At 50.2% G+C, this 244663-nt stretch overlaps 83 protein-coding genes across 83 annotated transcripts; 47 read left to right on the plus strand and 36 right to left on the minus strand.

Annotated features, from left to right (window-relative positions):
- Window positions 1-6170: 6170 nt before the first annotated feature.
- On the minus strand, window positions 6171-7531 carry INS49_004009 (uncharacterized protein; the record flags this gene model as incomplete). Its single annotated transcript, XM_043164799.1, has 3 exons — window positions 6171-6549; window positions 6613-7358; window positions 7427-7531. The coding sequence occupies 3 exons, from the start codon at window positions 7529-7531 to the stop codon at window positions 6171-6173; spliced, it is 1230 nt and encodes a 409-aa protein (XP_043018449.1).
- An 818-nt stretch (window positions 7532-8349) lies between these two features.
- INS49_004010 (uncharacterized protein) lies at window positions 8350-10165 on the minus strand (the record flags this gene model as incomplete). The annotated part of the gene is made up of 4 exons (XM_043164800.1): window positions 8350-8582; window positions 8653-9344; window positions 9405-9914; window positions 9975-10165. 4 exons carry the CDS (start codon window positions 10163-10165, stop codon window positions 8350-8352), a joined length of 1626 nt encoding a protein of 541 aa, XP_043018450.1.
- Window positions 10166-10876: 711 nt separating this feature from the next.
- On the minus strand, window positions 10877-12859 carry INS49_004011 (uncharacterized protein; the record flags this gene model as incomplete). Its single annotated transcript, XM_043164801.1, has 3 exons — window positions 10877-11169; window positions 11220-12739; window positions 12792-12859. 3 exons carry the CDS (start codon window positions 12857-12859, stop codon window positions 10877-10879), a joined length of 1881 nt encoding a protein of 626 aa, XP_043018451.1.
- Window positions 12860-13624: 765 nt separating this feature from the next.
- INS49_004012 (uncharacterized protein) lies at window positions 13625-15531 on the plus strand (the record flags this gene model as incomplete). The annotated part of the gene is made up of 2 exons (XM_043164802.1): window positions 13625-13830; window positions 14088-15531. 2 exons carry the CDS (start codon window positions 13625-13627, stop codon window positions 15529-15531), a joined length of 1650 nt encoding a protein of 549 aa, XP_043018452.1.
- Window positions 15532-15928: 397 nt separating this feature from the next.
- INS49_004013 (uncharacterized protein) lies at window positions 15929-16642 on the minus strand (the record flags this gene model as incomplete). The annotated part of the gene is made up of 3 exons (XM_043164803.1): window positions 15929-15932; window positions 15989-16554; window positions 16634-16642. 3 exons carry the CDS (start codon window positions 16640-16642, stop codon window positions 15929-15931), a joined length of 579 nt encoding a protein of 192 aa, XP_043018453.1.
- A 707-nt stretch (window positions 16643-17349) lies between these two features.
- INS49_004014 (uncharacterized protein) lies at window positions 17350-18280 on the plus strand (the record flags this gene model as incomplete). Its single annotated transcript, XM_043164804.1, has 4 exons — window positions 17350-17375; window positions 17436-17515; window positions 17574-18129; window positions 18187-18280. The coding sequence occupies 4 exons, from the start codon at window positions 17350-17352 to the stop codon at window positions 18278-18280; spliced, it is 756 nt and encodes a 251-aa protein (XP_043018454.1).
- A 32-nt stretch (window positions 18281-18312) lies between these two features.
- Window positions 18313-18590, plus strand: INS49_004015 (uncharacterized protein; the record flags this gene model as incomplete). Its single annotated transcript, XM_043164805.1, has 2 exons — window positions 18313-18423; window positions 18480-18590. 2 exons carry the CDS (start codon window positions 18313-18315, stop codon window positions 18588-18590), a joined length of 222 nt encoding a protein of 73 aa, XP_043018455.1.
- Window positions 18591-19153: 563 nt separating this feature from the next.
- Window positions 19154-20547, minus strand: INS49_004016 (uncharacterized protein; the record flags this gene model as incomplete). Its single annotated transcript, XM_043164806.1, has 5 exons — window positions 19154-19168; window positions 19246-19900; window positions 19962-20212; window positions 20278-20345; window positions 20415-20547. The coding sequence occupies 5 exons, from the start codon at window positions 20545-20547 to the stop codon at window positions 19154-19156; spliced, it is 1122 nt and encodes a 373-aa protein (XP_043018456.1).
- Window positions 20548-21202: 655 nt separating this feature from the next.
- Window positions 21203-22381, minus strand: INS49_004017 (uncharacterized protein; the record flags this gene model as incomplete). The annotated part of the gene is made up of 3 exons (XM_043164807.1): window positions 21203-21562; window positions 21621-22279; window positions 22348-22381. 3 exons carry the CDS (start codon window positions 22379-22381, stop codon window positions 21203-21205), a joined length of 1053 nt encoding a protein of 350 aa, XP_043018457.1.
- A 1190-nt stretch (window positions 22382-23571) lies between these two features.
- INS49_004018 (uncharacterized protein) lies at window positions 23572-24254 on the plus strand (the record flags this gene model as incomplete). The annotated part of the gene is made up of 3 exons (XM_043164808.1): window positions 23572-23849; window positions 23903-24128; window positions 24189-24254. The coding sequence occupies 3 exons, from the start codon at window positions 23572-23574 to the stop codon at window positions 24252-24254; spliced, it is 570 nt and encodes a 189-aa protein (XP_043018458.1).
- Window positions 24255-25161: 907 nt separating this feature from the next.
- On the plus strand, window positions 25162-26391 carry INS49_004019 (uncharacterized protein; the record flags this gene model as incomplete). Its single annotated transcript, XM_043164809.1, has 3 exons — window positions 25162-25498; window positions 25559-25748; window positions 25815-26391. 3 exons carry the CDS (start codon window positions 25162-25164, stop codon window positions 26389-26391), a joined length of 1104 nt encoding a protein of 367 aa, XP_043018459.1.
- A 280-nt stretch (window positions 26392-26671) lies between these two features.
- On the minus strand, window positions 26672-29997 carry INS49_004020 (uncharacterized protein; the record flags this gene model as incomplete). The annotated part of the gene is made up of 2 exons (XM_043164810.1): window positions 26672-29534; window positions 29594-29997. The coding sequence occupies 2 exons, from the start codon at window positions 29995-29997 to the stop codon at window positions 26672-26674; spliced, it is 3267 nt and encodes a 1088-aa protein (XP_043018460.1).
- Window positions 29998-32286: 2289 nt separating this feature from the next.
- On the plus strand, window positions 32287-33316 carry INS49_004021 (uncharacterized protein; the record flags this gene model as incomplete). Its single annotated transcript, XM_043164811.1, has 2 exons — window positions 32287-32475; window positions 32531-33316. The coding sequence occupies 2 exons, from the start codon at window positions 32287-32289 to the stop codon at window positions 33314-33316; spliced, it is 975 nt and encodes a 324-aa protein (XP_043018461.1).
- A 1453-nt stretch (window positions 33317-34769) lies between these two features.
- INS49_004022 (uncharacterized protein) lies at window positions 34770-35951 on the minus strand (the record flags this gene model as incomplete). Its single annotated transcript, XM_043164812.1, has 1 exon — window positions 34770-35951. One exon carries the CDS (start codon window positions 35949-35951, stop codon window positions 34770-34772), a length of 1182 nt encoding a protein of 393 aa, XP_043018462.1.
- A 297-nt stretch (window positions 35952-36248) lies between these two features.
- On the minus strand, window positions 36249-38249 carry INS49_004023 (uncharacterized protein; the record flags this gene model as incomplete). The annotated part of the gene is made up of 3 exons (XM_043164813.1): window positions 36249-37771; window positions 37867-37939; window positions 37998-38249. The coding sequence occupies 3 exons, from the start codon at window positions 38247-38249 to the stop codon at window positions 36249-36251; spliced, it is 1848 nt and encodes a 615-aa protein (XP_043018463.1).
- Window positions 38250-39693: 1444 nt separating this feature from the next.
- Window positions 39694-40848, plus strand: INS49_004024 (uncharacterized protein; the record flags this gene model as incomplete). Its single annotated transcript, XM_043164814.1, has 3 exons — window positions 39694-39921; window positions 39965-40344; window positions 40398-40848. 3 exons carry the CDS (start codon window positions 39694-39696, stop codon window positions 40846-40848), a joined length of 1059 nt encoding a protein of 352 aa, XP_043018464.1.
- Window positions 40849-41202: 354 nt separating this feature from the next.
- On the minus strand, window positions 41203-42009 carry INS49_004025 (uncharacterized protein; the record flags this gene model as incomplete). The annotated part of the gene is made up of 1 exon (XM_043164815.1): window positions 41203-42009. The coding sequence occupies one exon, from the start codon at window positions 42007-42009 to the stop codon at window positions 41203-41205; it is 807 nt and encodes a 268-aa protein (XP_043018465.1).
- A 2555-nt stretch (window positions 42010-44564) lies between these two features.
- INS49_004026 (uncharacterized protein) lies at window positions 44565-45258 on the plus strand (the record flags this gene model as incomplete). Its single annotated transcript, XM_043164816.1, has 2 exons — window positions 44565-44752; window positions 44883-45258. 2 exons carry the CDS (start codon window positions 44565-44567, stop codon window positions 45256-45258), a joined length of 564 nt encoding a protein of 187 aa, XP_043018466.1.
- A 703-nt stretch (window positions 45259-45961) lies between these two features.
- Window positions 45962-46277, minus strand: INS49_004027 (uncharacterized protein; the record flags this gene model as incomplete). The annotated part of the gene is made up of 2 exons (XM_043164817.1): window positions 45962-46092; window positions 46193-46277. The coding sequence occupies 2 exons, from the start codon at window positions 46275-46277 to the stop codon at window positions 45962-45964; spliced, it is 216 nt and encodes a 71-aa protein (XP_043018467.1).
- Window positions 46278-47700: 1423 nt separating this feature from the next.
- Window positions 47701-50961, minus strand: INS49_004028 (uncharacterized protein; the record flags this gene model as incomplete). The annotated part of the gene is made up of 8 exons (XM_043164818.1): window positions 47701-47753; window positions 47813-49001; window positions 49093-49179; window positions 49237-49263; window positions 49332-49890; window positions 49957-50164; window positions 50229-50350; window positions 50765-50961. The coding sequence occupies 8 exons, from the start codon at window positions 50959-50961 to the stop codon at window positions 47701-47703; spliced, it is 2442 nt and encodes an 813-aa protein (XP_043018468.1).
- Window positions 50962-53909: 2948 nt separating this feature from the next.
- INS49_004029 (uncharacterized protein) lies at window positions 53910-54443 on the minus strand (the record flags this gene model as incomplete). The annotated part of the gene is made up of 1 exon (XM_043164819.1): window positions 53910-54443. One exon carries the CDS (start codon window positions 54441-54443, stop codon window positions 53910-53912), a length of 534 nt encoding a protein of 177 aa, XP_043018469.1.
- A 1134-nt stretch (window positions 54444-55577) lies between these two features.
- Window positions 55578-57223, plus strand: INS49_004030 (uncharacterized protein; the record flags this gene model as incomplete). The annotated part of the gene is made up of 3 exons (XM_043164820.1): window positions 55578-55583; window positions 55643-55776; window positions 55840-57223. 3 exons carry the CDS (start codon window positions 55578-55580, stop codon window positions 57221-57223), a joined length of 1524 nt encoding a protein of 507 aa, XP_043018470.1.
- A 921-nt stretch (window positions 57224-58144) lies between these two features.
- Window positions 58145-59825, minus strand: INS49_004031 (uncharacterized protein; the record flags this gene model as incomplete). The annotated part of the gene is made up of 4 exons (XM_043164821.1): window positions 58145-58323; window positions 58408-59104; window positions 59161-59546; window positions 59606-59825. The coding sequence occupies 4 exons, from the start codon at window positions 59823-59825 to the stop codon at window positions 58145-58147; spliced, it is 1482 nt and encodes a 493-aa protein (XP_043018471.1).
- A 1020-nt stretch (window positions 59826-60845) lies between these two features.
- On the minus strand, window positions 60846-64641 carry INS49_004032 (uncharacterized protein; the record flags this gene model as incomplete). The annotated part of the gene is made up of 5 exons (XM_043164822.1): window positions 60846-62102; window positions 62158-63025; window positions 63097-63418; window positions 63490-64253; window positions 64313-64641. 5 exons carry the CDS (start codon window positions 64639-64641, stop codon window positions 60846-60848), a joined length of 3540 nt encoding a protein of 1179 aa, XP_043018472.1.
- Window positions 64642-65684: 1043 nt separating this feature from the next.
- On the plus strand, window positions 65685-67432 carry INS49_004033 (uncharacterized protein; the record flags this gene model as incomplete). The annotated part of the gene is made up of 6 exons (XM_043164823.1): window positions 65685-65906; window positions 65970-66039; window positions 66093-66200; window positions 66273-66635; window positions 66697-66742; window positions 66829-67432. The coding sequence occupies 6 exons, from the start codon at window positions 65685-65687 to the stop codon at window positions 67430-67432; spliced, it is 1413 nt and encodes a 470-aa protein (XP_043018473.1).
- A 607-nt stretch (window positions 67433-68039) lies between these two features.
- INS49_004034 (uncharacterized protein) lies at window positions 68040-70836 on the plus strand (the record flags this gene model as incomplete). The annotated part of the gene is made up of 7 exons (XM_043164824.1): window positions 68040-68373; window positions 69006-69439; window positions 69501-69769; window positions 69836-69882; window positions 69946-70006; window positions 70074-70235; window positions 70293-70836. The coding sequence occupies 7 exons, from the start codon at window positions 68040-68042 to the stop codon at window positions 70834-70836; spliced, it is 1851 nt and encodes a 616-aa protein (XP_043018474.1).
- A 349-nt stretch (window positions 70837-71185) lies between these two features.
- On the minus strand, window positions 71186-71871 carry INS49_004035 (uncharacterized protein; the record flags this gene model as incomplete). The annotated part of the gene is made up of 2 exons (XM_043164825.1): window positions 71186-71791; window positions 71854-71871. 2 exons carry the CDS (start codon window positions 71869-71871, stop codon window positions 71186-71188), a joined length of 624 nt encoding a protein of 207 aa, XP_043018475.1.
- A 2064-nt stretch (window positions 71872-73935) lies between these two features.
- Window positions 73936-74181, minus strand: INS49_004036 (uncharacterized protein; the record flags this gene model as incomplete). The annotated part of the gene is made up of 2 exons (XM_043164826.1): window positions 73936-74039; window positions 74097-74181. The coding sequence occupies 2 exons, from the start codon at window positions 74179-74181 to the stop codon at window positions 73936-73938; spliced, it is 189 nt and encodes a 62-aa protein (XP_043018476.1).
- A 1410-nt stretch (window positions 74182-75591) lies between these two features.
- INS49_004037 (uncharacterized protein) lies at window positions 75592-76290 on the plus strand (the record flags this gene model as incomplete). Its single annotated transcript, XM_043164827.1, has 4 exons — window positions 75592-75628; window positions 75678-75937; window positions 76005-76114; window positions 76164-76290. The coding sequence occupies 4 exons, from the start codon at window positions 75592-75594 to the stop codon at window positions 76288-76290; spliced, it is 534 nt and encodes a 177-aa protein (XP_043018477.1).
- A 220-nt stretch (window positions 76291-76510) lies between these two features.
- Window positions 76511-78517, minus strand: INS49_004038 (uncharacterized protein; the record flags this gene model as incomplete). Its single annotated transcript, XM_043164828.1, has 5 exons — window positions 76511-76940; window positions 77002-77690; window positions 77751-78019; window positions 78089-78280; window positions 78346-78517. 5 exons carry the CDS (start codon window positions 78515-78517, stop codon window positions 76511-76513), a joined length of 1752 nt encoding a protein of 583 aa, XP_043018478.1.
- A 6452-nt stretch (window positions 78518-84969) lies between these two features.
- INS49_004039 (uncharacterized protein) lies at window positions 84970-85275 on the minus strand (the record flags this gene model as incomplete). Its single annotated transcript, XM_043164829.1, has 1 exon — window positions 84970-85275. One exon carries the CDS (start codon window positions 85273-85275, stop codon window positions 84970-84972), a length of 306 nt encoding a protein of 101 aa, XP_043018479.1.
- A 510-nt stretch (window positions 85276-85785) lies between these two features.
- INS49_004040 (uncharacterized protein) lies at window positions 85786-87298 on the plus strand (the record flags this gene model as incomplete). Its single annotated transcript, XM_043164830.1, has 3 exons — window positions 85786-85794; window positions 86061-86777; window positions 86951-87298. The coding sequence occupies 3 exons, from the start codon at window positions 85786-85788 to the stop codon at window positions 87296-87298; spliced, it is 1074 nt and encodes a 357-aa protein (XP_043018480.1).
- Window positions 87299-88154: 856 nt separating this feature from the next.
- On the plus strand, window positions 88155-89877 carry INS49_004041 (uncharacterized protein; the record flags this gene model as incomplete). Its single annotated transcript, XM_043164831.1, has 4 exons — window positions 88155-88677; window positions 88760-88955; window positions 89023-89256; window positions 89331-89877. The coding sequence occupies 4 exons, from the start codon at window positions 88155-88157 to the stop codon at window positions 89875-89877; spliced, it is 1500 nt and encodes a 499-aa protein (XP_043018481.1).
- A 558-nt stretch (window positions 89878-90435) lies between these two features.
- On the plus strand, window positions 90436-92541 carry INS49_004042 (uncharacterized protein; the record flags this gene model as incomplete). Its single annotated transcript, XM_043164832.1, has 1 exon — window positions 90436-92541. The coding sequence occupies one exon, from the start codon at window positions 90436-90438 to the stop codon at window positions 92539-92541; it is 2106 nt and encodes a 701-aa protein (XP_043018482.1).
- Window positions 92542-92867: 326 nt separating this feature from the next.
- INS49_004043 (uncharacterized protein) lies at window positions 92868-93362 on the minus strand (the record flags this gene model as incomplete). Its single annotated transcript, XM_043164833.1, has 1 exon — window positions 92868-93362. One exon carries the CDS (start codon window positions 93360-93362, stop codon window positions 92868-92870), a length of 495 nt encoding a protein of 164 aa, XP_043018483.1.
- A 3696-nt stretch (window positions 93363-97058) lies between these two features.
- On the minus strand, window positions 97059-97886 carry INS49_004044 (uncharacterized protein; the record flags this gene model as incomplete). The annotated part of the gene is made up of 3 exons (XM_043164834.1): window positions 97059-97454; window positions 97504-97608; window positions 97677-97886. 3 exons carry the CDS (start codon window positions 97884-97886, stop codon window positions 97059-97061), a joined length of 711 nt encoding a protein of 236 aa, XP_043018484.1.
- A 5641-nt stretch (window positions 97887-103527) lies between these two features.
- On the plus strand, window positions 103528-104883 carry INS49_004045 (uncharacterized protein; the record flags this gene model as incomplete). The annotated part of the gene is made up of 1 exon (XM_043164835.1): window positions 103528-104883. The coding sequence occupies one exon, from the start codon at window positions 103528-103530 to the stop codon at window positions 104881-104883; it is 1356 nt and encodes a 451-aa protein (XP_043018485.1).
- A 1917-nt stretch (window positions 104884-106800) lies between these two features.
- Window positions 106801-108631, plus strand: INS49_004046 (uncharacterized protein; the record flags this gene model as incomplete). Its single annotated transcript, XM_043164836.1, has 3 exons — window positions 106801-107441; window positions 107664-108096; window positions 108182-108631. The coding sequence occupies 3 exons, from the start codon at window positions 106801-106803 to the stop codon at window positions 108629-108631; spliced, it is 1524 nt and encodes a 507-aa protein (XP_043018486.1).
- A 1822-nt stretch (window positions 108632-110453) lies between these two features.
- Window positions 110454-118298, plus strand: INS49_004047 (uncharacterized protein; the record flags this gene model as incomplete). The annotated part of the gene is made up of 4 exons (XM_043164837.1): window positions 110454-116003; window positions 116058-116342; window positions 116405-116823; window positions 116912-118298. The coding sequence occupies 4 exons, from the start codon at window positions 110454-110456 to the stop codon at window positions 118296-118298; spliced, it is 7641 nt and encodes a 2546-aa protein (XP_043018487.1).
- Window positions 118299-119110: 812 nt separating this feature from the next.
- On the plus strand, window positions 119111-120692 carry INS49_004048 (uncharacterized protein; the record flags this gene model as incomplete). The annotated part of the gene is made up of 2 exons (XM_043164838.1): window positions 119111-119840; window positions 119959-120692. 2 exons carry the CDS (start codon window positions 119111-119113, stop codon window positions 120690-120692), a joined length of 1464 nt encoding a protein of 487 aa, XP_043018488.1.
- Window positions 120693-121309: 617 nt separating this feature from the next.
- On the minus strand, window positions 121310-126498 carry INS49_004049 (uncharacterized protein; the record flags this gene model as incomplete). Its single annotated transcript, XM_043164839.1, has 2 exons — window positions 121310-122785; window positions 122857-126498. The coding sequence occupies 2 exons, from the start codon at window positions 126496-126498 to the stop codon at window positions 121310-121312; spliced, it is 5118 nt and encodes a 1705-aa protein (XP_043018489.1).
- A 750-nt stretch (window positions 126499-127248) lies between these two features.
- Window positions 127249-129041, plus strand: INS49_004050 (uncharacterized protein; the record flags this gene model as incomplete). The annotated part of the gene is made up of 3 exons (XM_043164840.1): window positions 127249-127277; window positions 127504-127627; window positions 128109-129041. 3 exons carry the CDS (start codon window positions 127249-127251, stop codon window positions 129039-129041), a joined length of 1086 nt encoding a protein of 361 aa, XP_043018490.1.
- Window positions 129042-130471: 1430 nt separating this feature from the next.
- INS49_004051 (uncharacterized protein) lies at window positions 130472-131402 on the plus strand (the record flags this gene model as incomplete). The annotated part of the gene is made up of 3 exons (XM_043164841.1): window positions 130472-130531; window positions 130581-130731; window positions 130834-131402. The coding sequence occupies 3 exons, from the start codon at window positions 130472-130474 to the stop codon at window positions 131400-131402; spliced, it is 780 nt and encodes a 259-aa protein (XP_043018491.1).
- A 618-nt stretch (window positions 131403-132020) lies between these two features.
- Window positions 132021-132365, minus strand: INS49_004052 (uncharacterized protein; the record flags this gene model as incomplete). Its single annotated transcript, XM_043164842.1, has 2 exons — window positions 132021-132041; window positions 132195-132365. The coding sequence occupies 2 exons, from the start codon at window positions 132363-132365 to the stop codon at window positions 132021-132023; spliced, it is 192 nt and encodes a 63-aa protein (XP_043018492.1).
- A 45-nt stretch (window positions 132366-132410) lies between these two features.
- Window positions 132411-136510, minus strand: INS49_004053 (uncharacterized protein; the record flags this gene model as incomplete). The annotated part of the gene is made up of 11 exons (XM_043164843.1): window positions 132411-132463; window positions 132520-132675; window positions 132736-133228; window positions 133275-133337; window positions 133405-133499; window positions 133864-133880; window positions 134175-134182; window positions 134602-135024; window positions 135119-135244; window positions 135351-135977; window positions 136079-136510. The coding sequence occupies 11 exons, from the start codon at window positions 136508-136510 to the stop codon at window positions 132411-132413; spliced, it is 2493 nt and encodes an 830-aa protein (XP_043018493.1).
- A 657-nt stretch (window positions 136511-137167) lies between these two features.
- Window positions 137168-138693, plus strand: INS49_004054 (uncharacterized protein; the record flags this gene model as incomplete). Its single annotated transcript, XM_043164844.1, has 2 exons — window positions 137168-138250; window positions 138322-138693. The coding sequence occupies 2 exons, from the start codon at window positions 137168-137170 to the stop codon at window positions 138691-138693; spliced, it is 1455 nt and encodes a 484-aa protein (XP_043018494.1).
- Window positions 138694-140635: 1942 nt separating this feature from the next.
- On the plus strand, window positions 140636-141613 carry INS49_004055 (uncharacterized protein; the record flags this gene model as incomplete). Its single annotated transcript, XM_043164845.1, has 2 exons — window positions 140636-140902; window positions 141092-141613. 2 exons carry the CDS (start codon window positions 140636-140638, stop codon window positions 141611-141613), a joined length of 789 nt encoding a protein of 262 aa, XP_043018495.1.
- Window positions 141614-142186: 573 nt separating this feature from the next.
- Window positions 142187-143187, plus strand: INS49_004056 (uncharacterized protein; the record flags this gene model as incomplete). Its single annotated transcript, XM_043164846.1, has 2 exons — window positions 142187-142504; window positions 142558-143187. The coding sequence occupies 2 exons, from the start codon at window positions 142187-142189 to the stop codon at window positions 143185-143187; spliced, it is 948 nt and encodes a 315-aa protein (XP_043018496.1).
- Window positions 143188-143624: 437 nt separating this feature from the next.
- On the minus strand, window positions 143625-144629 carry INS49_004057 (uncharacterized protein; the record flags this gene model as incomplete). The annotated part of the gene is made up of 1 exon (XM_043164847.1): window positions 143625-144629. The coding sequence occupies one exon, from the start codon at window positions 144627-144629 to the stop codon at window positions 143625-143627; it is 1005 nt and encodes a 334-aa protein (XP_043018497.1).
- A 2090-nt stretch (window positions 144630-146719) lies between these two features.
- On the plus strand, window positions 146720-147952 carry INS49_004058 (uncharacterized protein; the record flags this gene model as incomplete). Its single annotated transcript, XM_043164848.1, has 5 exons — window positions 146720-146779; window positions 146920-147350; window positions 147413-147481; window positions 147548-147663; window positions 147768-147952. The coding sequence occupies 5 exons, from the start codon at window positions 146720-146722 to the stop codon at window positions 147950-147952; spliced, it is 861 nt and encodes a 286-aa protein (XP_043018498.1).
- Window positions 147953-148300: 348 nt separating this feature from the next.
- INS49_004059 (uncharacterized protein) lies at window positions 148301-149071 on the minus strand (the record flags this gene model as incomplete). The annotated part of the gene is made up of 1 exon (XM_043164849.1): window positions 148301-149071. The coding sequence occupies one exon, from the start codon at window positions 149069-149071 to the stop codon at window positions 148301-148303; it is 771 nt and encodes a 256-aa protein (XP_043018499.1).
- Window positions 149072-149723: 652 nt separating this feature from the next.
- INS49_004060 (uncharacterized protein) lies at window positions 149724-151574 on the minus strand (the record flags this gene model as incomplete). The annotated part of the gene is made up of 1 exon (XM_043164850.1): window positions 149724-151574. The coding sequence occupies one exon, from the start codon at window positions 151572-151574 to the stop codon at window positions 149724-149726; it is 1851 nt and encodes a 616-aa protein (XP_043018500.1).
- A 1883-nt stretch (window positions 151575-153457) lies between these two features.
- Window positions 153458-154712, plus strand: INS49_004061 (uncharacterized protein; the record flags this gene model as incomplete). Its single annotated transcript, XM_043164851.1, has 4 exons — window positions 153458-153473; window positions 153537-153752; window positions 153813-154257; window positions 154322-154712. 4 exons carry the CDS (start codon window positions 153458-153460, stop codon window positions 154710-154712), a joined length of 1068 nt encoding a protein of 355 aa, XP_043018501.1.
- A 1058-nt stretch (window positions 154713-155770) lies between these two features.
- On the plus strand, window positions 155771-156367 carry INS49_004062 (uncharacterized protein; the record flags this gene model as incomplete). Its single annotated transcript, XM_043164852.1, has 1 exon — window positions 155771-156367. One exon carries the CDS (start codon window positions 155771-155773, stop codon window positions 156365-156367), a length of 597 nt encoding a protein of 198 aa, XP_043018502.1.
- A 742-nt stretch (window positions 156368-157109) lies between these two features.
- On the plus strand, window positions 157110-157824 carry INS49_004063 (uncharacterized protein; the record flags this gene model as incomplete). Its single annotated transcript, XM_043164853.1, has 2 exons — window positions 157110-157440; window positions 157538-157824. 2 exons carry the CDS (start codon window positions 157110-157112, stop codon window positions 157822-157824), a joined length of 618 nt encoding a protein of 205 aa, XP_043018503.1.
- Window positions 157825-159038: 1214 nt separating this feature from the next.
- INS49_004064 (uncharacterized protein) lies at window positions 159039-159792 on the plus strand (the record flags this gene model as incomplete). Its single annotated transcript, XM_043164854.1, has 5 exons — window positions 159039-159045; window positions 159093-159152; window positions 159216-159469; window positions 159534-159579; window positions 159671-159792. The coding sequence occupies 5 exons, from the start codon at window positions 159039-159041 to the stop codon at window positions 159790-159792; spliced, it is 489 nt and encodes a 162-aa protein (XP_043018504.1).
- Window positions 159793-159939: 147 nt separating this feature from the next.
- On the plus strand, window positions 159940-160584 carry INS49_004065 (uncharacterized protein; the record flags this gene model as incomplete). Its single annotated transcript, XM_043164855.1, has 1 exon — window positions 159940-160584. The coding sequence occupies one exon, from the start codon at window positions 159940-159942 to the stop codon at window positions 160582-160584; it is 645 nt and encodes a 214-aa protein (XP_043018505.1).
- A 1281-nt stretch (window positions 160585-161865) lies between these two features.
- On the plus strand, window positions 161866-162643 carry INS49_004066 (uncharacterized protein; the record flags this gene model as incomplete). Its single annotated transcript, XM_043164856.1, has 2 exons — window positions 161866-162140; window positions 162214-162643. 2 exons carry the CDS (start codon window positions 161866-161868, stop codon window positions 162641-162643), a joined length of 705 nt encoding a protein of 234 aa, XP_043018506.1.
- Window positions 162644-163746: 1103 nt separating this feature from the next.
- On the plus strand, window positions 163747-166951 carry INS49_004067 (uncharacterized protein; the record flags this gene model as incomplete). The annotated part of the gene is made up of 10 exons (XM_043164857.1): window positions 163747-163749; window positions 164280-164954; window positions 165046-165405; window positions 165477-165678; window positions 165805-165913; window positions 165977-166012; window positions 166076-166154; window positions 166227-166269; window positions 166325-166411; window positions 166506-166951. The coding sequence occupies 10 exons, from the start codon at window positions 163747-163749 to the stop codon at window positions 166949-166951; spliced, it is 2040 nt and encodes a 679-aa protein (XP_043018507.1).
- Window positions 166952-167459: 508 nt separating this feature from the next.
- INS49_004068 (uncharacterized protein) lies at window positions 167460-168125 on the minus strand (the record flags this gene model as incomplete). Its single annotated transcript, XM_043164858.1, has 1 exon — window positions 167460-168125. The coding sequence occupies one exon, from the start codon at window positions 168123-168125 to the stop codon at window positions 167460-167462; it is 666 nt and encodes a 221-aa protein (XP_043018508.1).
- Window positions 168126-169136: 1011 nt separating this feature from the next.
- Window positions 169137-170513, plus strand: INS49_004069 (uncharacterized protein; the record flags this gene model as incomplete). Its single annotated transcript, XM_043164859.1, has 1 exon — window positions 169137-170513. One exon carries the CDS (start codon window positions 169137-169139, stop codon window positions 170511-170513), a length of 1377 nt encoding a protein of 458 aa, XP_043018509.1.
- Window positions 170514-171095: 582 nt separating this feature from the next.
- INS49_004070 (uncharacterized protein) lies at window positions 171096-172151 on the minus strand (the record flags this gene model as incomplete). Its single annotated transcript, XM_043164860.1, has 3 exons — window positions 171096-171345; window positions 171561-171810; window positions 171878-172151. The coding sequence occupies 3 exons, from the start codon at window positions 172149-172151 to the stop codon at window positions 171096-171098; spliced, it is 774 nt and encodes a 257-aa protein (XP_043018510.1).
- A 397-nt stretch (window positions 172152-172548) lies between these two features.
- Window positions 172549-173796, plus strand: INS49_004071 (uncharacterized protein; the record flags this gene model as incomplete). The annotated part of the gene is made up of 4 exons (XM_043164861.1): window positions 172549-172565; window positions 172633-172838; window positions 172908-173539; window positions 173629-173796. 4 exons carry the CDS (start codon window positions 172549-172551, stop codon window positions 173794-173796), a joined length of 1023 nt encoding a protein of 340 aa, XP_043018511.1.
- A 1437-nt stretch (window positions 173797-175233) lies between these two features.
- INS49_004072 (uncharacterized protein) lies at window positions 175234-176890 on the plus strand (the record flags this gene model as incomplete). The annotated part of the gene is made up of 4 exons (XM_043164862.1): window positions 175234-175329; window positions 175381-176078; window positions 176171-176714; window positions 176786-176890. The coding sequence occupies 4 exons, from the start codon at window positions 175234-175236 to the stop codon at window positions 176888-176890; spliced, it is 1443 nt and encodes a 480-aa protein (XP_043018512.1).
- A 726-nt stretch (window positions 176891-177616) lies between these two features.
- On the plus strand, window positions 177617-178390 carry INS49_004073 (uncharacterized protein; the record flags this gene model as incomplete). Its single annotated transcript, XM_043164863.1, has 1 exon — window positions 177617-178390. The coding sequence occupies one exon, from the start codon at window positions 177617-177619 to the stop codon at window positions 178388-178390; it is 774 nt and encodes a 257-aa protein (XP_043018513.1).
- A 1076-nt stretch (window positions 178391-179466) lies between these two features.
- INS49_004074 (uncharacterized protein) lies at window positions 179467-181355 on the minus strand (the record flags this gene model as incomplete). The annotated part of the gene is made up of 3 exons (XM_043164864.1): window positions 179467-179791; window positions 179859-181062; window positions 181163-181355. The coding sequence occupies 3 exons, from the start codon at window positions 181353-181355 to the stop codon at window positions 179467-179469; spliced, it is 1722 nt and encodes a 573-aa protein (XP_043018514.1).
- Window positions 181356-190379: 9024 nt separating this feature from the next.
- On the minus strand, window positions 190380-191175 carry INS49_004075 (uncharacterized protein; the record flags this gene model as incomplete). Its single annotated transcript, XM_043164865.1, has 2 exons — window positions 190380-191074; window positions 191139-191175. The coding sequence occupies 2 exons, from the start codon at window positions 191173-191175 to the stop codon at window positions 190380-190382; spliced, it is 732 nt and encodes a 243-aa protein (XP_043018515.1).
- Window positions 191176-197085: 5910 nt separating this feature from the next.
- Window positions 197086-198914, plus strand: INS49_004076 (uncharacterized protein; the record flags this gene model as incomplete). Its single annotated transcript, XM_043164866.1, has 3 exons — window positions 197086-197250; window positions 197407-197825; window positions 197927-198914. 3 exons carry the CDS (start codon window positions 197086-197088, stop codon window positions 198912-198914), a joined length of 1572 nt encoding a protein of 523 aa, XP_043018516.1.
- A 722-nt stretch (window positions 198915-199636) lies between these two features.
- On the minus strand, window positions 199637-200830 carry INS49_004077 (uncharacterized protein; the record flags this gene model as incomplete). Its single annotated transcript, XM_043164867.1, has 1 exon — window positions 199637-200830. One exon carries the CDS (start codon window positions 200828-200830, stop codon window positions 199637-199639), a length of 1194 nt encoding a protein of 397 aa, XP_043018517.1.
- Window positions 200831-203776: 2946 nt separating this feature from the next.
- Window positions 203777-204892, plus strand: INS49_004078 (uncharacterized protein; the record flags this gene model as incomplete). Its single annotated transcript, XM_043164868.1, has 3 exons — window positions 203777-204214; window positions 204295-204564; window positions 204635-204892. 3 exons carry the CDS (start codon window positions 203777-203779, stop codon window positions 204890-204892), a joined length of 966 nt encoding a protein of 321 aa, XP_043018518.1.
- A 372-nt stretch (window positions 204893-205264) lies between these two features.
- On the plus strand, window positions 205265-206320 carry INS49_004079 (uncharacterized protein; the record flags this gene model as incomplete). Its single annotated transcript, XM_043164869.1, has 1 exon — window positions 205265-206320. One exon carries the CDS (start codon window positions 205265-205267, stop codon window positions 206318-206320), a length of 1056 nt encoding a protein of 351 aa, XP_043018519.1.
- Window positions 206321-207108: 788 nt separating this feature from the next.
- Window positions 207109-207834, plus strand: INS49_004080 (uncharacterized protein; the record flags this gene model as incomplete). Its single annotated transcript, XM_043164870.1, has 1 exon — window positions 207109-207834. The coding sequence occupies one exon, from the start codon at window positions 207109-207111 to the stop codon at window positions 207832-207834; it is 726 nt and encodes a 241-aa protein (XP_043018520.1).
- Window positions 207835-208120: 286 nt separating this feature from the next.
- On the plus strand, window positions 208121-209512 carry INS49_004081 (uncharacterized protein; the record flags this gene model as incomplete). Its single annotated transcript, XM_043164871.1, has 2 exons — window positions 208121-208455; window positions 208954-209512. 2 exons carry the CDS (start codon window positions 208121-208123, stop codon window positions 209510-209512), a joined length of 894 nt encoding a protein of 297 aa, XP_043018521.1.
- A 2465-nt stretch (window positions 209513-211977) lies between these two features.
- INS49_004082 (uncharacterized protein) lies at window positions 211978-213564 on the minus strand (the record flags this gene model as incomplete). Its single annotated transcript, XM_043164872.1, has 1 exon — window positions 211978-213564. The coding sequence occupies one exon, from the start codon at window positions 213562-213564 to the stop codon at window positions 211978-211980; it is 1587 nt and encodes a 528-aa protein (XP_043018522.1).
- An 899-nt stretch (window positions 213565-214463) lies between these two features.
- On the plus strand, window positions 214464-215733 carry INS49_004083 (uncharacterized protein; the record flags this gene model as incomplete). Its single annotated transcript, XM_043164873.1, has 4 exons — window positions 214464-214730; window positions 214806-214880; window positions 214968-215035; window positions 215133-215733. 4 exons carry the CDS (start codon window positions 214464-214466, stop codon window positions 215731-215733), a joined length of 1011 nt encoding a protein of 336 aa, XP_043018523.1.
- A 4273-nt stretch (window positions 215734-220006) lies between these two features.
- Window positions 220007-220939, plus strand: INS49_004084 (uncharacterized protein; the record flags this gene model as incomplete). Its single annotated transcript, XM_043164874.1, has 1 exon — window positions 220007-220939. The coding sequence occupies one exon, from the start codon at window positions 220007-220009 to the stop codon at window positions 220937-220939; it is 933 nt and encodes a 310-aa protein (XP_043018524.1).
- Window positions 220940-221334: 395 nt separating this feature from the next.
- Window positions 221335-223532, minus strand: INS49_004085 (uncharacterized protein; the record flags this gene model as incomplete). Its single annotated transcript, XM_043164875.1, has 2 exons — window positions 221335-222133; window positions 222631-223532. 2 exons carry the CDS (start codon window positions 223530-223532, stop codon window positions 221335-221337), a joined length of 1701 nt encoding a protein of 566 aa, XP_043018525.1.
- A 2172-nt stretch (window positions 223533-225704) lies between these two features.
- Window positions 225705-226332, minus strand: INS49_004086 (uncharacterized protein; the record flags this gene model as incomplete). The annotated part of the gene is made up of 2 exons (XM_043164876.1): window positions 225705-226011; window positions 226067-226332. The coding sequence occupies 2 exons, from the start codon at window positions 226330-226332 to the stop codon at window positions 225705-225707; spliced, it is 573 nt and encodes a 190-aa protein (XP_043018526.1).
- Window positions 226333-228713: 2381 nt separating this feature from the next.
- On the plus strand, window positions 228714-229748 carry INS49_004087 (uncharacterized protein; the record flags this gene model as incomplete). The annotated part of the gene is made up of 3 exons (XM_043164877.1): window positions 228714-229018; window positions 229091-229186; window positions 229319-229748. 3 exons carry the CDS (start codon window positions 228714-228716, stop codon window positions 229746-229748), a joined length of 831 nt encoding a protein of 276 aa, XP_043018527.1.
- A 766-nt stretch (window positions 229749-230514) lies between these two features.
- INS49_004088 (uncharacterized protein) lies at window positions 230515-231149 on the plus strand (the record flags this gene model as incomplete). Its single annotated transcript, XM_043164878.1, has 2 exons — window positions 230515-230652; window positions 231057-231149. 2 exons carry the CDS (start codon window positions 230515-230517, stop codon window positions 231147-231149), a joined length of 231 nt encoding a protein of 76 aa, XP_043018528.1.
- Window positions 231150-232951: 1802 nt separating this feature from the next.
- Window positions 232952-233991, minus strand: INS49_004089 (uncharacterized protein; the record flags this gene model as incomplete). Its single annotated transcript, XM_043164879.1, has 2 exons — window positions 232952-233718; window positions 233799-233991. 2 exons carry the CDS (start codon window positions 233989-233991, stop codon window positions 232952-232954), a joined length of 960 nt encoding a protein of 319 aa, XP_043018529.1.
- Window positions 233992-238436: 4445 nt separating this feature from the next.
- On the plus strand, window positions 238437-240482 carry INS49_004090 (uncharacterized protein; the record flags this gene model as incomplete). The annotated part of the gene is made up of 2 exons (XM_043164880.1): window positions 238437-238917; window positions 238978-240482. The coding sequence occupies 2 exons, from the start codon at window positions 238437-238439 to the stop codon at window positions 240480-240482; spliced, it is 1986 nt and encodes a 661-aa protein (XP_043018530.1).
- A 1242-nt stretch (window positions 240483-241724) lies between these two features.
- On the plus strand, window positions 241725-243044 carry INS49_004091 (uncharacterized protein; the record flags this gene model as incomplete). The annotated part of the gene is made up of 3 exons (XM_043164881.1): window positions 241725-242028; window positions 242599-242704; window positions 242765-243044. The coding sequence occupies 3 exons, from the start codon at window positions 241725-241727 to the stop codon at window positions 243042-243044; spliced, it is 690 nt and encodes a 229-aa protein (XP_043018531.1).
- Window positions 243045-244663: the final 1619 nt, after the last annotated feature.

Raw genomic sequence — 244663 nt, forward strand, 5'->3', positions numbered from 1 at the left:
ATTAATTAAAAGATTATTAAGCTATTTAAAAGATTTAATATAAGGTTATATTTATTAATATTAAGCAACTTATATAATTCTTGTTAATTATGCTTTTCTTATTATACTTATATATTACTTTATAATAAAAAACTTAATACTTTTATAATATTTAAGTTATTATAAATATTTAAAGCTATATTAACTTATTATTTAGCATAAACCTTATATAGCTTTCTTATAGCTTTTTAAATAACCATTACTTTTTTAAGAGTTAAGAAAGTTAATATAAAGTTTTTTATAAGCCTTAAATATATATTAAAAATAAGGAATGTTAAAATAATGCTATTAAAGCTAATTATATTATTTACTATTTTAATAACTATTTATAAAATAGCTTTCTTAATATAAGTCCTTAAGAGTTTAACATAAAAAATATTAAAAGCTTATTAAAGCAAAGCATAATATTTCTTAACTTTATTAATAAATTAATATACCTTTATTAATACTTGCTTATAAGTAATGCTTATAATTTATGCAATGCTTTAAAATTTTGCTAAGGCAAAGTTAGTTTTAATATTATAAATAATATAATTTAAAGATCCTAAATAAATATTTATTTAATATTATTAAATAGCCTTTTATATATCTTTTATAAAAAGAAAGATTAAAAAACATTTAACTTAAAAAAGAATTATTAAATTAATAACTTATAAAATAAGCAAAGCAAGCAAATATATAATATTTATAATAATCTTATAATTAAAGTTAATATTATTTTAAAAGTTAAACTTAAAATATTATAATGCCGTAAAATAAAGTTAATAATAATAATAAAACTTAAAAATTGCTTTTAAAATAAAAAAATTAATATTATTATAATTAATATTAATAAAAAAGTATAAAAGATAGTTAATTAAAGGGTATTTAAATTTATAATAAAGTTATTAAAGCTTTATTTTTATTAAGAATATTGCTAATATATTATTGCTTTTTATATTAAGAAAAATCCATAAGTATTTCTACTTTTAAGTAATTAAAAAGGTTTTCTTTAAATACTTATCTTTTTATTAAATTACCTTATTAATAATATTTTAAAGGAAGAAAGAATTCTTATTTATATTTTAAATATAAAAAAAAAAGTAAGCTTATTTATAATATAAAATATTAATAATCTTGCTAAAGTATTAACTTATATTATATTAAGTAACTTAATAAATAAGCTTAAGCTAAATTATATTTATACTTTACTAACTTATATAATATTTAAATATATAGAAAATGCTTAATATTACAAAGCTTAAAATTGCTTATATTTAATTATTAAAAATATTGCTATTTATATTTAATATAATGTCTTAATATTATTAATAAAAGTATTAATTTTAAATAATAAATATCTTTATTAATAAATAATTTTTAAAATTAATATAAATATTAAAGCTGCTTATATTATTAAAAAAGTTATAAAGAAAGGCTTAGTTTATTAAAAAGGTATAATAAATACGCCCTTTCTTATTATTATTAATAGCTAAAGTTATTATAATGCTAATAGCTTTAAAGTTAAAATCTTTAAAATTAATAAGGAATGTATTAAACTTATTATTATTAATTTATTATTTAATATCCTTATATATATAAATATATATAGCTTTAATATATTATTAATCTTTAAATAAATAATTTATTAATTAATATTTCTCTTTATAGCACATAAAATATTTCTTTTTTTTTATATTATATATTGCTATTATTGCCTTTATTAAGCTAATATTCGCTATTATAGCTATCTTTATAATATCCTTTATTATAGCTGCTATCTTTAAATTAATAGGGCTAGCTTAATTGGAAGTTTAATTAAAAGCCGTTACCTTTAAAAGAAGGTTAAGGGTACCTTAGGCATTAATTATTATTATTATATTGCCTATTAAGATAATATTACTTTTTAATATCTATAATAATTAAATTATTATTATTTTAATTATTATAATTATTAATATAGCCTTATTTATAAGCTTATTAATTATTTTTTATAATTATATATTATAATATAAGGTTTTAAGCCTTTAATGCCTTAATATATTATTATAAAATAAAGTAAAGTTGCTTAATATTTATTAATACTATTAAAATAATATAATGAAATTTAAAAATGCCTTATATTACTTATAAAATTATATCTTATAAAAAGTTATCCTTATAAGTAATATACTTAAATGCTTTATAGTAAAGCTATATTTTATTAATAAGCATTTAAAAAATATTTATATAACTTTTATTTAAGTTTCTTTATTAAAGAGTAAAGAAAGTTAAAGTATTTTAATTTATAAAATAATTATGGTAATTATTATTTATATTAAATTAATTTTTAAATTTCTTATATACTTAAGTAAATAAGTCCTTTTAATTAATAACTTAAATATAATATATCTTTATTAATTTCTTAAGTATATATAAAAGAGCTGCTTTAAACTATTAGGATTAAATTTATAGGTTGCTATAAGCTTTATAAAAAAAGAAGATCTTATTATTAAGAATATTATATAATTCTTTAATAAATATTTTATTTTTATAATAATATTTACTTAAGTTAGCTATTATATTTAAGTTAAGTAGGAAGTTCTTTATTTTTATTAAAGGTAAAAGAGCATAATAATTATATATTATATAAAAGTTATTAGCTAGAGAAAGATTGCCGCCTTTTCTTAATGAATTAAAAGGTTCCGAAGGGTTATTATTGCCTTTACCGTTATTGCTAAGTAAGTTAAGCGATTTAAGTAATTTAAAATTAAAAGAATTATTATTATTAAATAGTTTCTTAGCTTTTATTAAGATATAATTAAAGTTAAAAATAATATAAATACTTAAATTATAGCTTTAAATTTAATTAATCTTAAATATAATATAATATTCTTGCTTTTAATTTATTAGTTATTTAAGATAATTTAATGCTTTAAGGATATATATTAATTCCCTTAAGGTATTTGCTTTTTAAGTATAAATGCCCTTAATTTAAAGAGTTTTCTTAATAATGCATAATAAGTTTTTATTAACTTATATAAATATTAACTTAATTTAGCTATGGAAATCCTTAATAAATGCTTTATAGGCCTTATTATTTAATATATATGCCATAGCTTAAATTTAGCCCTAAATATAGGTATTTAAGTATTATTTGCTGCTAAGAAATCCTAAGGAATTTATTTATATTAAAAGATTAAATATTTTAATAATACTTTTAAGTATAAAAGTATAATTCATTATAATTAATATTAATAAACTATTTTAACTAGCAATATTGCTTATTATATTTATTATATTATTATTATTTCTTATTATTTTAATAAAGTAATAATAAGAGTATATTTAATTTAAAAAAGGGGGTAATAAGAAGGGGAAATAAGTAGTATTAAGGAAAAATAAAGAAATTAAGGGTTACTTTTATAACTTAGCTATTAAAAGGCAAATTAGTTTCTTTCTTTATATTTATTTATATAATAAAATATAAGTAAATATATTATTAATAAAAATAAACATTAATTTAATTTTTTTAATTATAGCTATTGTTATGGTTTAGGCTTGTGCTTATAGTGATTAGTTAGCGGGCTCTGGCCCTATAAGAATAAGCTTTAGCGCAGGTATAAACGGGGAGTAAACCTTTTCTTTTGTACTTTAAATATTAACTTTATTTAGGCACCTTTATTCTATAAGTTTAAGGCTAGCTCATAATATATATTTAAAGTCCTTTTGCATTACAAACTTATAATATAATTATATGAAACTTAGTATGATAAGACTTAAAAGGAATAATGGCAGCCCGTTAAGCCCTTTCCTATCCTAAGAAGCTTTTATCTTGGGAAAATTTAGTAACTTAGCTAGTAAAGATGAAAGCTAAGTTTATAATGAATAAAGAGGTAATTAGCATTAAAGAGGCTTAATTCTTTTATATATTTAGCTAATTAAAAACTTTTTGCAATTAATTTCTACCCTATATTAATTTTATAAAGATATTTAAGGGGCAGCTAAAAAGCTTTTTAAAAAGGGTTTGCCTTGCGTTTAGGGATCTTTTTAAGCAAAGGCATGCTAGGCTTAGCTTAATTACGCTATAGTAACACCATAAAAAGGAAATAATAGATTTTCTTACTTACTTTAATTAGCTTTCTTATATAATTAAGGCTTAAGCTTAGCTAAATAATTATAAAATATTATTTATAATTAATAAACTTATCGCTTTAATAAAGTTAAGACTTAATTATAAAGAATGGCTAAAGATATTTAAGGCATTTTGCTTTACCTTATGGTAATATAAGGGCATTTTTAACGTTATAATAGCAAAAAATAATACTTAACCTTAAAATAGCAAAGTAATAAATATTAATATTATAGTAATCTTGGTAAAAGGAGTTAAGTATTATGCTTATAGCTAGCTTAGTTATTATAAGCATAATTACTTAAATTACTATAGGAAAACCTATATATAGCTATTATTAATTAAGCTTAGCAAGGGGAAGGCGCTTAATTAAGGTTGTTTTTAATGCATAAATTTTTTTTTATAAGATAAGGCTTAAAGTAATGCTAGCTTAATACTAGCCTAAGCTTAAAGCAAGCTAGCTAATGCTAATTAATTTAATATTATAAAACTCTTAAAGCTTAAGAACTTTCCGCTAATAAAGCAGATTATTTATAATTAAACGCTAATTAATTATAGGTTATATAATAAATCCACGATCTTAAGGCTTTAAATAAGGAAGCTTATATAAAAGACATAAATTAAAGGATCTTAAAAATGCTGCTAGCTTAATCACTAGCTTACGCTTAAATAATTATCTTTCATTAGCTTGCTTTAGCTAGCATATTAAATTATAAGGTATAGAAAGGATAAAAATATATATATAATATAGGTTGGCCTAATGGCATAATTAAAGCGCTGCAAGTTAATTAAATGGCTAAGTAAAAGGCAATGTTTAATTCACGATTAAAGCAGTGCCTTCTTTATTTTTTATTACATAATTAACCCCTTAGGAAGGCCCCTTTGCGGCTCTAACCTAGGGAAAGGGGATATGTTATGGTTTAAGCTTATGCCCATAGTGATTAGTTAATGGGCTTTGGCCCTATAAGAATAGGCTTCGACGTGGGTATAGACGGGGAGTAAACCTTCTCTTTTGCACTTTGAATATTAACTTCATTTAGGCACCTTTATTCTGTGAGTTTAAGGCCAGCCCATAACAGCTATTAAATTTAAAAGTTATTATTAGGATTGTTTAAAATGTAATAAATGTATATATATTAAGAGTAGGGGAGTTTATTATAATTTCTTATTATAATAATTATCTCTTTATATATTAAGTATTATTATTATTATAAATTGCATTATATAAATTTATAATATTAATAATATTAATTAGCATAACTAAAAGGTTATTTCTTTAAGCTTTATTAATTTATAGTTGCCCTTATAATTATTAATTAATATTAGCTAAGTTATATATTGCAATATAATATTTAATTAGTATAGTAGTTAATTATTATTAATTATAAAAGGAAAGAAGGCAAAAGGCTTAATTATGCTAGCTATTTTATATGCAGCGCTAAGGCTGCTGCCTGCTAGGCATCCTAACGGGCCAAAGCTGCCTAGTCCCAAACAGTCCTCCATACAAACGACACCCATTATTCCCACACATCCATGTATAAACGTCGATACCTGATTTTGCTGTGTTTTAGTGCTTTCTTGGTGGGAGGGAGAGGGAGCAAATCTCCCAAAGGCGGCAGCGGTGGCGGTGGAGGGGGAAGACGAGGAAGGCCACCAGCTGGCATAGAGTTCGATGCAGAAGAAGAACGGATACTTGAAGAGCCTGACGACTCTTCGTTTGGTGGTAAGCCCATAGTGCACACTCGTAGACCTTTATCTGGCGATGCTTGAATCAGAAGGATGCCTAGGTGGGTAGTTGGGTGGAGAGCATGGAGGCAGAAGTTATGCATGCATGATTGCCTAATCATCGTTTAAAGTTGATGAGAATATAAGGACAAAGGACATGAAAATCAGACTGTTGAGGTGTATATTCACATCAGTTTGAGCAATCAATTCTTTTCTATCTCTCTGTATGCATTTGTGTACGTCCGCGTATTTGCCCGCGCTTGCCCGTGACCAGCTTCTCGAAGGATGATGTAACCTTAATCCAGCGAGCAAACTTCTAGTTCTTGAGCTCCTCGTAAAATGGGTAGTCAGTGTAGCCTCTTTCAGGTGGATCGGCCCCATAGAACGTTGTCCTATCGTATGGGTTCAACGGGAGTCCACTTCGCAACCGCTTAACCAGATCCGGATTCGCGATAAAGTGTCGACCGAACACGATCAGATCAGCGCTGTCGCTCTCCACCTTCGGCGCGGCGTTTTCACGGTTGAAGCTTCCTGCGGCGAAGAAATGAATACCACCAGACTTCAGAATGTTCCGGAATGGAGTCAAAGAGTTCTTCTTGATGGGGGCTGCCTCCGATCCAGTGCTGGCGGTGTACTCGGCGAGAGACTCCATCTTCTGCTGCTCGTCGAGAACCTCGTCGAAACGAGGTTCAACCCTTTAGTGATGTAGACTGTCAGCCATGGGATCTTGACTAAACGAATGAGGAGAAATTGCTCACATGTGAATATAAGCAGGTCGCTGAGTGGTGGGAAGGCCAGCGATCTTCTCACACAGATACGACCAATGTGCGTTGGGATCACTGTCTCGGGTGTCTTGGAAGTAGTTGTAAGGCGAAAGACGAATGCCGACCCGCTCCGCCCCAACTGCCTCACAGACTGCTTGAATGACTTCCAGCACGAACGTCGAACGGTTCTCAATGGAGCCTCCATACTCATCTGTCCTCTTGTTGACATTGTCGTGCAGGAATTGGTCCAGGAGATATCCATTTGCGCCATGAATTTCGACACCATCGAAGCCAGCCTCATTGACAGCCCTCTTTGCAGCTGCCGCCCATTCGGCAGTCAATGTGTGGATCTCGTCCACCGTCAAAGGCCGGGGCGGGTTTTCAGCACACGAGCTTCCGTCAAGGTATGATCCCGACATGGGGATGTCACTCGATGACACACACTGGTTGCCTCCTCGCATGCCGGGCGACGAGGCCCGCCCCGTGTGCCATAGCTGGCTCAAGATGAGGCCCCCCTTGGCGTGCACGGCATCAGTGACGTTGCGCCACCCTTCGAGCTGCTCAGGGGTGAAGACTCCAGGGCACCCTGGATATGCGCTGGCATCCAGGCAAATGTCCGTTGCCTCGGTGAGTTGAAGGCCGCCGGGGGTTGAACGGTCTGAGTAGTACTTGACGACTCTGGGACCTGGGATGTAAACTCCTCGGGACGAGAAGTCATTCCTCATGCGTGTGAGAGGTGCCTAAGCGAATTTGTAAGCCAACCAGGTCCGGAGAAGAGGATTCTCTGGGCATGCTTAGCTGCACCTACCTGGACGATGCGATGCTGCAAGTGCCATTTTCCCAAGTCCAGGGGCTTGAAAAGAGACGTCTCTCCAAGGGGGGTGAAAGGAGTAGGAGGTGAAGCAGATCCCATTTTGTCTTGACGAGAGTGATAGAGTTGTGTTAGGACAGGACGATGTTCTAAGACCCTAGGCAAGTGTAAGAGAGGCAGTATTCGTTTCACCTGTGAGAGCAGAGACGGCCTTCTGGGCATAGACATTGAAATATCCTGACCATTTTTGGACTGACCTCCCAGGGTGGTACTTTCGCCATTTTGGGCTGACTGATCTTTCCAGGGAGCAACGCTGATGCCGCCGCCATGTTGTGCCGTCTCTGTCTCGGGTACTGGAAGTGGAGAGTTTCTCCACTGGAGGTATCTGGTCGAAAATGGGGGTGAACGACAGGGGTGTCTACCCTGGAAAAGGCAGCGGCACCGGGGAAATTCCGCTAACAACACTGGTGATGACATGCACTCCCGTGTACCAGGGCTAAATTTGTGTACCTTGGCTTCATGAATTACCTCATATTTTTGATTGGGAAACTCTTGGGGACGGCTCCGTGTTGTCTGCCAGTCGAGGACCTGTGTCCCCGATCCGGGTCAAGTGTCAGTGCCACGATTTGATGCTATTCTGGGCTTGATGAGAATGGCAGGCCATCCTCCAAATATCGCGAGAGACGTTCACGGTATGAAGTAATTAGATTCACATTGACGCAAGGCAACTATGAAAAGATGCGGTAGGAGAGATTATTGAGTATGTAAATTTGTGACTGTGAAGCAATACAAGGAATAAGCTGAGTACGAAGCAAGAAGCGGAACGAATGAGTATTTCTACAGTTTTTTGCCTATACAAAATTCAAAATACACAACATCCAAGTAACTGCCAATAGAAAACAAGCATGTGCTGGACGATCTCAGATGGAGGCATGGCCGTGAGTCTCGAATGGCAAGCCCAAGCAGAAAAAGCCAGCCACAATCCAAAGCGCAGCGCTCGCATAGATAGGAACCACCGAGTATCCGGAGTAGGTCGAAATGAAAGACGCTACCAGCCCACCAACCCGCAGCAGGGTTGCAGCAATACCTGTTCCAGTCCCCCGTACTGGCGCTGGGAACGACTCTGGCGTGAATGCAAACATGATCGCGTACTCTGCAAATTTCAGGATCAGTCTATGATATTAAGGATATGTGCCAGTGGTCACAGCTGCGAGTAAACTCACCGAAATTTCCAAGGATGGCAGTAGCACACTGGAATCCAATATCTGCAGCTTCTGTACCGACACTTGTGTATGCAAATAAGAAGACACCACTCAGCACAGCTGATATGGCCATCATCCACCGCCGCCCCAGACGCGTCTCAACGGAGAAACCTGCCGCGATCGGGCCAACAACACCAACCACAGATACGATGCAGTAGACCATGTAAGTGTGATTAAGTGAGTTGGTGACGGAGTACGTCGACTTTGTTTGGAGGTACGATGTGATGAATGCGAAGTAGAGCGGGTACGCCACGCCAATGGTCAGCCAGATCAAGAAGATCACCGAGCTATGCCGAGCCATCTTGCGGCCCGCGAACAGCTTGCGGTAGCTATGACTGCTGTAGTCTTTGAAGTTTTCCATGATGATCTGTTTGTAGGACAGGGGCGCCTTCGTTTCTCCAGCTGTATTGTGTCCTCTCTGGACGACTTGGGTCAGGGACCCGGACTGGGCCTCATCAATGGCCTTCAGCATGTCCAGGGTCAATGTTTCGGGCTTTCCGTTGTATCGAGCAACGTAGTTCACGGCCTCGACAGCCTCGGCGTCGCGTCCTCTGGACAGCAGGTATCGCGGTGACTCGGGCATTCTAAAGACGAAAATTCGAATAAGGGCAAAGGCAATGGCTAGTGCACCAAGAGTGATCATGACATAGCGCCTGAAAGATTTCTGGTCAGTAAGAAGAGGCAACAGACACGTTAGGATGGCGGCTACTTACCAGCCCATGTTAGAACTCCTCGGGCACGGAGCCTCGGAGCTCTCACAGGCATAGTTTGCTAGGAATACCCAAGCCACCAGTGAGACAATCACCTGCCCAAGATTCCACCATGCCGATAAGCTCGTCAGCAGCCACTGACGCTCTTGCGGCATGAACTCCAAGAAGATGATGCTATCGACGGGAACATTGCCACCAGCGGCAGTGCCAACGACAGCCCAAAGTGAGCAGAATGTGACGAAGTTCTGCGACCCGGCCACAGCACAGGCGAAAATACCACCGATGAGAATCGTGGCATTGAAAGCTGGCTTGCGACCGATCAAGTCCGCAGTAACGCCCCAGAACGATGCTCCGATGATCAGCCCAACGTAGTAGGCGACGGAACTGAAGCTGAGATATGTGATGTCGGTGAACTCGTTTGCGACGGGCGGTCTGACGGCTGTTATGCCTTGGCTCCAGAAATTGTCAACGACCCAGCCGAAGCCATTGACCACGAAGAGGTACCATTGGAACCTGGAAAACGCACAAACGTTAGGTGGCATCAACGGAGTTTCTGACCGGGTTTGGACTTACTTTCCCATTCCTATCTCAGCCAAATGATGTGCTACCAACTCTGACTTCAGCCGGTAACTGTCGCTCACCGAGCTGCCGTAGAAGTCGGAAACCTCTTGGTCGTCCACGACACCAAGCTCGCCATGACCTACTGAAGGCTCTCGGGTGAGCACTTCCTTGCCCTTGGACTCCTCACTCTTTTCGGATGACATGGTGGGATGGATGTAAAAGTCTGTGATTGTTTCTGACACCCTCTGAAACTATTTCGGTGTAACTCGACATCCTTTACAAATGTCGGGGCCATTAAATTCCAAAGCGCTGAGACAGCAACCTTTGCATTACGGCAGCCTGCATCTCTCCAGCCCGAATGTGACAGGAGTAATCACCAAGAAGCGACTGGTGCTGTGGTAAGCCACCTGGACGCCCTGATAATCGGCACTTTGGTGCCCTCTCCGGCTGGCCAATCAGATAGCTGCAATCTATCGACTTGGTAATCCTGGCAGGTGCTTCCCCAAGTGTCAGCTCCCCATGCGAGGCACGAGTCCAAGGCCCAGGAGTCCCACCTCCGTAGGGTTTCCCCTGCCAAATTCAACATTCCCCATTTACGATAACAAATGATACAGCCGCGCTCGCTCCACTGGAACGAACTTTAAATGTGCGTGGCTATATCACTTGCTCCGATAAGCCACCTAACTTCCTGTCATGAAGATGCGGCTTGCAGGGGTTTCACGTGCTTGCCACAGGTATTATGGGGACACAGATTACGTGAGAAAGTTGCCAGGAAATGCACCGCTACCCATGACTGCATAGGCGTGTTTTGAACAAAGTCATCGCTCATGTAGCAGCCTACAATATCACGTAGAGATGATCGAAGGTAATGCAGTCCGATTATGGTCTACTGCTCGTATTATGAGAATGCGACATCAAGCTCCTGGCGTCTGCAAAAAGCCGCCGTAATAGTCATCTAGAGAGCGGGCTGCTTCTAAACCAGCATCCTCTCCAGCAGTGCTGAACTTCGTGACAGAGCCAACGTAGCCATCAGGCCGCACATTAACGATAGCCGCCTGTCCAGATTCAATGCTTCCGAGCCACTTATCCGCACATCTCTGGCTCTGCGTGTCAAGATGTGGGACATTGTCAAGGTACACGGTCCACTTGCTCCTGCTTAGAAGAGGCGGCAAAGATGCGAGCTCAAACTTCCCCTTTTCCGTTTTTGCTAGGTGAAGGTCAGTCAAGGTCAGCGCGGGCGGGACACAGGGCACTTACTTATAAGGGCATATGTGAACAGCTGGCTCAGTGGTGTGTACCTTTCTGGCCGGTAGTATACGTCCTTTGGCTTGCATGGTCTAGGCGACTCCTGGTACGACTTGTTGGCCGCGGCTGATAGCTGCGACACGAGCGATGTCTCCGACAGAATCGACCCGCTGAGCCTGCTCAGGAAACTAGACGCTCCAATCACGTCAGGCACAATGACGAAAACGCGGAACTGGCCCAGAATTGGTACATCCAGCTGGACATCAACAGGGTTGTCGTCGATGTAGCGGGTCACTTTGGCTGGTGGCAGGTTCCGCCCAGGACATGCGGCACCTTGCAGCACATGCCCGTTTTGAAGACTCTTTGCGGGCGCACCGAGGTCGTTGAGGATGTTGCGCCCGTATTCCACCCCGGCGCCGGATATGAACCCTATGTTTGTGCGAAAGTTCTCAGCCAACGCCTTGGCGTCACCACCGGCGATGCTGTTGGCGTGCTCGTAGTCAAAGTCGATCAGATCGTGGGCGATCTTCTTCCTCTCCTCCTCGTAGGTCCCGAGCAGGATGTCCTTCTTGGCCAGACCGCGTACGGCGAGATTCAACTTCCAGCCGAGGTTCCACGAATCGTGCATACTGGTGTTCATCCCCTGGGCTGCTTTGGGGCTATGCGTGTGGCTGGCATCGCCGGCGATAAAGACGCGCGGGGGTTGGCCTGTAGAGTCGGAGAAGCGGGCTGCTACTCGTTGCGTGACGCGGTAGTTTCCGAACCACTCGACTGAGAGCCACTCCAGGCTGTATGGTGACATGATCTTCCTGGCTTGATCCATGACGAACGTCTCGTCAATTGAGTCCTGTTGATTCTTGACTTCGATGTAGAATCGCGTGAGGTTGCGTTCTCGTGGAATGATCAAGACTGAGCCGTGCTCCTCGGAGTAAACTACTGTCTTGCTCCAGATGTCGGGAAAGTCGGACTCGAGTTCGCCATCCAGCACGCCCCAGTAGGAATCGTGGGGGTTCCCTTCCGCATATGTTCCGGGTATCCCTTGGCGAACCCGCGAGCGAGCGCCGTCGCAGCCAACAAGGTAGTTAGACTGTAGACTCCTTTCTGAACCCTCATGCTTGTATGTGACTTGGATCGGTGACCCTCCATCACCCTGGCCGTATCCGAAAGTCTCGAATCTGCATCCTCGCTGGACCTCGAATCCACTGTGCCGCAAATCCTCGACGAACATGCCCTCCACCATGCCTTGATGGCATAACAGTATGAAAGGGTGCAGCACATCGACCGCATCAGGCGGGTAGTGAATTTCACGCCCAACGCGGAGCAGGGCCGGGGCCCCATTACCGTCGACCTGGGATCGCCACATGCAGATATCGAACACTTTGACTCCTGTGTCTAGAAGCTCACCCCCAAGACGTAGCATCTGAAACGTCTCTATGGTCTTCGGCTGAAGGCCATCAGCTCTGCCAACTGTCGTCTGGTCTGGCCTTTCATCTAGAATTTCGACTTTGATGCCAAACCTTGCCAGTAGAGCCCTGGCAGTCTCAAGTCAGCAGATTGTCTGTTGGTGGGATTGAGATTACTTACGCCAACATGATGCCGGCAGGTCCAGCGCCGACCACACATACATCACATCTTGTCGGTTCAACAGCCATGTTTCCTTGATCAACTACCCTGTTTGTCTTGTTGAGTGTCATGTTAAGCTGTCTCTCTCTGAGTAAACAGTTTTTACCTGAGGCCCAACTTTGCCGGCAATAAGGCGACCGAGGGCTCAACTTTCATAAAAGAGCGATGCCTTCTTGTTGCTTAACCAGAATGGCATCTGATCGGCCCATTCGAGTAGCCCATCAGCTCATGGCATGTCGTGAGTCTGCTGACTACGATTGTCCTACCCCTGACGATCGGCCAAGCGCTGTGCAAAACCCTGCCCGTCTGTCTGCATTCGGTTCATGCCGGCGGAAAACATTCGGACTTGGAGGACGGGCACAGCATCCCCACTCTTGCCCAACGCGTCGATCCCTGCTGCATGGGCGTTGTAGGTTTTAGGCTTTTGAAGCTAGCGACGTCGTAATCAGCTCCGCGCTGAGACAGATAAGGGTAGTTTAATCCTGAATAAGATACAGGCAAGTGACGGTCCAATCAAGGGCATGCCATCCATTGTCTCGCATGACGCTACGCAACAAACGGGGCTTACTGTCACCCGGGAGTCATGCAGTACGAGGGATTGACTGTACCACGTCTCAATGTGCTAGGGTATCTCGATAGGTAGTCATGACTTCCGCGACCGGGCCGGATACTCGAGACCGGCACTGCCAGCTCGGCTTTGCAGAGTCATTTCGTGAGACGAAGAATTTTCGCAGAAAGAACACAGAGTGTTTGGGACAAGCAACCAAAGAGGATATTGTGGTGACACCAACAATATGGCTTGGCAAGATATCGTCGCTGAGAAACGACGTGTCCAGGTGAAGGCAATCATACAGTTCACAGCCTCGCGCTGGCACACTGAGTCCGAGAAGCTAGATTGCAGTGTTAATCTGTTAAAGTCTGTCGATGATGGAGAAATTGTTCGCAAAATTGCATGCGAGGAGATTTCCAGTGAAGCCCTCACCGCAAGTCGAGTTAGAAAGTGAGTGGCATCGGACCATGGTTGAAACTTGTGAAAGGGCAAAAAGAACTGAAAGCTGGACGCAGGATCTGCACGATACACAAATCGGTTAGCACGCTCCTATATTGCAGTAACCCCGAGGAACTAGTAGTCTGCATTCCAACGAACAAGTGAAGGAGTAAAATGCTTACCAAGCTTAAATCTTTTTCCCCATTAGACAAACTGGTACGTATAATATCACCCAACACGACTCCCAGGCCCCTAACAATTCATTGCAGTTTAACGGAGGTCTGCTTCAAAGACGCTTTAGAGGCTGCCAAAAACCTCGACAAGTATCTGGCCGAACATCATGAACCCATAGGGCCACTACACGGTGTGGTGACGACCTTGAAGGATCAATTTAATGTCAAAGGCTATGACACAACACTAGGATACGTCGGACGATCATTTTCTCCTGCCGAGCAAGATGCCACCGTGGTCAAGATGTTGAAGTCACTAGGAGCTGTCATCGTGGCGAAGACCAACCTGCCCCAGAGCATTATGTGGTGTGAGACGGACAATCCTCTCTGGGGCTTGACGAATAACCCTTATAACCCCGACTACACACCAGGCGGCTCTACTGGAGGCGAGGCTGTCCTGGTTGCCGGTGGTGCCAGTATGCTCGGAATGGGAACTGACATAGGCGGGAGTATCCGCATTCCTTCGCACATGATGGGCATTTACGGCTTCAAGCCAAGTGTGAGTCTTGTCGATCCCTATCCGACACTACCAATTTTTGCGGGGTATTTTGCTAAGAAGTCCGTCTTCCAGAGCGCGAGGCTACCTTACAATGGAGTACCAGTCTCTACGGAAGGCCAGGAGCATGTGCCATCTTCAGTTGGACCTATGGCCCGAAGCCTGGGCATGATCCAGTTGGCAATGAAGTCACTCATTGACTCAAAGCCTTGGCAGCTTGATTCCAGATGTGCACCAATTCCGTGGCGACAAGAGTCGTACCAAGATGTCATTTCGCGGCCCCTTGTCATCGGCGTGCTTCGGGACGATGGTGTTGCCCGGCCACATCCACCAATCTCGCGCGTGCTCGAGGAAGCCGTGGAAGCCCTCCGCCGTGCAGGACACACAGTCATCGAGTGGAATGCCGACCTCCACCCGGAGTGTATCCAGGTCCTGGACGAGTTCTACACCGCAGACGGCGGTGAAGATATCCGTACCGCCATCGCAGCCGGCGGCGAACCCTTCATTCCGCACGTGGAGAAGCTTGTCAACCGGGGCAAAGCAATCTCAGTGTTTGAGTACTGGAATCTCAACCGGCGAAAGTGGGCTTTGCAGCAGGCCTACCTGGAGAAGTGGAATTCCATACGCACGAGTGATGGGAGGAACGTCGATGCGCTTCTCACGCCTCCGATGCCTCACACTGCCGTACCACACAAAGGCTGCAGATGGGTAGGATACACGAAGATTTGGAATGTTCTCGATTATACCGCTCTGGTCATACCGGGTGGTTCAGCTCGCGAAGAAGACGTTGGGGCACAGTGGGATTTCGAACCGCGAGGAGAGGTGGACGAATGGAGTTTGGACTTGTGGAAAGACAACAGGGACGAAATGGCCCGACTTAAGTTACCTGTTGGGCTGCAGATCGTGGGACGCAAACTAGAGGAAGAGAAGGTTCTTGGTGTTGGGAAAATGGTGGAAGATCTGCTTAGAGCTCGCAATGGAGCTTAGACCTGGACAAAGAACGGTGGAGAGTTCACCGAATACATTTCAGGTGGTATCATCTGTGATTACAATCGTCTCATACGGCAGATAGAAATAAGAACTTCAATGCTCGAACATCGTATGTCATCATACGTCTGGCAAGGTTGAGACGAACGGGAATTGAACAAACAAGAACCTTCTGTGGAAACTGTAAACAGTAGTATTGTGATGTCTTCGTGGAATCAGTGACTCTATCTTGGTCGTCACCCTTGCAATTGCACAACGGACCGCAAAATCTCACCACTTAGTCACACCTCCGTCCACCACGATGTCTGTCCCAGTACAATATCTGCTGGCGTCGCCTGCCAAGAATACACATGCACCCTTAATATCGTCTGGCTCTGCAACCCGACCAAGCATGATCTCATCTTTCCAACTTTCCAACAAATGAGGAAACGGGCTAGTCATCTCAGTCCTGACATACCCAGGGCTCACTGAGTTTACCCGGATCCCATACTTATTCATCTCCGCAGCCATTGGCGCCACCATTGCCTTCACCGCACCCTTGGTCCCGCAGTACGCACTCGAGCGCTGGGAGCGGATGGCGATGTAGGAAGCCATGCTGGCGACAAGAATGATACTGCCGCACTTCGTGACATTTTCGATCATCTGTTTGGCCGCCATCTGAGCAGTGAAGTAGACCCCTTTGCAGTTGACGCCGAATAACCTGTCAAAGTCTTCCTCGGTGGTATCCAGGAGCTCGACATTTTTGTTAACGCCCGCGCACGCAACGACAATGTCAAACTTTCCTCCAAAGTCCGCCTTGAATGCCTCGAAACCAGACTTGAGGCTTGCGATGGATGTGACGTCGACGGTGTATGCGTTGGTTCGAACGCCGTGGTCGACTGTGAGCTGGGCCAGAGCCGGTGAAGGAGGGATCACGTCGAAGATGGCCACATCTGCGCCTGCTTCAGCCAGGCCTTGAGCGAAGGCAAATCCGCAGCCTCTAGCTCCTCCGGTGACCAGAGCAACCCTGCCCTTCAACGAGAACTGTACAGATGCAGATTAGTAAATAAGTCCATATTTATCTCTAAGTGCATATCTTGTCCATTATTGATCTTGTGCATACCTTAGACATGATTCTCTGCTACGGAGCACTCTTTCGCACGCCTATGCTATAGTGTAGGGTCCTCTTCGAGTGTCAAAGCAGCCGCACAGCAGATGTATAAGATTTGAATTTTCCCAGGGTAGCATAAGACCTAGGTATGTTTGCCTCGTGCGAGATATCCGCAGTGCGTGCGCACCACCCCGATCTCAGACGGCATTTCTCGCTGTCATGGCTCAGTCGCATCTTCAACGAGATATTGATGGTCCTACGGTAGGGGTGGACTGGCTGAAATTGAGATAACGAGGTACTCGAAATACGTAAAGAAGTGGTGTTGAGTAGTGGGGTTGGGCATCCCGGCCTGCGATGTCAAGAGTGGGAAAGGGAGGGGAAGCTCCAGTCCTGCATACAAGCAGCATGCAGGCTTGGCAGGCCATCGCTATCTGCTGCCCGTTGTTTTGCCGCCCCTGCTGCTGGTGCCGTTGGTACCGACGGCGCCAATACAGCGTCTTGTGTTCCACTGAGTGATAGCGCGTGATTAGCGAAAGCCCCAATTCGTTCAGTTCGCAGTTGGAAGCGAACCCCACTCCAAACACAACTCCACCGTGCTGGCCCCCCTCTTGTACCAGTTACGCAACCAGCGCTGGACGAGTACATCAGCGCGCGAGACTCAACATCGTCGTGTGTCATCACCTGAGGATTTGCATGTCAGAGAAAATTGTAACAACCGCATCATCATAATGGGCAAGAAAGAAGTTTTGGTCTGGTGAGTACTTCCGAGGTGGACAGGTTTCGGGCCAGACTGAAGATGCTGATATCATAGCAGCTATGGAGTGGACATCGACGCAGTGGCAGGTTGGCTTGGATCCTATGGGGGTGAGGACAGCACCAGCGATATCAGTCGAGGTAAGTCTGATGATGACTCATGAGACTTTTTACCACTGGAAATCCTGACTGGACGCAGGGATTTGGGCCGGCACAATTGGGACCCGCAGACTTCTGAAGCTGTTCGACAAGTACAACATCAAAGCGTCCTGGTTCATCCCGGGCCATTCCTTGGAGACGTTTCCAGAGGAGTGTGCTATGGTCCGCGATGCGGGACACGAGATTGGGCTCCACGGCTACAGTCATGAAAATCCCAGTGATATGAGCATCGAGCAGCAGAGAGATGTGCTGGATAAGACCTGGAAGATGCTGACGGACTTCTGTGGAAAGCCTCCTCGGGGATCTGTTGCTCCCTGGTGGGAAACTAGCAAGGAAGGCACAGAGCTCATGCTGAGTTACGGCATCGAATATGATCACTCAATGTCGCACCATGATTGTCAGGCGTACTGGCTCCGTACAGGAGACTCTTGGACGAAGATTGACTATTCGAAGAAAGCAGAGGAGTGGATGAAGCCACTGGAAAAGGGTCAAGAAACGGGGCTCGTTGAGATACCCGGTTCGTGGTACATCGATGATCTGCCTCCAATGATGTTCATCAAGAACAGCGCCAACTCTCACGGATGGGTGAACCCAAGGTAGTTTGCCTCTCTTAAAATTCTGTTGACAGGAAACGGAGTGCTGACTGTTGACAGAGACGTCGAAGATATTTGGAAGGACCACTTCGATTACTTCTACCGGGAATACGGCAAGTCGTGGCACAATTCATTCAATGCCAGCATCCACTAACATTGCGTACCCTAGACGAATTCATCTTTCCCATGACTATCCACCCAGATGTGTCGGGTCGTCCACACGTCCTGCTCATGCATGAGCGCATAATTGAGCACATCAACAAGCATGAGGGTGTGAGATGGGTGACGATGGCCGAGGTAAGCGATATTGCACGTTGATATGATACGCTCAAGATACTGACTACTGGGCAAAGATGAGCGACCACTTCAAGAGCAAGAATACCCCAGCACCTGGAGCCCTGATGCCTGCAGATGCACAAGAGGTCATGCGTAGGTATCATGAGTTCAAGAACAAGCAGGCGTGATTTCTATACAAGATAAACCTTCCAATGAAAGTCTTAATTCTTATCCAATTCCCTCAGTGCTACGGCACTGCTACTCACAAGGTCGTTTTGGGCACCCCAACATGTCAATGAGATCTTCGCCATTTCTTTCATGTAGATTCTGTGACATGGTGTCCAATCTTGAAGTGGTATTCACGAATCCTCGTAATGCTCAAAATAAGGGATGGCATGCCATATTGTGAGATGACATTGGACATTCATCGGTGTACCTCAGACTTCACACGAAATATCTCCACCTCGGGTCTTTAGTTCCCAAGCCACCTACTTCCCTCGTTTCAACGTCACCAGCTCTTAAGACAGATCCTTGTTCTTGATCCTTCCTTGAATTTTCCCTGCGCATCCAAAGACCCAAGCCTAGGGTGAAGCAGATGCAGACCATATTACACGCCGCGGTGGCGCCGAGAGTTGGGATGTAACGCGGAGCGTAAGTAGTTCGGAACGTGGCCCCTGATAATATGCCTCCCAAGTTCCCAAGACCTACCAGAAGGCCTGTTGTCGCCGCCCGTGACGTTTCGCTGAGATTATTATTGTTGTGCCAGCTGTGGACGAGACAACTCGGGATGTAAGCCCCGCTGCATAGCAGGAAGCAAGCGAAGTATGCAACCCCGATGCTCACGGTGCTGGTGTCCGACGGGACCGCTGCCAAGATGATGAGCCCAACCAGGCTGAGGAGCAATGCACCGATGATATGGAATGAGCGTTCGCGGTTCTTATCCGAGCTGCGCGTCACAGCCAGGAGGACCAAGAACCCAACCACATTGGGCGGAACGGTGAGGAGGTTTGTGATCACAGTGGTGTATCCGAGCCGTTTGAGGATCAGGGGCAAGAAGTTTGCCGTTGTCGCAAATGCCACGGGATATGTGAAGCTGATGATGCACCACACTGCGAACTTGCGGTCATTCCAGCTGCGGAAACAGTCTTTGAGGGTGAAGGTTTCGCCAACTTGGCCGGAGCCATCTCGCAGCTGTCTCATTTTCGCCATGGCTTTCTCTTCCTCAGTAAGGAACCAAGCAGTCGCGGGCGTCGCTGGCAGCCACCAGAATGCGACGATCCCCATGATGACCGTCATACCACCTTCGATAATAAAGAGCCACATCCACCCTTTAACATGAGACTCTCTGATCTGGAACACGCCAAATGCAAGTAGACCAGAAAATGCGGCCAGCAGTGCGCTGCCGAAAAACAAAGCGATGCGGAACCCGAGCTCCCCGCGGGTGTAAAAAAGCGTGAGATAGAACACAGCACCGGCAAAGAACCCGGCTTCGAGGGCACTGTGGTTCAAATCAGCGACCACGAGTAAGAATATTGAACAGGTCGCGAGTAAATACTAACGCCAAGATCAGACGAACAACCAAGATGCCGGCGAAACTGGTGCAAGCGGCTTGAAGCATGGACATTGCACCCCAGCCAGTCATGAGGAGCGGAAGCATAATCTTGCCCGAGAACCGCTTCGTCAACATGTTGAGGGGCAGATCGCAGAGACCATTTGGTATGTAAAACAGGAGGACAAGCAAGGAGTACTCCTGCCCCACGAAGTGCAGGTCGTCACCCATCCCGTCTGTTTCGGCATTTCCCAGGTTACTCTACAAGAGGGTCTACTGTCAGTGTTGAAGTACTCATTGTGCTTGGGGATATTTGTATGACTTACTCGGTCGATGGAGTTGAAGAAGTACATCATGCTGAGGAAGGGCAGGAGCCACAAATCTAGCTTTCGCACTGGAGCAGAAAGTAAGCACCATTGCTCACTCCATATTCAGTATTCATGCAAACTGCGTTCAGACTCACCATATTTCCGCTCGCTGGTTAGATCCGCGTGAGCCTCGGAACGATACACTTGACCCTCCGCTGTCGAGCGGTCGTCCGCTGACGCCCCGTCCACGGCTGCACCATTCTTCTCGAATTCACTAGACTCTGCCATTTTTGACTTTGTGATCGAGCTTGTGTCCTTTGCTAGTACAAAACCACGTTGTTTGGCGTGGGTCGAACGTACTTGTGTACGCCTGTTCTTCTCTATTGATTTGTACTCCGTCACAACATCCACTAGGAATCCGTCTCCGCTAAGACCTATCGTGGTCGAGATGATAATTGGCTGATTGTGAGACCAAAGCAGGGCAAGTGCGTCACTGCTTGATAGGCAAATTGTCACATGCGGCAACAACAAGCTGCATGGCCGGAATCAAGAGTGGGAGAGTTTACCTGATAGGCTGATTGGTGCATTTTGCTAAGGGTAGCATCAAGAGGATTCAACCCGATGTTTATGTATTGGGATTAATTTTCTATCCGCCAGCAATACCTTGCTACTCGCTTGGGATTGTCCCCCGTTCTAGTCATCAATCATATTTCCGACCGTAAGTATCAGGAGGAGTCAAAATGGCATGGAGCATTGAAGCATGGGACAGAATGAAGCCCATTATTATCCGTAGTTCGTCCGGTAATTCGAATTTTTGACTGATCATGCAACACACTAGTTCCGAATGATTCTATACTGATGAAAAATTCGTTATACGCTACACGATCGAACATAACCAAACAGCGTTCCACAGATTCCATCAGAAAGCCTGCTTCTCTAGTTCTCAAGCAGCAGCAATCGGTGTATTAGCTGCTGGAGACGGAGCTTGTGCCGGAGTGCTCCCAACCACCTTCTCCAAGCCCTGCTTGAAAAGCTGGGCCCTCCCGTAGGACTCGGCATAAGCCGCAGATACGGCTTCCTGGACCGTAATAGGAGGGAACTTCGCTGGATCACCCGGCGCCTTGCAGGTCGGAATACACTCGACGAGGTAGTCGGGGTTGCCGGATACGAACAAGGGGATGGAGTAGCGCTCCTTGCCCGACTTATTGATGACACGGTGGACGTTGCTCTTGTATTTCTCGTTTGTCCATCGTGACATCAGGTTGCCTAGGTTGACAACAAAGGCCCCTTTGGTGGGCTCGACCTAGTCTAGAGGTCAATAAAGATGACATTGCTGGGGTTGGCCAATGAGGCGAACTCACATCGATCCATGTTTCCGACCGCTTGTCCCAGACCTGTAGCCCATCAACCTCGTCCTGCAAGAGTAGGGTGATAGCACCGAAGTCGGTGTGAGCTCCGATGCCACGCGACAGTTTCTCATCCGCGTCAGCCGGTTGGCTCGGGTAGTGGAGCAAACGCATCGTTGCCACGGCGCCGTCCATGAACTTAGAGAAGTATTCTTCCTCGAGGTCCAAAGAAAGTGCCAGGGCCTTCAATAGATCAGCAGCCAAGAATACCGTTGACTTGTAGTATGTCATGGCTGATTCCTGGAATGTGTGTCCCAGGGGCTCTGGCCACTGGTTCGGCCCGCTGTTGAGTTTCTTGTTCACGAAGTAGGGGTGCTCAGGCGAGATGTCATCACCGATGTAAAACCCCTCCTTCAGCTCAGGCTGAGTACCCTCTTCCAGGATCTGTGATCGAAGCATCTCGTAACCGCGGTTCCAAGTGTTGTTGTTCTTAGACACCTTTTGCTTTTCCTCCAGATCTAGGGAGAAGAACTTCTTTGCACCGTTCATGACGGCGCTCTGCTGGCCTAGTGGGACAGAGTGGTTCCTGATCTGGAAGAAGCCATTGTACAAGCAACTTTCGCGGATTTGATCAACGACCTTTGCCTTGACTGCTGGGTCAGGCGAGTAGAACTCTATACAGCATAACACAGTCAGTTATCAAGATCAAGGATACTTTTATCCCATAACCGGGGCTGCATACCGGCGAAGTCAATGAGGGGGATTTCATTGGACATCTTGTCACAATCGAGCGGGTCAATACACTGAGGGATAGTATGGCGTGCAAGAATCGATTGCAGTCGTTGCAATTATTTTCTTCGAGGCAGATATTTTGCCACTGAAGTGTCTGATGGATACGAAGACTGACACGCTTCAAATGTAGCCAGACGTTTCACGAGACTCACGTGTGCGCTGGTGAAAACAGGTAGATCACTTGTACAAGCCGGCAAGCTGCGATCTGTAGAACGTTACTACCTACGTAAGATGGGGAAAGTCACTGGATCGGATTTAATCGCAGCCAAGGCTTTCCCGACAGTTGGTCATCGTGCTCACAGCGACTCCCCGACTCCCGAGACTGGGCCGCCCACCGGCACGGAGGGGTCCGACCAAGGTTCCTCCAGTGGAATAGCGAGAGAGATGAGCTTTGCTTCGCTCGTTATCTGTACGCCCCAAACATGCCGACAGTTTCCCCACTCTTATTCCACCTCTATCACTCCGGCAGCCGTGCCGAACCAGGACCGGGGCTCCAATCGCTTGGCAATCACGGTGCCTCCATGTTGGCTATGGCGAGAGCCTCAAGCCTACCTACATGTAAGCGGCGAACAAGGCGAGTAGGACTGCTAAGAGACTCGCGCTGGAGAGCATCATCTCGTCTTTGGTTATCCAAACGTTAATCTTAGTCTTTTCTGCATCATGTGGCGGCTCTTAGGAATTTCTCAGAACAACGAGCCAGCCAAGCCAGAGCCGACAAGGGGGCTGCCGGACAGCCATGTACCAGCTTGAGCGCCGCGCAATATTCTCTCAGAGATGGATCCTCGTCACACATTCGTTACGGCTAAACGAGCCTGGGAAGTTTGTCTCGTTCACACACGCCAATTATTCCTTTTTCCTCATCCGTGACCGCAGCGGCAATATCAACGGCTTCCACAACATTTGCCGGCAAGTCATCGAGAAGAAATGCGGTACCGCCAGCATTTTGAGCTGCAAGTATCACGGCTCGTCCTACGGCCTGAAAGGGAACCTCGCAAAAGCTCCCCGTTTCGACACAGTCGAAGGTTTCGACAAGAGCCAACACGGGTTATTACCTATTCATGTCCATGTTGATAAAACGGGTTTTATGTGGGTCAACCTGGAGGCCACGGGTCATGGGCAAAATCCCAGTTTAACATGGCAAGGCCAGTTCCATGGAGTAGACGAAAGCGAAAGAATGAACAAGTTCAACTTCGTCGAGGAGTTTGACTACGACCACGAGTGGGACATGGACGTCGACGCCAATTGGAAAGGGCTTAGTGAGAACTATAACGAATGCTATCACTGCCCTACATCTCATCCATTGATTGCTGGCGTCTCGGATGTGTCGAAGTATCGCGTTGAGCCGAACGGGGATGGCATCCTCGAGCACGAGATCGTCAACAGGGATCAAGAGGCCAAGCAGTTCCGAAGGTCGATCACGTATTTCTATCCAAGCACCTCTGTCACAATCACGTAAGTCATCTCTTGATAACAACTTTTGCAGTTTGATTGACATCAAAGTACAGCGAAAACATGTTCTATATACAGCGCATGATACCAGTGACAGCAACAACGAGCAAGGTCGAGAATGAGGTTTACCGGCACAAGAATGCAACGGATGAAGAGTTCGCGAAGATCAATGCCTTTTATCATCAAGTTCTTGCCGAGGACAAAGACCTCTGCGATGGCTCGCAGAGAAATATCAACGGGGGTGTATATGTCAACGGAGAGTATCACCCTGAAAAGGAGAAGGTAAGCGGGGCATCCTTGGGCTGTGACTCTACAACAAGATTCTAACATTTTAACCCACAGGTCCCGCTGCATTTTCAAGCAATACTTCGTAAGGACATTACCGAGCATCGGAAAAAGGAGGAATAAAAAGGCGGGCGTGAGATCTGGCCAGCGGTACCGCAGCTTACTGGCGAGACAAGGACGAGTAAGCTCGACGAGGAGGCAGCGTTTTGCTCGAAATTGGAGGCAGAAGCATGCTTCAGTTCCAGACCTGAGCTCGTATGGTAGAATCTGGGATGGTATCCCCTCACTGCAGGATTGCCACTGTCGCGTTTGGCGCACAGGAAAGTAGGGTGGGGTCCGAGGCCCAGTGCAAATATGTCCTGCAAAGATTCAGGCTTCATAACTCTGCTTGAATTCCACATCATGCAAAGCTGTGAAATCCGTGGCCATATATTCCAGAGCAGTAGCTCCTATCTTCGACATTGCAATTCGTGCTGGCGAAGAAGACATGATCGGAATCCTAGACAAGTTGATGTCCATAACACGGCAATCAATGAGGCCTGTCCTACTTACGCCGCACAGCTGAATGAGCTATTCTCGAAACTATCAACGAACAGTCAAGTTACATAATAGTATTCAAATCCTTAGGATGAACCGCAAGCCTCTGGAGGAAGAGTCAGAGATCCCACCATGAGGACGCTGAGCTGCTGGACTCAAGCCAAGACTGCCTGTAACTAAACAGAATGACACAGAAGAATGACTGGAAGTGGTAGGTGATTCATAAATCCTAAGTACTGCTCAAAGGTGGCAAAAGCGTCTTTCAACGGTGTTCTTAGTGTCCGTGTAATATGGTCCACCCAGTGCTGAGCCCAACGCTGTGTGGCCCCACACAAACGAGCAATGACAACACTGCATTGTCCGCTGTTTGCAATTCAGTCGTTTGGTAACCGTCAATAAACTTCTTTATGCTCTCATTTCTGCTTATTATTTCAGCATCGCATCTCCCTGAATCAACTAAGTGAACGAATTCTGTCACTTCTTCGACGTCAATATGAACTTTGCCCCTATACTCGTCGCGCTCTGCCTGGCGGTGCTCTCCACCGCCTGGCCTTCCCTCCACTTCACAAACAACAAAACCTTCCATATCACAATTTTCGAGGACCTGCATTTCGGTGAAGGACCGGACACTGATTGGGGCCCTTCTCACCATGCGAAGACCCTGGATCTCATGCGATATGTGCTGGAGGACGAGTCCCCAGAGCTCGTGGTGCTCAACGGGGACTTGATCACAGGCGAGAACACCTTCAAACAAAATGCGACAGACTACATGGACAAGATTGTGGCGCCTATTGTGGGAGCTGGATTGCCATGGGCATCCACTTACGGCAGTGAGTGGCCCCCGTATCCTCTTGCGTAGGTCCAGCTGACTGACGACTTTTGTTGACTAGATCATGACTCCGATGTCAACCTAACCAGGGAAGCCATCTATGCTCGAGAGAAGACATACGCCAACAGCTTGACAGGATTCGAGGTCAACCAGAACGGTGCTGGTGTCTCCAATTACTACCTCCCTGTCTATCCCAACGACACCTCCACGATCCCTGCAATGCTCCTTTGGTTCTTCGATAGTCGAGGCGGGTGAGTACATGAGGGTTACTCGTCGAATTCAGAAGTCCGTTGTGCTGACACACCATACTGGCGCAGCCGAGTGCAAGACCAGGATGGATCAGCCGCGGACCAGCCTGATTGGGTGGACGGAAGCGTCGTGTCTTGGTTCAAGGAGACCAGAGACAATCTCGCCAGTACTTACGGGGCATCGCTTCCATCGCTTGCCTTTTTCCACATCCCTCTCAGCGCTTCGGCAATTTTCCAACCATCCGCGATTAATTCGAACACATCGCCGGGAATCGATGCAGAAGGTTCGTTCCCCGGGCAAGGCACGAGCAATGACGGGCCATTCATGCAGGCTTTATTGGACACCAAGAATCTGACAGCTGCCTTCAGCGGTCACCAGCACGGCAACGACTGGTGTTTCAAGTGGGACAAGAAGCTTAGTGGGATGAAGCTGACTGGCAATGGATTGGACCTCTGCTTGAGCAGGCATACGGGGTACGGAGGGTATGGAAAGTGGACGAGGGGCTCTCGTCAGATTCTTGTGAGCCTTGGGTCACTCGGAAGCTCGATTGAGACGTGGAATCGCCTTGCAGATGGGAGAGTCACGGGGTCAGTGACGTTGAATGCCACATTTGGCACAAATGAATATCCCTTGGTACAATCTTGACCGCCGTTGAGTCAAGCACAGGAAAGCAATCAAGACGGGAATCATTGGGCTCCGTTATGCCCGAAGCATGGGAAGGTGAAACGAGCTTAACACAATGATTTAACTTGAGCCAATCGCTTAGGGCATGGCGTTCATGAGAAGCCCTCGAATCGCATGTATCTATGGTAATGTTTTGCAAAATCTCGGTCGAAGGGTCTAGTGTATTGGGAACCGGCCGTGTCATAATATGGACGAACATTTTGATACTACCATTTGCCGCTGCAAGGGCGAGGGCTTTTATTCAGAACACTCGAACTTTGAATGACCCCAGAAGCTCCTGTCCATTGTCCAATCCTACGCCCAATACCTTCCAGTCGCCACCCAATAGCAAGTCCGCGGTCACAGGTTGATACGTCGGTGGTCTTGACAAAAGTCCACCCCCAGAAAGGATATCTTTCCACCATGGCTTCTTCAGTAAGTCGTCGAACGATGAGAGGTTCTCCGGTTTGAACACATCCAGTAGCTGGTAAAGAGTCGCCTTGTACTTACTGCTCGGGTCCTTGTGAAACAGAAGAAAGTAAATGTAGGGGTTGGCCCCGGCGTCTAGATAGGCCTCGATGATCTTGGATAGCCGCTCCAGCCAGCCCCGGTCGAGGTGAAGAGGCCATGACGATGCAACCTTTCTCTTCCAGCAATACAGTTTTACGTTACTGACGAAATCCCGCAGTAACATCAACCAAACAGTTGTGAGGGTGTCGAGTCCTTTGGACTGATTCCCCATGTAATGGTGGATGGATTCCCAGGTTGGCGGTGTGTCGCGCAAGTTGTCTATTTCCGCTTGATGAATTTGCCAGCTTTGGTCCGGCTCCAGCTCGAGGTCATATATCTTCATCGGCTCCTCTGGCCGGTGGCCTTCGCTGAGAAGGTATCGCGTTGTCTCCACATCTGCTGCGGTTGACGAGGACAGAAGCAAGTTGGGCTCAGAGGGAGAGGGGGTAGTCCTGTTCCCACTCCATTTACCAGTTGATAGCTCAGCTCTAACAAATTCTCCTTGAGCCCAGTATGCCGCCCAGTGAAGAAATGAAGCATGTTCAAGCGCGTTGCGTGAATGATATCTCCACGATACTTCTTCGTTGATAAGCAATCTGCCGAGAAGAAATGGCGGAAATGAGTCTTCCGATTGGAGCAGTGCCTTCTCGAAAGCTTTCAAGCATACATTGGGAGGCAGATTGCTGATCCTGGAGCACGATTCCAACCAGACAAATGTGTACTCGAACAGCGATCTCAGGTTGCTCATTACGCTGGCATCTGCATCCTCTCCAAGCCCACTGAGTTGGTCGGCATGTATGAAACGTCGGCGTGTTCTGCGTATTGCTTCCAGGCTTCGCAGTCGACAGAAAGCCTGCACCTCTTCCGCTGGGTTCGAGAATGGGCTTTGCCTAGCACCAGTTTGCCAGTGCTCCCTCAGAAAGTCTCGGACGGAACGGTGATAAAAGTCAACACGGTGCCGGAAGTAAGGAGCAGGGTCGCGAGTGTTGACGACTTCCAAAAGACCTTGTGTGAGCTGGTGAAGCAAGCTGGTGACTCGGTGTATCCTAGGAGAGATATACTCTCCGCTGTAGTCTTGTTCGCAGTCATCAGGCGCAGTATTCACGTCGAAAGAACCTTGGAACCACTCCAGTTCGTCGAGCCAGGAAAATATGAGTGCGTTGAGAGGTGATTCGAAAGGATTGTTTGCAGCGAGGTAAAGCACCATGTTTGATCGCATTTGAACATATGGCGCTCTGTCGACTCTCTGTAAGATCAGCTCGAACAGACTGTCCAAGCTGTCGCGCTCAATGCATTCGTGGAGCCTCTCTCGAAGGGCTTTCTCGCTGCCGTCCTGGTCGAGGACCTGATTTATAAGTGTCCGGACGACCATTACTGCCCAGAGAAATATCCCTTGGGCATTCTCTGTGATGTCTTGCACAATCGCAAGACAGTTTCTTTGAGCTTCTTGCAACTTCGGCTTTGCCAGCGACTCCGTAAACTTTGACTCGGCAAAGTTCGAGATATCACTGCGAGTAAGCTTGTGGAATTCGATAACATCCCCCGACTCCCGAAAGGCTTCGAGGAAGACAGTATATGGTCGGGCCGAGCACATGATCTTGACATTGGTCAGCGACGCCCAAGAGACCAGCTGGTTGGCGAGGTTTTCGTGGCTCAGATTGTCCCCCTGGTGTTCATCAAGGCCATCGATGAAGCAGAAGAAACAATAGTTGTCCTCCGTATGAATATTCAACAGTCTCGCAAAGGCATCTTCAAGCTCCCCGAGTCGATATTCGACAGCGTCGAACTCGCCTGTTGGACGATGAGGGAAGATGGCGTCGATGAGCTCCGGACATTGGCTCAGCACTTGAAAGAGTATGGAACGCAGAAAGCCTTCAATCGACTCCTGAAGTGGATCATCAGACTGCCAAAAGAAGACTTTGATCTTAACTAGTCTTTTTGTCCCAGCCCAGACTTTCAGGTTTGAATCCGTAAGTTCGTGGTGAGCCACATACTTCATGAATGTGGATTTTCCACAACCTGCTTTGCCCTGGACAAATAATGTACGACCAGAATATCGAACAAAGTCGACGAAGACTATTGACGTTTGGCTCCTTAGATTCTCCTCTGATGGTTCTTCGAGAGGCTCATTTGAGGTGATGGTATCTTGTTGCGACGTGGGATGCGCGGCGATTCTCGTCTGTTCTGAGGCGGTATTGAATATCCACCTGAAAGTATCCGCTTCTGCAGTAATCACCTCGTCCTCCCTGCGGAATATGGAGCGATAGAAGAGACGGCGCAGAGTTTGATTCTGGGACGGCATAGCCTGAACAAGAGCGTTCAAATGTTGAGCCTGCCTAACAAGATCGTTCAAAGTATGAGATAATGTGGAAGTGATAGCGGACGGATTCTCCATGGAAAGTTGAAGTTGATCAAGTTTATCGTTGGTCTGAGTGAGAAGGTCTTGTATTTGTTCCCCGTCACGATCACTCGTCTGAGCAAAGTGTTCAAGGTGTTCGAGGGTTTGTGATAGTTGGCACTGCACGTCTTCCATCTTCCGTGCATTTGAGTTGTGGAGAGTGTTCGCGTGGTGCAGCATATCATCCAAGGACTTCTTGATCGGGGATTGCTGTTTGCTATTTCTTTCGTTAGCCGGCGATGTACCATATTTCACGACGTGTGGTGGGGCACACACAATAGGAGCCAAAGTAGGCGTTCGGCTATCTGCTGACGGTATCTGTCCAGGCTTGCTTCCATGGAGGCGGCCTCTTTCTGCTTCCTCAGAATCCGGCATGCTGCGACAAAGCTTTGCCATTTCCCCGGAGTCTTTGGTAGAAACTTGTGCAGCAGTTGTAAAAGCTCGCCAGCGAGATGGTGGCACTTGTTCGACAATGCGATGAGTTCTTGGTCAGTAGAACTCAGTTGGTGAGCTCGCAGGTCCGCCGTGACACGCTGCAGATCGCTGACTACCACGCCGGTGTGGTCATTACTCTTGGTTGCCCCATCCTGGGAGACGTACACCTCGTGGGCCCCACTCACGATCTTGTACGCTACATCAATGAAGGTTATGATGGAAGAAGCCAGGCCGATCGCTTCCATCGTGTGGACAGGAAATGAGGTATGGTTTGAGGGGTGATTGCAAGTGGTGGATCTGGAGGTTTGCCCTCGCCTTGGATAAACGTCCACAACTTCCAGGAGGGAGGGGCTGAGTGTCAAGGATGGTGGTGGCGTGGCTCAGTCTCGACCACCGATTACGCCCGGTGGCAGGCAACAATTTTGTTCCTACTTAAGCCCCGGCGGCCTGCAGTCTGGTCAGCTGAACTTGTTATGCAGCTCTGCAGGGGTTAGAATCCTACCACGCACGGGCGAGCCCAAGTCTTTGACTTCAACATTGTTCATATGATTAAGGCATCATGGCAGTCCCGCGCAATTCCCCGACCCAAGAGGAAATGAAGCAAATCTTTTCTCATGCACTTTAACTAGAAGCCGGGTGCGGTTCCCCAAAATTAATACTATACGGCCCTTTGCAAGGCTATGGGAACAGCATTAATTTTGCCTGGCTTTTAGAAAGCTAGCCGGGGGGTTGTAATTATATTGCCAGCTAGGGGGCCTAAAGAAATTGCACTAAGGATAAGCATAGCTAGGAGAAAATTTAAGGTGATTGCAAGGGATGGCTTATAGCTGCTATAAAGCCTTAAAAGCTATTTTAATTCTTAGGGGGGACCCCTTGGACCCCCCTTTACTATGCTTAGCTATGGGCGCTAAAGGGCAGAGGGCTGTAAATAAGCGAATAAGGCGCAGAGGGCTAAAGAGCGAATTGGGTAAATGGGGCGTAAAGGGTTAAAGGGCTAAAGGGTAAATAAGTAAATAGGTAAATAAAGCGCTAAAGGGCTAAAGGGCGCATAACCCCCTTGCCTTATAGGTATAAAGCGGTATATTAATTAACTAATCCCCATATAAAAAACATTTTATAAATTTACCATACTAAACTTAACTGCAGCCGGGAGCGCCCCTTGCAAGCTTGGGTTACTCCCAGTTACGCTTAATGAGACATTACATGCTTAAAGACGTAGAACTCATGAATCCTTCTACTACATGTCTCAGCGGCCACCGCTTTGACCCATGCGTACAGGGCTGCTAGCAGAGTTTCTGAACTCTAAGAAGCAAACCTAGGTAGCCGTCGCGGGATTCAAATCAAGTAGGAATGGAGAAGCACTTTTCACGCTTGGCATGACTTTGAATGCTCGGCATTTTCATAGAAAAGACCCTGCGGCCAGTTGGCATTGAGGAATATTTCCAGCTGATAATGTTCAGAAGAGAATTGTTCGCTTTCTAATGTCAGCGGGGGTAAGAGTTGTAAATGGTTCTGAAGTGCCACAAGCAGTTGATATTGGGAAAGTCTGGTCGAAAGGAATTCAATTAGTTGATTGCAATCGAGTCTTTATAGCAATTCTTTCAAGCACGAGAACATCCTATTATATTGACATCCAATTTTGAGATGCTATTAATGGAGCTGAGTGTTTTCAGGAAAGCGAAACTCGACCGGTTGGCCACTGCTGATGGGCAGCTTGGGAGGGCCGGATCAAACCTCGGTCACCCCCACGGCGGCCGTGAGACAAGAAAGATGTTACTAGAAGAAGAGTGGGCTCTGACATGAATATTTGTATTTGAGGGCCGCGCGTGAGCAGTGTCTCGAGTCTCCAAGCCAGCATGTGGCCAGCATGTGGTCAGCATGTGGTCGTGGCTTGAGAGCCTGGCGGCACAGCACTGAGGAGTCCGTTCCTGCCATCAAAACCAACCACGGCCCCCATACACAACTACCACCAGGCTACATTATAGCCCCTGCACTTATTTCATTTCCGCTTGAGCCTCTCATTGAGAAAGTATGTAATCAGGTAGGTAGTGGTCACTTGCACACTTGAGCAAGTGAGGCGGTATGAAACTGGGATAAGTTAGGATTGAACTGGCACAAAAATACCGTGCATTAGAAATATTCGTCACAAAAAGGAACTCGAGTAAAAATAAATTTTAGGATTTCTTCTGACCGCCCAGAATTTATTTAAACATGGAGGGTGGCCCAAGCCGCTTACTTCTGTAGTTTCACGGCACAAAATAGCAGTGCTTTTGGCGCCCCCACCACATCTGATTAGTCACAACTGAAACCGCAAACAGCCTCCAGATGCCAGCTGCCTTTAATGTGCCACATCTTCGTCCACTGCCCGCGTACCCAACTTTACCTTTCGAGCCATGCTCTGAGGCTTTTGTGCCCACATTGGTTCCAGATGTTGGGTGTCTTATCTTCGACTGCATGATATTTTGCCTCAGCTAGTCTCTTCCTTGATTGTTGCTCGTCAAATCCACAATTCTTGGGCCCAGCCCTGCATCATCATGTCCTCCCAGTACTCTACGTCACCTGCTGCCCTGCCCCTTCCTCGGGTGCCAGGTCCTAAGCTTGGCCCTTTCACCCCCGATGCGCATGCCGAGATCAAGTTTATGGAAGCGCTGGGTAGCTCGGACGACCTAGACAGTGAGGTCTGGAAAGTAGAGATCAACGGGACAGTCTACGCCCTCAAGATGGTAAGTCGCCTCCATCTTCATGACGACGGTCAAGGCTAACGCGCAGTAATTCAAGTTCGACTTTTGCAGCCCGGGATATTTGAAGAACGCGATAGCCAGGGAACTCGCCCAGCCTCTGTCCTCGCCGCAGGCATATGAGGACTACCACGACCCCTTCAACTGTGAGTGTCGCGCCTACGGCAGGCTCGCACAGGAAAATCGGCTGGATCTCGCAGTCCCGGCTCACGGATACCTCCTCCTCACACCGCAGCAGGAGGGGCAAGTCACTGCGATGATCACGGGAGACCTGGAGCATGAGCCAGACGACGAAGAACCCTTGGGTACACTGAACGGAGAAAAGACCTGGGGCCGATGGGAAGAACAACGGGGACAGCCCATCCGCGCGATCGTCAAGGAGCTCGTGGAGGATGATGACTTCGAAGAGGCGTTCAAAACAGGCCGGATCTCCGCGTCAACCATGTGGCGGGACCTAGAGGACCTGCATGCCCTCGGGATCCTGGTCCGGGACATCCACATGGGCAACTACATCGGCGGTAGGCTGGTTGACTTAAGCCGGGCATGGACCATGTATCACCCGGGCCTGGACCGGATACGCCGCCGCGATCTGGCACGCTTGAGAAGGCTCGACACGCACGGCCTGTTGGTAATGCTGCAGGACTGGTGGATGGAGACTCTGGTTGTGGACGAGCTGGAAATTCCAGAGAGCCTCGAGCGGTGTGAAGCTGGCGAGAACGACCACGGGACGGATCCACGGGGGTATAACTGGCTCCGGTGGGAGGAGGATGGCGAGGCGGCGACGGCGTATGTTGAGTTGGAACTTTTTACTAGGGAACCTGAGTGACAGAGTGTTTCCCATTTCCCCCGAAGAAAAATGGCAACACGGATGACGACTTCAATTAATCAACCGGACGCGCCTCTCTAGAGGTGAAACTTGGGTCGTTCTTAGAGAAAAGCCTCACAGTCTCTTTGTGGGCACGGAATCCGTACTTGACGAGTCGATACACCCCACCGTGCCGATGCACATGGCGAGGAGGTTGTGGAACGGAATGATGAATTCCGCCCCCCCTGGTAAAGACGATGTGATGATTTTTCCAGGAATGGCTAGCGCAACCCACTCCGAAAATTAACATCTCAGGGCATTTATATCACACCCTTCAAACCCTCTGGATTAAAATCACTTTCCCAGGCTGGCAATTAAATTAAGAAAGGCCCGGCTGGGGCAAGGACGGACGGTGCCGGGAGGCATTGCCAAGCACCACTTAAGGCCCAACCTAGTACTCTTTATGTTCCTTAAAATAAGCGAGATACGTTTTGATAAGTAACTTTAAATGCCAAGGAGTGCTAAGGAGCGCTAAGATAAAAAGGTGGGACCGCTAGCCATTCCTGGAAAAACCATCACATCTTCTTTACCAGGGGGGGCGGAATTCATCGTCCCGGTTGTGGAAGCCGGAGGACTGAGTTTCTGCTGCAGAGGACATTGCTTCCTTAATTTAGCAGATAAGACCAGGGGTATCTAACGAAAATATGATGCGGGGACCTAGATGCGGTCTGATGTGGTCTGTTCCGCCTTCTAAACGGTTAGCGCCGGTCCCAGACGATTATATCACGCATTCTTTCATTTAATCTTCCGTGAACAGGGAGGTCCGATATAACTTTATACGAGAGACCTTCAGGGAATGGAGAACGAAAGGAGGAACGGAAATCTGTTTACGGCGACATTGAGCCCAGTGGCGCCAGTCCTCTAGGTTATTTGACGGTTGGCCGTAATATGCGACTGAGAGGCCTGTCAATCCGATTCACGATGCGCTTCAAAGATGGAAGTAATTCCTTATCACACCCTGAGGAGGCCGGAGGAGTGCCCTATACTGGAGGGTCACTTGTGTTCCACCCGGATTGCGCTTTAAAGGAGGTCACCTTTCAAGCAGCCGAAGACTCTTGTCAAGACTACATCAAGTCCGTCAATCGTTCCAGGACGGTGCTTGATCCGCGTTTCTCTACTGGCTTTGAAACACACGTTGACGCGTTGATACTGGCAGACGTTCGGGAGTTAGAGGGCAAGTGGTTTAGTCACTGCTGTGCTTTCATTGTGCTTGGCCAATCGCGGGCTCACGAAGACTCACATGAGAGACTAGGCCTTGGCACTTGGAGGTTCGGAGACGGTGATACTGATGGAAAGTGGATGAACAGCGCGCGGTGCCGCGAGTTTAAGGTCATATAACCACGTTATTATGGTTCCAACAAGTGAACTGTCCCGCTGTCTCACTGTCATCGTGATTATTCAAGAGATGCTTTTCTCACTTGCCTCCAAGAAATTTCACAACCTCCTTGCAAACCAACTCCGGGATCTCAGTCTGCGGCCAATGTCCAGCACCGTCAAATATTTTTGTGCCTCTATAATCACTCGCCGTCCTCCCCGTCTCAAAGCCCTCAAGCGCACCGGGGCGCTGATAATTCCCCCAATCTGCAGCACCGCTGATATAAGTCGTGGGCACCTCAAATTTCCGGCCCGCAAAGACGGCCATGGCAGAGTCCAGATGTGGGTTAGTCGAGCTCCGATACCAATTAAGCATGCCCTGGAAGCCTGTCCGCTCGAACTCTGAGACATACACATCTAGCTCTTCATCCGTCACGAAGGCCTTTGTCAGGCTGTCGTCCTCTGTGCCCATGTTCTGCTCGACTATGCCGGGCATCGTGGAGCTGATTGGCATGATGTAGTACTCCGGCATACGCGCGAGCTGATCAGCAGTCCATCCAGTCAGACGGCCTATATCACCATGGCCGTTCCATGCGTTGCTTTTAAGGTGCACGTAACCACGGAGGAATGCCCTGAGTCCCTGCGGCGGGTTCTCCCAGTCATGCGCGGCTGAGGGGGTGCTGTTGTACCATTGATAATGCTTCAGTGGCGGATTCCTCTGAGCAAGGCTCGTGAGGATGTCTGGATCCCTGGCCAGCTTTACTCCCTCCTTCGGGCCTTCAGACTCAGACGCCAGACCAAGCGCGGGAAGTGCTGCCGGCCCTGGTGGCACGTGGCCCATGAAGACGGCCGCCTTGAACAGGTCCGGCCGTGTGAGCGCACACACACCCGCTGCGCTCGCTCCAAAGTCGTGGCCCACCACGCACGCAGCCGTCTCGTGGCCCAGTGCTCTCAGCAGGGCGATGTTGTCCAGGACCAGCTGGGTTTGGGTGAACTGCGACAGGTTTGTGTGCGCATAGCTGCTTGTGTCCCATCCTGTGGTCCGTCCGTAGCCGCGGGTATCTGGGGCGACGACGTGGTAGCCCTTGGAAGCGAGAGGGAGGATGACCTTGCGCCATGTATACGCCAGCTCTGGATAGCCGTGGAAGAGGAGAATCAACGGACTTTTGGGGTCACCAGCCTCAAGGACGAAGACTTTCAGACCGCAGGTGGCCACGCTGGTCAGGTCGATGTGGCGTTGAGTGATGCCATTTGGCAAAGGAAGTGGTGCTAGATTGGCCATGCTATCAGAGGTCCAGAGCCTCTGTTAAAGCTTAATTTGACGCTCTAACCGCTAGCATGAACGAGAGACACGCAACGAAGAGCAATGTTGCGATGGCAAGAAGTCTTGTATGGTGATTATACTCTTGACAAGGTGAGGGGAAGTTGCCTATCCACACCTCGGCATGATTTATAAGAGGAGCGAGCCACTAGCATTAAGCAGACACCAAATCGGCAGTGCACCCAGAAGGGCGTAAAGCTACATGACCCAGAAATTAGGGACGAAAGAACACAGCTAGCTATACTGGCACGTGACCAATTATGACGACCTCTGTTGCCATCCCTCCAACAGAATCTCCGCCGCCCTCTCGGCCACAGCATACACATTAGACTGGATATTCCCCCTAGGAATCAACGGGAACACACTAGCGTCCACCACACGCAAGCCGTCCACACCATAAACCCTCAGCTTGGGGTCTACAACACCACCCTCCTCCCGGGGCAGCATCGCCGCGGTGCCGCAGACGTGGTAATGCGGCGTGAAGCCGTTCCGCACAGCCTCCCTGGCCTCCTCCAGCGTCTGCACCCTCCTGCCGGCATTGTGGATGCGCCGCCCGCCCTCCTTGAACAGCTCGCGCAGGGGGCTCGTGTCGCGCAGCGTCTCGAGCACGAGGGCGTGCCGCGCGTGCAGCTCCAGGTCCAGCGGGTGCGACATGGTGCGCGGGTCCACGGCGGGCGCCGCCTCCGGGTCGGGCGACCGGATGTGCACCGAGCCGCGGCTGAAGGGGTGGTTGAGCACGGCCACCATGGACGCGTAGAAGCCGTCCTCCTTCATCCCGAAGGTCGCCTGCGGCGACGGGTCTGCGCTGGGCGTGATCTGGAAGGGCGCGAGGGTGTATTGGGCTGAGCAGTCGTCCGGCGCCCGGATCTGCTCGCGGAGGACTTCGTACTGCTTCTTCAGCGCGGCCGGGACGGGGTGGACGTCAAAGTGGGCCGGGAGGAGCTCATCCACGGATGCTGGGCTGAGATCCTGGTTCTGTAGCGGCAGAAAGGCCGAGGCGAGGGCGTGAGTGCTCAACGGTCCGGCCTTGGCGGTGGTGTAAGCACCCAGCGCCATCTGGACCACCTCTGGGTTGCGCATCTGGTCGGCTGATGTAGCTGGGTCTGCAACTTCCCACGAAAAGGGCACGAAACCGTGGTCCTGCAGATTCTCGCCTACGTTGGGGTTCTCGACGAGGCACTCGACGCCATTGTCTCGAAGGACTTTCGCGCCCCCAATCCCGGAAAGCTCGAGCACCTGAGGCGTCTTGATGGCGCCTGCGGCCAGGATAACTTCATGACCGGCTGTCACCCGGCGCGTCTGCCCATCCTTTGCTTTGAACTCGACGCCGGTTGCTTTGACTTTACCATCCGGGCCTTTCTCCAAGACCACCTTGGAGACGAGAGCTTCAGTGACCACGCGAAGGTTTTTCCTGCTCGAGACCTCTTCTGAAAGGTATGCGTTTCCCGCGTGAGATCTCTCCTTGCTGACCGGGTCAATCGTGGCAGGATTGTTGAACGAGCCCACCGCAATTCCGCTGATAGGATCCCCGATCAACTTCTTGTTGAGGTTTGACCATGCTCGCGGCCAGGCGCTGTTAAAGGGAGGATACCCAGCGCCGCTCCCATATGAGATCTGGAGGGGGCCACTGGTTCCCTGGGCATCTTTCACCACATAGTCTAGCATGAGGTCCTCCTGAGTTTTGGACTCAGGAGCGGTGTACGTGTGAAACTTGCGGAAGTAAGGCGCCATTGACTGCCACCCCCAACCGGCATTGCCCAGCTTCTCCCACGAGTCAAAGCCTGAACGGGACGGATATATCACCATACCCAGGTTGATTCTGACACTTTAAGTCAGCATCCTGCCTGAATTTAATCGTGATGAAGACAACACTCACGCAGATGAGCCTCCAAGTATCTTTCCTTGTGGCTGACCGAGTCGTCGATTATTGAGTCCAGGCTGAACAGAGACTATCAGTTAACACATTCGTTGTATTGATTTCAATCGTAAAGACCATAGCGGATGTACCTGAGGCTCAGTAGATAGGCACCAGTCGAAATCGGGGTCGAAATAAGTGCTCAGCGCGAGACCTTGAATCTTGACCCTTGGGTCCTGTCTGCGATCCGCGCCAGCCTCGAGGACCAGTACTTTGATGTCGGGATTCTCAGTCAGTCTGGAGGCAACGACCAGTCCTGCAGTGCCGCCGCCCACGACTACAAAGTCGAACTGGGACGTCTCGAGGTCCGCAGCGGAAGACATGTCCACATTTGGTGAAGCCATGATATCAAAGTGGTGGCAGGAAAGCAGTTACTGCAAGGATGTGGTTTAAGCCTTCAAAGAAACGACAGGCAAAATCCGAGTGAAAGAGCGGATGCTTACTTCAAGTTATGCATCGGAGACGCTCATGTGTAGTTGGACATTCCCAACATCCCGTTCGCGGGGGATGATTCTCCCCGCCACATTTTCTGCCATTGTAGGATTCTGAGTGGAGACTCAAGGGTGATGAGACGAATTCGAACAAGCCAACATGTCTTAGGATACCGTTTCTGACAAGTAGGTGGTGACGATCCACCATTGCCAGTGAGCGATCATCCCTCACTGGCTGCAATGCCGGTGCTGTGCCGCGAGATTGCAGCACACATTCGTAGCCATGTGGACTGCTCGAAAGTGATCCAGGCACGGCGGTACGCCTTCCGCGCAAGACACAGGAATGCAAGGTTTTGGTTCTTCTCCACCGGCACTGGTCGGGGAGGCGGGAGCTCCTGAAAGAGTCTCGTTATCATGCATGCGCCTGCTGGTCGAAAAATGATGTATCGGAAAGACCTGACAGGAAGCCACATGGAGATCATGGTTCTTCAGTCCGTAACAGGCACCACTCCGCCGTTCAAAGCGAGGAGTATCAACGACCTGGCAGTCTATAGGCTCTGAGGCTCTGCGCATCCTGAACCCACGATTGGGGCCCAGGCTCCAATTTGAAAGGGACGAGCCGGATACAGGCCACCGCGCTCGCTGGAGTCGCCGCCACGCACAGACGCAACTTGAACGTTTCCGTGGATGAGAGATATCCGGGAATGTTGTTTGAGACTCATATGATAGATGGGTGGTAATGACTCGAGTCGCTAACCTGAGGACGAATCGATGAGGATATCGCAGGCCGGCCGTCATCTCCGGACCCGGGTTTCTGAGAGGAGTGCGACCTCAGTGGAGCCAACCCACTCACCCGTACAATCCTTTGGTGGAGACTCTGCTGCAGTGAGTGTGGCTCTCCATGATACCGATCGTCGCGTCTCTGACCACAGAATGGACAGCATTGGAAGTCTTCAAGCTTGAGATGATTGATAGGGTGACACCGAAAAGAACGGCGAGTATGAAAAATACACGCGTGCACCAGCATGACTGTAGTTATGCAGATGCCTGGCCATAAACGTGGGTGGCATTTGCCGACTGATGCCTGACAGCCTGCAAGACCTATCACATTTCAGAAAGTATTACTCGTTGATCGCACATCCTGCATCCAGGGTCGGTTCCTCTGAAATGTCATGAACGTAACCTAGGGGTTCTCGCTCTGTCCCAGAGCCGAGGTCACACTCCCCCGTTCTAGGCCTCTCTTTCACATATGGACAACCCCCCCCCCCCCCCGGGCGAGAAGGTGCATACAATTGTTCCGGATGTTCGAGTTCGTCTCTTACTCTTCATCTGTCCACGACAGGCCACAGCCGATACTATGACTATCTACCCAGCGGACACACCAGAGACGCTCAACCCCTTAATCGTCACGACTGTCTTCGGGGTGGTGGCGCTCCTGAGCTGCATAGGCCGGATATATGCCCTCCACCTGCGAAACCACAGCTTCCGCGAGGAGGAGTACTACATCGCAGCGGCCCTCTTCCTAACTTATGTCTCCCTGGGGATCCAATGGGCCTGTGTCCTACGCGGTGGGACAGGGAGGCACGTAGGTGACGTCGACATGCCCGGATGTCGCACTGACCCTCAAGCTTATCCTCCCCTTCGAGGCCCTCTACGGTCTCACGCTCATGTTCGTCAAGCTGGCCGTCCTGCGCTTCTACAGCAGGATCTTTGCGCCGAGCGCGTGGGTCACCTGGAGCGTGAGGGTGACCGCTGCGGCGGTGATCATGTGGATGGCCTCGGTCGTCCTTGAGACTTTCCTCCTCTGCCGGCCGCTCGCTTTCAACTGGGACACGACCATCCCCGGCGGCGCCTGTGGGGACCGCAATGCTGTGTTTGTCATTGCCGGGGTCACGAATATGGTCACGGACTTCATGGTCCTGCTTCTCCCCGTGCCTTGCATTTTGAAGCTGCAAATGCCTACAGGCCAAAAGTTCGGGTTACTTCTCGTATTTTGTATGGGAATTCTGTGAGTAAAAGTCCATACCCCCTTTCTCTCTCTTGTGATCTAACATTGTGCAGTATCACCGCCATTTCCATCGTCAGACTCAAGTCACTCACGACCATCTCCTTCGAGGACCCGACGTGGACACTGCCAATGGGCCTGCTATGGACCGTCCTCGAGCCGGAGCTCGCCATCATCAACGCCAACCTCCCCCTGATGCGCCGGTTCTTCGCCAAGATCATACCCAAGATGATGTCCTTCTCGCGGTCCAAGAGCACCGTCGAGCGAAGCAAGAAGAACGACTTTGAGAAGCTCAGCGACAACGGCATCATGCTGCGCACGATAGGCGGTGGGTATATGCAGAGGAACAACGTCGTTGTTGGCGCGGACGATTCCAAGGCCAGCGAGGGCGCAAGCACGACAGGTATAATACAGCAGCGGTCTATCCGTGTGGACTATGACAATATCAGCGATGAGGAGGTTGGGTTGTATCACAATGACGGCCGTATTCGCGCCAGCGAGGTATAATACAGTGGCAGCATACCCCGTGTAAAGCCTCAGAATATGTACGATGTTTTGCCCCTTGTGAATGATAGGTCGTGTGAATGTGTCCTGACATGGTGGGCATTATCGACATTTCATTTAGGGAGTAAGAAAAGACACCTCTCACACAGTAACCGGTTCTCCTCTTTGGTCCACTTTAGACTTCTCACGCGTCTCATAAAATGCCCCATCAGACACAACATGTACCTCTATTGCCATCTATGACTCTTGCCTGGAGACTCTATAAACTGATGAAATACAACCCAAGGGGAATTTCCTCCTTCCGACAGACCAAAATCTCAGCCTTCCAAATCCAACCCAAATCAAAGGCTCAGCGACTCAACGAAAAACGCCCTCCTTCCGCGCCAGGTCCAAAATAGCATTCACCACTTTACTAACATCAGGCGTCTTAAACGGCAGCCTGTGGTTCCCCTCCCACTGAATCAGCTGCGTGGTGCCGGGCTCGCACCACTCCGACAGCAGCTTCCGGTGGTAGTCCAGCCCGGGGTCCTGCAGCCCGTGGACATGGATGGTCGGCACGCGCAGCACCCGTTCCGCAGCGGCGTTGCTCGCGTAGTCGAACTTCTCCTCAGCCCCCAGCCAGTCAGCATCCGGGTCGGGCTGGATGAGCGGGCCCCGGCCGGCCAGGAGGACGCCAAAACGAAAGTCGGCGGCGGGGCCGGAGCCGTGCTGGTGGCGGTCCCCGACGCGGCCGAGCGCGGGCCGGTTCTCCTGCTGGCGCAGCAGCACGCTGGCGGCCATCTTGGCGCCCTGGCTGAAGCCCAGGATCCCTACCCAGCGGCCCGTGGCGCCCCGGCGGTCGTCGGCGTCCATGGCGTCGGCGATGGCGCGCTCGTCCAGGGCCCAGGTCTCCTTGGGCTGGCGCTCGACGGCGTTGGGCTCGGTGGTCAGCACCCAGCGCTTGAAGGGCCCGCACTCGGCGTAGACGGTGAGCACGTCCGGGCCCGCGGTGGAGGGGAGGGGCGCCTCGACGTAGATGGTGCGGAAGTGTGCCTTGAGGTGGTAGTCGAGGCTGCGGCACTGCATGTGGAAGATGCGCGAGTTGGTGCCGCCGCCGTGGAGCATGAGGAGCCGCGGCAGGTGCAGCGTTGAGTGGTCCGGGGGAGGGAGGTCTCCTAGTTCCATGGTTGGCTGCTTGGTGATTGATGTGTCTGTTTGCGCGGACCTCTCTGTAGGGTGGGCGAATGGGGACGGTGTCCCTATGGTCCACGGGGCAGCGCCGAGGTTGACACGGGAGCAGGTCTTCGGGGGTCACGGTCCCACCAGTCGGGCTGTTTGGCTCGGCGGGTTGTCGTCGGTTGGTGCAAGGGTCTTCTAGATACTTTGTGTGGCTGCTCAACCTGTTGATGCGCCGACAAGGCTGGGTATGTGTGGGCGAAAGGGGTACCGCAGAGTTGCTACAAAAAGTCGGTTAGGTGTTGAGGCTGACGAGGGATCTAGAAGATCATGGAAGGAAAAAAACATGCTGGTTTGTGAGAGGTGAATTGAGAGTCAGGCAGACGGCGGAGTAGCTCTGACTCCGGGGCACACGCTGCCCGATCACTATGCATACACGTTCGGCAAACGAAGTCAGCGCTGGCGTCCGCTGCTGTCAGACTTTAGTGGATACCGTTCTAATGTTCCGATATCAAGGCGCCATAGCGGCCAAAGGGTCCTCGATAAATGCAGCATGTGCTTGACGGGGCATATCAAATCCTACCACGCCGGCCTGGGAATCCTGCGAAGCAGGTCTTGTTCCTTCGTCACAGTTGTTGGTTGGGCCTAGCAGAGTTGTTGGCCCAGCGCCCAATAGGCGACAGCGTAGGGACGCTCATGCATTGGTGTGCACTCTACGGTCTGCTTCATATCTCGTATATCTACGATGGAAAGCCCTAGGGACACAAGCAGAGGTAGTGTGGTGCGGCAAGACCTGGAAATGGGGGCTGAATGGGCGTCCGGTTTCCTGCTCTGCTTGCTCAGTCAGCGCAATGTGAGACCAGATGAAGCTCACTCTTTCGTACCCTACCCATCCAGGTAGGCAATGAGCAACACCTCAGTGCTGGTGACACCAGAGAAACGCCATCAAGGGTTGGTTTGACACCACCTCGCACAAGGAGAGTGAGTGTGGAACAAGTTGATGTACGAGTGAGGCATGTGCGATCCACGTTTCCCTGAGATGGGCATGGCCTGCATCGGCCGGTAAATGGTCAAGCATATCTGTCGACTATTCATTGACGAGTGCTCAATCATGCAAACCCAGACTTCAGGATGCGACCCATGTCGCAGTTGATCTTTTCGGGTCGCACAGCATCCACGCTGATCTGACATCCACACACAGGTCGAGCTCTTGTGCGATGATGAGGTCGAACGGGAGCTGCCGCGTCTGTACAGTCTGGACTAGTGGGCGTAGAGTTGAACACACAGTAAAAGCAAAAGGTGCCTCGTGCCTCCCAGCCACCCCACATTCGCCTACAGCCATGTGTGTATGGAGTTTGGGGTCCTGGAGCTGGAGCCCCACAGGATCGTAGACAGACAGGCGGACAGACAAAGAAGCTGGACAGTCACATCCACTCGTCACGCTGTCAAAGCAGGTACCAGAGCTTGGGAGATTGAAGCGTCAAATTGCCGAGCCACCGGGGGATTCTAGAAGGGGTTCTTCGTCTCTTGCAAGGCTGCGGTAGATGGATGGATGGGGGAAAGGGAAAGAGCCGTTGGCAGATAGGGATCCTGGAGCGAGCACTAAAACTGGCTCCCAGCCACCAGCCAACCAGCCAACCCAACCAGCATGCCCGCCTGCCACCATCCCACCCTGCCACCCAGCACCGAGGATCCGGGAAGACACCACCAGCCAGAGCCCAGCAGGCGCGAATCCTGGACCAGCGGCATCCTTGCTGCTGCTGCTCATCGATCCCTCCAATCCTGCCAGTCCCTCTCGATTTCCCGTTGCTACCGTCGCGTTGCAATGACAACAACGCCGATGCCCCTCTGCGCTGCCTCTTCCTCTAACCAAGCATCACCTTCGCTTCAACACCGACAGCCTCGCTTCAAGCACCTCGCAATGCGGTGACGATCACATCGACCCCTCCCTCCCAGCATGCAAACAAGAGCTGCAGACACGCGCACATCTTGCCTCACCTCCAACGACTGGAACCGAACAAACAACCTGCAGCTCCGCGCCCGCCGCCGCCAATCGGGACCCGTCCGCCGCCACCAGCGTGCATCGCGGCCCAATTCAACCGCCCCGGTCTCTTGACGACAAATTGCTCTTGCTCTTGGACGTGGCACCTCGTCCCGGGCCTATTGCCGTGCTGCAACACGGTTGACTGCAATCCGACCCGATCCGCTGGGCCCACTACGCGCCGGAGCCTGTCAGCAACCGTTGCGCCGGGCGAGCCTTGCGTTGGACGTTGACAACTGTCGGTCGGACACCAGGCCGTGAGAAGACGTATACACGTGCATATATACATACGCAGACCGAAGGTTCAGTAGAAGGGCAAGAGAGGAATATTAGCAGGAGGGAAAAGGACGACAAGACGCGAAGAGGCGCATCTCCCACCACTGCGCAAACAAAAACCCCACGACGAACGAACGCCGTCTGCCCGACGACCAAGACCGAACCACCAGCAAGCCCACTCTCTCTTCCACGCGCGCACACACCCAAGCGCGTATAAGCGATCGTCACTTTTCAAAATAAACATACGATGGCGTCCTCGGTGACGGACTCGTCCGTCGTCTACGAGCGGCGCGTCGAGCGCCTGCACAAGTACCACTGGCCCGCCATCCAGCTCAACCTGTGGATGCTGTTCATGCTCGTCGCGTCGTCCGCTATCCTCGGCATCTTCGCCAACTTTGTCCAGATCCAGGGCCAGCTCGGGCTGGGCGTGCCATGGTGAGCTTCGACCCTTCTTGCGCCTTTCCTGCCACGCGACGACATTTTGCCCCCCTCCCGCGAGCCTCTTGGTCTCCTTCCACAACCCCCACATGTGGATATGCCCACTGACCGTCATCGCCGCGCACAGGTACTTCCCCTACTACATAACCGTCTCCGCCCTCGTGATAGTCTTCATCGTGATCCTGCTATGGCTCATCTTCCAGCGGCGCCTCCTCCCCTCCATCGTCATGATCGGCGGCTTCATGCTCTTCGTGCTTTGGCTCGTCGGCCTCATCGTCACGAGCGTCCAGCTCTGGGGGCCCTCGGGCAGCGTCTCGTCCAACTGCAACGCCGCCGTCTTCGACCGCAACCCCACGGGCCAGACCCTCGAGGCCCTCGCCTGGCTGCAGCAGCGCAGCATCTGCCAGGGCTGGCAGGCCGTGTTTGCCCTCGGGCTCGTCGGCGCCATATTCCTGCTGTGGATCATGATCATGGCGTACCAGGTCTTTGCGGATAATGCTTAGCGGGGGGGGGGGGGCGCGGCTTTGACCTGGGAGGGGCAGCGTGGTGATGCTTTTATGTGGCTAATGTGGTATGCAGATATGGATATACGGGTTTGACGTTTCTGCTTTCTTTTCTTTTCTGTTTCTTTCGTGTACAGATGTCATCTAGGATATGCATCTGTCTGGTCTCGTGCGGGACAGGCTGCACAGAACAGTACAGGAACGAACGCATGGAAGAGGGCGCCAATGTGACGGGTGTCACCCGTCGAGGGTACACCCGTCGACATTGGACGGATTTAGGTTTGCATTGTTGGAGTCCGGAGTGGCGCAAGGCTTGGGATTGCCCACGGGCAAGGACGTTGGCTTTATGAGATATTGTATTACACGTGCCAGAGGAGGCAGACATGGGTAAATAACAATATATTGACCCTTACGACACCTTGGCAAACAGTGGCAATCATGGAATGAAAGATCTCTGGTGAAATTGGGAACATTTCACAAGTCACATGGAAAAATGACCGTTACATGGTCCGATATTTGTACACGAACTGTTATTGATAGCCAATTATCTCGTGGCAATTAAAATACGTAGTATCGTCAACTCTGTTGTAGGAAGAGCCATCCTTTACTGTCCCAACGCCAGGTGCTCAAGCTAGCACCGCCCGCAGTCTCTTATTTCTCGTGAAAGCATTCATATTTCCCACATAAAAAAGGGTGACAAGGTCTAGTTGGAGATCTTGGGGTCGACCTTCTTGCCGGTGGCCTTCTCGTACAGGTTCCTGGCACCGTCGGTGATCTTCTCGGCCGTGTTGTGGTTGACGTTGTGGCCCGACTTCTTGGCGCCGAAAGCGAAGGCTGAAAGGGGGATGTTAGTTTGGTTGATTCTTGGATCCTATGGCGGAGGGGAAGAGTACATGGCTCGGGGCCATGACTAGGAGGAGAGAAGGGAACCTACCCTTGTCAACGTAGTCGTCCTTCTGGCCAGCTGGGGCACCACCAGCGGCGGGCTGCTGAGAGGTCTTGTTGGTGAAGGCGTCCATGCTGGGTGATATTTTTGGTAGTGGAGAGGTGTTGTTAGGGAAGATCTGCGATTCTGTATAGAAGATTTGGTTTTATGATGATGAGGATAAGATGAGGGGAAAACTCAGGGACCCTTTGTCTCGGGGACGGCCAAGAAGGGGGCTGCCTTTATAGCAGCTCTTTCAGGTGATTGCTAGCTTGAGCTTGAACGCAAGGGGAGTAGCGTAAAGCGTAATGTGGAAGCAAGCATGTGAGGTGAGATGAGGTCAACCTAGCTCCCTTACCTTGGTCCTGGAACCAATATCCAGGTTGCCCGTCGGCGGGGGCAGGAAGGAGGCAGAGGTAGAGGCAGGGTCAGGTCGGGCGATTACATCACCGGCAGTCACAAGCTTGGAGGCCTGGAACACACGCAAGAGGGGCAGGGACGGGTACACCAGATATCGAGCAGATACAAACGAGGGCCTGACACATAATACCTACTAGTAGCAGGCCTCAATCCCGTTACACCATACTGGATTAGACGACGTAAACCCTTGCAGTTAGTTTCTAAAGATGGTCACAACGGAGATCTACACCGCCAGCTTCCCCATCTGGAGGGGTAGATCAGGCTTTGACCCAAAACCACGGAGACGGCCTACAGTATGATGTGATCGTCCAATGTTCTGCTGGTCCGACGATGGAAAAGCCGGCAGGTTCAAGGAACACAGAGATAGAGAGGGGGATTAAAAGCGACACGGGCGGCCTCGAGCTTTCCCCCTCGTCGTCGGTCCAAGGTTCCTGGACTGGGGCCCCTGAACCTGATTCCTCAGCAGTGACGTCATTGCCGATTGCGACGACATGAGCACTGCATCCACAACGGCAGGACACTAACATGAGACGGCGGTTGTTCTGGGAAACAGATAACATCCCGTGGAATATCGTCGTCAGATACTAAGTACAGAGATAATCAACCAAACCAAGGCCTCTGAGAAATTTTCTTGAGAAATCTTCTTGGAAATGTGTTCACAAGTAGATTGAAATGCACCGGCCGCTTCATCGGCAGCAGCAATCCAGCAACGTGCTTACTTACTCAGGGTATATCTCATTAGCCCAGGCTGCCATTCCGTTCGGTGAGGAGAGAATCCCTAAATGCGGCTTCAATAACGTAAATCATGGACGCGGATCAGTTCCCTGTGATCTGTCCGTCACCCAGGGCGACATCGTCCCAATCCCAAGCTCCGAAGAAACGCCCCCTCAAGTTGAGACCCTCACGGGCTGATTGTTTTGTTGCCAATCATCACCAAGCCAGTCACAATCAAAACCAGTTCGAACACCAGTTCCAATCCCGGTCCCAACCCCAATTCATATCCATATCCAGATCCAATCCTATCCAGCCCAGTCCAGTCCCACGCCAGAACCCCCACTTGCCGAGGGTATCTTTTTCCGGTTTCTCTTTTGTTAGTGTTACATGGCAACCGTAAACGCTTGCGACTCCTCAATAGCACTTCGAATTTGGTCTAATAAAGACGGTTAGCATGGTAGGCTTTGCAAGCAAAATCACACAAACCAGACTCACCTCTCATCCCGCCCAAGGCTTCAAACGCGGTAGAATAATTAGAGAGCGTCGCATAGATGCTGGTCAGGCCCTGCTGGAGCCTGACCAGCAGGCTGTTGACCACGAGGGGTCGAGGCGCGCCAGCGCCATTGCCACTGCCATTGCTATCAATGACACCGCCCCCGTTGTGGCCGTTGTTGCTGTTGGGCACGGCGCCACCGCCCGCGCCGCCTGCGATGCTCGCCACCTCAGCGCTGTACGGGTACATGCTTTTGGTCTTCTGGTGCACCATCAACAGCGCGTACGCGCACTGCATCGCGCAGCACGCGAACGACGGCATCGTCCGCGGACACACTGTCCCGCTTGTTGGCGAGAGGAAGCACGCAGCGGATCCACCCGCTACCCCTCCTGGTCCTACTCCTACGACGCCTGCTCCTCCCTGTGGATGTTGTGCTAGCGATTGTTGCGCATGTGGTGCCACGCCTGTCGGGTTCGGGAATGGTAGCTCGTCGAAGCTGTGCGCAATGTTCAGCGCAGACTTGAGGCAGATCTTGGCGCTCTGGTGGCTGCTGAATGGGAAGCTGGCCACCTGCTGCTGATGCTGAAGTTGTTGTTGTTGTTGCGCCGTCACCATTGTCGCCTGAGCCTGCCCAAACGGCGCCGCCGCCGCCACGGGGAAATTTGTCTGCATGGGCCCGGCGCCGTCCGATGAGGGCGACCGGATCGACGACGAGGCCCCCCCGCCGCCGCCGGTGCTGCTCCCGGGCGTGGCGGATATGCTGGTGAAGGGGTTCGTGAACGAGCTGCAGCTGCATGTGGGCCAGCGGCGGGGCTCGTCGCCGCCTCCTGGGTTGTTGTCGGCGTCGTGTAGTGACTTGAGATCGCAGTGCTTGCGCGAGAAGACTGGGATATCGAAGAAGGCGCAGTACCGGTGCAACTTGATGCGTGCGCTGTTTAGCTTGATGCTGGCCATGCACCGCAGTGACCGAGCCACCACCGCCTCTCCCGGCGCCACGGGCGAGTTCGTCGTCGACGTCAGCAGCCACGTCTCACTGTGCGACAGGAGCGGCTCCAGCAGCGCTTCGAGCTCCTTCATCCGCTCATAGATCGGGTTCATGTCCGCGTTGTCGCGCACCGCCTTATTTAGTTCGATTACGAATTGCGTTGCTGCCATGATGGCCCGCTGTGCCTGGATGTAGACAGCAAATGCCTGGGTACGACAAGTCAGTCGGGCCTACTCTGTGCGGATGATAAGTTTTCTTTGTGGAGGGACGGGGGCATGGGAATTGTGTTTGTCATACCTCTGGGTCCGCAGCGAATGTTGGGAACTTGGCCGTGTAACTCGGTGAGAAGGACGCAAAACTCGGCTTCTGAATGACGTTAGAAGTCTTAGAGATGAATTAGCGACACAGTCCTATCCAAGGTATCCTTACCGTATTGCTTACAATTGCGCCTTGCGCTACACAGATGTACTGCAGGGTGAGAAAACATCAGTAAGCCAGATCAAAGTGCTTAACAGGGTCAACTAGAGAGCCCGTACGGTCATCCACCAAATCCTCCTCCTCGCCTCGGAGTACTCATCCTCAGTAGCACACGAGTGAAGCGACATATCCATGGCGGCCATAAGCGCCTGGCCGGCCCGGTTCTGCATCTTCTTGATGTTCCCTCGCTGGGCGTACTCGTACACGCTCAGGATATCCAGGGCAACGATGCCCTCGAGCTCAACTGGCACGCGCGAGTGGAAGGGGCTGCGGAAGGCGTGGTTGTGGTCCTCGCTCAGCGGCCGCGACGGGTCGATGGCGCTGTCTGGGATCTCCTCGTCGTTTTCCATCGTCTCGAAGGCCGTCTGGGCGAAATACTGCGCGTACTTGCGCCGGAAGAGCTGCGAGTCACGCGAGGCGTGGTTGGCGTCCTCTGGGCATGGGATCAGGGCCAGTATGGCTGAGATGGCCAGGCTGATGGGCGAGGTGGGCTCGAAGCCCTCCTCGAAGACGTCGATCTGGTTCTGCAGGCGCGGGATGGGCCGGTCCACGGGGATATGATCTGGGGCAGGCAGGATGGGGAGGAATGGATGTATGAAGACGTAGTACGCGTCAAGTCTGGGGCGGGCTGTTAGTGAAATCATGGGTTCGTCTGGGGCGACCAGGTGGTCCTGGGGACTTTACATGGCGGCATCGCTCTGATATGATCTGACCATGGGCACCACATGTGCTGGCGTGCCTGTGCCGGAGACATCGGAGTTGAACCCGTTCCCTAACGCGGGACCTGTGCTGTTCATGAAAAGGCTGTCAAAGATGAGATCGCTATCTTGGACCCAGTCCTCGAGGTGCTTGAGCCCGGCACCCGGGTCTATGTAATTTCGGATCGATATGGCTGCACATCCACTGGTCAGCACCAGCTCAGTGTCTCAACACCAGCAGGGGCCGGTCCAACTCACGATCACGGGGCACGTCGGCGGGCTCTTGCGAGAGCAACGCAAAGACATCGTCGGGCAGCTGCTTGGGCTCATCGCTGCGGCCGGGCCGGGGCTTCTTGCGGCAACGAGGTCCGCCTCGGCGGCTAGGAGTGTACACACAGTCTCGACTTCTACTCTGACACTGCAAGGACGAGGCATTTAGATGAGTCTGGGTCACGATCACGAGCGGGACTCTGGGGATTCAAGAGGAGGGGGCGCATACAGTTGCACACGGCCGGCCGCCGTCACAACGAGTCCTCGCAGCCCGGCTGCAATCATGGTCAGCCAAAGGTCACCGGTCACCTGTCAACAGTCAAGGGCCAACAGCAAGCAAGCAAGCAAAGAAGTCCGACCCGACCAATCCCGACTGCGCCGCTCCGGGCCGTCACGGAGGAGCTCGAGGTGAGACGTGCATGATGAAGGGACTCATTCGCCGGGCAGGGGCGCGTGAGAAGGAGGTGTGGGCGGGTTCGCGGCCGGGGGAAGCGGGCGCGTAAAAAAAGGATGGCGTGACGTACCAAGCCAGGCAGGCCGATTTGACCGGGGGCGCGGCGAACTTCTTCTTGGTCACGCCACTCGCGCTGGCGCTCGGCGCAGCGGCGGAATGGGCGGCGACGGGTGCAGGATGCTCCGCCATGACGGGGTTTGCTGGGTCCTTGGTGTCCATGAAGAGACGGTGGCTGTCGTGGACAGGATTGGGGTGGACCGAGATCATTCGTTCGGCGTATGCTCGTGGAGTCAAGGAGAAGCAGACGCCGGCAGGGTAGGGGGGATTGGGATTATGATGGGATGCGGTGCGATAGACTATGATGGGATGCGATGGGATATGGTGGGACGGGATAGGGTAGGACAAGGACAGGATGGATCCTGAAGCCAGGTGCGAGCGGAGGATCGGCCGGGGCACGACGGCGATAAGGACCTTAATCTGCCACTCAGACTCGTCGCGGGCAGCTCAGAGGCTGGTCGGGGACTGCAGCAGGCGCGGAAGTGCAGCAAAGGGCGCAGCTCAGCTCAGCTCTGACTCTGGACTCTGCTTCTCCAGCCGGCTTCTGGAGTGGACAACTCGCAGGTTTCGAGCTTAAAGTCGCAGCTGGCGAGGCCAAGGGTCGGCAGGGATGGGGTTCGAGGTCAGAAACCAGGGTAGCGGCGAAAAGTATCGGCAGGACGGCACATTGAGAAGCCCGCGCAACGGGTTGGCCAAAGTGTATAAAGAGAATTGCGCAATGTGAGGCAGGATTGGGATCGGATGAGATCAGATCAGCTCGTGGGCAGGCCTGTCGCATTCAGCATAACACATGTCGAGTTTGATGGGAGCTGCAGCACGACAGACAGAAAGACTGTGACTGACTAACCGAGCGACTGAGCAGATTGACGAGCAGACAGGCAAATATCGGGTTCGGGATCTGGCATGTGGTCCTCAGCATTGGCCTGGTCCTGGTCCTGGTCCATGTCCATGTCCATGATCCACCCTGCAGCCTGAGTGAGCCAAAAAGCAGCTTGCCTCACGCAGCTCACAGAGGATTGGAGACTTGGGCGACAGGGTGGGCAGGGTGGAAGCGCGGGAAGTCGGGAAGGCGCGGGGGCAAAACGGACACAGGGACTTGCCTCTCTGCCTCTCCAAGTCTGCGGCAAAGCCCGCACCTCCAGGCAAGAAGCCAGACAGGCGCACCTACCCCATGGACCGACTGTTCTCACTGTTCGACTCATGCGAACCCAATCGGAGACCAATCCAAGGCGTCGCACGAGAGCGTCCGTGGGAAGGTGGGGCTCTGAGCAAAGCGTGAGACGTGATAGGGCTGATCAGGGACATGGGGCCCTCGAGCTTTCGTGTCCTCGATGTGACGCCTCTGTTTGTTCTTTTGGCCTGTCTGTCTCCCTGGCATGCTTGCTGTACAGTGTGTACTGTAGTGTTCTCTCCTAGCAAAACTTGGGCTGCTTGAATTGTGTGAATTATCAAATCTCCCAGTCTGCATCCCTGCCCGACCTCGAATTGCCACCCCCACAATCTCCCTCACCCCAGGTGGACATGCGCACACACAAGTTGGGAGGGTAACGAGTATGCTTCTTCTCTTCTATCTTTGCCTTGCTTGGCTTATCACTGTGGCGCAGCTCGAGCGCAGGTCGCCTTCTCCTGTTGCTGAGACATTGAGACCCTGTAGCAATCCCGAGCACTTGCATGATTGACTGGCCCATCGAATTGCCGGTAGGTGCGCAACCAGCAACGGCGTTCGTTGCTCCTGCATGCAACCCGTCCCCATCAACCTCATGGCACCTACCTGGCAAGCTTTGCCATCCTACCTCGAGCCTACTTGATTAGTGATAAGGCTTAATTATAATCGCCCACCCCAACGCAACTCAGATCGACGGGTGGATTACCTGGATGACGACATTACCAGACTTGCCACTGCCATTGATGTAACCGCAATTCCATCATGAGCATGTTTCTGGGCTGTCAGGCTGTCAGACAGGTACGTACAGTAGATAACAAAGCATCTGATGTTGGAGCTGATATGCCGGCACTAGACCGGGCATAAGGTTTCCTGGCCCATGTGGCCCGCGCCGCTCGTAGTGTACCGTATGCAAGACGAAAGCCTGCAGCTCGGGGCGTCACCTCCACATGGTCACCGACTGTGACCCTACCCCAGGTCAGATAACCAACAGGGCGCCGAATCCACGCCACCGGGCCCAGATCTAGCTGCCAGGATCTTCAGTCACGTCGTGTTCCATCTCCCATAATCTCCCAGACGTCCCCCGCACCAGCGGCTCCAGGGCAATTCGCCCCCAGAGACGTCACGTCTTGTGATACCTCGCTGGAAGCAGGACATTTTTCGATAGTGCCGTCGCTGTCGGGCTTAAGATTGCGCCCCCTGTCCGCAGAGACCAGTAGAAGAACAGTCTGGTGCGATTGTTTTGGTTCTCATGGCCACCCATACCAAATCTACCATGCCCAATCCAGCGGCAGTTATTTCGACACATGTGCAGGCACCCTTTCCATGGAATTGACAATATTTGAAGTTGGGTCTGAAGCACTGACTTGGCTTGGCACTTATTTCCGCCCCCAAGAGATCATGAATGTTGGTAGGTCTCCGTACGTACGAATAAGGTGATAAGCATATTGTGTGTATTTTTTGTGGTGGTTGGTTTTTGTTAAGTTGGGTGCTATGGCTCTCGTGAAAAAGACTAAATGCCGTGCCCAGGTGGTCTGGTTGTACCTGCCGACAATGAACCAAGGGGCCGGAACCCCCGCCTGCAGCGTGGTAGTTGCTACTGTACATGTATGAGGGGCCCAGGGCAGGATGGCGCGCGCGCGTTGCAGTGTAACTTCGACGCTACCTTGGTTTGCACACGGTAACAAGCCAGAGATGTGAAACAAATGGGTCACCAGTTGACATTGGCCAACATGGATGGCGAGCAGCATGCATGCACATCAGTATCACAGCCCTACAACAATCCCAGACTCAGTCTGCCTTAGTGACAGCTCTATCGACTCGTGACCCTTCTTTTGCGCAATGAATGAGACGAATCGGATTCACATGTGAAATTTCAGTAGATTGGTTAGGTGAACTAACTAGACATTTCTAGTTATCATAGTCCTCTGACTCTAAGCAACTTCAGCTCCCAGACTACAAAAACACCTCATCTCAGGGCCATATCATGACAGGCCTAGACCTTCCCGTCACCGTGGTTGGCCTTACCACCAGCGCCCTGGGTCCAGCTACCGTCGCGGTGGACATGGATATTGCCTTTCCCCACGCCGTCGCCTTTGGTAGGCTTGACAGTGAAGTGCTCAACGGGGTCCTCCGTGTTCTCATCGTGCCACCCATAAATGACTTTACCAGCCGTGCAATCAGCCTGGAACAAGGCCTTCTTGGCCAAGTCGGTCGCCGTCTCGCGCTGATTCTGCGCGATCGAACCACGATCCAGCTTCTTAGGGAAGTCTAGGTCGATCTTGCTAGCTTTGTACTTGGCTCGCGCGTCGAGAGCCAGGCCGGTGTCGACTACGCCAGCAGCGGCGGCGGCAGCCTCACGGACATAGACGTCATCGGAGGTGTCGCGGGCGTAGACGTCGGAGGCATCTTCGGAGTTACCGAGAGCCGCCTCGCGTACCTCGAGCCCCTGAGCGCCTGAGGAGGTTGGCAGCGCGCTGACGACGCCGGCAAGGATGAGGGCGAAAGATGTGAAGGTATTGAAACGCATTCTGATCGCTTGGTGGAATGGGTCCAGGAGAGTGTTTTAGGGATGGGAGTTTTGACAAGTGATATGGTCAACTTAAAGGTGGGATTTAAGGGGTTGATTTTGTGTATCGATGCAGATTTAGTAGCGGTGATGTACTTCAGAATTTGGGTCAGATGCCACGGCGATTGTCACATCTTTATGTCCATCTCTCAGGATTCAACTCTATATGCGTTGCTTCTGACTCCTGGTAAATGGCAGTCTCAAGGCTCTCGCTGATAGCTAAATCCTGCTGAGTCTAATGAGCCGTGCTGACTCTCTGCCTTCACATCTCTAAGACTCTTGACACAACATTTCGTACGGGGCTGCGGCCTCTTTGTCATGAGAGAGACATTCAGTGTGCCGTTGATGATCTTGCCGATGTCAATACATGCCTGAGAGCGCCTGTGTGGGCCGGTCAAGGGGGCTGAAAGCAAAAAGACCCAGACTTTGTATCTTCTCTTTGTCTTGCTTGCGCTTGTTAGCAACCATCTTGACCAGTTGCGTACCGTAACCAAAAAGCTACCTACTTAGATGTTGCGCGAACAGTGCAGACTAATACAAGTTTTCAGCTCTTTAAGTCATACCTACAAGTAGCCAAAGCGAAAGGGTTTCAGTAGAGCATTGTCAGCCGTGTCTCATGTCGACTGTGTCTCATTCCTGCCTTGCTCAATCTTGTCAAGCAAAGATCTGTCGTCATGTGTCGGGAGACTGGGATTCGGCGTAATTAGTATCTTCTGAACACCCTAAAGCATTGACAGCAGTACGAACCCACTAGGAGTCCGGCTCAACGAGCTGATCTACAAAGGGCGATTGAGTAATAGTCAAAAGCACAGCTTTTAGATAAATATTATTCTATGACGTCACGAATTCACATAACAAATATGCACAGTATACATACAGTAAGGGTCTCAGACACTCGGACCTGTCAGCATTATTTGAGTCCAGCTGATGATTTGCCTCTGGCAACGAGATTAGCATCATCGATGTCGTGACTTCCCCGTTTGTGCTTTTAAACTCTACTGTTTGAACATGTGGACTTGAAGACTACGAGCTGTTCGTCAACTTCTTTTCTTCTTCCAAATGGCTTCCGACGCAATCTACAGCAATACTCGAATCATGGGTGTAGGTGTCGCAGCGACATTTAGAATGTGATATTCAACTAATTCGCTGTTTCATTCTAGGAAGCCCCAAGCAACTACGTGTCTGGCAAGTTCTATGCGGTACACCTGGGAGATGTCCTCGGTGGTCGCTACGTTGTCTTTCGAAAGCTGGGCACGGGATCACAGTCCACCATTTGGCTAGCGAGGGACAAGCAGTAAGTCTGCTTGGTGACTGAACTTCTTGGACCCTTTTTAACCTCAGCCGCTGCCCTTTCCAGTGCATCAGATCAACGCTTCGTAGCGATCAAAGTCTTCGGCGCGAGAACAAGTGAGACCGAACTCAAGCTCGCCGAGCTCTTGCGGCCCTGCGACCGAACTGGAAAGAAACACGTAGAAATGGCACTTGACTCATTCGTGGTTCACGGCCCAAATGGGGATCATTTCTGCAAGGTGCTTGAGCCGTTAGGCCCCTCGCTGGCTTCCGTCCTCGAGATTGCTTTTGAAAGGCGCGCGAGACTCAACGAGCCGGAATCCTGGCTGGGCAAGGCTTCGGAGGGCGACCTGTGGTCAGCCAGCTTCGCCAAAAGAGCCTGCTGGCAGATCCTGCTAGGTCTTGATTACCTGCACAGCCAACACGTCGCACACCGAGACATTCAGCCAGCAAACGTCTGTGTAGCTTTGCGGTACAGCCTCAACTCGCTCAGCGAAAACGAGATTCAGAAAGCTGTCTGGCCGGCTGACGTAGACTCGGCAGCGGATAACAAGGCCACCCAAGATAACGAGGACCAGTCGGACCAAGATTCGGATGATGACTCGGATTCTGATGATACTTCAGAGGGAGGGGAGGAAGACTGGCGGAGAAAATTTGAAGAACACAAGAGAGCCGACGAGGAGCAATGGAAAGCGACCGAGGTGGGCGACCCGCTCGCCGAGCCCCACTCTGCTGAGTGGGACAAGGCAAACTTCTTCAACACACGGCATAATATCGAACTCTTACACCGGAGTGACGGCAGGCCTCTGGGGCCAGGTGAAATGCACTATACGGTAGCTGCAACGCCTCTCGAAGACGCATCAGATGTCGAACAAGCCACGCGGGCGGACGAGCCATTCAGGCTCGTCCTGGTTGATCTCGGCTTCGCCTGTGCCTTTTCAGAATGCGAGAAACTGCCGCTGCGCAACCTGTCAGACTTTCGACCACCGGAGACCTTGATCGGTGTGCCAGCAACACACGCGGCCGACATCTTTTCCCTGGGCCTGCTGTTCTGGGAGGTCGTCATGCTCCGCCGACTCGTCGAGACGCGGTTTGCCGCGGACGACCCGGAGCGCATTTACCAAAAGAACCGGCTCATGCGTGACCTGGCCCAGCGCCTCGGTCCGGTCACGGCCTCTGTACGGGCCCGGTGGCGCGATGCGGCGGAGTTCGTGGACACGGAGGGCAACGCGTTGGACATACAGGAACATGACCAACAGGTGTACGAGCCGGATGACTTCGAGTACGGCGATATTTGGCACCACGCCAAGATTCGGAAACCTTGGGACATGTCGGACCGTGAGATGGAAGTCTTTGTGGGGCTGATCCAGGCGATGCTGCAATGGGATCCTGAGTCACGGCCGTCAACGAGAGACTTGCTCCAGCACGAGTGGTTCAAGGACTTGTATTGATACTTTCCCGTGGCGTAGCAGTGCTTGTAGGATCATTGGGACTCTGTATCTATGATCAGTCTTTTCAGGCCTTAGGGTCACTTCCATTTTTATGAGATAAACACAGAAAGACCTAGGTACAATGAGCAGCATCATTCAATACCTGTCATCGGTGACTGCCCTCGGCAGGCGCTATGTAGACTATTTCACTATTGAGAACAATAGATCTATTTAGACGATATGAGCACTGAACTGTAGGTTTGCATTCCGTTCTCGAACCAACTCGACCTTTCCGGGCCTATTTGAAGTTGTTGCATGGCGAGTCCCACTCGCTATTCGGGGAGATAATTGGCCTCGTTCTTATGGAGGGCCTGGTATAGGCAGCGTTCTTGTATTATGCGCAGGGCTGCTTGGGAGATCTAAAATTGTCACGATGTCTTCTTCGGCAAAGGAAGAAAGTTCAAGTGGCGACATGCCGCGATCGCTGTGGTCGTATTTGTATGCCTGGAAAGGATATCGAGAGTCTCTAGAGTAGTCACCACGAGAAGATAAATGATCGATTGGCACTTGTGGACAAGAATCCTCACCATCCCTCTTTAGACCCTGCAGGATTCGGGGCAAAGAATTGAACTTCGCGGAAATGTTTGGAAGTGAACGTAGCGGGGAAAAGGTTTAAGCCAAGAAATGTCATTTAATCCAGGCCGAACGACGTATAATACCTTGCGGATATGGCTATAATACGTGACGTTGCGTAGCAGGCACATCTCGGGGTCCAATAGGTATGGATGCCCGCGGAGCCCAAGCCAAGACCACAGTTCAACCTTCCATACATTTAGTTTTCCAAAGATTTGTCCAATACCTCTGCCGCAGGTGGTGCACGACTGTCAGGAACCGTACACGGTCCTGGTGTTCGCAGTGCTCTCATCCGGGCTTGCCGCACACTCAGCGGCACTCGATCAGACAGCGCTTGTTCTTGGGCGCCATCATGAAGAAGATCTTAGGCTCCATGTCGTCGTCGCACATGCCGTCGAGCCTGGATACCTTCGCCCCCGGGAACTCGGTGAAGAACCGCGCGACAGCGAGCCTCAGCTCCAGCCTGGCCAGGTGGATCCCGAGGCATACTGTGAGCAGGTCAGTCAGCCAGTCCATTGAAATCATCGCGCACGCTACTAGGTGCTAGCCCCATCGCGCATCAGGAGACTTACTGCGCGAGCCACCGCCCCACGGCATAGACGCATCCCGCATATCCTTCGTGGCCCCCTCCCACCGCGACGGGTTGAAAGTCTCCGGGTCGGGGAATATCTCCTCGATCCGGTGCATGCTGTACGCCTGGGTCGACACGACCGTGCCGGCAGGGAGCGAGTACCCGGCGAGCGTTGCGCCCCCGGGGGGCACCACGCGGGGGAGTCCTGCCGGGGCTGAGGCGTAGAGCCGCAGCGCCTCGTCGATGACCTGGTTGAGGTACGGGAGCCGCCGGAGCTCCGCGTCGTCGAAGCTCCCGTGGAGGCCCGCCAGCTCGTCGACGAGCCTCGTGCGGATGGCGGCGTCGCGGCACACGGCCCAGACGAGGTACGTCAGCGTCAGCGCGGTGGTGTCGCTCCCGGCGAGGATGTAGACCATCGCCTCGTCCCGGATCTCCTTCATGGTCAGGATGTCGTCCTCCTCGCCTTTGAAGAGCTTGGTGAAGAGCGTTGGGGGCGGGTTCTCCGGGTCTTTCTCTACCAGGATCTGGTATCGCTTCAAGGAATCCTCGGCAAACTGGATGTTCTTCCGGACGACGTCGGTGGTGTCCCGAAAGCCTGGGATCGGGATGTACAGCCCGATCTTGGCTATCAAGGGAAACGTGGTTCTCTTGGCGCCGGTTCTGATATGAGTCTCCAGGTTCTTGGTATACTCATTTTTCTACTGGTAGTTAGATCACCGAAACGATTCCTCGAAAGTGGTTTAATAAGACACACCTCGCCAGACTCTAATGTTCGAAATGATTCACCAAAAGTGAGTTCCCCAACGGTATCCGTGGCCAGAAACAAGAACCACTTGAGAACGTCTGTGGCCCCTCGAGTTTTCGTTTCTTCTTTCATCCTCTGAATTGCCAGGTCGACCCGCTGTTCGACAACCGGGTGAAATACCTTCAGGTTCGTCTCAGACAACGGCCCCTGGAGCAGTCGACGGTGGCGGCGGTGGAAATCGATATCAGTAGTGCTGAACACGTTCTCGGTGCCAGGGGTGGCAAATGTCCTGTACCATGGTGCCTTTGCATATGTCGCCTTGACCGAATGTATTTCCTTGGCAGCCGGGACGTCCAACACGTCGACCTCGTGAGGGCTTATGCGGACGACGGGACCTAACAGGCAACTGGAATGAGCGCTCATGTTTGCATACCAGGGTACAGGATCGACTCACCATATTTCTTGTGCAAGTCGTGCACGTACTGCGTCTTGCTCCCGCCAAGCCACAGGCGCTTCAAGACGACGTCGGTGTACTTTGAATACCACGGCCCTGGGACCTTAGCCAGGGGGTCCAGGAATACCTTGGTGTATAGGAAGGCACCCAACGTCACTAGGGCGAAGATCACGAAACCGGCTGATGGAAAGCTCTCGGCCACCAAGTGCATCACCGCCATTTTAGAGATACACTGACAGACTTGCTTGTGCCTCGAAGCACAAAGAGAACCGGGGAGATGGGGGTCGAAGAGTGCGCCTGATACAGTTTAGTGGAGGCTGTAGTTTTCCGCGGCAGCATCGGATCCCACGATTGAGGGTGAGGGTTACGTTCTGCAATCGCGTTCCCAGCAATTATAGTGGTGACATCCAGCCTGTCCACCGAAATGTGAATAAGGTTTCTAGGGATAATGATATGCTGGGAGGGATTTCCTAGTACGGGGTTTCGGACCCCGGGCACACAGTATGAGCGCCCAGAATATTATTAGGAAAAGCCCGGGCCTTTCAACATCGCTCTCAACCAGTTAGAGAGTCATGCCCTACCCTGCGTCTCCTGGCGAGAGAATATCACAATTTGTCTGCGAGTCAGCACTACAGCAAGTCAGACAAGGGTATTTTTAGCTGTCAATAATACTGGCACAAGACATGATACATGCGCTATTGCCGTGATGATGTCGTGACACATAATATCCTATACCTTTTCGATGGAATTTTGAGATGCCTTCGAATTTGCCATCAGGGGGAGAACAATAATGAGGAGCTTTCCAAGTGGATGAAATCGGTCCACACAAGTTGGTCGCGTCTTGACTTTCTACGTAGGTATTCATCAGGTTTCTGGAGCATCTCATAAAGGTGTTCAGGTTGTCGCATGAACATATCCCATGCTTTGTTTGGTTACGAAACGAAGGCAGCAGTCATGCTTAGACAAGAGTATGTCGAATTAGAGTGTTTGACAACCACAATCCGGGCCAGTCGTTCCCATCGTCAAAGTCTCTCTCATTGAGGAGGCAATCCGGGCTACCTGCACGCCATGTTGTGATACTCAAAGGTGTTATTGATTCAACGAAAATAGTTCGCACATACCAGAGTAGGCATTTTGAGGACAATTGGCTGGTAAAATTGAGTCTTAAACAAGATATTACAAACAAAATACAAAATGACTGTACATGCAGAACCCCGTAAATTTCCAACCGCTTACCTCCTTAAAGAGTTTTGAGAACCTGTTCCACTGGCTTGTCTTCGTTTTCCGGACTAACTAGCCACAGTGTAAGCCTTTCCAACTCTTCTGCTATGCGCCCTGCTTCTTTCTCGTCCAGAATCGCCGTCCGGACTATGACCACATATGTAATGCCGTCCGGACCTCCCACACCCGCCCTCACCCCCAAGCCCACCCCCCTGGCCGAGCTCTCGGTCGGGTTGTGGTTGAGCACCTCGATATTCTCATACGGGTCACCAATCGACGCCCCGACACCAGGAGACCAGTTAAACCACTGGCTCCGCACAATCTCCTCCATCAGATGACGCTTCGGCCCCAGCGCATCCCTGATCAACTGCGCCGGAGCCGCAGCATACCTAGTCAGCTCCTCCTGGTCCTCCTGCACGCGCCGCAACAGCCCAAGCGCGCCCTCGCCGGGCTTGAGCACCTCGAGCACGTTGATCACGCTCGTGAACGTGGGGCCGGACACGTCCGCGGCGTCGAAGTGGCCCAGGGCCTCCATGCTCCGCGGCAGGAACGGGAACCCGCCGCGGCACGCCTCGAAGTTGGAGAAGACGGCGTGCGCCCTGCCCGTGCGGTGGACGTTGAGCAGCGCCTGCGCCGTCTTGAGCACCGTGGCAGGCATGAGCCCGTGGTCGGTGCGCAGGCGCTTGATCCCGGGGGCGTCGAAGACCCGCCGCACCATGGCCCCGCCCTCGGTTACCTCCTGGGGCGGCATGCCGGGCCAGATGGTGGCTTCCAGTGAGGGGAGGCTGCGCAGGCGCGAGGCGTGCCATTCAACTGCTGCTGACGCCTCGGGCGAGGTGCGCAGGCTGTAGTAGCTGTCGGACCAGAGCTTGAAGTCGACGTGTTGCCGGAGGGGCTGGTCTGCTGAGGCGAGGCACTTCTCGAGGTCGTCGCAGAGCAGCTGGACCATGAACGCGTCGACGATGGTGTGGTGCGTGGCAAGGATGGCTCCGCCCGTGCCGGTGTCATCGATGGAAAAGAGCCTGACTTTGGCCAGGGGGCCAGGGCGCTGACATCTGGTATTGTTTGGGTAGATTGGGATTTGTTCCCTCAGGTCATTTCTGGTCTTTACATTCCCGCCGTCTTCGAAAATCAGGTTGAAGAGCTTTTGGCCGGGACGGATCACGACGTGTAGATATTCGTCTTTAGAGGCACCAGAAGGCGCAACAGTCGGCATCACAAACGAACCAATCAAGCGGTTGTTTGCCAATGTCTTCTCAATGGCTGCTCGCAGTTGCTTGTAGATGTCAGCGCCAAGGACGTCACAAAAGTTAGAGTGCTCGATGTCTTACAGCCTTGCTGGCCTTGTGGGCCAAAAGTCCAGTGTTGATGCCCAAGGGATCGATGACCCTCTGGAAAACATTCAAGTGATCGTGGCACGGGAACACTGCTTCCACGTCATCCCAATCCAATCCGTGGGGAGCCAAGGTTTTGGATACCAGCTCCTTGGTAGCTGTGAAAAGGCTTGGGTCCTTGGCGACGTGTACCATGTCTTCTATCTTCGGAGGCTCAACCCGCTTCCTCTTTCTGCCAGCAACTGCAATAGGGCTTGGAGCGTTGACAGAATGTTTGGTTTTGAGCAGTTCGATCTGCCCAGCGATGGTACTGGCACTGTTCATCTCTGCCATGGACAAAGTCCTCCCTGTCTTGGTTCTGATTTTCCCACGCACCCTTATGATGAGGATACTGTCCGCGAAGGTGGAAATGGGAGCATCCAAGGGGATGCGGGAGACATCCTGTCCGGTGGCCCTCGCCCAAATCTCCTTTACAGCTGCAGCCAGAGCTGCATCGCCATCATCAGTCTTCGAGTGTGTCTCTGGAAGCTCTAGGTGCTCGAGATGCTTTCGCACCAGGCTTGCTAGCTTCACCTTTTGGATCTTCCCGGACATAGTCCGCGGATAGTCAGTTACGCCAAGCTGGCCCAACGATAACACCTCGGCCGGGGCATACATTGTCCCCATATCGTTAGCCACTGTCGCCCGAATAAGTTCACGGGTGTCTGCGTTGAGCTCTCTGCAGCTGACCACAACCACGGGGACCTCGCCGGCTATTTGATCTGGAAATCCAACGACTTGAGGATCAAGGCGCGCAAGCTTTGGGTTTCTGCGGATAGTTGTTTCGATAGCTGTCGGGGAGATGTTTTCCCCGCCACGAATAATCCTGGATGGTTCATATTCCGTCAGCCTTCAATATCGATGCAATGAACCTTGGGGATTGCCCAATATACGCACATGTCTTTGTATCGACCTGTAATGAAAATGCAACCTTCCTCGTTGACCTTGGCTTGGTCCCCTGTCTTCAGCCACCTGCGGCCTTTAGAGTCGATGTAGAAGCTGCTCTGACCGGTGTCGCCGACATAGTGCGCGATGGCAGGACCAGAGGCCTGGAGCTCTCCCAATTGCCGCACAGGCACAACTTCGTTGGTCTCGGGGTCAGCGACTCGAAATGCGTGGCCCGGCCCAGCCCAGCCGACGGGGACAACTCCTCCATCAGAGACGCGAGATGCGTTGATCTTGTCCGAAGGGACGCCCCTGATTACCGGACCTTCCGTCACTGAGTAAATTTGATCAGTTCTGGGGACTTAAGGCATATGATCTAATGAGATCACGCTGCGAAATACTCACTGCCGAAGAGCGCCTCAGCGCTGTTGGCTCCCAGAATATCCGTGGTAAGTCTGATCGTGTCAGGAGACACGACCGCCCCAGCGTAGACGACAGAGTCCAGGTCCTCCAGTGGGCCCTCCTGTAAGCCTTCTGCACCAAGTAGTGCGTGCAGCATAGTGGGTACCAGATCAATATGCGTAATTCGCTCCCTGCGCAATGTCGTGAGCATCTCATCAGGCTGAAATACCGGGCCGGGGAATATCCACGCTGCTCCCCAGGCGTAGGCGTTCCAGTGGCTGTAAAATGCTAGGAGATGGTTGTTCGGAAGCACGCAGCAGCACTTGGAGTTAGGCGGAAGTCCCCCTTGATCTGGAAGCATTTTGATGCCCTCAAGGTGGTGGGAATAATCAGAGTAGCGATGGAGGACACCTTTGGGAAGACTTGTCGTTCCGCTCGTGAACAACACCGTACCGCTATTTTTCCAAGCCATCCCATTATCTTGCCAGCGACCGTTCGTTTTCTGACTTCGCACTTTCATCAGGCTCGAGAATGTAACCCAACCGCCGTTCACTGCCGAATTGCCCACGACGACTTTGATGGCCTGGCTCAAATACTCTAAAGAATCGATTCTTTTACTTATGTCCTGTGTTCCGGCTATTACGACGGATGCTTTGGATTGCCCGGCCAAGAATGCAGTCTGGACCATCGACCTCAACTCAATCTCGTTGTCCAAGTTGCGAGGATTGAGGGGGACGAGGACGCATCCCATCTCATACGCGGCCCATCTAATGATTTCGTCAACATGAAAACTGAATTTTATGGAATTTCTCGTCCAAGTGCATACTTTGTGAGAACGAATTCCGCACCATTTTGCAGGAAGGTGAAAATGAGATCGCCGTGCTTAACGCCCGAGGCGTTCAAGCCCGCAACGAGACGAGCAATTCCGGCCCTCAAATCCTTGAATGTCCATCTCAAATATTGCGCCTGTTTTTCACTTGCGCAGAGTGGGATGCTCTGGATATCAAACAAATCATGTGGTTGGCCAACACTTGCAAGTGCAAGATTGTCCGGATGCTCCCGCACCGTCTGCTCAAAAAGGTCCCAAGCGGAGCGGACCTGTGTTGGAAGAGGCGGGCCGTGGACTTCGCTGTGCTCAAGCTCTGAATGTGGCATGTTGTGCCGTCTGTTCCTGGCAATTGGTGTTGAACGTATACGGGCGATTGCAGATGTAGCGAGTTGCCAACAAGCACAACTATGTCCATCAACCCGATATCTCGGTCGTTTTACCGAAAACTCGTGCGGCGTGGAGGTTTCCCGTATTCGTTTTCTCGGGTAAGAATCCAGCGCCTCGCCTCGTCAAGGCCACTGAATCAATCCAAAGCAGGGGCTTGTGTGGAATTGCCCATCCCAATGGGACCTGACATTGTTTCACTGATTATAGTGGTTAGAGGAGCCCACAAGTAATAGGCTGAGTAAAAGGCACGGCCATTGCGACAGGGCGCGGGGGCGCGCGTGACCCGCACTGTGTAAAGCTAATTTGGACTCCGTTCATACAACAATCCCATCCACGTCGGATCTCATCTAAATTTACCGGCTTCCAATGACTCTGAATTGGGTGCCAAGAGTCATGTACATCTTCACCTTTGCTGACTTATTCTAAAATAGTTATGATAATCAGGGTGATGTGAAAGGAAGGATTGGCGGTGTTGGAGATTTACTGATCGACGACCGTGCAACAGTCTTGACACATGTCCTTCGCAAGGCTGAACGAACTTCATAAGGCACCACTGTTCATGCAACATATTTTCTGTATCCTTGTTCGATATGACTCAGGTCAAAGTGCATGTCTCACAACGACCCAACCTAGTGGCATAATGAGTGCGTCGAGGGATCACCACTTGTGAGTGAAAAATGCATGAAGTCTGGAGTATAGTTACAGGAAGGAATGGCTACGGAGTATGGGGTTCTATTAGAGCCCGATTCCATCGTCAAACAACCCCGGCGATAGGTAAACTATGCTACCCCTGAGTGGGTGGAGTTATTTCTGTCCAGTGCGGCGGGGAGCGCCCTGAATCATGGCAGCAAATAGTGATATGGCAAAAGCAGCTCGTAGTTGCAAGGCAGATGGTACACCGGCCTTGGAGAAATTGAGGGCAGCATTACTCTCACACTTGCGTTGACTTCCTTTCCACAGGACCTCTTCACCGCTCGCCAGTATGGAGTTCGATAGAGATCTCGTTGAGTGGGAACCTCGCGACGCAGCCAATCCACACAACTGGTCGACAAGGAGAAAGTTGTTCATCTCGCTTGTATTGAATACACTGCCTTTCGTGGTCAATGTGTCTGCTGGGGTCCTGTCGGGCTCTAGCACGCAGCTCGCCGAGGACTTCCATGTTCCCCGGACCACGGTAGTGTTGATCGTAACCATGTTTCTACTGGTATGGAATCCGAAGTCCAACCACTACAAGTTGGAGAAAGCTAATGTGTTGTCTAATCGATAGGGCTATGCAGTCGGTCCTTTGGTGTTTGGACCTCTGTCTGAGCGTATTGGAAGAAAGATTCCAATTATGGGTTAGTATTTTGCAAACCACTTTTTCACCGTCGGTTGGCTGACCTCCACCAAGTTGGTATAATTGGATTTGCATCATTCTCTCTTCCAATAGCCTTGGCTCAGAACTTTTATACAATATTGATATGCCGATTCTTGAGTGGAACATTTGGTGCTGCGTCAAGTAAGTTAAATGCCTGCTCAAAATTATCTTCTTTATTCTGGAGACTCGAGAGCTGACGCGAAAACAATAAAGTGGCTGTCACCGGCGGCGCCATCGGTGACATCTGGCCTAGTCCTGTGGCACGAGGTGTCGGTCTGGACGTGCTGGTCATGACGGGCTACCTCGGACCTGCACTAGGCCCAATTATTGGCACCTACATAACTAACAGCTCCCTTGGCTGGCGATGGGCATTGTGGGTGACCATGATTGCCGCATACGCCTTTTCTATTTTGTTTTACTGCTGTGTGCCTGAGACTTTTGCCCCGGTGCTGCTCAGCCAGAAAGCCAAAAGACTGCGGTTAAGGTCAAAGAACTGGGCATTGCATAGCAAACATGATATGGAGGAGTCCATCACCCTATCAACGTTTGCACGAACTTATCTTGTAAGACCGATGGGTAAGTCAACAACCAACGGATTTTTGACTTGGTTAAAATGTCTTTGTTAACGCGACAGCAGTTCTGCTAGCGACAGAGCCTATTTATCTGTTGACTACCGTCTATATGTAGGTACACTGGACAGCTCAGCTTTATGGGTCAAAGATCGCCTGCATCTGCCTCTAAAATTCTAATACTGATACGAACCATGCAGGGCTTTCATCTACGCACTTGAATTCATTCTTCTCCAGGGGTTCCCAGCGAACTTTATCGGGGTCCACGGATGGACGCCTGAGAATGCATCACTGGCTTTTCTGAGCCTTGTCATTGGAGGCATAATCGGCTTCGCCTTTGTCTTCTGGTACTCCACCACGATATACGCCAGGCAGCTCCAGTCGACACCTGGGATTGTCGTTCCTGAGCGCCGTCTACCACCCATGATACTTACTGGCCTGATTCTCCCCCCAGGCCTGTTTTGGGCGGCATGGACTTCCGACCCGAATATCGCCTGGCCGGTGCAAATGTTGGCATACATATTCGTTGGGATCTCCCTCTATGTGACTTTCCTCCAGGGCTTCAAGTATATTGTGGACGTCTACCTGCCTGTGGCCAGCAGTGCGATTGCAGGAAACATGTTCGTTCGCAGCTTCTTCGGAGCCGGATTTCCGGTATTCACGCCTTATATGTACAACAACTTGGGCGTTCCGTGGGCGACAAGTACGTTGGGCTTCATCTCTTTAGCTTTAGCCCCGCTACCTGTCGTGTACTATGTGTCTGGAAAGAAGATTCGGGGCTTCTCAAAGCACACATACAATTAGAGTTGGTTGCGTGTACATAGACAGTCAGTGTGATCATCCCATACGGTGAAGCGATCAATTCCCGTATCATTCTTAGGTTGACTTATTTCTTGATGAGACCAGAAAGTTGCCGGACACCATAAATCCAATCAGCAGCTTTCATCAGATTTCCAGGACATCTGCGTGCTACGTACAAATTACCTTTGAATGTATCTTAGTTGCCCAAATTTTCCTCGACTTCTTTAAGGGGTGTTCGAGAAATCACGTGATGTCATTATATATATCAAGCTTCTGATAGGTTGCAGCATGTCATTACACACAATATAAATAGAATTTGATCAGACACCAAGGGTGTGTATGAAAAGGCTTTAAGTCTACAACTCTTGCGGCCCCTACGGGTATCAGGTTTGATGGAGATTCCGCCATACCGTAGGGGATATGCATGTCTGAGTCAGTTGGGGAATTGTCATCAACTTTATTTTGACCCGCTTCTTTTCATTTATTTGTCCCTTTCTCTCAACCTTTCCTTGCGGCTGCACTGGTGGCCTGTTACCACCCTTTTTTCGCTTTCTGATTTTCAACCCTAACCTCGGCCTTCGAACCAGTGCATACAGCTGCATTTGCCGACATGGGCTCCTACTCTCCACCCCGGATTTTGTTCATTGATGCGTTTGACTCATTCACCAACAACGTCATTGGTCTTCTAGAACAATCAATCCAAGCAGACGTAACAGTCGTGCGAATCAACAACCAGAAGTTCGCAAATGGCCTGGAGACCTTTCTACCAGCCTTCGACGCCGTAGTCATCGGCCCTGGCCCGGGAAACCCAGCCAATCCTCAAGACGTTGGGTTCATCGACCGCTTGTGGAACCTCTCAGACAAATTGATTTTGCCAGTCTTGGGCATATGCCTGGGACACCAGTCCCTATGCCTCAATCACGGCGCGAATGTCACCAGGCTGAGTGAGCCACGACACGGCATCGTCAGCAAGATAGTTCACAATGGGAGCGATATATTCGAAGGAGTGGGGGAGCTGTTGGCAACACAATACCACTCACTCCAAGTAGACCTCGGCCACCCTGGCCACAACATTTTCTGGAGTCCAACAACTGCCTGCCCTTCTATTTGCCCACTTGCGTGGGGCCCGGAAGATCAGGGCAGGCCAGTGTTGATGGGAGTCAGGCACACTGAGAAGCCTTTCTGGTCTATTCAGTTTCACCCAGAATCAATTTGCACAACCAGGAAAGGCGCTCAAACAATAGTGTCAAATTGGTGGTACCGAGCCCAGAAATGGAACGACTCGCACGACAGGGCGCCCAAAGGTTCATGTACAAATGATCTCGAAGATCTAGCCCATCAAAATAACAGTGATGCCAAGGTACGAAACACATTTCTCGCCTGGGCTCATTCGGCCTTGCTATCTTCCTTACACCATCGAGTTTATGGCTAAGAGACTTCTCAATATAGGACACACTTTCTTCATTGGTTGACAAAATGCTGGCCATTACTGGCGGTTCCCAGCCGGATTCGACTCCAGTATTGACTTGGAAGGCATACCAGTCAAAGAATGTATCCCCTGATGCTCTGTGTGAAGCCTTACGACTAAACAACGATGAGACTGAGGTGGTCCTGCTTGATTCCCAAGGCCACCAAGGAGAAAGAGGAACATTCAGCATCCTCGGACTCGTGCATCCACAGGAAACCCTCAAGGTCACCTACAAGGTTGACGATAGGCGCATACGCTGGGGAACCAACCCTGGAGCCAACGGCCTGGCTGAGCTGCAATTGGATTCCATCGACCAAGTCTGGCCAGTGTTGCAGAAGGTGCTGGATGCTCACAACCCAAGAGCTCACAGTACCACTAGCCAGACCTTGCCCGCAGAGATCCCATTCTGGGGCGGCTTTGCAGGGTATGTATCATACGAGGCTGGGTTGGAGACCATCCAAGTAGACTCTCATCGGCCATCTGAGATCCCTGATATCAACTTTGCGTTCATCCAACGCAGCATTGTTATGAACCACGAACAGGTAAGCAATTCATCGAATCGAAATGTTGAAAGAATCTTTTTCTAACAATCCAATTTGCCAGGGCCTGGTATATGTTCAGTCTCTCCACCGTGATGATTCGGACTGGGTTGCAGAAATCGGTGGGATCATCCAACAGCTTGAGGTTGGAGACAGACGTCCAGTCGAAGAGGATCAGATATTGCAACATGCCATCAGAAATGCACAAGTCACCAAGCCACAGGGAGTGGAGTATAAGCAAAAGGTCTTGGATTGCCAAGAGTTCTTGAGGTCCGGGGATTCTTATGAGCTTTGTCTTACTGACCAGACAGAAATTCGACTCCCCGCTGTTAAGTACGCCATCGTTACTTATTTCTTTTGCCACAGATGATGGACGACACTAACCAGCAAACCGAGCAGTGGAAAGCCCCCAAGTTGCTGGAATATGTACAAGCGCTTGCGGCAAAGTAGGTCCAACTTGGTCTCTCTTTTGGGTCTCAGTGACTAATTACTGACTATGATAAACGTAGTGAACCCAGCACCATTTGGCACCTTTCTCAGCTTGAATGGAGTCACAGTAGTCGGAAGCAGGTCAGTACATACATAGCCTTCCATGCCCTAATCCTGACTTCGTGACGCTGACAACGGTTTCTTCTAGCCCCGAACGTTTTCTCAGCTGGGATAGAACCGGCCACTGCCAATTTCGACCTATCAAAGGCACCGTCAAGAAGTCCGACTTCACACGAAAAGAAGCATACGAAATACTTGGAAGCTCAAAGGAGCAAGCTGAAAACCTCATGATCGTCGATCTGATCCGACAGTGTGTAGTTCCCGTGCTCATACGACACGTTGATACGAATGCTGACTTGTCATGCAGTGACCTAGGCGGTGTAGTCGGCGCGAGTAATACCTGGGTGTCTAAGCTCATGGTAGTTGAGGAGTACGCAACAGTATACCAGCTGGTCTCAGTGATCGAGGGACAGTGCATCCCGAGCAACCCCGCCTCGAGCACACCTTGGACCGGCCCCCGCGGCCTCGACGTGTTACGAGCATCGCTTCCTCCTGGATCCATGACTGGTGCCCCAAAGAAGCGCTCATGTGAGATATTGAGAGATCTGGAGCCGAGGAATCGGGGCATCTACTCCGGCGTCCTGGGCTACTTGGATGTCGGCGGCGGCGGCGATTTGTCCGTCGTGATTCGCACCGCTGTCAACGTGGACACTACCGGTGACGCTGACAAGTCCCACTTTGGCACACAAAGCGGGACTGGGGCTGATCACAGCTCGCATTCTGGTGATACCTATCGCATCGGAGCGGGTGGCGCGGTGACAATACAGAGCACTGATGAGGGTGAATTTACGGAGATGGATGTGAAGTTGTCGAGCGTTCTGAGTGCTTTCACTGCTGCTGAGAAAGATTAGAGATTATAGACGGACTTTTAGAGCTATTGTGTACGAAGGGGTACATGTTAATATTGAGCCTGTAATCGGAAGCGAAATTCAATATCTTCAGGGATCCGTGGTACTGTCTGGTGAGCTATTACAATTGTTAGGGTGAAACAGTGGATTCGAAGAGCCGTCGCCTCCTTTCGCAAGAATTGGAACTGAGCCTGTCCCTAGTGGCAGCTCGGTTGCCTATGACAATATTAGTCTGAAATCACTGAGCCGGAAGATGCTTGCAACTGACCTTTTGGACAGCCGGGGAGTCAAGACCAGGTCTCCGCATGTCCACAGCCAACTGTATAGCCATAGATCTCGTTACCGGGTTGCCTCAAGTTGTGACTGCCAGAATCACGAAGCGGAGAGTTAAGTCAAGATTCCCCTGCCGCTGATAGTCAGGTTCAGCCGATTCAGGCTGATCAAGAAACACTAGCATCGGGTTCTGAAGCACGTCGTTGACGTCTGGCATCATGCTGAGAATATTGAGGATCTCCTCCGCCGCAGCAATGAGTCGGAATCTGCTTTGACGGACTGTTCCCTCCCAACTTCCGACCTTTTGCGTCCTCGATATGGCTGCCCTGGGAAGGCAGATTACAGAAGTGTGGATGATGATGTTGACAAAAGTCGCGTTTTGACAACGTATGTTGTTGGGTAGTTTGATATCCTCTGGAAGGCAGTGAAGGAGAATAGACAAATCGTTGTCAATCTCGCGATGGCGCTTCCAGTATAAACTTGATTGGATATGCCATGTGTCTTGCTCTGAAGAGGTCTTGGCGGAGTGTTGGCAAGCTTGGTGGAAGTGGGATGCGGCGAGGACTCGTGCTGCGAAAGCAGCAAACTTCTGGCCTTCTAGGTTCAACATGCTTCTCAAGGGGCTCGTGTGCTCTTTCAGGCCTGCTTGGAAGGATTCTTCGGAAGCGGGAAGATGAGTGTCGATCTCCGATCAGATCAGCATGTCTGTAGAAAGGGTTGTGCGATTAACAGAGTTTGACGACTTACATCTTGCTCATTTATCATCGCTGGCCAACCAGTACTACCACATACTAGTCGGTCAGGGCAGTAAATCACCCACCATGTCCTGCGCATTTCTTCTGCCTTCGCCCATTCTCGAGATGGGGATGGCAATGGAGTGTCATCCACGCTCTGTCCATCCATGAGATGCAGTCCGAGCATCTGCGCAGTTCTGACTGCTCTGCCGAGGCTCATTGACGCCTGTGCAAATCGGAGCTGTTGTGCTTCAAAGTTGGCTATCAAACTCCAGGCCTGTGCGTGGGCGATTGTGGTGAAATGTTGGCCCTCCCCCTATGGTTCTCAGCGATTTGTTCCTTGCAGGAATGATACAATTTGGTAACCCACTCGCATCTCGTCTGATTGCATATATGACCTGGCACGCTGGTAAAATGGCATTGCTAGTTTCCTGTGTGTCTTCGTGATGTCGGCACCAAGGGCCAGTATAATGTATTGAAGACCCATGGGCGGACGCATGTGAGGTGGCAGATGCAACGACACCATATAACGAGCGCGCTGAAACATGGGGGAGGCAAAGTACCACTTGTCGAAATAAACATTCGTCCTACGTCTGTCAGATGTGATCATTGGTAACGCAGAGAAATGTCATACAGAAAAAGGGCGATTTCCTGTGCAGGACGCTGCTCAAACAGCCCGACTGAAACCAAGTCTGCGAATGAAGTGTTTGGTTGTGGCTGTCCTTGGCTATGATTTGCAACTGAAGATTGTGGTGTGTAATGCTCGTTGGGGAGATCGAAATCGTCGGGGCCCTGCGGCAATGGCTGTTGAATCTGATTTTCCTCAGCTGCCGGAGCATTATTCCCACCCCTCGCCAATCGTTCGAGCTCATCTGCGGTGTGAATGTTAGCCCATTCGGAACAAGACGAGACCGGTAAAGGCTACTGATTGGGCAAGGTGAACACCACAGGGAAATGTCCAGCATGAGACTGTCCTATAGTAGGGTATCCTTTAGAGGATATCCCGCAGTTTCCCCATACCAAGTCGGACAGCCACTGCAAGCATTGTAACTGACCTACTTTCGTTTCCAGCTCAGAACTCTTTTTCGTCTACCCACGTTCGACCGTCTTTCCTTTGGGTATTCGCAAGTATCCCCGAGCCTGATGCATCGGCTGCAACGAGGCTGGATTCGATCGCATTTCAGCTTTCTCAGCCGACATGGGTGGCATGAGAACGAGATAGCCGACATTTGTTCGCCAACGTCTTTGATTGCTGGTCCGTCATTTGGCTGACTGCTTGGTGAATCCATGTCCGAGATGATGGACCGTCAATGATGAATGCTCGAGATTTTGCTTCAGATGTGGTTTCTTCGACGTTGGAATCGTTGCGGACACCATAGAACAACATTGTGAATACTCAATCCAGTTTACTACCCATGAGTAATGTGCCAAGATAAAATCTCATTCGACGTGTGCATAAGACGGTCTCCGACGAAGTGCGAGCCATGCGTTTTCAAGCATTAGCCCCACGCCTGTTGAGCCTCAGGCCAGTTGCATCCAATTGCGAGACCGAGGTGCCCCAAACGATAACCAGCCCGGGTTGTGGCTCAACGTGCGTCGTTGCTGGCAGCACGTTTATACAAATCGTGGGAACTTGGACAACTGCAGTCTCTATGATTTGGTAAGATGTATATCGACACAATTGAAATGAGTCTATTTACCCTCTGCAGGATGAAATCATTGTCTTTATTCAACGGTGGAAGATACGAGTACGAAGATAAGGTTCAAAATCTTAAATAAAGTGGAGTTTGTCCCAGTCTATGATAGTTATACAATTTCCATCATTCCAAATGGTCCAGGAATAGCTTTTTTTTCTGTGACAGCTCAACTGATGAACACGAATAAGGAGTTCTCAAGGTCTCGATCCAGTGATCACTGAGGGATACCATGAAGAAGCTCATCAAGGCTGCCTGAAGTAACCACAGTCACTTTCTCGCATAGCTCGGGTGGGCAGTTTTCCTCGTAAGCCTGTCATATTCCCCATTAGCACACTGTGGCTTACAGTCGGTGTATGAGCTTACGTATAGAGTTCCAGGCTTTTCGGTGCAGTCCTCCCTCAAAAAGGCACGTGCCTGATAACGGACTCAGCCAGCGTGGTAGGACCCCAGTTAAAGACCATGGGAGTAAGCGGCGCGGCCTGACGATACTGATTAATGTTCTCTATGTAGTTTTGTCAGTCATCATAGAACGGTATCGTCTATAATATCATCACAATACCTTCAAATCGCTCGACGAGCTCGAAGAGAGTCGAATTCCTAATACCCCATCCTACACCTGTCACGCCCCAGCTCCTGCCCTCCATACGGTCCGCAATGTTGGAAGCCGGTTGATCCGTTCCTTGGAACAGCACTGCATTCAAACACTTAGCCGAGGGGCTGTAAAAAGGATAGAAAAGCATCTCATTTGGTTCAATGTAGCCTACCGTAGACATTAAAGCCCGCTTTAACAAGGTTTGCGGTGTCGTTGCGCAGCGAAATATCAGTTCGGGCTGGATTAAAACCTCGAGAAGTGACGAGAGGATGATACGCCGCAAGTCCACTATTTGCTCGGATTAGAGAACTGAACGGCTGCCCGCGACTTCCACAAACTCACGTATAAAAAACGTTAACCTCGCCACAGGTGGCATCGGTAGGAAAGGTTATCTTGGGTGCCGGGCTTGGTTCGGTAGCATTTGGTACCATCGAAACACATCCAGCAGCGAGGCAAACAGCTTGGATGAATTGGACCATGATTGTGATTTTCTTTTCTTTTTGAGAACTAGAACTGGAAAGAGTTGGCGTAGGGTATGAAAATGGTCGACATGGAAAGAATTGCTGACGGGTAATCTGATCCCATACTCATATGCATCGTGGTGCAACACTGGAAAGGCGTTTTATAGCTCGTTGAGAGAACCTAGGTATCTTGTTCTCATGTGATGAATACTTCTTGTTCACTCCAAAAGATGCGGAGATAATTCATTTCACCCCACAGATCAACATGCTCACATCGGGAGTATATGGGGCTGCCCGATTGGGCGCAATTTTCGGACATTTCGGAAAACTCAAAACGCGCGAGCGCGACACTTATTCTGGGCTTCATTGGTCGAGACTGACCAAACCCACAACAAGCGCAAAGTTACTACTGTGTGCCGCAAAACAATTTACATGATACTAAGTGGTCTCGTTTTTAATCTGTATACATGTGCTTCTTAAGCAATATGATACTAACAATGCCCATTAAACCAATAAACGAATCAATGTTGCGACCAGACAATCATTCGTGATGTACCTACCTCCGTGGCGCAGCTGAGGCCGAGCATCACCGGCTCCGTGTTCCTCTCCGCGTCGTTAAGCTGACATAGTTCCGTCCCAGATTTGCTCACCGCTGGGCAGAGATACTATTCGGATGACTGGAGAGCGGACTATAGCTGGAAACCAATGAAAGAGTATGGACATATTTCTCAGCCGGAGGACGCGGGTGGTGGGAGCCCAGAGTAGAAAGGGATTTACACGGACACGGACTTCTGGTGTCTTTTTTTCCGAGTATGAAGAGAAGATGAGCAATGCCGCGAGAGATCAAGCGGTGATTGTGGCGCAACTGGATATATTTAACTTGTGCCGATATGGGCGTGACATATTTCTATTCGAGGTCTGCATTATCGACACTTAGCGTGGAGCAAACAGTACCATTATCACTTCAGCCACTTGCTATCCAGGCGCCTATTCTGGTGAATATGCCTGCCATTGAACCTATCACTGTCTACGTCCTCGGTACGCCATGAATAGACTCACAGAAAGATATCAGGCTAACAACTCACAGGTGGCGGTCCAAACCCTTTCAAGGTCTTGATCACGCTGGAAGAGCTTGGCATTCCGTATGGAAAAGTTGAGGTTGAAGACGTCAAGAGCGCGGGTTTCCTCAAGCTTAACCCCAATGGTCGCACACCGGTCATAGTTGATCCAAACAACGACAATTTTACTCTTTGGGAGTCTGGCGCCATCATCGAGTACCTCGTCGAGACATACGATGCACTCGGCGCCTTGACCTTGGAGGACAGAGAGCAGATGGCTGCTCCGACAGTACCTGCATTTTCAGATGTCAGGACAGGGACCTTATTACGGACAGGCTGTGTGGTTCTACAAGCAGACAGAAGACATCCCAACAGCCAACAGCAGGTACATTGAGCAGATCGTGAGGGTGTTCGGGGTCTTGGACGGCATCCTCAAGGATCGAGAGTTCCTTGTTGGAGACAAACTGTGAGTGTACCCGTTATGATCTCATGGGAAAACTTGCTGACAGATGTAGCACCTATGCCGATCTCTCCTTCATCCCATGGAACCGAGTAGCTCTCGATGCCCCGTTCTTCAGGGACGAAGCTCTGGGACAAGCACCACACCGGGGAACGATTTCCCAACTTCTTGGCGTGGCATGAACGCCTGAACGCTCGACCGTCTGTCAAGGCGGCTTGCGCAGGCTAGGATTGGGCTCGCATATGAAGGCTTTGAGTTCGCTGACAGCGTAATTGCATGAACACGCGGGCAAATTGGGTTGTGGTTGAAGGATCGCAGTTCGATCTTTGAGACAGGTTCATAGCTCTACTATAGTATTTACACAGATATCCTCATGGGACCGAACAAACGACTCACATTTCGTTACTCATCAGCGTTCGGTGGTAGGCTCCAATCAACCATTTGCAGGACCCCGGCAGAGAGCCAGTTGTGGCTGTTGTGAGATATGCCTTCCCAGTTGTCCTGCTCTGTTGCGCCGGGAACAGGAAGAACAGGCAGATACCCCGCAACCTCGTTTGGTCTCCCCACGCCCAAAGTCAGAACGTCTAGAGCCGAACCAAGGGGATCCTGGAGTGAATTTTGAGGATCCAGGATGACCGACACAGCTACATCGTAGAGCGCCTTGATGATGTAGTACGAGGTGATGTTCTTGTGGTTCACATCGTATCTCTCATAAAACGAGAGGACAAGTTTGATGAGCTCGATGTCCTGCCCTGCAATAGCCGAAGTCTTATTCTCGATAATGTTGATGAATAGGATATCGACGCTCCAGGCAACCTGGTAGAGAAGGTATCTGGCCAAAGTGAGTATTCTCAGTCAGGTCATCTGATCATGAGGCACGGGAAGCTTCTTACACAGTGAATGGATGATCGAAGTGGTGGTAGTTCAAGAGCGATACTGCCCCACGGGCAGCATTGACGCAAATGGCAGCGCTGGGTCGGAGGAAGTCCATGTCCTGACCTGTCGAGGACATTCTGAGAGCCGCAGAGTGAACAGCGACAACCAACTGGAAGTAGATGTAGTGCAGGGAACTCAGCGCGATCAGCCTAGCATGGTTATCGTCATCCAGAGGAGCACCTGACTGCTGCGGGCGAATCATCTCCGGAATGCTTTCCCGCCATTGCTGAAGCTCCCTATCCAAAAGGCTGATTTCGGATTCCAGAGCCGCGGCTGACGTCGGGGTGTTGAGGTGCAGCCTTGCATAGATGCGGCCCTGGATCTGCGCCAGCCTGACCTCTTGTCGGAAGTAGTTAAGAACGATGTCACCGGGATAGTAGAAGAGGCCGTAGCAATCCAGAGGGAATTCTTCTGGAAAGTCGAGCAGAAAGTTGTCGGTGATCAGAGGTGGCTTTCCGATCCTTAACATCAGGTCACGGTCAAAAATGTATGCTTGCCAGAACAGGCGACGACGATGCTGGATTTCCGAATCGCTTAGGCCGGGGTGGTTACTATGGTAGTAGCCGCCCAGAATAAGAGACTGTGTTGCCAGAGCCAGGAATGAGACGGCAATATTATTTTCGGCCGTGAAGATAAAGTGGACGGTCTTCCTTGTTCAGCAGTTGTTCTCGATACGACAGAATAGCTGTCACTATGAGAGGCTTACCAGCGAGAGTAGAGCCCCTATCATCATGGGAGACGGTGGTTGCAACATGACGGTGGGTACGAGGGCCATGGCGCTGTGCAGATACTTCTCGTGCTCACGCGTACCATGCAGCAGATCTCGTTTCCTGTGCGGGTGCAAGAGGATGGTGAACAAGGCTATTTTCCAGCCGATGCCGCTTGGTGGTTGCCCATGGAGGTATGACTGTACCGCAGCGCGGACGACAGCTTCATCGAAGAACTTGATGTATCGGTTGAGGGTCATGAAAAAGTCTGGTAAGTAGATTGATTAGCCAATACGTGGGGTGTGGTTGGATACCTGCCAATGGCGAGTGCATGTACCATTCATGTATTCCGCAATCACAAAAGCAGATGGGAAAGAGTCGGCGGGAGTGGAAATGTAGTTGAGGGTTCTCTGTCGCGGAATATTGTTAATCTGTTGCAGTAACCTGCGGGCAACGCCGGAGAACCGCTTGTCCCCAACCAAGATGTCAATCTTCTCCATGCCTTTGGCCGAAAAAAGCGAACAAGAGCCTGTTTGATGGATTAACCAATGGTTCTTCTGTGCACCGATTTATTCTCTTGCATTTGACACATACCGCCGGCGCAGATGGTGGCTTCGGGCATAGTCTCGGAATGGAATAGCTTCGGCCCCGACGAACTGGTGTCAGACGGAGATGTCAGGTCCGGCGGCGGCGGATCCACTGCCGGCGATGTATCCAACCTTGTGGGTTGATAACTAGAGTTACCATTGGACGAGGTGTCGCTCATCGACCGAGGATGAGTCTCTTGCGCCCGTGAGGTCGGCTTTTGCTCCCGCAGATCTTTGACCAAACGCTCTATCTGGCCTAGTCTTGCGGTGACATTATCATAGAGTCTTCAAGTTGGGTTGAGAAAATCCGGCTAAGGTTGGTCACCCATCCCTACACATAAAACACGGGGGAAGCAAGGTAGGAGGGGGCTGACTTGTGTTCTTTCCGGGGATTGTTCTTCTTTCTCCCGGGCCAGACGCATTCCTGCCCATATTTCTCGCAGGCGGAGCATATGGGTTTCCGGTGGTCGCATTTTACCTGCTTATTGTTTTGGCATCTGGACGTATCGGCCGAGAGATAAGGGATGGTCTCAAACCTTGCGACGTCTGCAGGACGAACATGAGAGAGACGGAAGCCTTGCAGCCGTCCTGTGAGACTCGGCCATCTCCGGCGCCTGAGGTGTTTGCTGGGATTCCATCATTACATCACTACGTAATGATACTCAAACATGCCCTGCACAATAGAACATGCGTTCGGGCTCTCTTGACAGCGAAATGTTGTGCAGTGGTCTGGTGGGGAAGTGGAAAAGGTGGATGGATAGTGGATGCACGGAAGCTGCCGGCCAAGACTCGCGTGTGGAAAAGGAAAAAGTCCGTCCGACGTTTGGAATGCTGTTCGCCCTCGCGTTTAGCAATGCTTACTGTACACGTATAGCTCCTGTTAAGAAAGTCTAATCTTCAGCCCAATCAGAGGCACGAGAGGAGAGATTATTTGCCAGGGTGCTCTAGCTATGCTTAATCCCGACGCCCCCACCACGGGTTCTCCGACGTCAAGGTGCACCAAATGATCCTACCGTGGCCGGACTGGTGCGCGAAGGACAGCCTAAGCTGCTGTCAGATTGGGCGGTTCGCTGCGGACCGACCCCAGGGGAGCACCAAAATAAGGGTGCCTTAGGCAACTACACTAGCTTCGGTAAAAAAGGCCTAATCATTAGAAAGAAAGGGGTCCGCTGAGAGCAAAACAATACATAATTAAGTTATTATTAAAACCCATTTAATTATTAATAATATTGGTAATTATATATAATTTAATAATTAAGAGTTTTATTACCTTAAATTAATTATATTATAATAAATTAAATTAATATTAAAACCTTAAATGCCTTTTTAATAAAACTTAAAGATTGGAATGATTAGAATTATAAATTTAAACTTTAAGTTTAAATATAAGGACTAAATATTTATATTATAAATAAGAAACCCTTTCTTTTATATCCTAAAATGCTTAATATTTAATAAAAGAAATATATTAAGAAACCGTATATATTGCAAATTGCATGATTTTAAATAATAAATAATAAAGAAGGGGATAAAGATATAATTTAAGAAAGGGTTATGGGTAATTAAATAATGTTAAACTTTATTAAAAGCGGTTAAAAGATATTTAACTTAAACTTATTATGGTTTAAGCAACTTAATATAACTTATAAGGAAGAATATTAATTTATAAAAGAACTTATTAAGTAAATGCTTTAAATAATTTCCTTAATTTATAAAAGTACTTATTGCATTATAAATTAATTTATTTAGAAATAGCATTAAAACTTAAAAGAAATATATAAAATATTATTAATTAATAAAAAGATAAAATTAAGAATAGTATATAAAAATGCCCTTAAATTGCTATAAAATATTAAGGAGGTATATATATAAATTAATAAATAAGAAGTACTTATAATAAAAGATTTTTAAAAAGAATTCTTTAATGCTAAAGATATAATATTATAAGTATTAAACTTATTGCAAGTAATATAAGGGTTACTGCTTATATAAATAATATCCTTTAAATAATTTAAATAATAAGATATTATAAATAAAAACCTTATATTTTATAAAGTTAAGAATAACTTTTATAAGGAGTTAATAGCTTATAACTTATAAAAAACTATTAAAGCCTTAAAAAAAGCGTTTATAATTACTTATAATAATAATGAAAATTATAATAATAAGAATAGAAATGCTTAAATTATTAAACATTAAGGAGTATTATTATAAAAAGGCATGATTAAATTATATAAAGGCTGTAATAAAAAGAAGCGTTATTAACTTAAAAAAGAAAACATTTTAAATAAAAGGTGCCTTGCATATAATATGCTTTATACTCTTATAAAATGCTATTATATCTTTCTTAAAAAGGCTTACTTAAAGTAAAAGCTATAAAAAGAAATTTAAAAAAGAATAAAATAAGCTTTTAAAAATAATATTAATTTATAAGCATAAGTTTAAGCTATTAAGGGATTAAGGTTTAAATTAAAGTTAAGAACTTTAAGATTAATTAAAATAAAAATAATTAAAAAAGTTAAAGATTAACTTTTAGGGTATTATATAATTAATATAAAAGCTAGGGAAGCTTTTATAATAAATATAAAAAAATACCCTTTTTAATACTTAATAATACTTAACTTAATAAATATAATCTTAATTATAAATAATAGCTATAAATTATTTAATATAAAACTAGCTATGCATATTAATTACTTATAATTAAATAATTATTAACTCCTTATTTTAAGATATAATATTATAGCGATTTATTATAAATTAATAATTTTATACCTTAAAAATATTACTTTTTACTTAAGATTGCTAATAATTATAATATTTTTAAGATAGCTTTAAAAGAAAAGTATTTATTAAAATAATAAATATAACTTAATAACCCTTAAGTAATATAATAAATTAACTTTATATTAACTTTAAAATATTTATAATTAATATATTATTAAATATTAAATTATTAAAACTTAAAGTATATTTAATATTTAGTGGAAAAAGTATATATTTTATATTAAATAGAAACTACTTACTAGTAAAACCATTCTTTAGTATAATTAAATAAGGCATTTAAACCTATGCATACTTAAATACCTTATATCCTTATTTTAAGGGGTGCGTATTTAAGGATTAATAATAATTAAATATAAAGCATATGCTTTAATTAAAATTATAAGGTAAATTTATTAAGCATTAAGAAAGATCCTTAAATAAAAAAGCAAAAGAATTGCATTAAATTTTTATAATTATAAACTTAAAATTTATAATTATATATTATAATTACTGCTTATATGCAAAGTCTTAAAATATATTTAAAATTATTACCTTAAAAATTAAAAAAGCGAAATAATTCTTAAAGTATTTATATTATTTCTTAATATAATAAAAATATAATATAAAATTATTATTAAGGTTATTAAATATAATAATAAAATCTTTATAAGATAATAAGTAGTTAAAAGCTTTCTTAAATTAAGATATATTAAAATTAAGCCCTTAATATTAAATATATAAGCTTACAATAATAATGTTAAATGCTTAAGGGGTATAATTAAAGAAAAAATATAAGTAATGTAAATAAGCTTAAGACTTTTATACTTGCTTTAGCTGGAAATTAAATATATAACTATATATCTTAATAATAAAATGCTAAGCTATGGCTTTAAATGGAAAACATTATATTATAAATTTTAATTAGCAATTATAAAATGCCTTAATATATTATAGCTAAATTTAAAACTAAATTAAGCATACCTATAAGTCTTTGGCTATAAGGCATATATAATAACTTTAAATGCATAACTTAAGAAAAGAAAATATAAGCATTTAAAACTATAAATATAAATTAAATATTTTATTAAATATTAATCTTTAAATATTTATTAAATATAAATTCCTTTTATTAAAAAGGTAATTAATATAAAAGATATTATTTTTAATAAATATTAAGTATTTAATGAAAATTAGGAAAGGTTTAAAGATAAACTCTTAATTATAAATATTAACTATTTAGCAAAATAAGCAAAGAAATACTTCCTTTTAAATAAAGATAAAATATTTAAATTAAAAGGGGAAAATTTAATTAAAGCAGGTACTTAAGGAAATGAAATTTAGTTTAAAACCAAAAAAGAAAGCAATATTAATAGTATTTTAAAGAAAGATATAAAAGCCAAAGAAAAAGAATGCTTTAAAGTAAATTAATAAAATAATGCCTATATAAATGCAAAATTTACCCTTTTACCCATACCTTTATAATTATCGCTATTTATACTTTTAATTTATATAATTTAAATAAAGATTAATAATAAAATTTTATTTAATAAAGAAGTTTACTAAATTCTTATATAGCAAGCCGCATTTCTTATAGGCATAAAAGCCGCCTTAATAGCAAAGTTAAATAAAAAGATCCTTAATAAAGCTTATATTAAAAAATATTTATATTAAGGGGTGAAAATGCATAAAAGCAACCTTTTAAATTTACTAAAATAATATAATAATTTAAAAAATTACTTATTTAAAGTATTATTTAAAAAGGCAAAAGCTAATTATTTATAAAGCTATAAAAATATAAAGTTATAAACCAAAATTAATAAAAAGGATACTTATATAATAGGAAAATAAATCTTAAATTGCATATAAATATATATTTATAAGTTTAATAAATATAATATATTTTAAAAATGCAAAGTATAACTTATTATTAGGAGAGATTAGCAAGCATAAGAATAAATATAAAATACTTATATTGCTATTTTTGCTAAATAATTATTTTAAATGCTTATTACCATTATATTTAAGTTTAACCTTAAATTAATTTAATATAATATTATTTATATATTTATTTATGCTTTAATAAATCAAGATATTTTTATAAAAATGCTTTATAAATATAAAAAGAAGAAAATAATCTTATTACTTAATAAAGCACTTTATAAATTACGGATTTTACCGCTATTATAATAAAAAGAGTTTATAAAAATATTCTTAGCCTATAATTATAAATAAGTTTTATATAAACTTTATTATTATATTAAAGATAAAGTTCTTATATTCTTTTATATTAATAATATTATTATAGCCTATTAAAAGAATAAATAAAATTAAGTTAATGCTTTTACTTAATAACTTTAAGAAAAGTATAAGATTAATAAAGGAGATTTAATATAATAATTCCTTAGCATAAAGATTATTTAAAACTATTTAAATAAAAGAATTTAGTTAGCTTAAATTTTATATATTAAGAAAATTATTAAATTAGCTAATAAGAAGAACTTCTTACTTATAATCCTTATAATAGCTAAAAAGCTATTATTATAAGAAGATGCTGCCTTATTAGCTAAAATATATAGCTATTAATAAAAGATTAATTTATTATTATTTGCTATAATATCCACTTAATTAAATATTGCATTTATTATCTTATAACTTATTTAATTTTTAATAAATTTAAGTTTAAAGCATTAAAATGCCATTAATTAAGTCCTTTTTTATCTTAATAATATTAAGTATATTACTTTTTACTTTAAAAATTTTAATAACCTTATAATTATAAGCAATGCATTATTTATAAATAATTCCTTTAATTAAAAGAGCTTTTAGATATTTATAATGTAATTATTTAAAGGTTTTATTAATTAAAGGGTAAATAAGCAAGATATGGTTACTATGTTAATAATAAAAGCTAAGCTTTTAATATTTATATAAGCCGTAAAGGAAATACTTTTTATAAATAAGCTACTTAAAGAACTATTAATGGAATTAAATAATAGCATTATTTAAATTAAGTATAATAATACCTAAACTATTAATTTAATTAATAAGAAAGTTATTACTTTTAAAATAAAACTTTAATATATAAATATTTATAATTATTAGCTTTAATAAGAAGTTTAAAGCAATTAAATATTAATAAAATATATATTAACGGCAAAAATAATGATAAATAAGTTAATAAAAGCCTTATTAGCTAAGAAGTGGATAGGATTTCTTTATTAGCTTAAGCTAAAAAGTATGGAGGAACTAAGAAAGGAAAATACTTTAAAGGAAGACCTTATAAGAAATAGGCATAAAGCAGTAAAAAACTAAGGCTAATTCTATATTTAGCTTTTTAATACTTATAAGTTTAAGGAGGTATATTAAATTAAGCGGTTTGCTGCGGATTAACCCTAGGGGAGCATTAAAATAAGGGTGCCTTAGGTAATTACACTAGCTTTAATAAAAAAGGCCCAACCATTGGAAAGAAGGGGGTTTGCTAAGAGCAAAACAATATATAATTAAGTTATCATTAAGACCCATTTAATTATCAACAATATCGGTGATTACGTACAATCTGACAGCTGCTGCTATTTGTGTGGCTACCAGAATTCCGGGGCTGTGAGAAGTTGTGGGTTCGACCGGCTGAGCGACTGCCGAGTGGAGCCTCTTCCGTGCCGCCTCTTACTAGCGCCGGCCTCCGATCGTGTCCGAGACGAGTGCTCCCGTAATCACAACATTCTTCATGCCGGGTCACCCACCAATCTCTGAGCGCGGAGCGCGATCAACCACAGCGAAGCGGAGCGGAGCGTCACCACCCACAGCCATTCTCTAAGCGAGCGCAGCGAGTGATCACAGCGGAGCGTCACACGCGACCCATCATCAATCACCATCCCCTTACTCCACATGGGATAAGGAGGCCAACCTGCAGCGAGTAATCACTGGAGCGGATGTAGCGCTCAACCTCGGCCTTGTCGTCGAGGTGCACGACATGCTTGATGTGGCCGTTGGTCGTCTCCGTGACATGAAGGAGCGAAGAGTAGATTAAGTGATTGACTCCTGCCTCAGAAGCGACTTCGGCGACGTTCTTGCCGTGGAGCTGTTCCCAAGTGCCGCCTCCGGATAAGCTCCAAATGCCACAAGCGAGATCAGAAAGATGGAGCCAATGTCTGAAATATGCGGAGATAGACATCGCATAATGAAGAATACTATCTTGAGCGGAAACCAGGCAGGTTCCCTGAAGTAGTCGTAATGGATATTCTCATGCGGACCAGCAAGCTTCACAAGGAGCACAGTACCAGTGTAGAAGCGCGCTTGTTATGGTGAGGGGTTGAATAACCACCAGTTAGCTCTACATACATTTTCGCGGGTCTCATCGAAGGCATTAGACTGCATCCACCGAGAAATATTGGTCATATGTCCTCGATGGGCGAATTGGTGCGTCTTCCGGACGCATGCGTCCGCCCAAGTTGGTGAAAATTCTCGGCACTTTGGGGATCACCCTGAGTCTACTGTATTACCTAACGAGTCCAGAAATATGAGAGCGCACCAAGTTTGTAACGCCCTCCCTGGAACCGAACAACTCTGTCTCTTAAGGACAACGATCATTGCGGATGCGATGCAGAGCCTCAAAGTGTGTCACGGCAGATGGGCGTTAAAGTTTGGCCAAGACTCTGAATGGCTGACAACCCCCGCTTCCAACATGCCGCACGTGCGTGGAGACCACCCTGGCATTGAGGTCCAAAAGTATATGTAGACTAGATGCTAGCATGGATCTTTTTTGGTCTGGTGGAGGCACTGCGGAGCCTCGGCTGAATCCTACCGTAAGAAAGGCATAAACGTCAAATCCTGCCGATCACGTCTACTTATCTCTTCACATCTTCGTTCTTGTCCACTATGAGAATTATCATCGTCGGAGCAGGCCTAGGTGGCCTTACCGCGGCGCTTTGTTTTGCTCGCAACGGCCACAAAGTTCAGGTTCTCGAGCAGCGCCCGGATCCAACCCCTGTCGGCGGCGGCATCAACATCCGTCCAGGAGCTAGTCGGCTTCTTCGGAGTTGGGGTTTGGCTGAAGGGCTGGAGCAGATCTGCGACATCACAACCGCCAATGCCCTTCGAAGCCTCAAGACTGGGCAGGTCGCTACTCGTACCATTGCAACCGATATCTCCGATTCCCCAGACCTGGGGACGAACAGAGACATACTGATATCGCTTTTGCATAAGAGTGCCCGCGAAGCTGGTGCTATACTCCTGTTTAGCACCACAGTCTCCCAAGTCACGGAGAGTTCTCAAGAAGCTCAAGTATGGCTTGGAGACGGCACAGTTCTGCAAGCAGATCTGGTTCTGGCGGCAGATGGAGTCAAGTCCACAATTCGGAAACACGCTCTGCAGGGGTGTTTGGGACCAATCGAGCCTGTTGTCAGCGACTACACACTCTATGGCATCTGCTTGAATAGGGAGCAGATGATTGGCGAACCGGCATTGAGCCCCCTGATGGATAACTCATACATCAACGTGTACATGGGCGAGAACGGCTTGGTGAACGTGACGAGCAGGTACAATCACAAACTCGGGAAATTCCAAGCGTTGTTCTGTATCAAAGGCGACACCGACCAGAAGGGACTGTGGGACGAAGAAGGCGACATCCAATATGTTCGGAAGGCATTCCGGGGCTCCTGCGACGAGATTGTGAAAGTACTTGACATAGCCCAGACTTGTGATAGATGGAAGCTGGCTGAGCTCCCAGACCTCCCTCGCTGGGCCAGCGAAAAGGGGCGAATCCTTTTGCTCGGGGATTCTGCGGTAAGTTAGCAGAACCCTACTCGACATTGCTGATCGAAAGCACCTAGAGTGACTGACAATGCCAGCACGCCATGTACCCCAGCGCTGCGCAAGGGTATTCACTGGTTGTGGAAGATATCGGTGTTCTCGACTATCTTGCATCCAAAACTCAAAACCCGGAAGCCAACTTGAAGGGGATTAGCGAGGACTGGCAAAATTTGAGAAAGACCAGATGCGAACGAATCAAAGCCTGGTCAAAGTACAACATAGAAATATTCTCAAGGCCACCGCCCCAGATGAAGACCTCGGATTCCGGTTCGTGGCAGTACAGGTCGCTGAAGAACACAAAGGGCGACATGAATGCCAGGCTCGGCTCGGCCTCCTTCCTTAAATGGGCACAAGGAATCGATGCGATTGAAGCGGTCGGTCACTGATTTCGTTACCCTTGTAGTTTGGCGAATCGCTGATCCTGGAGCGTTTGCAGACCGAAAAGTATTTGCGAGCTAAGCAGTCTCGTCTATGACTGATTTCTACCCGCTCAACCAGTAAGCACACAACGGGTTCAGCACTCAAATGGTCGTAGACCAGTAATCACGACTTGAATTATTGAGAAGAATCGTTGCTAAATGTGTACAGTGGAACTTGGCTTTTCTAGTCCGTGTCTCCACAGACATGAAACACTTAAACAAAGCAAGAGTGGAGGTGTAGTGCTCTACACGGCGGAGACGTCAATTTCACAGATGTAGGCTATCCAGAGGGGTCACTACTATCTATGCCTTAGTGGCACACAATCATCGGCAGTGTAGCATTTTCATGGGCATTTATCACTAGTTTAAGGTATCATGGAAATTATATCATTAGTTGGTCTTAATATCTTGGTCGGGGGTGTGTATTTATAAATATAAAGCTTCCAGTCGTGCATCGAGCCGTTCCGCGCTGGCTTCCGCGCCGGGCCGCAAGCCATCTCCAAGCTCCGGCCTTCGGAGCCCCGATCTTTCGTAGTTGGAAGGGAGGAGAATCGAAGCCAGAACGGGCCGAAAAGTTTGCTCGTCCCGAGGTCTCTAGCTTGAAGTCAATCCTGTCTCCTGCCACCATTATTCTTTGTTCACAAGTAACCTTAGATGTAATAGCGGAAGAGGGGGAATACGCACGGGTCGCCTACGCGTCTAGCTGTCAACCGAAGCCGTCTCTCTGGTGCTCTGTAGACACGATTCTTCTAGTCAACCACACGCAAACCTCGAAAACAAACACCACCAGTTTAGCAGACCTCAATCGAGGGGACTGAACAAGATGGCGACCTCAGTCGTTGTCACAGAAGAACAACAAGATGCCATTGCCCTGCGCAGCCTCGGCGCCATCGATGACGACACCTCGGCTTCCCTTGTCGCCCAACAAGCGGACGATGCTCCTGCAGCTCAGGCGCAACCACCAAAGCTTCACCCGGTCCTTCTTACCGCCCAGCTTGCGGGAGTAAACCTGCTGAGCTCCGTGGTAAATGGATACATCACAGTCGGCCTCCCTCGCATCGCCGCCGACCTCAGTCTGCCCGAGGAACTCTTCTTCTGGCCGGCCTCCGTGTATGGGCTTGCCATAGCGTCTACCCTCCTTCTGGCCGGTTCCGTTGCCGATATTCTGGGCACCCGGGCTGTGGACTTGTCCGGCTGCTTCGCGCTCGCGGCCAGCATACTCGGGAGCGGCTTCGTGCGGACAGGCGTGGAGTTCATCGTCCTGAGAGTCATCCAGGGGGTCGCTATGAGCCTGCACCTATCGTCTTCCGTGGCCATTGTGGCCGGCAACATGCCGCAGGGTCGAAGTAGGAACATTTGCCTTCTCCTGTATCGGCCTCAGTCAACCGCTCGGATTCTCGCTCGGACTGGTTATTGGTGGCGTTCTAGTCGATACTATCGGTTGGCGTGCGGGCTGGTTCATTGACGGCGACGCGATGCTGCTGCTTTTTATGATTGGGTTACGGGTTCTGCCCAAGAGCAAGCGGAACGCCCAGGGCATCATGGCTCAACTGGCCACCAAAGTAGATTGGGTCGGTGCAATCATCGCCTCGGCGTTCTTCGCCTGCTTGTCCTATTTATTGGCGTGAGTGCTGAGCGATTCCCGCCTCCATCTACTTCTGACCACAGGAGAGAAACTCACAGGGTCACAGAATCATAAGCACCGATGTCTACAGAATCCATGACACCGAAACCATTGTCCTCATTTCTATAGCTGCTGCAGCTCTACCAGCCTTTTTGACTTGGGTCCACTATCGAGTCAAAGTCGGGAAGCCGGCCCTAATGCCAAATAAAATCTGGAAAAACAAGGCATTTTCCACTGTATGCCTGGCCATATTTATATCCTTCGGTGTCCTAAACTCCATGGAGCAATATAGCAGTTTATTGTAAGCTATCTCTTTAGTTTTTTTCCCAACTTCCCTTCAAATATGAGCACAGGACTGATAGACTCTACAACCAGCTTCCAAGAAGTCCAGCAATTGCCAGCTCTTCAAGCATCCATCAGGATACTTCCGAGCCTGATAGTAGGCGTCGCATTGAATTTGTCTACAGGACTCATCGTCGACAAGATTTCCGCACTGTGGCTCGTCGTTGGCTCGTCGGTCTTGTGTGCCATCGCCCCTCTCCTCATGGCCCTCGTCCAGCCACAGTGGCCATATTGGTACAACGCATTCTTTGCCCAGATCCTGATGCCTATCAGCGGCGATGTGCTCTTTACCATCGGACTCATTGTCGTCTCCAACGTCTTCCCCGAGGACACGCAGTCGCTGGCCGGGGCCGTGTTCAACACCGCTGCACAGTTTGGCAGCTCTCTCGGCCTGACTGTAATGCAGGTCGTGTCCACGCTGACAGCCAAGGGCCAGCCTGGTGCGACTGGTTCCCCTGAGCATCTCATGGCTGGCTATCGAGCGACCTTTTGGACTATGTTTGCGCTCATGGTGTCCTGCGCCTTTGTGAGCACGTGTGGCTTGCGGCGAGCCGGCAAGGTGGGCGCCAAGCGGGACTAAAGAGCTAAGCTATGGAGTCGTGATCAAAGCCGTTGTTACGAGTAGTTATTCTAGAATGGTGGTTGCATTTTAAGATGGGTCCGAAAAATATATGCTGCGGCGGTTAACATCAATATATCACCTTTAAGTACAGGGGACAGCATGTCCAGCATTGTTTAGATTGTGGGTTAGTACTTGGTTGTAGACGATAACGAGATTCTATGGATTTTCTTTCCTTTTTTCCTCTCTTTTTTTTTTTCCTTCAAGGAGATATTTGTACTCCATGTAACCTTCGCCTTGAGTTAAACAATGATTGCCGGATACCGACATTTGTAAACCCCAGCCCCGGCCCCGGAAAGGACCAGCCGAGCTGACGTAGCTGGGCAGTTTGGCGCCAGTCCTGTGATTCTTGGCAGTCGCAGATGTCAGCTACCGAATCCTTCACTGCATTGATGCCTGTTTCGCCTGACAACACTCAGCCTGCAACACTTCCACACAATACAGGATTTGGGAAGACCTTCACCTTAAATCTTCACTGAGAATTGGAAGGAGCCTATTTGGACACGGCCCTTCTTTGCTATGAAGAACAAATTTCGTGAGGTTCTGCCATTTCGGCGCAAGCAGGCTACAGCCACTGACCCAGGTCCTTATGAGCCTATCGACTCTTCAAAGGAGGAGATCAGGATCATACACCTTCTCCCCGGTGACTTTGACGACACGATAAACCTGGAGCTGGCAACGGTCTCTCTCGCGAGCAATCCAAAACCACAGTATGACGCCCTATCCTACGTCTGGGGTCAAGAGCAATGCCAGACCCCAGCTTTCGTCAACGGCAGACCGGTCACCGTTACCTCGAACCTGGACATTGCACTGCGCTACTTCCGGCATCAACATGACGAGAAGACACTGTGGGTGGACGCGGTGTGCATCAACCAAAAGGATAACATGGAGAAAGGCCCACAGGTGCAGATGATGGGACAGATCTACTCCAAGGCAGCCCAGGTCCTCGTATGGCTAGGCCCAGCCGCCGACGGCAGCGACGAGCTTTTGGAGCGTATGTCTCAAGGTTTGACCGAAGAGGAGATAGCAGACCCGACGCTCCAGAACGCCTCGCTCGCCCTGATGGGCCAGCCATGGTTCACGCGCATCTGGGTCCAGCAGGAGATCGCACTGGCCGCGCGTGACCCAACAATGCGTTGTGGTAGACATGCCTTGTCTTGGGCGGACTGGTGTCTCTATACGCTGAGATTCCTGTTCGCGCTCGAGGACGCATTCCGAGAGGTAATGCATCGACAGGCGATGGAGGGTGTTGCCATCCAGCCACTCGAGTCCGACAATGAGGAAGTCGCGGAAGAGAAACACCAAAAGCTTTTGAAGCATATCGAAAACAACAAAAGGGCGATGGCCATCCAGAAAGCTCTGCTCACGCTGGAGAATCTCGCGTCCCTCCGAGCGAGAGTTGAGATGGCGTCGGGGACTTATAATGACAAGATGTTTGAGATCACGGCCTACGTCAAAGCACAAAAGGACCCTCAGGCCATAGCATCGGTGAGCGGTACCAACAAACCACCTCTTAGCGCTGACGAGCTGAAGAAGTTGTTCAAAGAAATGGGAATGGGCGAGGAGGCCATGAGAGACTATATCAAGTCCTACGTTGGTCGCGATGACCCAACAGAGTTTGCACAGCTCCTAGGCACAGTTTCGCACCTGGATGCCACAGACGACCGGGACAAGGTGTTCGGTATCTTGGGGCTGGCCAAATTTCTGGGCGAGCCGATCAAGGCCGACTACGACAAAAATAAGAGGCAAGTATATTCAGAAGCCATGGCCACCATAATTAGGGACAGCCTGGATCTCAGCTATACCAGGCTGTCCATCGTCGATTCCAAAAAGAAGGGCCTGCCGTCTTGGGTGCCTGAGATAGGCGGCAAGACCCTGCGCGGCGCGGATATCTTACCAACCTATCGTGCGGTTGAAACTGCGATGCGCTCGGCACGTGCGAACATTACGCCTGCAACGTTCTCAAATGACTACCAGACGCTCACAGTTGGGGGTGCCGAGCTCGGCCGCGTATCGGTAGTCATTGAAACGCCGGTCATGGAGGATCCGGAGTTGACCGACCCTGACGAGAGGTTCACCCTAAAGGATGAGCTCAAGTCCTTGATTGATGAAAAGGGCATCCCCCTGAGAACGGTGTGGGAAACCTTGATAGGTAGTCGTGTGATGAACTTGCTTACGGAGCGCGATGCAACTTGGGACGATGGTCAGATGGAGCTGCTTCGAAGCGACGCAAAACTTCATCAGGCTGTTACTATAATGTGCGGGCAAGAACACCGGGATCCACAAGGACTGCAAGATCGTCTGAGCCAGGCCGATCTGAGGTTCCTCAGGCTCCAGTTCTATGAGACATGTCGAAAAGCCACCTTGTTCTTCACGGACACAGGAAAGCTGGGCCTAGTAATAGGGAGGGTGGCAAAGGGAGACATCGTGGCGGCACTATTTGGAGTCGGGATGACTTTTGTTCTGCGAAGAGCTTCCTCTCTTTCGACTTTCATGAAAGAACTCGGCAAAAAGGAACGAACGCAAGAACCTACATACGAGATGATCGGGACGTGCCACGTTGGGGGGCACAAGTTGGGGCACGTGTATGAGGAATATGGCTTTCACAACTTTGTCATCAATTGACGAGCATCATATGGAATATAACTGATGGTTAAACGACTATTTCACGCCCGTGGTCAATTGAATTTCGGATGGGTCGCGTTGTTGGCATTTGTCTTGGATCATGCTTATATCATCTTTGGACCTACTAATCCCATTTTCAACATTCTGGGGCGGAAACCTCGGTCAAAGCCAGCAAAACGTTGGTTGTAGTTCTGTATCGGAACAGAGGTAAATATTTAAAGCTGGAATCGCCATCTTGATATACATCCTCTCTAGACGTAGTGCATTTTGTTACCGTCCCCCGCTAGTATTAAACTAATTTCCATATTTCCCACTTCAATATCATCTCAAATGTGCACCCCAGTACGGGAAACTGTGAACTCAGCTGGCGCATTCAACCGATCGTAGTTGGCAAACGGGTTTCCACTCGGGTCAACAACCGTCTCGACGTCACTCGCCGGGAAGAACCGAATCCCCGTGTAAACACAGTTGGTCGACGGCGCCCCGCAGCTAGTGTCCTCCGGGTTGCCCTGCCAGATCTGCAGGTTGTAGCCAGGCTCCTCGGTGTTGGAGCCCGAGCCGAAGGAAAACGAGTAGGTCGGGTCGCTGCACTCCGTAAGTGGTGCATACCCGATCTCGGGCTGGGTTGAGACTTGCGAGACGCAGTAGGCGGAGGAGTTGCCGTCGGTGATATCGAACCTATACGTGGTGATGACGCTGAAGCGGGAGCTGCCTGCGTAGAAGTCGCTGATGCTCCAGGACGAGGGCTCGGCTTGACGAGGGATGGAGGCCGCTGAGGCGGCAGTGGCTAGGAAGCCGGCAACGACGGATGTCAGGAGCATATTGAAGTTTGGTTTTACTTTGGCGGGCGATTGATAGCTTTGGTGGAAAATGTTGGGGAGTAGAGTGATGATGAGCATGAGTTTAATCCGAATGAAAGTAAGGACTATCGAGACTTTTATATCACAGCATCTACTAGAGTCTTTTGCGGGTGTCCTAAATTTACCATTTTTTTTGTTTGACTGCTATACACCAAGGTAGTATGGAAGGCACGGTTGCTATCGTGTCAGCAGTGAGCACTAGGCGGGTACGGGCTTCCTACGGTTCGTATCCAGGAATACGGTCATCGGCCCGGCCGTAGTGAGAACACAGCTGAGCTGTCAGACGAACTGACACCCGCAGAAAAAGTAACTAGAGGCCAGGTGCGGTTCCCCAAATTTGATACTATACGGCCCTTCGCACACTATAGGGATAGTATCAATTTGGGCTGGCCTCTAGATTACCAGCCGGGGGGGGGGGTTATAATTATATTGCCAGCTAAGGGGGCCTTCGAGGAACCGCACCAAGGGATAAGCGTAGCTAGGGAAGGGCAGAGGGCAAATGGGCGAATAAGGCGCCAAAGGGCTGCAAATGGGCGAATAGGGCGCCAAAGGGCCAAAGGGCGCACGGCCCCCTCGCCCCATAGGTACAAAGCGGTACATTAATCGACCAATCCCCGCATGAGAAACATTTTGCAGATTTACGGTACTGAACTCAACCGCAGCCGGGAGCGCCCCTCGCAAGCTCGGCAAGCTCGGGTCACTCTCAGCTACGCTTAAAAATTCATACGACAAGCGGTGTAATTCCTTTGAAGTTTTTGATTAAATGGTCCATAGTTTGGTGAGCACGGCGTGGCGCAGTCAGCAACGTTCCATCTAAACTGCAATGTTTGCAATGTCTAGATGTCCCAGCCGGGGTTTCCGTGCACAGCCAAGACCCATCGTTGCATTAATTCTTGAATCGCTTTTGGCGAGCTCCTCCTGGAACGGCTGAGCCGGCAGCAAGGCAACGCACTGCCTTAAGTCCCAGAATGAAATGTTAGAGAGATCTGAGCTCGTAAGGATATTTAACTTCCTAATCTCAGCAATACCAAGCACAACAATTAACACATAAGATAATTAGGATATATTTAAATAAGGTACTAACTAGAAGCCGGGTGCGGTTCCCTAAAATCGATATTATACGGCCCTCCGCATGCTATGGGAACAGTACCAATTTTGCCCGGCTTTTAAAAAGCCAGCCGGGGGGGTCGTGGTTATATTGCCAGCCAAGGGGGCCTCCGAGGAACCGCACCAAGGAATAAGCATAGCTGGGGAGTGACCCGCTGCTATGCGAGAGGCTATTTAAAAGCAAATGGGGCGCTAAAGGGCTAGAGGGCGAATGGGCAAATTGAGCGAATGGGAGGCTAGAGGGCCAGAGGGCTGCAAATGGGCGAATGGGGCGCAAAGGGCGCAGAGGGCCAAACCAGGTGGAAGCCCCTTCCGGGGCCCTGGGAGCTATTCGTCTACATAAGGTTATTAATTCCCTTATTAATTCCCTTATTAATTCCCTTATTAATTTTCTTATTGATTTTCTTATTGATTTTCTTATTAATTTTCTTATGAATTTTCTTATTAATTTCTTTATTATTTCCCTTTTTTCTTTCTTTCTTTATCTTTTTATTAATTTCTTTAATAATTCCTTTATTTATTTTTATTAATTTCTTTATTTATTTATTTTCCTTATACTTTTTCTTTAAGGTTTTGCTTGGTTTTGCTTATTTATTTCTTGATGTATTTCTTAATGTATTTCTTTATGTATTTCTTTATGTATTTCTTTATGTATTTCTTTATTTATTTCTTTATTCATTTCTCCTTATATATCCCCTTTATATATTCCCTTTATATATTCCCTTTATATATTCCCTTTATATATTCCCTTTATATATTCCCTTTATATATTCCCTTTATATATTCCTATTATATATTCCTATTATATATTCCCCTTATTTAATTCCTTTTATATATTCCACTTATTTAACTTTCCTTGTTTAATTACCCTTATTTCATTCCCTTTATTTCATTCCCTTTATATATTCCCTTTATAAATTCTTTTTATATATTTATATATTTTTATTTAGTTTTTTATTTATTTTTATATTATTTTTAATATTATATTTTATATTTTATATAAGTTATATATGCTTTACATAAGTTATATATGCTTTATATAAGTTATATATGCTTTATATAAGTTATATATGCTTTATTTAATCCTTATTTTGCTGCTAGTAATGTTACTTAACTAATAAACTGCCAAGCTTTTAATTTAGTTTAGCAATATTGCTTAGGAAATTGCTTAGTTAATTAGCTTTTAAGCTTTAAGTTTAGTTTAACAATATTACCTTATCTAGCTAATTAGCTTTTAAAGTTTAAGTTTAATTTAACGTATTAAATTTTTTGCTTATAAATTATTTTAAATAAATAGAAAATGGCGCACGGCCCCCTTACCCCATAGGTACAAAGCGGTACATTAATTAACCAATCCCTATACAAGAAATATTTTATAAATTTATAACATTAAACTTAACCGCAGCTAAGAGCGCCCTTTGCAAGCTTGGGTTACTTTTATTTATGCTTAAAAATATAAAATATAAATAATAATTAAGATATTATTAAATTTATTTAAGTAATTTAATTTTAAATTAATTTATTTGTTTTTAAAGATAACGTTAATAAGTTAATAAGGACTTAAATTTAAAACGGTAATGATTTATAAGTAATATAAGGTCTTTTAAGTAGCTGTTTAATGCTAGGATATTTACTCGCCAGGCATAATGGACTTCTGGATCCATTTCTCGCGCGCAAAGGCCTATGTACTGAAGTAGTAAGCATTCCTGATAACGTAGATGGGCCAGCACAACAGAGTTCGCGTGGCAGAGCTCAGTCTTCTGGGGTGAAACCTTTGAAGCCCCTGTTGGTATTTTGTCGGTCTGAGAAGTGCTCACTGTGTCCCACGATGTACCTCGGTACGCCGCATTGGAAAGAGAACCATATATTGATGGATACGTTTGACATCCCTGTATTCATGATTTTTTACTACAACTTGAGATCTCCAATAGTACAGTACCGCACCCAGAAGTAAGTCTGGAGCACAAACGTCGCGCTGCGCAAATGTAACTAGGAACATGTCCAGTGAGCTCCCCTTCATCGAAATCATCTGAATTGCTACACCATGCTTGAGCCACTCGTTTTAGATTTTGGGTCAATAACCTGCAGTGAATAGGTCTTTTGGTGATTATTGTGCAGATCTTGTTCAGGTTCGCGATTCATTGACTGCATGGAATGCGACTGCGGCACTGTCTCCTCCAGCTCCGTGATGGTCCAAAAGCCACGACGTCTCCTTTTCGGGACCCCTTGTCCCGAGCGAGCGAGTTCGTGGTCTCCACTTGTCATACGACCGCTAGAACTTTTGAGTGACCGGATCAGGTTGGACAGTGACTCAGAGACTGGAAGGCTGTTGTATATTCTCGGCAAAGACGGGATGCCCATGACGAGAAAACCAAGTCCTATCTCTGCGGAGGCATAGAGGCCTAGTACTGACATCCAGAACGTTTGATCCTCTGAGTATATTAGAGGGATGAGAGATATCAAGCGCAGAGCCCCCAGAATGCAGACTCTAAAAAGAAATCAGTGGTCAATCGTGACTTCGAACAGGATGTCGATTTCACTGAGGGGAACTCACCCAAGTCCTACGGCGAATAAAAGAGATACTCCTAATCTTTTACGCCATGGCAGGTTCAGGTGCCAGAGAGTCCACTGAGGCAGTATCAGAATGGCGAGGTCGGATGCAAGATTAATGATGACTCCGGCGAGGTTGATGGCACCAGCGTCCAAATGGCAGCTTCCTCCTTCGTAAAAGATGTTCCAATTCATCTCTATCGGAGTGCATTGGAAAATATCAGCGAATTCAGTGACCATGAAAAAGATGACGTTGCTCCAGATCAAAACTTGGATTGCCCAATACAAGCGGTTGCGCGTTCCAGTGGGCACGAAGATATCAAGCCAACTGTAAAGTATCGCCAACTTGAGGCACATCATGGCCGTTCCGTAGAGAAGTGTGGCTATGTATATGTTCTTCGTTTTCTCAGTGCTGCTCCAATGGGACTGGTTTGGAGCCACTTACGTAAAGGTACCACGAAAGGTCCCCGAGCGGGACATTCCACTGATGACGCTCGATCCCAAAGACGGCGGACCTCCAAATAACAACTTGCAATCCCAGGTATTGACCCTGCGATAGTCTCAGTATGGGGAGGTAAAAGGAAGAAGGATCGGAGGTCCAAGGGCTGCCACATATACCCATGCTGCGATCAGTAAGAGCTCAATCAGGCCGAATTTTCTCGACATGGCCCTGTTGGCGAGGTGAGAGAGGACTGAAGCGGTTGAGATGAGAATACCGAGGATCGAGATGACGTAACCAATCGTATGGCGACCTCCCTTATTGAAATCGGACACGGCGCCATCAGGCGGGTCGAGAGCTGGGGCGCTGAGATTCGCACTTGAGGACATACTGCCTCCGGGATATCGAGGTCGGGCAGTTTGTCTGACGAAAATAGAGAAAAATGGATTGAAGGGTGATGATAAAGTTGAACTCAATCTGCCGAATGGAATTTGGCTGGTTTGAACAGCTCTGAGTAAGAGACTCACGCAGACCAAGCTCCCGTGGGGCCAACAGATGACCACCTTGGTTCGGCTTGATGGGATGCGCCGGGGTGCGCCGGGGTGCGTCGACTTGAACTGTAACCAGAGGCAGCACCTTCAGGCGATATTAACTGTTGGCCCAACCGAACCTGGTCTCTGCATGAACATGTTGGCTACGTCTTCCTGCAGATGCCCCATTCGAGCAGAGATCATCAGCAGCCTTGTCGTCTCAGAAGGGACTATGCAGGCAGAGCGAGTTGGTCACCTTGCATCTGCAAACGCATGCAAATAAAAGAAGACCAGGAAGTCGATACAACTACGTAAATGCCTAGTGGTGTTGTGCAATGTTACAGGACATGGAATAAATCGGCTGATACGGGCCGCATCTGACTTTCAGCTGGCACGGCCGGCAACGAAACAACGAATTCCTGGGAGTTACGTACTTTGATGTATGTAGCCGCCCCAATAATGAGATGACCAATCAAAACCTGGGGTTGACTCACCGGATGTTCCATGTTTCACTGACAAAACGCGTCTCTCTGAATCCTTTTCCTCCAACTCCTGCTCCTCCCAGCGGGTTAGTTTGACGTGTCTCCTCTTCTTTGCGATAGGATCCTGAGCTGGCCGCCGCTTCCCAAAACCTCTTGCAGCATGGCTACTCAGCTGTCGTCCCAAGTCACATCTGGTGGCAAAGGTCTGTCTCCCTTTTCCTGAGGCCGTCTTGACCCGAGAAAATGCTAAAAGTCCTTTCCCAATAGAACGATTAGAAAGGACCATTCAAACCTTAATGCCTGCCTTTCGTGGCGACCCAGTCTACACATGGCTTCTGCACACCCTCGACTCATCTGAGCATCATTCAATGCGCGAAAAGCTTTTCCGTGGTTTCTTTACCCAATGCGCGCTAAACAACGGCCTGTTCATCGAGGTCGGCGATTATGGATCCTGCGGTGTTTTCATGCCGCCAGGTACAACAGCCGAGAATCCGTGGACACTACTGAAAGCAGGGCTCTTGCCTGCGCTCTGGAGCATTGGCTTAGGCACTTTCAAGGTACTTGCATTCAATTTCACATACTTATCTCTCCTCTCCATTACTTGCCGCTTATTTTCACCTCCACTTGTTAAGCACATTACTAAGAGGTGCCTCCCTTGCAGCGAGCTATGCTTGAGTACGCCCCTGCTACTGAGCATATAAAAGAGAAGGTGTTTTCGAAAGAAGAGCAGAAGAATCACTGGTACATATTTATCATGGGAACATCAGTCGATCATCAACGTCAAGGCCTTGCTAGTATGTTAATCAAGGACATACAAGCGCAGGCTAGGAGCAATGGTTGTCCGATTTGGTTGGAGGCAACAACGGAGACCTCTCGAAGTCTATACCTCAAGCACGGCTTTGAAGACCATGGAGAGATATCACTAGGGAAGGGAAAGGTTGGGCGGGATGGTCTGCCAAAGAAGGCTGGCGAGGGGATCTTGATTTGGTCGATGTCATGGCGCCCTTGAGGGCGAAGAGTCACATCAATGTAGACGTCGTCAGCTTGTCGCGAAAGTCGACCGTGAGCGTCCGTGAGGGATGAGGAGAAGCACTACCTAGGTACCCGCAGCTCGAGGCGAATCTTCACCTGACCCATCTTCGGTCTATGAACCTGGGCTTGTCTGCTAGATGACACTGGATTGACAGTTCAGAAAGCAAGGCTCCGAGCCTGGTGCTAGATATCCATGGGGCTCGCACACCAAATTATGTAGATTGAATGACCTATCAAACTTTTCAGGCAACATTTGAGCCGTATCTGCCGGGCTAATTTCGCAAAGATACTGGGGACATGTGCCTTCATGTCGTAGTGATGCATGGCAATTAAAATGTTGCACTTCTTTATGTGGGGTCGGGTGGCGATGTGAGCTATCTTGCTTGGCTTCCTAGCACAGGCTGGGACGGCAGTGCTCTGCGTGCATATGATAGGGTTGACGGGCGGGATCGACTCTTCCAGTCAAATGTCAGGCCGGAAATTGGTTTCGGACGCGACTGCGGATAAGGAGATATGAGACACAAAAACTTGGCTATGATGGCTACCAACCTTGGAAGTAGGGGCCCACGACAATGTTCCTCCTGCCCGACGCGGCACGGCTCAAGGCAGGCGTTGGTTGCAATGATTCAAACCTCCTGAGCGGTCTACAACTTGTACATGTACGTGGTACTCTCCGGTCTGGCCGTGCTTTCCTTCTGTTCTCTGAAATGAAACCCTGTTCTGAGTCGGAGTGGAAATCCGTGGTCGCATCTTCTGGCAAGGATTTTTCCGCCATTCGGTAAGTCTAGGGGTTCACATTCAGGCGACCCCCCCATTTAAGCCACCAAAAAAGTCCTCTTCGCTATACTACCCCTTTAATTAAAGTTACTCTAAATCCTTATTACCATCCATAACGATGCATTCCTTTATATTTATAATATCTTTAAAAGCATTTATTTTTACTAAGTTATCCTTAATTACATTAATATTAATTTATGTCTTATATATATGTTTAATTTTAATAAATATAAAATTTAAGCTTATTTTAACTTTCCTTTCTTTTTAAGGTATTATAGCTATTAATTTATTTTTAAGAATTTAATTTTCTTAAAAAAGCATTATTAATTATTAATCTTTCTTATTATATGCTTTTTAAACCTTTTTAAAAAAAATAATTATTATATTATAAATAAGTATTTATATAAGTTATAATTAATAAAAATAATTTATATCTTTTAAAATACTTTAAGAATTAAAGAAAGTATTTTTTATAGCTTAATAAGTATTAAAATAATTAATTTAAATCTTTTAATTCTTATAACGTTATTAAAAAGAATTATAAATATTACTTTATTAAATTTTTTAAGCATAATTATACTTATTAATAATTTAGTTATATTAATTAATTATAAATTAATCCCTTATTACTTGTTAGGCCCATAGCACACCACCGTAGTGTGGTGGTCCACCATAGCATGGTGGATAGCTGGTTTGGAGAAAGCACGGAGATTTCCCCACCATACTTTGGTGGTATAAACCACCATATCATGGTGGTACTTTCTCCAATACCTCTCTAGAAAAGAATCAACTTTACTCCCAACCTATAGCAAGTACCAACATTACTTAATTAATATATATATTTTTTAAAATATTTTAAATCTTACCTTTTAATAATAATAAAGAAATAATTACTTTTTTATATAAATATTATTAATATAAAAATTAAAAAATTAGCTTTTTTTTAATATATTGCTTTAAGGCTAAAAATATTCTTAAATTAAGAAGTTATAATATATATAAGGTATATAATAATAAATAAAGATAATAAATCTTATATAAAAAGCATTTTTATATAAACTTAAAAATGTAATAGCTTTTATGCTTATTTATTATTAATAAACATTACTTCTTAAGGTTATTTAACTTTATTAAAAGGATAAAGATTTTCTATAGCTATTTAAGTGTTATAATGTTATTTATTTAATTATTTAGCATTATTATAAACTTTTAATTCTTATAATCCTTAAGGGTTTTAAATTATTGCTATTAAATTAACTTTCTTTTAAAGATAATAAGGAAAAGGTATGATTTACTTATTATAAAAATATACTTAAGGAAAAAGGTTTATATATATATTTTGTGGCTTTTTTAAGTAATAACCTTTCTTTTCTTAAGTCTGAAAATAATGTCATTTTTTTTCTTTCTTTTAGCTATACTCCCTTTATTAACATTATATTAATTAATTAATTTAATATTTATAATTATTAATAGCTAAAAGAAGTTAAATTACTTCTTAATTATACTTATTTTTACTTTATTTGCTTAACTTAAAGTTATTTAATAGCTTTATATATTTTAAATCTTTAAATTTTTAATAAGGAATTTCCTTAATTAATAATAGTTATATAATTAGAAATAAAGTTAAAAAGCGGCTATTTAAGTTGTAAAAAACCTTATTTTAAAATGGGTTATTAGCAGCCTTAATATTACTTAATTAATTAATTAATTAAATAGGTATATTTCTTAAATTCTTAAAAGTCTTAATTAAGATTTTATAGCATTAAAGTAGCTTTAGGAACTATAAAGATAATTATAAAATGTGCTCTTTAAAATACTGGTTTATAAGGTAACCTTTTAAGTATTAATATTAGTTGCTAAGGCATTAAGTGCTATTGCTATATTATTTTTAATATATTGCTTTATAAAGAGTAAATAATAATATATTAAAAGTTTAAAGAAAAGAGGAAATTTCCTTGTAAAGAAAACGCGGTATATATAAGGGGGTAGGCTTAACGTGTATGCGGGTGTGGAGTGGCCTAAATGGGGGGGTGGCCCAAATGTGGACCCCTAGACTTAGTGTACTCCACTACAGCGGCGGGTCGTGCATGTGGGTTTAGTGCGTCCAGGAATTCTCTAGTGTTATTCCTGTACAACATGGGCTCAGCCCGCTCCCAGGTGTCCTGCACGCCGCTTACCGACTGTTGTACATGCAGTAGTCTTGCTTGCCGAGATATGCATCAGGGCGGCTCAACGGGCAAGCCCCTGCTTGCATGTAACAGGGCTTGTACTCGTGTAGCTATTCTTTTAGTAGGTACGAAATGTGATGTTCCGTGATGGGAAACATTCTTTTGATGGCCACAGTTTGGCAACGTTGTGGCGTAATTTGACGGATCAGAATGCCAAGCCATCTGGACAAAGATTCCCCTCTGTTGCATATTACGGTATATTCCGTTCGCTGCACCTGCACATGTCGTGGCAAATTTGTTGCATGTCCACGCGATTCCGAAAGCCGGGCTATTGGTGGAGTGGCAGGTTCCTAGGTAGACTTGACCGCAGTTCAGGAAGCTGGGGAACACAACGTCCACAAGGAGTGCTTATCATATGCTCACGGAACTATTTGATGCTTGGTATTGCAGCCGTCTGAGCCTCCTGCTCGCATGTCAACTCATGAGTGGGCTCCACAGACATATCAGCGGACCTCAAATGCGTCAATTCAAGCTAATCGGGTGCTCTCTCTAGGCAAAAATGAAGTAATTCAGAGGGCCGTAGGGAGCTGTAGAAGAAGGCCCCGGAGTGTGTGTGGTGTGGGGGCTCAAGTCAGCAGCAGGCTGCATTGCACCCACACACCCTCTCACCCGACCGAGTTCTTGGCTACCCTGTGACCTAGGCTACCGTCGCAATTGTAATACACACGACATTAGTTTCACATTTTGCCTGCAGCTGAATTAGGCGATCCTCTCGGGCAGCTACATTATCCGAACATGTGAAGGCTTACCGAATGTACCTGTACAAGCCCGAATGCGTACCCGTCAAGAGACCTTCAGTGAAATTCAGGCTCGGAGACAGAACAGGATGCGAAAGTGTCGAGGCACATAAGTGCACAACAATGGTGATGCTCAAGTGGCGGAGCGAGCATTCTCCATCTCCTGGCATAACATCGACCTCGTATCCTTCGCATTCTTAGTATGTACGCCAAACATCTTCTGACGAGCTTCAATGAGGCTCAGATGCCACAAGCACCAGGCATGAACCAGGGCCCAGCATTTTACCGCAATCTCGAACTGGCCCTAGATGTCCGCCGCCGGGACCAAAACCTCTACATAGACAAACCGGACTTGGACGATGACTTGGCAGATTTTGCGTCATCGGATTCGCTCTCTCTCGGCCGAAGTGGGCGTATCCGGGAGGCCGTTCTGGCCGAGTTGACCAAACAGCCGACATTGACTCTGGGTCCTAGCGGATCGCGAGTGGCGATTGGTGGCTCCAGCTACATGTACGAGTCCGAGGCGGAGATTGCTCGCATCGCAGGCGCCGAAGCTGCCTACATCGTACACTCGGGTTTTCTAGCCAACTTGGCCGTGCTTTCGGCGGTCCCGCAACCCGGCGATGCCATTGTCTTCGACGCACTAGTTCATGCGAGTATGCACGAGGGCATGCTGTTGAGTCGGGCAGCGCACTCTATGTCATTTTCTCATAATGACCCAGACGCTCTGCGGGATGTCCTTCTGGCACTGCGCAATGCACATCGGGAATTCCGTGAGGGAGCTCGATCGGTCTTGGTGCTAGTTGAGTCAGTGTACAGCATGGATGGAGACGTGTGTCCACTTTCGGAGATGTTGCATGTTGTCCGCGAAGTTTTCCCACTGGGAAACGCGCAGCTTATGGTTGATGAGGCCCACTGTGTTGGACTTGTCGGGCCGCATGGCACGGGACTAGTCCGTATGCTTGGACTTGAGAGCGAAGTTGCTATCCGTGTGCAGACAGGTAGCAAGGCCTTGGGATCGACCGGTGGTGTGGTCCTCAGCAGCAAGAGCATCATATCTGCCTTGCTAAACAGCGCTCGTTGCTGCGTCTTCAGTTCTGCGCCGTCGACCCTCACAGTGGCCTCGGTTCGTGTTGGTTATCAGCTGCTTCATAGCGACCAGACACAGAGCGAGCAGCAACGAATTCAAACGGTGGTTAGGCATTTCTACACTACCATCACGGCGAACCCAACCTACGAAGACGTTGTTGACACAGGAATACTGAAAGTTCCCTCTGCGGACGATTGGGAATCAATGCCTTTTCTCACACATATCGTGCCGATTCATACACGTGCACGCTACAACAACTACCTCTATTTGCACCTTCTCCTAGTTGCAAAGACCCATGCCGTTCCGGTAGGGTTCCCAGTTGTTCCCAAGGGTACAGAACGCGTCAGATTGCTCTTCCATGCACACAACTCCAACGAAGAAGTAGAACGAGTCGCTGGGGCGATATGTGACTGGGCAAAGGAGATGCTCGAGATTGAGTCAAGGGGGAAGCCAGCTTCAAGGATCCCAATAGCCGCCAGGGAAGCTCACACAATCTATGGAGTTGAATAATTGGTAGTTCTATCTAGTATCTAGATTACAAGTCCCAAATATCCATGCTTTTCTTCCCTCTTTTCTTCCCTTGCTTTTTTGGTTGGTTGGGGGGGGGGGGCGTGATGCATTTTCCAAGGTGATCAATTTTTGACAAAGACTGAAGATTCTTGCACGCCCAGGTCCTGTCTCTGGCTTCCCGTGTCCCACTTTGTTTTCGGGGTTTGATTTGCTTTCCGGGGCAGGTAGAGTGGTTCCTCTCACGATGTTGTTCACCCACATCTACGTTGTCCTAGCCACTCTTCCCGATGTGATCGAGCCCCAGACATGGCAAGCGAACCCTGGATCCAGTCTTGAGCAGCTTCAAAGCCCGCTAGAATTGTCGATCAGGGCATGCTGTGAGCAGAGGTCAGCATCATTTCATGGGAACAATCGATTGCCCCGGGTGCCATCATTCTTCCAGCCAACGTACATACGGGTTGCTTGACCAAGTATCGGTACATTTAAAAACGCACGGGCGCCCTTGATATAATTGCCGACCACTTGACCTGTGAGATATCAATAGTTGAGAGGATGTCGGATGAGTTGGAAGGCGAGCACTCGTCACGGTTGGTACCAGATACAGCGAACGCCGCTGCACACTCAGCCGCGTCTTGCGTTTATCTGAGCCTGCATTCAAAAACCCAATTTCGTCGCACCCACCCAGCCACAGAAGCAGACTCTGTCGATCAACCTATCATTTACATTTTCTTACCTGACAATTTACCGGGATGTAAGGGTAGGTACTTGTAGGCAGGCCGAGGTGTGATTCCGAGGTTGCATTCTTAGGGTCTAGTGCTACGACAGCATCTAGCCCAACGCAATCGAAAACCCCACGGACACAGAGTGGCGTGTTTTTTGAGGCTCTGCTCCAGCCCCTTTTGGATGACGGCGAAGATTGATGCGACATAGTAAGCCGCGTGCTTAGATGATAGCAAGAGTGCCAGGAGATCTGCAGAGCTACGTGTAAGTGGCAAGTGACACAAGTATGCAGCAAGTGGTGAAACCCGTAGCAGTCTTTACAAAACTTGCACTTGTCACCCCAGAAATGAGCCAAGACGGGATTGGGCTCCACTAGTAGGGATATGCATGGTGCTTTCAAAGACCCTATCAAGGTTGAAAGTGCAACCAACCACCCAACCTGGCAACCTATCACCGCGAGAGCTAGAGTTGTTGGCTCTAACGAACGAGGTCTTGTGATGCAGTCTGCCGGCTAAGACCCAGGTTTGTGTCGCCGCATGTGCAAGGGGAAAACTCAGCCGTTCTATTCGAACGACTTGTCACATTTGCCTTTGAAGAGACTGTCTCAGTGGTCTCTCCGGCCCCCAGAACTCTGCGCTGTGCCTTCATCGTGTGTGTTGTTCAATTTTGCACAACATTCTCAGCCGAGGGGCGCTGATGAAGCTGTGAACCTGGGCCTTGAGGGGCAAAGATGCGTTCCATTAGGATTGTGATCCGTTGCACAACACTTGAGAGCCCACCACCACCGAGCAGAGAGCAAGGCCTAATTTGAACCGGGCTTCCGGGTGCCAAGCACTCTCTCCCATGGCTGGCAAAAGGATTCCATGAAGGTACCTTTTAATGAGAAATCGAACTGACCCCTCGTCATAGCTCAGCTTTGCGATCCACGGGCCGAGCCTAGCCCATCTACTGCCCCTGGGTTAAAGCGATGCCAGTCTTGCGTTGCTGAAACTCGTTTGTAACCAGGCTCGATTCGGCTGCCTGTGCACTGAACATTCCACGGGTTTTATTCCCGAAATTTGCATGCTTCACGTTCTCAACAACTTCTATCTCCTACTCGCAACTTCTTTCCTTACGAGTCAAGTCCTCCAATTTGTCCTTTCTTTGGTATTCCAGCGACAAAGGAAAAGAACCCTAACAGTTCACCGCACTTCCAAAATGCCGAGACCCAACGATGACAACACGCTCGAAAATGCCAGCAATTTCAAACAAACCAAAACGCAGACGGAAAAGAGCACCAAAGATGCAACTGATCCTTGTTCAGGAGATGGGGCCCCAGAAATTGAAGGCCAAGACCAACGCACTGCCGCCGACATGAACTCAAAGTCGAAAAAATCCCTCGCATTCCACCTGTCGTTCGTCTGCCTCAGTCTGCTGGTGCTTATCGTTTCATGGGATGCTTGCGTTCTTTCTGTGGCGACTCCCATCATCGCACAACAACTAGACGCCACCACACTGCAGTCATTCTGGGCCAGCATTGCCTATATGCTGGGCGTAGCAGTCACACAACCACTTTTTGCAAGCATTTCCGATGTTACCGGACGGAAAGGCCCACTATACTTTAGCATTTTTCTCTTTACCGTCGGCTCTATCCTCTTCGCTGTTGCCAGGGATATGATGACAATTATCGCCGGCCGTGTGATCCAAGGCCTCGGGGGCGGCGGTCTCGACGTCCTCCAGGAGATGATTGTCGTCGATATGACTACCCTCAAAGAGCGTCCGTTATATCTCGCACTCATGGCTATTCCAACAGCGACTGGCTCCGTTCTGGGTCCCATTATCGGAGCCTTGTTTAGCGAGTATGTGTCATGGCGATGGATCGGGTGGATAAACCTGCCTTTCCTCGCTGTGTCATTTGTACTAGCGTTTTTCTGCCTTCACTTAAGGCCCATTGACAACAGCTTTGCCTCAAAGATGCGGGCTTTGGACTGGTTTGGCATGTTTCTATTTAGTACAGCCACTGTCTGCGTCTCGTTGCCACTAAGTTGGGCTGACTCACTTTATTCTTGGACTTCTTGGAGGACTTTGTTTCCACTCCTCTTCGGCATTTTGATCTTTATCGGCTTTGGCTGGTACGAGAGGTGGCCGGCACAGCCAATGATCCCATACCGCCTCATAAGCAACCGAACAGCCATCATGGTTCTGATAGCGAGTACGCTTCACGGCGCCATTCTCTACGCGATTCTTCTTTACCTTCCCCTCTTCTTCCAGGTGGTCTTTTTGCAAACTCCTCTCAAGTCCGCCATCTCGATTCTGCCTGCCTGTTGTCTTGGCGTGGGTCTCAGCATTATCTCACCCATCGCCGTTGGAATTACGAGACGATACCGAGTTCAATTGTGGATCGGCTGGTTTCTTATGACTCTATTCCTCGGTCTTTGGTGTGTTGTCGACCAAGGCACATCTCAGAGCGAATATGACGCCTTCCTTGCGCTCTTGGGCTCCGGGATTGGAATTGTGCGTGTCTTTTCCGTCGTTGTACCCTTCTTTGCATTTTAATTATTATCATTGGTCGCGTTTTACTGAAAAACGCAATATCTAGATCTACACCACCAATCTCATCCCCATACAGGCCAGCGTCAAGCATGTTGATGATGCAGGCCTGGCTGCCGGACTGTCCGTGGTTTTTCGCATCTTCGGTGGTCTCATCGGTCTGGCTGCTGGATCGTCTGCTTTCAATACCGTATTCAGGTCCCAGACTGCTTCAATAAGTCCGTTGCCGGCTGAACTCAGTGGACTGTCTGATCCACGGCAAGCTGTTAGCTTGATACCTACCCTGAGGTCGCTGGACCTTCCCGAAGCCACCATGAATAATCTTATTTATGCTTACAGGATCTCTTTTCGGGCGATTTGGATAGTCTTGGCCTCTTTTGCAGGCTTGGGCCTGATGTCTTCCCTGTTGCTCAAGGAGCTCAATCTCGAGAAAGAAGAACTGGGAAGGCAGCGCTTTGAAGCTCCAAAGCACCAAGTCCAGCCTGATCCAGCACTGTGAAACTCTTCAGTACATGTGTGCTGCAGTGGATGGAAAACAAAGGAAATGATTATGTCATGTGAAATTGAGATTTTGCGTGGACAGATATGGCGCGATTTGTCCGAAATGACACCATTTGAGCATGGAGTTGCAGTAGCAATTGCATAAGGATGGCTGGCCATCGCATTCACGCATTGGCTTTGACTGAAAAACGGAAGTAAGGACTTGTGGATGTGTACATTGCCTCCAACAGTGGGGAGACAAAAGAACCACTACATACTAAAACCAGCCAAACGTAGGCCTACAACTATAATCTAAAATATCTTTCACTACACACCATTCACAAAATTGAGACGAATCTGGTAAATACTGACATAGTAGACTGCTCCGCCAAAAGACCAGTAATTTCTAATCCCTTGGAAATACACCCAGTGTCAGGGCCGTGGGGCTGATTGTGCGCAGGGGCCCTCTGGGCCCGCCTGGTTGGCTTATTTTATCAGCCCAACTGGCCTCCAAAACCACTCTGATTTGCCCTTTCGGCAATTCTTCCTTTTCCTTTCTTTTTTCTTAGGCAAACCTAGTTGTAAATCAACCATTCTTTACTGTCGCATTGTGGCCTCGTTGCCATTTCAACGTGAGGACCGTCTCACCCAGCAGTATATGAGCGCCGTATTAGCACAAAAGTTTTTTTTAATATAATTCTTTATAAAGATTTAAATGCTAAAAAGTAGAATAATTTTTTATAAAGATTTAAATGCTAAAAAGTAGAATAACTTTTTATATTTAATGTTTTCTGAAAAATATCTCAAAAATATCCATATAAGCTTAATTATAATAAAAGCATTATGTTTAAATTTACGTTTTTTTAATAAAAAAAATTCCCTTAAAAACCTGTTAAAAATCTTTCTTAAAAGAAATAAAATAAAAATTAAGTTTTATCATTTTCAATATAATTATCTTAAAAAAAACTGTAAAAAATATTAAATGAATAATAACAACATTTATAATTTTTTAAAGGTATAGGAGGGTCAAGCTGGGAGTTGGAATAGGGATAAGGAATGTGTTGCGGAGGTGATGTAATGCATGCGCACTCTTTTTTGTCCCAGCCCCAGGGGGGGGGTGTTGACAGGGAATCCAGAATCCCCACTTCAGTTGAGGGCCGTTGATCCTCTCCGCAGCAAGACAGGAGGTTGCATGCATAGATTGAAGTGCACCGGCGTCATGCTGCCTCGTGATCAACAATTTTCAAGCTCAAGAATCGTCAAAATGTGCCGTGCATATTCTCCTTGCATTAAGAGCGCATCGAGCTCTGTCACTGGACGTACTGAGTACATATCAGGCTGCACGCGAGAAGCAACTGCATGACTGAGGTGTAGATCACGCATCCATCGCCAGCCTACTTACTGCACGCAACCACGGTGAGACCCATAGTGTGACCACCACGACAACTTTGCCAATGAAAGGTCACCTCGTATTTCCTTTTGCCTGCCTATTTGAGGCTCAAATAATAGATACATCGGTAATATCTGATATCCGAGCGTTGACTGGTAAGGCTCGCTGTCGACGCCAAGATATGAGCCATTAGGTCGAGGAACAATCAGTCATGTCCTTGCCCTCAGCATGATCATACCAAGAGACTTGCATAGCGATATCTTCGAATTGGTCCAAGGCGGCAGATTCGGCCCCCACACTTATACCATTAAGTAGCGAACGAGGACAGGTGTGGATATCCTATCTTTGACCTCTTTTTTGTTGAACAGCAAGTCCTCTGTGCTATCCTTACCTGTCCGTGAACACAACTTGCCAACATCCAGAGCGAAAACTTACCACTCGTAGCTTCACCATGGAAAGTTCGGAAAGCCCATCTCGCCGCAGCAATGGGGATGCTGTGGGCCTTCACCAATGTGAAGATGAAATTCCTCCAGTGATCTCCAAGAGGAACACCACGCACGAAGAACCGCGGCAAGAGGTGGCACACCATGATACAGAAATGCCGCCACCAAACTTACATCAACCCATGAATAATGGGATTCCGATCGCGATTGCTGATAGCTTCGATGGGTCTCTTCATCCTCCATGCACCAACGAACCCGATAGACGCCAAGAGCACCACCATTTCACCCCCATCGCGGTCTGTGGTATGGCTTGCCGCCTCCCGGGTGGTATCTCGTCGCCACCTGAGCTGTGGGATTTTCTCATGGCTAAACAAGACGCACGTACGCGTGTGCCCCCCACACGGTTCAACATTGATGCTTACCACACCACAATCTCGAAGCCTGGTATGACGGTGGCCGAATATGGATACTTTTTGGATGAGACCAATGACCTCGGCGCACTTGATACTTCTTTCTTCTCTATGCCAAAAGTGGAGGTCGAGCGTTTGGACCCACAGCAACGCCTCCTGCTCGAGGTGTCTCGCGAGGCACTCGAGGATGCCGGAGAAATCAACTGGAGGGGCCGGAACATTGGAGTGTATGTGGGGAGCTTCGCACAAGACTGGTACGACTTGACATTCAGCGAACCTCAGTCCTACGGGATGTACCAGGTCTCAGGAACGCATGATTTCGTTCTTTCGAATCGGCTCTCATACGAAATGGACCTACGTGGGCCCAGCGTCACTGTCCGCACGGCATGCTCGGCCGGATTGACAGGGCTCAATGAGGCTTGTCTTGCCATCGCACGGGGTGATTGCGAGTCCGCAATCGTTTGCGGCTCCAACTTGGTCATGTCACCGTCTACAATTCTGGCTGAGTCGGAACAGGGTGTATTGAGCCCAGAAGCATCGTGTAATACATTTTCCGACCGCGCGAATGGGTATGCACGAGGAGAGGCGATTGTTTCCATCTTCGTCAAAGCTTTGAGCATGGCTGAGCGTGATCGAAGTCCGATCCGGGCAGTAATCACAGGAGCCGCTGTGAATTGCGATGGAAAGACCCGTGGGATTACCCAGCCAAGTTCCGACGCTCAAGAGGCTTTGATGAGACGCGCCTACGAGGTAGCCGGCTTGTCCACCTTTTCCCGCACAGGCTTCATTGAATGCCACGGGACTGGAACCAAAGTTGGTGACCCCGTTGAACTCGAAGCGGTCGGACGTGTTTTCGGTATGAGAACAACACCCACGTATATCAGTTCCGTCAAGGCCAATCTCGGTCACTCTGAAGGGGCGTCTGGTCTCACGTCCCTGCTCAAAGCAGTATTTGCGTTGGAAACCAGAACTATTCCGCCCCAGATCAAGGCCTGGCCGCTGAATGCCGAGATTCCATTCGCTGAGAAAGGCCTCGTTGTCCCAAGTGATCCGATACCCTGGCCAGCCGGATGTGACGAGCGCGTCAGTATCAACTCCTTCGGCGTCGGGGGAAGCAATGCGCACATTGTCGTGGAGTCAGCAGCAACCCATAACGAGGCCCCCGAATTAGATGGCCCTCAACGATCCGCAGCAGAACAAGATGCTCCGCAACTTCTACTGTTTTCCGCAAATAACCTCGACTCCCTGAAAAGAATGACACACCAGTACCAAGAGTTTCTTGAAAAGTCTAATGTTTCGCTTCCAGACGTTGCATACACTCTTGCCATGCGAAGAGAGAATCTACCCTTCCGCTCCTTCAGTGTGGCAAGCAGAGTCAAGCCAGGAGTCCCTTCTGTGCCTAGCTCCGGGAGACCTGATCAGAGATCTTACCTTGTGATGGTGTTCACAGGACAGGGTGCGCAGTGGCCTCAGATGGGTCGACGGCTTATCCAATCCAACCCATTTTTCCAAGCAACGATTCAAAGCCTTGACAGGCATCTTGAAGGAATCTTGGGCGCTGACAGCCCAGGCTGGAAGATTGAAGCAGAGCTGCTCAGACCCCCCCGAACGAGTCGCATCAACCAAGCGGAATTCTCGCAGCCACTCTGCACTGCAGTCCAGATTGCCTTGGTGGACTCATTCGCGGCGATTGGAATAGTGCCAGCAGCCGTCGTAGGACACTCCAGTGGAGAGATCGCCGCGGCCTACGCATCCGGAGTGCTCACTGCGAGAGATGCAATTGCTGTTGCTTTCCTACGCGGGGCCGCTGTGGCGCTGCAGACCAAGAAAGGCTCTATGGCTGCTGTGGGGCTGTCCTGGGATGACGCCGCTTGTTATCTGGTACCTGGAGCTGTTCTGGCCTGTGACAACTCACCACGCAGTGTCACTATTTCTGGTGACGTGCAACCACTTCAGGAAGTAGCAGCTTCTATCAAGAATGCACAGCCCGGTGTACCAGTGACGACATTAAAAGTTGAGAAAGCTTATCATAGCCACCACATGATTGAGCTCAGCGCCAACTACTACCAAGCTATGGTTGATTGCAAAATCACGGCCGCACTGCCATCAAAGCTATTCTTCTCCAGTGTCTCCGGCCGCCTCTTTCAGCCAGGAAATGACGGTGCTGAAGCTCTCGGACCAAATTATTGGCGGAAAAATCTGGAATCTCCGGTCCTATTCCGTGGGGCACTGATGGATCTTCTTCAGCACCATGCCTCTATGAATCCCGTCTTCCTCGAGATTGGTCCACATTCGGCACTTGCTGGGCCAGTGCGACAGACACTGACAGAGGCACTGAGCCAAGCACCTTACATCACAGCTTTGACTCGGCGGTCAAACAGTGATGAGGACTTCTTATGTGCAATCGGCAAACTTTTCACGCTTCACGTGGACATGGACTTGACTTCTCTTGTTAAAGGTGGATCTTGTGTTCCTGATCTACCTCGGTATCCATGGGACCATTCACGCAATTACTGGCATGAGACTCGAGTAACTAAGGAGCGTCGTTTGCGACAAAATGTATACCATGACCTTCTCGGGGTCAAGGTGGCCGAAAGTACAGATTTGGAACCGATCTGGCGCAACTTGTTCCACGTTGACAACGCCCCGTGGGTGCGTGATCACAAGGTGAACGGGACGATTATTTTCCCGTTTGCTGGCTTCGTTTCTATGGCCTCGGAGGCTATTCGACAGGTCACAGGAGTTCAGGATGGTGTTAGGCTACGGGAAGTTGCTGTTACTACAGCCCTGTTGGTCCCTGAGGGCAGCCCGCTTGAATTGGTTACGTCCTTCCACCGACATCACCTGACTAAAGCAACTGAAAGTCAATGGTGGGAATTTGCTGTCTCCTCACACAATGGGCATACGTGGACAAAACACTGCACCGGGCAGGTTGCGTCTGCAGATGACTCACTACACGTCCGCTGTAAAGATCTGAGCCTCGATCTTCCCCGCCGAGTCAATTCAGTCAAGATATACGAGGCCTCGAGGCGTGGAGGACTCGACTATGGTCCAAGTTTTCGAGTGTTTGACCAAGCTATGACATCTACGACAATTCCGCATCGAGGTACCGCGTTCGTTCAGAATAGATGGCACGACAAGGATTGCAATTATCACCTGCATCCGATAGTGCTGGACGCATTTTTCCAGCTCTTGACAATCACCGCCGTCGACGGCCTTGCTCACGAAGGCCACAGATTCGTGCCCACTCGGGTCGGTTCAATCATCATGACGCGTTCAATCGCCGACGGCTTCGTGTTTTCGACAGATGCGGATGACGTGGAAAGTGGTATTCTTGGCAGTGGGGATGTCCTTGACGATGCCTCTCGCACGCCAGTCGTCACCTTCTCTAATGTTCATCTTGAGCATCTGAGTGCTGATAACAAGGACCAAGAGGAGCAAGTGCAAACAACTGCGCGTTCCGAATGGGTACCACACGTTGACTTCCGGCCGATTTATACCCTCTTTGAACCGCACACTGAACCCATCACCTCCGATGTCGAGCTCGCTCTAGACCGAATCGTCGACATCGCGACTGAGATCTCGTTGCGCTTCTTGGGAGGCACAACACCCCATTCGTCCCACATGGAACTGTATCGCCAGATGCTCATTCAAACGAGCTCTGGATCCCTCAAGAATCAAGAAGACTCAGCTTTGAGGACCCAGATGAGCTCCATAGCTCAATCTATTCTCGGTTCCCCGGGAGCACCTGTGGCTGAAGCTGTCCGTCGTGTCTGCGAGAACACTACAGACATCGCTCTGGGTGATGTGACGACTTCCGACATTCTGGGTCGGGATGACCTGCTTGTAACAATCAATGAGCTACTGCATGGATTCGACTATTCGCGGTTTCTGAGAATCCTAGCACACAGCAAGCCTAACCTGAGAGTCCTGGAACTCGACGCCTCAGGATCGACAACCGACGGCTACTTGCGTCAACTCAGGCGTGAAGATGGCCAGACCCTTTTTTCAAGCTACGTGTTGACTAGCCCATCCACTCAAAATACTGCCAAGTCACAGCATCAATTCAAAGGAATCGCCAACTTCGAAGCAACCCTGCTGAATATCAACCAGGACCCATCCTCGCAGGGGTTCAAAGGCCGCCAATTCGATCTTGTCATTGCTCCCCAAATTTATCGTTCACCATCACTGGAACGTAGTCTTTTACACATTCTCAAGCTTATGGCTCCAGACGGCCGACTTCTCCTGCATACCCCGCGGCCGGGTCTGAAATGGTCCCGGTATGTGCTTGGTACGCAAGCCTGGTGGTGGCGCGGTGTGAACGATGGTCGCCCAGACGAGCCATCACTGACCGAGGAGAGATGGGCCGCACTACTGAGCGCCGCCGGCTTCCAGAGTGCCATAGACGCGGCAAATTCCTCCAGCGGATATCGTTCCTTCGGAAACGTCATCGTGGCGAGGCCTCAGCTGAACTCGTCCCCGATGAAGCATGTGACTCTGGTCACTAGTGACGAACACAGACAGTCACACTTTGCCTCGCTCTTAGGGGCTAGCGGGGTCACAGTTGCAAACTGTTCCTCCCTGGAAATAGCCCCAGAAGGACGAGACGCGATGATTCTCCTTGATGAAGAGTCGTCCTTTTTTGACGGCATAGACTCAAGTCGATTCGATTGGCTCAAAGCCATGGTGGAAGCAGCGAATCACAGAAGAATTGGACTTTTCTGGGTGACAAAGGAGTCCTCGGTATGTTGCAGTCAGCCGGAACATGGATCTGTTCTTGGGTTTGCCCGAGCGTTGAGGCAGGAGACGTCCGTCGACTTCGCCGTTTGTGAAGTAGATGACACGAGCGAATCTGCCGATCTCATCCTAGCTGCTTTTACCAAGTTCAACGATCGACAGAGAGAGGCGAACGCTGGCATGGGACCAGACTTCGAGTATTCCATCCATGACAGGGTCGTCCGTGTGAATCGGATATTCCCTTTCACAATGGACGCTGAAGCTACGATTACGCAGCAGGATGAAGAAGCGGTACTCCGAGTTGGCCGGGCTGGCCGTCTGGATACGTTGAACTGGTGTGCCATGCCTGCAGCATCACCGCAAGCAAAGGAGGTAGAGATCGAAGTCCATGCGACTGGACTCAATTTTCGAGTATGGGACCTTGGCACTGATTGATGGTATTTTGCTGCGACTAACGGCTTCTAGGATGTCCTCTTGGCGATGGGTCTACTACAGGCCCCTCAATCATCATTCGGCCTCGAGATAGCAGGCATCGTACGCCGCGTTGGCACCGACGTGACAACGGTGTGTGTCGGAGATCGTGTTCTCTCGACTTCTTTCCAGGGTTTTGCCACTGTCGACACAGTCAACGAAGAAACCTGCGAGAGGTTGCCGGATGAGCTGAGTTTCCGGGACGGGGTTTCCATGCCGGTTGCCTTCACTACCGCCATCTATTGTTTGGTTGATATTGGGAACTTGAAGAATGGACAGGTATGATGACTCCGCAGCCATTTACAGAAAGACCATCAGACAGACTCTGACGAGGTATACAGACTGTCCTCATTCACAGTGGCGCTGGTGGTGTCGGGCTCGCGGCCATCCAGGTGGCCAAAATGATTGGAGCTGAAGTGTACACCACGGTGAGCACCGACAACAAGGTCAACTATCTGATGGAAACATTCGGAATTCCTCGTCATTGTATTTTCAACTCACGAACTGTGTCGTTTGCCGATGACCTACTGAGAGAAACCGGAGGCCGAGGGGCTGATTTAGTGCTCAATTCTTTGGGCGGAGAACTGCTTCATACAACATGGCGTCGATGCGTTGCCAGGTGGGGCACCATGGTGGAAATTGGGAAGCGAGACTTGATAGAGGTTGGGAAGTTAGACATGGACGTGTTTCTTGCGAATCGAAGCTATCGCTGTGTGGACATGTACCAGATGGGTATCGAACGTCCGGACATTATGAAGAGGTAAGTGTTCACCGCCATGGTTCCCGGCTGGACTCAACAAATTCTCCGAGTCGGAAACTTGGATGCGATGCTGATTCAAGCTTTGAAGGCTGTTGGTGGCTACGATGGATTATTTCCGCCGTGGAATGATAAAACCCATCCGGATCGCCGAGATCATGAAGGCAGTTGATGTCATTCAGTCGTTCCGGTCCTTGCAACGCGGGCAACATATCGGGAAAGTCGTCGTCGAGATGCGAGATTCCGAGGGACGCTCACAAGTCGGCAAATTGACCAGAGTTCCCCACAAAACTACCTTCATCTTGGATAGGAATGGTTCCTATCTTATAGTTGGTGGACTCGGTGGCCTCGGAAGAGCTGTTTCAGTCTGGCTTGCGCAGAATGGTGCTCGGCACCTGGCTTTCCTGAGCCGAAACGCTGGCTCTGGTGTGCACGACCAAGAATTCGCCCAGGAGATAGAGAGCATGGGCTGCTCTGTGCAGTTGATCCGGGGCAGCGTCCTTGACCCGAACGACGTCAACCAGGCTATCAGCAATGCGCAGTCTCGCGCCCCATTGAAAGGCATCATTCAGATGTCAATGGTTCTGCGGGATCAAGCTTTCCAAAAAATGACACTCGAAGACTGGGAGTCCGCCAGGAATTCTAAGGTACAAGGCACGTGGAACCTTCACAATTCGTCCATCACAAGCGAGCTCCAACTAGATTTCTTCCTTTTGTTTAGCTCCCTCTCCGGAATCCTTGGCCAACCCACGCAAACGAATTACGCCAGTGCAAACAGCTTTCTGGATGCATTCGTCCAATACCGGAAGGGAATGGGCTTAGCTTGCACGGCTATTGATCTTGGTGCCGTTGAGGATGCCGGCTATCTCACTTCCAACCAAGACCTGCTGCGCAAAATGAAAGGGATGGGCTGGCGGCCTGTTCGAGAGATCGAACTATTGGCAGCCCTGGAATTCGCTTTGAGCAGCTCATATCCCACTAAGTCCAGCACTGATGGCATTGTCGTCGACAAGAATCGTTTTCTCCTCGGGATCACACCTACAATTCCTCTGAGCAGCCCCGACAGCAGCGTGCGTCTCAGGCAAGACATCCGTCTGTCCGTCTATCACAACGACCAAAGAGGTAGCACTAGGGGGGCTGCGAAAAACAAGGACAACACGCTTGCAGACTTCCTTGTGCATGCAAGAGCGGACCCGGTAACAGTCTTAGGGCAAGGGGCAGATCAAGCTGCAGCCCGGCTGGCCTTCGTGATTGGCGAGCGTCTACTTGGACTACTGCTTCGCAGTGGGGAAGAAGTCGTCATATCAGAGTCTCTCTTGGAGCTGGGCTTAGACTCACTTGTGGCAATCGAGCTACGATCATGGTGGAAGGTTGCTTTTGGATTTGACATTACCGTGCTTGAGATGCTCGGGATGGGTACATTAGAGGCTCTTGGGAGGAAGGCTGTGGAAGGGTTGAGAGCACTATATGAGTGCTAAGACGAGGACGAACTGCCCAGTAGCTAGGTAAGTATGTTTTACCAGAATGTCACATATGAATTTGCTTTTCGACGAGTTGTCTACTCGACTTCAATATACACTGCAACCCCAGGATGACGGTGCATTACGGGCTTGATGTAGGGCCTCTCCTCTTGCTCAATCACCATTGTTGGGTGTGCCTGATACCCTGCAGCGTTTTCTACAGGGTGGCAGTAACACAGGATCATGACCATTGTGCAAGTATATGTAATCTTGTGGAAGTCAACAGAATATAGTTGTGAAAAGGTCCGAATTGCAATACGCATTGTTTCGTGTTGGAGTGAAAAGTGTGTAGCTCTACATCCTGAATACAATCGCGCAAAAAGACAATCGCGCTTAATAAATACCTAGAGATATCGTTAGGCGTCAAGTGACCTCCGGCACAGGCCTGAATGGCGTAATAGCCAAGGACTATAACTCTGAGTTAAAGGCTTTTTCATACGATTGTTATCGTCTTTGCGTTTCCATGTCTCCATGAAGAGGCTGGATGCAACGACGCTGAATATGCACCCGGCACGGAGTGGGCCGCTTATCACCGGACTGGAGAGCCGGCCGATGGAACTTGGTTTCGGCAGTGCCTGAGCGGGGAATTCATCTAGGACATCATCCCATCTCCCCTCTAATATGTTGTACATGGCCGTGTCATTATAGTGTCCAATTCAATTTGTTCGAACTCTCTGTACACAGCCGTGGGATCTGGTAGCTAGTCTTATGCTCAGGATAGTCTAAGGTTTGCTCCCTCTATACCGACAGGCAGACGACCCTCTCCCGCCATGAGGACAAGACCTGACGAGGACAACTACACGGCACGGCGGACGGTTCCTGTGCAGGACCACCCGCCACGTCGCCATGCTTCACCCATACCGGAGGAAGTCTACAAGCCTTGGAAGTTGCCTCAACAACAGGCCTATGTCTTTGTCAACATCAACGTCGTCGACACCATCGCCGGCAAGATCCAGCCCGGCCGCATCGTGCGCATCCAAGACGGCAGAATCAAATCCATCACGCCCTCATCTGATGAGAACGACGAATTAGGCCAACCATGGTACGACCCTGGCCCCAACGACGACGCCATCTATATCGACTCGGCAGGGAAATACCTATCCCCAGGCCTGATCGACAACCACGTCCACCTCACCTCGGTCCCCGGCACGCCCGACCTGCAGTCCGCCATGGGCACCCCCGGACCAGTCTCGGCCCTGAGGCAGCCCTACCAGTGCAAAGCGATGCTGGAACGCGGCTTCACATCCGTCCGGGACTGTGGTGGCGCAAGCCTCGCGCTCAAGGAGGCCATCGCGGAGGGGGTGTTCCCGGGCCCCCGGCTCTTCATCGCGGGTCACGCCCTAAGCCAGACGGGCGGGCACGGCGACCGGCGAGGGGCGCACGAGGGTGATGGTGCAGTGGGGTGCTGTGGCGGCGGCGGCGGCGAGCTGGACGGTGGACTGAGTGTGGTTGTCGACGGCGTGCCGGGCGTCCTGGCCGCTGCACGAACACAACTCCGACGTAAGTGATACTCGTTCCCAAGCATCGTCAGGAGATGTGCGACAGACCTCTTTCCCCCTTGACCGTAATCTCCCAACACCACTAAATCACAAGTCCCTGACATCGAGCATCCAAAAAGGCGGCGCCGACTTCATAAAGTTCATGGCAGGCGGCGGCGTAGCCTCCCCCACAGACCCCCTGGGAAGCATCCAATTCACCCCAGAAGAGATGCGCGCCATCACCACCGCCGCCTCCGACGCAGGGACCTTCGCCACCGCACACGCCTACACCCCCGGCGCCGTCCGCCGCGCAGTCGAGGCCGGCGCCCGCGGCATCGAGCACGGCAACCTGATGGACAGCGCCACGGCGCGGCTGCTCGCCGACAGCAGAGTCTACCTCACACCCACCCTGGTCACGTACGCGGCGATGGCGGACCCAAAGTACGCCGGGTTCCTCCCCGGGGCCAACCGGGCCAAGAACGCCGAGGTGCTGGAGCGAGGGCTCGAGTCGGTGCGGCTGGCGCACGAGGCCGGCGTGAGGATGTGCCTCGGGAGCGACCTGCTGTCGTTCCTGGGCGCGGAGCAGCTCGGGGAGTTTGGCCTGCGGGCGAGGGTCTTGGGCTCCGACGAGGTCCTGCGGCATGCCACCGTCAACCCGGCGCGGATGCTGGGGCAGGAGGACAAGTTGGGCCAGGTCAGGGAGGGGTTTGTGGCGGATCTCCTGGTTCTGAATCGGAACCCGCTCGAGGACGTGACGATTTTCGAGAAGCCGGAGAAGCATTTGCTCGGGGTGATCAAGGAGGGCAGGGTGTATGCGAGTAGGTGGTCGAAACTGCCTGTAGATGTCGAGCCGAGGAAGACGCTGCTTGAGTGAGAGGGGGTCAACAGACCATGGAAGAAAGCATAAGCAGCCGGTCAGTGTGCTCTGCGTCTGTCAGGATGCGTGTCCCCTGAGGCGTGAGCTAAGGGACTGCACACGGTCGTGATCCCACCCACGAAAGACATATGTAACGGATGCTTGATCATCAACCTCTGAACTCGGAAACCCCCATCATCATCCATTCAAGTCAGGCCATTTACAGGCACGCTAGGTACTTAGGTATACATGTAGATGAACTGCGAGCGACGGTATCTATGCAGCCAACCCAAGAAAACTATGTCAAGGTAATGTAAACGTATCCACAGCACCGAACAAGGAGAAGGAAAAAAAAAGAGACTCCTCGGTGCCCTCGACTCAGGTATCATACACCCCTCCCCCTGTTTACCTTTCCCATTTGCCTTCCAAGCTCGCCCTCAATGCATCCCTCAACGCCGTGCCCTGTCATGCCCTGCCGTATATACCCTCATCAAAGGCATGTCCGCAGGAATAGATCACAAAAGAAACACCGCCCCGTTCCATTCAGAGACAAGCGAGAAGTCTCCAGCGGCACTCCCACTGCACCCATTACCCGGCCCTCGACCACGGCGGTCATCATCGCCGAGGCTCATTTCCTAAACCCCGCCCGCACTAGGACTCCTTTTCGCGCCACCGCCGCCGCTCTTGTCACCGCTACCTGCTATAGACAGCGCGGCCTCCATCCGCCGTCTCCTCTCGATCTTGGCCTCCCGCGCCTGCGCCTGCAGAGCAACCTCCTCGAGGCTGATGATCTTGCGGCTGGCCTCGTTACGGTCCAGCAGCCGTCCCTCTCTCTCGGCCTTGAGCTTGTTCTCCATGTCTTTCAGGCGGTGCATCCACTTGAGCTCCGCGTCCAGCGGCGCGCCGGGCGACATTGGCCCATGGGAGCCGGCCGCCGAGGTCACATCACGCGTGTTATGGTTATGATTGCTGTTCTTGTGGTTGCTCAGGCTGCTGTGGCGTGGACTGTACTCATTGATCACGTCCTGCGCGGCCGCAATCTCGTTGTCAGACCGGTGCGACCTTTCTCTCGTCATGGTCTCTCTGGTCATAGTCTCCCGGGTCATGGTAGAAGCTCGGCTCGTTGCCCGGTGCGTTGATGATCCACTCGATGTCGTCGGCGCGCCACCGCTGACGTGCCGCGAGCTCTGACGGCTGCGCTCACTGCGCTGGCTTCCCCTCTCGCCCGACGTAGCCCGTGCTGTTGGCCCGGTTGGAATGCTCGGGCTGGGACTGCCGTCATCATCCGTGCCCCTCTCTGCGCGAGGGTCAAGCATAGCATGGCGGACCTCGTTCGCCGTGCGGAGAGTCGCGTTCTCCACCTTGAGCTGGCGATACGCGTCCTCGAGTTTCGCCATGCGCTGCTTCTGCTCCTCGAGAAGGGCCTGGCTCATTTGCCCCGCGATTCCGATCGATCCTGTGGCCACTCCATTGCGCACGATCGACTCGATCTTATCGAGCTTCTTGATACGCTTATCAAGGCTGTCCTCGAGGTGCTGATATTCACGCCAGAGCTCGCGCTCGACCGACTTGACACGGTCTTGGAACTTGCTGACGATGGACTCAATGGTCCTGACGGCAGCGAGGAGGTTCTTGCTGAAGCCGGGCAGCATCGTAGCAACTGACTCGAGTGATGGGAGGGCGCGGCCGCTAATGAGGCTGTTATCATGCGCCCAATCTGTGCCGCAGAGGCTTGAGAGGCGTGTCCAGAGGACGAGAAGGAGACTGTTGCGCTCGTTGAGTTGTTCCTTGAGTGATGTTTCGAGCTTGGAGAGCCGTTGCTTGTCTTGGCTCTTGGCGGCCTCCAGCTCCTTGATGCGGAGCTCGGCAGAAGACATTGTACCGTGAACGTGCTGCTGTGTCTTTTGGTATGTCTCGAACTGGTGCTTCGTGTTGCGGTGCGCCTGTTGTTCCTTGGCGAGGGTGTCACCAAGTCGACGGGATTCGAGCGCGTGGCTCTCGAGAAGTTCGTCCCGCTGCTTGATGAGATGATCCTTCTCGTTGAGTGAGGCCCGAGTGGCGTCCAGCTCCCGGCACGTGGTATCAAGATCGTTCTGAAGCTTGGTGATGTCCTGTAACGGTGAAATTAGAACTGTGCTTCTCATACAAGCCTGATGGATGCAGAAGGAGAAAGGAAACTCACTCTGAGGAAGCTGGATCTCGTGCCGTTGAGATCCCCTAGCGCCTCCCTCAAATTGTTCTCAAGGTCCACCAGCCGCGCCTTCCAGTCCGCCGCCTCGGTCTCCTGCCTAGAAAGGCTCTTACGCAGCTTCCTGGCTTCGTCCTTGGCAGTGGACATCTCCCTGTTTAGGTTGTTGACCACCTGCTGCACGTCCTCCTTCTCCTGGTTCGCCACAATTTCGCGCTGGTGTCGCTCCGATTGGAGTTGGTTCTCAAGCTCCTTAACTCTTTCCTTCTCCTCGCGGAGGGCAAGCTCGGTGTTTGCCAACTGGCCGACCAGGTCGCCGATGCGCAGCTTGTCGCTCTCCTGCTCTTCGCGGAGGAAGGCAATCTCGCCCTGGGTGGATTCGAGCTGGATACCAAGCCTTTGCGCTTTGTCGTTGGATTCGAGAAGTTTCGCCTCCAGATCCTCAAGCTCCTTGTTCGCTTCGGCTAGCTCCGTCTCCAGCTCCTGGATGCGTTGGAACTGCGTTTCTTGAGTGTCTTCAAAGCGAATCATGTCCTCACTCAGCCTGCGCATCTCTTCTTGCAGAGCCTCTTGGTTTTCATTACGCTCCGCCAGTTCTTGGCTGAGCCGCGCAATCTCTTGCTCTCGCTGCTCATTCTCGCCCTCCAGGTGGTCTATTTCGTCCTGTGCTTCCTCACGCAATGCGTTGAACTCATGGTCTAACCCGGAGTTCTCCTGGAGAAGGTCGTCACGCTCCTGCTGCAACGTAAGTAGGTCGTTCTGGGTGGCTTCGAGCTCTTCTTGCAGCTGCTGGGCCGCTGTCTCGGCCTGCTTCCTGCCCTCCAGTTCAGCCTCGTACTCCTGCATGTAATTGCCGAGCTCCTGCTGCAGGTCCTGATTCTGCATCTTGACCCCGTTGAGTTTGTCTCGGAGCTCAGCCAACTTGTTCTCGAGCTCCTCGCGTTCGGGGTCCTCATCCAGCGTCGCGGTACGAGTCATGCCGCTCCCACGGGACTGTGGCCGGTCGTGGGCACCAGCCCGGGATGCGGACCTGTCAAGAAGGCTGTCGATCGTAGATGGCGTGGGCCCACCTCGGCGGGCAGCCATCTTCAGATCCTCGATCTCCTGGTAGAGCCTCTCCTTCTCACGGTTCCTTGACGTCAGCATCGACGTTTGCGCGCCGACCTCGCGCCTGAGCTCGGCATTTTCATGCCTCAGCTGCTCGCTCTCGCGACGGAGCTCCTCGACCAGAGATACGCTGACGCTCATTGCTCCGTTCATCGTGTCGGCTTCTGACATTCGTGTTTGCGGCCTCGAAGGTGACTGCGCCCGGCCCTTCTTGGTGATGTTGTAGATATTAGTAGTGTGACTCATGCCTGACGGATGCGAGGCATGGGATGACGGCCGGCCTCCGAGGTTGTTCGTGCTGTTTGCCAAATCCTGTTTCAAACGGAAGATCTCATCGCGCAGGGTGCGGTTCTCTTCGCCCATCCTCTTATTATCTTCGTCTGCCTGCTCTCGCCGTGCTTGTTCCTGGTCGTAGAGTTCCTTCCATATTGCCGTCTCATCATCTTGGCCGAGAGATTCTCCCACGCGGTTCTCATTAATGGACTGCAGATTCTTGACCATCTCGGCCATGCGCCTCTTTTCTGCTTCCTTGCTCATGCTCTCTTCCTTGAGCCGTTCGATTTCGGTGACGAACTCGTCGACGCGCTCGCGCAAGTAGATGAGCTCCTCCTCGTTGGCATGGGCGTCATAGTCGTCAGGCACGGGACCTGAGGACCCACCACTCTTAGCGGTGTCGGGTCGCTCGTCCTCATCCTTGAGCTTCTTCTCGAGCTCCTTAACACGGCGGCGGAGGACCTTGTTGTCGCGCTGCATGACAGCCACGCTGGTCTTGAGCTCCACATTCTCCGAGATCATCTCCTTAATACCTTCTTCGGAGAGCTTGTCGAGCCGGTCGCTCAGGAACATGACCTTGAGCTTGAGGTCAAAGTTCTCCTTGGACAGCCGTTCTATGGTACTGCTCTGCTCCTTCAGAGTAAGGTTCTTGCCGGTGCGAGTGGTGCTCGCACTCGCGCCAAGATTCACCTCAGACAACTTCCTCCTGGGTGTGACAAATCCACTTTTGCTCCTGTATTCCCTCGCCAGAGACTCGGGGACCTGTACATTCCTAACGTGTCGGGCGATGGCCGTATCAGTCGGTTCGGTCAAAGGCTGCCTTGGAGCCTTCGGTGTCTTGAGTCTATCGTCGTTGGGATTATCGGATGACATGCCCTCGTATTCATCCAGAGGCTCAAGTGGCTCGACACCAATGCGCCCTGTAGAGTCCTCGCGAAAGTCAGACGCCATGCTGCCCATGCTTATCTGCCGCGTGACAATGTTGCTCATACTGCTGTTCCGTGAAGTGCCCAATGCTGGTATGGCACCGCCGGACTGCAAAGCGTAGTCCGCGCCGAGCCCTCCCGCTGTGCCTGCCGTCACGTCGCTTTCGATATCGTCGTTGAAGGAGGACGAGGAGGAATGATGGCTTGCCATGCGGCTGCGCAGGTATTTCGGGCGCTTCCCGCTCTTCAAGCTGTGGCCGGGTGTGTTCCCCGCGTCCACGCTGATTTTCGGTATTCCCATGTCTGAACGTCGTTGTGATGAGGCCGCCGAAGTCCCTGAAGCTCCTGATGTACCCGAGGTATTGGCTGGTCGGAGCAGCGAGTCATCCATCGAAGAATTGTGTTGCACAATGCTGTCGCCTTCTTCTTGGGCAGTCTGGCTGTCATCGGCACGCGCGCTGTTGTTGTGTCCATTGCTGATCCGGGACATTGCTCTTGAAATGGTGCGCGCAGTGGTGGCACCAGTTGGGGACGACGAGAACGCTTCGAGGGCGGAAGTGCCTTCTGGGACGTGGAGCTGGTCAGATGCTGGTTCTCTCTTGGGTTGTGGGCTCGGCTGGTCGGAATCGGATGGCGGAGGGATATGAGGCAAGGAAGGCTCATCTTGGACCGCGTGCTGGGGAGCAGGTGGTTGTGAGGAAGCTGGAGTGGCAGCAGGAGCGGGAGCACCTGGCTTGGGAGGTTTTGAGGGCGAGTCGAATACAAAGGTGTCGTCCAGGCCGAGGGAGTTTACGGTAGGTAGAGGAGAGATCGGGGTGGTGAAGCTAGACTCGATATCTTGCAGCTGCCTTCGGAGCATTTGCGCCATGGAGGAGTCGTTGTGTTCAGGGTCGGGCAAGCCGCTGTGGCCTTCAGCAAAGCTGTGGTCGCCTGCGCTGCCGACATGTTGTTCTTGCGTACTCTGTCGCGGTTCGCCCTGTTGTCGCAAGCCGCTTGGAGGGCGGAGGTTAGGGATATCATCGGCTCTTAGGACGGTGCGTGGCGCGGACGATGTTGGGCGCGTAGGCGTCGGCTCGTTGTTGTCGCGAGATCGGTCCTGGCTCTCTCCGTGGTCGCGGTCGCGGTCGTGATCATCGTCCGGGTGACTGGGTGTGCCAGGGACTCGGTATGCGGTCGAAGGCCGAGAGATATCTTGGTGGTGTTCGGGACTGTCTACCTCCAAGGTCGGAGTGGAGGACGAAGGAGGCGGCAGAGGCCTGCGTGCGGCAAGGTCGATAGTACTCTCGGAGTCGTCCATTGTGCCAGTGTCTGTCTTGTCCATGTCGTCCATAATGCCCTGCGCATGGGGCGCCCGAGACAGCCTCCCTTGGCAGCCAAATTGGGAGGGATCAGGTCATCCGCCACAGCAGGTCGTGGTTCTGCTTGGAATGCAGGGTGCTAGCAGCAGCGCGTGGCGGACGTGGTGGTGGACTTTTTAGAATACCAAGAATGCTGTTGCTGTCGCTGTCTGTCTTGTTTTGTGTTGTGTTGTGGTGCAGTGCTGTGTGCTTTGAGCTCGTCGGGACTCGGAGACGCGATTCAGGGGGGCTCGACGGGGAAGCGTATTGGGGTATTATCATCCAGGTGCTGGCGTTGGGGTCGATGTCTTGGTCGTTGCCCGGTCGGCGCGGGGAGAGTTTGCCTGTAAATATCGCAATCTTGTGGCTTTCTGAGATGAAGCAAGGAGGGAAGGAGAAGGATCTGCAGCCAGAGATGGAGACATGGAGAGAAGTTCCCGTCTCGCGGTTTGTGGGCTTTGGGCGTTGCTGGATAAGGCATGCACCCAATGCAATGCTGGCACCAGACAATCAATCCAACCGAAGCGAAGCGAGTCCAATGTCGACGGCAGGCCCGAGCTGTGTGACTGTGAGTTGAACGGCCCAGAGTAGGGGTGGAGGGGAGGGGTGGGTGCCGGTGCAGACAGCGTGTGGACATCGGGGTTGGGGTTGAAAGTCACGCCGTACCGTGTCATTGGGCGAGGCCACCTGCACTCGACGCGCTTGGGCTCCTGCGGCAGCTGCGACCCAGCTCCCTTTACGGAATGGTTGCTGGGGCCAAAGCTCCCGAACGGTAGGGAACCCCCTGCCTGTCTGCCGTTCTACCCCTGCCCGAGACCCCTATTCCAAGGACCCAATGTTGAAGCTTCCAGTGGACTGGACTGACCAAATTCTGTCACGTCCTCTGTTGACCAACCAGCCTGTGACATTTCATCACAACACGATGAGAGCAGAAGAAAAAACACACATTCCATCGTCGTTGAATATCGCAGATGCTACTTGGATATGCATGTCTTTAGTCTTGTCACCCTCGCCTACATCCTGCACGGGCTGTGCCTTATCGCAGCTGGGTGGCTCCGCTCCCCACGACGCTTGTCATCGCAAATCCACGTCTACATAGTAATGACCCGGAACTCTGGAACTGTACGTATGAATCGCACGCAACAGCGCAGGATCCATCTCCAGTGGGTGCCCGTAGATCATTCGACGCTGCCGCAGATTGGGTTTAGACTGTCTTGTCACATACGTGTGCAACGGTATTATTAACACAGGCTGATGCTACACCATCTGACCATGTATCGCACTTGAACGTTGAATCGCATCTTGCATCCCAATTTGCTCTCACGCCTTACTGCTTCTAGCATCTAGACTTTCCAGGTTTAGGTCTAAGCCCTGCGTCACATCGCCTTAGCTTTGTCCTTCCCGGGCTATGGTCCGTATTCTCCCCGGGCGTCCCGGCGGCCACCTCGTGCTTCCCGTAGCCGTTGGCTTCGTACTGGGCTCTTTTTTCAGCTTCTTCACACTCACTCACTATTCCACCCCGTCCACCTCGGTCGCTCGGTGCCACCGGTACCTCGCATCTGGTCTGGGATCATGCATTCCACCGGTCGTTCATTTTGTCCAGCTCAAAAGGGACGAGTCTAGCAGCCTGCACTTCTCCTTCGAGTCATTCCTCGCCATCTACTCCGCCTATCTCTTCGTCCAGCCATCTGTGATATATATTCATACCGACTACACCCCTCAGGAGGTAGTCAGTGCAGCTCGAAATGGCTCCTCCTGGACGCGAAAAGTCCTGACTGCCTTTCCAGACACCGTGCGTCTGAACAAGGTGACCGCCCCAACCAAGGCGAACGACCTCGACATCAAGCGCATCGAGCACAAGTCCGACTTCGTGCGCCTGGACCAGCTCACCCTCCACGGCGGTATTTATCTCGACTGGGATGTGCTCACCCTCAGGTCCCTGGACCCCCTGATCGATTCGGGCTTCAAGGCCGTCGTGGGCCGCCAGTCCGACGCAACCGTCACGAACGGCATCATCCTGGCCGCCAGGGACGCGGCCCTGACGCGCATCATGAAGCAAGAGACCCCGAAGGCCGTCAACGGCGACTGGGTCTCGCACAGCGTTGGTCTGATCACGAGCGTCGCGCAGGCCGTCGCCGGCATCCCGCGGGAGGTGCTCATCATGGACCCCGGAGCGTTCGCTCCCTTCACATGGACCCAAGAGAGCGTCAACGCGGCTCTGGAAAGGCACGAGGGCGACGCGCCTCCCGTCCAGCGGCAAGATACCCTGGCGGGTCGGGGCGTGTTGGTGGCGGTAGACCCTATGGCAGTGTGGGAGAAGCACCGGGCGGCTGAGAAGAAAACATGGGCCCATGATTTCAGCGACGCCTTTTTTTTCCATAATTACTTCAACGATGTGGAGAACCCGAGGGGTTTCACTGGAGTCTCCGTGCCGTACGTGTTGGCGCGGGATAGCAACTATGCGCTTGCTGCGTGGCCGATTGTCAAGCAGGGCATCAAGGATGGGTATATTGATGAGAATGATAGCTCACTCTGAGTATCTCAGATGTTGCGTCTAATTTCTACTTGAGTATAGACCCTTGCACAGGTTTTCCGATTCATGTTGTCTGTTCAACTACATAGCGTTTAGTTGTGTCCCCAGGATTTAGAAGGGAAAGAAAATAGAGAAACGGTTGCCAATACATAACGTCCAGCTCAGCGGAGGGCCCACCAATGATCAAGCGGCCCCCATTCAAAGCAGAATGGCAGAGCGACGCATTCACAGCAGCTTTACCTACACGTCTGTTGGCCACGTGGTTGTTACGAGAACCTAATATCTCTGTTTTCGGTCAACGGTCAGCTCGGTCCGAATTCATTAATCCTTTCCGGTCTTTGGTGTTATACCGAGACTAGCGAATACAAGTTTTCCTGGGGCCTAGAGTGATACGGAGGTCGGAAATATCAGGCCGGCCGCAACTAAGCACTGCTGTAAGCCGGCTGACCCGCAAGTAGGCGATATTTCTCTTCCTATGATCATTTCAGCATCAAACATTTGTCACCTGCGTTGCATAACATAGTCCCCAACTTGAAATTGAGGATTTGGTGGAGCTTTGAATCTGTACCTGCATGGAGCACAACACCTACTTTCTAAGACCTTCTAGCAGCTCCTGGTGCTCACTTTCAAACTTGAGGATTCAAGTTCCCTAGCAAATGTGTATATGTGGAGAAACGTTACCTCAGAGTGCCAATGGAGAGTAAACGCGCTCACATGTGAGTTGATACCGCAAGAAAGGCTGCGTGACTGACTCCAATCCTGTGGATGTCCAGATAGATGACCAAACTAATTTCCGAGACTAGAATTAGCCTGGTCATTACAATGCCTAATTGTTACCATACTTCCCGTGGCTTTGATACTTATTAGTGGCCACAAATGCATATAGAGCTAGTGTAAAAATACGCGTCTTGCGGTTTCCTGTCAGACGTCGAACGAGGTCCAGCATTCTTCATATCCTTTCCGTAAGTACCCTGAAATAAACGAAAGTCCAGGCACGGAGTACACCAAATCTGGATCTAAATGGCGTCCCTGCGTATCTCATTGGCATTATTTCCGCGTGCCAGCACTAAAATCATAGACCTACCTGCCTGTCAATTAATTGAAGCATGGCCGGGAGGCTCATTAGGCATTTGTAAGCAGAGCGTTCAACAGACCAATCAGGTTGAAGTGTAGAGCATATCAATCAACAACAGCTGACGCTTCGCACGAAACTCACCTGGTCCAATTATGCGGGAATCTCTCCACTGTATGTAAGGCTTGCTCCGTCAAACTGACGTGAGCAATCATACTACGTATAGCTGCACTCGGATAACTGAGACATTGCGCTCTCTTTTCCTCTTCACCGCATCTCCGCTCGTTCGCCGTTGCCGTCGAAGCCCCCAGCCTCAGGAGACCCACGGCCCCGCTCGCATAAAATCTACGGAAATTGGACAATGGCGACGCCAGAGATTGCCATGACAATTGGGGGGCTTTCGCGGCGCATTGCATGGAAGGTATACCTCTGTCGCTTATCTAGACAAGACTCTTCTAACGTGTGTGAAGCTGTGTCGGGATCGCAAGGTGCGCTGCGGCGGCGAGCAGCCAGCATGTGAGAAGTGCAAACGGGCAGGAGAGGAGTGTGTCTACATCCCGACGCAGAAGCCGTCCAAGGCTGAACTGGCACAAACGGTTGAGACATTGCAGAAGCGACTAGGTAAGGTCATTGTGCACATAAGTGCCGCCCGATCATCAAATCACTAGGCCGCCCAGAGGGAGTTTTTGTTGACTAACTCGCTGACGTTGGGCCATGTGCAAGATGAGGCAGAGGCGTATATTGTTCGGCTCAAAACTTCATCGAACTGCACCACACTCACCTCGCCGTCCGCTCTTAATTTTGAAACGCCACCAAATGTGATTACCGACAACCAGCTGCAGCAAATCGGTCATGTATCTTCTGACGTTCACGATGGGCCTGCCAGCAACTCTGTCAATGTTGGCAATATCTTGGATTTGTTACATAACCAGCAAGATCTACATACATCTGGACCGGGACCGCGGGAACAATCTCAACCCCTAGCCGACCTGCAAAATTTATTCCCTATCGATGAGTACATTAATATCGACTCGTCCAGTCTCGATTTCTACCCGCAGAATGGACTTGGCCCACAGAGGGGATTCGACGAAGCGACAGGCGCAGCCATCCTCGAGCCAGTGACGAAATTCTCGTCAGCCATCTTCCAGACCCAGGCCGAGACATTGGTGATGGCATCAGTGGTGGCCGACTACATCGCCTGGCTTCGCAAGGCACCTCCTGGCGGCGGGATACCAGCCGGAGCTGAGAGCCCAGTGTATCTGGGCATGCTCGATAACCTTGATCCTCCGTGAGCTCTGCGAGATGTGTAAATCGAGAAGCACTGGCGCGTTGAAACAACTGGTGGTGGCTCTCGAGGCTCTAGCGCCCCCAGAAGGTGCAATGGCCGCGAGGCTGGGCAGCCTGGAGGAGGATCTCCAGAAAGAAGCACAGAAGCGGGCTGAGGTGTTTCGTTCTCGATAAAACCCTTGTGTACTCCTTTCGGAACAGTCCCGTAACACTTCACAATGAAAATTTACCCAAGTTCACTGAGAATACAATGGTATGAGACAAGTGCGCTGCGACAGGACAAATGAACGTTCAAGTCAAGGAAAGCACGTAGACTTGCATTGGATGTATTGTTTGGTGCTTCTACCACACAATCTTAATGCTTCTCATTCTCCCCGGTAGAATTTGAATTAGTTCAAACACAAAATAAAAACCAAACTGTCTAGTGGAAAATCACCACCAACTATACACAAGCCACAGGTCCAAGTAACAGAGCGACAAAGCACCTGACAGAATCAAGATTACAGGGTTGTCAAATTTATTCCCTTATTACTCGTACACAAAAATGCATATGCTAAAGACTCCCATTGTCTAATCCATCTTTGTCAAACCCTCAGGCATTAATTGGTCGACTCTTGTTGGTCTCACTGGATCTGCTCCAGCCCCTGCCTTAAGTCAGACGATCAGGGTGAACGTGAATGAGGCTAGTGGGTAGCCACGCCATTTTCGATGAAAAGTTTATTTCGCTGTGGTAGCAAAGCAAACGTTAGGCCAAGAAGATTATGAACAGGATAAGTTGTTGATTTGGCACCACTTACGCTGAGGAAGACAGACGTGATGAAACCAATGGCAGTAACACCGCATAGATAGTAGAAGCTATCCCTGATGGCCGCCGTCACTTGTTGTACAACCAGGTATTTCTCCCCAGCGCCCAGACTCTTGTAAAATGCACCGCTGGTCCCAGTCACCAGCTGTCCAAGCTCTGACATGGAAGCTTCTGGCAAGGCCGAGGCAAGATACCTTATGGCCATATTCTAGAAGACGGACCCGGAGATGGAAAGGGCAACAATGATGCCGAGCACTTGTGCTGTTTACCAATCGTGTTAATGCATTTCTGGATACCAGATTCGTAGGGATACATACAAATTGTCATGATGGAAACTGCATTGTTGACATCAGATGCAGGGACGAGGGCCGACACCACTGCAATTCCAGCGCTCTGGAAGCAGCCTATCCCAAGGCCAATGAGGACTGTGTATCCATAGAGGCGAGAATTGGATATGTCTGCGTCGATAGTAGCTACATGGAATCAGCAACCAGGTTCTCCCATATTTGGCTGTGTTTTGTGATACGACTTACTCATCAGTGCAGCACCAGTCACCAATAAGGCGTTGCCAACCACATACCAAGGGATATAGTAGCCGAGCCTAGGCATGAGAACGCCATTGAGGAGACAACCGAAGACGATCATACAGATGAGAGGCAGGATACGAACTCCACCTTGAAGGGCATTGTCGCCTTTGGTGAACTGAAAGATCAGAGGAGTGTAAAAGATGGACATCATCATGGATCCAGCAACAAGGAAAGCCTGGAGGGGCAAAATGATGAGATCCTTCGTCTTCATGAACTGCACAGGCATCATCCTACCCTCGGGTGGGACAAATGGGTGGAAGATGGTGACGAGGACAACCGCGACGAAAAGAACGAGGGTCATTACCCAAAGGGTGATCTCCGAGCCGCCGTCCCAGGCAAAGAGAGTGCCACCGAAGCTAACTCCTATCCAGGCCAGATCCTCTTGGTGGCCGAAAGTCTCAACGATTGTGGGCTGGATGGTGGCAACCTTCGCGAAGGACTGTCAGAAGCCATGTGGCGACCTATCTGAGTGCCAATGTACTCACAATGGTGTTGTCGAGGGTCAAGAGCAGGACGGTTGACATGAGGGAGGCATAGGCCAGAGCCCACTGTTCCAAAATGATGGTTAGCGAGCTTTCTATAGAACGTGAGATAAGCGTTGAGCGGAATACTCACCTCCCAACCTGTGATAGTCCTTGGGGACTCCTTGGTCTCTGGCGTACGCGTGCTGTGCTGCGGGTCGTTGACAATCTTTTTCGACTGCTCATCGTCTACAACCAAGGTGTTTTCCGTGTCCATCGTTTCTTCCAACATATCCCAAGATTCTTCAATTTCAATAGCAGTCTTTCTCAGAGGGGAAGCGTGAATATTTTGAATAAATCAAGGGGTTGCGTACAGTGATGCAAAGCAGTGTGGCAGTTGGAGTGGACGGAATACGGGAATTGTTTATGATCAAATCCAATAATTCAAATAAGAATGGTATTTGTAATCCAAGTCAACAAGCGATTGGAATGCGCATTTTGATTCTTGATCTGGCAGGTTTGGAAATAATTCTTTGGTATATGACCTGTGCCCTTGCTCGGCTATTTTTGTCCGACTGGCTGGGAAGTTTTGGCCGAGTCCTCCACTTCTTACTGACCACTCGGGCACAGCTGTCCGAGGCAGCCATTGAACTATCCTGCAAACGTCCACAATAGGTATCATTATCAGTAACCTATAGAAGAAATTTCTTCAAGAAGAATGGCGGTGTAAATTTTAGTCGGATTCATAGAGCTTCTGCGCAGCAAATCGCCCTGGTCGACTCTCCACCGCTATGTGTGTCATGATGGGGTTCAGAAGACAGATGGTGAAAAAGTCCCGAACGACAATGATGGGCCAGGAATCCGACGAAAGAGACTTCCTGGTTTCCGCTATCAAGTCTACTATCTACTGTAGCTGATAATCACCATAGGGGCTGAGTTGACAGTGTTTTATCAGTTACGCTGCCCTCAAATTTGCATACGATCGATACCATCCCTGTGAAAGAAACAGATTTTGTAGTGTACGAACCATTGCGCTTACTGAATGATGGCATTAATACGGGTACTCCCCTCGGTGGTATCCTAATCTCAGGGCATTATCCAACCCCAAGCTTCTACGTCTGGAGGAGGTGCATTTTCTCTAACCTCCGTCTACATTCTATGTACAGTTCTATTCTATTATTGCCGTCAACGTCCCATCTGTCTAGACAGACTGTATAGTGATCTTCCAGAAAACAATTGAAAAAATTGTTGCCGCTAAAAGCATGACAACAACCATCTGGCCAGGCATTAGCTCCATCCGCGTAGAAAACCATTTCGCCAACATGGCCCCGACACCCCCCATCCAAATCACAAAGAATCCAGACTCGAACCACTTCTTTCTCAGGCTCTCCTTCTTGGCGCGCTCGGTGCTCGATCTCATGCTATTTCCCCACGTATCGGCCGTGAGCGTGACCAAGCTCCACGCCTGCACGGCAGGCAGGGGCACGTTGTAGAACAACAGACCAGGAAGCATCCACAACACGGCAGCCGTAGACTGGCGGTCGGGGTTGCGCAGGAAGTTATACATGGCGATACCAACGATGCGCAGCCCGAAGTCGGGCATGTTGAAGTACAGCAGGTTGTGCTCGGTGAATAGGTACAGCAGGCACTGCACGAAGACGATCAGGTGGGCGACCTCTCGCCGCAGCGCCGACATGAAGAGGAAGGGGTGCGACTTGGCGTAGACGCTCGGCAGCAGCAGCGACTCTATGTGTTGTGCTCGAGCCCAGCGGACCTTGCTCGGATGTCAGCCAACATGAAACTCAAGGGGTGCGTTGCATGTGGTCTTTTCCGTTTTGTTGACTTTCCTATTTTGGAAGATCACGTACCTGTTGCCGTATCCAGCGCACGAGCGTTACTGGGCTTTCTGTCTCTGTCATGATGTCCCCGGCGTATATGACACGCCAACCTTGGAGAAGGAGGAGTGTAGTGAGATGACGGTCTTCGTTGACAATCTTGATGGGAAGACATTGATTAGTCCCGCCTCGATAGTCCCCGCGGAGTGCGATGCAGGGAGATAAACCAGCGAATAATCCATCCGAGGTAAATGCAAAAACGTACCATTCTCTTCCCGAACACCCGCTGGTTGTACCAACGGATCAGGATCGGACTGATCGCAGACAGTCTGAACACCGCACTGGGTCCGCTCTGGCAGTCGCTGACAGCCATAGACCCCGGCATGGACCTCGTAAGGTACAGCTCGCACCAGTAGATCGTAGAAGCGAGCTTCGTGACGACTGTATCAGCTGCGTTGTGCACGACCAGGCCCGAGCTGGCGCCCCCGATCGTGTGGTCCCCCGCGACGGTGCTGATGGTCCCGTCGAGCGACTCTGGCAGCACGATCGTGTCCGAGTCAGACGACCACACGAACTCGACGCCCAGCAGGTCCGCCAAAACGATGGAGAAGACCAGCACGGTGAACATGATGCCCTTCTTGTGCAAGTGCCGCTGGTACACCAGCAGTTGCTTTATGCCCTCTGGCCCGCTCAGCGGCCTGTCTCCGAGGTGTCCCTCCAGCGCGCGTCGCGCCACCTGCTTGCAGCGCTCCATCGCGATCTGGTTGATCTCATCTTCGTCGATGACCTTGCCCAGCTTCCGCCGGGCTGTCTTCTCCGATGCCCGGACCGCGTTGGCGATCTCGCCGAGGGGCTTGTCGACGTGAATCACGCATGATTGCGCGGGATAGACCTGGTCGTCCAGATTTCAGCATCGCTATCGAATACTTGATTTGGGCTCACAAACGGACGATCCCGGCTGGGTACGGGTGTCTGTCTTGGAGATTGTCGCACCTTTTTGAAAATGTCGATCATTTCCATGTCATCCGAGTCATGGCCGTCGATTCCGGCGAGCAGGAATTTGCACCCGATGGCCGCCTTGTAGCTGTCCAGACACCGCGCCCACAGTGCTGGGTCCTCGCGCCAGCCGACGATGGCGGCGATAGCCTCACTGCTCGCTGCCTCGCGCCGGCCAGCAGCGGTCAAGGCGTGCTTCTCAACATCTTCTTTGTCTTTAGGATGCGACGCGGCCTGTCGAAATGCTATTCTTCGGCCTTCGTTGTTGAAGCGGCAGAACTCAGCGAGAAGAATGCTGATCAGAAGATCTACTGTCGCTGGGTAGTATGTGTTGACGGCCGCGGCGCGGTAGAGAAGGAAAATGACAGCGCAGCCGACGAGGTTGAGGCCTTGGCGACTCCAATGGACGCGCGGGTGGTATGCGTCCATGACGAAATAAAATTTTAAGTTGAGGGGTCCCTGAAAAGACACTTTGGGTACAGAATTAACTTTGACATGAACTCAAATAGGGAATGAACTGGAGCGATCGAAAGGACAAACTCCGAGCTGCTGGCACTCCAAAAAAGAAGCGTGCTCCACGGGCGTGTGGTAAGACGTTTTCTCTGACGACGACTCTCGACGGGTTCTCCCAGCATTCTACTATATATGACCCATACTTCTCCACCATAATGATGGACATCACTTGGATACGATGCTTAAGGGGTGTAAATTACCTCTTTCAGCAGGCATCATGTATTCTCGTTAACCGGGTATATGGCTGTTTCGCAAGCAAACCTCACGAAACCCCCCACGATCTCCACTGACTTTGCACGAACCGCTACCCAGCTAAATCCGCCCTTTGACTCTGACTCCAACACCCTCGTGGCATCAAACTTTCTGCATAAGACAACATGTTCGTGGTTTCACAACGTACTTGTCAGTCCAGATTCGAGTCATGGCATGTGTCTCGGGCATTACGATGTCCCCGCCGCCCCACCCGGATCGTAACCACCCACGACTTGGCCATCAACGCGTCGGTCAATGAATGCGATTGTACTGACTCCTGTAAAATGTTTCTGCAATCTATTGCTTCACGAAACGACTACAATGTCTTTTAGGAGGGTGTACAGGGACAACCGCAAGGTACCGCCAGTCATCGGGCTACTCACAATATGCCTGCTTTGGTGGTTTATAGACCCTTCCGCCAGGAATAGCTTACCGCTGCGAACCGGCACGGCACCGCCGGTTGGAAGTGGAAGCAATCATGCGCCTACACAGGAAGACCCGCATACAGCACAAGAGGACATCATACTTTCTAAAAGTCCAAGCAATGACAAAGCAACAGCTTTGACTGGTGATGATGTCCTGCTCATCATGAAAACAGGATCAACAGTGCTTTGGAGGAGGTTGCCCATCCACCTCTCTACGACCCTCGCACCTGACCGTGTCAAGACGAACGGCACCGTCATCTACTCGGATGCCGAAGTCAAAGTCGGCAAACATACCGTCATCGACATCCTGGCGCAGCTACCAAAATCGGTCAAGGAATCGCCGGCTTTTGAGCTGTACCGAGCTATCCGGGACTGGGACGAAACCAACTACTACTTAGAGCAGACCGGCCTACCTGGCGACGTCGACTTCTACGAAGGCCCCCCTGGCGGCTGGCGACTGGACAAGTACAAATTCCTCCCGCTGATGCAGCACGCCGGGAAAGAATGGCCACAAGTGAAGTGGTACATCTACACAGAGGACGACACCTACCTCTTCCTGCCCAACATCCTGCTCTACCTGTCCGAGTACGACCACCGCAAGAGCCATTACATCGGCGGGCTGGGCGAGAAGCTAGGCACGACCTTCGCCCACGGCGGCTCCGGGTTCGCGCTCTCCCGCGGCGCGTGGGAGAGGTCGTTCGGCCGGGGCGGGGACCTGGTCACCAAGTACCAGGGGTTCGTGGACGAGGCCTGTTGCGGCGACTACGCGCTCGGCAAGGTGCTCAACGACCACGACGTCTGGTTCGGGGACGGCAAGGACGACAGGGCCGACGGTGGCTCGTGGGGGTTCAACGGGCTGCCGCACTGGAAGATCGAGTTCTCGCGGGAGAACTGGTGCAAGCCTGTGCTCACGTGGCACCATGCACACAATCGCGATATTGCTCGTTATTATGAGCTGGAAAGATCGTGGGACTTTAGTGTACGTTGATTGAATTTCTGAACAGCCTTTAGCCCACGTCAGACCGGTGCTAACGCTTGTCTGGACCACAGAAGCCGCTCAATTATGGTGACTTTTACAAGGCCATAATCGCCCCGTCCTTGTCGAAGCGGAAGGGATGGTGGGAGAACCTCTCCAGCAGATACGAGGTACATTCGACGTCACCAGAATCAGCCCCACGGCCTAAAGGGAACTTCGATGCAAAATTGTGGGCAAAGGCATGGGTCTCTGTCGACAGCTGTGAGGCAGCATGCGAAGGCTGGTCCCAGTGTGTTCAGTGGTATTATTACGGCGATGATTGCAAGATGGACGACAGAGTGTTCCTGGGACATGGATACCCTGAAGGGATGCGATATAGGAAGGATAAGCTTGAGTCCGTCAGCGGGTGGTTGACGGACAGAGTGGAATCTTGGAGCTGTAGTTAAAGCGTTGTCGAAGACGTTCACTTGTATGAATGCACATCGCCGAGATCGTTTCCATCTCTTTTTAGTGTTGGCAGAACTCTCTTTGCGAGGGACCACTTCATATTTCTATATGAAGTTGACTGAAGTCACCATGAATCTGGAACCAAATTTGTAATTAAGCGTAGCTGGGAGTGACCCGAGCTTATAAGGGGCGCTCCCGGCTGTGGTTGGGTTTAGTACCGTAAATCTGTAAAATGTTTCTCGTGCAGGGTTTGGTTGATTAATGTGCCGCGATGTACCTGTGGGGCAAGGGGGCCGTGCGCCCTCTGCCTATTCGCCGCCCTTTGGCCCTTTGGCGCCCTATATAGCACGGGTTACTCCTAGCTATGCTTATCCCTCGGCAGACTTGTGAATGTATTTTCAATATAGTTGTTTTAAACCTTTTTTTAAAAAAAGAGAAATTTAAATTAAAATTATTTTTTAAATTTAAATAATAACTTTTATTATAAAGTTTAAATTAATATATCTTTTAAGGGTTTAGGGTTATTAATTAAGCTATAATTTAAGATTAAAGTTTAAAATATACCTTTAAAAATTAAAAATATCATTTTTTATATATAATTATATTTAAAGGTATTATTTTAACCTTAATGCTAAGAAAACTATATTATTATATCCGTATTAATTATTTATACAAAAAGTTTAAACGAAATATAAAGGAATAAAATCTTAATAAATAAGATAAAATAATTAACGTTAAAAATACAACTAAATACAAAATACATTTTCATAATTTTGTCCCTTGGTGTGATTCTTTGGAGGCCCCCCTGGCTGGCAATATAATTACAACCCCCCCCCCTGGCTGGTAATTTAAAGGCTAGGCAAAATTAATATTATCCCTATAGTGTGCGAAGGGCCGTATAGTATTGATTTTGGGGAACCGCACCTGGCCTCTAGTTAATTATTTCATCGTAAGTATTCAGTGCAGTAAATAGCAATATATTTGACAGTGTTGTCCATGGTTAGATACAGGGAGCTTGTAATCTTCTTGACTTTATCTGCAAATGACAGAGACCTGTTCTGAGTACAAGATGACACAAGACCACTCCCTCAAGCTTCCTCCCTCAAGGTCACTCTCGACTGGTGCAAAAAAGCAGGGCACACCAGTACATCGCCATCTCTAAACCATGAGAGAATTCACACACCCAAAATCCACACCTAAAGCCCAAACCCAAATTTGCACGTCTGATTCGAGTTGGGCTTGTGAGTGTTGGGCGTGGGTGGGCGAATTATGCCTGGGTGATGCGCTCTGATTGGCTACAGCTAATTGATGTACCGGCCGGTGTACCCTCCGTTTTCGCAGGTACGAGTCTCCGATTTCCTGGACAAAGGGTCTGCTGTCCTGGTTGGTGCGCTCAATCGCAGTTCGGTCCTGGTCTTAATCACCATGAAGTTAACACGGAAAACTGGGATGGGAGACTCGTTCTCCCAGATATGGGATCGCTCACTAGGGGCGTGGGTGCATTTTCTAAGTCAACACTCACTAACTGCTCCTTCCCGTATGGCGCACAGGCCCCCCTCCAAATCCAATAGCCCTAACCCTTGCTCAGCCGCTAAGTTAGTCGTCCACCCACCCCCACGGCTGCTATTTTTGGTTTGTGACCCGGCCTCAGTCTTACGCGAGGTAGTGAAGCTAAACATCCGGCCCATTTCAACGCTGTTTTTGATCTCCTCTGCGCGTCGAAGCCGCATCTGACCTCCTAGTTTATCAGCTCCTTCTTTGAGAAGGCTCAAGATGCATATCGCACGACGACTGCGAAGCATTCATCCTAGAGCAAGCAGGTTCTCACCTTCATCTCGGCTACCCATCTCGCGACCCACATGCACCATTCCAACATCGCTGGCCGTGCGTCCACAGCTTAGACTTTCACGTCACTCCTTTCACAGCTCGTCACCGGCAGAGATGTCCACTGCCATGGAGTGGAGCTACCTGGCGACTCATCCTGACGAGGCCAAACCTCCACTTCCGTACAAAATCGGCGCACAGTTCACAGCTCGCGCCTGTGATCTTTCCGAGGCACTCGTAACGCATCCGGAGAGCGCAACAGGCCAGACTGCAGACGATATGCAGAAAGTTCATCCTCTAGAAATGTGTCTCCGACATACCCCTTCGACCCACGCCAGCCCTGACGCAGACGCAATACGCTTCCAGATCGTGGACCATGTCAGAGTGCGTGACGGTTGTCCTTCTCAAATTTCCAAAGTCGAAATCAGAGAAGCTTCACCTGAGGAAAGGGAAATCAAGTTGCCGCGGACATCGACATCCACAGGCATTACCGCGAAGTTGTATGACCCACTTTATATGGACTTGGACGATCGCATGGACCCTTTCATGCATGCCGATTTCTGTTTTGCACAGGAGTCCTTCGTTTACGAAGAAATGAAACCACTTTGGGGTTCCGTTATCCCATGCTTCTATGGCTCTTTCACAGTTGAAGTCCCTGTGCCTGAGCGGAACGACAGAACGCGTCTCGTAAACGCTATTCTTTACGAACACATTCCGGGAGTCACCCTAGCCGACATCATACCAGAAGTGGACAAATGGAGCCAGGACCAGCGGATGGAGATTATGAGGCAGGTCATCATGGCCGACAGCAAGGTACGACAAGTGGGTATCGAACAGTCGGACCTCATGCCACGCAACATTATCGTCACTCCCCCTAACGACCAAGCCGGGGACGGGCTGCGCATACGTCTCATCGATTTCGACTACGCATTCTGTACTCACGACTCCGACTCTGATGTCGAACCTGAACCTGAGACACCGTCAAGGATCTTTGAACGCTGGTCGGGCTACGAGGACTTCGCAAATAACCATGAGCTTGGCTGGCTGGTCGATTGGCCTTGGGAGGACTGGCTTCGTCGCGAGATCAGCGACTGAGAGTCTCATACGACTCTGAGTTCATCGTCTAAATACATTGTTCTCTCTACACATGTCTGAGTCCAGTAGCCAAGTAGCCACATTCTCACATCGTCATACGAATCATCAAAAGCGTTTCAAAATGGCCGCTTTGCAATTCGGGCGACCGGTATGGCCCCTTGTGTTCCGACAGTCTGAGTAGAGCTCGTAGAGCTGTCAGATCTTCACGCGTGCACCGCAATGGCATGATGTCAGATTAGCAAATTTTCCATTGTGTTTCGTTTCAGCAGCAGACCGACTATGGCCACATAACAGGACATGAGCGGCGGCTGATGGTTTGGGGGCGGCCAAACCCAGGAATAGACGCTCTGTATCTGTAACCTTAAATAGATCAGCTTACACGCATCGAAACCTGAAGGATGCAAGACACAGCAAAAGAATATATATAAGAGCAGTGCCAGTGTTCGAGTATAATTCAAGTTCTCGAACATAGTTGTATCAATTATCCTAGGATTTACTTGCTTCCCTACTTATCACTAATTCGTTTGGAACGAATACTTTCTATCGGCTATATCGTCTTCACCATCATTAATCATGGTCCCACCACCTCTAGGAGGGCCCTCTCGAGCCTTTTCCACAAGCAGCGTGCGAAAGTGGCAGTACCCCTACAGCCAGGCTCTCAGTATTGCTGGTCCTTCTCTGAAGAAGAAGACTGCCAGAACTCAGGTCAATACGGAGGCAACCTCTGAGACAATGAAGATGCCACTCCCAATGGGATTAAGACTACAGCCCCCGCCTCGTATTGCACTTCCCCCAATTACTGGTACGGAAGAGGGGAAGCGCATGATGGGATATTATGTGGCGAACATAAGCGACCCAGGGCACCAGGTTATAATGGAAACTGAGGCCGACGTGATGTAATTAAGCCCGCTCTTGTTTTCTTTTAATTCTGATTCACAGCTAAGTATGTGTTCGCCAATAACCAAGACGCCGGTCCATACTTCCTGAAAGTCGTCCAAGACTTGGCACCGATTTATCTTGCCAGCCTGGGGCTCAAGGGAAAATTTACCCTTCACAGAGAGGCCACCAACGACAAATCAAGGCCAGACGTTATCATGAAGTATAACGGAAAGGTCATACTGGCACTGGACTACAAAGGCCCCAACTGTATCTACAGGAAAGAGCTTGAGCTATGCTCTGCTCCTTCCGTAAGCGACGCACTCAAGAGGCTCCAACAGTCCCAGGGCGAAGCTTCAGACGCCAAGAAGAAGGGCAGACCCGCCAAGAACCCTGGAGATGCAGCAAAGAGCCTTTGCTATGACAAGAACGTCAATCAATTCACCCGGGCGTTGCTTAAGCAAGGACTGAAGTACCGCGTGAAATTTGGGGCCCCGGTGGTTGTGTTCTACGATTATGACCATCTCATGGCCATGGAGCCCCCATCGGACCTGAAGGCGGGGAATAATTGTCTCGTGGATGTGGTGCTGTGCACAGAGTCGACCAAGTCCACTGAGGGCAATCTGGTTAAAATGCCTGACAACCATGTGAGTGTACTCATGCGATATGTTGTCATGGCGGCCCAGAGGTATGGTTAGTCCGGGGCCTGTCAGTGTGGATACGGCGAGGAAGTGAACTTTAGAAGGCTGAACTTACTTGTAAGACGCTGGCAGTCTTAGTAATCAGTGTGTATAGGTGTTCGAAGAGGGCAGCTTACTTGCTTGACAGCTCATGTCGTTAACATTCGTTCAATTAGTCAATTGGTGAACAAGATTCATTCCATGCTCATATTGATGATCCACATGTAACGTTTTGCAGTGTAGTCCTAATTATGTCTCCAATGGGCCAGGTGCTCATGAAAACGCACATGAGCGTAGTATAAGTTCAAGGGATACCATTCAGATCTGAAGTGAATAATGGCTCATCATGAAGATTTGTGCTTATATCAGCATTCAGCCCCATATCAACGCTCAAGTGTCATTAACCAGCTACACATGACCGACTTCCAACACGGCACCACTCTTCCACGTTAATGTCAGCCTCGCTGCCCATAAGCCGCAAGAATGCTGACCATCTCGGGAGTGCCACACTTGATCGCATGGTCGAGTGCCGTGGCGCCCGTGTGGTCTTCGCATGAGACATCAGCGCCACGGTCCAGCAAGAGCTCCACGATGGGATCATTGTCGTGGCGGTGGATAGCCAGGTGTAACGCGGTGCGACCAAGACCGTCTCTTTCCCCCAGCAGACGCCGTCTCCTGAGCTTGTTCCACCAACCCTTCTTCAGGAGTCGCCCGACGAGGGGCGCGAATCCGTAGTAAGCCGCATGATGGAGGACGGATATATCCTCGGTCAACAGGCCCTTTGAGACTTCACAGGCCAGGATACCGCGTATTGGTGAGTGCTCTTCGAAAAGTTGAGCATTGTTGTCGGCTATTTCCAGCACCAATTCACCGGCATTCCTGACATGGTCCGTCCAGAAAGCCTTGGCGTAGCCCGAAAGTGCCGTTGGTGTGCTCGTGCTGAACGTAGTACTGTCCATGATCTTTGTACCTCTCTTCTGTTCACGAAGATCTCGAATTCTAGGCTGAGTGGCGTCTTTCAGATTCCTGATACAGAGGCTTGCAATGAGCTTGTGGCCTTCTCTGAGATTAAACGGATTTAGCTCGACGCAGTCCTTGAAGAATGAAGGAGATGACTCGAGCCGACCCCAGAGGTACTCCCGAGCGCTGTGATGCATCAGATGGACTGTGTCGTCAACAGCTATCCTCAGAATTTGGCCGCAGCGATTGATACAAGCTCGGATTGTCTCGTGATCTACCAACCCGAGACGTCTTTCGTCCAGTGCCACGACGAGCTCCGCTATCGACAACGGGCGGAGGGCGAGCGTCACCCAGAGAAGGAGCTTGGTTGACACCTCTCGCCATTCATGGGGAATCTGCATAACCATCCATTCGTACATGGCATCCAGGGTTGATGGAAGGCGACTCAAATGTTCCCACGCCTCGATTCGAGATGTCGACTCCAGCTCGCTTATGGCCATGGAGACCCAGAGGAAGTTTGCCTGCGAGTTCTGGGCGAGGCAATCCTTGACCGAAGTGCAGAGTTCGGTCGAGTAATCTTTCCTGTCAGGGCTAGCTATGCTATCCACTCGCTGGACTATGTGCCTTTGGACGTCTGCGCAGACAGCTTGTGCATTCCGCGGTTCTTCGAGATTGAGTTGTATATAACGTCTAGCAAAGGCGTCTCGAAGGGCTGGCCTCTCCCTGCTGATGACCGTTACTTTCACTCGCCCCCCGAGCTCTTTGTCATCGTCAAGTCTGGACAGCGCGCGTACCAACCTGCGTATTGAGGCCGGTTCGCACTCGTCCAGACCGTCCACGATGATATAGGTCACTGAATTTTGATGATTTGTCTTGTCTTCTGCTTTAGACTCAGGGTTGTCGTGTATATTGTTTGCGAATGAAGGATCGTAAAACCATCCAAAGCATATCAAAAGACCAGTTTTGGCAAGGATCGCAGTATTGATTTTCGTGTATTTGCTGGACGAGGCCCATCAAAAACGGCCGTTGGCGGATAGCCTCGAGCAAGAGGCCTCGAAGTATCCCATCCTCGGAGTTCTTGGTTGTCTCAGACCCATTGCAGAAAAAGTAAAGCACCAAATCCTTGCTCGTCAGGTGGGACTGTGCGGCGCCTTGCGATCTGGCGGCATCTTCCAGGTATTTGGACAAGAAGATCGAAAACATCGTTTTCCCAGAACCCGGGCCACCGTAAATCCAGAGATGATCTTTCGAACCAAGATCTCGCTTTTGCCATTGTCTGTACTCGTCCGTAGAAAGTATCGAGCTGCAAGTGCCCTGGGTAATTGAACCCTTGACACGCAAGAGTTCCTCTCGGTCGTGCTGGGGGTCGGTCAGATACAAGGTGCGCAGGCAAGTTGCTCTGGATCGAAGTGATTCATCGTCTCCAATTCCAAGCTGTTGAAGTATTCGTTGGAAGCTTGAGCCCCCTGGACTTGGTGACAGATCGTTGTGCTGGGACATGGTCTCATTGGCGCCAGGCTGTTGGATGTTTCTGTCTTGCGCTGTACGTAACTGGTTCAGGTTATTGTGATATCTCGGACGTTTTGACAATAAATACTAAACGTGTGGAAACTTCATGGCTTCATTCCTCGCTAAGCATCAATGGGTACTTGGATGACACTGCAGCGCTTTGTGGGGGAATACGAGAACGGCCACCCCACAACGTCATCATGCTTACTGTGAAGTATCACGAGATGCATCGCACACGAGTCCAAAATGTTGAAACCTAAACACTGGGGCCTATATTCTATAAATAACACGTATCATAGAGGAATGTGTGGCAGAGTGTGGGAGCAGCTGTGTCTGATTGCAGATTGCGCTCCTTGCTATATGCAGCCTTGCCAACCTTGGAAGTCCCGTGTTCGGCAACTGTGCTCCACTCCAGGCAGCGAGAATCGAGACATGGCAGTACACGTCACAGCTGAGGCCCAACAGGACTTATTTACTATGCAGGATGAGATATGCACCTCATGCAAATGGCAATAATTAACGGGTAAGGGCACATGTGCAGGTGCTCGGGCACCCCATGTGGTGCTTACCAAGCTGTAATATAACATAGTAGTTAATACAGTAACATTTATTTTCTTATGATAGAACTGTAGTGAACTTAAATTTGGGCACATGGTGTGGAGTGATTCGTTATAAAATTGGGCATGGCATCCCGTTTTTGGGGCCCGAATATTCACGTTCAAAATTAGAGACTGGCCAGTAAGGGTGAAGCTTAGTCGTTGTGAATTTTGAAAGAGCAGGTGGGCAGCTGTAAATTGTGGATTGTGATGAGGAGGACTCAGAGACAGCAGCAGCTGGCCTCAAATACGTCAATTCAAGTTAAGCGGACTCTATCTCCCTAAGCAAAACGGAGGGCATCAGAGGGCCCAGGGGCGCTGCAGAAGAAGGCACCCAAAGGGCGTGTAGTGGGAGCTTAGTCATCCGCTTATGTAAGCAGGCTGCAATACACTCCTGCACCCACACGCACCCTGTTGTTAGGGATTCGCTGTCCTCATTTGACAACTCATAACCCAATCACCTTTGGCAAAAACATCACAACAATATGGCCCCAATTTACCCCAAGACGGATCCGAATCGCTCTGGTCACCTCCAAGTGTCCTCTGTCCATTCCATCTACTGGGAAGAATGTGGCTTACCGACTGGCACACCTGTCGTTTATCTCCACGGGGGCCCTGGGGCAGGGATCGATGAATCAGATAGGTGAGCATCCGAGCTCTGGTGCCAAAGATCATGACAATTAAGGGCGATGACAGACAGTACTTTGATCCCTCCCACTACCGCAGCGTCCTGTTCGACCAGCGGGGCTCGGGAAAGTCTACCCCGCACGCCTCGCTCGAGGAGAACACGACCTGGCACCTCGTAGAGGACATGGAGAAGCTGCGAGAGCACCTCGGCATCGACAAGTGGGTCGTCTTTGGAGGATCATGGGGCTCGACACTCTCGCTCGCCTACTCGGAGACGCACCCTGAGCGCTGCCTTGGGCTGATCCTCAGAGGCATCTTCACGCTGCGAAGGGAGGAGCTGCTGTGGTTCTACCAGAAGGGAGCGGACTTCCTGTTTGCCGACTTCTTTGATGACTACGAGGCCGTCATTCCTGAGAACGAGAGAGGTGATATGATGCAGGCATACTACAAGCGACTGACCGGAGACAACGAGGAGGAGAGGCTCAGATGGTGTGTTAATGCGCTCCAGAACTCTCAGATACATCCGACCACGCAGTTGACAAAGCACACAGTGCCGACGCCTGGAGTCGCTGGGAGAATTCCACAAGCAAGTTGATGGTAGACCCGGCCTACATCGCCAGGTCAGACGATCCGAAGTGGTTAGTATCCCTCTACATCAAATGGCGTTTCGTCTCTGACTGGCGTAGGGCTCTCGCTTTCGCGAGGATCGAGTCTCACTACTTTGTCAATGGCGGATTCATGAAGGATGGCCAATTGATCGAGGATGCACACAAGATCAAGCACCTACCGATCGTCATCATCCGTCAGTACCATTCTTCTCCTGCTACACTTGCCCGATCTTTGTGCTTTAGAATGTTCCAGAATGTATGACTTTGGGACCCGTAGCAGGTGACTAACAGGTACTAGAGGGACGATACGATGTCGTGTGCCCTGCCAAGACAAGCTGGGATCTGTATAAGGCTCTCGGCGGGAAGGATAACAAGAATGTCGAATACAAGGTCATCGGCGATGCTGGTCACAGTGCTCATGAGGTAGCGATTGAGTCAGCGCTGGTGGATGCTGCCGAGAAGTTCAAGTCGATCAAGCTGTGAGGGCAGGTGCATCTAGGTAGGTAGTTACTTGAGGCCTAGGATTCTTGTTCCTGGAGTAAAAGGCCCGGTAGCCCTTTGGATGGTGGATGAAGCTACAGGGTAAGGAATCTCTGGAATACGCGCAAAGCTTTATTCTGGTACGGTCTCAGGGATGCATAGCATTATCTTCACATCGCCAGTTCTCTGACTCATTCTTTTGCACCATCTCATCGCATGTCTTGACCGACTCAAAAGATTTACATTTACCGCTTGGGGCACAGGTGGGATCACATGGGTCTCGAAAGCTCTAACGTCCATTATATTCCATCGTTAACACATTGGCTGTGCAGCAATCGCCGCGCACCGTCTTCAAAACTTGACGATTCCTGGAGGCCGCGCGTACAGGTAATACCACGCCTGGTCATCATGCAGCTCCTCATAAAGAGTGACCCAGTTGTCCGCGGGGACATACCTCCACCCCACATCCTCATCCGTGCAGCCCTCGATCGCACGCAGGGCGCTCTCAGGATCCTCGCCATACTCGTCCTCGTCCTCGTTCTCGTCAGGATCATAGCCCTCCGGCAACCCAGTCAGTCTCTGCTCGGCCCGCACAATGGCAAAGAACACCGGGGGCGCCGCGTGCTCCTCCTGCCCGGCCCGCAGGGCCTCCTCGTGCGCCCCGAGGCTGTCGAGGCTGCCCCTGCCGACGTGCACGCAGTACTCGGAGCGGGGCAGGTAGGGCGTGACGCAGTGGTCGGCGCCGGGCCCGTCGCGCTCGACCCACAGGCCGTCGCGCCACTCGACGAAGCGTCGCCGCACCGAGTCCTTGGTGAGCTCGTCGAGAGCCTCGCGGCCCTGCGCGATGGTCCACCGGAGGTACAGGCCCGTGGTGCGGTCCTGTTTGCAGGCCCGGTGGTAGCGTTCGGCCTGCTCTCGGAGGTAGGCGATGAACCCGTCGAAGAGGGCGTCGTCCGAGTAGTCGCAGCGGTAGATGACAAAGCCCCAGTGGAAGAAGCCTGTCATCAGCATGTGGTAGCCCCGGGCGCCCACGGTCTGGCCCTCGGCCTGGAGGGCCTTCAGGGCTGATAGGTGCTCCCTTGCTAGCGGGTGCTCGTAGGCTTGGCTCTCGTTGCTGGTCATCTTAAATTAAAGCTCATAGTAGGGGGTTGGAACGGAGGAACACAGGGGAAACGTCCTACCGTGCTTGAAAAAGGAAGCGGCGCAGACAGTTGTCTGTGTTAGGCAGGCGTTGTTGGTTCGGGTTACTATATGGTCCATCATAGGCCGATGATGGAACCATGCTCTCACCGTGGTTTTATTGGTCTTAGCGCCCACGCGAATTCCTCCCATGAATTATAGCCCGTCTTAGTCTCCTCAATATTACTCTTTAGATGCTCAACCTTCTGCCCTTGGACAATGGGCGCTGGTGGCATGTACCGGACGTTTAGGCTGGTGTATTTTGCTAACCTCGTCTTGCTGGAGCAGGGAATGCAAGACGTATATGGCTATCTCTGGGCACCTTGGAGCAGCCTGGCCGCTGCAAGTTACGGCATCTTACTTTGCCTGAATGATGGATTGGGCATAAGAGTCGTCAAGTCCGAGTTATGATTTGAGCTTGGATGACTTGAGCTTGGAAGACAAACCTGAGCGCGGAAGGGGACAATCTAGTTTGTACTGCGGCAAGAAACACTGCAAGTGTCGTCTTCCTTGGTTTTCGAATCGGAGCGGTATTTCGTCCCACGTTTTCCACTGCAATATATGTATATAAGTATATATAAAAGAATTGAAGACCCTAAAATGGCCGCCTGGCAATCTGTTCCAAGTCTCGCTTCCTCTTCTGCTGGCGTTGGGCAGCCAGTACCCTATTCATCTTCCTACTCGTCATACCCGCGAACGGGTGGAGAGCCACAGAGCCACCAACATCCGCACCAGCAACAGCCTTGCCCGCAGTCTGAGCCCCCAAAGGCACGTCCGGGACATGCGTCGTGGTGTTATAGATAGCCCCCTGCGGCGTGACAGTGTTTTGCACCGTACCAGGCCCCTCGCGGAACTCACTCGTCGGCGTGCCCAACGTGACCTTGTTCCCATCCTTGGCCATCAGCACCGTCCCCGTGGCGATGTCCATCCCTGCCGTGGCGCGCTGCTGGACCAGCAGCGCCGCCTCGGGCGCGTTGAACGCCGAGAAGTGGCCCGCGAAGAAGACCCTCGTGAAGCTGAAGTGGTCCGCCTGCCGCGTCTGCCCGGGGACCTGCCCGTCGAGCAGCGCCGACATGTCGACGAAGCCGGCCTTAGCCCAGGACGCGGCCACCTCGGGCGTCTGCGCCGCGACGTTGTCGGCGACGATCTGCGCGCCGATCATGTTGCTGTCGTAGTCGGCGTCGCCCGTGAAGAAGGCCACCGTCACGCCCTCGCTGAGGAGCCGCGACGTGGCGTCCGTGATGAGCTTGCCCGTGCGGGAGTCGTCGCCTGTCCCTGCGAAGGCGGTGCCCACCTGGACGGACGCTGGGGTGAAGTTTGTGGATGCCCCGATGGCGGCCTGGACGTTCGCCTGGTTGAGGTATGACACGTAGAACATGGGTGGAAATGGGCTTGGGAGTAGCTGTCGGATGTCGTCCTCCGAGCGCTGGGCATTGACGTCGAAGAACTGCTCTACATTGGTCACACAGAAGTCGTCTGCTGCAGAGCAGACTTCATTGATGTTAGCAGGTGGTGGGTTGGCATTGCAAGCTGCTTGTTGTTCCTGGCATCCACTTGGGCCCCACACATTGTTGAAGAGTTGAGTTTCGGCAGTATCATTAAACGAAGCCAGGTCGTATGGATTTCCTGGTGTAACGGTATAATTGAAGTACGCTGCAAATTGCACGCGCGTATCGAAGAAGCCATCCTCGATCGTCACGGACTTGATTGGGATCTGAATCGCACCCGAGTTGTTGACCTTATTCTGCTGAACGATGTGGTCGGCGAAGACAGGCACATAGTGCCCTCCGTATGACTGTCCGTTTATGTGAACTCCATTGGCGCTGTACTGAGGGAACGCACCCATGAACCCTTGCATCGTCTTGTAGAAGACAGCAGCAGCATCCACGGTCGAGTTGGACGTCAACGTCAGATCAGGTGACGAGAACGTCCCACACCCGGGGTCGGCGGTTGTGCAGTTATCAGTGGGCGTGATCACAAAGGTGTCTGGGTTTTGCGAAGCTTTGTTGAGTGTCGTGAACGAGAAGCCCACCGTCGCCGGTTGGTCTATAAAGACAACATTGCTGTTCTGCGTAAATGACAGTGGATTGTTGACGACGTTCCCCGCGGCGTCAATGGAACATGGCCCCATTTCACTGAATAAGCCGTTCATCGAGGATGCACCTGGTCCTCCGTCGAGCCTCACCGTTAACGGTGCGGCTGTGGGGTTTCCATTTCTGGCCTCGAACATCCAAAAGTACATATGCTGCGTCTCACTGACGTCGACATAACCGGCGAAGCTTCTGACATTGGCGTTGGTCTCGCAGATCCCGTTTGGGACCTCTTTGAATCGGACTGGTATACCACTCGTCCCATTTGCTGTCTTGAGGTCTGTGGGTGCCGCCACGAACTGACCCAAAGCTCTGCCCACAACTGCATAGAAGACGACTTTAATAGACGGGCGCATCGTGAAGTAAGAGAACGTGAATGTAAAGAGTGATTACGATCAGCGCGTCGACGCGCGGTCTGCTGACGGACAATGTCACTCGCTGTTGCCTGTAGACATTGCACGAGTTGGATAAGAAAACTGGAATGCAACACTAGTGCTTACCCTTGAGATAATAAGAGCCACCGTGTGCATCGTGTTCCGACGACAGGCAATAGCATGAAAAGGGGCTCGCGGGTACTCCCTTGTCTTGGGATGCTTCGCCCGCTTGATACAAGCTTAAAGTCGACAGGCCCGCGCGCTACTATGAACCAATCGGCTGCCAGGACATGAAGCAGGATTGCAGTACTAGTAGGAGGTTCTCCATGACTGACCTGCGGGAGCATTGGATTCTAGCCCCTAGTTACACTCCACTTCAGATGAAACGCCTGATAGGATTGAGCCGATCTCTGAACCGCTACCCGGCTGCTTCACATTGCTTCCTTAACTTCAGCGTCGCCTTAAGGCCTAACTGCATTGGAAATGTAGTTTAGAGAAATGACATCGTCCTTGTATGGGTAGAAAGACTGCAGACACCCGAGAGCGAGCCCCTGTCTTCCGCTACTTTGTGATAAAGCTCCCGAACACGAGGCGAGATTCTCCCCCTCTAAGTCGTAGTTGTTTTTGCTTGATGATTAGGGAATTCAGGTCACTGATGAATGGATCGCCAACTTTAATGTCAATGGTTCGTTGCAGATCAACGTGGCTGCGAACAGATGCGCGATGATCCATAAACAACGACCCAATTGGCGACGTTGTTGTCAAAGCGGGCGTTGAAACAAACCGTTCAAGCCACAAGAGGTTATTCACAAGTTTATCTATTAGCCCCTTTTAGAAGTGAAAACTTCTTTCGCGAAATAATAACGAGGTGGAGTTGCCTTCAAGTTCGGATGTTACTCATACGTGGGGGCCGAGATCGAAATTTTGACATTCCGAGTCTCATATATATCTCAGCAAATGCCTGGGACGGAAGCATTAGGTGACCACTCTGGGATCGGTATTAAGATTCGGCTCCGGGAGTTCCGTAATTGTGTCTTGAGAAATCTAGGTTTTGACGCAAAAGCTCGCGAACCACAGAGCAAGCCGCAGTCGGCTGCACAGCCTGTCGGGTCAGTGCAAGTGGGGATATGGTTCCCGCAGGCGATAGCCCACGACGCAATCTATGGGGACTTGAAAACAAAGCTCATCTCCTGAGGACGGATTTCGGGGTGGAAAAAGAATGTTAAAGTGGGCCGCCCCGAGATCTGACGGGCAGATCCTGGGTCTGATATTGTAGATCTCCCGCGGAAGCACCCAATGCTACGTGTTGTCTTCGCTTGGGACTCGGTCGCATTGAGTCAGCCACTCTATTGTAAGGACAAGGGGGTTCGTCAACAGTACGAAGCGTCGGAGGTGGGTACGCAATATAGTGATGAAAATTATTTTCAGCTCTGGTATGAAGCGGGGAATATCCTCACATGTACGCGTAGTCGGTGGTCAAAGCCACGAGGTGGATGTCCAACAAAACACATAACCCCTAGGTCCTGCAACGTTGACATCGACTGACACACTGCCCCCATTCCAATCGACATGACAGCATCCTCCTCAATTGTCATTCGGGGGTGCGTACTCCTTTGGTTATGCTTAATTGTCTCTGTCCTGGGCCAGGGAACCAGCGATTACAGCCTTACAACTTGTGGGGTAAGAAAGCTCAGAAAACAAAATGATCAATACAACACTTAGGTAGCAGAATATTGACTTTCATCCAGGAACAATGCCTCGACCAGGCTATTTCCGAAATGGGCTGTGGTTCCTCGACGGGTTCCTGCCGATGTGAGCGCAAGACAATGGTCATAGCAAGCAGTTGTTCGAATTCCAATTGCACCATGGCTGATACTCTCCGTACGTTCTCCGTCTTCAACACTCTATGCAAAGAAGCAAAACCGGACTAATGCATCATGCAAGGACTATTCAAAGCTCAAGCCAGTGCCTGTGATCTGTCCTCCGAGGACTCATCAATGACGGCCGTCGTAGCTGGTATTGTGAGCGCCGTTTTCCTGTCCGCATTGACAGTCGTTCGAATTGCTGGCAAACGAGCAGTCCGGAGTTGGGGACTTGACGACGCATTTGTTTCTATCAGCTTCGTTCTTGCACTGGTTACCATTGGGTTATCGATCTACAGTAGGTTCAGCCCCACAGTCTATTTCTTGGAGCATAGACTGAGTACATTAACGTCCGCAGTGTCATACTGCGGTTTGGGCCAGCACATGTGGAATCTACAAGACGGGCAGGTCCTTCATGTCCTCGAGGCCCTGTTTATCGCGACAGCAATCTTTCCTGTTCTCATGGCCTTGATCAAGATTTCCATCGTTTTGCTCTACCTCGATATCTTCCCATCCCAGGGTTTCCAGACGTCGGCATGGGCGGTCGTGAGCTTCATCTGTTTTTCTGGCCTTGGCATGGAGCTTTTCGCCATATTCACCTGCAGCCCAGTTGAATACTCTTGGAATAAGAATATCAAGCCAGGATATTGTATATCTGAGACATATCCCAGTGGAATGGGCGCAATAGTGGGAGTTGTACAAGACGTGGCTGTAGTTGTCCTTCCGGCCGTTCAAGTCCGGAGACTACAGATGAAGACACGACAGAAGATGCTTGTCATGGGCCTATTTTGTCTGGGAGCTCTGTAAGTACTTCCTTGTCAACTGATAATCTGCCAGGGTTGGAATGCTAATTTGAGGTGTTGGAAGTGGCTGCCTCGCCGCCATAGCTCGCCTCGCCTCCATCATTGAGAATCGCGATATCATCGATCCAACATGGCAGTACGCAAGCATGGGCGCCTGGTCTGGAATTGAGCTGGTGGTTGTGTACATGGGTGCCTGCCTCCCGCTAATGCGTGGCTTCCTCGGCCTCGTCTGGCCAAGGAAGTTCGGACAGGCGAAGCAGGAGCGTCACACTGCTGGCCCACCAGCGGACCACTCAGGCGGTTCCGCCGGGCCAGCGCTGGCCCATGAGATGACCCAGTTGGATCATACAGCTCTACCGTCCCATGAAAGAAGGAGTGCCTGGGATCAAGAGTCATCGGATTCAACGGACAGGACGGCGCAGGCCTCCCACGATTATATCGCTGGGTCAAGTTGATACTTCTTAGCTTTGACATCCGATTGAATACACAAATGACTTCTTGTGGATGTGCGAATTGGCTGGTATGTATGTGCATCTATTGGACCCAGTGCTGTTCTATTCCAAAACATCGAGGTGATGCTCTCGATATCATCAGTACCTTCCCTTTGACCACTCCAAGATGGATTGGCAAGAGCAACTCACCTCGAGCTACAAGTGCACCGCCGCCTGTCGTTCGTCGTAAACAGAGACCTCCGGTTCTCAGATGCTTCTCGCCATCTTTACGCCCGCAAGACCCATCGTTGCTCGTTCAGGCTTCTTCCTCTCTCCGTCGCTGAGGTTGCATCGATATCGTCGTCGAAGCATCCATTGGCCTGCATGTTACTGATTAGAACAGCTAGCATCTATCCATCCTGCTAAGCCCTCGCGTGGTGGCCATGGCGCCCAAGAATCTTTGCCTAAGCCTCGCGCTCGTCCTATTCGGCTCCAACTTCGTCTCAACCATTGCACAAACCACAACAGGGAGTGGCACCGCGACAGGCAGTGGCACTACAAGTGGTTGCAGCACCACAGTCCCTTCGACAAACACTCCAGTACCCTCAACATCATCTAGCAGCACTTCAACTAGCTCAAGTTCGACTTCTCCTGGTGGCACGGGAACGCCAAGCCCAACCACGACTTCTTCAACGCAGAGCCCGTCGGGGACCGGCACCGTCGGACCTACAGTCACTCAGACGTCCTCGAGCAGCTCCTCAACACAGAGCAAGTCAATTCCAAGCTCAACACCCAAATCTTCATTGAGTCTAACAAGTCCAGGTGCTTCGAAAACAGTCATTCCGACACCCGTCCCAACTGTCACCTCGACATTTTCAAGCAACTCCTCAACAACGAGCACAACCTGGACTTCTGTTCTCGTCGTCACAGCTTTTGCCACTGTCACAAAGACGAAATGGTCCACGACTTCTGCTGCCTGCGGAACCCCTTCACCATTCCCGCCGGCTCTTCCCTTGGGATGCTACAACGAGGGCCCAAATGGCCGGGCCCTGCCGGACTTCTTCCTCGAGGACGATCTACTGATGACCATAGACAAGTGTGCGGGATTGTGCACCAACTACACCTTCCTCGGCCTTGAATATGGCTCGCAGTGCTGGTGCAGCAACGCCATTCAGAACGGGGCCTTCCCGGTCGACAATGGACAGTGCGATACGGTGTGCGCAGGCAACGCGCAGCAGATCTGTGGCAGCGACAACACGCTTTCGGTCTACCTGTCTCCGCCACCGCCTCCCCCACACCCTTCAAACAACATCACGTACAGTGCTGCCGGGTGTTACGCAGAGCCTGGCGATGGGTCGCGGGCGCTGAACAAGTCCCGCACGGCGGCCCTTGACATGACGCCGGAGTCATGCTTCAACATCTGTGGTACGAGCGGCTGGCTCTACGCCGGGCTCGAGTACGGCGAGGAGTGCTGGTGCGGCAACTGGCTGTCGACGGCGGCGACCCTCGTGGACCCTTCGCGATGCAACATGAACTGCACAGGTGACGCGACACGGGCGTGCGGTGGTCGGGAGGTGCTCAGCTTGTACAACGGAGCGTACAACCTCAATGGTGTGGCTAGCCTGCCCCGGTCTTATGCGCCTATCTGGGATAGACTGCTCAAAGGACACGTGCGATAGGCTGGATGAGGAAGAGTGTGAAGGATTGAGGATGAGCTCCTGCGGCTGATCGCCATCACTCTCGGGGATGTTCAGCTTCGGTGGCTGCTCACCCTGCTCGACGTTCGTGTCTAAAGGTAGTGCGTGTGACGGGAGGGCAAAGGAAGGTTTGGTGTGTGATTGAGTTGTGGATACCCTAGAGAATCCTGTATGAAAGTATTGTCTAACGAAAGCTTGTCCTCGATGCAGTCGCTGTGATGCCGATGCATTCCAGACGTACCTAGATGTCACGTGTGGTCAATGGCTAGATCCTCGAGATCTTCGTCATGTCGCAGCATGATACATCAGTCCGCCACACTGCCTATGTCTTGTTTCGTCTCACACATGTGCATGCATTCCTTGGGGCTGCATGTGGCGGGAGAGGTCTCAGTTGGAGGAGGAGGATCCTTGAGCAGCAAACGCGAATGCTCCACCTGTCTGTGGCACAGTGTTTGTGGCGCAGCTTGAACCTTGGATGATAAGCCACTATCTAGCCCCCACTCCGGCCGCCGTACAACAACGTCTGTCCCTGACCCTGATCCCTTGCGGCTGGCTCCAGCTGAACGCCGACCGTCAGCTTACATGTGAGGCCTCAAACTCTGGACCCAGGATCTTCTGATACATTGTTTTCATCTCCCATGATCAAATCCAAGTTCCATGCTGTACGAAAATCCACCACCTTTATTCCCATAGACGACATAAGACACCAAACAAGATCGCCACCATGAGTCAACTTCAGCCCATAAACCCGGCCATCGGGTGCTTTCCGCAGTTCATCAACCCGCACCAGGAGACCAAGCTCATCATCAAGGAAAAGGTCATGTCCATCACCGGCGACGCCTTCGACATCAAGCTCGACCCCCAGAACGGCCAGCCGCCCCATCCCGTCTTCAAGGTCGACCCGAGCTGGATCACCAGCCGCAAGTCCTTCCACGACGTCAATGGCAACCACCTGTTTGACGTCAAGAAGGAGCACTTTCATCTTGTTCACAACTACTTCAAGGCGGTTGACCCGAACGGAACGAAGTTCTTTGAGGTTAAGAGCGGGTTTTCTCGTGAGTACCTCCACTTCGTTGCCTGCTCGTGACGATTCATCCATCACCCGTCTTATCATTCCCATCCTACTGAGAAGCTGCTAACAACGCCTCTCAGTCGTCGGCTCCAAGGCCACAGCAACCTTCACCTCGGCCGCAGGAGGGAAGGAGGAGACGCTCTCGATGAAGGGCAACTGGCGCGACTCGACTGCCGACATCGTCGACGAGACCAGGAACGCCGTCGTCGCCCGCATCACCCGCAAGTCCATGTTCAAGAGCTTCACCACCTTCGCCACGGGCCAGAACGAGTACGGCCTGGCCGTCGCCCCGGGCGTCGACTTTGCCCTCATGGCCGCGCTGTGCGTGTGCTTTGACGAGTTGAACAACGAGGCATCGGCTGCTTAGATAGCTCTGGGAGGGAAGCGGGTTTTGGTGATGTTGATAGCGATGGCGATGGGTATGGGGTGTTCGCTGGGTGTTTCACTTTTGGTTGGGTCTTTTCAGGTTGTCTGTGCGTCTTTGGATGCACCGGTTTTTGATAGGAGGATACCCGCCCATGCAAATGAGATTGGTTGATTTGATATGTTCGACCATGATGCCCACGCTGGCAAGCCGCCCGACTAAACTCAATTCTGCAGATGGAACGGTCTCACTCTTCCATAACAAAGCTCTTCACCACGACGACGATCGCGCATCAGTCCACCAGCATTGGAAAGCGTAGATTTCATTGCCCTGCGACGCTAGCAACCAACGCTACCACATCGGGACCCATGCCCATATCCGCTGCCCGGGTCGTCCAATGGTCGAGCGCCATCTCTACAAGAGCGCCCTCGCCATCGAAATTACCATCCGTGTGGTGTGCGCTGTGCCATCCAGCCTCGGATTCTGCCCGTACGTAACCACCACCCGCCAGCTCCGGCCGTCGCTGCGCCGCAATCTTGCAGAACAAAGAGCGCCATTTTTCGTTGGCACGCGTGCAAGCGACCTCACTGGGCACTGAAACCAACACCAATTTCGATTGAGGGGTAAGCGCAAGAATATCGAGCCGTTGTGGGTTGACTTAGCATCCACTCCGTGATCCGAAGCCGTGCTCCGTGGAGCCAGACCGATCACTTCCACTGTCCCGAATCTGTCCCACTTTTGGAGGCTCGGCTCCATCCGCTGCCAGCCATTCGTGGCCATTGATTTCAGACTCCATCTTGGCCTCACAGCTCTCATCCCACAAATATTCGCAAAGGTGTTGAGTTTACCAAGACATCAGCAATGACATCAAGCTCTCCTTTTAGCCTAGTCGCAGAACTTGGCTTCACGCGAGGCCAATGGGCAGGGTTAGCTTTTGCAGTCGTAAGTCAAAAGCTTTCAGGCCTTAATGTGACTTTGTAGAAACGTGCTGGCAGTCCCAAGGGGGCACTGTATGCTGCAACTCGATGTATCTACCTCCTGCATTTCCACCCTTTGTCGAAATACCCCGGGCCACGTCTTGCTGCTGTTTCAAACGTGTGGTTGGCGTATCATTGGTAAGCTTCTAAACCCAATTTTGGCTGTCGAAAAGTTGTGAGCTAACGGCACGAGGCTTGGGGGACGATATCCGTGGGCAGTTTCACGGGTACTGGATCAATATGGTGAGTCTCGGAATCATAGACTTGAGTCAGACACTGACATGTCCTATACAGGCGATGTTGTCCGAATCGGCCCCAATGAAGTCGTTTTCAATACTCCAAAAGCATCGGAAGGTATGTCACAATTTTGGACGCAGGCCTCAAGAGAGCACCGAGAAAGCTCACAACACGTACCAGATATTTACGACTCTCATACGAAGCATTTGGAGCACTTCACCAGGACAGATTGGCTGGACTTGGGTAAAGGCGAAGACGGAATCATCTGGGAAAGAGACCCAGTCAGACATCGCGTGGTTCGGAAGAACCTCTCACGGGCCTTCAGCGTTAAATCTCTTCAGGCTAAGGAGCCTGCGTTGCACAAGCATCTTGACTATTTCCTAGACAGGATGAAAGAATTTGGGAACGAAAAGAATGGTGTGGACCTTTTACAGGTATTTATCAGCAAATCACAGATCAGTGACAGCTTTGTGTGAGATGCTGACTTCTAAGTTGAAGTGGACTAACTGGCTCGCCCTCGATATATCGGCAGATATGGCGTACAGTAGAGAGATGAAGCAGATGCAGACAAGCAAGTGAACCTCGCGATTGAATCGCATTTTCCTCACACACATTCTTGTACTAACAACAGGCAGTGAAAAATACATCTCTACTTGATGCACTCTGGGCGGTCAACTTCTTCCTCGCTGTCAATGCCGTTACGAAGAAGTTCCGTCTTCTGGCACCACTGAAATTTCTCTTCGTTCCTCCCTCGTAACTGGCTACACTTCCACGAACTTTGGGCCTGAACCACGAAGAAGTTGTTGCACGGATTAATCGCCGAGGCAATACTACACATCTCGACTATTTCGAACATCTATGCCCTCCGGAAGTCCCTGAACCTAACAAGAATGAGCTCAAACACATGGAGATCGTGGCTGGTCAACTTCTGAGTGCGGGCTATGAACCAATCTCAAGCCAGTTCCTGTACACGCTCGAATTTCTAATCCAGGATCCAGTCAATTACCAGCGCCTTGTCGAGGAGATTCGAGCGTTTAAGAGCAGTAACGAGATCGACACTGAAGCAGTGGCCCATCTCCGACTTCTCAATGCTTGTCTCATGGAGACACTTCGCATGACAGTCATCGGTGCGAACGGGCTGCCCCGTATCTCGCCTGGTGCAGTTGTAAATGGTCACTACATCGAAAAGGGGATCACCGTCCAGTACGCCCACTTCGCATTCACGCGAAGCACTCGGTTCTTCAAAGACCCGGACCAGTTCAAGCCGCAGCGATGGCTCCCGCATGACCACAAGTATTGGGATGCCTCATTTGCGAACGGCGCGAGGGACGCCTTCTGGCCTTTCAGCCGCGGACCGCGAAGCTGCCCCGGCATGGGATCGGCGTGGCGCCAGACCCGGCTCTTCATTGCCGGAGTGCTCTGGAACTTTGACGTGGAGTTGGTCCCTGGCGAGGAGGTCATTTTTGATCGCGACTTTCGCACTTGTGCGATGTGGGAGAAGCCTAGGATTCGTGCACGGTTTCGGCCGGTGGTCAGGAATGACAAATAGCCCGATTTCAGTGCATAATGCTGGTTTTCGTGCTTCTGTTTTGTTTCCTCTCTTCTATCATGCTGCTCAGATACATCTAGTACTTCATTGTCAACATTTTCGCCAACCTGGCGTTGCATGCTGTAGCCTGCGACTGCACTGTCGTATTTTAGCGTCTACTTGACGAGCGAAAATTGGGAACCCATTCCGTGCAGGTTGTTGGCCGTGGTTTTAGCTCCATATTGGAGGGGCTTCGAGAGCTGAAGTCGGGCTCTGTGTCAGCAAGGAAACTCGTCGTTCTTGTGGACTAGAATTGTCCTTGAGTATCACCTGAAGACATGCACACAGTTTTGATAGGGGGATATACATCTACCCATGTAAAGGGTTGATTTTGCTAAGACACTCTCGGTTGTGGTCAGCCGAGACTTGCAGATTGTTGGTCACTGTTCATCAAGATTGTTTGGCACCGAGCGCTTTGGTCATTACGGTTAAATTGCACGTGTGATGGCCTGCAGGCTTGGCAGGCACCGGGCCAAATTACATCGTCGTGCACGTCCTCGCCCCGCGGTTGTCAAGCGCTTCCAGGAGCCAGCCCAGGCTTGTTCAGGCCAAGTGCCCAAACGGATTCGCGAACCATACGACCAAGCGTCAAAAAAGAGCCGCAGGATGTCAGCTCGTATAGGATAAGCCGCTCCTGTGGGTCTAGTGCAAAATTGCTTCTCGGCGGGAGTCTGTTGTCCCGGGCCGGTTCTCCAGTGTGTGAGGTTGTCGTCGCTGTTCTCGTCGTCGTCGTCGTCGTCGTCGTCGTACAAAATGCCTAAAATGCCTCAGCTCTTCTCATGAGACGTCAGCACGTTCCACCGAACCCATCGTCCGTGCAGTAAGGGAGATAGATGTAGGGCTGAAGCTGATCTGGGGAATCAAACGTCGTGTCAGGAACAAGACCGAGCATAACTCAAAGCTGAGTGGGACCCCTGGAGATTGCCCCTTATCAAGCTCGCATGCATGGTAGCGTTGCATGCAGGCCCTCTTGGCTTTCCCCAAACGAGATGGCAGGTGTCAAGGCAGCGAGATGAGAGCTAACAAGCAATTTCCCTGTCTTCGGGGATTAAAAGCGGCATCAGTCCCCTGAGATGGCATCGGAGCGATCTTGCTCTCTCTCCTCTTTTTTCCTTCAACCCCAGGGCTCACTCACCCAAGTCATTCTTTGAATACACAGACCGACAAGGCCTGACCCGCAAGGCCCAAAACACATTCTTTTAAATTGAAAAATAATCCGATAATAATTCGTCTGTCGTCGTGATGCAATTCCTGTCGCTGCTCGCTCTGGCCGCGCCCCTGGCGTCGGCCATCCAGTTCTCGAACCCGACTGTCAACTCGACCCTGACCCGCGGTTCCACCTTTGATCTGCAGTGGTCCTCGGTCGATACCGACCCCGAGAACTTCAGCGTCTACCTGGTCAACTTTGTCAACTGGCCCCCGTACTACGCCCCCGTCTCCTACGGCGTCGACGCCACCACTGGCGAGACCACTGTCAAGGTCCCCTGCGACGTTGACCCCACGTACGGTTACCAGTTGTAAGTCAACATTACGCCCTCATCTCATTACTGATGCTTTGACCACATCGCTGACCTTGGAACCCCCCCCCAGCAACGCCATCAACGGCACCAACGTCTACATCATCTACGCCCAGACGCCCAAGTTCTCCATCGCCGGGGCCGCCTGCACCGACGAGCCGGCCGTGACCGCGGCCCCGACCTGCGCGGCCCCGACGGCGACCGTCACGGCGACCGTTACGGTGCGTGGCAACTCTACTCTCCTCGTGCCCACCGCCACGCCCACCGCAGCCGGCGCCCCCCTTGGAAATGAGCTCGTCGCCAAGTCCAAGTACGAGGGGGAGTGCCCCGAGGTCATCGGCTGGAGTGGCGGCTATGACAGCCCCGTGAAGCTGACCGAGATCCCTCGCGCAGGCTCGTCCGGACAGTCTTCCCCGGCACAGGTAGGTGCCGCTGTCGAGACCAACGGCAAGGTCAAGAGCAAGTGTGCCTCCAAGAAGAGGAGGGCCAGGAGGCACGCCTAAGTGCAAGGACTGTGCTTCGTCTGAGCAAGGAGGTTCTGGAAGAGAGGGACGGGGATCAGTAAGGGAAACGTATCGTCGTTTCATGCGACGTCGTTCGATGTGAAGAGGGAAAGTTGAGACGGACCTGGAGAGCACACTCAGCGGCCCGTCTTTGTTAGCAGCTGGCGTTTGACTCGGAAAATTATATACCCCCCGTCTTGACCGATTCGCCTCTGCTCTTGCGCGCATGTGACCATGGATCGATTGCTTTAGGCTTGGGCTTGGTTTTATTTCCTCCATTAACAGGTCTCTGGTGAGTTCACGCACGCGGCTTTGGGTTGTGCTGTAGTATTGGTGTTCATGGTCAACAGATGAATCCTAGTCGGTATTTGCCAAGGGACAGAATGAAAAGGGTCATTCAATCTATGTCTCAAAAACCCTCACTTGTCGATAGCGGAGCACCTCGGTAGTTAAAGGAGCATGGCACCTCCACCTCCAATCACTGGAATGGGAGAGTTTAAATCTGTCGAAGTTTATCTCTATGATTCGAATCACCCTTACTGGCATGTTCTGGCCAGCCGGCTGCAAGACAGTTGGCTCACGTCTTGGATATTAGAGTCAAGCATCATGGGCGATCCTGGCCAAAATCATTAAACAGGACAGTACCAAGAAGCCTGGACCAAAGAAGAGGTCATCAAAAGATCCAGGCGATAAGCAAACTAAGAAGGACAAGACATTCTCGGATCTTTGAGACGATCCGGCAGGAGGCGCAATTGTAAGTTGATCTCTTCAAGCAGAGCGTCCATGATGTTAGTTTTGAGAACTTCGACCGCCGCTCTTGGTTCTTGCCTTTTCCAACGTTGAGGACTTTCTGACCCAGCATTGGACACTTTGCGAGGTAAAACAGGACACCAAAAAGTGGTTGGCTCAATACTGCGGACACTAGAGGACCCAATGATTGGCATAGGAGTAGCCTTTTAATGGTCGACCGGTAGCGGTCCCATGGTGAGCATCTTCAGCTTCATTCGACTGCAGGAATCGAAGACGGTTATGCGCCTCTCGGATGTAGTTTCTCCGGAGTATGCTTACTGATTCTGTGGCTGCACAGAACATACGACGAACCAATGGTAGGTGCAGCTGGCCCCCACCAGTTGGACGATCTGCACATGCATCTGCTGATGACCAGGCTGCCCCGCCACCATCTCCGAAATCAGCTCAAAAGTGACCCAATGGTCAAGAGAGACAAGACGTGATGCCAGAGAGACGCAAAGCTTCACGATACCAGCCGGTGGGGCAGCGCGCCTTGGCCGGGGAGGCCCGTACGAGCTACCGCTTGCATAGAAGACCAGCAGACAGCCGCGACGCTTCGTCTGACTCTAGGCCTAATGCTCGCTCCGTTTCCGACGTCTCTTCTGACGTTGCCGAGACGGCCTCCGGTTAGGCCCTTTGACTTTTAATATGTTTCTGGAGTTGTTGAGACTAACATCCAACCCCAGAGGCTTCAGGACGACCGCCGCTTCCTCCGCAGCCTCCTCCAAGGCGAGAACAGGGATCTCAACCAAGTGCTCGCCCTATGCCCACCCTCGTGGACTGGCGAGCACTTATATGTCACTGCCTGGAAATCTCGCCCGAGATTTCTGACCAGGACCTCAGCAAGGCCATAGACGAGGTCTCTGAGAAGGTGAAGGAGATCGATCGGCTGAGGGCTACAGCTAAGAAGCAGCAGGGCCCTCCCAGAGCGCAAATAGTCCACAGGGTGGAGTGCCACAAGTGGAGGAGCGATCACAAGTACTTCCTCGACGAGCCTTGGGTAGTCGAAAGCGGCCCGTTCGATGCGCACCTAAGAGGGAGCCAACCCATCAACAACTTTGAGCTCTATCTTGAGAGGAACAAAGAGATCGCACTTATCGTGTACAAGGATTACCAGTGCTGTGATAAACCGGTGAAGAATCCGCCCCGGAATCAAGGTGATATTGGCCTGGGGATAGATGCCTCATTTCTTCTGAAGGGAGAAGAGATCTCCCTCATCGCTCCCGAACTAAGGGAAGCATTAGCCTGGATCGCGGACGTAGCTCTTGAAGGGATTCCTCATCCAGATTTCAATGAAGCGAATAACGACGGAGAGGATGACGAGATTCTGTATCCTTACATTTGGTACTTCCACAGACGCGTGGAAATCCATGACGAAATCGACAAGCTGCCCCAAGCAACCCGGGTGTACGTGGACTGTTTCCGGGATTATGTTGAGTCTCGCATGGAAGAAGAATGGCAAAGTGTCAAAAGTCTTATGGGGGAAGGGAAGATCTCCGCTCAGTACATGAAATACCTCATAGTAAGCAAGCCCGTCATCTCTTACAGCCAACGGCATGCCGGAGATGGCCGAAACCTGTTCGCTCCAACATGAACTTACAGCAAGTGTCTAGGTTCCAGGCCAAATCATCATATCACAAGGAAACAACAGCGCCCTGTCACAGCGAACAGCATCTGTCGCAGAAGATTGGCTCCACGTGAGACAATCTCCAGACTCGTTCTCGGCGTCAGTCTCTACATACACGTGGGCTTTTGACGGAAACTTCAGCAAAACACATAAAGATATCGATATATATGACATTCCATCTCTTGAGGAACCATTTAATATCCTGGATCTACGCCTGTATCCGATGGAGTTCGCCAGCGAGGATGAAATCGAGGCACTTCGCAAGCGTGGACACATGTTCTGGAGGTGCCGCACAAGGAATTATGTCTCGCTCCACACTGAATCAGAGGATGGCATGCAGAATCCGGTGAGCTCTCATTTCCTTGTGCTTGCAAAGCGACCTTGTCTACGGCGTGATCCGCTCATTAATGATTTCAGATGTCTGCTCGCTTCATGGTCGATATCGCCACTCATAAGCAAATGCATCGTGGCGACAAGTTGGACCGAGCGCGCGCGACGCCCGAGGAGGATGAGTTGGAAGCCGAATACATGTTGCAGGACGACCCAGACCTCGGAGACGAGTTCTTTATGTGTCTTCCTACGTCAATACCGGGTTTCAATATGCAGAAGAAGGAATGGGGTTAGTATTCAAGCACGAAATCTGACAAGACTGCGAGGTGCTCACGATTTATAGTCAATCTTGACGTCCATTATGTAAGAGACGTGGTATGGAATACCGAAGCCTTTGAATTCCTCGTCATCGAAGAAGAGACCAAGCTCCTCATCCAGGCTGTCGTCACAAACCGGGTGCGCGCCTCAGAGAACACGGATCTCATCACTGGGAAAGGCAATGGGCTTTTCATTCTTTTACATGGGTAAGATGTTCTTCCCAACCGCTTCGCACCAACACTCCACTAACTGTCGAAAATGTGACAAAGGGGACCTGGAACCGGCAAGACTTTAACCGCGGAAAGGTATTTGAGTTTTGATTGACTGCATACAATTCCCTCTCGTATAGAAGCTAACCATAGCTCAAGTGTTGCCGAGATTGCGCGGAGACCTCTCTACAGGGTGACCTGCGGAGATATCGGTACAAAGGCTGAAGATGTAGAGAATGTAAGTGTTAAGTAGAGTACATGAGTGCTCACTCTATCTGCTCTCATGAAGATAATGTCTGACTCTATGCAGTACCTCGAGGCTGTCTTGCTCTTAGGAAAGAAGTGGGACTGTGGTGAGTTCTGGCCGTTTGGCTCAATCTCCTGGGAAGCATTGCTCATTGATTGCAGTTGTCCTCTTGGATGAGGCGGACGTCTTCCTAGAGCAGCGGTCCGTTTCCAATCTCGAACGAAATGCACTCGTGACTGTTTTTGAGGGTGCTTGAATATTATGATGGTATTACACGGCTCTTTTCACTTTACATGTCGTGTCAGATAACAATCACCTAAAAACTGCTAACACGAATAACAGGGATTCTGATCCTAACAAGCAACCGCGTGGGCATTCTCGATGAGGCTTTCAAGTCACGCATCCAGCTCAACCTGCGGTACAAGACCCTGGAGTGGGACCAGCGGTTACAGATCTGGAAGAACTTCTTGGAACGACTCCAGCGTCTGGAGCAAGAGAAGCTCAGAGATGTTGGCCACGTGTATCCAGGGCCGGATATCGGATACGGCATCAAGTTCAAGGAGATCAGCAACGAGATTGAGGTGCTGGCCAAGGCTGAGCTAAATGGCCGCCAGATCCGCAACGCCATTTCTACCGCGCGGGAGTTGGCCACGTACCAACGCGAGCCTATGGGCTATGAACACCTTAAAACCGTGATTAAGGAGGCAGAGAAGTTCGACGAGTACCTTCTGGAGCTTAATGAGTACTATACGGCAGACCAGATCCAGAGGGATAAGAAAGAGAGGTAGAGTTGTGTCTGCTGGCTTTCTTGACTACTCTACTTGAATTCATCAGCTAGATACGATCAGATGGTACCTAGGTGGGATATTCATGGCTGAATGTAGGCAGTTATGTATTGTGGTCTTGAAGAAATGGAAATGCAAGTTTTACGACGCGAGATGAGAGGTTTGGTCCGAAGCATTTGCCGAGTTTGTAAGATTTTTCTTTCAACGCTCCCAACCCATTTTTAGTGTCCACCTTGAAAGAATTTCCTGCAAGGCAAATAATTGTTTGAAAAGATTGTGATTCCGTTGCAATATTTCAGCAAGCAGCCTCTATTGAATCCTCCCCTCATTAGTCCCCTTGGTTTTCGGCCAATTTGACTCATTGCGTCAAAGAGAACAATTTCAAAGCGGTCATACAGCATATAGCTACAGCCCGGCCTCGACCTTTATCATTTATGAGCTATTTTAAACTCTGTCTTGTTCCTTATTTTGCCTAGCTACTGCCTGGCCTCCTTGTCCAATGACACAGCGCTCATGAGTCCGGAATCTCCTTCTGAAAACCCTCCGGATCCACAATTGAGGAGGGAGGGGACGGCATGCGTAGGGGCAAGGGTTCACCCCAGCCCTCGAACGGATCCTCCTCCAGCTGGGCGAGGTCTTCGTCCAGGGCTTCACTTAGGCCTCTGCGCACTCTGCTGCCCCTGTTACGCCACTCGCCGTGACCCGCCTCGGACTTTGTTGCCTGCTGCGACGTGTTGCAGATCTTCTTGCCCATTTTAGCCAAGAGCTTCGCCTCCCGCTCCTCGTCGCCGGTGGTATTGTCCCTTGATATCGTATTCTTGTTGGCAAGGTCGGCGAGGCCACTGGCATTTGATGGTCGGAAGGAGAGGCGGCCGCGGCTGATACGACCGCTGGCGGGTCGGCCCGCGTCGGTGGTGGAGAGTAGCGACGTTGCCGGCGTCCTGCTTTCATTGTGGGAGGAGGCTCTCGTTGAGACGGGGGTGATGTGCGAGCTGGAGGACGTGGCGGCTTGTTTGCTTCTTATTTTCTGCATGTAGCTCGCCGCGAAAGCCAAACTCTCCCTGAATTTTATCTCTCTCCGCACCTTCTCATCTTCGTCCTCGAGGGACATCTGTCCCCTCGTCGGCTTGTGCCTCTTACCTGCAGGCAGGGTCATGTATTCATCCTCATGCGCCATCGGAGGGCATGGACGCGTGTGACAGTCAGAGAGATTCAATGCGGGTAACAAAGCAGTCGATGCTGATTCCCTTCGCCCTGTTTCGGCAGTGCTCGTGGGTATTGGGGGAAAGGCAAAGCGTGGGCCCGAGTTCGTAGAATGTTGAATGACTTTGTAAAGGATGAGGTTGCTAATTATCACTCAGAACTTGTCTCATGGGCTGGACATCCGTGGAGTGGGTAATCTCATTTACGAAAGGAGCTACCAGACTCTGAACCTAGGTTTGAGGTGAAGTAGGGAGGCTTGGGAGCGATCATGGGCACACCATGTTGCAGCCTGCAAGACCCTCCCCCTCCTTTTCAACGTGCATCGCACTGCATAGATACTGTAGTATGCAGGCATGATCTGCACCCTCACACACAGAATCCACTTTGTTTTGCTATACTGGTTTGCGTACCACACTGCCAAAACCCACACTGGTAACACCACGGTACTATCACACACATATTTTATATACATTGATTCCTACATGGTTGCATTACAACAATGATGATACCGAAGCTTGACAGCCCGAACTGTGATATGTTCTTGTATGTGCTGTGCTCAGGGGTTTAAAGAATCGAGTACTGTGTAAGCTAAACTGGATGTGGGTACATGCATATGCAGGTTATTCCTACGTGGCTGAGCTGCACCCTTGAAGAGGAGGGGTCTTCTGCTGCCGTCCAACGCAACGTGGTGAGCGCGTATTCAGTCCCAGGCCTCCCAACTCCACCTCAGACCCGGGTTCCAGTATCACTTTAGCGCCTTTGGTGAACCAGCTCAGCCGACAAGCACTTCTACCTCCAGCCTACGGAACGCATCTGAGCTTTGGAGTCGGCACACTCATCCAACCTGTGATGAAATCAAGACAAAATAGGCTCTCGTTTGGTCTTTTTCCCACCTGCACGCACGCTATTTGACAAGGCTACTGGAGCCTGTGTCGACTCACCCGCATCGCATCTCTGCGACCAACTCACGCGTCCATAGACTCCGATGCCGCCTGGCAAATACACCAGCCTGCCTCCACGTCCACAGCGCGACCCTTACAGAAGTCCGCAATCTCCTTTGACTAGAGGCAGCCCGACTCCCCGTCTGTCGAAACACTCTGCGGAGTTGCCTACGTATTCTGCCGCCTATCCAGGTCCAATCGAGACATGGGCACCTAAACGGCGCGCATCTGGCGATGGGGAGGGTGTCAAGGATGACCCTATCATCATGGACATATCTGAGCCAGATAATGCCCACCCCAAGGTGGTCTCGCCGTCATCAAACTCAGAACCGATCCCGCCTCCGTTGCAGAAGTCGCATACCACTGGCACGCCTGCTGCCTACATGCCTCAAACACAGAACCCAGCCACAACCCCTTTGCCACTTCGGGTGCCCATAAGTCGAGCATTGAGAATACAGCCAGAGCACAAGTACAACAGACCGGTTGAAAAGCACAGGTCAACGAGACAACAGTCATCTTTTAACAAGGATATCCCACGCCACTACGAGGCACCCACTCAGACAACATATCACGGAGGTAGCAGAACCTGGGGCATTCCCTTGGGCACTGTGACCAGAAAAAGACGCACAACTGAAGATATGACTACAGCCGCTGCTCCGGCTTCTGCCCACAACGGATACGACCCCGATGCCGTGGTGCCTCGGAATAGCCCCTTGCTGGTCCCGAAAAGAAGAACCTTCCGACGAAGCATCAGTCCTCCACCAGACATTCCGCTGGTTCAAGTCAGCCCGTCGAAACACTCGACATCAAAATCGAACCCCTTCAAGCCTTACGCGAAGGAATTCTCGCAATCATGGGAAAGCGAGATACCGTCGCGGTCAAGAGTCTACCACGACGAGGAACGCCGTGCCCGTCGAACCGCAAGCTATGAGAAGCTTGAGCGCCCACCTCCCAGTCATGGTAGCAGGAAAACTAAGCGTCGACCCGGGCTACGTCCAAGTCAAGGCGATGCCGTTCTGATAGGAATCATGGACAATGGAAGGCATCCGGATATCGCTAGCATGGCTGGTCAAGAGGCGTTACCGAGCGATTCGGAGGAAGTCTCCAGCTACAGCGACAGCGACGACAGCAGGGACATGTCCCTGCCCGACACAAGCAGGACTCTGGCGACGTCGCTACACTCCCAATCCAATTCAGGATTGAGCGCCAGCCATGGCGGACTCGGCCGCGGCCGCCAATTCTTCTGTTCACTGAGACCAGCCGGCGTTGCTAACAGGGGTACGATATCAAAGGATAATACTATTGGCGATGAGGCGCGAACAGCGGATATCTTGGCTAATATGGGCAAGAAGATCTGCAGGACGCCGCAGTCAACGAAGAAGCTTCCGCCGATTCAAACTGCCTCGCTATGGTCAGATTGAAATGCTGGTATCGCGCGTCCGACCGTGGAAGACCTGCTGCGTACCCAAACAGGAGTTTCTCCTTCCACAACCGGTCCCGATAGGCATAGGTAGAGTGTTAAGGCCAAAGCGCTCACTAATTTGCATAAATGGAATCAAACCTAAGGGTCCAAGTCTCCTTAAGGGCACCCCTGCTGTGCGGAAGCCCTTAAATAGCTGCTTGTTTGCTCGGCACGAAGTGCCCGTGGGGCCCGCGTGACTTTGACCCCTTACGATATACGGACAGAGTGCGAGTGCAACTCACGCGCAGCAAACCCTCAAAGGCGACTCGTCTTTCTGGTCAGCCTCAGCGATACGTAATTTGGACCTGATGAGAGAGAAGGAGCGAAGCCGGGCTGTTCGTTGGCCGCACAGACCGCATGATGATAGCAACAGAGAAAAGGCTCAGGTGTAACCTGATAGAATGGGGAGGCCGCTTCAGAGACCTAGAGCCCACTTCCGAAGACACTGAACAATAAACAAATCGACACACGCGGGGTCCGACAGCATAGGACCCCGAAACCAAGATACTTCCAGGCGAGTGTCGCACGGGATGAGAAAACGCTACGAGGTCCGCCTCTTCTTCGAACGCTTCACTTCGGGCGTCTTCGGTGGCCTGGCAATCATCGGGCCTATGCTTGTCACGGCGCTGACCAACAGCGTCTTGGTATCACTGGTCGGGACGAGCCTGGCCACGATGCTCTTCTCCGAGCTCTTGGCGTTGGCTATAATCGGCGTGGCGTTGGACGGCCGGACGGGGTCGATATCCGTGGCTGCGTACGCTGCGATCCTCGTTGTCTTTGTTGGGTCGTCCCTTTCTGTGGCATGAGGTCGGATGCGACTCGAAATGTGTGTTCCGTATTATTAAAACCTAGGTAGCTTTTCAAAATGACGAGAAAAATGGCCCGTGACGGACTTGTAGACTTGTCTCCTCCAAGTTGGATGGTGCATCGTGACTTTCGCAGCTGCCTAATCGTAGCCTGAACCGACTGTGGTAGCGGCAGCAGTCTCACATAGCTTAGGACCTACCAAACAGCACCACCCTGCTCAAGTTCTTTCGCCTGCTTGCGCAGTAAATCAATTTTGAATGCTCGATAAGCGTCCTCAACTCGCTTGCGTCTTTCGGCATCTGCCCTCACCCTCCTGGCCGCAATAGAGGTGCCGGTAAGGAAGCCGGTCTCTCCCCCAAGAAACAGTCCTCCCATTCCAAGGAACAAGTACGCTGCAAAGTCCCCAACCGGCGACGGGGCCAGCCTTGAGGTCACGTCCGGAACATCCACTGCGAGAGTGTTGTCAGTTTTATGACTGGTTGTCAGTCTAAGTGAGGCCCATGAATCACGGCTTACATGTCTTTCCGCTGTGGAAGATAACCTGCTTCGGTTGATCAGAAGTCCTGAACTCGTTGAACCAATTCCTCCGGAGCCCACGGACTCGATACGCCAGGAAGCAGCCGAGGCCGAGCCCGACGATGGACCCGAAGGACGCGTGCCAGCTGATCGTCTTGGCAGCTCCTTTCAGCACCTCGCGGTCATCTGTCGTCAAGTCATGTTCGAAATGCGACTCGGCCAGCTGAGCCAGCTCGTCGTGTTGGTGGTGTCGCCGGAATGCAGCAAGGGACATCTTGAAGCCGCGTGTGGGGTGTCTGCGTTGAGTGAGTATCCTAGATGGTAGGTCTCTGTGGCCACGCTTCCTTCAGCGTAAAGACTGACCCGGCCGATCTTAAAATGTCTCTGTTTCTGGTTACATCGGCCCTCACTCATTGGAGCGTTTTAGAACATCTTCGAGTAGTTTCTACGGCGTCGTCATGACATCACGGCCCGTGGGAAAATGTTTAGGCGGGGGTTAGGGTAGATTCGTCCGTGACGGCTTCCAGGACGTCATGTAGAATGGCGTCGTCGCGGCAATGGTTTGTAATCAGCTGCTGTTTATAATGGATCCCCTCTTCAACATCTGTACGCTTCCAAATCTCTCCCAACTGAAGCATTCATTGAGTGCATGACACTTAAAAGAACAGAATATGGTGAAAGTTTTCTTGTGAGTCGTCTCCAAGCCGCGTACCATGATCAAAAATAGGATAAGCTGACCGTGTTCCAACTCGCAGGACAGGAATCACGGGGTATACCGGTGGGGATATTTTCCACGTCCTAGAAAAGACCCACCCGGAATTCGAGTACTCTGTCTTGGTCAGGAACGAGTCCAAGGCTACGCCTGTCAAGAAGAAGTACCCCAATGTCCGAATCGTCTACGGCACACTAGACGACTCCAAGGTGCTGGAGGAGGAGGCATCAAAAACGGACATTCTCATCCGTATGCAATGAGCAAGCTCTGACTTGGGCCGCAATCAGTTGAGATGAACGAGCACTGACCATCGAGTAGACACTGCCGATGCATCAGATCACGAAGGAGCAGCCAAAGCCTTCGCGGCCGGCCTCGCAGCAGGGCACAGCAAGGAGAAGCCTGGCTACTGGATCCATACCGGTGGCACAGGCATCTTGACTTACCAAGACACTGATGCCGACCGGTACGGTCAGCCTCTGTCGTATGAGCCGTACAACGATCTCGAGGGCATTGATGCGCTCACCGGTCTCCCTGATCACGCCTTCCACCGCAACGTGGACAAGATCGTTCTGGCTGCTGCTGAGCACCCGGCCATCAAGGCGGCAATCATCTGCCCGCCTACCATCTATGGCAAGGGCAGAGGAGTGGACAACACGAAGAGTCGACAGGTCTATGTCATGGCCAACATGACGCTCAAGCGTGGAAGAGCCCCGATCATTGGGACAGGAAAGGCGACCATGGACAATGTTCATGTGCACGACTTGACCGACCTGTACATCAGGCAGGTCGAAGCCGCGCTTAACCCCAAGCCCGAAATAGACGCGCACATTTGGGGCGCCAAGGAAGGCTATCTGCTGGCTGAGGGAGGGTACCACGTCTGGGGCGAGGTCGCCCAGTGGGTTGCTGAGGCCGCGCATGCCAAGGGTTACATCAAGGACACCACCCTCGAGGTAAACTTCCCGAGCGTTCCCTTTTCTCCGACCGTTGCAGAAAGCATGCTAATTCCGTTGAAGCCCCTCGAAGTGGCCGAGCCAAAGAGATCGCGGGATTTGAGGCCGCGTCCTATGGTTTGAGCTCGCGTGGTTACGCAAAGAGGGCTCGCAAGTACCTCGGTTGGAACCCGAGTGCTCCGAGCCTGAAGGAGGAGGTTCCCAACATTGTTGACGTGGAGGCGGCACTGCAGGGCCTGCAGCCGTCAAAGCCTTGAGCTTGAGCTTGTTTAGCGTTCGGGCCGGCACCGACGCCTGATTATGGCCCAATGACACTACATTGACAAGGACAACGGCGGATGCGCGTGCAATTCAGCGCAGGCTGTGTGGACGTGATTCCAGTAAAGAGTCAAAGCTTTGACTTGAAGTGACGTCGACGATGTGCTTGGTCCATGGACACTTCGAAAGGACATGTTCACATTAATTACGTAACGCATGCCGCGGTACTCGCGCGACATCGATGGCAACCTTGATCCTCATTCTGTCATCCGATTGAACTATTTATATACTACACAAGCTTCCCAGGGCCACACTGGCAGGTTGTTCGTCATCGGACCTGCTGTCGCTCCAAACCATCGACGAGCATAGTTTGGTTTTAGCCAATCATGCAAAGGTATTTCAGCTACGATTCAAACGGTCCAGACGAACTGCACCAGCTGACATGACGAATAAAAACCATCCAAGGTTTGGGGATGCTCTTGGGGCACCCGGTGGTTGCGTGCCCGTCGGGGTCTGTTCGCAAGAATCCACAGTCTTGACGAGAGACCCGTTCGCAGGGAAGTGATATGATGCATCAGACAAATAAGGTTTTCTCATTTACCGCACGCCTCGCGGGAAAAGAGGACCTCGCGAGCCATGGTGCCGGATCTGCGGTGGGAGACACTCCTTCAGGTACACGTACCCACTGATAAACCCATGTTTGAATCAGCGAGTAGCCTCATGACCATAGGCTGCCCAGTCGAAGAGTTGGTAAATCAATGCCAACTCCCCTCAGCTCACGCCAATCTATCAAGATACTGCTGCAGGTACCGGGGGCCCTGCCCAGTACTTATGGAGCAAAAACGGAGCAGCCGAGTCATGGCATCCCAAGATTCTGGATCCCCCCAAGCGAGCCGTTCCTGCACTCCGGGCGCGCGGGTGCATCGCCGGGAGAAAGGTGTTTCCCCTTGGCGTTGAGCTCGGTCCGCCTCGCGGAAACTCACCCACCCACTCGGCCAATCCCTTCCTAGCGAGATGAGCCCGGGGCCACAAGGTTCGCACCCACGATTCGCGAACACAACGGCTCCTACCAATCGGCTTGTTTTGCGCCTGGCACGAGGGCGATGGGGGTGGAGGAAGGGCTGGCCCCGCAGCCCCGGCGTGCACTGCGATTTCTGCGAAACATGGGCGGGCGTTGAACCTCAGAACGGAACCTTGAAACAGGGCACCGATATTATGTCGTGCTCCACGTGCCGTTGCTTCTTATCTGCAACCTTATATGATCCCTGCCTGGGTCTCTTCGTTGCCCCGGGCTTGGAGGTGCATGTCCCGATGAGCCCGGATGACCTTAACAGCCTGGTCTCCCTTGTTTCTTTTCCCCTTGCTGTGTGTGTGCTGCATGTTGTCTTCTCTGAGAGGAACGACTGCCGAGCTCATCACGCAAGCTGTTCGCAACGATGGTGGCGCCCTTGGCCAAGTTGCTCGTCCTGCTCAGCCTGGTACAATTAGCTTTCACCCAGGCGTCGGTCCTGGCCGGCGTGCCGAGCTGCGCTGTGAGTAAAATCCCTTGTCACATACAAGACATGTCGCCTGACTCTCTTTAGCTGTCCTGCCTCTTGGATACACTCACAAGCCCGGCGTCGCCATGTCCCATCACCAACCAGACGTGCATCTGTGAGAGCAGCGCCCTCCAGGCCAATGTCTCGTCGTGCGTGCTGGCAAGCTGCACAGTCAAGGAGGCCCTCACGACACTCAACATCAGCTCGACGACATGCGACGCGCCCATCCGAGATGACCGCCTCGTGATCGACGTCGTCTCGTACGTGCTGCTTGCGCTATCCTTCGTTGTCATTGCCATACGGTTCTACGTCAGGACTTTCATGGGCGACACTGGCAGTGTTGGCCCTGACGACTGGATCATACTGGCGACGTTTATCCTCGGTATTCCCTCTACCTTGATTGCCACCCTGGGGGCGGGAGGTCACGGGCTGGGGCGTGACATATGGACTCTGTCGTTCAACGACATCACGCTGTTTGCGAAGTACTTTTACGTGCTACAGATCTTATATGTCGTCGGCTTGCCGATGGTCAAACTGTCGCTGTTGTTCTTCTACCTCCGCGTGTTTCCGGCACGGCCGGTTCGCAGAGTACTGTGGGGAACAATTGTACTCATTTTGCTGTACACTGTCACCTTCCTATTCATCTCCATATTTGAATGCACGCCGATATCATTCTTCTGGGAGTCGTGGGATGGGGAGCACAAGGGAAAATGTTTGAGCCTCCACGCCATCTCATGGATCCAGTACGTGTCTTTATTCCTTTGAGACGGTGGTCATTCTCGAGGTCCCTCCCGGGTTGTTGGGGGTGTGCAGTATGCTAACTCTGCCTTGCTAGGGCCGCGGTAAGCGTCGCTCTCGATGTCTGGATGCTGGCGATTCCCCTGTCCCAGCTGCCGGGACTGAAGCTGCACTGGACGAAGAAGGTCAGCGTTGGGTTGATGTTCTTCGTGGGCACATTTGTGACTGTTGTCAGCATACTGCGCCTTCAGTCGCTTATGAAATACGCCAGTTCTACGAATGTGACATGGGACAACACGTCGGTTGCAATTTGGTCGACCATCGAGCTCAACGTCGGCATGATCTGCACCAGTCTCCCAACCCTCAGGCTACTGGCAGTCCGAGTGTGGCCAGTCCTGAACGGGTCGACGATTCGCAGCAGGTTCGGGTACAGCGGGAGTCGATACGGGCGAAGCAAGTATCCGAAGAGATCCACTGATATCAGCATCAGTCGAGATGCACCCTTGAGGATGAACAGCTTGAAGATTGCCGATGTGAAAGTCGATGCCTTCCCAATGCCTCCAAGCAGGGTTTCAGATGCTGAGCCTCGACCCGCCGCTCCCGAGCCCGCTCTTCGTGGCCTGGCCCGAAGCAACTCGGACGTGCACTCGGTTTCGACATTTACGAGCAGGCACAAAACGCACAAACACTCAACGAGCGTGCCAATCCGCAGTGCAAGTATGGCGAGGCGGGAGTTCTTAGAGGAGATGTCGGACACTCCAACTACAAGCAGGGGAATCAACCGCAGACCCAACGACACATTGATGGTGGAGGATAGCGCCACAGTGAGGTCTGGGCGGACTGGGAACAGCACGATAGGCAGGATTGTGGAGACGTATGCCACCATGTCGAGTCCAACGGAATACAGCATGCCGCTTTCATATCCAGACTGGCCGCTGAATGAGCCCGACAACGTCCCACTCCCGCGTGGCTGGCCACCAGAGCAGAGGCAGACCATGTTTCCCATTGGGGAAGCGACGTCTAGTTCCTCTGACCTTGGGGACAATGAAGGCCGTAAATGACAGATCAAATAATGCACATATCAATAATCATAAATAAGTCACTCACCGGTGGCAAAGCTTACACTGTGTTCTTCCATCGTGCTTGCCTTTCCGGTCGGAGGTATGTGAGACAGGGAGGAAACCGCAAGACCAACAACAGAATTCGTCATTGACATCGACTCCTGCTTGCTCTTTCACAAGGTCGTGCGTTACAACAGTAGCTCTGCGACTTCCCCATTGCCGAGCAACTGACAACTGCCAAAATCTTAGCCTTGCAAACCGCAACAGTGCACGAAGGCACTTTCCCTGAGCATGCCGCTGGCCAGCAATGTTTTGTCTACTCTGGAGAGCGCCAACTGGCCGAACGTTTTCAAAACCCAAGCTTTTCTCATATTTTCCCATCCAAGCAGCATTCCCATACTGCCCGGCTCTACTATCATCACTCGTTCTTTTGGTTGAGTATCGTCACATTGAACAATCTTCGATCGTTCGTGTCCCTCAGGATGCAAACACCAGAATCTGGCGAGCGCTGGGACTCGCCGTCCGAGCCGACTTTTCTAGACTTTCCGCCGGAATTGCGTCTCGTGATATACGAACTTCTCTTCTTACCACTTGTCGGACGCCATCCTATCGTCGAGTACCACATATGTGACAAAACGTACGAGGTCACGACAAATGTCGGTAGATTCCGAGGGCCCCCTACGTTTACAGGCCTCACGTCGATCCTGGGTACATGTAGACAGGTTCACAAGGAAGCACAACCCCTTCTCTGCGATTATGCAACGTTTATCGTAAGCCTAAGGCCTGGTTCCAATCCATTGAACCTTTCCTCCGACGCCGCACGTCTTCTGCCTCACGCAAAGACACTCGAGCTCAACATGTCAATTTCCTTCCCGTGCCAATTCGCTCCAACCACCGAGGAGACCGAACCGCCTTGCACCGACGCTCCCAGGCCATCCACGAGAACACGGAGAAAGACCTGGGCTAGCCCTGCGCCTGCTAAGAAGCCTCCTAAGATCTGCCTCACAACATACCTCCGCCGCCTTGAGTCTCTCCTTGGCGCCTTCGACCATGGGGGAAATTTGAGACGCCTAGATATCCAGATCGACAACCTTGATCGAACCCTCAATCGTGACACCATGGACATCATACTCAGCCACATGGAAACAAGACTTAAGGTCCGGGAGAACTGTCGTGTTGAGATGCACCTAGAATGGCATTCATGGTATTTGGTTAACCACTGGCGGGTAGCCAGGTTCCTGGATGAAATTCAATAGTGAGTCATTCATATCCCTAGGACAACACCAACCTAGATTCTCATGTTTTACCATCCTAGCCGGTCAACTCGCCAACCCAACGACAGCAGCACCACGGTCCATCCTCCGCGTCGTTCCAGATATCAACTCTTGTATTCATTTCCTGATCCCCATGAAAGATGGGACTGTCATACGTTCTTCAGTGGGGAAGTGTTACTCTACCGCTCTGGACCGCGTACTAACTCCCCCTCCGATGGGTATCCGCGACAACGTGGTCCGAATACTAGACGCTCTTGGCTGCCGCACTCTGGTCCGAATGCCGTCGTTGGTATGGATGCACTTGTTCTACACCGGCATATGGAGGTGGACTTTCCGCTAGACCAGCGGTACGACCTTCGATTGCAGCCAATGTGAAATGAGTCGTGACAACACTTCACGGAAGCTCGGGTAATATCATCGCAACCCTCCAGCTTTCATTGAGATTCGTTGTTGCGTCTCTGGCACGAGGGATAGAGCATGGACCCTCGCCAGGTGAACGAAACACCATGGACAGGTCTGAATACGTGTTCTACAGCGTGGATGACGAAGTATTCTATCATCACGAGGAACAATTGGTTTGGCACGAAACGGAAGAATAGTTTCGCCATTGCTGAGGAGTAGCGCTGCAAAGGCGCAGTGCACTTATGGTTGAAAGATTCGAGGGAGAGAATCGGGATAGCCACAAGGATATTAGTATTTCTAAGGAGATATCCTTGGAGCGAGGCAGACTTTGCAGCCATCGGCATAGGATGCGTTCTGAAAGCGTTTGATTACTTGGTGTGCTATTCAGATCAATAAATACAGATGGCTCAGAGAACAATACTAGTATGATACCATTCCATGGCTATGCTGCACTGACACATCCTTCTCTTCAATCTCCATCAACTCCAGCACTTCCAAGAACAGATGGGACAGAGAGGCATATTCACAGGTAATATTGCAGCCATGAACAACAATTGGTATCTTGAAATTTGAATCAACAACGCCAGTCGCTAATGAGTTTAACCCGACAAGAAAGACAAGTCCGAACACAGAATAGAAAATGCTACTTCACACGATCACACCTCTTCATGCCTCTCTACACGAATCTTGTCAGAGCTCGTGTCCGAGCTAGAATCCCCCGTCAGCTTCTGTCCCCCGGGCCCATATATCTCCACCGCGAGACCGCCCAGGATGCGCTGCCGACGCTCCTCGTCCTTCTGGCCAGTGGCGTCGTTGAAGAGTCTGTCGAGCTGCTCGAGGGTCTTGTCCTTTGTCTCGGGGACGAAGAAGAAGGTCCAGATTCCAGCCAGCGTGGCGAAGGCAGCGAAGAAGATAAAGGTTCCCCAGCCGATGCTTTCGAGCATGGGAGGGACGATGAGGCCGACGATGAAGTTGAACAGCCTGCGAAATGTTAGTTTCATGTCAAATGAGTGGAGACTGATGCACTGGGCTGTGAGGTAGGACATACCAAATCGACATTGCCGACCAAGCGACACCCCGTGCGCGCAGGGACGAGCTGAAGAGCTCAGACGGCATGGCCCAGGGGACCGGGCCCCAGCTGATGCCGAAGATAACCATGTACAGGTTGAGGAACGCAAGGGCGCACTTGGCCTCGGCGCCGTGCGCGGCCCAAGAGTCGCCAAAAAGCTTAATCAGGGCGCCGACGATCACCATGCAGATTGTCGTGCCGATGGAGCCGAGGACGAGCAGGGGCTTGCGGCCGAGGCGGTCGATGAGGAAGAAGCTGATGATCGTGCCGGCCAGCTGCGTGACGTTGATGATGCCGGACTGGACGAGCTGCTCCTCGTAGGAGAAGCCGAGGGCGGCGACCATGGAGGGCGCGTAGTAGATTAGGGCGTTGATGCCGATCATCTGCTGGAAGAAGCACAGGAGGACAGACACAAGGGTGCGGCGCCAGCAGCCGGGCCGCCAGGTGTCGACCCAGGTCCAGAGGTCGAGCTTGACCTTGTCCTTGAGGGAGCCCGTCTGCAGCGTGGGGTGGCGCTCGACCAGGACCTCGCCGGTGACCCTGTTCTCGGCCCGCATGCCGATCCATTCTGCCTGGACGAGGATGTCGTCGGTGCTGCGCTGGCGGAGCTTGGCGAGCATGGCCAGGGCCTCGTCGTCGCGGCCCTTCATGGCGAGCCACCGCGGGCTGGGCGGCATGGCGAAGGAGCCGACGAGGAGGATGACGCCGGGGATCATCTGCAATCCGAAGGGGACACGGAACGACGCGGCGCCGGCCAGATACCGCGTGCCGAAGCAGGTCCAGTACGCAATAACTATGCCGAGGACGACGAACAGCTCGTTCAAGTCCAGCAGCATGCCGCGCATGTTGGGCGGCGCGATCTCGCTGATGTAGACGGACATTGTGCTCGACAGCAGCCCGATGCCCAGCCCGCCGACGAAGCGCCCCGCGACGACGGTGTCGTAGTTCATGGAGCCCGTCTGGATCGCCGCGCCGACGAGGAAGAAGAAGCAGCCCACGCGCATGGCCATGCGCCGCGAGAGGTGGTCCGAGATGTGCGGCGCCGAGAAGGCGCCCACGAAGGCGCCCAGCTCGAGGAGCGCCGTCACGAGGCCCTTGTAGAACCCCTGCGACGCCGCGCCGTCCGCGAGCTCGGGAAACTGTTTTTGGAATTGTTTCATGACGAGGATGACCGACATGAGACCTGTTTTATGGAGGGTTAATGGCGCCGAGTTATACCGGATAGGGGATGTGAGGTGGAGACTGTCTGTGCAGTAGACATGTCGCTTTTCTGGGTGACATACCTTGGTCTATGCCAAAACAGAGGGCACCAATGACGGCAAATGCTGCTACTGCTGTCACGTAGGTATTTGCCCGTACGGCTGAGAAACTGGCCTTGCCGTATGCGCTCATCATGGCATGGTCATCTCGGGCGAGGTGTAGGACTGCATCGTGGCGAGGGTTCTCGGCCGTGGCCGCGGATGTCGCTTTAGCCATGCTATGGTTGGTGTTTTTGAGTATCAGATGAAGAGTGTCGGAATAGTCTGGATTGGTTGCGGGTGTCTTGAGGTCCAGACGGACTGTGTCTCAGTGTGGTAGGTGAAGGGGTAGATGGCCAAAAGGCTGAGAGAACTGTTTCTGCCAACGAAAACAATATCCAGACATCGCGGCCGCCGGCTTCATTTTATGTTTCTGTTTCATGGCCCTGCGGCCATCCAAATCGGGCTATACAATGACGTCCTGGAGTGATAATTCGCGACCGGCATGCCAGCTCGCCAGCAATGAGGCGCGGGAATACCACAGAGCCAAGGATCGTGACCGCTGAGTGGAGCAATCCGGGGCAGACCCACGCATCACGCGCCAGCTGACGGCACGAACAGGACCGCATTGCGACGGACGTCATTGGGCACATCACGGACCAGGTGGAAATCTCTCCAATCTCGACAGGCGTGGGCAGTGCCTACGTTGCTATTCTCTCATCTTCGACCGACATCGACCGGCCGGTTGCAGTTTCGGGCGATATCCACTCCCACCGGCGAAGACCCGGCTTGAAACGGGTCTCGACTGCTGCTTTCGACCGGCCGGGACTCGGGGCCAGGGCAGTGCGTGCGCCAAAAATAGGTATTCTGCCCGTTGTGGTCAGTGTGTGCGTACATAAGAAGTGGCCCTTATCCCGCTTCCGAGATCAACATCCAGAGTGTCCTCGGCGGATTATACTACGAAGAGGAGTCGAGTGTGTGAACTTTGACAGACGCGATTGAAGTAGAGACCCGTCGAAAAAGCAGTGTGGTTCCAAGACCCAGCTATCTATCCTCGGGTTTCGAGCAGAGGATGGGGGTGGGTCTGGCACAGGAGTTGGACCGTGGGATGACGTCTTGAATGAATGTTCTCGACTCGAAAACTTGGGTGAGGCGGAAGTGAACCCACACGCGGCATTCCTTCCTGTTTTCTTCACCGGGGGAAATATTTGGCGATTCTACTATGATAGCCTTGCATAACGTCAGTTGCCCTTTTAAACATATACGAACTCCACCTCGGGGAAGCGTGACCCATCACTTACATGCATATCAGATACCGGAGCTCATCCGCGCATTGCTTGAATCTTGGATCTAGAGATACAAGATGCGATTCAAGCAGTCAGAGGCCAATACTCTCATATGCAATTAAACGTTCCATTTTAGCGCTAGTAACCTGCATATAACACCTTACACTAAAAATCATATGCACTTATTATGCCGTTAATTAATACCCTTAATATCGTTAATTTACGCATTAATTAAGATTATTATTGCTATTAAAAGCCTATATATAAATTATTATATATAATAATTATCCTTAAATATAATTTCTTGGCTTTTAACCTATCATTAAGGTTTATAAAAGCTATTAACGCTTTATTAAAGCTTTAAAGAGGTATAATTAATATTAAGCATTATTTATTTATATATAATTATAATTAATAAAAGTATTTATATGCTATAAAGCCCTTAAGTAAGGCTATTATTATTAATGCCTTAAAGTTAATTTTATATAATAATTATAAGCTTTTAAACTATAGCCCTTATTATTAATTATAATTTTAGCTTAAATATTATATTATCTTTAATAGCAATTCTTTAAAGCTAATAAATATAATACTTATAAAAAAAATATTATATTTATAATATTTAATAATTTTTTTATAAAGAAAATTTAAATTATTATTAAGCTAAAGGCAAAGCCTTTTTTATTATTATTAGCAAAGCTTACTTAAAAGCTATTAATAAAGAAAAAGCTATTATTATTAAAAAAGATATTCTTAAAGCTATTATTATTATTATTGCTATTAAAAAGCAGCTTTATTAAAGATAATAACAAAAAGCTAAATTCCTTATCTTATAATAATAAAAACCCCTTTGCTAACCTTTTCGTTAACCCCTTTATTATTAAAAATAATAATATTTAGGAAATTATTAAAAAAATTATTAATAACTTTCTTAATAAAAATATTAAAATTAAGTTATAAATAAATATTAAAGTTATATTTTTCTTTTTTTTAATTAATTTAGCTAATTAATTTAAGGGTATTATTTTACCTATCCCCTTAATAAAATATTTAAAAAAGTAATATAATAAATTTAATAATTTTCTCATTAATTAACTTAATAAATAGCTTAAGGAATTTAAAAAGCAAGTTTTTAATAACCTTAAGGATTATTAAATAAAGTATAAATTCCTTATTATAATAATATAATTAAAAAAAGCAATATATTAAAACTTTTATATTTTAATTAATAAGTAATAAATATAAATATTAAGATTATTTAAATATTAATATATAACTTTATAAAGTAAGTTAAAGGCAAGGCAATATATACTTTAATTATTATATATTTCTTTTAAATATTTCTTACTCTTTATATTATTTTAAGGCGTTAGCAAAGTTTAATCATATTATTATTAACCTTTAAGGGCTTTATTAATATTTGGTTTTATAAGATTAAAGATGCTATTGCTATAAAAGTAAAAAAAAAAACAATTTATTTTAAATTAAGCAATTTAATGTTAAAATTAGCGATATTTCTTAGCTAAGCAATTAATTAAATTTCTTAGCAAAATTTATAAAAATTAATATTATGCAAAAGGTTATTATTACTTAAAAAAATATTAAAATTAAGCTATTTACTTAATTAAGTTAATAGCTAAAGTGTTATAATAAAGGATATTATCTTAATTATAAAAGGGAGTTAAAATTAGCATTATAATGCTTTATTAAGAGGGATAAAATATATTTACTCCTTATATATAAGGACTTACTTAAGTAAATTAATTTAATTAAGAAAAATAAAAAAGAGCTTTTTTAAACTATATCCTTAAAAGTATATATAATTAAGCATTATTTTATTTAATTAATTAAAAATAAGGCAGCTAAGCTAAAGTATTTAATATCCTTTTAATCCTTAAGTTAAATAATAATATTCTCTTAGTTATATTAAAGCGTTTAAGTAAAGCTAATATGCTTAAGCTAAAAAGGGGTAATATAGGTAGTAGGAATATTATTAATATTAATAAAGGCGGTAATAATAATAATTAGCTTATATTAATATTTATAAATACCCTTAATGGCCGTTTAATATCTTAATAATTAGCTTTATTATTGCTAATATTATAAACAGCTAGGTATATATATATACTGCTTATAACCCCTTTTTTTTATTAAAATGTTAATAATAAGGGTTATGCTGCCTTTATTATATTATTTATTAATATTTTTATTATCTTTAGTAATACTTAATAGCCTTAAGGGTAATAAGCTGCTAAATAACTTTCTTTAGTATATATATTATTAAAGGGCGCGGCATTATTAAAAAAAGCAAGAAATAAGTTGCTTAATTATAAAGCTTTAAGATATAGGCTTAAGTATACTTAAGAATCTTTTAATATAGCTAAATAAATAGTTTATTAATTATTAATTTAAGGAAGATTTAGGAAGCTTTCTTTATTAATATATAAAAAACTTTATATAAGAACGCAATATATTAAAAAAGGGTATATTAAGCTTGCTAGCATTCCTAAGGGCAATTAAGGGCTATAAAGATAATACTGCTATTAAAAGTAATTAATTACGGCTTATTTATTATATATAAAAGGGTATTTTAAGTATTGCTTTTATTATTATAATAATAATAAGTAAAAAGTAGTAAAGTTAATATTAATGCTTATAATATAATAAGTTTTTTAAATTAGCCCAACCTATTTATATTTACCATGCCTTAATATAAAATATTAATTTCCTTTATAAATCCTATATTAATTATAATAATAATATTATAAATAAAAAGATAAAAAGTTAAATTATTTAATATAAAAATTATATTATATTTATAATTTTTTTTAATAATATTATAGCAATTTAAAGTTAATATATATATATATTATACTTACCTTAACTTATACCTTTCTTAGCTATATAAACTACCCTTTTCACTATCTTCTTTTTAGCAATAAAGAGCTTTTAATGCTTTAAAATAATGATAATTAAATATATTATATAATTAAAAGATTATGGGTTTAATTTTATTGCTTTAAATTATTAAAAAGATTATTATTATTAAACTCTTTTTTGCTACTTAATAATATTTACTTATTACCTTTTTATATTATTAATACTTAATAAAGCAATTCCATAAGATATAATTATAATTTATAAATAGCCCTAATATTTAATAATTAGCTAATATACTTTTTATTTAAATTAAAGTTAATTTAAGCTAATTATTTTATATTAATATTAGCCCTTTATTTAATTACTTTACTATAAGTATTAATTCATACCTTTCCTTACTTATAAAGCTACTGCTTCTTAATAAAATACATTAATTATAAATTTAGCTTATTAGCTAATTAAAATAGTTATAATTAAATTAAGTATATAATAAAAAGGTTATAAGTTTAATTATTGTTATGGGCTGGCCCTAGAGGGGCTGCAGGCTGGCTAGCGCCTTCTCCTATAAGCTGCAAAGCAGCAACCTTTTAATTAGGCCAAAAGGTACGTAATAATCTAAGCTCCCTTGGATTATCTAGCCACACTATATAAGGCTTAGGCAATAGCTTAAGCCCATTACATAACCCCTTCCCTTAAGACCCCCTTAATATAGTGGTATAATTACCCCTAAGGCTTACCCGTAATATCGCCTTTTTAAGCCAAAGATCTTCTTTATGGTTGGGTAAGACCATAACTTAAACTCTCAACCCTAAAGCTTGGATTATTTATTATAGGCTAGCCCTAAAGGGGCTGTAGGCTAGCTAGCGCCTTCTCCCATAAGCTGCAAAGCAGCAACCTTTTAACTAGGCCAAAAGGTATGTAATAATCCAAGCTCCCTTGGATTATCTAGCCACACTATATAAGGCTTGGGCAACAGCCCAAGCCCATCACAATTATAAGTATATTAATTAAGTATTAAGCTAGCTTATAATTAATGCACTTTTTATATATATTTTTTATTTTAATTACTTAAAATAACTACCTTTTTAATATTATATATATATAAAATATTGCTCATTAAATAGCGTAAAAACAAAGCTATTTAATATATAAATTATATTATATATATAACTTTTTTTAATAAAGATATAAATATATAAAGTTAATTATTTAAATGCTAAGTACATTAATATAATAAATTATTATTTTATATATTAAATATATTTAATTACCTTTACGATAAAAACCTTTTAATAAGCATTTAAAAATAAATAATATATTATTTAATTTATTTAATTAAGCTTTCTTTTATAATATACTTTTTATAAATATATGCCTTATAATTATTAATATATACTATATTATAATTAAAGCATTATAGCAAACTTAATTAATAAACATAATAGTATTTATTATTAAAAGTACTTAAGTTACTTATATATTATAATGCTTATAATAATAATTAAAGCTTAAAAAACATATACGCTATTAATATATATATTAAAGTATATAATTAATTAACTATTTAATTAATTTAAGCTTGCTTTAATTTAAAAATCATAGCCTTTTAAAAGTAACCTTAAATTGCTTTTATATTTAAAGCAACCTTATATATTAAGTTAATAAAAAACTACTGCTAATTCTTTTGCATATATTATTAATCCTTATAGTATTAAAAATAGCAATAAATATACTTCTTTAAATTATTAAAGAATGCCTTAATTAAGTTAAAATTAAGCAAGTATAAAAATAAATACTTAAGCTAAATGCTAGCCTTATTATATATTTATTAAAGGTCCTTATAAAAATGAAAATTAGCGTTATTTATTACTAGCATTAAGTTAAGCCTTAAAAATAGCAATATCTTAAGTAAAACTTTATTTTTAATATAGTTAATAAAGCCTTAATTATTTATATTACCCTTATATATAAATAAATTAAATATATTTATAATTATAAGTATTAAAAGCACTTAATATTATATATTATAATCTTTATTATTATTATATATAAATTTCTTTAGCTTAATGCCCTTTAATAATTATTTTATATATTATAATTTATTTTTTTATTTATATTAAACTTATTAATAAAAATAAATTAATTTATATAAAGTTCTTAAATCTTAATAATTTAATTAACTTAAATAAAGTAATTTTATTAAATAATAATTTTATTTATAATTTTTTTATTTTATTTAACTTCTTTAAATACTTAATTAATAATACTTTAAGAAATAAATAAATTAAAGTTATTTAATAATTATTATTATATTTTATTTTAATATAAATTATTCTTTAAAGCAAAATAATTAAAAAGGGCTTAAGTAATAAAAATATATATTAAAAAGGGTAAATATTTAAAATTTAAATAATATATATTATAATAAAAATTAATTAATTAAACAGCCTTATATAAGTTATTTAACTTAATAATAATATTAAATATTAAATTCCTTTTTTTTAGCTTTTAAATTTATTAATTAAAGCACTTTATAATCTTTATAATAATAACATTATTTACTTAATTAATATTTAATAGCCCTTAAATTATATAAAGCTTTAAAGAAGTTAAGTAATAAAATATAATTATAAAATTATTATAAATTAATTTATAATAATTAAAATATATAGCGTAGTAAAAAGCATAATATTATAAGGGTTATAAGATAAGTAATTATGCTTAATAATTAAAAAGGGCATGGCATAATAAGTGCATATAATTTTTAATGTAAGGTATTATGTGCAGGCTACTAGCGCTAAAATGAAACGTTTAATTGCATATAAGAGTAATGTCTCAAAGTTTGTTAAAATATGACCTTTGTCTGCACCGACAGCACAGGATCGGCAATAGGCGAGGAGTTCCTAATTGGGGAAAGGCGGGGAAGAGGCGGCGAAGGTCTCTCAAACAGGCAGGACAGGCACGAGCAGATCTCGAGGCTATCACGTACCTTGCATCCGAGCGCTGATCACTAAAACGACTGGCCAGGAATAGTCTATAATGAAAAGGGACACCAATTCTGCTACTTTCCTTCTCATTAACCAAACTGTCAACCCGCAAAAGAAACCGGCCATATCTCCAAATCTGCCATTCAACCACAGAGAAGTAAGAGAATAGATCTTAGCGTCTGTAGCAATCACAGAAGATATAGCTGACGTTGAAGAAATTCAAAATTCAAAATAGCCTTTTCCCTTGAGTACGTAAGAATCTCAATTCGTTTTGGAGGTCGTAGTGGTTCGATAGGAGTGTTTCCCGACATCAACTGAATTCAGGAGCTGGTATTGAGCAACGTTGCATGTCTTTAGTGGGCTGGCAGCTTGAACGCCTCATGGTCCGTTCCATTCAAAGTGATTTGAAATTCGTCCTATCCATGCATTTGTAATTGACCAATATTTGTGAAAACAGAATACGATGTTGATTGGAAGAGTCTCGGAATTCGGCCTCTGCTACGCTGATCTCTTGGCTGCTGGTAAGTTGCAACGCTGTAATCTAGGTCCATCGCTTCATAAGGTCGTCTTTCAAAAAACCGCTCAACACCAACAATGGCAAGTGGGCGGATAGAGAGACACAAATTCAGCGGAAAACGCGGATTGATCTCTGAAACAGCTGGCATGTGGACTTAGGTACCAAGATCGTCACCTACCTTGTAAACTGACTGGGCCCCGATCCTGTGGCAAATCGGCACCTGTGCCAGGAGCATTGAGGGAATTACATCGACTTGTGATGCGGTGGTTACAGTACTCCGTTGAAAGGTGGGACATGTTGGGCAGGACGAGCTGGAACCTTACTGTATGACGCGTCGGGTCAAGAAGTTGTCCGCTACCTGCGGCTACTGGAAGTGCTCCCATATCCAGGTGTGCCAGGGTCTGTGATGAGGCCCACAGCCACTGCATACGAAATCAGACACGTCAGGAACTACTCCGCGCACATGGTTAGTTCTGCGTATCATCGGGGCGAGAAGGACCGATGAGGAGCAGTGTCTTGACCATATTAGCAGGTGATCAAGGAACACGACTGACGTTGAATTTTGAGTGAATCGGAACTTGACAGCTTTGTGACTAATTGTTATCCGAGAGCTTATAAGGCTCTCCCCCCATAGGTTTGTGCTACGAGAGAACTCCAGACGTGCTGTCATTTCCTACATCAATCACGAATCCCACAACTTTGCCCAGTTAGAACTTTGATAAAAAGCTTCAAACAGGCTCGAACAGGACTTCATACATATGCACAACCCAATCCGGATCGTAAGATGCGGTTAGAACGGATATTGGCTGTCCTTGTGTTTGGGGTTGGTTGTACTGCCAGGCCCCTCGGACCAGATTCTCCACCTGATCCTCTCTTCACGGTCATTCCATTCCCAGCCAATTTCTCCATGCCTCCTCCTCCGCCGAACGCCATCTTCAATGGAACCACTAACGCCACTTTGAACGGTTTAATTAACAGGCTTCCAGTGGATTACATCAGCTGTAGCAACCACAATGACCCCAGGATAAGCAGGGACGAGATTGATATGCTAATCAACAAGACGCTCTTCAAGGCGTCTGCCCAGACCATGGCGCCAACACGTTCCTGGTCCGTTTGGGCAGCTACGCATGATAGACTGAGTACGCAGCTTTACATTTGTAACTACCACAACAAGTGGGACGCTCCGTTCAGCGTGGCTGAGTACCGAGTCATTGACGAGATCTTGGACGGTGAGTGCGGATTCTGGGGCGGATACATCCATCTCAACGCTTGGAGGATGAGCATAGGCAGAGATCCAACCTACCCAGACGGAGGCTTCAGAAGTGAGTGTGGTTACGGGTACAAGCCCCGCCCTCCGCCTCAACTATCCGTTGACCGCACAATTAAAGCATGACGTGAGTAGTACTCCGTGGAAGCCTATCTCTTGAGATATTTTATTCTTCAGTAGCATTATCATATCCATATTTGTGCATGAAATTCCATCTACCACTATTTGCATACCCGCGCGGTGATACTCCCAAACTCCGTACTGCTCGTGCCTGCTAGGTGACACTGATCTTACAATTACTCACTCCCGCCTTGAACTCGTTCACTCAGGCGTATTGCTTGTGGCCGCCGTGCGGCTCATCGCACGTGACATCCCGCATAACCGGCACCTCCTCATTGGAGATCTTCCTCCCGCTTTGAGCCGGTGACTTGTTGGACCTCTTGAGGCACTGCGACAAGAACGACAGCCCCATCCACCCGAGCCAGATGATGGCCGCAAAGACGCCGTACACGATCATGTACGTCCGACTCGAACCGGCAAGCTGCAGGCCAAAGCCCCCATTGATAGTCCCCAGCGTGATCAACGGGATGCCCCACCAAACGTGGACATACGAGACCAGAGTCCGGCTCCCAGTCCTCTTGAACCGCAGGTGGTGCAGCAGCCCCGTGAGCGGCTGCAGGGCCAGGCCGCAGACGGCGACGAGCCCGATGCGCGCGTGGTAGCTCTCCATGTACCCGTTGCCGTTGGCCATCCAGATGCCCATGGCCATGACGGCGAGGGCGATGCACAGGGTGAAGACCTGCCACGCGGCGTGCAGCCAGACGGTGATGCAGCGCGGGAAGACGCGGGTGAGGACCGCGCCCATGGGGAAGAAGAGCGCGAAGGCGAGGCAGCCCAGGACGCCGTGGGCGGTCTGGATGTTGGACTCGAGGCGCTCGGCCTCGAGGAAGCCCTCGCGCGCGTCCCAGTACTCCTCGAGGGCGTCGTCGGTGTCGTCGGAGCTGGCCAGGGCTAGGGACGCTTGAGAGAGTAGGTCAGCTTGGAGGACGGGATGGGTTGGTTGGGACATAGCTCGGTGGCTTACCTAGGCCCATAAAGATGAGTCTACTTTGGAAGTTCATGTTGATGGTCACCGCCGACTTAATGTGGAATATTGTGAAGGATCAAGTCGCTTGATCCGTGGCGAATACTCAAATGGCGAGGAAGGAGGGAATGGCTCTTGCAATTATCTATAACTCATCCTGCAGCACATCAAATTGTTTTCACATTGTTATAGCCAAGTGTCTCGTTTCTATCTTTGTGGCTTGGACAAGTTGCCAATCATCCGTATTCCATTGGCCGTTCATGCTGTCTTCTCACAGACAAGACTTCTACGCCACCAAATGGGCTGCGTTGGCATTCTTAAAAAGCAAACTGGCTTTCCCCCCAGACTCTTGCGCGCCGACGGTGCGGTGTTGGCGCCCTGAGGCCCGTCCAACAACAGCACAATTAGGTTCCTGCCAGCCAGCTCCGCCCTTCTGGGGCCCGCTTGGCCGGGGCGCGGACGGGAGAGGACCAAGGCTGGCGCCAAGGGCACATCCCGGCGTCCGCGTCATCCAGCCGCGGATGCATGATGCCGCCCAGGCCAGGACCGAGTGGGACTCTTATCGGGGCCATAATCTCGATTCCATCGGCCGGCATATGCTGCGCGGCCGTCTCTGCCACTTTTCTGCTGGCGGTACGTGACACGGCCCATGCTTCCAATCCGGAAGGGTTGCGCAGCAGTTGGATGCGTGCGCGTTTTCCTGCTTGTTACTCTCCACGGCCTGGGCGGTGGACTGCCTTGGCCGGAGCCACGTGTTACGCCGACCGTGGGAAATACTACCGATATCAGTACCCTGTTTATAATATAGAAGTGGACTGCTGCACTGGTTCAACTTTGGATTGTTTTTACCTCTACTACAACACACTCGGCAATGTCACCCAGTTCTGATCGACAACCTATGAGCTCCGAGCCCGATGCCTTCCTTTGTAAGAGACCAGTCCGGGTAGCGACGCGACAGACAAGTGATGAATGCGGAGTGCGAGAACGCGTGCCCCAAGAGCCGAGGAGGTGGGCACTGGGAAGAAGCAATTAAGCCTGAGTCGTAGGCGCCCGAGCAGACCTGAGCGCGGGGCCCTCTTCCAAACATTGGCACAGCTTTTGAAATATCCGACTGCGCTATAGGGAGTATGATTTGAGAGAAACTTTGTATATGCTTCACTACTAGGGCTTGGTCTTCGCTCTCGTGTTAAGGTCCTGCTTTGGGACTGGTTCCTGTTTAGCTCGTCCAACAACGGCGTTCTACCGGGAGTGTTGAACATCAATCATAGCTCCTCCAACAGATCGGGGCTTACAATCGAGTAGTCAGCCTTGACTTCCATCGTTTCAATCATTGAAGCGCCAGTTCATCCTAAATTAGAGATCCCGTCGAGGGAAATAATCGCCTCATAACTCGAATGCAACATTGTAGGATACACGGCCCTTGCAATTGAGCCTGTCCAGGATCAATTAAAGCGCTGGCTTCTCTTTTCAGAAAGTTTACTGTTCAATGAGTGCTCGTGGGATCATCAAACTTTGACAACCTATGAAAATGTCTAGTTTCAATATACGAAGTGGACATGTTGAAGTGACATGATTCTCTCTGTAATGGTGCGGTCTTTTGGATCGCACATGACATGAATCGCGGTTGACTAAATTCCAGGACTGAGCTGTTATTGCGGTTTTTGGGTGATGTTACACGCCGGACGCATCGAAGAGCCGCTGGTCCGGGTAAAAAACTTATCATGTTGATCACGACTTTTTGGTGTCGAGGTGCTAGGGAAGGGCCGGCCCGGGTAACGAAGTAAGACACCACGAGGCAAATTGCATGGCAGCATGCTATATTTGGCCACATTATTCACACACCAACCACTTTTCCGGCCCTCCATCCCTCATATCAGTCTCAGTCTTAGACCTATGCTATTGTGTCTGGGATAGCCACTGTTGATGATCTTCCGAGGCTGCCAGCAGCTTCTCAACGGAGCTCAAACATTAAAACTTGCGTGCGATACACAGTGCGGTGGATTACACTGCTACGAAATCGGAATAGCTCACATCCGTTCTCCTTTAGCGATTCCGTCAACTCCGTCTACAGTCTCTGTTCTCCACGGGTCTCGATGCGCATACTGGTGGCAGGTATCTGGATTCACGATGTCGCGATGTCATGTTGGTCCAGTGACCTGCTGCATCCTGCTCAAGCCTGCAATGTCTGTCATTAGCCGCGACAGAATCATTGCGTCCGTGGCGGCACCACGTACGCAATCAAACTGATCGCGTTTCGTTATTTTCATATCAGCGGCGTTCTGTTTCGCAAAATTGCGTGCAGATATTCTAGCCTATAAGATGAAGACAAGCGTACGCATCACCTCGCCTGCCAAAAGCTGAAACAGACGCGACTTCCCTCACCATCAAATCTAATGTCGCTGGGTCCACGATTGTCCGTGAGATGTGATGTGTCAATATTACGACAAGACTTGGCTAAAGTGATCGCCGACCACCTTGGAGCAACGACGGTTTGAGCTGGCAAGTGAGGTAGGGACTGTAAGAGACTATCGTAGCCCGAACTTTAGACGCGAGGCCAGTGGACTTACCAACAAGTTCGCATAACCACGCGTAAGCAACTCGTTGCAGTCTGTGCGGATGTCTTACTCTGACGTTGACTCGCGATCTGAAAGATGATTGCTGACATCTCTCACTTCCCCATGACGGTTTCACATCGGACGCACCTGGTTGGTGAGTTGGTGCTAAGCATCTGCGGTACAGCCCTGTCAATACTGCTGCTCATTACAGGCATTGTTTATTCGGATGTCAACGAGCCCTACCGGAGTGAAACCAGTGACTTAGCCAAATGGGGGAAAACAACACCAGATTGCCCAAGTGATCTACCTGCCATCCGACCAGTACATTGCTCGTGCTCCATCATCGGATTGACAACCTCCAACGCCTTCCAAAACACCGTCACAATCCTATTTTGCCAACTCTGGCCCGGACCCCCACACTCATCTTGTTAGATGAGAATTTACGCACCTCTCTCTCTCTCTGCAGTATACAGCACGGAGTCTGCGATCCCCGGTCTTGGTGTGTCGCACTGCGCTCCCAGGCCCGACCTGGCCCGCCCGCCAGCCAGCCAGCCCGTGTGTTCTCAACAACACCCCCGGGGAAAACAAGTGGGTGTGCATGAGAGCAACGACTTTTAGTTCGGGGCGACAGTGCGGCTGAAACAAATCGAGGTGCGCCCGGGGTACAAGGATGAGGCCGGCAGTCGGCAAGGGACACCCGCCATCCTATAGGTGATCAGGAGATGAAGCGCAGCCCTTTTTCGGTTCTGCCTCGCGACATGTGTCAGCGTTGGAGCATTGCGCCGTTGTTGCTGGGGCGAAAAAGCCTTTTCGGCTCGGACAGAGAGAGAGGAGGATGGTTTGGCAGAGCTGGGACGAGTTCAAAACCTTGGGATGTCACACACAGGGAGGAAAGTCAAAAAAAAATATTTCACGAGAACCCCGGTTGAGGTGGGGATTTGCGGCAGCATCATGACGAGTCACTCGGCGGCTACAGACATTGCACAAGTTCGAAATGACGCCGCGCACGAAATGACAGTACGGAGGAATTACAGAGCGATGGTACCCAAATAGTTCGGCGAAGCTGTCGACACAACCGGGTGTCAAGCCACCTCACACGACTTTGACCCTCCGGGGGATTTCGGAGAGATGGGAGATGAGATTTGATGGGCAGCCGGGTTTGTGGTGCCGATCAGCCACCAGATGAAAATCCTCCGATGCACATTAAATGCTCGCGGTCACATTTTCTTGGACCGGTCTGATCAGATGGATATAAATAAAAGGGCAGAGGCATACATAAACTACTACGGTACACGTCGCCCTCGTGCCCTCAGTTCCACAATTGTTTGGCAGGCTGTGAAACGCAGACGCATTGCAGCTGCACTCAATTCCCGGCTCCAGGAGGAGGCGTGGGGAAAAAAATATAGGACGACGAAAGAATTAACCCGGATCATATTGGCTGTCGTCTGGTCACGTCAACAGTGCCAGTGGGACTTGGTAGACCACTCACTAAAGGCACGGTAGTCCATTGGCTGTCGTCTGATGTGTGGTGCCCCCCCTAATGGGTGAGCGTGCGTTTCTAAGTCTGTGCCCCGAAGGAAGATCTACTACGACCGTGCATTGCGGTGGGTGCTAGTGTAGTGCCCGCGAGACGCCACGTCCGATTTGGGAACGCTGAGCTGCCGCGGTAGAGATCGGATGAGGTGGAGGGAAGTGGGCTTCTCGAGGAGAGGGGGGGGGGGGTGCCCTTGGTCGTTGGTGGTGTTGGTCGGCGGCTGAAGGATCAAAAGTGGTAAGAAAGGACTGTAAAGAAGTGATTGGATGACACCATGTCGTCTCACGTATATTGACCCGACCGGGCCAGCAGACCCCTGCGCCGCGAGCTATGCTCTATCAATCTCAGACCTTAGCCCCGCGACACTAACTTATAACCCAACAGGTTCAATGTCGGGGAAGGGCTGACCCCGGTCCCCAGGGTGGAAATGCGTGCGGTATAATTGATGAGTTTCCGCGGCGCCCAGGACGGAGGCCCGGCACCGAGAGGCTGACTGACGACTGACAGCCAGCACTACGGATACCTACCTTGACTGCCAGCCGTCCGCGGCGGCCAATCCACCTGCCCCACAGCAGTATCCCTGCGTTTTCTTGTGCATTTGTGCCTGGTCTACCGAGTTCGTCATGATGTGATGTGGTGGGACCCCGTCCCCGGCCAGACAAGTGGGAATTCATGCGCTGCAGCTGTTTAGAGTTGCGGGTATGTGGTTAACCGGCCCTTGGTACACTCCCAGCAGTACTTTCCATTCGTGCAATTTCACCCTGTCGCGAGTTGATGCGTGTGAGGCCCGAACATGGTCAAACATGTTCGTGAATTGTCCACCGCCCATATAGCCCGGCATACATGACATTGACGTGCTCTCCTCGCTGGCGGCCGCTGTGTGATGCAGTCGTCGTCGTTGCGTGTAAGAGAAAAGGCTCTTGGCTTATCGTCCGACATCCGGCCCCTCCATGATCGCCCTCCTGCTTGACATTACATCCGCATCGCATCGCATCGCATCACACCACAGATCTAGATCTGCCACCCCGGTCCTCCTCCCTAGTGTGTGTGCCAGTGTGCAAGTACATACCCTTTTTCGGTCTCGCTGGCCCGCCCCACACCAACGGCCGTCCCCACTTGATTATACGCCTCCGCGCCGCGTAGCATCACAAAACCCACCACGGCCACTTTGCGGCTGGCTCCACGGGCGGACGGCATGGCAATAGGATCTGACCGACAATACCCACCGGCGTTCCACACCCTTCCTTCACTTCCTTCCCGAAGCTTTTGGTGACTGGCACCCGCGAGCAAGTAGGGGTAGCGTTCTGGGCCTCGCTAGGCATTCACCTCCGTCCCTTGGGTCCCACAAAACATAGTTCATCCAGTCTTTAGTGTGCCGTCCTGCCTTGACTGGCTTGACAACTTGACAACGTCCGTGCCGTCCGGGACTGCATGCGAATCACCGCCATCTTATTCCGTCCTTCCAACCCCCTTCTGGTATTCTCGCCGGCCGATCATCGCGCTCATCTGCCCCGAGAAAACGTGATGGTTGATATATGCCATCCGCCCTTCTCTTGCTAGTGCGAACCTGGGAGAAAGGAGGGAAAGAAACCGTTTGTCTCTTCTGGGAAAGGGAAACTGCTACGGTCCATCTCATCTTACACGCAAGTACACGCAAGCATACTCAGAAAGGTCCATCTCTTTCTGGAAGAATCGAGGTTGATCACGCTCATTACCTGTCGGCGAGGGGTGGTATAGCATACCACCTACCCACCACCGCGTCACCGGAAATTTCCCAACCTTGGAAGGCTGGGCTGGCATTGCGCGTTCTCTTTTCTCAACTCCAGCAGCGATGCCTCCATCCGCCTACCACCTCGCCATGGAGAGGCGAGCCCTCTCGGCGGACCAGAACGTCCTCATGACCCACCTGGTGGTGTGGCTCCTGGCACTGGTATCAGGCATCCTCCTGGGCCTACGGCTGTTCACAAAGTGGCTCAGGGCACAGCAGCTGTGGTCAGACGACGGCTTCCTGATAGCATCTTGGGTTAGTCACACGAGTCCCTGTCCCATCCCAGTGCAAGCAAGCAAGCAAATCAAACAGAAATACTAACAACAAACCAAAAAAAAAAAAAAGGTGGTCGTCATTTTCTACTCAGCAATCACATCCCTCGAGCTGGCCCTCGGCACAGGCCGCCGCCAGACGTCAGCCCCTCCCGCGGGGCCCTCGGCGCTGCTCCTGCTGGACAACGTCGCCCGCAGCCTGGCCCTGACAGCCATGGCGTGGAGCAAGACCTCCCTCGCCTGCACGCTGCTCCGCCTGCAGTCGCCGCGCCTGGCCCGCGCCGCGCTGTACTCGGTGGTCGTCTTGGTCAACACGGTCCTCGCCGGCGCGGCCATCGCGCACTGGCTGCGGTGCAGGCCGATCGCCGCGGGCTGGGGAAGCGGCGAGGGGGCGTGCTGGAGCATTAATATTCAGAACATCGTGGGGCTTAGCGCGCAGTCTTTCTCTGCGGCTATGGACCTTGCGCTGGTGGCTGTTGTGTGGCAGGTTCTTTGGACGAAGGGACTAAGTGTTGGTGAGAAGGTTGGTGTTGGGGCTTTGATGGCTTTGGGCGTGCTGTGAGTTTACTTCCCCCCCAGATATTTTGGTGGTTGGAAATCGAGTTGAAGAGACAGAATGGAAGAGAGGAAAAACCAGATGACTGACGATAAAAACACAGAGCGAGCGCAACGTCCGCCGTGACAGCAGTCCAAATCTACAACCTCACCGACACCAACTTCCAAACAGCAAACATCAACGTGCTCCTCTGGGCGTCGATGGAGCCCAACATCGCAATCATCATAGCGTCCATCCCGACGCTCCGCCTACTCAGGGCATCACGTGGCCACAGCCGCCACCACCAGAAGCTCTTCTCCCGCGACAAGATCCGCATCGTGCGGACCGACGACAGCAGGGCCAGCCCCACGACGGTCGGGGCTCCCATCTTCAAGCAGCACGCCGGGGCGGCGAGCACCACCACGGCCAACTCGACGGCACCTCCGCGGCCGCCGCGACCTACTTCAAACCAGTCTTTCTGGACCGACAGCTCGTCCATCCTGAAAGGGGGCGCCGGGGAAAACCCGGGCAGGGGCCTGGCGCACGAGACGTCCACCGAGGACCTGATCCAGCAGTCGCCCGTGTACAGCCCGAGCAGGGACCACGCCCCGTATTCGCCTGGGGATAATACCCTCGGCGTCCCCGACGCAGGGCGCGACACGCTCAAGCCCAGCACGAACGGCAAGCGGCTGACGCCGCTGGAGGAGGAGACCAGCCTGTGGGGGTCGAGCGCGTCGGGCGGGCTGATGATGGGAAGCAGTAACTACGCGAGTAACTTCGACAGCTACTACAATAACAACAACTACCGGTCCAGCTCGAAGTATAGCACGGGCGCGTTCATCGACACGTACGGGGCGCAGGCCAAGAACGTCGTCGAGGGGATGGAGCTGATCGTGCCGCTGGGGCAGCAGCACCAGCAGCGCCAGCAGCAACAACAACCTCAATACCAGCGGTACCAGCAGTACTCGCAATATCCGCAGAGCCCGGGACAGGACCAGTACCAGAACCACGCGCGCCAGCAGTCGTCACACAGGCGGAAGCCCCCCGTGACCGAAGCGCCGATGCACATGGTCCCCGTGACCGCGACGGGTGGATATGGAGGCATGCTATGATGGCCCCATCACAGGCGAGACTCGGGGGTGCGAGCCAGACCTGGCCAGGGTCATCATGTTCCTTTTTTGAAAAAGTCAGAATCCAGGGAGCGAGGCGTTTAGAGTCGAAAGTTCCTCCCCAAAAACCACACTAGACCCTTTTGGCGACGAGTTACCCTCATATATACTCGTGTAATTCCCTAAAAGCAGGTTGATACCCGCCTCTTCCTCTTAACTCTCCCTCACCTCGTGTCTCTCCTGTTTCGGGTTCTATCTTCTTGGCCAAAGGGATAATGAAAGCGGTTTATTGACATTTTCATGGAAAAAAGTGTCCGGTGACCGATTATGGTTGTAATGTCCAGATCAGAATAGACAAGAACCCACCCGTCCTTATATGACCTGCCGACCCTGAAAACGCCTGTTGTGGATCAACTGTATGTGTGTGGTGTCCGCTCTCGTGTCCGTCCAGCTTCATTATCCACGGATTAAACCACCGTACATGAATCCCACAGATTTCCTAATTTCCATTATGCCCAGGAGACCTGTTCGATAGTCATCAATCATTAGCCCCAACCCCGAGAGTTTTTGAGTCGTTTTGCGTTTCGTCGCGAGAAAAAGCACCAAGCCAGCATCAAAATCAATCACACTATGCAATTCCCCGCCTCGTCGTCGGTCGTCGACGTCGTTATTCGTCATCCGCGACTACCGCCACAGGAACAACCCCCCTTCGCCTGAACTTGGGCTCACACCCCGAATATCCTGCTGAACCGGCCCCTCTTCTGCGTCCGCACCGACTCCTGGCTCATCATACTGGGCTGTTCGCTATGGGCACTCACGGTGCGCTGGCTCCTCATCGCCGGCTGTCCCCCCATGGGGCCTCCTCCTCCTTGGTGCATGCCACCTCCCCTGGGGCTATCCATCATGTCATGGCGGCTGCTCGTCAGGTTCAGCATGGACGGCATGGGGGGCACGTTGTTGTTCCCGTTGCTGCTTGCAAAGTCGCCCCGCAGGGCCCGCTCCACGTCGTGGTACTGCCGGCGGTAGTCGTCGTGCTTGGACTTGGCGTCGAGGAACCGCGCCTCGGCCTCGCGCTGCCGGTCCTGCAGCTGCCGCAGCTCCTCGTCCAGCGCCGCCATGTCCGCCTGCGCCTCGGCCATCAGCGACCCGTACTCGGTCACCTTGGCGTCCAGTGGCTGCAGCACGCTCGACGTGATGCTTGGCGTCGGCAGGCGCTGGATGTGCGCCGCCGGGGAGAGCAACGGAGACTCCGGGCTGATGGGCCGCCCGCCGACCATGCCGCCACCCCCAGATGACGGCGCCCGGTTGCTGCCGTTCGTGGGTGGCCGCCCGTCCTTGGTCACGGGCTGCTGCGGTCGACGCTGCTGCGTCTGCCTGTAGCGGGCAGCGTCGATGTCGACTTTGTTTAATGGAGCGTCGTCAGGCGAGCGAGGCCCGTGTTGCGAGCCGCTGTAGCTGGGTGGCCTGGACCCGCGAGGGGCGGCGCCGTTGCGTGCGGCCGCGGCGATCTGCTGGGTGGTGACTGGACCGTTGCTGCTGCTGTTGCGTGCATTGTCCACGAGCCTGCCCTGGCCCTGCTGCTGCTGGATGGGCACCTGCATCGCCATGTTGGCCATGTTGTCGCGCTGTGGAGAGTGGGCGTTCTGGTGAGAGCGGGGTGCGGCGTGCTGGGGCTCGGGGTCGGTGTAGTCGTAGTAGTTTGGGTAGGCAATGGGGCCGCGCTCGCGGTCTGGAGAGCTGGCAGTGCTGCCCGAGGAGACGGAGCTCGTCTTGTTGCGCAGGATGTAGGGGGCGCGGACTGGTGGCATCAAATCGCTGGCGGTGGAGTCGATGCCGAAGTCGATCTTGGGAGGGGATGAGCGCTCGAACTGGTCCCTCTGGCGATCACGTTGGACGCGTGGCTTGGGTGGGGAGCTCATCTCACCTCATGGGATGGACGTGAGTCGCATGCACGGGGGTTATGTGGTATGTATGTGTGTGTGTAATGTATTAACAGACAGACAGAAGCAGGCAGGCGTGAAGCGAGCGAAGGTGGTGCAACGAGTCGCGCAGTGGGAACGGACGAGCAAGAAAGAGATAGAAAACGTATGTTCGACCGAGTGGGGAACTAGGAGTAGCACAAGGGGCCGTTCGATGTTGATGAAGCAAGCTGGCAACCAGGAAAAGACGCAGGTTCACGGATAAACGACGGCCACAGCAGAAAAGAAGGTGGTGGGGAAAGAAAGCTTGCGAGGTCAAGGTCGCAGGTCGGGTGGCTGGGGAGACGAGCAGGTTCAGCACGGGTCGAGCAGTCCGAGCAGTTCATAATCAACCTGCAGAGATTGTGCAGGGTACAGAATTAGATCCAAGATACAGGACTAGTTACGGGGAGTCGTGACATTGCAGATTCGCATGCAGACGAAGGTACAGCTGTAGATGTAGATGGGGATGGGGATGCAGATGCAGTTGGCAGATGCAAGAGCTTGACAGCGAGTCTGTGTCCGTCGTATTGTCCGTCGACTTGGGACGAGTACCGGCTTGCCGTTGGCTCCTGCTGGTCATCTGTTCGCCCAGCTAAAAAGGCAAGCAAATAAACTCAATTCGCCCAGCCACTCGCCTGCTCCATACAGGCGCCTCCCACTGCACGCTGTAGTCCAGCTATGAAGTATTCCGCCCTCCCCTAGCTTTGCTTTCCGAGAATACGAGGCCACCGTCGTACCACAGTAGTGGTGTCGCATCCCGATACAGCACGTCATCGTACCTTCATTCTGTCGCACCGCACTGTACACACTCTATGTTGACTACTACTGCCAAAGGCCAACCTGCAGTCGCAGATGCAGCTCTATGCAGTCAGCAGTCTGAGCTGTACATTTCCTAGCTCATTTGTCCCTTCCCTGAATTCGACTTGCTTACACAGGATGGCGCGTGGTGACTGTTCAGCAGAAAGCGTGGGAAGGTACTGCTGTACCTGGACTGTGTGCCTGTGTCGGCAGGGATACCGCTGCGGGCGCTCCCGATCTGACCAGCCACCGGCCACCAGCCACCCCGCCATCTACTGTAGACAGGTTAGTCACGATCTGCGGAAAGAGGTAGGCTAACCAAGTTTGTAAAGCCGATCCTGCAACCATTAACGGGGATATGTTGCAAGGCAATCAATCGCCCTACCCACCATACATATCTGATGGTCATGCTCCCAATTCTAAATGTTGGTTGAAAAGGCCACCATATCAAACCTTGGAAGCCAGCGGCCATATATACCCCGCTCTGCCAGTCCTCGCAGAGAGAAGGGGCGCTCCAGCGCGAGGGCCGGAATTCGATGACAGAACGGCCGAATCACAGGGTCCTGTTCACCGGCGGATTAGAGCAAGGTGTTTACACACCAGGAGAAGAGCGAGAGCGTTCATCGACCTGGGTGGTTCTCTTTGCCTATTCCGAGAAAGGGGACGAGATTCCGCACGCTCTAGGCTTCCTTCGGGAATTTTCTGCAGGACGGCCTCGCCAAATTTTGTATGAGCAGCTCCCCAACAGACCGTAAACGAAGAAGAAGAAAAGAAGAGAGAGGGGGGGGGAGAAGGAGAGGGACAGCTTTCAGCCTCTCAAGGTCAAATCAGTGGTTGGTGTCGGTCTCGTTCTCGGGGGCGTCCGTGAGGACGACTGGATCGGCCTGATTGTTTCTCTTGGCTTCCTCCATTAAAGGGAAGAGCCGGAGTAAGCTTGAGGGGTCACATGTGCCCTCCTGACTTCCGTTCTTCACATCGACAGTAGTGCTCGGAGTAGTGCTCGGAGTGACGAGCTTGGCGGGACGTGGATTCCAGGAATGCTTATTGTACTCGGCGTAGCCAAATGAACGCGTAAAATCTCCTGGCTTGTAGTTTAATGCGAAGAAGGGTTTGATTAAAGGGAAAAGATAGATCCAAGTGTTCACAGAGAGTAATACTTTGTTGCAACAGGCTTGTCAGGAATTTTACAGTTACCCAACCAGGACTAAGCTGCTTAGTAAACCTAACGGAAGATTGAGGTCAGGAGTTACAGACTTGTACGTTTTCTATAAAGATAAATTTACTTGCTAGCTGTTAAGTTGCGCATTATGGGCTGCACATACTGATGTGCCCTCTTATTTTGACAGTGCGAATCTATGCATTCTCATATTTGTATCACATTGCTTCTGGGGAATCAGCCAGTCAGCTCGGGTGATGTAGAAGTCCACGAAACCGCCACAATGTCAACCATCTACATTCTTTGGAAATGGTAAATGGGAATTGGCGTTGGACTGTTTAATCCAATTCACTTTCTTGGCGAAGACTGTTCCAGCATAATTGCTGGTAATGGGGTATTTCAAGTATTTCACTTCCACGGGTTTGGTAGGCTAACAATACTCTCTGGACAGAACTGCTGGGGCCTTGCTGACCCACCGTCACGGAGCAAGGGAGGAAACGCATGCCAAGGCTAGGTAGTACGCGGCTGCCTGTCCCATCGGTCGCTTTTCAAGCGCCCAATCTATCATGCAGTAAGCAACGACGTGGAGAAACATTCAATCTTGACTGCTTTGAGTCACAGCAGTGACCAATCCAGAGGCAGCACGTATGTGAAGGAACTGGAAAATTCCGCTTGCTCAAGATATGAGAGTGAGGATGAGAAATGCCTGCATGGAGCGGGATAGAGGAGGACTGTGATCAGGATTTCATCCATGAAAAGCGAAAGTCCCTGGACTGCCAGGGCTGCATTGCCCCATTATATATGCGCTCTCCACGCCTCTCCCCAGCCTGATCTAGCCTGATTTCCATTCTTTTTACTTCCCGGTTAATTTCAATTGACCAGATTTCTCTCATTTTACTTGCTTTAAAACCAACTCGAACCTCTAAATCGAAGCTCGTGAATGACAGACAATGACCAATGACCAGACCGAAACTGGGTTGCCCGTCAACTGCTCTGACGAAAAGAGGCACGCGAACGAGGGAAATGAGACTCGACACGAACCACATCTCCTGGGGGAAGGCCCTCATCCCTCAAGGGGATCGAATGTGTGCGACAGCGCTTCTGTTGAGGGAACTATCCATCGCGAGTCGCTCCAGAGCCAGACTGAGCAGCTACGGCTAGAAGCTTCTGGATCACGAGAAAGCGCATCGATTATCACACGCGAGGCCTCGTGGCACGGGACAGAGGGCGGGGGTGGCACCAGAGAAGAGCCTACTGGCACAGGTGCAGTGGCCAATGTCAAGGACGAGATGGTGGCTCACGAGACCATGGGGTCTACAAAGCCGATCCCTCCCTCGAAATTTGAGGCCGAAACGGCAGAGAAGCAGGAAAATAAGCAGCGCCCGTCTGTGAGTGTACCAAAACCAGCCTCGGCTGCTATTTGAAGGACGGCTTGCAGAACCGCGTGTAATGCTAACTGCAAGATCAGCCACCAAACACTGAATTACCGCAATGGCTTATCGAAGGTTGCGTTACTACATGCGAGGAATTGAAGGACTCTTCAGATGATTTGACTTTGGAAGAGTTCGCGTTTCCTTCTGTCAAGAAGCAGCTAACATCTGAAGCCGGAGGGGAGCCGGACGGCTGTCAAGAAGGTCCCCCAGTGTACAGGATGGCTTCGATTCTCTTCGAGCCATTGCTAGGAGTCCTGGGGTCGGGTCCTCGGGAAGTTGTCTCTCACATCGAAGCGAGCAAGAGAGTTGGAAGTTATTTCGCAAAGGATATCATAAGACTTCAAGCTTCCATCGCAGCTCATCCACAAACAACAGTCAGGTTTCTCCAGTCTGTCGTTCGGCATTTTGCCAAAAGTTTCCAAGGCAGATCTCATTACGCTGGACCGAAACGACCTCGAGGATCTGGCGGACCATTTTAAACGGAGAGAGAAAGAGCAAGAGGTAGACGATACCTCGGTGCGAGAGTCGGCCCAGGACTACTTGTCTTTCCTTTTCAACAGGCCTATCGACTCGCGACCAACAAGTCCTGGTAGCGAGACTTCAGGTTCCTACGTTAAGCAACGGCGTGACTAAGATGAGTACCCTGACGCTGGCATACATGGTGAGAGCTTGCAGATTTCGGACGAAATTCCAAATGGCCAACGTTGGACTAAGGTAAGCTTGCTTTGAAAGCTCTTCCGCCTTTTTGCCATTATTTCTTCTTCTTCCATCGCTTGACTTGGATGATGTCAGCTAACATGGATCGTCCAACATTGCACACCTTTATCGGCCTTCTCTGCCATTACCACTGCGCCGGAATCCAAGCGGATACGTTGCGTCGACGCCGCCAATGCTCAAGACAAGACCCCTTTGATTATCCATCTGATCTTAGAGGCCTGTCACTTTGAAAAACGTCTTGTGAATGACCTGCGGAGCTACATTATTAGACCATCCAAATATGACACCATGGTCATAATCTCCACTGAGTCACCTCCTGATCCTTATGGTTACTTCCCTCACCATCCGCCGCCTCGTGGGTCGCGCACCGGCTATGACACCGACATGATATCGTTTATACCGGTAACGCCAATCCGGTCGAAATCGCAGGAAGCAATGATGAAAAAGGACGGCGAGCTTGAACTACGAGCCCGCAACATAAGGGTTTTACAGCGACTTATTCGACGGAGAGTTCCAAATGACTTCGTTCTTCCTTTGTTGGATCCGTACAACGAGTGGGCATTCCTGGATATCAATTCAGACGCCGCCACTTTTCTCGCAAAAGCTGCTCTCACTGGTGCTCAACTCGAAGGCATCGAGCAGATGATCGGCAGCAACTTTGATGAGAACCGAATTAAGAGAACCTTCCTGAGCATTGAGGCCAGAGAAAAGGCCTTGCATGCCTGGAACGTGGACTACCACCTTTTCCCCAACATTCCAGTCCCTGAGCCTTCCATCAGAACAGCAGAAAGTGATTCGAATACCGACGATAATTCTTCTACTGACGAGAGATGGTCAAATTTCCCTCTGCACATACGAGAAGTGATTCACAAGATCGAATCCGCAAATCCTGAAGATGTTGGAGACCGCTTCTACTGGGAGCAAAGATTCCTGGATCTTCTCGTCGATCCCAAAGAGGTGGGAAAAGGCTGGTCCGACATTGCGATTGACCCAGAAACAGAAGAAGAGATCAGGGAGGTGATCAAGCAGCACATGGATTCTACCAAGCCCGCAGCATCTTACGGGATTTTGAAGCGAGGTAACATTGGTGGAGCGCTTCTCTATGGACCACCAGGAACTGGTAAAACACAATTAGCACGTGTGCTTGCTTGCGTCTCGGAATCAGTTGTTATCTGTGCGTCTTCTGCCGACATTGAGAACAAGTGGGCTGGCGAGATGCCCAAGGCCATTCGTGGTCTTTTCAACCTGGGGAAACTGCTCGCTCCAAGCGTGATCTTCATAGACGAAGCAGACTCATTGTTTCAATCCAGGGACTCTTACTCAGATTATCCGAGCTGGAGGTGAGACAATGTCAATCTAATGCTGGCGGAGATGGATGGCATGACAAAGTCGACAACAACGCCTTTCGTTCTTCTTTCTACCAATCATTCTAGCCAGTTGGATCCTGCCGTTCTCCGCCGGGTTCCTAGCCATCTTTATCTCGGGCTCCCTTCTACGGCTCTCAGAGAGAAGATCTTCGATATTGTCCTGCGGGAGGAAGTCCTTAGTACTGATGTCAGCAGTAAAGTCTTAGCACTTCTGACGCATCACTATTCCGGCTCAGACATCCGAAACCTGTGTTTTCAAGCGGCAATTATGTGCAAGACTTGGGCCGAGAATGAAGGACAAGGGAAGAGAGACTGTTGACTCGCTCTTTATTTGATAAAGCGCTAGAGAGGACAAAGCCCACCGCTACCAAGCCTGCCATCGCTGCCATCAGAAGTTTTGCCAAGGACCATGACCCAGCAATTTTGCAAAAGATGCAAGATTTTGAGACTGAGGAGTCTAGAATTCAGAGATGGACAGTTGCTCAATTGCGAGATCTTGAAAAGCAAGAGACCGAATAAGAGATTGAGGGGGATTCGGAGTCTGGTAAGAACTTTGATACTCAGAATGCTACCTCCAGAGTGGCATAGCTTGACAATCCGCGAGGACTGCGTCTCAAAATATCTGCTTATGATAATAATGCAGCATCCACAGCATCGGAAAAATTACTACCCAACCCGTCGACAGAAATACCGTCCACAACCCCAGATGCGCCTCCCTTGACATCATTGAATAGAGAGAACGCACAAGCAAGCGATATTCCATCAATGAGCGCTACCGAGAAACTCGAGAACACTCTTCTAGAGAGCAACACGCCATCAAATCTCTACAAGCCATTGGAGCAGGGGAGCAAGAAAATACGAGTGCTATCAATCCAGCCGCTGAGCGATGATGAATCTTCAGATGAGCCCGTCTCATGTTCCATGGAAGAAGTTGATTTGTCGGACTGGACACCTACCTATCAATCTTTTCGTGACTCTTTGTCGCTGTCGGAGAACGAATTTAGGCTCATCGAAGGTCGCATTCGTCATGTGTTGTGGGATCTCCACAACTACACCATCCGTCACGGATTACATCTCAGGGAGAATTTCAGCCCTCTTTCGCCGATGGACGTGAAAGAGAACCTATCTCTGCATGCCTATTGCGATAAGCCTCTAGAGCAGTTCACCGCCCTCGATGATAGGTACAACTGGGGAGACTTTGTGGCGCTGAGTTATGTGTGGGGGGACCAGACGCACAAGAAAACAATCTCCCTCAATGGGTCGCGTTTCGAAGTGGGATCTAACCTCCATGAGGCTCTTTTGAGCCTTCGGAACTCTTTGGAAGTCAAGTCACGAGCTTTGAAAGTCTGGATTGATGCAATCTGTATCAACCAGGATGATCTTCAGGAGAGAGCAACTGAAGTGCAGAAGATGGAGCTGATCTATTCTGAAGCTCTCGTTGTAAGAGCCTGGCTAGGAAATCCCTCTCCCGAGGTCTCCACTGAGTACTGAGTTGACTTTAGTGAGAAGGATGTTGAATGATTTTTCTGGTTCCATGGCCCGTTCACCAACAGGCCTGAATTTGGAAAACCTGCACCACACGCAACAGAGACAAGAAACGGATATGTCAGAGCATTTCTTGACACTGATAACTCAAGATGAGAACAACGCCTACTCACTGTGGATTTCGATCGAAGGCATCGCTCAAGCAGCCTATTGGCAGCGACTTTGGATCATCCAGGAAGTTGCACTCGGATCTTCGCTCCTATTTTGGTATGGAGATCATTATTTCACCTCAATGGAGCTGAGAGGGTTCCGAGCTCCTCGTCTGTGGGATGAGCATGGGTCTTTCGGGAAGCTTAGTCGCTACTTCGGCGATGACAGAGTTTTGGCTTCCCTTTACCGTGCTTTGAAACTTGTTGCGAGAATCGGCTCCCTCAGGTGGGACGACGGTAACAGTATCCACAAGGGTAAGAAGCCGGTTCTCGAATCCATTACCGAGGCAAAGGTCTCATATGCTACGGATCCCCGAGACAAAGTATATGGTATTCTCGCTTTCCTGCCGCCAACCATTGCGAGCCGTATCCAGCCGGACTACGACACGGGCTTCACCTGGCAAGCCTGTTGGACCATGTTTGCGAAAAGCTGTTACGAGGGGGAAGGGAACCTCAATCTGTTGGCAAGATCAGCCGGAAAAAGTTCAACTGATTCTGGAACTCCAACTTGGATATTTGATCTGTCTACACCAAAGTCAAAATACCCGTTGTCAATCATCCGGCCCGAAGGCCAGGAGATCGCTGCTCCAGAAATAGAAGATATAGGCCATATGCCACATCGAGCTGTGCACACATTCGAAAGCAACAAGGATTTGGGAAAGGCTTGCCAACATTGGGTCGACGCTAACCATCTGTTCTGCAAAGGGGCAGTTGTTGACACGGTCCGCGCTATTGCAAGCCCCGAGGGTCAGGCAGCAAAGACGGCAGCGGCCCAATCTCCCAATCATGCTCACTCAGGACTACCTCCTGGTTGGAATGGTGCGCGCTCGAGGCTTTCGTTGGCACGCGTCTTGGCATACGACAGCAATTTCGAATTCGCGAAAGGGCCTTCACTCTTAGACATGCCCTGGATCAGTCGAGCCGAGCTCCGTAAAATTGAAGTCGGCCCTCCTGACATCAAGATCGACGAAGACGTTCGCGGAACTTCTGATCAGTTCGGTATTTTTGACTTCAAGGTTGTGAATGGCCACGAAACATCTCGCAACGGTGTTTCTTGGGCCGAGGTCTCCGCAGGCAGCATCCTCCCCTATCTCTACCGCCGTGTTCTCCACGCCAATGAGTCGTTCGAGCTTCAGGGGATCCCATTAATGGACTACTTCACGTCTCGGACCGAATACTGCAAGAAGCCGCGCGAGACCAAGGAAGCCATTTTTCTGGCAAGCGAGCTGCTCATGTGGCGGCGGCTTTTCCAAACGGAAAACGGATTTATTGGGTCTATCACCAGGCATGCGGTGCCCGGTGTCAAAATCGCCATCTTGTACAATTGCGATATGCCGGTCGTCCTCAGGCCCAGTGCCCAAGGCGACACATATGAGGTTGTCGGTGGATGCTTTGTGGAAGGCTATATGAAGGGGGAGCTGGTTGAGGACATCAAGAGTGGAAAGTTCAAGACGGAGACATTTTGTTTGATTTAGAGGTACTTCATGTCGCTCATTTTCTTGTGAATGATTTGGATCAATTTTTAAAGAGATCATTCTGTTTCAATGCCTGCTGACTTACTGCAAACACAGCCAGTTGACCACCCAGATATACAAGACATATCAGTCTCTGCAGTCACCAAGTCCAGGGTGTGAAGGCCTGGCGGTCCTGCACACGTTGTGGAAGGACTGTGGACGCCAGGGAATAGCATACAACATCTCTCGAGGCCCGAAGTTTGTTTCACACAGCTTGATGAGGAAGATTGCTAAGACACATATTTGATTGATTTGCAACCATTGAAATTTCAGAACAGTGCCAAGCCTGTGGGCTCTAACAAGAGTCCATACATGAGCAGATTCTTTGCCTCGACGTTGGCTATGTACCTGAGAATGTGGGATGTTGACTGAGGCTAAAAGCGAAATGCTTCAGTAGCTACAATGACAAGCCATCAATGAGTTGTCCTTCCTATGTGTGAAATGTTAGTATATGGTACTTTCTGATCATGATTTCCAGTGACATACCTATTACTGGTGCACACCGGTTGGAGACCCAGAGGGATCAGAAAACCGCAAAATCAATGCTTGAGCCTTGGGCACTTTCCCGTCTTTGTTCCATGCTGAGAACTGCATTTGAGACAAGCTTTTGCCGTTCCTGTCTTGGTTATTCCGCAGTCTCCCCCCTCGCCATTTTCATCAACGACTCTTTTTGTACAAGCCTCGGTAACCGTCCAGCTGGCCACCTCTCCTTGGCAGCCATTAACACCGCACTGAGGCATCTTGTCTGAATAATTCGCTTAAGGTATTTGAGACAAGTTAGAACAGAGAATAGAGGACTGTTTATTTGAATGAAATGAGTACAAGTTCTGAAAAGTAGTCAGAAAACCCAGTCCCCAACTCCAAATGATCCAGAAGCAGCCGGACATGATATAAGTACCTCGCTGGGCGCCATATTATCCCACTGGAACCCCGCTGATATCCGTCTTATGCAAAAATGGCGGTTATTTAGGCAGACCAGGCGGACTGCATACTTCGTGCCAACGAATGAGGGGCCACCGCAGCCTGCAGGGCTCACGCAAATGCACGTCATGAGACTGGTCCTGTCACACTTCCGGCCGTCCGGAAGCCTTTGCAGCCCTGTCCAAAATGTTTCGTGCTTCAGCTGTGGAGCGTTTTGAGCCGACGCGGGTCTTTTCATTAATATCGCTGTCGAGACGTACGAATACAGTCCGACTTCCGACTCGGATCATCGGACATGCCAAATCTTTTCCGCGAAAACATTTGTTCTTTCTAAATACAACAATGTTCATCGTACATCATATGAGCACAAAGAGCTGCACAAGGCTCTGCAAAAAAACGGTCGAAAGAATTCTGCGGACTCCATGGCCTGTTTCCCCGCCAATGAGGAATTTGACATCTCAATAGTTCCATGCCTGACCCTGGTCGATTTCAGACAACAAACAGGCAGGCACACAAAATGCGAATGTGAGTCTGTGATTTGCTATAGGAGCCTTGTCCTCCACTCAGCAACTTCTAGGCAAGCTAATCACCCAGCCTATCCGGCGTGTCTAGGCGTCGAGGGGGGCCCGCCTGCGCATCTCGTCAGGCGGGAGGTTCTGTTCGTCGCGGACAACGAGCAAAGCATGCGCGCTTTACCCATGACACAATCTGTCAATGTACACGACAGCGTACCTAAGTGTAATTAAATGTTAACATTCGTGAAGACTCAGCGGCTTTGTCATTTCTCGACAGGTTCTCTTCGTTGTGGGAAACTTTCGGGCCATTTCTTCCTTTTAAGCTGGTTCTGAGGAGACCTGATCGACAGGGTCAACTTGCCCTGCAACAGTGAATGTCCCTTCCATCCGCCTCTGCTGCCCAACATAATTCTTGATTGTTTCGGAGCCTAATGGTGTTGATGTGGGAATGACCAAAACAGGAGCTAAGACGGCCTTATTTGTAAATAATATAGCACTCAAGTGTTCAACAGCCGGTGCTGAGGAAGCCAGGTTGATTACCTGTTGCAGGTCAAATATATCCAATGGCATGGAGGTCTATTTAATGCTACCATCAGTTATCCATTCTGAACGGGAGCATTCATCTCATACGTTCTTGTGGGTTTCGTTGGGTCTACCACATAGATGTCACTAGTGGTTCTACCAAAAGATTGCCAGAGGTTTGAACTACAATATGTAGCAAATTCCCCTCCCATACCATAAAAGCTTACGTACGGCCCGGAGTAAAGAGAGTCTTCTCGTACTATTGGCCACAATGGGATAGTTTTGCAGATATGGTTGTGGGCCGGGATTATATCTATAACCGATCTAGAACTAGAATGGATGTGAATCATGGGTGTTTGCTTGACTACTATATGCTACGTACATCACGTGGGAGCACGAGTAATCGTCGGTTAATTGAGACGTGTTTGATAACGCGAATTTGGATACATATCATCTTCTATTCACGTATCAAGACAAAGTTTTCGTTGTGTCCACCACGGAACGTTTTTGAGCATCGTCTTTGTCCTGAATGCCAACCTCCACATCGTCGAGATCCACAGAGCCATCTCTGCTCCTAGTAGCAGAAGCCTCGCCGGCTCTCGACGTGGTCTTCCAGTTGAGTCCAAACTCGATTATTTCTGGATACTTCCGTACATACCAATACATGCCCAAGATCGCGATGATACCACCGGCGCTGAACGCAGCCGCCAGGGGAAACCCAACGGGATACATGGGCGAGTCTGCGGTCCGCCACGCTCGGAGCGGGATGGTAGCGTGCCCGACATAGACCAGCGTTACGGCCAGGCCGACGATCACGGAGCGCGCCTCGGGTTCCTTCCGCAGGATGATGGCAAGCCAGGCTAGAAGAGCGTAGCCCCACGCCGCTGTCGCGAACGTTAGGAAGTAGAACGTCATGATAGTGCCCCTGCCTCCCGGCCATGCCGCGAGCACCGATGTGGAAACGAGCTGCACTAACGCAGCACCAATGGCGACCTGCCAGCGCCAGTTCTTGAAGTCGCTCAGCGCGTTGAGGACGATGTTGGAGACGATGGAGATGCTGTACCCGCCCAGCGGGATCAGGTTGACCGTGTAGACCGAGTACAGAGGCTGGCCGTTTGTATCCTTCAGGCCCTTGAGGTACAGCAGAAAGTACGAGTTGGCGCGCTGCGACCAGGCGAACTGGAGGTAAGCCGCTAGGAACAGGTAGGCGATCGGCGAGGTGAGCAAGCCACGGACGCGGGCCCAGAGCACCTTGCCCTTGACGGGCTCCTGCGTGGTGGTCCCCGACCGTGCCATGCGCGACTGGGCAAGAGCGCGCTCTTCACTGGTCAGCCACAGTGCGCGGGTCGTCGTAGGCGCGTCCGGGATGACGAGGAAGCCGTAGGCGCCCCAAGCCACGGTCATAGCCCCCGATACCACGAACAGCCACTGCCAGCCCTCTAGCCCGTGCACGCCGTTGAGGTTCCTGTACAGCGCGGCCTGCAGGATGCCGAGGAACATGCGGCCCGCGACGCTGCTGACGCCGAAGATGGCGAGGCGCTTGCCCATCTCCGCAGGGGTATACCAGTTGAAGATGAGGCTGACGATGCCTGGCCACGAAGTGGCCTCAAAGACCCCCAGGAAGAAGCGTAGAATGTACACGGTCCGGGCTTTGCGTGCGGCGAACGTCACCAGGGTGAGGGCACCCCAGACGACCTCGCAGAACGGCAGCCAGAGCGACGGGCAGATGCGGGTCTGGACGAGCTGGGATGGGACGATGAACAAGGCGTAGCCGATGGAGAAGTAGGTCGCGAACTTGACGAGCTCGTTGCCGTAGAGCGAGAGGGCCTCCTGCATGCCCGATACGTAGGCGGATGTTGTGGCGGACTGATCCATGTCCTTCATGAGGCCGGCGACGAAGGCCCACGACAGGAGGAGGATATCGAGCTTAAGGACGAGGACACGTTCTACATCGCGGAAGTAGGGGTGAATCTTGGCCAGCCATGGAATCGATGGCGTTGGAGCAGCTGGAACGGTGGCCGCTGACGGCGTCCGATTCCTCGACAAGCCCACCATTGCACCTTGTCGATGCTGATATCGAGAGGGGGCTCTGAGAACTCTTTATCGTGGACTTTCTCTAAAATACATGACTAGATATCGACCGCATTATTCTTCATTGATCCCTCACCCCGGGGTATGGTGACAGCCATGCCCAGACCTAGCCATGCAGAATGACGGATGGTGCACTGATTCGAATTTTGGCGCAACATTGTGGATCTTGATGGTGGCATCATGTACCTTGCTTGTCGCTTCTGCGTGCAGTTGTGATGGTCCGGATGAGGAGCCGGATCGTTGATGGGGCCGGGTTTCTCGAACAGTTGCGAGCATCAAAAGCTGGCAGCAAAGCATTTGCCGTGAAACTTGGACCTGTCGATACATACTAGAGATTGCGGGTCGTCCAAACCGTTCTCAATAATTTCCCGGCAGTAATCATCTAGAATAGTATCGTCGTATTTACACGTTGAATGTTGCGAGTTGCAAGGGTTGATTTCGCCATCCAGACAGCCAATGTTGTCACACGTCGGGGCCCGCCCAGTTTGGAGCCTCCGCCTTCGCACATCCGGGGAGCTGCAGCCGGGCAATTTGGACGTGAGTGTCGCCCGAAAGGTGCCGATCGGAGGAGGATGCAGTACAACAACGAACAAGGACTCGGCCTGATTAACAGGAGATTTTGAGCGGTACACATATTTCGATGCGGGATCGCCTCTCGACGACAACTTATCAGCCGCATCCCTACCTACCCGAGTCGAGTCCTACGTAGCTTACGGCCTGGGTCTCTGAATAAAAAGAAATACCACGAACTTCTCAACTCGAGAACTTTATGGTGGCTGAAAACGAGGGTCCACGAGCATCGACCATAGATCACCAACCTCACGGCCAACGCAGCGTAAGCCGCAGACCCGAAAACTCTCGCCATGGCCACACAACCGCTCTACCCAGCATATCTGCCCACGAGGCCCGACGGCTTTCAGCCCACGCTCGATGTGCCGTACTTCGAAGCCGAGGAGCCCGGCACGCGCGCAGACAGCTCCAAACCCTGCATCTTTAAATCAGGAGCCAAGGTCGAGAATCTCACCCCCCGCATCGGCACCGAGATCAGGGGCCTCCAGCTGAGTCAGTTGTCCAAGACCGGCCTGGACGAGGTAGCGTTGCTCGCAGCCGAACGGGGCGTGCTTGTGTTTGTGAGTTTTCAATCACGCATAGAAGATGTTTCGGAGTCTTTGACAAAACTTATTAACTGGCCGCGTATCATGGAGAGGGACCAAGACTTTGCGGATATTGGTTTCGAGAGACAGAAGGAGATTGTGCGGCATTATGGGCCGTTACATCAAGTATGTGTTGCATTATTCCCGTGGATACGGTAAAGGTCACCAAAGCAAAGCACCGTGTGGCTGACCATACGTTATTACGGCCTACAGCACCCAACGATGGGGTATCCTGAAGGGACTGGCCCCGAGTTCCATGTCGTCTATGCAGACGAAAAAGCGTGAGTAAAACCCTCGAATTTCCCCTCATGTAGTTGTCACTGTTGTGATCAGCATTATGCAATTATCTCAGCCGCCCACCACTGACAACTTAACCAGGGGTAACTTGAGGAATCTTCTCGGTCCTCGCACCAACTACGACCTCTGGCACGTAGACCAGACATTCACCCCAAACACCCCATCCACCACCTTCTTCTGGGTCCTCGAGCAGCCCGCCTCAGGCGGCGGCGACACGGCATTCACCTCGCTGACAGCCGCCTACGCCGCCCTCTCACCCGCCTACCGCAGCACCCTGCACGGCCTGCGCCTGCTGCACACCTCCGCTTCCGTGGGCGAGGTCGCGCGCGTGGGTACGGTGCGCGCCCTCAGGGAGGCCGTCTCGACCACACACCCGCTCGTGATCAGGCAGCCGGTGACCGGCCAGCCGAGCTTGTTCGTGAACCCCACCATCGCGCGCAGCGTCGAGGGCTTCCTGCCCGAGGAATCAGATGCGCTGCTAAAGTTTCTGCACGAACACATCCGGAGCCTCGACTTTAGCTGTCGTGTGCGGTGGGAGAAGGGTTCCGTGGTGGTGTGGGACCAGAGGAGCGCTGCACATAGCGCAGTGCCTGACTTTCGGGATGGAGAGAGGAGGCATATGGTGAGGATCATCCCGTACGGAACGCGGCCAGAGCCTGCTTTTCGTGGAAAAGGTGTATGATGATGAATGTACATGGATATCGAGAGGCGCAGAATAGAAATCGATTAAGATGCCCATGTTAAAATTAACTAGGGAATGCTTGAACATCCTCGTAACGGGTGTCCGTCTACCTCAATACAGAATGGCCATTAACCCATCTAAATCCAAGCCCAGCACAGCCATCTTTCTGTGACCATACTTGAGTGACCATTTTCTGCGGCTAATAGGATGGGAAGCTACTCCTGTCCTGCTCATCTCGTCGATCCGTTGAAGTTGTGATGGTCGCTACAAGTGGTTAGTATGTTTCACTCGACAGCCAAGAAATATAGAAAAGAGGACAAGGAATGTTCACCCCGAGAATTGCGCTCCGATCCCCATCAAAAGCTGGTCATGCTGTAACTTGTTCCTGGGGCCAGGCTTATTATTGACATTCGAGCCCGATGGGTCGCTCTGGCTGTGACCCTTGCTGGCTTGTGAGCTTGGGCTGTATGTCACCTGAACGGAGGTGTTGGATGAGGACGGCCTGTGTCCCACTTGTTAGAACCTGTCTGCTAAGAGAAATAATGGGGGAAAGTCTTGTACACACATATTTGAAATGAGCTGTATGAGATTTGGGTGTAGTAGAGTGAAAAAGTGGTGCTTGGATCTGAGGAACATAGCAACGAACAGAGAAAGGCGGCCCTCTGACGCTGTTATATAGCCGGAGGATCACAGGAGGCATTTGTCTGTCCATGCCCCTCAATGCTCAGAGTGAGGCTCATCTTTCTAGACAGAACCATGGATACAGGGTAAGGGCCAGAATGTGGCCAATGATCGCAACATGAGGTTATGAAGACTGCAAAATGCCAATAACTTATGCAGCCGAAATCTAGCCACTGATATCAAAACGAGGCCTGAGCCGCAAATGCTGCGAGGCCCCAGCCAAAATCTAGCCTATGGAATGGTTTCTTGATACGCATTATCGATCCCTTGAACTACCTTTCTGTTCGAGCGGCTGAGTCGAGCTGTCGCGAGACGTCGTGAAACCACACTTTAAGCGTTCGCACGCAATGTGTCTGAACTGGCCCGATTCCCGCTTACGTAACATTCTAGGACCGTGACGGGGACTTGATTGGCTAGATTTTGGCTCCTCGGAACGCTCCAACAACTATGCGACGAGTGGAAGCAGGCTGTCCGGGGTGGTCATTCTCTTGGCAAGCAGAGACGCTGGCTGTAGAAGTGCTTGTTCATGGATCCAAAAAAAAAAATCAAGAAAATGCACTGTTACCTTGGCTGGCTACGCCGTACGGCTGTGCTCTGGCTTCGATGAGACATTTTCTGGTTTTTCTCAACCAAAATCAGCCTGGCTTATGATTTACATAAAATTGCCACAGCAGCCTTTGATTGCCCGCATGCCCGATGTGTGTCCTGGTTGGCCAGAATTTGGTCTAGTAGAGCTGAAGTGCGTAAACCCCTGTCAAGGCTGTGCCCGTCACAGCTTTTCTGGCCGGGCAGATTTTGGACAAACAGCAGGCGTGGTGGTACACATGCAGGATGCTATTCTTTGCACATCATTAGTTTCTGAACAAAATCTATAAGATGACTAAACCGTCTTATTCCCACAGGACTTTGTTTCCCTTTCCCACTCATGACCATGTATGCTGTGACTTATTCAGCAATGCATCCCACCTGACCACTCTCAAGTCATCACCATTCTTCTCATTCTTGCGCTTGTCTACAGAACCCCTACGTCTGCTCCACGCTTCTTAGACTTTCCATCTGATATGATGTCGGGCAAGACTTTGATTGACCTCAGCCGATGGCAAAGCAAGAGGGAGGTTCTTTATCACCTCTTTTTCTGCCAGGGAAAAAGTTTAAAAGACGTGAAGACAATCATGGAAATTGGCCACGGGTTTCCCAAAACATTGAAGTAAGTGTCATCTCATACATAGCCGCCCCGCACTATAAGTTAACACATGCCAACAAGGCGTTCGGATTATGAGCACGTACTCCGAGAAGAATTCAAATACAGGAAAAACCTCAGTGCCGATGAGTGGCGCTTCTCTATCGGTCCACGAATCGCGAGACGAAAAGCAGCAGGCAAGCGCAGTGAGGTGCTTCTCCATGGGTCCAAGGTTCAAACTGTCGACAGGAGGATCGGAAGGTCTTTCAAGAGCAAACGTTCACACCGGTGTGCCAAAAGTAGAAAAGCAACCTTTCTGACCACGGTTTCCTGTATACGTCCCATCGCTGACTACCTTCAGCCCATGCTGCAGAATTGCCCTATGGAGTAGTTATCAGAACCCCTTCGCCACAATCTTCACCACTTGTGGCCTCATCTACATGTTGTACAAAGTCTGGGGCCGACGAGATCGAACAACACGAAAGATATCAATCGTCTATGGAGTCTCGTACGACTTCTCCTCATGGATCTGACAGGCTAAGCTTATTGACGGGAGTTCTTCCTTTCTCAGACGCTGGTTCCGAGGCAACAGCAGCGTTGTCAGCTCAACTGTTGAGAGAGGGTTGTCCCATCAACAAACTTCTCACCCTGTTGGATGAATACCGTAAGTTACGAGAACGCGCACTCAATGGCTTCAGTCATTTACGGTCGCACTAATACGAGAATGACCGAGTAGAGCGTAAATTGAACCAAGCGGAGCTCAGATTGTTCGGACCGAACTCCACTATTGGCATATTAGGGAAGATGGGCTTCGACTTCTCCAACGGCCTACAGGACAAGACAATATCTAGACGCGAAATGACCTCGATTCTTGACTGGATCGGATTCTCGGTTGACATCGCATCTTTGAAGACTTTCTTTTCTCAGAAAGCTTTCACGATTCTCGCCGTGTGGGACGGGTTGAATTCGACTGTTCTCAACAGGAGACATTCGGCAGCTTTTGACGTCCTTTTGTCTGTTCACTTGTCAATCATGGATCAAATACCGTGGACGATACGCAAGCCCCATCATGATTTTTCAAATTTTGCAAGAATGATCCCAAATCGTGTGGCGACATTGATCAATGCTTATCCATCCGACCAATGCGAATTGGACACAGCGCTGCGAGATGCTGTATCCAACAATGGCCCGATCGAGTTAGTGAAGGAGTTGATCAGTGCTGGCGCGACTCTTAAGAGCAACTTGAAGGGGTTTCGAACCAGCGTGGACAACCTCATTCGCTGTTTCAGAAGCCACAAACGTGAGGCAGCTGATCTCGCACTCCTGCAACTTCTTCTGGATGCTGGCGCAGTCGTCGATGAGCCACCAACCCATGACCGCAGCGTGGGCTGGACGGGCCCGCATGACCCTATTCACGCTACGGACTACCTACTTCTGAAAGCGAAGCATTCCGCACACGTTCATTGCCTCTTGTCACTCGTGTATTCATACAGTGACCGTCAACACACTACTGTTACGGTGCCTGGTGTCTTTGAGGCTGCACAGGCCGGACAGGAGCAGCTGCGTTCCTACCTCAACGCCCGCTTAAAGCCGTATGACCATCAAGATAGAAATCAGGTCTTAAAAATTGCCCTATCCGAGGCCTCAGGAAGAGGATATGCCAATGTGGTGCAAAGCTTGGTGCAATTCGGTGTTGACCCGAACCTCCGTCTGGTGCCCACAATCCACCGCGAGTCCCAGCATTTTCGGCGCCGGAATGTCTGGCATCCTGTCATTCGAGCAGTCAATAACGGAGATTTAAATACCTTACGTATACTCATAACTGTACCCAGCCTCGATATTGCCCTTCTGGAAGAATAAGTGCGTGAACAGCTCGATATGTGCGCATTGCGAAATATGGAGAATTCCCAGCGCGACCAAATACTGAGTGTCCTCTCAACTCTGGATCTTTCCACAACTACTCGCAGCGAAATCCTGCTCTACGCGATGCAAACTCATCTTTGTGAGCTGCGAGGCCATGACCTTCCGGACTTTGGATTTGTGAGCCAGCTTCTTGAGTTTGGTTTTGCATGCTTGGACCACCGAGGAAATCTTGACCGGCACACTCCGCATATCTTAGTGCGCGCGATAAATAGAGGTTGCGGCGTAAATGCGTTGAATTACCTCGTCGAACGAGACATGGGGATTCTCTCTGCACCATCCGAACCTACCATTGCAGCGCTCTTGGACGCCACTTTAAAGCGTTACGGCGAACGTCACGAGATATTGGAATTCCTCGCCCGAAAAGTCGAAGGGCTCCAGTCATATATCCAAGACAACGCCTCGTCTCTTCTATCGTGCTTTCTCAAGAACATGCGGGGCCACCGGTTATGTCTCAATACTATGAAGCACTGGTAAAACGACTGTGCAGCCATGGTGACAGTGAAGTGGTTTTTGGATCTTGGAGCCCCTTTGAAAGGGCCTGTCCTTGCCAAGCTCGTTCGACACGAGAATGATAGCTTCATGCTGGCAATGATCCGTAGTGTGGCAGAGGTGAACACATTGGGTTACAGCCAGGCTCTGCAGTGGTCAGTTTTCCTTGAACGACTGAATCTGGCAGTCGCGCTGATCGAAAGGGGCGCCAAAGGCAATGGTCCTCCAGCATGGAGTGGTGGACTTCCCAGCAGTACACTCCAACTGGCCTGCGAGGCCGGCGCCCCACTCTGGTTCATCAGGTTTGTGGTTGACCAGGGAGCAGACGTAAATGCTCCCTTGACATCAAACAAAAGGCCTACGGTACTTCAAGCTGCTTGTGATAATGGCGCTCAACTGTCGCACATCAAGTTTCTTCTCGAGAAGGGAGCAGATGTGAATGCTCCGCCCGCTCCAGAAGGTGGATTCACGGCGCTTCAGTACGCGGCAAGAAACGGTTTGATGAACATAGTAACACTGCTGCTGGATCATGGAGCCGACGTGAATGCACTGAGCGGATATTGTCTCGGTAACGCATCTCACAGCTTCACGCGTGCAATCGATCTTGCCGCGAAGCATTCCAGGTTGGATATGGTCCACTTTCTAATCGCAGCAGGTGGGAAAAGTTCTCAGCCGGGCTCCACAGGTTTTGAAGGCGCTATCGAAATCGCAACTCGTGAGAGGAACTTTGCCATTCGTTGCCTTTTACAAGAATATGCCCACTCTTGCTCTGGAGCTCCAATGGAGGCGGAAAGAAGATGGCTGCGGGCAAATCCTCATGCATGCCTGTACAATGGCAGGATACAGGACACAGGCTGGGTAGCTTTCGTGAAAAGGACGGGCGGGGACAGCAAGAGCAAGTCCAGGAAGTACATAAAGGAGCAAGTAGGTTAAGGATTCTGAAGCCTGGCATGTGGATGATCTTGAAGGGACATGGTAGTCGCGAGCGGACGGCTGGGACGTGTCGTCGGACGAGCGAAATATAACACGTAGGCCATACAGTAGGGGAATGGAAGGGAGCGGTTACCGTGAGGCTGCCCTTTAGTGGCGCTGGCGTTGAGCGAATCCGGACACTGCTGCTGTTTGTGCTTGTTTCGGCGGGTTCCAGCGTTCTCTTGTGATCTTATCTCAGCAAGCTGCTTCGAGCACATCCCACCTGGATTAACCTTGATACTTGCTTCTACTTTCAGGCAGTCCTTTGACGGATAACTAGAGAAACTTCGCTTTGAGACCATTACTTAATTTGTATAGCTGATGGTATTGTCTTCATGTTGATGGTCCCTCTTGCTTCAATCCACCGAAGTCCTTGGATGCTGTCCCTGGCCATACGGTGTCACATGGGTTAGTGGCACTTGGTCAGCCTGGTTGGGGCTCTCCAGCCTTATCTTTGTTGTCTTGGCCATCCTGTAAAGTTGTTCGGGGCCCGGAATCCCGGCGCGCATTACCTCAGCCGGCAACACGGAATGAAAGAGCAGCGACGTGGCAGTCGACTTCCAAAGTTTAACATCTGTTGCCCTCCGGCTCTCGACCATCTCGGCAATCAGAAACAAGCCGGACGCCAAGACCACGAAGATGGGCAGCGCCAGCCAGGCCCACTGGACACGGACTAGCACAACAGTCCTCGCGGTAAGACCATGCGCTGTAGCATTGTAGTTGGAGCGAAGCTGATCTGTCATGATGATGGCCATGGAATCCAGAATCCCCGGGATGTTCTTCTGCGGATTGCGAATAGCCGTTGTGATGCCTGCAGCGAATTCGGGCACTCCTTCTCCGTCGGCGAGGGTACCGCTAAAGGATTGAGAGACAAAGTAATCGATCAAGGCGCCAATGTCCAGAGTCCGGACACAAAACTCGGGCAGGCCCGTCGTGTTGAAGACAATATAACTGTACAAGTCCTTCTCGTCATCATTCAACATCTCTAACAGCTCGGCATAGCTGGCGTTCATATCAAGATAACCCTCATCAAGTGGGACCTTTTCCATACCGTCAATGCTGAACCTGTTCGTGATGGAGGATGCCTTCGTATAGTTGTAAGCAGTAAATCCTATATCGCATTCGAGTGTCTGTTCCACGGCGGTATCGATACTTCTGTACGCGCTTGGTTGTCTGAATGCGGCGAAGCGGATGAAAGACGTTGGTATACGGGGCCAACTTGGAGACTGGTGTGGAATGTGTGTCAGATGGCCAAGAACACTTTGTCAATAAGGCGAATTGCAGACTAGGTCCTCCTTAGAATCTATGAGGCTGCTAGTGTAGCGTGGTAAACATAATTAATCACGAAAGCGGCAGCGCAGACAGCATCACAGGTATTACAACAGAAATATGCGTCATGCATACGTAATTCATCCTAGTTTGTTCGCAATAAGCGTGTTACAATGTGATCTCGTCATCACAATGACCTTTGAGGCAGCGATGCTCCGGTTGGGCCCAGCTCCTTCATAGTTTCCTCCAGGAGCCTGTCTCCGAGTTCTCGCCCCTCTTCCGTATACCAGATCTGTGGAAATCTGATTCTGTTAGTAAATCCAAAAAAAAAAAAAAAAGAAAGGAAAGAAAAGTAAGAAATATTCGGGGCGGAGGAAACCTACGGCTTGATGGCCCAGTCACTGACAAACTTCCCGTGGCTCTCAGCCCCTCGTGTCAAGGCCGCGTCGAGATATACTGAAGCCCCGACCTCCACCGACCTTGCGTAGAAGTACTGAATAATGCTGAACAAAAATATCAGAATCGCAGAGTTTTCACGGCCGACGGAAGTCCCCTTGGTCATGCCGGGATTGCACAAGTTGATCAGCACGTCGCCCGGATCGACAAGCTCAGCCAGCCTCCCAACGAACAGCGTGAGCAGCAGCTTCGCGCTCCCGTATGTGGTGAGCCGCCCGTAGTTCTTTGGGTCGTCGAATTGGGCCAGCACCGGGCCCTCCGTTTTCAGTGGCGCAGCGTACGCGGCATCAGACCCGACGAGGGTCAAGACCGGCGGCTTGGTCGCGCCAGGGGCCTTCTTGGACCTGAGGACCGGGACGAGCAGCAGCGCCAACAGCGCCGTGGACAGGTAGTCGATCTGCATCGTGTACTCGTGGCCCGTGCCGGGCACGGTCCTGTACGACCCCGTGACCACCCCAGCGTTGAGGATCGCCACGTCGATGCGCGGCAGGGACGCGCACTGTTCTGCGAAGCTTCGGATCGAGTCGTACGACTCCATGTCGAGAACCCAGACGGTGACCTGCGAGCCCGGGAACTCTTCGCGCAGCTGGGCCGCTGCCGCGTCGCCTTTTGCTTGGGAGCGCACGCCCATGACCAGGTGTGAGAGCCCTAGCCCGAGCAGCTGCCGGGACGCCGTCAGGCCAAGGCCTACATTGCTCCCCGTGACGATGGCTGTTTGACCTTTGATGCTCAGGTCCGAGGGCAAGGGCGTGGGTTTGGTGCGTTGCCGCCGTGTAAAGCCGGAGAATGTGGCCTCGAATGCGGCTTCGGCTTGGGGGTCCGATGCCATGGTTGCGTGCACCTGTAGGGTGATATATCCTCTACTTATCAAGAGCTCTAACGTAGAATATGTGTAGCAGAACTAGCAACACACTGTTAGGTTAGACGAAACCCAAGTGAGTAAACAACAAACTGCCTAGATGTAGTACGGACTCTGTCTCTAGATCAACGTCTACTGCAGGTGCTTCCTAAAATGTGTCATCTTTATTTGAGGGGTCGTGCAGCGTTGAAGTTGCACAAAACCCAAGAATGGTAAAGTCCGTCGGGGCTGGCATTCAGGCAGCCAGGGAGACGCAGCGGATGACAAATTCTCAGCGGGCCCTCACACCGGTCCTGGTAAGCCAGCCACAATCCTTCACGCTGTGACATGACCTGACATGGTGATCAATACCTGATTGGCGCCTGGGCAGCGACACCGTTTACGAGGTTGGAGAGATAACGCAATTCGCGTAAGGTACACTGCCGATGTCCCACATGTGAGGTTTGCTTAACCCCCCCCCCCTTTTCTTGTTTGATTTTTCTCTTCTGAAATCCATAACTTCACCTTGGGATTCAAGTAAATGGTTCCAATGGACAACGACGGTCCTTTGAATGCTGAGGGACTCCCAATTGTGGAAGCAATTCATCTGAAGTGGCCCTTCGATTGCTTCAAACTATGAATTCTGGTTGTTCGTGAGGGCGAGATGATTCCCTATGCTTACGTGTACCTAATTCTCTCCAGCGGAGACCAAACCTTGCACCGTCTGTGATTCAGTCAAGATCATCCTACGATGTCTTCTGTGTGGTGATGACATGGTTAGATGATGGTTACCAGGTTCGCACACAACTAAACAACGCCACTTAGTCGAGTGCAGGGGGGAACAGACTTCTGGACCTACCAATAACCAGCGGTGAGGATGCGGATGTCCCGAGGAGAATCCTGGCGGTGACGAGGGTTATGAAATACACGTTCAAAATTGGCTCTCACGATGCTGCTGGATGGTTGGTTGAGTGGAACACCTTGCTAGAATGTTGTGGTAATTCAGGGAGGGATCTGAGGCTAACTTGGGAGATTGTCGGCTTATTGTCTTTCTTAATTATTATCGTCCTGTAATTTCTGTTATACGGTCAAATTTCTCCCGCGCCATGTGAACTTTCTCTGTCGCACCTGCTCAAGGTGGCGACAAAGTGATAGCCTTTAGATGCTTCTGGAACACTATGACTCTGGTGTTCCACGCTGTCATCTTCAAGTAGCACCGTGATGTGCAGTTTTGACCATCTTCAGAATCGGTATGTGCGGAAGATGTCTCGTTTAAGCATTGATGCTAGTCTCAGACATCTCTCAATAACCATAAACATTTGGGCGTCGAGCTGCTGAAAACTTTGCCGAGAAACGGACTAACCTGCTTACGAGGCCTGAAACAGAGTACAGCGAGATTTCAATGCCAACCTCGCTATCAACTTGTCTGTCTTTGTCCTCCGGTTGGACTTCCCATGAAACCTTCCGGAAGGCATCATGCCGTCTGAGTCGCCAGTCCCAGGAATGCATTAGCCATCATCCTTTCCCGTGGTCTTTCGACTCCGTGAGTAACTGAAACATATACCTAGGTATCAAACACCACCCTCGATGAGACCGTCACGGTGATTCTAAAGCGTAAATTCCATTCCCACTGAATTCGCGCCCTGAACACATTGCCCATAAATTGTGGGAGCCGAGTCGGTGGTGTCAAAGTTTGTGAAGAGGAGGGACCGGCAGAAGCATCTGAGACCGCTTTTAGCTTAATCCCACGAAGTGGAACGGGAGTGACAAGTTCCTCATACCTGGATTGAATGTTCTGAGCCCCAACGGGAGGAAGATGGTGGTGGACTAGGCAATCAGACTGACAGTAGCTGGATTGTGGCTCTCCAAGAAAGGGGGAGATGGATGGCTTTCAGCTCTTGTCGCGACCTCTCGGAATCGACAATTCATGATCGAGGCATTGCTTAATGGTTTATGACTCGAAAAGATTGGGTTTCTCTTAACGTGGTAAACTCAGACGGTCGACGAACTTTGTAGCTTAATTTTGACACGTGTACCACAGCAATATCAAAGCTGGAGGGAGTGATTACCAGAATGCTGCTGCTGTATCAATAGCAAATTCAAAATCTGGCTAGCCTAGGGAATATAAACCACTATTCTCGCATAACCCGCCGACCCATCAAGCTACGCATTGGTAGCCCAACCCCTGAGACCCGCATACTCGTTCGGCGTGCATGGCTCATGTTCATAGACAACACTGTGGTCCGGCACCTTATTGCCCTCTGCAGGGATCTGGAGAAAAATGGTCTCGGTCACTCCGGGGAAGTAGGAGCCGTGGCCCTCCATGCTGACGTCCGCGGTATCCGTGACGAACATCAGGCCCGCCTCGCCCGGCGTTAGCACGACCTCGGTGGAGTTGTCGCACGGCAGGGTGATGACCCCGAGTCCCTGAAGGAGAAGCACCCATCTGTCGCAGTTGATGTAAGCATAACTACATACACGCCATATTCTTGGCTGGGGACAGGTGGGGGGGAGAGGGTATCTACTGGTTGAATGGTGCAGTGTGGACCTCGCTGTCGTAACCGGCGGGGGCTACGTTGTAAGTGATGTTGGAGACGTCCCCCAGGTTTGTGGTATGGGTGCCGATGACGCCAGGCTGTGTCGAAGAGACGAAGGGCGCGGCGAGCTCCCAGCACTCGAAGCGCGACTGGCCATTGGCAGTACCGAGCACAGTCACGTTCAGCTTGGTGGAGAGCACTGACTTTTGTGCAAGGAGGAAGAAGGCGAGGTTGAACAGATGAGAGCTTCTCATCTTGGTAATTCCGCGACGTAATTTGGTCTATGGGATGATGCAGGTTTTGAGAAGACAGCTAAAAGTTGTAAAGATCGGACCTGGGTCGTTCAGACTTTGTTTGATGGCACGCGGATCTTGAATTCTGATTCTTTTCTCCGTTATATACAACTCCATGTCCATGAATTCTTTTCGCCTCTAAATTGCAGCCTTTACTCCCTTCTTTTGAGCACATTCCCGCATCACAAGGCCTTTCGCTGCTCTAAGATTTCGCCCATCTGCGCCATCGGCCCCCATGTTGTCTGACCACAAAGAAGATGTTGAGCCCGACGTCCGACTGGGCTCGAACGAGGCCCAGCCCTATTGGCAGGTCCACGGTGAGGGCATTGTCAATATAGATATGTGATGCTATAGCTGTCAGACGAGATGATTTTGGAGGGACGGGTGGCGGCTTTGAGCGGCTTGCTGATCCAGCAGTGCCACCACGTGAGCGACAACGGTGTAAGCAGCAGGGGCCAAGGAATCCTCCAAAGCAGCTTCGCCTTGTGGATGAAGGAGGCTCTGGCAGAGACCCCATGCTCTAGCCTGAGGCACAGCGTGATCTCAACCAAGTCGAACGTTTGTCACATCAATGTCCTCATGCTCATCCTTCAGGTGGTTGTGTGAGACGAGGTAATGCCGTGTGATGCGGCTGACAGTGTGTAACTGGCTGAAAAACATGTCTGCATCAACCTCTTGACCTTGAAAATATTTTGGGAGCAGGGCAGGCTGCTTTGAATGAGGGTTTTAGTGGACTTTCCAAGAAGTTGCAGATCCTGTCGATCGCTAGCCATGATGCCTCAGAAGGGTCAACGCTATCTTGGCTGTGATACTCAACACAGCAAGAGCATGTCTTATTTTGTGACACCAATTACTTTACTGTCAGAATTAGGCTTCATGGCTTCGTGGGGTCCAATTCTGCTGACCTGCATAGACCGAACACGTCGGACCTGCCTGTTCGCCTGAGGAAGATGCAAAGGCACCGAGCGACCTATAAGATGATGCTACTTAATATCCCTTCCATTGGGCGCCTGTTGCGTACCTCGCTCCCGGGTCTGTACATCGGATCATGCTTTGGACCGCATTCTGCCTGCATTATAACTTCTGCATGCCATCTCGACCATTGGGTAGTTGATCCGGTGTGGTCGATCGTCCTTATTTGGGATGTTTTAGCCAGGAGAATGTGTCTTGGGTGGTCCGATGGGCCGCGCTCCATCCTCACATAGCATCAGCCCATGATAGTCTCCAGCCAAGGTTGACGGGCACCAGCAGCATCCGAGATCATGTCTTGAGGCAGATCTGGCATCTGACTGGACATTTTCACATATTAAATTACCGTCTGTACAACGCTGACCTCGCCGACCTCGCCCGGAGTAAGCCTACTACCTCCTCTTGTGCAACAGGAATCTGCGCGAAAGCCCTCCAGCCCGAAGATGGTCGGCCGTCCAGCAGGGTAATATATCTGCTTCTTCACATAGTGGTAATAAGGCTACTGTGCTGAATGTCTTACGCGTTTGGACTGGAGAGAACGTAAAGCGTTGCGTAATGTCGGCCTGTCCTTTCGCTGCGTGATGATATATCCTCACAACGATAATACTAGAACAAGTGATCTGCAGTCCTTCACATATTCATCTGACTCCTCGCTCTCTAATCTTTTTACGAAACGACTGTGTCCCTTGAGCTGAACCACGGCTGAAACGATGGCGACAACAACTAGCAACGCCACGCCCACACCCGCGATGCCACCCCCTCCAGGCACCATGTCCAATTTCGACCAGCCGGCGTCGCGAAAGGGGGTAATGGATATTGCTATAGGCGTCGCAATTCCACTAACTACTGTATTCCTCCTCTTGCGTACCTATGTTAGGATCTGGATCAAGCGACAATGGATTGGCGAGGACTGTAAGATATTCCCAGCCCCGCAGTACTCAGAATTCGTTGGAATGGGTGACACGCCGGGCTGATAAACAGATCAGGGCTCACTTTGATTGCCTGGGTAAGTGTAGACTAAGTGTGGTGATATAGGACTAGTCCAACAGTAACCACGAAGCTCCAGGCTAACCGTGCAGATTGGTACCGTCGCCTTCTGTGGCACTGGGGCCGCCACTATGATACACCACGGCGGCGAGCATCAGTGGGATATGACCCCTGCCCAAGTCGGTGAGGCATATTATGTACGTGAACGGAGTGAATCCCTCGTTCGTCTGTAGCAGAGTGTATGGGAGAGGAAAGGTTGCTGAAGACAAGCCGACGAGATACTGATTTGATCCTTGATTGCTGTTAAGTGGTTTAACGTGGCCAGGATCCTATACGGCTTCACGATCTGCATAGCCAAGCTTTCGATCCTATGTCTGTATCGGCGCATGTTCTCGATATACCCGCGAAGCCCCTTTGACATCACCGTCATCGCGCTCATGGTCCTCACGGTTCTGTTCTATATTACCACCACTATCACCAAGATATGGGAGTGCGTCCCACGGGCCAAGATCTGGGACACATCCATCCCGGGCCACTGCATCGACACGTACATGTTGCTCAATGTCAGTGGTATATTCAACACGGTGACAGACTTCATTATTGTCATGCTGCCCCTCGGGCGGGTCTGGACCCTTAATATGAAGCTCAAAAAGAAGGCCTACGTCGTTTTAGCATTCACGTTCGGCATGTGGTGAGTATCCATCAACTCTGGGCCTCGCGTCAACCGCGCAAAGCCCTAGCTGGTCAGCTGACCATCTGCCAGCGCTCCTGCATTTAGCCTTGTGGGCTCCATAGTACGCCTACGAAGCACCAACAATCCAGACAAGACTTGGGTCCAGCCTGAGATAGTTATGTGGGGGTAAGTTGATTGCCATCCATCTCTCTCCTACTACAGTACTATACAGCCCCTAGGGGGTGTATAGACAAACCACCTACATATTGGATAGAAAAAAAGAAGGAACTCTCTGATGCAACTCACCAAATCCACCAGGCTAGCCGAGCTGACAACGGGCATCCTCTGCGTGAGCTTCCCGGAGCTCGGGGTGCTTCTCCGGGGCCGAATGCGGAGACCCGGCGTAGAGGCCAGCACAGGCGTCAGGAACGGGCGGTACCGCCAGCAGGACGCTGGATTCCACAACCTGCGTCCCAGGCTTCTCATTTGGACTCCAAGGACGGCGCCCACGGCAAGTACCTTGCGTAGGGCTGGAGGCTGGGGCGGCACTACAACGGTGGGCTCGGCTGGAGCAGATGGCGGCGGCAGGCTGCACCAATATGTCGAGTTGGACGGTGTGAACTTGATCCATCACCCGGCGGCTGCAGTGACCGTCGAGAGCCGGATAATGCAGCAACACTGCGGTAGGTGTCTCGGTGACATGGAGGCTATGAGGGTGGTCAAAGTGAATTCTGATACTATAGTGTAAGCCCTAGGAAGGCGAATGGTCATCTGCAATTAGTACAGATGTAAAGTACAATCGTTTGGACTACATGGCGATTCTTTCGCTCAGTTTCTTGTTTAGATATCTGTCTGCGCATAGCTAGAATAGAGGAGATACAGGAAATATTGGGCCGAAAGCAGAACAAATACGTAGGCACACAATGAAAACTAATCAATGAACGGTTTGGATTGAGGGGCAAAAGCTTTGCAACCCAGCACAGCAAGACGTACATACTGGTGGTATATTGTCTAGTGATAAGGTCTGCCCCTTGGATAATCCGGTGTCGAAGTTGGCTACAGTCTGCAGGTACACTATCGCCCGGACTACCAAGAACGGGGCCAGCGGCGTTTGCCCACAACATTTGCCAAAAACGGTTTGTTGGTTGAGTAACCAAATTTCTAGGTACATCCGTTGGCGCGCTGACAGCATTGCCGCTGATCTGCGACCCTGGTCCAGCTATGGCATAAAGATCAATTAGCGTGCTTGATCACCCGGAAGGGCGTATATTACACATGCAACTGGAGGCGCTTCTGATCCTACTGATGTGTCATTTCTGTTGGTTCTCTTCACTCCAAATGTGGCTTGGAAGGTTTGGCCCGGGGTCATGTGGCAACATCAGATTGGAAAGTCAAACGAGGCATGGATTTTGTCTACATGGCATAGCAATCTTCTATTAAGTTACAGGCTCCGCCTCTGACACTCATCAATAACACCGCATCAGAAATGGTCACCACTAGACTATCTTCTAATCATGGCAGCCACCAACGAGACATCACACCCAGAGCGTAACAAAGGCTGGTACCAGGAAGACCTCACCGAGATCAATCAGCCCATGCGTGACCTCTTGGAGAACTACTCCAAGGTGCCCAGGGAGAAGGTGGTCAACCACGTAAACAACATAGCAAGTCCAAAGTGACCCTACCAACGAACATAGACACAGAGGCACAGCAAAAGTCTAATTGTATCGGTCCGAAACAGCGAGAACGCGGCTTCGCGTCCGATCCGTGCCCATGCATCGGGCTCTACCGCTTCACTATCCTCACACTGCACTCCTGCTCCATTTGTGCCAGTTTAGGTATCATTTGTTTTCTTCGTCCCAATTCCATCCTGACTGTTCTAGCAGAGCCTCATTATAGTGTCCACAAATTGAGGAGGATGGAGGTGATGGTGGTGGGTGATCATCAATGATCCCTGCCCTGGGTCATGTGGCCGGGTTGAGGGTTGCCTCTGTGGCCGCGGCCAGCTCGCAGGAACGTCGAACCTGTCACGTTGGCGTTTGACCTCTATCCACAGGGCGTTGACCTGGGCCTCGACTTCTCCGACGTCGCCGCCGTGCGTAACCTCGTCGACCCCATGGCCGTCATCAGTGCACATACAGTAGTGTAACGCGTCGTATCCTTACGACAAGGGTCTGCTGCCATAATGTTGCGGCCATCAAAAGATCCTGGGGAATCGTGAAACTCTAGTGCTGCTGTGGGAAACTAGACCTAGATTTTCCAGGTGCTTCTAAGTTGGTTGACTGCAAATTGTCACTTTGAATACAACGTTGATTCGGGGGGAAGCTACTCTCGGCCGAGCCAAACATGATGATTCAGACTCATTGACTCTGCCCCTGCCTCTGCCACCGCATACAAGTCTAGCTACGTGATAAAGATGTAATCAATCACCTTGCAGTCATGGGTACAGCAATGCCAAAGCTTCCCAGGTAACCAGGATGAAGAAAGAAATCAGTGTAATCTGCATCCCTGGTAACGCGAGCTCTCCATCTGGGTGCGTTGCGTATCGCAATAGCGATTTTGGGCAAGAAATTGAAAGACAAAGAGTTTTCCCCTGGTTTGTCCAGCAACGAAACTATCTTGCAGTTTTCACACTCGAACGTGTGCAAGCACCGGACGGCACCTGCATCCAAAGGGCTGTGCTCTGCGCAGTGGGTGGTCTAACTACGAACCTGCCAAGCGTCTACCCTCCTTCGTTAAAGCGGCGTGGAGCAAATATTTTGGACCTGATACAAGCCGGGAGCTCGAGACGTCATACATGTGCTCATCATACTGGTTGGGCCCCCTGAGGCAGTGAGCTTTTCGGATCGCAACGATGAAACGAGAAAACAGAGGGTCCAGATGCAAACCCCCAGAACAGCGACCCTCCATGGGCTGAAAACATTCAAAGCACCAATCCACCAATATGCAGACAATTATTGAAAGCTTACAGACCGCTCCTACAAGTACTGTATCAAGGAGACTCTTACGAAGGCCGGTTTATGTGTTGCCACTCTCTTCCAGTTCTCCGTTCCGGGACACGATCGACTCCGGCGGGTGGAGCCGGACCTCGGCCTGGTCGCCATCCTGTGGCAGATGTTGATAGACGCCAACTCTAGTATCGAAACATGTTGCAAGCACGAATGGTTTTCGTGAAGCCTCCTTGACTATATTGATGGCTACTTGGTGGCTGGCTCTGCGTTGGCCACAAAAACCGGAAGGTGGGAGAAACCCACATGAGAAATGCATCTCGAGGGACCCACATGCATTGCGCAAGCAGCACTCGAGAGGTGTGGCCAGTCAACCACCGTGACGCGGCTTGCACAGCTCATCCCATCCTATTACCATTGACACCGGATGTTCTTTGAGTTTAATCTGAACCAATTCTTCTAGTCTTCGCGCTCACCGAGGGATGACAACCGGATGACCCGCCGCCTAGAGCAGTCTGGAATGAGATCACTCTTAGGCGACTCCACTGCCCGGTGGATCCAACGATCCGGGGATGTTTCGGTACGCGAGTACAGGAGTCACAGCGCTTCTGAATGGGGGCCAAATCATTCAATGTCGTCAAATCGACAGTCATCTACCAGCGAGCACACTTAATAATCGCTCTGGAGGAGTGAGGAAAATTTGTGCAAATCCGATGTAGTTCAATAATCTATGTACAGGTAATGCTGCCCCAGTAATTGTCAGGGAGCCTGTGAATTCGAATCCAAATGAGAAAATTTCTCATCAAACCACTGATTTGCGTTCGCAGGTTGGCTTAGGATGCCATCACCTCGACATGCCCCCGAAACCCGAACGCCATCAAGTAAACCAAGTACACCCAGTGATATCATTAAACCAAAGCTCATGAAGCACGCATTGGTATCAGATGCGCCATCCCAAAAAGCGACAACTGCAGAAAGAGAGAAACGAAAATAAATCTCTCTTCTAAGCAGTCAACATGCCCATGAGGACGTAGCACACGAAGCCGACGACGACCCACCACATGAGCAGGCGCACGGCGACGTTCATCATCTGGTTCCTGTTCCTCCTGCGGCTGCGGCTGACAAAGTCGGAGCCGTCGTTGACGTTGGGGAACTTCTGGGCCTTGGGGACGCGCTCGCCGAGGAAGTTGCACAGGGGCTCCCAGCCCTCCTGGACGCGGAACTCGAGCAGGCGGCCCGGGTTGCGGCCCTCGTCGGTGGCGAGGCGCACGCACTTCTCGTAGTGGCGGCGGTAGACGTCCTTGCCGCGGTGGACAAAGTCGCCCTCGAAGAAGGTGTCGAAGAACATCTTGAGCATGGGGTAGTACATCTGGGCGGCCCAGGACCCCGAGAGGCCGAAGGGGAGGTACGTGTTGGAGAGCATGCGCAGCTCGTGGTCCGTCGCGCGCCAGTAGACGGTGGGCAGCGTCGACTTGTGCCACGAGTCGACGTCGCGGCCTGTCAGAACGACCTTGGCCTCCGGGTACACCTCCATCAGCTCCTCGGCGAAGGCGCACGCCGGCCAGTCGCACACGGCCTGGCAGTTGCCCAGCAGCTGGTCCCAGAACTCGCGCGTGCGGATCGTCCCCTCGGGGAGCGGGGACCGCTCGGGGAAGTACTTGGCCACGAGGGCGTCGTGCCACAGCAGGGCGTCTGGTGGGTTCTCGATGGAGGCGCACATCATGTGGTACGTCTCGACGTAGCCGAGATGCTGCATTGCCGCGCGCATAGCTGTGCGAGCCCGGTTAGTATCCACAGTTTGGAACATTGGGGCCCGCTAGCCCAGATCTGGTGAGAGGGTTTTGGCTTACAAGCTGTGCCTGTTCTTCCGACTGCCAGCAGCAGAACCTTCATTGGCACTGTCCTCTTGCGTCCCCGCTTGTCGACATCGGTGTCTTTTGTGAAGATGTCTGTGATGGGCTTGCGGGAGTATGTGTCGGCATAGCAGGGCAGCTTGGCCACTTGCTGCCCTGTCTTCTCCGTCTGTGGGACCTCGGTGTACATTTTGACGATGGTTCTTGTTGTATGGGTATCTTGGAAGGAGTTCGAGGTGATGATTGGACTTTAACAGTCGAGAAGGAAGACGATGAATCGAATGTTATGAACAACGAGTGTGTATCTGGTCGATGTTTTCGTACCAGTGTATGCAGTAACAGAAGGCGTCTGGAGATTTGTGTTCGCCTTGGCTCGTCAAGACCCAAGAGATTGGGAGAAGATATAAAATAGTGAAGCATCGAGAAGGAGGAGCAGCAGAGTTAAGAAGTAGAGAGGCCCACCAACGGACATGAACAAGGGGGTCAGGAGAGAATGGAGATCGGCCAAGTGGGTCCCCATATCCATTTTGTTTCCTTGCGGCTCGAGGGTCAACAGGCCGGGTAATGTGCACCCTCTGCTTCCCTGTCTATCCCTGAATATCAACGTATCGCCTCGTACGGGCAGGTGTGGGCTCTGCTGCCGTGTATGCATGCTTACATTGGATTTCCGTTCTGCGCCCAGGCACTGGCATCCTCGGGCTACCACAGGGCCGTGTAGTAGGCTGAACATCCTGGACGAGCACGACGACAGGTACGCCACCATTTCCCATCCTGGCACTCTATCTCCTGCACACATGGGAGTGCATTAGCAGTTCCTGGGCAGGTGTTCGTCTCGAAGACGGACGGAAATCTCTGATCGCCTCATTGGCGCAGAAAAGATACGTCAACACGGCGGTGTCCAAGTCATGGCACGAGGTGTTATTCCATGGCTGTGATAATACTTGGGCCACTAGCGTCATCGTCTGATATCTGGAGTGGCTGGACGCAGACTGCGATTGTTGACCAATGTGACCCCGAGCCTCGACCTTTCACGGTGGAACCGCCTGAACTCGACGGTCCGGTCCTCGACTGGCGCAAACCCATAATTTCAGTCGCCTCCCCCTGAGATGGGATGCGATTCGAGATCGCGTTGAAACCTGGCGTGGCGTGTGCATGTTGCCTCGCAATCGCAATCGTGGTCCATATGTCAACGGCGAAGGCTGACGACTAGACGAGCTAGGCTAGCCCTAGTCTGTTCCCTCTCTCACATTGATTGCAGAAGGGTTCCAGAAGGCACAACTGCAGATTTGTCGCTTGAAAGTGGGTCTTAGGGCTGTGGGGACCATTTCCTAGTCTGGAATTTCGGAAGTCGGGGGGTGGGCTGATGAGAGTGGTCGGTGGTGGGAATCGAATTTGTCCATAAACCGGCTTCCGGGCTGCCAAGACTTTTGATATATGAGACGGCTCCTCGTCCACTGTATGTGATTGAGTGAAAGAATCCTCCGGTGTGTGATGAGGACGATCATGACTAGCAACCGCCCTCGAATAAGAAGGTAGCCCACCGACCTGCCATTGACCTCGAAATTGGACTGTCAGTACACATGTTTCGAGAGAAGTGAGCGGGAGGTTGAAACAAATACCCACTTTCGGCCATAGTTGAAACTTGGGCTTTTTTCTCAGACCCCATCGGTTGGGTCAGATCGAAAATGGCATCGTGAGCGTCATCCAGTCGTCAAAGAACCCACCCGGAATGGACGACTTTGATCGGCAGACAGGCTGATACCCCGGACCTTGAAAGCCTGTGCCGGGTCCACATCAGGGCCAGGGGTCTACGTCAGCCCCTGCGTGAGTGCTGCTGCATGAACATTGAGGCTGAACCTGTCCATGAATTGAATTCATCCCAAGTCAACATCGGGTGTCGCGTACAAACCCATCTTGTCCTAAAGCCGGACCGTGACAGGCCCATCCCGCAGCCTCGGGAACACAGCCAGGACCCGCTGGAGGCCTACATAAGCATGGCAATTGTGTCTGTGTGTGACAAACATGCCAAAAAAAGAGGAATGTTGCCACGAGTCGTCATAGGCATGAGACGCAAAGCAGCCGCCGCCCGCTGTCATCCACGCGTCTTGCTCGTAAATACGACGGGCGGTCAGTCGTTTCTCTTCAAGGAAGCGTCCCCGGCGGCCGAGCATATCCGGTTCCCGGCTCGCTTGCAAGACTCAAGGAGGAAGCTGCGGAAGTTTACTGCGACATGGCGGATATTTAGCCTGTCATCTCGCTTGCCTACCCTGTTTCTTGGCGGTCGATCACCAGCTGCTGGAGAGAGATAGGTGCAACGGTCGGCGTTGGGGGTGGTCTGCATGTGCGCAGGTACTGCAGTCTGGCCGGCCAGTCACGATAGCCTGATAGTGCATGTGTGGTGGATGGTCCAGCAGCAGGCGTGCACACCACCTCCTGGCATGGGAGGAACCATGCTAAGATAGGGCTGCTAGCTAGGTTTCATCAGCTTCCCAATGGCCGCCCAGAGAACTGGTGTTGCCAAGACTCGCCCATCCCGTTCATCCCACGGGGCCGCCAACTACGACAGGAGACGGGTTCTGCATTGACCTGCACTGTAAATTCTCAAGCTCCCATCATGGAAAGCTTGACATTCAGGACATTGCGGGCCCCCAGTTCCGCCATCGAGGAACAGGCCGGACTGTGACATTGACTGATGGATTGGCTGGCGAGGATGTTTCAAAGAGGGAGCCCTCCCGACTTCCGGCCGCAGCCCCCAAATGAGCCCCCCCATCTAGAGATAATCAGATCGTCGACCTCCTGATTACTGCTGATCGCCTCGCGTCCACGGTCCCAGCGGCCGTAGGCGCCGGCCCGCCTGTCACCTGCAGAGCCCAGGATCCAAAGGACGCCACATTGAAACGGCAAGCGTCTAGCCGCTGCCGACCCGACAGCCCTGATACCGATTCAGTGGGCCAACCCGACTCCCGGGCTGCCGCCCCAGCGACTCCTATGTACTGGGCACCACAGGGCATATCAAGATTCCAAGACTGATCGGAAGGTCGGTAAGCGCGAATCAGGGGCCCCCATTTGTGGGAACAAAAGGGGGGACTGCGTGGAGGAGGTGCAGCACGGGCTTCAGGCTGCACACTCCAGACATCCGGTCCTGCACATTTCGGGCGCGTCTTGAACATGACTAAGTCGTCCGGCCGTGCTGGACCACCTGACAGTACAACATAGTATACTGGAAACTCTGCAGCAGGAATAGCCGCCTTGGCTGCCGCCTTGGCCCACGACACGATGCTGACACGATGCTGGGTATCACAGCATAATCCAATACCAAGGACTTGGGCCAGTGGTGTTTCCTTTTCCTACATGGTAATTTCACATTAGGTAGGGGGTCGCAAGACATCACAATTCACGACTCAACGCCGCGAAACGCGGGATGGCTTCGCGGGCCGACGGGATGTGGCGCTCCGCGAATATGAGCAGCGCGATATCAGATTCGATTCGCGGTGTAAGTAAAAATACGTAGTGGCTGGTACCGAGACTGAGCTTCGTCATTGTGCGGGCTCTCGAGTCTTTTTGCTTGCTTCCCTTTCCCTGGCGCATGGAGGATCAAAAAGGAAACGGGGCGGGAAAAGAGGGTCCTGTCAACAACCCACGCAACGCGTAATGCCCTTCCGCTCTAGGCCAGATCTTGGTTGATCTGGCCCGTGAGCAACACCGAGAAGGGCTCGGAGGGGCATGAGGGGCATTTGACAGGCTCCCTGGTGTCCTGAAGCGGGCGAGGTTGATATCATCGTCCTGTTCCGTTGCCCATTCAGAATCTGGAGTACCCGGTCCTGTTTCCTCCACTGCCATACTCGGCCATGCGAGTGGATGACAGCAGCCCGGTCTTGTGGGGAATTGCAGTCATTTTCTCCGGTGGATCCCTTTGAGGCAGTGGGGCCGGCGACCGAGAAGAGAGGCACCCTCCCACGCTTGGAAGGCCGGGTCAGGGGTACACACGCTCAGATACAGTACCTTCCCTCCCTGTCTCCTCCTCCCCAGGCCCTGGTTGCTTTCCTTGCACCAGTTCCCATTGTTTTCTGATTGTTTTCATCTGGTGACCCTGAACATCACCCGGTCGTCTCGCCAGGGATTGACTGAGATTGATTGCCCGTCACAGCCCACAGCCGGGGGCCCATTTATTCCACGCAGACTGTGGCTTTTCGAGCAAGCACACGCAAACTTTTGCCGCTTGTCGGCGTCGACTTGTGCTCCGCCTGCACATTCGTCTTCCAACCCTCCATTTCTATTTCCAGCCATCCTGCTTTTGTACATTCCGAGTTGCCTCTTCAAATCATCTCTGCCGTCGATATTCCCGGCTTGTCATTCCTTCAACTCCATACCATTCTACGACACTCACTCAGCCTCTGTTATACGCTTTCCAAACCAGTTTCCTTTTTTTGTTACTTCTTAGCATTGTTACTGGTACCACTAAGCAACTCGCCAAGGACTTGCAATATCAGTGCACGCAATCTGACCAGACTCAAAGGATAAGAGGGGAGTCCTCAGAATTCAGGATTCAGAATTCAGAGGATCACTCACCCACGCTATACCAATCAACACCATAATCAGCCAGAGCAGGAGGAGCGGGCTCCCACACTGACTAACATGGCACAACAAACAACCCCAGCTCACTCACAACAGAGCGAGCTGGCACCACCGGGCCAATTTGATATCATGCAAGAGTCGTCCGTGAACGAGAAGGGCGAGTTTGGGACCGAAGCAGACTTCGATACTTTCCTGAACCAAGAACACGCTAAGAGAGCCGTTTCGCCCGGGGTTGCATCATCGTCCTCATCCGTCACAGTGTTCGACCCCACAAATAGTCCGCGTGAGAGGTACTTCGACTCGGAGGACGACATGGCAAAGGAGAACGCCCCATTCCTGTCGAGGGATATCGAGAAGGAAGAGGGAAAGAAGGCTGCGCCGGAGCACGTCACCTGGATGTCTCTGCCTCACAAGGGCCAGCTGCTCATCTTGTTCATGTGCCGGTTCGTCGACTTCTTGCAGGTGGCAAGTCTGCAGGCGTACGTCTTTTACCAGCTCAAGCACATGGCCGAGCAGCGAACTATCCAGACTGGGGGCGCAGGTATGTCCAGCAACACCCTGAGTTCGTCAGCTAATGCCCTGTTACTGACTCCTGTTGCAGAAGCAATCCTCTCCGACTCTCAAATATCAGCACAAGCCGGTCTCCTGACAGGCTGCTTCACCGGAGCCCAGGTCCTGACCGCTATCGCCTGGGGCAAGGCCGCCGACTCGTCGAAGTGGTGGGGAGGCCGCAAGATGGTGCTCCTGATCGGAACCCTGGGCACGGCCATCGGCTGCTTCGGATACGGCTTCTCGCAGAGCTTCGCCGCCGCCATGGCGTGGCGCATCTTCTCGGGCTCCATCAACGGCCTGGTCGGCATCATCCGCACCATGATCTCCGAGATCACCGTCGAGAGGAAGTACCAGTCCCGGGCGTTCCTCATCCTGCCCATGAGCTTCAACGTCGCCGGCATCCTCGGCCCCATCATCGGCGGCTGGCTGGCCGACCCCGCCATGACGCTCCCGGGCTGGTTCGGCCCGGAGGGACCGCTGTACTCGCCCATGATCGAGGCGTACCCCTTCGCCCTGCCGTCCATCATGAACGCCGTCTTCCTGCTCGTCACCTTCTTCGCCGTCTTCTTCGGCCTCGAGGAGACGTCCAAGGGCAAGAAGAACTCGTTCGACCCGGGCCTGTACGCCGTCGCGCGCGCAAAGGCCTTTGTGCTGCGCCGGCCCCTCGACTACGTCTACCACTCGCGCACCGGCTACTCGGAGCTGCGCCTCGACGAGAAGTCCGAGAGCCCGCGGGCCGCCCCCGCCGTCGTCGAGCCCAAGAAGCGCAAGGTCCTGCCCTTCAGCCGCCTGTGGACAAAGAACGTCGTCTGCACTCTCCTCTCGCAGGCCTTCTACGACTTCCACCTCGGCGCCTTCACAAACATCTGGTCCCTGTTCCTGTCCTCCCCGCGCCCCGGCTTCATCCCCGCCCACGTCGAGTCCAACATCCCCACCGCCGCCGAGATCGAGCCCCGCGGCACAGCAGGCATCGGCAAGCGCAACCTCCTCTGGTTCGCCGGCGGGCTGGGCATGCCCGCGTCGACGGTCGGAAACGCCACCTCCATCCTGGGCGTCCTGGGCATGCTGCTGCAGGTGGTCATGTACCCGCCCGTGCACGCGCGCCTGGGCACGCTGCGGTCGTTCCGCTACTTCCTCATCATCTTCCCCGTGGCGTACCTGCTGGCCCCCTTCCTGGCCGTGATGCCGCAGTCCACGTCCGAGGACGGCACCACCACGACGTCCACCGTGCTGTGGTTCGGCATCGTGCTCATCCTGTTCCTGCACACATCGGCCCGCACCATGACCCTGCCCGCCAGCATCATCCTGCTCAACAACTGCAGCCCGCACCCCTCCGTGCTGGGCACCATCCACGGCATCGGGCAGTCCGTCTCGGCGGGCTTCCGCACCGTGGGGCCCATCGTCGGCGGGTACTGGTACGGCGTCGGGCTGGACTGGGGCATGGTCGCCTTCAGCTGGTGGGCCGTCGGCGCAGTCGCTGTCGGCGGCTGGGTCTCGAGCCTCATGCTGTATGAGGGCAGTGGCAAGGAGATCGAGCTGGAGGATGACGAGTAAAGTGCATGTCCTTTCTTTGGGACGACTCAGGAGGGGCTATTTCTTTTGTTGGTGCATGGGATAGGGTTTATTGATGTCATGACTTCGGTGTACATATTGCCACCCACTTTGCCCTGGACGGTGTAGATAAAGCATAGCGAGACTCTTATAATACCATTGTAGTATTAGATGAAATGTCCTTCGCACAATTCCCCATAAAGTGAAGTAGTAGATACTGGCGGGGTAATCTTAGTCATAATCCGAGGTGTACCTGCATTCTAATGGTAAATGCACCTATTTTCTTGTACTGGGTGGGCGTACGCAAAGAGCTGGGTGGGCGGTACCTGGAAGCTGGGTGGGCGGACCTTGGCTGGTAGATACGTAGCGGCGGAATGGACATCTAACCGTCGCAATGCCGGTGCGCCCCAGAGGAAAACAAGACAGTCCTCCACGAATTAAATCAGTATTTTACTTTCTATTCTTTAGATCTCTCTTAATAAGAACTATTCGAGAAGAGTTGCGTCGCCTATTACCAAAGAATATCTAGAGCCTAATCTCCAAGCCGAATACGATAGAGCAAGGACAGTGAGAGCATTGAGACGGACCCGCTGTTAGCGGCATTTGCTCCTGCTAGCTACAAGGGGAGCATGCGGCCTGAGATTCAAAATTGACTAGCGCCTCCAAATGCATTAAAGAGCCTCTAAAAAAAAAGGTGCACATGTCAGACAAGGCCCTCTCCTCTTCTAGTATACCACATTGCCTTTGTGTGTAGCTGCTGTTTGGAGGGCGGAATTGATGACTCTACTGAGCCGGCGGCTCTATATTTGGAAATGCCTCTGTTACACCCTGTAGCGTTTAGTTACCCTTCCAATGTAAAGTCGGGATGATTGTTATGAAAATCATACCATGATTCCTAGACGCATGACACGAAGTCATTCACATCTGGTTTGGTATTAAGATTCAGTCAACATCCACTTCAGTTATTGACTTAAGGCACTGCTGCTGACAAATGTGTCTCCCGAGGAAGCCTCGGCACGCGTTTCTAAACACAAGCATTCCACTACCAATGAATCAGGCAAGTAGCGGAAACTTTATTTTATGAAAAGGATAGGTGATTAGAAATACAGGTAGAATAATGTCAGATATGTGAGCGCTTCGATCTATTCAATACGATGTCTTGCGCCAGAACACAGCCACTAAGCTTCTCTCAATTCACACCCACCAAACATCCTTTCTTACCCATCCGCACTACAGCAACATGACATGCCTGAATTCATCCCCAAAACACCAGCTCCTGCCAATAATATCAGGTTTTTCAACTGGCCAGGAGCTGGAGAGGAGATTTCAGAAATCCTCAAAGTGACCCATGCCGCCGTCATCCCCCCCGGCGTGTCTACGATTCACGTCGGTGGTCAGGTGGGCCTCACTGTACCTGCAGAATTGGAGGAGGAGGTCAAGGAAGCTTTCGAGCACATCGAGCTGTCTCTACGGGCCGCCGGCCTTCCCGGCACCAAACAGGAAGTTTGGGCGTATGTATACAAGGTCGGTGAAATCATCTTACCATCTGGTATTCTGTGCCGCCCCTGATCAAGCTACGAACTTGGGCTTAGGTCCGTACCTTCCATGCCAACACGGACGAGCGCTTTGGTGGTGTACTTCATCGAGTCATGATAGAGCACTTTGGTGCCAATCGGCCAACTTTTACTGGAGTGGATGTGTATACTAAGCTGCTGCGACCCGACTTGCATGTCGAGGTTGAAGTGGAGGCGTTTCTACCTAAAACGTCCTGAGCAGATATTGCCCCAATAGGTATGCGCCGAAGGAAACATTTCTAGGGCCAAACTATGATGATCAACTCCGCTCCGTACATAGTAATTCTTCAATGAGAATGTACTTCACACGATGAGATTTAGATTTGTGAGAGAAGCCCCAAAAGATAATCAAGACTTGATTCATATGATGATCTACGACGCCGTGGGTGCGCTGGATCGTTGTCCACTTCCATAAGCACTGCTTCTTTCGATGCCAGTCAGTCCCCTCCTTGACCAATGCCACCACCATTCCCGCTGACTATTGCTATAGCTCGTCCGGCCACGCCGAGAATGCGCATTGCTGTCACCGGCTAATGCATAAACAGGCAGCATTCTCTGCGCCGGCCTGAAGAAAAGCCTCCTCGTAGTGGGCACGCAAGCAGATATTATGCCCAAGGTCAATTCCGACATCGAAAGACACGTCAAGGGGACGTTCGACCAGCTGACATCGTCTTGATTCAGCCTGAGGTATTTGATCCTGACCACACTTAGCGCCACACTCAGAAATCCCAGGCTGAATACCCCTAGCAACACAGCCTTCTGTACCCCGGGTAGATTCAGCTTGGTCAGCATCGGGATGGGCAATGCGAAGACCATCAAGTCCGTCAAAATGTTGCCAATGGCTCCGCCCAACCAGGTGGAGAGTTCAGGTAGACACTTCACTCCTGGTAAGGTTTTGTCCCAGAAGCCGGCGAGAGGTCGGCAGAGGAAAAAGCACTGTAGGATCATCGCCACGCACCAGGCGCCGACGCCGACGACGATGGACGTGTAGACATAGCGGCGCAGAAGTAGGCCAAGAATCCTGTAGTATTGGAAAAGGAAAGTCATCTTGATTGTGAAGATGGCCGAGGTGTATGCGAATATTGTCACCCAGAACAACTAGCAAGTAAGCAAAATGGGAGAATTAGCCTTTGAGTGTTGGAGTGAGAATGTAAGTCAAGGCGAGAACAACGGGGCAGCTAACCTTGAGATATCTTACAAAATCGGGTGAGCTGATTGTCCAGATGTGCCTCCCAAGTCCATACTTGATCACTGTTTATTGGTCAGTCTCAGTTTCATGTATTGTCAGATGTTGAGAGAAGAGGTAGCAGACTGAGTAGATCTCCGATGCCTAATAAATACACCAACGCCTGCAGGACTCAAACAGTCAGCAATGCCTCCGGCTTCACAGCCGGAAAGAAAAGGCTAACCAGTGATGCAATAGCAAAGTAGTCGTCTGTGCCTATTTGATTTAGAAGGACTTTTCTTGTGTAGACACGAAGCGTGACGACAGTAGTAGCCAGTACCCAGCATATGACCACAATGCCAAGAATGATGCCGCTTCTATTATCTCCAAAGGTATCAGGTGAGTATGCCTGCCGTGGTTGACCTCCATCCATACTACCTAGGTGAACATTCCGCAAATGTCTCCTCTGCGGGCTGTATGATCCGCATAAAGAAAAAGGAGGAAAAGAAAACGGTTTGAGTGGGAGAGGGGAGGAAAATTCAGGGGTGGGGTTCGTTGCAGCATACTTCTTCCAGTTATTGCCTGGGCGAATGACCACTGATCACCTCCGGAAACTTGGATGATTGGATCACTTTCCCGCCTTTGTCATCATCAAACTTTTCCACCTTCTGTAGCTGCAGCTCTAGTCCGGGGCTTCTAGTGATTGACTTCCGGATATCTCATCCGCCCGGCAGCCGTTGTGGAAGGGCTACCATACAGACTCGCCAGTCGCGGCCTACTGCAGCGTATAAGATGCGCTAAACAGGGTTTAATACAGGACTTGACGTCACATTCAAAGCTAAAATCTCGTGCAATGCCGGGACAGTAAACAGTCATCCAACACCCCGCACTGACTTGGATCTCAGTCTTGGGCCTGTTCGATAACAATCGCGAACAACTAGTATTTTTTGTTGGGCATCCCCTATCAATCTTACGTGAGCGGAGCGAACCATACTATTTTTAGACGTCAAGTCTTCTGCCGAGCAGGTTGAAATAACTGCTCATTACAATTCTTTACAGTATTGCGCAAATACAAACCTGATACAAGAATGATAGTCCGAAATGGGACATATTTCTGTCCATTTTCGTGTTTATACTCATAGCAGCAATCAATTCTTGTGACTCCACCGCCCTACAAGACATAGGGGGATAAAGAATCTTCCTGTTGGATGTTAAAATGCACAATTATGTGGAGGTCAAAGCCGCCCAGCCCTCTTATATAGGAGCTGGCAGAAAATTCTTCAACTTTAGATTTATTTAACTTGCATTATGTCTACAACTTAATGGTCTGGAGCGTCCCCCTCGAGCAACTCCGGAGTTGACTGTTCTGGCCTGACATTACACTGATTGTAAACGCATAGGGCAATAGGTTTTCTGTTTGTCTTTTGAAAACCGCTAACGGTACA

This window comes from Diaporthe citri, assembly GCF_014595645.1.
Source record: "Diaporthe citri strain NFHF-8-4 chromosome Unknown scaffold_11, whole genome shotgun sequence".
In the NCBI taxonomy this organism is placed as follows: domain Eukaryota; kingdom Fungi; phylum Ascomycota; class Sordariomycetes; order Diaporthales; family Diaporthaceae; genus Diaporthe; species Diaporthe citri.